Source organism: Babylonia areolata, chromosome 2, assembly GCF_041734735.1.
Source record: "Babylonia areolata isolate BAREFJ2019XMU chromosome 2, ASM4173473v1, whole genome shotgun sequence".
NCBI classification, from domain to species: domain Eukaryota; kingdom Metazoa; phylum Mollusca; class Gastropoda; order Neogastropoda; family Buccinidae; genus Babylonia; species Babylonia areolata.
The window spans coordinates 51,006,613-51,246,612 of NC_134877.1; the positions used below are offsets into that span (position 1 = coordinate 51,006,613).

General features: G+C 39.8%; 5 protein-coding genes across 14 annotated transcripts; 2 read left to right on the top strand and 3 right to left on the bottom strand.

Moving 5' to 3' along the window:
• Nucleotides 1-27,011: 27,011 nt before the first annotated feature.
• LOC143274592 (CDK2-associated and cullin domain-containing protein 1-like) lies at nt 27,012-52,044 on the bottom strand. Of its 2 annotated transcripts, XR_013053292.1 has the most exons (10): nt 51,875-52,044; nt 42,870-42,996; nt 41,321-41,429; nt 39,724-39,819; nt 38,799-38,901; nt 38,120-38,209; nt 37,651-37,789; nt 35,874-35,950; nt 29,789-29,846; nt 27,012-29,206 (listed from the first exon to the last, which is right to left on the bottom strand). XR_013053292.1 is itself a non-coding variant. In XM_076578454.1 (9 exons), the coding sequence occupies exons 1-8, from the start codon at nt 51,984-51,986 to the stop codon at nt 35,899-35,901; spliced, it is 828 nt and encodes a 275-aa protein (XP_076434569.1). In that variant the 5' UTR covers nt 51,987-52,044; the 3' UTR covers nt 27,012-29,846; nt 35,874-35,898. The 2 variants fall into 2 exon arrangements, 1 of the variants encoding a protein (XP_076434569.1); XM_076578454.1 differs by having other exon boundaries at nt 27,012-29,846.
• Nucleotides 52,045-57,426: 5,382 nt separating this feature from the next.
• LOC143274641 (PACRG-like protein) lies at nt 57,427-68,189 on the bottom strand. Its single transcript, XM_076578518.1, has 8 exons — nt 68,132-68,189; nt 66,801-67,002; nt 65,536-65,603; nt 65,024-65,114; nt 64,018-64,152; nt 59,781-59,888; nt 58,060-58,140; nt 57,427-57,671 (listed from the first exon to the last, which is right to left on the bottom strand). Exons 2-8 carry the CDS (start codon nt 66,978-66,980, stop codon nt 57,615-57,617), a joined length of 720 nt encoding a protein of 239 aa, XP_076434633.1. The 5' UTR covers nt 66,981-67,002; nt 68,132-68,189; the 3' UTR covers nt 57,427-57,614.
• Nucleotides 68,190-68,407: 218 nt separating this feature from the next.
• LOC143274602 (cilia- and flagella-associated protein 46-like) lies at nt 68,408-179,346 on the top strand. 9 transcript variants are annotated; one of them, XM_076578471.1, is made up of 72 exons: nt 68,408-68,547; nt 69,833-69,966; nt 70,763-70,894; nt 71,446-71,510; nt 71,985-72,149; nt 72,604-72,727; nt 73,200-73,294; nt 73,928-74,137; nt 74,742-74,819; nt 77,088-77,187; nt 80,689-80,787; nt 82,120-82,310; nt 83,316-83,412; nt 84,291-84,422; nt 86,575-86,692; nt 88,275-88,295; nt 92,501-92,630; nt 93,819-93,950; nt 95,558-95,720; nt 96,169-96,302; nt 97,678-97,890; nt 98,860-99,085; nt 102,316-102,465; nt 102,851-102,961; nt 104,448-104,629; nt 105,265-105,396; nt 107,796-107,967; nt 109,219-109,422; nt 110,334-110,404; nt 110,762-110,837; nt 113,638-113,745; nt 117,067-117,226; nt 117,838-117,879; nt 123,660-123,848; nt 126,686-126,855; nt 127,228-127,353; nt 127,676-127,771; nt 128,538-128,606; nt 129,288-129,436; nt 131,778-131,876; nt 133,188-133,338; nt 134,230-134,328; nt 135,412-135,465; nt 136,980-137,087; nt 137,502-137,600; nt 138,958-139,064; nt 139,937-140,027; nt 141,089-141,232; nt 143,962-144,042; nt 146,013-146,230; nt 147,205-147,283; nt 147,937-148,023; nt 149,186-149,404; nt 150,341-150,430; nt 151,092-151,181; nt 151,995-152,177; nt 153,993-154,090; nt 155,759-155,847; nt 161,043-161,227; nt 161,943-162,061; nt 163,635-163,873; nt 164,578-164,592; nt 166,097-166,111; nt 167,782-167,844; nt 169,986-170,080; nt 171,916-171,976; nt 172,564-172,599; nt 173,404-173,506; nt 174,583-174,695; nt 176,384-176,465; nt 177,004-177,140; nt 177,792-179,346. In XM_076578471.1, exons 1-72 carry the CDS (start codon nt 68,499-68,501, stop codon nt 178,214-178,216), a joined length of 8,889 nt encoding a protein of 2,962 aa, XP_076434586.1. In that variant the 5' UTR covers nt 68,408-68,498; the 3' UTR covers nt 178,217-179,346. The 9 variants fall into 9 exon arrangements, with proteins under 9 accessions (XP_076434586.1, XP_076434611.1, XP_076434598.1 ...); XM_076578496.1 differs by lacking the exon at nt 167,782-167,844; XM_076578483.1 differs by lacking the exon at nt 166,097-166,111.
• A 9,135-nt stretch (nt 179,347-188,481) lies between these two features.
• Nucleotides 188,482-194,138, bottom strand: LOC143279490 (sulfate transporter-like). The gene is made up of 2 exons (XM_076583537.1): nt 192,509-194,138; nt 188,482-190,775 (listed from the first exon to the last, which is right to left on the bottom strand). Exons 1-2 carry the CDS (start codon nt 193,919-193,921, stop codon nt 189,825-189,827), a joined length of 2,364 nt encoding a protein of 787 aa, XP_076439652.1. The 5' UTR covers nt 193,922-194,138; the 3' UTR covers nt 188,482-189,824.
• Nucleotides 194,139-200,813: 6,675 nt separating this feature from the next.
• On the top strand, nt 200,814-223,611 carry LOC143274651 (leucine-rich repeat flightless-interacting protein 2-like). The gene is made up of 11 exons (XM_076578526.1): nt 200,814-201,180; nt 209,261-209,347; nt 210,414-210,458; nt 211,156-211,437; nt 213,591-213,683; nt 215,032-215,185; nt 216,016-216,065; nt 216,735-216,843; nt 218,115-218,194; nt 219,044-219,148; nt 222,313-223,611. Exons 1-11 carry the CDS (start codon nt 201,109-201,111, stop codon nt 222,418-222,420), a joined length of 1,185 nt encoding a protein of 394 aa, XP_076434641.1. The 5' UTR covers nt 200,814-201,108; the 3' UTR covers nt 222,421-223,611.
• The last annotated feature ends 16,389 nt before the right edge of the window (nt 223,612-240,000 follow it).

Consider the following 240,000-nt stretch of genomic DNA (forward strand, 5'->3'; position numbering starts at 1 on the left):
GGGTGGCTGAGGGGAGGGGGGCGGACGGACAGGCTGGACCAAAAATAAAAGAATTGGCGTGTTTTGGGACTGTACGTCTGGTCCGACAATACACTAGATACGGTTAGCAACAAACTGATTCTCTCTCTCTCCCTCACACACACACATACACACACACACGCGCGCGCGCGCGCACGTGCGGTGTTCCACAAATTTATCACTGTCGCTTGTCAAGCCGCATTTGATCGCCACCGTACCAGTTTTCCCCTTGGCTCCAGCAATACATTCTGCCAGTACTATACCTCAAGGTGGAAGAGATAAGGAAGAGGATGAGACTGACGAGGATGATGGATGATGAGTAGATGAGACTGAAATGTATTTTTTTACCTCCGTCTTAATATGCAAGTAGGTATTATAAGCAAGTGGATGGTTGATGAGGTGATGTGGTGGCGCGCGCGTTTAGGACTGGAGTATCACAAAAATAACGTCAAATTAATGTTCAGTGTTCGTCGCCGGACCAGTTCACTGCGTCCATCGTACAATAAATAATTATTGTCTGGACTTTGTGGTGAAGTTGGATGCAATCGAATGATACTTACGTTACTGAAGTGGCCAGCATACACATGCACGCATGTGCATACGCACGCCAGCACACACCATTTACTGACTCACTTCCTTTCCCCACTGGCGGTCAGCGGATAATGTAGTAAGTTCACGAAGAACGCTATTTCTCTCCACTTTGAAGATAAAGGAGGCCACAGTTGAGAACATTACAGAGGACTGCTACTCTTTATGACCGATAACTTATGTCTTATATTTCACACGCGCGCGCGCGCACACACACACACACACATACACTCCCTCCCACCCAACCCCCCCCCCCCCCCTTTTTTTTTTTTACCGTCTAATATCACCGTACAGTGAAAAGACGCTAAACTAAATAACGAAGGAACGGACACACACACACACACACACACACACACACACACACACACACACACACACAGATTCATCAGTTCAGAATGAAAACACTGACCTTCGATCAGAGTAACCTGGGAAACTGAGAAATCAACCAGCCACACCTCTTTATGATCACTTTCGATCAATTACTTACGTTCGAGAAGCTTTAAATGTTCTGGGACCAATTGGTGTCACATCTAGCCTACTGAATCGGCCGCCAAATAGTCATCTTTGAGAAACAGACACAAATGCTGGATCCCCAAGTTAAAACAAAGTCAGGGTCAACATTCATCCTTTTTAGTAGCTGTTTTGTAATCAGTCACCTGGTTTGTGATGCACTTGTCAGTTTCCATGAACAGACAGTCAAACACATACACACGTATGCATGCTTGCGGTGTTTATCCGCTGGTGTCTCTTTTCTTTTCACCAGCCGAAAAAAAAAATCCCCGCAAGCGTTTGATGACTGTGCCCTACGTTCCACAAAGAAATTATTTCCGAAGAGTAAATATGGTCAAGTTCTTACCCCCCTCTCCACTCTTCCAAATCAATTGTGCCGCGCACCCAACCTACTCCCCGCCACCTTCACCCCCCCCCCCTCCGCCCTCCTCAATCTCTCTCTCTCTAGTTTCATCCTCATCATTCAATGACAGTTCGGCCGGTATCATTTCTTTAGGACAGCTGGAAAAGCCACTCCAGCGAAAACAATGTGCGCACCTTGTGGTTAGTTCACCATGCAAGCTTCACAGATCACTTGAGGTTTGGAATCTTACACTGTGGTACGAACGTTACATCGGGCAATTTTAGGAACAAAAACTTCTGGTCCAACGTCTTAAAGTCTGTAACCGGTCCATGATTATTTCACACACGGGTGAGGGGGTGGGGGACGGGAGGGGCAGAGGAGGGCCGACGTCACAAAGAAGGCACCGACGCATTACCCTGTCTTCAAAAGTGGTAATCTACGATCTACCCAACATACTCAGCGTGCCTCGTTTGTTCACACTACACCCACAACCAGAGGACGGCTGCCAAAGCAGCAGGTTCAGGGGTAGCTGATGAGCCAAGTGTTTCACGTGCAGGACCCGTCTGTTTGCTTTCTGCCGCTGCCAAAACGTTGATGTCATTGGCAGTAGTTTTGCCACAGCCCGCCAACATCATCACATCACCTCATTCCATACATCACCACCAAAAGCCCCTGCGCGAGGCACCTGCACTTTATAAATATATTAATTACGCCGTGCCTTCTGTCACATCCCTGTGAACAAAAAAGGAGAAGAAATATTCTCTTTTCGACCCGGGTGGGAATGATGGGCGTGCCGGTTCAAAAGTGTGTGTGTGTGTGTGTGTGTGTGTGATACTCTTTTTCACAAAGATGTTTCACCGTTCTCAAGTACTGACTTAATTAACATTCCAGTCAAGACGTAAAAACCAGCACACTTCTGGTAAACTTCAAAACAAAACGAAACAACTTGAACAAAAAGGAAAGAAAAGGGTTGCGTTAGAATACATGGGGCAGCACCAGCAGTAGCAGTTGTGGAACTTTTGTAGGGATCAATGATTGCAGCAGCAGTGACATTCTTCTGGTTTCTTAATGTAAAAATGTTTTGGGGTGGTAAACTGAACATTTCTGCATTCGTGTCAACGCTCTAGGCTTTTCGGTAAGTGAAACAAAAGCAAGGGCCGAATTCACGATGGAACGTAATCCACACCAAAGTCCGGTCATTCCACTGAAAACTGTCTGAGTGTATATGTGTGTGTGTGTGTGTGTGTGTGTGTGTGTGTGTGTGTGTGTGTGTGTGTGTGTGTGTGCCTGAAATCTGACTGAATGACACAGGAAACGAATGATGAGTGCCCAATGGTAGCCGTTAGTCGGCTCTACCCAGTTAGTCAGCCTGTTGTGCAAATGACCCCGAGTACATAAAGCGCTCAGAGCTTGGTCTCCGACCGAGGATAGGCGCTATTTAAGTATCCATATCAAACCAAATCAAATAAACTTTGCGATTCGCCCAACGATCATGACTGAAAGACAAGTCCACTGACGAAAATGACAGGACATTTTCTTTCTTTCTGGATGTTTTAACTGACACCTTTAGAGAGAACATGTCCAGTCGGCAGCCTGAGCCCCAGAAAATGGGCAGTATAGACTGTATACTGACATCAAACAAGGAGCTCATCATGTAGCAGACTTTAAAACTCCATTTCCACTTGCCTCGTGGATACATCCCTTGGTGGAAGAAGTGGGTGCCGAGAGAGAGACAGACAGACAGAGACAGAGAGAAAGAGAGAGATCATTGTGTCAATTATCAGTGCCATGGCATCCATTTCCTGGGTCAGCAAAATAACAATATTAAGTAATAACAAACTACAGAGCCGAAACAAAATCCGCAAGACCATTATTTTGACATGTACACAGAGTGAATGTTGCGAAAAGCTGCACACACAGATGCGGATTCTGCAACGTTTACGACAAACTAGATTCTGAGGCTGTAGCTGCCAGCTGCGGCTTCAAACTGCTCCCTCATGTTCCTAATTCGCCATGTCTTGTCCCCTCCAGGATAATTTTTCAAGCTTTAAGCTTTCAAGAGCAATGTTTCGCATGAGCAAAATTTGAAAATAGACAAATGAATAAATAAATAAACCATGCAATGTAATAATGATTTGATCTATGATACAAAGGTCAATTTTGGGGTCCAAGATTGTTAGGAAGTGTGGAAGCGCTGAGGAGGAATCATGTGAAAATGGAAGACAGTTTTTTGAGACGGTGATTTTGAGTCAGTGGTACATGTGTACTACTTTGGGTTATTAGGTGAGACAGCGATTTAGCTCTTGTTTTGATTGTCTGCACTTTTTGTTAATTAAAAAAAAAATCATTAAAAAAAAGAAAAAAGTTCAGGATCGAACTTCTGAAACGAAAAATTGTGACGAAGTTTTTGTGTCACTCCTTCCTGAGCCGCAGGCCCATGCAGTTTGGGCTCTGCTGCCTCTTGGCATCTTGTTGGTCCGGGTACCAGTGATGTGGTCGTGTAAGTTCAGGTGTCTGTTTCTGCAAACGATCCTCGCAGGATACATAATTGAAAACTGATTTTTTCTTCTTTTTTTTTATTCGAATTATTTTCTCTTACATTTTTTTATTGTTTCTCGGGAATCAAATGTTATTTCAAGTTTGATTTACTATTTTAAAGGATCGTTATTTTTAGCTTGATCTACTCATTAATATTTTTAATGGATCGTTTGTAGACACAGTATGTTTAAGAAACCGAAATCAGGGTGAGTACAAATTTGTATATTTTTGTAGTCTACGGAGACTTCCATTCGCGGAATCTTTTTTGAGACTACTCCTCTCTTAAGACATTGCATAGGTGGTTTACGGAAGGGTGTTGAGTGTTTCAGGTGGAACCTCAGCGCTTCCTACCTGCCCTGGGTCCGTAGGAGGTCCCTGGAGCTGCGAGCTCAATGACTGAGGCTGGAGGGGTCCAGCCAAGAATCTTGCCACTTGTTGTGGTCTGAAGGAGGTGGTACCAGGAGGGTCCGTCGGAAAGCTTAGGCCCGTGCCTAGAGGAGCGTGAAAAAGAGGTACCTAAAATTGCCAATGTCTTATTATTACATTATCAAAATCTCCCGAAATTATGATTCCATTGTTCAAAGCTCTGGTTAGACCCATTATTGAATATGGAAACTCAGTATGGTGCCCTTACCTTAAAAAGCACATAAACATGACTGAAGGAGTTCAACGCAGATTTACCAAGTGTATAACTAGTAATACTAATAGTACTCGTGATCTTAGTTATGAGGAGCACCTGGCTCTTTTTAATATGCCTAGCCGAGAGTTTAGAAGATCATGCACAATATTTATGATCCTTGCACCACCTCTTCCTTGTTTACTATGGCTAACTACGATAAAACTCGAGGGCACAACTTCAAAATAAACAAAACTAATTTCGTAACTAACCAGTTCCGCAAGTTCTTTACTAACCGTATCATAAATCTGTGGAATAACCTTTCCTATGACACCATCAATGCACCATCGGTAAACGCCTTCAAAAATCACACTGACAAAAAGTTTAAGAACCATGTATTTTCCACAGAGTTAAATCTTTATTGAGCTGTAGATAAATATAGTATACACTATGCCAGATTTAAACAAGGGTCTGTTCACAACAAGTGATCCAAAAGCACATAAATGGACACTGATTATGAGGGCAAAAGGCTTTTAGCCTATAGCCAAACATTTCTGTGATTCTGTGATTAATTCAAAGATTTAGTTTTCTGAAAGAATGTGAGTGCGCCTGGAATGATTTAAAATATTTTGATATACTGACTATAAATTATAATGAGAAAACGTTATAAATAGTTTTCTCTGTCAATGGGTGCGCCTTCTGAGTGAATGGCCTGGAGTGATGCGTAACCGTGGACTATGACAAAGATGCTGTCTCCCTCCTTAAATGTTCACTGATTTTGGTGCACTGCTGGAGTACATGTGTCACTGAAACCAATAGGGATCGCATACTGAAATCATGTATAAACGCTCCAGCCTACTCCTTACAAAGGCTTTCTGGGTGCATCTGAACATGCAGAAAATTTGCCAAGAAGATTCCTGTGAGTTTATAATTATCAAGTAAAGCCATTTATGTGTCAAACGTTTCCTACGCCTTCTGGTCTCAGACCATCATGTTCCAAACTTAAAATGGCAGGTATTGCAGTTATTTTCTTTCCTTTGCAATGAAAGTACTAATTCCTATTTTGTATGTTGGAAAACTGTGCTAATAATTATACTGGGGATGGGATCTGAACAAAGTCAGTAACTGAGTCTGCTAAAGCTTGGATTTGCAGTGGCAGTCATTTACTTCCCAACTTATAAAGTATGCTACAAAGTAACAAAGCTCCTGATTTTTCTTTCCAATATAGGATTTCATGAATTAATGTCAAGTGAAAAACAATGCCTCCATGTGCCACTGTGCAAAAGGAGTTTTAAATCGAACTCAATCCAAGACAAGTACATACATTTGACAACTTCTTATAATACAGTGTGTTATCTTGGAAAATAACACTAACAGTGATAAATTACTTGAATTGTTGTTGTTGTTGTTGTTGTTGTTGTAATCTTGGAAAACAAAACTGATACATTATTTAAACATTTCCTTATTAACCTAATCAGCATGCAGTGTGATGGTTACCTGGTACAAGACTACCACTGTAAGAAAACAACAACAGTTATTCAGATTATAACGAAGACACAGATGTAAAAATATCACATACATTCATTCCTCACATTGCAGGCAACATTAAAAAAAAAAAAAAAAAAAAAAAGAAGAAAGAAAGAAATAATAAACATTATTTTGAATATGATAATGAACATAACATACTATATTGCACACAGATTAATATCAAGATAAGAATAACTTAATCATCTCACAGATAAATTGCATCAAGTGTGACAAAACACCAGACAATTAGTACACACATAATACATGCACATGTGCAAATGACATTAAACATTACTTGATTAAACAGGAGTAATAAACAAATGTTTTCAAATAAAAGCATTTCACATAATAGCTTTAAAAACATTATAATTAATTATTATTACAATGTAATCATTAACATAAATATTTTTAAAATATGAAAGTTAACATCAGGCGTATTGTATTGAACATTCATCTGCATATTGCACATTCATCCTACATATTCCACATTCATAACAACCATTGTCATGTGTTTTAAGCTAAATAAGATCGTTAAAAAAAAGTGTTTTTTTTAAAAACAAATAAAAATAAAATGAAAATAAAAACCTAGAACAAGGTACAACCTATCATGCACGGACTTTCACACGTACTCACATGAAAGTGCGCCGCTCGTGCACACATACACACACAGTGATACACATACACACAGAAACACAAGCGCACACACACACACACACAGTTCTCAAGAATTTTAAAGGTGGATTGAACGTGGAATAAAAGTCTTCAGTGCTCTGGATTTCAATTTAGAAGTTCTGTAGCGTCATCCTGATGGCAGTAGCTCATAGTACTTTGCTAAAATATGGGTGTTGTCAGTTGCTATCTGTCTGCTTTTATGAACCTCTCACTTCTCAAACAGCTCTTGCATACTAGCTTGCTTCACTCCCACAATTTTACTGCACACACTCATGACATCATTCAAAACATGCTTACTCCTTACTCCCAAACTTCCATGCCAGAACTAAAAAAAAGTGTAAGCACAGACTTGGTGCAACAACAATAGAACAATAGTAACTCTGAAGAATATTGGAATTTATACTAATATTCCTTAGTTTCTGCAAACAAAATATAACAGCTATTAAAGATCTGTCCAAGTCTGATGCTATTTACTTTAGTGAAATAGACAGACAGATAGACAGATTGATAGATAGACAGACAAGATTTGATTTCTTCACAATGGATCAATGAGATGTGTCAATTTTCCATCAGAATTTCATCGGTGAGTAGTATCCTTTGTTGTGATTAGTTCTTTTAAATGCCTAAAGTGCATGCTGCACACACGATCTCTAATAAATTGACAAGCATTCAGACTACTGCTCAAGACCTTGTGATCGAAGAAAAACAAATCCCAATCCATACATGGTTAAAACCTAAATCCTAAATCCCAATCCACACAGGGTTAAAACCTAAATTCCAATCCATACAGGGTTAAATATAAAGACATCTCTTTTCCCACAAAATCAAATGCTCTCAGCATTTGACCACTATGTAAGATCCACCTATTCTTTTCACACTCAAACATCAACACCACAACGTTCAGCAAAAAGACAGAGGTGAAACCCACTGCCAAAATATCCATCTGACAGCATTTTACGTTTGTTCACCTACCCAGTTCCAGTAGTGCCAACAAGTAAACAGTTTCTGACAGACTGACTGCTTCAGCCATTAGTGTACCTTCAACGCAAAGCAGCTGATTTTATCTTACAGGTGGGTGTAAATAGCAAAACACATGAAGACAGGTTGGAGGGATGCTAGGATGAAGAAGGAAGCGGGAGGTGATGGGGAGGTAAGGAAGAAAAATTGGCAGTTTCCATGACAGATAGTTTACAGCCAGTGCCATAATGGTTGTCAGTTAATAGGTTCTTGAACCCAAGCTCATAAAGAGGTGCCAAAAAGACAACACTTGAAGAGCGCAGTCTTTCAGTTTCACAAGAGTGTTAAGTTGAGACTAGAACAGCAGTAAAAAGCAACGCTGTCCAAAAGATTTCTGTTCTAACTCTCAACTGATAACATGCACAAATGAAGCAGTGACTAAACTTAAAGCTATCCTAACCTTGTAAAAGGCTAAAAAAATATTAATCAAACAAACAATTTTTTCATTCATGAGCTGCAGCTATACATGTTTAGGACTGCTTTTACCCTGCTGTTTCAACAACCACACCTTTTTTTTCCCCTAGCAATAACTGCATGCTGGGTGTGTTCAATTTTCCATAACCAAACACTGACATGGATGATGAGATAAAGTGCAAACTTGATTGCATTGGTGTATAAATGAAGGGAGTTAAGCCACTAACAGTTCTACAGAATGCTTGACTTGGGGAAAATGGACACAAACTTAAAGCCACCAAGTGCTGCCAGGGTTCGAAATACAGACCAACAGATCTGTTGGAATAAAAGTCAATTGTTTTACTACTCAGCTTTTATGTCCATCAATCAAAGAGCAAACAGCAGAGTGTTAAGTAATACTAAGAATGCAAAAAACCCAATGAAACAACTGGCACTAGTTCACACACACACACATGTATGTGTGTGTTAGTGTAAGTGTGTGTGTGTGTGTGTGTGTGTGTGTGTGTGCATACATATTACATATATCTGAGTGCACTTCCATGTATATTGATAAGCATGTTATGTGTGGGTGGTGCAAGTGTATTGTGTATGTGCGTGTGGCTGTGCACGTCTGAGTGCACTTCCATGTATATTGATAAGCATATTATGTGTGGTGGGTGTGAGTGTATTGTGTATGTGCGTGTAGCTGTGCACATGCATGAACAAGTATGTTTGTACAGTGTAGAAAAGTGCCATTTCATCATTGTGTGTATGCATATGCACATGTGTATGTATATATGAGAATGGATATATGTGTGTGTGTGTGTGTGTGTGTGTGTGTGTGTGTGTGTGAAACCAAGCAAGGCTGAATGAGCGTGCAAAATTGTCAAAAGTGTGTATGTGCATGTGCACATGCATTCATGTACACATGCATGTATGTGTGTGTCTGTTGGTGAATGTGTGAATTCACGTGTCTGAATGTGTATCTCTGTAGTAGAAAGATAGACAGGGGTATGTGTATGCATTGATGTGAGCATGAATGTATGAGCATGCAATGTGCTTGTGCAGCTCTGTATATTGCACCTTCATTCTTGAAAGCACAACTGTCACAATGTAGTATCAGTACATGCATAAATGATATGAGTAATCATAATGAATAAACAAAGCAATTGTCAGGAACACCATTTTTGCTTTTTGGATAACAATATATCATAATTGAACAAGTTTGTAAATTTCCTGTTTTCCAAAGGCTCAATCAGGTTCACATTTACATTCACCAAGTAATTGCAATTGATGTTGCTGCTTTTATCTGGTAGCAAATGAACTGTTGATAAGGACACATTAGAATAGGCACAGCATACATAGTGTGGCTGGATACCATGCGATTGAGTGAAAATACTGGCTCAAAGTATAAATATCTATATATCTATTTATCATCAGTCTCTGACTGACTTCCATTTTCTCTAAACTACTAATGTACTGAAACTGTGTTAGGGTAGCTGAAGCTGCATGGGAATTGATTCATTTCACTTCTCAGTCCAAAGATATGAATTGATCCATGCTTGTATTTTAATCCCTTCCCCAACTTTTACACTGAAATTCTTTGAGAAAAACTCATGACTTGTGCATCTAGTGCAAGGATGCAAACATGTAATGATGTATATGGAAATTTGTCTGGAGGAAAGAGATGTTTGCTTTTTAAATGAAGCTAAGGATACTCATAATTTCATTCAAATTCTACATTTGTACCTTGAATAAGGCAGTATGTATATATATATATATATATATATATATATATATATATATATATATATTAATCAATACATACTACCACCATCACTTGTGTATAACATTGTACAATGATTATGCTATATTTGCTGAAACTGTAAACCCTTTATGTGTGTGAGAAAATCAAATGCAACTCAACGATCTTTTACAGTTTCATAATTAAACTTTAGTCTTCACAGTCATATTATCGACCGGGGAAATTGTTACCGATAGGTTAGTAGGCATCCGGACTCAGTGACAGTACCGCGTGGCTATTTTTATCACACAGGACGATTAAAGAGATATCAACCTGCCCGTCTTTGTGTTCAGATTACATCACAAGTAAACGTACAATCGAAACGATTTTACGCTCAAATGATAGGCTATACTAACCTGATACGTCTGGCAAGTTACCAAAGCTGGTAATTGTAAAAATGTTCAGTAAACGTGCAATAATGAAGGCACCTGCGACCAGCACCATAGCAGTGACGTCATGTGTACCGAGCAGACGACATTGACCTTGCGTAAAAACAGCTGCCTTCAGGCTTTTGCAAACTGGAGCAAAACTCTGAGGGGGGTGGAGGGGGAGGCCGGTGGTGCATTCCACAAGACCGGGAAAAAAGAAAGAAAACAAGAAAACGACACGCTGGAATAAAAGGGAGACAAAATTTACACGCTATCAGTACAGACCGTATCAGTTCAACCACAATGAATCGATTCACAAGGTTTGATGTTCGTAAATCTCGGTGACTTTGACCTTTTGCAACAAACGCGGGAAGTGTCGTACAAAGTTGTCCTTGTGAACTGTCCTTCGAATTAACTGAACGACATCCATACTACACAATATATGTGAGAAGGGATAAATTTACAAAATTGGTTGATTCTTTTCAAACATTTTCGAGTTTGTAATCACTGGTAAAGACTGACACCGATTTCACTTGTTAAGTGCAATGTCAAGTTGTTACGTCTAAGGTAACGTAACAGCATGCAGTCCCATCTGGCTCATTTTGATTTTGTTAACTCTGTTGGTGAAACCGAACTGTTAAGTGTCTATAGTTTGCATGCAAAGGTTTGGAAAGCCCGATGACAGGGAAAGCTACTACTCCTGCCAGAAGTAATTAAGTAAAGTGTGTGATGGCCTGAAAGTACCAGATACAAGTTGATAGGGCTGAGGGGGAACAGGGCTTGGGCCCGGGGGTAAGTCGAAGATAATAGTCATTTTAGTTGTCGCATGGTAAACTATAGGGCAAGAAGAGGAAAATAAGAAAAAAACCCGGTATATTATGATAATAAAACACCAAAGCGTGTAAAATAGCATCATCATCATTATATTAGCATCATCATTAAATTGGTGGTGTAAAAGTGATACCATCGTGAAGGGTTCATGTATATAATTATGCAGAATGTAATTTTATGAAATACAAATGTGAATGGATACGCATTATTGTCAATGATTTTCACTGAGTATCATATACACACACACACACACACACACACACACACACACTCACTCACTCACTCACACCGCGCAATTTATCCCTGGAGCGGCAAAAGCATATAACGGAAGGAATGCTGTAAAAATTATCAAAGAATTTTTTTACCAGCGAGATTGGCTGGTAATGTCAATACTGATGTTTTGCATGCGCTTGCGCTTGCGCGCGCGTGTGTGTTTAAGAACCACAACAGAGTTATCGGCAAATTGATGTTGGTCGTGTAACGGAAAGAGGACTACGGAAAAAGTTGTGCTTACATCGTGAACAGGCATAACACCATCACAAACATCTTCAAAACGTACAGTGTTTTTTTTTTTTCTGTAGAGCTTAATGACTATTATCTAACATTTCTAATTTTTTTTAAATTCACACTTCCTGTTTCCAACAATCATGTACTCTCGTTTCAGTCGCGATGACGTTCAAGACCATGAATCGATTGTACGTGTGTGTAAAGTAAATGCTGCCTGAGAGCCAGAACAGAGGAAGGGGAGGAACTCTACAATAGATAAATTTGTCAACATTGGAACTCTTCTTTGAGAAAGAGATTAATGAAAGCCTGGTATCCAAGAAAAACATGACTGCATCTTGTCCTCGCGGCCGTCTGCGTAGCCATCTTTTCGGAAATCTGTATCACAGCATCTGCTTTTGACCTTAAATGACAGTGAATATATGCTTGTAGCATTCTTTTTTTTAAAATTATTACTTTAAGTCGTTTGATCTTTACTTTAAGTTTTACCTGTTCTGCTTTTGACATTTAATGACAGTGAATATATGCTTGTAGCATTCTTTCTTGGTATCAGAGATCTTTTACCATCCCTCTTGCGGCCAATCAGTGGCAGCCTTTGTGCGTGTGTGTATGTGTGTGTATGTGTGGGTCTGTGTGTTTGAGTGCGTTTGTGCATGCGCGAGGGTGTAAGTGTACACAAGTGTCCGGAGAGTTCTGTGCGCGTAGGTATGCGTGTGTGTGTGTGTGTGTGGGGGGGGGGGGGGGGGGGGGGGGGGGGGGGGGGGGGGGGGGGGGGGGGGGGGGGGGGTAGAGGATGAGGTATGTGAGTGTATGCATGCCTACACTGTGGGAGCAACGGGATATTGGAACGTGCGGGTGTGTATATATATATATCTTTGTATATATGTGTGTGGGGTTGGGGGGGGGGGGTATAGGCGTATGTGTGTGTGCTTGTACAAGTAAGTGTTAATCTGTGTGTGTGTGTAAGTGTGTGTGTGTGTGTGCGCCGTGGAAGCTGCGATATGTAGCCTAGAAATGAGTATGTGGAGGAGGAGGGTAGAGGAGGTGCAGGGTAATGTGTGTGTGTGGGGGGTGGGGGGGTGTGTGTGTGTTGTGGTTCATGTACGTTTATGTGTATTTGACTGTGCTTTCATATCTGTGAAACTGCATGTTAGGTGCATATCTGTTATGCATATGTGGGTGTATGTGTGAATGTGTGTCTCCATGTTTTACATTTATTTGCTTATTTATCATCATTGTTGTCTTATTTATTTATTTATTTATTAATTATTATTATTATTACTACCTTTTTTATATTGTAATTATTATTTATTTATTTACTTATTTATGTACGCTTATAGTTGACTTCATCAAGTTTTTGCGCCTTATACATATTATTAGTAGTGGTAGTAGTTTTTTTAGATTTATTTATTTATTTATTTTTATTATTATTATTTTTTTATGTATTTATCTATTATTTGTTCACCTTTTTTTTCTCAGGCCTGACTAAGCGCGTTAGGTTACGCTGCTGGTCAGGCATCTGCTTGGCAGATGTGGTGTAGCGTATATGGATTTGTCCGAACGCAGTGACGCCTCCTTGAGCTACTGAAACTGAAACTGTAACATGTGTACAAAAAACACAGTGTGTTTTTGTGCTTTGTTTGACATTACTGATTTGAATATTTGTGATTTGACTTATATACTATTTTCTTAATGAAAGTTGAATGCCCAGAAGTTGGCAAAAATAATTTTCTTTTAAGAATTATTTGAAATTTCTTTGAAGATTTTTTTTAACATGCACTGGGGTGTTCAGAGGAAAGTAAGTGTTGTTTAAAGATCTACGAAAATAAAGCAGGTAGTTAAGAATGACAGAAAATAAAGCAGGGTAAAAAGACAGAGTAGTTGTACATCCGAGTCAGATATACTTTCATACTACACTGGTGATAATGGCAGTTAAACTCGGTTCATGAAGATCAGAGTATTCAGACTGATGGAATTTTAAGTCTGTTTGAGAAACACACACGGACGCCTATACACAAATCACACATGGTTTCAGAAGTGGTATGCATGTGTGCAACACATCAAACACGCCCGTACACAAATCACACATCTACTATCTACCATTGTTCCTGCATTGCAGACCAGTTAAAGGCATCTGTAATGGTGGTCCTTAGGTGTACCATATTTCCAGGCTGGATGCCACCAATCCATTGTGGAAAGCCAACCTTGATAGCTTTCTCATTCTCTTCTGCAATATCAATGAAATGATATTGTAAGAATATGAATTCTGGTCTCTATAACTAATTATTTAAACTCAGAACTTTGATCACCTCCAGCTTGATTAAATGCTAGGGTCATAGCAGAGACAATCTTGTTTTCCCTTTTGGAAAACAAAATCGTTAAAATTTCTAGTCCAGGTTTCATGTGGTTGACTTCACTGATTGGTTGTGGAATATCAAAATCTGATGAGATTTTTTTACAATAGTTTTTACCCTTGTCAACAGATTCAAAGAACAAAATTTGGTTGGATTTACTTGCTTGTTTGTTTCTTTCAAAGTGAGTGACTGCAATGACATTGTAAAGAGGTAAAAGATAATGAACCGTAAGGCTTCTCAAGGTTGAAGGTTGGGTGATTTCTTCTTTATTTTGGGGTGTGCGGAGTGGGGGTTGCCAGGTGTGTGTGGGGGCGGCCCAAAGGTCAAGACATAGGTGGGACTTTTGCAGAGAGAACCAAATTTCCAGATTTGAACTTTCACTTTCCTTTATTTTTTAGTCAGTTGTTTCATCTGAGGTTCATCTCACTTCGTTTCTTCTGATGCTCATTTCACTGCTCATTGTAAGTGTTCTAGTAAGTTATTCCCCTTGTCATACAGTTGATTACCATATTTGGATTCAACATGCAGGCCTTAGATTAGAAGAGAAAGATGCAAGTCAGCCCAGAGAAGTTGACAAATTTGTGAAAAATAAACGCAGTTGGGAATGGATGAAGGAGAAAGATGCAATGGAAAGAAATTTTGTGTTGTGGCTGTGCAAAGTTTATGCACCAGTTGCAGTTTTGTGTGGAATTGTTTGCTTCAGTATGCCAGCAGTGGGAAAAAAGCTGAGTGGCCATGTAAAAGATAATGCTCATCTGGCACTAATTCTGCAGCAAAATAAAACACAAACACTCCTTGGAGCTGAACAAGTTATTACATCTTTGAAACAAACTGTTGGTGACCTTGAAGGTGAGACCTGGACATTCAGAATGTGCCTGTTGCCCCACCTGGAACATAGGCCACCTACAAGCATTCTCCAGCCATCCTGGTCTGTGCAAGTCATTCCAGCTGTCCCAAGGTGCAGCCTGCCCTTTTCATGTCTGCCTCCAGGTTACAGAGCCTCGTAATTCTTGGATGACCTCTGTTCCTTTCCTCTTGTGGAATCCAGGTGAGGGCTTGCCTTGTGATGCTGGAAGCAGGCTTGCAGAGTGTGTGTCCAATTCATCTCCAACATCTTTGGTGGATCTCTTCTTCTGCAGGCTGCTGTCTTGTTCACTCTCAAAGCTCCTCGTTACTCAATCTTTCTGGCTAGCAAATCCGAAGAATCCTTTTATCTTGATTCTCTTTATGACAATGATAGTAGTTCTCCAGGTCTCAACTCCATACAGCAGGATAGACTTCACTATGGTGCTGAAGATCCTGATCTTAACATTAATTGTGAGATCTCTGGGTCGCTATTCATTCTTCAGCTGACAGAAAAAACAACAAAACCTGGTGAGCAACAGAGGAAATAATTCACTGCTGCCGAGTCACTTCGAAGAATCTTTTTTTTTTCCTTCTTTTTTGTGTGTGGGAGTGTTTGGCCCACATCCATTTCCATTGAAGAGCATGTGTGTATTCTGTTTATAGTGTTTTTCAGACAACAGTGAGTCTTTACCGTGTATGTGAGTGTTAAATGTGTGTGTGCGCGCGTGTTGTGTGGTTGCATGCGTACATGAGCAGGTGTGTGTGTGCATGCATGCATGTGTTCATGTGTGAAAGTGTGCCTACATGCAGCAAATATGTCACACTTTCTCCATTGTATCACAAGTTTTCGACCCCATCACAGAGACTGCTTTGAGTATAAATGACCCATTTTTCCTTGAAAAAGAAATTACGACAAAATATGTAGCTTGTGATGCAACAGGAAATAATACAAAATAATGATTTCCTTTCCTTTGTTTCTACTAAAGACATTTTCATGCTTTGGAGGCACCATCATCCCTTCAACACAACACCTTTATTTTAATTAAAAAAGCTGTGAAAGCAACTTTATTTGGAGAATTCCACATGAAATATCCTGACCCACAGAGAATCCAGTGTTTGAAGTGTCCTGTGAGAACAAAAAGCACAGTCTATGAACAAAAGGACATAGTTATTTGAAGACCACTGGGAAAGTTACATCCACAAGAAACAGTGTCTATGATCAGAGGCTAGACACCACCTTGACATCCTTCAGGTTCTACAGTGTATGTGAACAAACCAACCAACCAACCAACCCAAACACAACCAGGAGAAAGACTTCAGGGGAAGGTAAGGGGAGACCCATGAAGGAACAGTCTCAAATGAAAATACATACAGTAACAGTAACTGGCGTGTCAAAAAAATGACAACAAAAAAGCAATAACAAAAAAAAAGTGTGATGGAAGTTTGACCAAAATAATTGACCGTTTTCAGTCATGAACATTTCAGTACATTTCCAACCAGTCATGCATCTAACAAAAACTGAACAGCAATCAAAACTGCTTTGTTATCAAACTAAAAAAATTAATTACAAAACAAACCAAAAAAAAATTTAAGGGTGCGAATTCACAATGCAGACAAATGAAATTAAGTTTTCAGTTAAGAGCTTTTTTTAACGTCTCCAACCAGCCATACAACTTAACTCAACAAAAATCAATGTATTTTTGTGAAAATGCTTTATCGCAATGGTGAATGCTCAAATGAAATAAATAATGAACAAATTCCAACCAACCCACTTCAGCATAGCTGCCAGCCTTCAGAGGACAATTCCTGAGGGAGGGTATGTATTTCTACAGAGGGCTGTGGCTCCACTCTTTAATCACAGATGCTTCTTCATTACTCCGTACAAAAGTTCTTGAATGACTGATGGCTCTTCTTCTGATCAGTCCACACTTTACTGTTGCTTAAAATGTCAGAGCCCTACAGCTACTTGAGTACAAGTGGTAAGAGAGGGTTCATATTTCTACAATGGGCTGCAGCTCCACTTTCTAACTTAATTACTCAACACAAAACTTCTGGAATAACCCAAGGCTCCTATTCTGATTAGTCCACACTTAAGTGTTACCTGAAATGCCACAGCCCTTCAGAAACTCAAAGTGCAAGTGGTAAGGCAGGGTACCTATTTCTACAGCAGTGGGCTGTGACTCCACTTTCAAAGAGCAGATTCTACTTAATTGCTCTTCCATAGTTATGAAATCACTTGAGGCTCCTCTTCTGACCATACCAAACTAGCTGTTTAATGCAAGGAATGAAGAGCAACATTAAATCCAAAAGAAAGTACTTATTTCTACAGGAGATTATATGGCTTCATGTTTCAAAAGCAAAAATCTCATACTCACACTCAGAAAGTTACTAAGACTTCTCCACAACTCGCCTCGTCTGAACAGGGCAAGTTTGCCATTTTAGGAATTCTGCAACACTCCCTGTGAACAGCATAAATTTGCTACCAAACACGAATGCTCTTGAGTGAATACGCAGGTGACTCTTCTCAATTGCCTAAGTTTATTGCCTTATTTAAGAACTAATCTGTGGTTTTATTACAAGAAACAGTCACTTTTTTTTTCATTATTATTATTTTTTATATATAAGAACTAATCTGTGGTTTTATTACAAGAAACAGTCACTTTTTTTTTTTTTTAAATAAACTATAATTATATTCAGATGGTCACATCTTAAAGTGATATAACACCCTATGACTCATATTTTTATTGTTGAATGAATGACCAAACTGGCCGAAAACACTCTGAAAAAGGAAACCACTCAAAATCAACTGCTTTGAAACAATCATCCTATCAAACCTCAGGGGGGGAAAACAGAAGGGAAAAAAAGATCAAACCATATAAAATTACAGTGTCATTACAGCACCTAAATCCAGAATATGCCTCAAAGTTAAACACATTCCATTGTATTTCTCACTGAAGGATTAACCTAAATGCAGTCACATAATTATAAATAGCACACTGAAATACATGAAAGAAAGGGCACCAACAGCCCCCCTCACCCCTTTTTTTAATTACTCAACTTGTACAAATACTACACAAAACAAAATTTTAAATGTTTCATCCAGATAACCACAGAACATCTGCTTTCACAGAGCTACACACAAACATGCTTGCACAAATGTACTCACTCATACAGACACACATGTATACATGCACATACTCCATTTTCTTTGTGGTATGCATTAAAATGCAAGGACTACCTTCTGCCATTTCAAGACCCATTGCTAAATTATGATCAAACATATTGCAAAGGTAAAAGTGGCAACATGTTAAAGGAAAAAAAAACAACAAAAACAAAACAAAACAAACAAAAATGCAACTCAAACAACAGGACTCCAGCTAGTGTCTTTTTTTTTCTTCTTGTTATGAGTCCTTGGCATTTTCTCCCCACCCCATCCCCTGTTAAACCCAAACTATTCTTCATAATACATCAAAAGGAAGCAAAGAAAATATTGGTACAGGAAACTAACAGATTAGGTGCTTTACAAAGAAAGTGTCTGATTAGATAGATGCTTGATGGAATGGATAAATTTAACACAGCATCATAACTTCAGAAACTGGGCTGCATGCACCTCCAAGTCCAATAACTATTGTACTGACCATTATTTCTAGAAACAAATTTGATTACACAGTAGGATGGTATATTACACTGCTATGTAACTGGTCATGCTACACAGAGCTATATGATGTAACAATACAATCATCTGAACAATTATTTTTAACAGAAGTTTGCCAGAGAACCAAATGTGTATGCTAAGTGCACACACACACACACACTCACACTCACACAAACTCACACAAACACACGTGTGTGTGTGTGTGTGTAACATGTGTATGTGTGTTCAGTATGGAGAAATGGTGGAGGTAGATGTGGGGGTAGCATATCCTAAATGAAACTAAATATCTAAATTTGTGAATGGTAATTGTACATAACAACATTAACACAATGATGAAACGCAAAAGTTGAGTTCTTGGGCAGAAGGATCAACCAATTCTCATGTTCTTTTCCATTTTGACATTGCAGCTGATCACACAGCTGTCTCTTTGCTTAAAAAAAGGAAAAGAAAAAGAAATAAAGTGTATGGCAACAGTTTTGTGCACAGACTGATCAATCTTTTAACCTTTTAACCTATATTAATAAAAAAAAATTTTAGAGTCATTTAAAGTTTTTATTGTTGTTTGTGTGTGTTTTTATTTGTTGTTTTTTGGCAATATTCAAAAACAGAAAATGGGCATGAGTTCATTTGTAAAATCTTTACAATAACAGTACAACAACAAAAGAACAAATCCCAAACCGGATGACTTATACTATAAAAACCAATAACCTTTTGGTTGGCTGCTAACAATGGTTCTGCTTATGCATTTAAACGAAAGACGGATTCGTCACGACAAACAACAGCGCAAAAAGAATGTTTGCCTTTCTCCTAGGGGAAATGCAACTATGAAAGAAAATGGCTATTCTTTCTATTTTACTTTCTGTGAGTGTTCATGGTCTGTAACTCCCTTATACATTTGTATACCTGAAACATGAACAATCAGTTTTTCCCAATGTTTTAGGCATCCATACTCATGGTGTGCAAGCAGGGTATGTATGTGTTTCCATTACCCCAAACACTGACCTAGACTACAGGATCTTCAACATGCATAATTGATCTTTTGCATGTGTATTTATATACAAAAGTGATTAAGACACTTGCAGGTCTGCATGTATGCTGACCTTGAAGACGAGAAAAATCTTGAGCTTTAATCCATCTGGCATTGATATCAGAATCAAAGCTAGGACCCTCAGATTGAAAATCAAATGCTTTAACTGTTTGGCTACTGTGCACACTGACACACCGACAGATAAGCCTGCCTGCCTACTCATCCGTCAGTCTGACGGGAGACTCCATCACTGTGCCAGATGCAATGGCTTGATAACGATAGATTACAACTGATTTCTAATAAAAGATCATGACACATGTTTTGAATTGAGCTGCCCAAACAAATGGAAAATTAAATACAAAGTTGCATGTCTGTTATTCTGCTATCCGCTACACAGGACCCACCAATCTTTCTGACATTATCAGTGCTTACACTCCCTAAAGAACTCTCTGCTCTTCCTCTGACTATTACCATCTGAAACTTCCTCATTCAATACAAGAATGTTTGGTGAACATTCTTTCTGCTTTGCTGCTCCTCATATCCAGAGCCTTCCTCATGATATCCTTGCATCTGATTCTGTCTCTGCCTTTCGCTCTTCACTAAAAACTTATCTTTTCAAAACCTATCCACAAGCACTCTCAGCCTCCTTCTTCTCCAGAAGCATCCTTGTCAGCTCACATTGGATGCATGACAAATGAGAGAGGGAGTGGCAGAGGGGCGGGGGAGGGAGGGGTTTCGAGAAAGTGGTCATGAATGATTCATGTAATTTGTAACTTTTTCTTTCATATGAAGCACCCTGAGCTCGTAGAGAGAAAGGACACTACATAAATGTACATCACTATTATTATCATTATTTATGTGCAGTATTCTTCAAAATCATGTTCAGCCTGTAAAGTGTAGTAGTTTGCAAACGAGATTTGAAGAACATTTTCAGATCAGTATTTTATTTAAAACACCAAACAATTCATTATGTAGGGAAAATGTTTAACTTGTGATATTTTCTGCATAATTAAAAAAATCTAACATCCATGGAATATGTGTGACAGCATTCCTGAAATCAAATGCAAAAGGTTTGGAAAAGAAAAGTGTTTGATTCCTCTTGTTTTCATTTTCTATGCTGTAACCACAATAAATCTGAATCATACTTATTTTTCACCCACTGCCTGTTGTTTCATGTCCAGTTTCAGTACAAGACAATGATGTTTTTATCCACCTTCAAGCAATATTTGCGATCAAAACAAAATCATCCATCATACACAATGTCAAGAATTGCATACAGTCATTTTCATTTTTGCAGTTTGTGTAATATTGCATAAGCTTGTAAAAAGTTGACGGGCTTATAGAATATGTGTCTTTGAAAAGCCGATATCTGTCTCAACAATGTTGTTTGAGATTAAAGACAGCTCTCTCTCTCTCTGTGTGTGTGTGTGTGTGTGTGTGTGTGTTTTGAGGGGTAAATTGAACATTCTCTGTGTCTTTCTATTGGCGGTCCTGAAGACATACTTGTTCAAATGCACTTGCTCAGAACAACAAGAACACTGAAATTTTTTTTAAAAAGCTGTGGGTTTTTTCAGGGCCTATTTTTTTTCTTATGTAAATGTTAGACTTTGTCATTACATTCATATGGGATTATGATCTCTTATTTGTTTTAAGAGTTATAAACAGAACAAAAGTAGCTAAAATTTTCATGAGGAAATCATGTAATAATTCAGTTTTTACACTTCATAGCAGTGTGCTCTTTATATACACTCATGAGTAAGCTGATCCACTTGACAAACAGGTTTATCAAACCTGTATCAATTCCTCAAAGGCAAAAGCTTTGGTGGCTACCTATGACACAGAACACAGAATGAAACATTATATTACGTGATTTGTGTATCCCTCCTAACTCCCTTTAAGAACAATCTCTTGTGTGTTTGTGTCATTGTGAATGTTTGTTTGCTTTACTGAGAATGTGCACAACAATAAGATGTGACAGAATCATACTCTTATATGATGTCTCCATAAAAAGGCTGAGCACTGCAGAAAAAAAAGTAGAAAACAGTACACACACATATATTCCTTTCTGTTTATTATGACGAGTCCAAAAACCTATGACCTGCCTTCTCAAATCATACACACTCTCTAACAGCAAAATTCAAGCATGGATATCAACAGTTGTCTATGAAGAATATAATCCCCCTGTTTTTTTCACCCAAGACATTGCACACCATGGATGCTTGAACGAGGAATTTGCAGGAAAGCATTACAGACAATCAAAACCTGGTAACTTTTTGTTTCAGCATGGGATAAAAATAAAAAATAAACAAATCATTTATATTTTGATGTTCATGTAGGGAAAAATGTTCAGATGAAACCAAAAAGAGAGGAGCATACAAGGAAATGGCAAATACACATTCCTTTCCCTCAGCTGCTTTCCTTTTTCAAGTTACCCCAACCACACCACACTGAATGCCTTTAACATCCTTGATAATGGCCTCTCTAAACCAATGTACTTGTAGATCAACACAAACAAGGATGGGGCTAAAAGACACCAGCTGGAATATCCTCTGAAACGTAGCAACCCCTCAGCTCATAGACTTGCTGGCTCAGTTCTCAGCCTATCTTCCTGTGTGTGAATGTCTTCAGTTGCCCAGTTTTTGTCAAAGACAGAAATCTTCCATTGTTCTGAGTGCCACCAGCGTGATTCAAAAGGCAACTATACCTCAACAAACTGCGGAGAGGAGCAGAGGAACAGAACAAATCATGGCCATTACCATCATCTGTATCCTGAAAGAAACTTGCTTTCAATTCTTCTCAAAATGGTGCTTTTTGCTCTGATGTTGTCTTCATAAAAATAAACTGTTGTTTTCCTCTGAGTATGCACTCTCAAAAATATTCTTAAATCTCTGTATCTTTTTCCTGCTTAATGCTATTACTGGAAGAACAGAGAACGGAATTAACAGGTATGTGAGCTGTGGGAAACACCCAATCATGGTGCAGTCTGGAAGATATTCCAGTTGTCTCTCTGCTCCATTTACATGTAACCGGTTCCTGTCCATTGTCGCCGAGGTGCCACAAGCGGGATGAGGGCAAACCAAGTGGTCAGATAACCAGAATAAAATATTCTTAAAAACAAACAAATTAAGCAAAACAAACAAACAAAAAATATATATATGTATTTACACACACACACACATATATATATATTGGTTTTGTTTGCGCTCCCCCTCTCCACACAAAGTTTTGCTTGTGACTGAAGAAGGTCTAAAACAAGCCTATGACCGGATGTTCAGAACGATCTTCTTCAAGCCAAAGAATTTCCTTTTCAAAACAAAACAAAAAACCCTGCAGAAAGCGCAGAAGATCCAAGACTTGTGTGTTTCACTTATCCTTACACAGCTAAATATCTCTGTTCCATCATACTAGTGCATGTAAACACTTCAGAAAGACACAGACAAATGCCAGTGTGAATCTGCAACGACAAGCAAGTCATTCCATTCTTACAACCAAGCAAAATGACAATTTTACATGACATGACCGAAAACAATCAGAAATCTGACAATGACAAAGCAAGCACAAACCATGGATAAAATGTATTTTATTGCATGAAGTGGTGATCCATGACATCTAAAAGAATGGTGCATAGATGAATACATCCTGAGAATGATTGCCACCTAATAATAATGAGAACTGTAGGTAAAGAACTGGACATTAAAACACAGCTGTTCACTTTGGAGTGACCAAAACAAAAATTAAAAACAGGGAAAAACCAAACACACAAATAAAAGAAAACAAACAAAAACAGAAAACCAACCAACCATGAAATAAAAAACAAATCAAACAGAAAAACCAACCAACCATAACATAATAATATGAAAGAAAGGGGAAAGGAAAGGTATACGCTCTGTTTCCATTCAAAATTGTACTGTGCTCATTACCAAAATCACCACTTTCACAATTACAAAGGAACCAGAAGAGTCTTCAAGCAAAACAACACAGAAAACACTTCTATCAGTCCATACAACCACAGCGGTAAAAACAATTAAAACTGACAGAAAGACACCACAACCCCTTTCTTTCCCACTGAAAAACCAATGCCTTTAACAGATGGCTATAACTTGTAACGAAAACACAAATCAAAATGAAAAGCTTTCATTTTGAAGGAGAAAACAGTGGAAAAGACTAGCTTTGAAATCTCAATCAAAGTAAAACTCCGTCTGGCTTTGACACTTATATGTCCAATGTCAGTTACAAACAGTAATGTGAGAAGAGAGTGGTGTCTTGGTACATGCAGTCTACCTTTCTGCAGACTATGTCCTTTCAGAACCTGTTTTCAGCACTCATACACTGTTTTCAGTGACACGAAACTGTTTGTCACTACAAACATGCATGTTTGCAAACTCTTGAGTTTGTTGCACATACTTATGTACTTGTGTCTAAGTTTGTGTGCGAAAGTGTGAGTGGCTATGTGTGTGATAATCACCATGATGGTCCTTTCTCAAAAACCAAGATATGTGGAGTATGTAAAAAAACCTTAAAACTGTGCATTAAAATAAAACAACATAAAAAGGTAGCCAATCCCCTTGTGGGCTATGATCTTTCTAAAGTGACCATTCACTGTGGTTAAACAACTTAAACAGTAAAAAATTCAGTTTCTATTGCATACACTGTGATCTTTATCATACAAACATATCTGTTCTTCCTTTCACAGTGAGTTTGCCCAAAACTCACAATCTGTTGTTATAACATGACCTTTATGGTAGCTATTCTATCTTATGTTATCATATGCTAATTATTGAGCTTTTCCTTCCATGAACAATCTTCAATCATTATCATTACCCTTATAACCAAGAGAGACTTGACAAATACTGAATCCACAACAATGCCTTTCTGAATTAAATATTTGGTTAAAAATATGAAAATCCATATGGTGAACGAGCTGACGAGTGAGGAGTATCTCACTCTTTCTTCTTCTTCTGCGTTCATTCGTATGCACACGAGTGGGCTTTTATGTGTATGACCGTTTTTACCCCGCCATGTAGGCAGCCATACTCCGTTTTCGGGGGTGTGCATGCTGGGTATGTTCTTGTTTCCATAACCCACCGAACGCTGACATGGATTACAGGATCTTTGATGTGCGTATTTGATCTTCTGCTTGCATATACACACGAAGGGGGTTCAGGCACTAGCAGGTCTGCACATATATTGACCTGGGAGATCGTAAAATCTCCACCCTTTACCCACCAGGCGCCATCACCGTGATTCGAACCCGGAACCCTCAGACTGAAAGTCCAACGCTTTAACCACTCGGCTATTGCACCCGCCATCTCACTCTTTCATTTTATCTAACTTCTGATATATACAAAAAATGTCTCACATCAATTAAGACATACATTATTTTCTTTCTGAACAACAGCTGCTTCAAACTGTGCACTAAAGCTCTTGAACCTGATGCTGGAACCAGTAACCACACATTGTAGAATTTTTTCCTTTATTTATCTATTCATCATTCATACTTATATCCCTGCCAACCACACACGGCCACAGAAAAGATGACAAATTGTAAATATTGATCCCCAGAACCTGAGACAAAAACAACAACAAAAAACTACATGAAAAAGAAAATTAGGCTCAAGTATACATTCATGCATATCAACCTTGGACATGCCTCTGACAAAATTCCATTAATTTTTTGCCTGAAGACTGAAAAAAACAAAACAAAGCAGAACCCCCCCCCCCCCCCCCCCCCAAAAAACAAAAACAAAACAAAAACGACCTAACCTAACCTGAGATGGGTGGCTGGGGTCTCTAAGAGAGACTGCGGCACTTATGAATAACATGGCAGAATAGTTGTGCCCAATCAAATATTTCTGATTGTAGCTCACAAATAAGCAGCCAAAGAATGACGTAGAATATGAACTGACTAAGCTGATTGTTAACAAAAAATCTTCTTTTATCTTTCCTAGCAAAAAAAAAAAAAAAAAAAAAAAAAAAAAAATATATATATATATATGTTCATTCACTCAAGACATACTTTGGAGCAACTCTGATTTCATGACAGAAGAAAATAAGAGTAACATTAGAAAAACAACTATCTGTTTGTGTGCCCTTTTTAACTCACTTGTGTAAACAAAGCGAGTCTATGTTTTAACCCGGTGTTCAGTTGTCTGTGTGTGTGTGTGTGTGTGTGTGTCTGTGGAAAAAACTTTAACATTGACATTTTCTCTGCAAATACTTTGTCAGCTGACACCAAATTAGGCATAAAAATAGGAAAAATTCAGTTTTTTCCAGTCATCTTGTTTAAAACAATATTGCACCTCTGGGATGGGCACAAAAAAATAAAAAATGAAGCCTAATTATATGCAAAATGCATTTACTGTTATATTAATTTTTTTTTTGCATTCTCTAAACTTGGCACTTTGATCTGATATTCTGACACAACAACAAGAACAGTCATTATTATCATTTTTTGTTCAAACAGGAACGTCTTTTGCTAAGCATGGAAGTTTTATTTATTTTGCAAACGTTTTGGTGCAGATAGTAAAAAAGGGAAATTACTCTGTAATTAATGCTAGGGGACTTAATTTGCTTTAAACTGATCTTTCTCATCTTAAACATTACATTTTGAAATTATACTCAATACATAAAAAGCTTGGATTTTTTTAAAAAGTGTATCACAAGTGAGTCTTGAAGGCCTTGCCTCTCTTGTTTTTGAAAGCATCATACAAAAAAGTTTATCTTCACATTATAGAATCCACCCAAACTCCATTAAATTCTATCTATTGCTTTCTGAAAAAAAACTATACTGTTAATATTTAAATCCTTGGTTTCTGCAAAACATAGCTCTTTTCATTAATGTTTTGCTGTTGTTTTTTGTTTGTATTATGCATGAAATAGTATTTGTCAATGTGTATATTAAGTGATTGAACGAATCAGCCTACTTCTTGTTTTTGACATCACTCTTTCTATATTCATAAGATATGTGTAAAAGATGAACATATGTAATGTTTCAATGCCTCTAGGGGCCACACTAAATAAACTCATTGCCTTGCCTTGCTCTGAAATCTTATAAATCTGTGACAAATATTTTTATCCAAACATCTACTGACTACAGCTCCATATAATAAGAAACAATAATGTGGTATTCAAATTGCCCCCAAAAAACAACTACATAAATTAAGGTCCTTAAAAATATAAGGAACAAAAAAGGTAACATGTTCAGCTAGTTTCTGCAGTTTTATGATAACCAGGGTCAACAGATAGCACAGTAGTTACATTTTACACTTCCATTACATGTCAACAATTTAAGATCATAAACATGTAATTTACACTTGATCATGCACTGGTTTTGTCTAAAACTATCAAATCCATATAAAAAATTAAAAAACTCAGAGCAATATCTGATATCATGCCTGGTATTTTATCTGTGTGTGTGTGTGTGTGTGTGTGTGTGTGTGTGTGTGTATAACCACATGTACGTATGTATGTTTGTGCTTTCCTTCCCACAGATATGTAAATTACAAAGCACATGAAAAAAGACAAAAAGGAAACAACAACAACGAACACACACACACATACACACAAACGAAAAGACAATCTGAAAAAAAAAAAAAAAAAAAAAAGACACAGAAACAAACTCAGCGGAATAGAAAACGACACATACATAAACATAAATAAACAAATCCACACTGACAACAACAACAAAATAATAATAAACCATACTTTTTTGACAAGAAACACTTGGCTGATACATGATAAAAAAAAACACAAAAAACCACGGAGATAGAAATGGAGAGAGACAGAGGAGGCAGAGACGCAGGAGACGGGGTAGGAGGAGGGGAGGGGGGAGGGGGGGGTGCCGCACACATTCAACCGATTCCAACAATGAATCATTTCTTTCAATTATTGCCTTCCATGGTCTCCCCTCGGTCCACCCCAACATTACAACCCTTAAACTCACACACATAATTATTCTCTCTCGCTCTTTCTCTCAGAAGCACATCATGTTCAGCAAGGCTTGACCCAGAATGACTGAAAAGCTCTCTCTCTCTCTCTCAAATTGTAAAAAATCAAACAAGCAAAGACAGAGGGGAGGAAACAAATGGCCATCATCCCCTGGGCATGACATGCAACAGCCACATGTTCTGAATTTATACATATTGTATCTTCTTTTCTTTTTCCAGACAACATCATAAATAAACAGGATTTTGATGAAGCTGTCAAGATCTCCCAGTATTGGCAGAAGAGGACATTTTGGGAATGACCAGTTGTGATACCATGCATCAATCGGTCAATCCATGTTTTTATGTCAACAAATTGATGAAAAAATAAGCAAGATTTCACTTTCAGCTGTGCCTCTGGAAACAAAATATTTACAGAAAATAAAATCTACCAAATAAAACAACTTATTAAAATAAAAAAAGTTGAATTTCACTGTCCTATATGTAGGCCTATACCATCCACATAAATTACTTATGTTTCTTACAGGATATCAATCTGATGTTGTCCAGAAAAAGTGAAAATGACAGTGAAGAAAAAAAAATCATGTTATATAATGCACTGCCATACATGTTAGACATAATTTTCCCCACCAGAATTACAATCAACAGATGCCCTACCAATCAATAGCAAACTGACGTGTTTTCACTTTGGAATAATCAGTGTGGATTTGTTCCACTTGCATAGTGTGCATTGGTGTGTGTGTATGTAACATTGATGTAATGTTTTATGTTAACAAAGCATTTTTGAAAAGCACCTGGAGCAGATTTCTGGACAGTGTGCAATATAAGTATCCATTATTATTATTATTATAGTCATCTGTACAGGTATTTTTGAAAACCTCAGCCAAACCCAAATTCCAAACACTCCTGACAAAGGAGAAATCAGTAAGAAAATATAAAGCATTCCAGCTTCCTGGTTACTTGGAGATGTTCAGATGTCTCACAGTGAACTTCACAGAAAAGTGCCAATCTACCAGAATGTGTGCAGAATAACTTGGCACAGTATCTCTTGCAAAGCTTTACATCCTTTCCATCAATCATTTGTGAAGGACGTACAGTGTGAAAGTTTATATGCTGATTCGAAAAACAAAAACAAAAAATGTATTCAAATTTGGAAGCTAGTTCTATCACATCCTTTAAAAAAAAAAACCCGCACAAGTTGTCAATTCCCTGTTTTTATAAACATTTCAAGTGACCTGCAGCATGGTGATTTTGACATTTCTGCAGGCAAGCTTGCAAAACAACCTTCAGTTCCAAGACCAATACTGATATCTCATCATGATTGGGAGGTGAAAAATAGCGACAGGGAACATAGAGCGATTGCCTTGGAGGAAGAAGTATTTATACTAGCAGCTAAAACACACTGCCCTTTAAAAACTTACTTTCATAAACAACAAGCACAAATAAAATTGCGTCATTTCTCAGAAAACTGCCATCCATGGAACAACCGAAGAGTGTCCAAAGGATCAGAGGAAGAAGTGTGTAAGAAATGGCAATCTGGGAAACATGCAGAGGTAGAGAAATGTCCAGTTCACACAGATGATGGGCCCTGGGAGACCCGCAGATGACAAACAGCTTGAAGTGGTCATGATCATTCCCAATGGGGAGGAAACCTGAAAAAAAGCTCAGTCCTGTTGGATTTGCATGTGAACACCTTCACAACACATAACTTCATCCAAGCACAATCTCTTTCCTCTTCTGTCAAGACTATGAGTGGAAATCTGAAAGTGTATATACCCCTAGTCTGTTTGACTTTCTGCGTGTACCTTTGCAAAGCATACTTGGGCTCAACTACAACTTTCTTTCCATCAAACCTCTTGAGTAAATCAAGATATCAGCTTGTCTCCATCACAGGCTAGACTGTCTGAATGCAAGCACACAATCGTCAGTCAAAACATAACAACCTATCCTAAGACATCTTTTCTTTCTGACGATTTGTGCCTTCCAAAGGTAACTGGCGTGAACACTATAATACAGTCTCTGATCAGCCCATCAGGTCTGCATATCATCATCAAAGTCATGTCAAGTCATTTCAATGCACGATTGTGAGTTCCCAGTTAACAGAGCAACATGTGTGCATGCAACAAAAGTGTAAACACAGATGGTGTATGGAATCACTCTTTTTTCCGTGTCTTTAACTGCATTGTACACCGCAACCTTGTCACCGCCGCCGCCGACCACACATAATTGCCCACCTCACAAAGTTCACAGCAGTTTCCACCTTTGCTTTAAATATCACAGCTACCATAGTGCCTGCAACAAAGAAAACAACATGTTTAGTGACTGTATCATATGTGTGGAAAGGGTAATGATCATTCTGGATTTTCTTCCCTTGTTGACTGCATTTTCAAAAATTTAAACACTGTTTTCAAACATTTTTTTTTTCACTTACTTCCAGTGAAAAAACTCTTCTGATATATGTAAAGACTGATCATTAACAATCTTTTTTGTTTGTTTTTAATTGAAAGAAAAAAGCAAACAAGCTTACCACAAAAAATTAACATTTATTGATACAGATGAACTAGAAATCAACTCTCAATCACAAAACAATAAAAAGTGCTCAACCACTATAATAATATCTTTTATTTAGCCAAACAGGCATTTGATTCAGAGAACAATAAACAAAAACCTTGAACATGTCTTGCATAATTAAGACATTTAAAAATATACCATGTAAGTATTTCTGTACTCAACACATCCCTATTTTACTGATCGCTTTTCACCTATTTTAACAAAGATAAATCCATATAATTTTTAATGCTGAAAACAAAATCCTACTTTCAACTTATTCAACTGTTGAAACAAACTTACTTTTCCACAAAATATAATTTGTTAGATTTTTTTTTAAATATATGTTTTTTTTAATTGCTTGTTCTAAGCTTATATGAGTGACAGAGAGAGACACACACACACACACATAAACACACACACACACAAACAGAGACAGTGAGAGAGGGGTCATTTGTAGCATAAACGAATCAGGCTTATGTGCATAATTTGCAAAACCCAAGAAAAGGAAATTTTCTATCTAAAATTACGTTTAAATAACATACTTACCGTGTCCCAACTAGTGCAGACTCCGGCAGGGATCTGACATTCCTGTCCTGTGCAAACTACTATCCGCCTATGCTGAGAAAACGAAAGTAACTACAGCCGATAACCTCCCAGAAGTAGGTAACCTCCTCTTTTTCCCGCTGGCTAGCACCCTTTTTTGACAGCAATATGCCATCACCAGCACAGCGAGCAGGGAGAACAGGAAGCGGGGAGGACGGGAAGGTCTTAAATTTGGGTCACGGTAAGTATGTTATTTAAACGTAATTCTACTAGTGCAGAATAGCGCGACGAGGTGGAGGGCTCGCCTGTTCTACTGTCTGTGTGAAACTACCACAGAAGCGATGCCTCTTGAGCCATCATCCCGCAGGCGTGCGATGTCTCTCAGGTAGAAGTCGATGAAGGTGGCAGGGTTTTTCCAGTAGGCAGCATCCATGATGTCTTGCCACTGCAGAGGCAACACCTCTTGAGCCATCATCCCTAAAGCGATAGACGTCCCTCAAGTAGAATTCGATGAAAGTAGAGTGTACTGTGTCACCTAACGATATTGGTGTGGGCAAAGAAGACAGAGGTCCGCAGCTGTATTGTGGGAGAGGTCTGTGGACCACAGCTGTGCTGATAAATGTAGCACAAAGAAAATTGGGTCGGTGTGTTGAATCCACACTTTACTGAGAGCCCTTCGAATCAAAGGAAGGGAAGGAAACACGTACCCTTACAGGGTTGTCTCATTTGAGCGTGGTTGAGCGTCAATGCAAGGAGGTGCACATGTGGTTTGATCTGATGATTCCACATCGGTTGTGGGCCGATAGTGGAAGTGATATATGTGTTTAGAGGAAACTGTGGCACGAGACAGAGGTAGCCCACCATGTTGGGCTTGCTTTAGGCGTGACAGCCAGATCTGTAGAGCTCCTCCATGCGAGCTGACAGGCGATGGGTGCTCCCCCCACCACTTTTTTGTTGTTGCCAAAAAATGACAGCACTGGTATGTTGCCTATGCATAGAATGGCAGACATCTGGCAAAAAAAGACTTGAGGTCCCTGGTGTCTCTGGGACATGGTTGTGTAATTGCCCAGGTAGGTACCATCACGAAGGGGCATACGGAAGGCTTGGTGGCTTCTCTACCGGAGTGTGACATGTTGGAGCAACCTGCAGAAAGTTGTCGGCAGTCAATGGCTGGGTTGGATCAGGCTGTGGAAGTGCACTTCATGTGCCCGCAGGTCACTGAGTCTCATTCTGTGGTGGAATTCCTAATGGAAGAGGGTTTCCATGGGGAAAATTTTTGCTGAAGGTTCTTTAGTGAGAAAGGGGACCAGATCCATGACAGGCCTCCGGCTGTGTGTGGTGCACACTAAGTCTGGGATGGAGCGGGGCGGGGGCAGGGAGGTAAGTGGCTCAAGATGTGTTGTACTGGCCATTTACATCAAATCACAGATCTGACATATGTTTTCAGTATGGCCAACAAGTGAGAGCTGTATTATCAGTGGTTTCTTAATTGCAAAGGGAAATCATTTGCAACTTAGTCTTTCATGAAGGACTATGTCTCTCAGACTAGAAGTCAAATTGCACTGGGACTTAGTGCTGTAGCCTTGGGCCTAACTAGCCTTTGGGATCTGTCCCAATGATGAGTCCTAAGGCCCTCTTGATCGAGGGACTGGGGATGCAACTTGGGCAAAACACTCTCTACTATAAATTGTATAATCGAATTCCAGCCCGAATAGTCGGGACAGCAGTTGCCTCCTCTGCTGTTCTGATGGTGACTGTCGTACACGACTGATTATCAAACATTGGTCCTAGGAGGACACCAATCAGCTGCTGTGTGCTTGAGGGATGAAGGTGTCCACCATGCAGGTTATGTTGAAATGTAAGGAAGCCGGAAGGAGTTGACGGGGTCTTGTGGTGCAACCGTGTGTCTGAAAGACATGGTGCTTGCTTCCAAAGTGACAACAAAGTCATCCTCTGACAGGCCCTTGACTGAAGGCTGGGGCTCCATGATGGGATAGCCTGCCTAGGCTAGAAACCCCCGAAAGTGTCTCATTGGAAAGACAGTACTTGAGAAGGAATGCCCATCTGTAACCACAGCAGAGGATGGGTGTTGAGGCTGAAAGGATCAGGCAGGGAAGACCAAGTGCAGAAAGTGCTTTCAAACGCCAATTGTTTGAGACGTCGATGCTGGATCTCTGTTCAAGCAAGGTGATGGGGCGAACTGATGTACTTGAATGCGGCATCTACCGTGCTGGTATGAGTGGGCAAAAAGGTACGCCCCTGTGGCTAATGGACGGTTCGTTGTACTTTGTGAGACACATCCGTCCTTGTCAATATGCCTTTCTCCCAAGTGTAGAGAAAAACAGTTATGACCCAGGCCTTCTGCTACTAGAGAGGAGTGGAAGAGATGGGCTTAGGGTGATTGTCTCCTGCCCGGTGGGCAGTTTTTGGGCCTGCTAAAACTTGGAAGGCAAAGATAGACACCCCTTCATGGGAGGGCTGGCTAGGATGTAGGGCCCGTGTGGAGCTGTTGTCACAACCACAGTGGTGCAAACCAAGGGTTGTTGCAGGCAAGGGGGACATCAACTCAAGTGATGATGTCAGGAATATGCCAATGACAAGAGATTGAGTCACAAGAAATAAGCGGCTGTATAAGCATATGTGCAGCGTGCACAGATATACCCAAGTAAATGGGTAAGTGTGCATAATCAGTAATGGAAAGGAATCTGTGTATGCACCTATATATGAGATGTACATACACATATGAATAAAGTGCCAGTACATAGACGCAGAGAGTTCTGGGCATTGTGAACAGAAGGACACAAATGCAAGTGTGCCTATATTGCTATGTAGGGAATCTCAGTGAACAGATGTCAATGAATAGAGACAGAAATATAATTGTACATGTTAATATGAAAGTCGTATGAACCTATCCCATAAGCGCACACACATGTTTATACCGAGGGATAAGTATACATCTATAAGTGTAAACAGAAATATGTATAAATGTAGCAAGATATCTCATAGATATATATATTTATTTTTTGTTTGTTTGTTTTTTTTGTTTTTTTTTGCGTTGTTGATTTTGATAATAAATCAAAAAGAATAGAAGGGGAACTATTGTGATTTATTTCCTGTTATTGTGTATAACAAGAAGTGCCTGGAGAGGGCTGTGTGCAAGTGTGGGGGGCTGAAGAACCCAAAAGTTCAGTCGCCAATAGCCTGAGAAACAGCAAGAAAGGTGCAGTTGCTGTGCAAAGTTGTGTAAAGTCCATGAATGGGCATCAGGACCCAATGAGAAACCGAAGAAACATCATTGGTGGACAGCATGGGGGGCAGGAGTGACGTGCTGTGTCGGTTACAAATGCAGAGTTGCCTCCTTTGGTGCCGATAATCGGCAAAAAGGATGGTGTCTTTAGAGCACATATCCCCTGGTGTGATGTTTCCTCGCTGTAGAGGGAGGAGTGTCATGCTGCGTGTGAGAGTCCATGGTTTGATGCCACCATAACAGATACAGGGGAATACGGCCACAAGGGGAATAATTATAATGTCCCTTAGTGCCGTGGGCATCTCTACCTGAATCGGTCACCATCGGACACGAGACGGTCGGGACATATGGCATGACGGCGCCGTAAGCCAGTGTTATGGGCGTCGTGGGCGAGGGGGTGGCAAGTCTGTCGGCTTGCCGTGGGATGTGCATCTCCCTGTAGGTGAACGGTGGTCCAATCTCCTGAATAGTTCCTGCAAGAGGACCGACGTTCAACTGTTGTGTGTTGACGGATAAAGGAATAGACAAGATTGGCCCGAGCACTGCCGAGTGGCAGGATCGAGTTATCAAGAGGCACTCCAATGTGGAACTGCCGATATTAGTCTGGGTAACAGTGGAGTTATGCAGTGGGGCAGAAAAAACCAGCACTGCCGAAGTTCAATGGGCCGTGCACGCATCTGCTCTGTGGGCAAGGGGCGGAGCAGGCGCTAGGTGTGGCACCAGTGCATAATTGCTGCAGCAAGTTAACAATGGGTTGCTGGTTGTTTGGTTGAGCAGCTTGCTGAGACGCCATCAGTGGATGGGAAACAGCAGCAACCGGCGGTGTGGCAGATGGGGTCATCACCACAAAGCTTGAAGGGGCCATGCACGCACCCGCACTGTTTGCAAGGGGCCGTGCCAGTAAAGGGAAGTAACTGCGGCGGTCACTGGCAAGGGTGCTGAAGCAGGAGTTGTCTCCCTTGGTTCGGACGCTCGGAACAAGGGAAGGGTGCACACGCATGGGCGAGTGTGTCCCCTAGTGGTCCACCTTCCTCCCTACACCTGGGGAGGGCATCCCTAAGTGCCTCGGTTGCCATAGGATCCGAGACGGAAGAGGCATGCTGCGTGGGGGGCGTGTGAACCGATGTCACGGCCGCCACCATGGATGCATCGCACACAGGGCCCTGTCTAGCGTGTGGATCCAAAGCCAGTGTATGGTGTTGTTTTCCCAAAGGGATTATGGCACATTCCATTGTTGGCATGGGAAAAGTGATAGAGGAGATCAACTCGGGCGTCCTGCCGACTGGCAGGGCCGAGAAATGTGGATCGCGTCGAGTTCGTTCGCGAATTTAAATGAATAGCATCAATGGCACCACTGACCTGAGTATGGGGTAACGTACCCCTAGAAGTCGCCGGAGAAGGTGCAGGAGGTGGTGGAGGTCTGGAGTCGACTGGAGGGAGCGAAGGAAGTGGAGGAGGCGGCGGGTTGGCGCTGTTGAGAGGGCCAGAAATAGAGGGCCCAGAGTGTCTGCGAATCGATTGCGACTGCGCCTTAATTTTAACCCGATCTCCCAATCGAACCATATTACTATGTGACCTGGCTGAAGACAAAATTTGACAAAAAACAAGAACGCCAGAGAATCGACAGACAGACAGAAAATACAAAAAAACTTGGCCGTATGAAGAGCACAGGAACAGGAGTCATAATGGCTGCCGGAAAAAGAGGGCGCTAGCCAGCAGGACAAAGGGGAGGTTACCTACTTCCGGGAGGTTATCGGCCGTAGTTACTTTCGTTTTCTCCGCATAGGCGGATAGTAGTTTGCACAGGACAGGAATGTCAGACCCCTGCCGGAGTCTGCACTAGTTGGGTCACGGTTAAGTATGTGTAATTAAAAGGCTAATACTGCACACCTTGAAACAGAAGGAAAAAAAAACCAAAAAAAAACCAACAACAACCAACACAAACAGAAATATGAATATACATATGAATCAGATCTTACCTGCCAAACATACATCTTGTCAGTGTCAGTTCACTGATATGTCGTCTTCAAAGCTTCGTTTGTGACCGCTTTCATGCCTGAAAAATAAAGTCAATCCACATGTTAATGAGCACACAATGACAAGTGAGCACAGTGGAGAACCATATTCATGCTTGTGTGCATGTGCATATGCATGTGCATATGTGTGTGTGCATGCTTAAGTGTGCTTACAGTATATTGTACTTTCATATTATGTACATGGCATTCTGACATGTGGGCAACAGAAATCTTTACTGAACACCACCAGACCCAGCAGAGGTGCAGGGTCTAATCTGGTGTACAGCCTTCTGGTGACATAACATGAATGGTTCCCTGTGGACTACCAATGTTGAGACTGCAGCAGATGAACCTGGGAGTGGCTCTGAGAATACTCAGGATGAGCAGCGTGGTAGTAATGCCTCTGCCACTAAAACTGAGCAGGTAATAGGGCAGCAAAAAAACCAAACAAAAACCCCCAAACCCCCCAAAAAACAAAAACTAGTATGCATGAAAAAGCATGCATTTTCTAACAGAAATGAAGATATCAGATTCTTTATGCGGTATTTTACTTGATTATAATACCTCCACATCTGGCCAGACATGTGATACCAGTCATTGGCATGGAAATCAGTAACAGAAATCCACACTTGATGGAAGGCAACTTTTCCCTCAGCACAGAACTTACAATGACATCCCAGTAGTGCATGCAAAGTTCAGCAGCTGTTTCCAGTCAGTCACCTCCATCCAACCTGTCACCAAGGGGACAGTTATACTGGCAGTCAAATCTGATGACCACTAGTCACCATGGTGAAGTGGTTAGCGTCATGGAATGACAACTGGGATGACGCAGGTTCAAGCCCCCAGAGCTGAGTGTGTTATGGGCTCAAATGAGAAGACTGGGACCACAAAGTCAGGGACTACTGCTAAATTTTCCTGACCAACACTGCAGGCATATTATCTCTCAGCCTGGTTGCCACCAGGATATATCATGAGAGAGTGGCCCTAAACCTAAATGGATCCCCAGAGAACCAGTGTCATTTCCCTCATCATAATCAAAATACACAAAACAAAAACATCCTAAATTCTGGGGTACAAAAAACAACAACAAAACTTAAAAGACCTGTCATCTGAAAGTCTGTGCAGCTTTGGCAGGCATTTTCTGGAGAGCTGCCGCTGAATATAAACCAAATCTTGCACAGGTTACCCATATCACATCCTTGCAAGCAGTTATGCCAGATTCTACAGTATCAAAGCTTGTCTACTCCAAAATCCACCACAGTCACTAAAGACTGAGATTGAGACTACACCTCTTATCAAAAACATCTGGCAGCAGAAAACAAGACGTGCAGCAGCAAAAAAACTAGAATACATCCACAGATCACAAAAAAGGGTTGAAAACTGTACTGTCTGTTTATATACATGCTTAACAATCAGTGTCAATAAAAAGGAGTTTCCACAAAGAAAGAGGACAGATTTGAACCACTGCTTACATGACCAAATACAGTGAAAGCATTTGTCCAAAACAGGTTGGGCTTTTTTTTCTTTTCTTTTTTTTTTACAAAGAAAAGAAAGTTATCACTGAATCTAGCCAGACAAAAAAATCTAAAGAGTATCTGTTTATTGATTTAATTATTTATTTATTCATTTATTCAGACATCTTGCTATAGCGCATACTCTTGAAGCTCTGTGTGCTTTATAACAGCTATTATCAATATCATCAAGGCAATCAGACCAACAAACTAATAACCAGGACACTGACCGGAATTCTGGTAGAGAGCTCAGCTGTTGTTGCAGACGCTGTGTCTCTGCAATGTACTCATCCAGCTGTGACACTGTGGTTGGTGGAAGCACATTGGGAATGAACCGAGCAAACAAGTCTGTGTTTCCTATAGCATAGTCTGTAATACACACATAAATGTCTGTAATTATGTGTGAGTAATGCATATGGACTAGGAAATAGAATCATAAAAGTGAGGTAACAAAATACACTTCAAAATTCTACTGCACACACACATACATGCACACACAGACATACACACACACACACACACACATACACACAGAGATAAAATTCCAGGCCTGATATCAGATATTGCACAAATATGCACACACACACACAAACATGCACACACACACACACACACACACACACACACAAACATGCACACACACACACACACACACACACACACACACACACACGATCACACAGTGACACATGTACTCACCAGGATTCAGGGAGTACAAGTTCTTCACAAGACTGGCCACTGTTGGGGGAGAGATGGCAAATGGTGTGCTGGATGCTTGCTCTAACAATGCTGAAACAATTTCACATTGGCAAATATATTACATTTCCTCTGAAAGCTTCATCAACAAGAAAACATGTCGGGCAGAGATAGGAGAATTAAGAGATTATGAAATGGCTAGAGCTATTAAAAAAAGAAGAAGTTTAAGTTTAAAAAGAAAAAAAAAGAAAAAAAAGAGCAGATAGATATTATTCACACTTTCAGATCTGAAAGAACACCATGAATAATTCAAAAAATTTTCAAACAATAAAATTGATTTCTTAACTTTAAAACAGCATTAATAATATAAACAGTGACTGATGCTCGCATCCATACATGAAATTAAAATGATTCAGCATTTCCATGCATACCTTAACTAGTTATCAATATAAAATATTTATTGTCAAGCTCACTCTGACAAGAGAAGTACAAATATTGAATCAAACAACACTGAATGAAACACTTACATAAAACATGAAAAAACAGTAAGCATGACAAAAAAGAATGTGATATTAAACTGGATAACAAGAACTTGAGAAATGGGCACCTACTTATAACATGAATAGCATTCTCTTATCTTAACTCTCTGTCTGCCTGTCTGTCTGTCTGCAAACAGACTTACACAATAAAAGGGTGACATGTTTGTCAGCTGTGTGGGCACGAAATAACAGTCGCAACTCTTCATTGAGGTCTTTCTTCAATTTGCTCTGGCAATAGAAACGGTTCTGAAAAGAAAGCAAGGAAATAAAAAACAACTTCAGGATTTCTGATTCCACAATAATTTAACAAATTAAAACAACCATGTAAAAGGAAAACAAATACTGAATAAATGATAATGGAACATAAATGCTACATTTCAAACATTCGTTGCTCTAGAAGACTGACAGTTAGCATTCTGTGTCATGTGTGTGTGTGTGTGTGTGTGTGTGTGTGTGTGTGTGTGTGTGTGTGTGTGTGTGTGTGCATGTGCAAGTGTGTGGTCATGAGTGTCAACATGTATGCAGTATCTGTGTGCTATGTTTATGTGGCCTTGTTTGACATGTGTCTGATTATATGCACATAGATGTTTTTATATATGTAAGTGCTCATGTGATGAAACAGTTTACAGTCTGCATTCTCCATCTACTTTGGAAAGGTTGCAAAATAAATTTTACAACTGGGTAACTGTATTGTCTCAATTGTTTTACAACTTTACTGTATCTATCAGCAATCACAAACACATCTACTTTCTACTTCCAATTTAGTATAGCCAAGAGACAGTTTGGGGTTGTTGTTTTTTTAACATACTATATACAACTGCTAGTGTGTGTGTGTGTGTGTGTGTATGTGTGTGTGTGTGTGTGCGTCTGTGTGTGTGTTTGTGTGTGTGTGTGTGTGTGTGTGTGTGTGTGTGTAACTGGGCCTATGGGTGTGCATACACTGCTGCAAGCATTTATAGTTTTTGTTTTCAATTCTAAAACCAAACATTGCATGGATGTCTGAGAAAGTTTTTTTTTTTCATTTTCTTTTTTTTTTTTATAAGGCCAAAGTATCCAAACTGTACTTACAAGATAGTTGAAAATTGGAACAATGCCTTCCAAGGCTTGAAGGTACCGGTGCATCAGGTAGGAAAAACATTCGATAAATTCTTTGGTGTCGTTTACCTGTTCACACACACACACACACACACACGCACACACAAACACATGCTCAAACACACACGCACACACACGCATGTGAACACACACACACACACACACACACGCGCATCATTATCATGTACTCTCAATCTGTCTTGTTTAGACTTGACAGGATCATGTTAAAGCTTGCATTACACTTTGAAGTTAAGTCATAGCACCCTAGCCATCTTTTTGAGTCAAGGAAGGCAGTTCTGATAAGATTCTAATGTTGTAGGCCAGTAAAAGGGTGTGGAAGGGGGTGTGGCTGTGGATGTCAGAGAACTGCTGCTGTCACTTAATACTGCTGCCGAATGGACAACAGCCAATAACCCATGATTTTCATGAGACCCAAGGTTGAAAGTGCAAACGATGGGAAACACTTTTTATTTTTTCATGTTTTTTTTGTTGTCACTGATCCATGATCAGATGATTGACTTCTTTGCAGAGAAAGCAAACCACCATGCAAAGCTGACATGTTTGTCGGTCCAGTTGCAGCCTGAGTGTTTCGAAAGAGCTTCCTCTTCTGCAGAAGGAAGTTCTTTGGTGTCAAAAAGCTTGACTGCTGAGTTTCTGAGTATATGATCAATATATCGCTGACATTTTATATTGACCCATGATCGTCATTGTCGGGACTCTTATTCACTTACACATATGTTAGAGTTGCAATTTTTATCAGTAACTTATAACCTGTTTAATTTTCATCTGCAGGTATAATCTGACAACAAACATGCCATTTCTAACTGTATTTTGCTTGTTTTCTTTGGGATGTCATTTTGTGGAGGTGGATTTACACTTTTTTGATGCACACATATTATCATCTTCATTTTGAAATGCCTGAATAGTTGTCAGCGATAAAATATTTTTTCAAAAATTGGGAAAAAACCCAGATTCACAATCCTCACTCATGTTCCTTCATAAAACATTTACTTTTCTCTATCTCCTATAATTTAATGAGATAGATTTGTTTTCTTTTTCTTATTAATTTATTTTTCAATTATATCTTACCCCTGATTCCTCAAAATTCCCTGGCAGGTGGAGAGCACCTTTTTTTTTTCTCAAAGATCTCTGGCACTGAACAGGTTAAGCTACACTGACTAAACTCTAAAGCTAACTGTACTGATTGAAGTAAATTTATATTTATCATTCCACGTTAGTTTTCACTTCTTTTTTTTTTCCTTTTCTTTTTCTTCTTCTTCTCTCCCCCTCTTTTTCTTTTTTTTTTTTCCCCCCTGTTTTAAAAACTATACCAACAAGAGACAAATTTCTATTCATGTCAGCTTTTGTTTCAATCTCTCGTCCACTGTATTCATAAAACAGGGCTTTTCTTTCCAAGACCTTGCACTCTTCAAATGCATCTTAATAAACAGCACTGATCCAATCAATCCTTTGATAATGACTACACTTTGTGCTGAGTTAAAATCAACGAAACATGTACACCATCAGTAATAAGAAGATATATAAATATACACCACAATGTCTTACATACATGACTCTGGAGCTGTTCTGACAGGGACTGCACGTGTTTTGTGACATGCTCCATCAGGTCCCCGTATAGCCGCTCCGAGAACTGTTTGCACACACACTTGTATACACAGCTGAAACATTCCATATAACAAATCAATCAATCACCGGACAAATGAACATGTACAATCAAATTTTTATAAAAAAAAAAAAGAAAAGCTTCTGGAAGCCATTTTCTCATTCGGGTCCTCCCTTTCCTCAAAAAACAAAATTCTTATCAATCTGCATTATTTCATGGGTTTCTTGTTTTTTTTCAGTTCAAGTATGACAGAGTAAGTGAAACTATGTGTTCATAAGTAAATGTGTGATGTGCATGATATATATTTTTTTTCTTTCACTTTTTTTAGTGTCTGTCTGCATGTGAACAACAACTTTTCACAAATCGCTGACTGACTTTGATGTACCTTGATACAGGCAAGCACTAGTAGGTCTTTCAAACATCAACTGAAAATAATGATCAAAGCATTTGGACCTTGCTCTTGCTTTAGAAGTCAAGAGAACAGTTTCAGTTTCTATGCTTACTGAATGAAAAACATTTGACTGACTTTTAATAAAACTCGACATATCAATGTCCTGCCAAAAACATTCTAAAAGCTCAGACTGAACTCAAGGTCAAGGTCAAGGTTACATTTCACAAAATTCATGATGTCTCCTCTCTGTCACCAACAGCTGTTGGACTGCTGGACTGCTACTAGTAAAAGCTGAAAAAAGAATTGCTTGATTTCACCAGTCTGGGTCTGTTTGCTTTCAGTTGTTTATATAAATTTGTCTTTATCCTGCACTGCTTGTGCATGTGTGTGTGTGCACATGTGTGCAAGCAAAAGTAAGTATGCATCTATAAACTGTACTGTAATGTTGTTCAAATCAAACAAAAAAAGGCAATTCCATATGTGCACACTGTTTCTCTTTCTTTCTTAAAAAAAAAAAAAAAAAATGCAGCAGAGGCCTTTTGATCTCTTTCTGATAAATATGTGTAACACAGTATCATATATATATATATATATATATATATATATATATATATATATATGCATGACAATGTATGCACAGCTGCTGTTGTTTGTTTTGTTTTGTTTTGTTTTTGTAATGTCAAATCATGTGAACGGTGATGTGTACCGTGTGTGTGTGTGCGTGCGCGCACGCGTGCATGTGTGTGCGTGTGCATGCGTGCGTCCATGTGTGTGTGTTTAGTTAAGTAACACAATGTCCGCATATATATATGCATGACAATGTATGCACAGCTGCTGTTGTTTGTTTTGTTTTGTTTTGTTTTTGTAATGTCAAATCATGTGAACGGTGATGTGTACCGTGTGTGTGTGTGCGTGCGTGCACGCGTGCATGTGTGTGCGTGTGCATGCGAGCGTCCATGTGTGTGTGTTTAGTTAAGTAACACAATGTCCGCTAATGTCACATAAATTATATGCATTATATCCAAAGCAATGAAAAATTAATCTTAGTTAAATATAAAATAGTATTATCACCATCAGTATAAAAAAAAAATCAACAATACTGACCTGTACATCTGCTCGTAGGAAATGGGTATGTAGGCGCCTGGCTTCATTGTCAAGAGCTGATCAATAGCACCTTGCAGTGTGGGCCAATACTTGCTGAGATAGTCTTCCATGGTCAAGGTCATCATGACTGCAATGATACTGACACTTAGCAATTGATGCTTTTTTGGTTACTGATGATTCATACAGAAATGCATAATTGTTATTAGTCTGTTTTCTGTGAGGTCAAATCCTGTGATATGCACCCACAGATGTGTGTGTGTGTGTGTGTGTGTGTGTGTGTGTGTGTGTGTGTGTGTGTGTGTGTGTGTGTGTGTGTGTGCATGTGCGTGCGCGTGTGTGCCACCGTGTGTGTGGTAATTTGTGTATGTGCTCCTCTGAAAGAATGTAGACTTGCATGCATGCATGCATGCATGTATGCATGTGTGTGTGTGTGTGTGTGTGTGTGTGTGTGTGTGTGTGTGTGTGTGTGTGTGTGTACACATGTATGTATATTACAGCTGTGTATTTGTGGTATGTCACTATGTCAAAATTCTTTTGTGTAACAGAAACACTGACAGATCTACTAACAAAAAATACGAGTTAGTTCACAAAAAAAATCTATGATTAGTATGAATCATAGTATAATACATTTCAATTCATGCATCACTATAAAATTTACATACAAAAAACATGTTTGTCTAGGCAGGGCACTCATAATCACAACATTATATGCATATATGTATGAATTTATCTGCAATAGCCAGATCATTGCAGTAAATATTATATAATAATAATAATAATGGATACTTATATAGCACACTATCCAGAAATCTGCTCTAGGTGCTTTACAAAAACGCTTTTGTTAACATAAAACATTACATCAATGCTACATACACACACACCAAAATGTGACTACACACACACACACACACACTGCATACATACATTTTAACATACATGTGTGTCTAACAGCTACCCTAACACGTACGCACACATAGGCAGGCACAAACTTACATAAACACACGCACACACAATACACATTCATATACATGCATGTAGTTATGTACACATACATATGTATACACACATAGTCAAGCACAGCTAACGCAAAGGAAGTGGACCTGCCACAATTGAACTTATTGCTGAGGGAACAGGTGAGTTTTGAGACAAGATTTAAAAGATGCGAGGGAATCAGAATGACGGATGTTATCAGGGAGCTTGTTCCACGTCTTTGGTGATTGAAAAGAAAATGATCTGTGTCCATAGGTCTTACTTTTGACATGAGGTATCCTGAGAAGTCGAGTATCAGAGGAAGAATGGAGCTGGCAATACGGGGTATAGATATGGAGGAGTTCAGAAAGATACTTGGGGCCAGATCCGTTGACTGCAGAAAAGGTCAGAGTGGATAGCTTATAGTCTATTCGATCAGAAACAGGCAACCAGTGGAGAGACTGAAGGAGAGGAGAAACATGGTCAAATTTAGAAGCTCTGCAAATGAGTCTGGCAGCATTATTCTGAATTCGTCGGAGCCTGTCTAACAAATATTTGGGAAGGCCGGCCAAAAGAGAGTTGCAGTAATCCAATCTTGAGAGAACCAGAGTGCATACAAGTGTCTTGGTTGAGAGACAGTGGCGGATAGAGCTGATTCTATGCAGTTCCAAATAGGCAACTTTACAGATATTCGAAATGTGCTGTTGGAAGGAAAGAGACTGGTCTAGGATTACACCAAGACTGCAAACAGAAGGAGAAAGTGAAACAGGTGTGCTATATCTATCTATCTATCTATCTATCTATCTATCTATCTATCTATATATATATATATATATATATATATATATATACACACACACACACACACACACACATATATATATATATATAGATATAGAGACAGATAAATTCATTACTTTGGAGATTTACGGCTTTCTCCAAGGAACAGTGTATCACAATGATGTTACCCAGATACCTGTATCTATTAATTATTCTTGCCTGCTTTCTTTACCACTTGTGGTTACTGATGAAATACCAATGTTGAAATCTGAACATGGAGTAAAGACACACACACACACACACACACACGGACACACAAACTAACACATGGCTATCACATAGACTCAAACCTTGTACATTTGCCTCTGAAGATCTTGATAAAAGTTGTCCAACACTGCAGACAGGGAACAAAAAGTATAAAGAAATTTTTTTTAAAGCACACATGACCTGAATGCACTTACTGATCACAAAACGTCAATGGTCTTGCCTTTTGTGACATTTGGCACTAACTTCAAATTTATGCCTTCAGGCAGTGATAAGTGATACTTACTGTATTACTCAGAAAAGATTTAGTAATTAGACTGCAAACTCAAAAGACATGGCAAGAACCACAAACCTCCAAGACTTGTGGGACAGAACTCTAATAGGGCTTAAGAAGATGACGTCACGCTCGGTGCATTATGGGATGGAATGCCATTTTGCCGGTCAGGCGCTAACGAAAACTAAACTATGTGATACAATGCTAAACTACGATCGTCTCCACAAAGATACTGAGTAATGCCACTCACTTGATGCATTATCAGCTGTACAAGGTGAGGATATAATACTGAATCAGGACTTACTGGGTATCGATTTTTAATGATTTCCCATAATTGAAACTACAGCAGGAAGCAGGTTGAAGTCACAGAATAAGGACTAAGGAGGCAGGCATGTGTTGCAGCTATCCGGCGCACCACAGTGATGTTTGCAAATACCAGTGAACATTTGCTTGTTTGTTCAAGACATTTCTGTGGAGATAACACAATGTTGTTAGCTATGAAATAAGTGAATTCTTAAGTGTTATCTCCAAACAGACTAGTTTTCATTACACGTGTTGAAGCTTTGGCTAACACGAGGTTTCCAAGTGAATTCTTACCCGTGTTCAGATGAAGGCCCACAATCTGTCGGCTTATCATATGGCTTCACTACAGGACTTTGCCTAAAAATAAGATGTTATCCAATAACTAATTTTATTTATCTGTGTCTTTTAGTTTCATCAGTCTCGACCTGTGTCTGTAACTGTTACTAGTGTTAGTTTCATCAGACTCGACCTGTATCTGTTATTGTTAGTTTCATCAGTCTCAACGCTGGTTCCCTTCTGATGAACAAAGAAGAGATAATTAATGTGGGCCTAAGTTGTCAGTTGCTTTTCAGTGTCATTGTAGATCTTGCTCAGTTTAGAAATTTGGAACACACTGCTTTATGACTGTTTCAAAGAAAAACACAGAAAACTGAAACAAGACATGTGCCTTCAGATCAGTATATAAGGTGAACATCAAACTGGATGTGCACACACACACACACACACACTGATGTGCACACACACAGTGACACTCACACACGTACACTCACACACACACACACACTGATTGACTGATGTGTGCGCGCGCGCACACACACACACACACAGCAATACACATAGTGACATGCATATATATATATATATATATATATATATATTCACAGATTCAAGCATATATTTCTACTATGAACAGTTTGATTGAACTGAGCTGAAAAGGTGGGGCCTGGGGGGGTAGAGAGAGCGAGCGAGAGAGAAAGAGTGTGAGTCTGAGTGTGTGCGCACGTGTGTGTGATTGAGTTTGTGAGAAAGAGATTAACTGCAAACGTCACCATAAAAGGTTTAATTATGTTTTCAAGTAGGCCTGCCTGTGATATGTTGAAGTCTCACCCATCTCTTCACCTTGGGCACAGCAGAGTGAAAATAACAGAAAACACCCGACACAAAAAAGTGAAGAATAAGGAGGAAATATTGAAAAGTTAAAATGATATCACAATCTTGTGATTTTCCTGATGGTATTACAGGTTTTACTGCCTTCTCTGCCACAAGGGAAGAGGCGCCTCTTGTCGCCAGATGCTGATCAAGACTTTAGAGAGACTGTGTCTACAATCATGTATGCCTCATCAATTTGTGGAATCCTCTGGATAAAAAGTAGCAGCAATAATTGATTGCTTTGAAATTTTCATGAAAAGACCATCTAATCTTCATGCAGGAGACATGACAGATTCCCATTACAAACACAATCATACAGTGATATGTAGGTATAATACTAAAAGGCTGGGGTGGGTGAACAAGTGTCTTTAAGCACATAACAGAGGAAAGTGGATTTTAAAATCAACTTCTGCTTGGGGATCTTTTCTTGCTGACTGTGGATTCAATACTGGAATTTGGAGCAAAATTGGGACTCATGTGTGTGAACTGAAAATTCCATCCTTCACCTAAGGTAAATGTCAGATGCATACAAAAGACATAGAACATACATGAAAACTTGCCCACTTTAGAATGTATACAAAAAGAATAACTGGAAACCTGGAGGGAAAATAGCATCTTATCCTTATCAGATACTGAAGTAAAATTGTGTGAATTTTGCCTTGTACTCTGTGTGTGTATGCATATATGAGTGTGTGTGCAGTGTCAAAACGAGTGTTTGTTTTGTGCTGTGATAGTGTGGGTGTGTATTGTATGCTTGAGCTGTTCGCTCACATAGCTTGAAACCAACCTCCACACCCAACACATACATAAGTCACACAAACATGCACACACACACACACACACTCTCTCTCTCTCTCCTTCCCTTTATCTCTCTCTGACACAACACACACACACACACCTCTGTGTGTGTGGCACACGTTCACAAACTCACACACACAATGACACAGCACACACACAACGCACACTGTGAATCATTCACACACACACTAACAGGAGTCTGGTGATACATATACTTACCATGTCAAACTGATGCAAACTAGGCCTATCGGTTTGTTCTGCTTGGCCAAATTTCACGTGGCTAACAGTGAAAAGACTACCCGTCTTGCCCGGTCCGCTCTTAGCCAATCAAACGCCTCTAAAAGCTACAAGCACTGAATCATTCCGTGGCCGCTGTTCCCTCGAACAGAACTAGCAGACAGGTTGAGAACCAAGGAGCAGTGAGCCAGAAAGTTGGCCAGCTGCATGCTCATTGGGTTAGTAGGGGGAACGTCCTGAGCCGAACACCACCGCAGCAAAAGTCATACAAAGCCTCAGTTCCCGCCCTACTTGCTTTGAAGACTATGGAGATGTCAGAGGAGGCACCCCCTTCGGTAAGCGCCGCTGACACAGAGGCTGACCGAGGGGTCGAAGACTTCAATGATGATACTGACAGTTCCAATGGCACAGCAGCCATGCGTGCAGGTGGAACAGTTGAGGATTGGAATGAGGAATCCCTGAACGAGGCTGCCTCAGCAGATGAGGTTTGGTTTCGATTTCCAGGGGTGGAACGTGTGTCCGGGACTGAAGGTCTGGATACCAGGGCTGGGCTGGCCATTTTGGCACAATGAGAATCATCTGTGGGCATTCCAATCTGGCTTTCTGGATCACCTTGGACAGAACTGGAAAAGGAGGAAACACCTAGGCAATCAGACTGCTTCAGTCTAGAGACAGAGCATCCACTGTCCACGCTTCTGGGTCGGCGACCAGAGAGACATAAGTGAGAAGTCTCTTGTTGAACTTTGGCACAGTTTGTGGCAAAGAGGTCCACCATCGGCTGAAACCACCACTCCCACACCTACAGAAGGGTGTCCTTGTCCAGGGTCCACTCTGTGTGGATGACACTCTTGGTCTTGCCAGTGGCCTCCCCCGTGAAGTGCAAGACAGCCCTGTGAACTACCTCCAGTTCCAGAACATTGATGTGGCATAGGCGCCCCTACGCCATCCGGGGACCAAGTCCCTGCTGCAAGGAGTGAGTCCATGTGGGCTTCCCAGCCCAGGGAGGAGGCGTCTGTGAAGAGTGCCACCTGAAGTGTAGGTGGGGCTATGGGCACCCCCTGTGTCCGAAGAGGTGTGGTTTGCCATTCTGATGTCACCTCGAGGAACCACTCGCCCAGACATATCTGGGTATCCCATGGTTGGGTTCTCTGGGACCACTGCAGCCCTGCCCAGGGGAATGAGAGGTGCCATGGACTCCATCATGCCCAGGAGAGATGAAAGTGTCCACGTTGTTGCTCGGGAGGAACGGCGTAAGTGGCTGAGGAGGCCTGCCAGTTGATCCCAGCAATCTGGCATCGGAGAGACTATCATGGACCGCATGTCGAATCTCATCCCTAAGAAGTTGAAGGACTGACTTGGGGACAGATCGCATTTCTCCTGGTTTGTGAGGAAGCCCAGTTAGGAGCAGAGGTCTAGAAGTCTGGCCATATGCCTCTGGCCACACCTTCTCAGTGAGGGCATCCCTGGATGCAAGAGGGACCCATGAGTGCTGTGACGGGACAAACACCCACTCATCTCCATGTAGGACCGAGGGCTGGGTGGGTGGGAACTGCAGGCTCCCCTGGGCCGAGCAGGGTGAGTTGGCAGCCGTCAGTCCTGACAAGGAGGCCACTGTGACTGTGGAGGTCACCTGTGGGGTGACAGAGGCCCGAGTGGCAATATTGGTCGAGGAGTTCGACCTGACCGACAAGAAGTCAATCCCACTTGTCGAGGCTATGTGTGTCACCCTGTGAGATGTCCTGGGTTGGATCCGGGGGGGAGAGGACGAGGAGTTGGCCTCTGGTCCTCCCGGTATCCCAGCGTGCACCACAGGTGCGCCCCAGTATGGGTAGAATGGGGGAAACCACCTGTGGGCACCAGCCATCATGTGACCCCAACACCAAGGGTCAATGGCATCTTGACCTCTATGAAGGGAAAAACTTGGCCAAGTCGAAGGGAGGTCCGGTCTGACTTGGGTGTCAGTACCGCCAGAAGACGAGTGGGCTGACTGCCCGGAACTGCCTGACACGCGCAGGGCTCCCCCAACAGGGGAGACTGGCCAGATAGCGGGAAGATCTGCAAAGCAGGTGGCCACGCGCCCCAAATCCACTCCCGTGGGGAGACCGTGGTGGCCTGGCCCACGGTGGGCAAAGTAGAGGTCCCCCCCACCCCCCTCCCGGAACCAAAACTTTCTCCCCCACAGATGGAGATGGGGAAGGGGGGTCGGCAGTGGAGGGAGGAGGGGGAACAGCAATGGGGCCCCTGAGGGCTGTCTCTGAGTGGGGACCACGGTAATGGCCAGGCACAGCCTCCACTTGGGAGTTCGTGCCTAGCCATGAGTCCCTACCACCGAGAGTGGACTTGCCACTACCCCTTTTTCCTGCCTCATGCTGGGACACCTTAGGAGGCGACGCTCGTACCCCTTTCCCCCCAGTCCCCTTCATGACCATTGTAATGGTAGGAGTGTCACCTCCGTGATCCGCGTTTAAAGACGCATCGCCGTAGTCCCTATCGGAAGAAATCATGAGCTCCGGGCCTGGGAGAGTCTCTTGCCGAGTCTCGATCCCAGCAACATGATTCCTGCCATTGTGGGATGACATACGAGGCATGGTAACCGCGCTGAGGCACCCAGCGAAAATCCAATCCCCAACAGAGAAAGGGAAGACAGGATCGACTGAGAGGTAGAGAAAAAAGTACGATTCGAGGGGGCAGAGTCGAGTCAAGTACACAAATGGTAAGAATACAATAAAATCAAACTGCATGCAGCAAAATAAGGCCAAATGAACACTCTTAATACTAATAATAGCCACACAAAAAAAAGTGTAAGACGAAACAGAGCGCAAACCTGACAAGATGGCATCGAGAGCCTTGGCCAAAGGAATGATTCAGCGCTTGTAGCTTTTAGAGGCGTTTGATTGGCTAAGAGTGGACTGGGCAAGATGGGTCACCTTTTCACTGTTAGCCGCACAAAATTTGGCCAAGCAGAGCAAACCAATAGGCCTAGTTTACATCAGGTTGACATGGTACAGTATATGACACCAAAACACACACTAACACACTAGACTATTGACACATCACTCAGAAACACACACACTCACTCACTCACAAGCCAATGATCTAAATTTTGATTTGATCAGTGCATATAACTATAAGCACCCTGACGTACTGACAGCACACTAACACAGTAACAGAATGTGCGTGCGTGCGTACTTTTTTCCGCCTCAGTGAACAGGTGTAAAATTGTAGAAGAAACACACATGCACACACAACAGAGTGAAAGTGAAAGTGACACACGCAGACACCAGACATGATCACTCTCAACTGAATCGTACAGGTCGAAGCCATTCACAAAGATAAGTTTATTGATGTATGGACACCTTGCCTCAAGATCAAGCTTTTCAACATTCTTCTTATTTCAAGTTCCTTTGCTTTTCCGTTTTATACTTGTAAATCGATCTAGAGCACGAGTTGTTCGAGCAAGTCGGATCATAGAATCAACAAAAGTGAAGTGGATCAAAATGAAGGGAAATAACTCTGACAATCCTTGTTTCGTGACGTCATTGCTTGTTCCCTATACTCTCCAGAATGATCTGGCTATCATTACTGGTATTACTATTGATATTACTATTAATAATATTATTATTTTTGTGTAATTCTAGTATCACTATCAGTAATCACAGTCAAAAGTTATGTCCATGAGTGTGTTTCACTTCGACAAGTTCCAATCTCCAGCTCTTTATAAACCAAGACATCATTTTTCCTCTCTTGATAAAAAGACAGAGACAGACAGAATCAAAGACATGGCAGAGAGACTCAGACACTTTTGTGATTTCAACTGTTATCAATAAAAACAAATATCTGTCTCAATTTCTGCATCACTCCACATCAAAGTACAAAGTTTCAATGTTTGTCAGCAAATAAACATTAATAAATAAGCGATTTGTGAGATTTGCTTCCCTTCTTTTAAAAATGGGAAAGCATTTTTCCCGTTTCCCTCAAATATTGTTGTCAACTTTAGTCTTTTGTGACAATCTACTTCTTTCTCGGATTTAATTTACGAGATCTCGTCAAACTGAATCGACCCAAACGTTTCATGGATAGAAGTTTTCTTGTGAGACCGAGAGGATACAGTGATTCGTTGCTTAAATTCTTTTCAAGCAAATTGTAGGTCTACATAAATGTTCTGATCAAATCAAGTTCAAGCCATGTCCACGTCTGCCCCTGACGTTATCAAGCTCGATTTTCGTCTTACCCATGCTACCAGGTCGAAGTAACTGTCCTGGTGGCTGTCGATCATTCTCCTGGGGAACCCGATCTGCGTTAGTTGTTGAATCAGGTTCTGTAGATTCCATGGGCTCATCCATGATTGAATGAGAGCAAATAACACCAAGTTGAAAACGAAAAGCTAAGGGTCTCAATGGGCACTTCGTTCGACTGGAGAATACTCCAAGGGCTGCTACTCTCGTGGATGCTACGTCTTTGGAGACAAAAATACCGAAAGAAATCGAAATGAGACAAAGGGAAATAACGATTGAAAACAAATAGGAGAGTAACTTTCGCTCTTTTCGGTAAAACACAATACTAAACATACAAACAAAGAAAAGCAATGAAATCGAACATATCATCACCAGCCACATCATGTCCCATTTCGAGAACAGTGACATTCTCTCTCTCCCCAGAGCAGCACGGCTTTCGACGCGGACGGTCATGTGAGACCCAACTCCTAGGGTATGTGGACGAAGCGACCAGAGAGATCGAGAAGGGAAAACAGGCGGGCACTATCGTCCTCGACTTCTCAAAAGCATTCGATAAAGTTAGCCATACCCTACTACGTCGTTACGGCATCAGAGGCCGCACCAATGCCTGGATCAGGGACTTCCTTGCGGACAGACAACAAGCTGTGGTGGTGGAGGGAACAAGATCTGACTTCCTACCTGTGGAATCTGGTGCCCCCCAAGGCTCGGTCCTAGGGCCGAGTCTTTTTGTCTTATACATAAACGACCTGGTGGCATCAAGTCGAAGATCCGCCTATTTGCCGACGACACCATGTGCATCAAGACCATCATGAAGAAAAAAGACGAGCGAGTGCTGCAAGAAGACCTACACTCCCTTGCCACCTGGGAGGAGAAGTGGTCCATGGAGTTCCATCCACAGAAGTGCTCAACGCTCAGAGCGGAACAAGATTGCCCCTGTGTATGAGCTACATGGACAGAACCTTGAAAATGTCAACACCATAAAGTACCTTGGTGTTAACATGCAGTGGGAATCTCACATTGACTCCATCACAAAGAAAGCCAGCAAGACCCTAGGCTTCATCCGGCACAACCTCAAGATCGTTAACAAGAAGGCCAAGGAAACTGCGTACAAAGCCCTTATAATTGTTTGCCCGCTTCTTGAGTACGCAGCCACCGTTTGGGATCCCCACACTGCAAACGAGATTGAGGCCCTCGAGAAGATCCAATGAAGAGCAGCAAGATGGGTCGCCAATCGCCACCGCGAAACATCATGCGTGGACTCCATCCTTGACTCTCTCAACTGGCCTTCCCTGCAACAGCGTCGTAAGAAAGCCCGCTTGGAGATGTTTTACAAATTCCATCACGGTCTCATCTCTATTAACTCCACGTACCTGCCAAAACCATCTAACAGCAGGCTGAGCTCCAGGATAAACAACAACCTGAACTACGACATCCCCACCATTCCCCCCCCCACCCCCCCCCCCGTGCCACCCCTCCCAGTTACTTTTCTACTCCTGCCCCCCCCCCCCCCCCGCCCCCCCATCCAGGGCTGCTGCAGAGGCTTTTGACATCATGTCGGTGCACACTGAACGTGCACTGGCTGGCCAGGCTACCAAACAAATTTCTTTTGTTTTTAATCCTCACAACAGCGCAATCTTCAGCAATCTCCCCAAACTACGACAAAATCATCAGTAAAATGATGTTGGCCATATAAAGGAAAAAGAAGAATAAGCATATAAAACGAGATATTGATCTTATGCAAGTGTGTGCGTATGGACGTGCGTGTATCAATGCTGTGTGGGTCACTGTGTGCGTGTGTGTGCGTGCACGTGCGCGCGTGCACGTGCGCGCGTGTGTGTGTGCATGGCTGCTAAACTGAGCAAGAGCATGCAATGCTGTACATATGCGTAGGCCTATTTTCCTTTGCCGTCAGTCAGTTTTGCACTGAGAGCTTCAAAACTTGAGTCTTCAACTCAAATCCAGTCGGTGATGGCCGAATAAAACTGGGACCATACCATTCACATCTGACGGCTGAAAGTGAGCAACCAAAATTACATAAAGCCATGATCGAGCCACTAAGTCAAACTAGTGAGCAACTGAACTGGTGAGGTGAGCCCATTAGTGAAGACTGAGCAGCAGAGGTGTGGCATTGGCCTAGTATATAAGGCTGGGAGGAGGGTTGTGGAGGGGGGGGGGGGGGGAGAGAGAAAGAAAAAAAGGCGCAGACACGTATCAGTGGCCAACACCGTCAAGACACTGCTCAAGTTTTAGACATCAGCTGTGTAACTTGTTCTCAGTATCCATCTCTTGGTACACTGAAGGCAATAAATTGCGTCTCCCAGTACTCACACATAGCTTGAACAGCATCTGCGATGTCTGAAGAATCGGCAGTGCTGGAGCAGCAGCCTTGATCTGTTACAGACCTTGCTGCGCTTTTTTTTTCTTCTATTTTCATGACATTTCTCCATTTTCATGGCATCCCCAACACAATGCCGGTCAGTATGCAAAGAGAAGGGCTGGAAAAAAGGCGTGCATCACACACGTGACACACACACACCGACGGTCACACACACACACACACACCAAAAGTGATGAGCATAAGTATCAATTTAGTGATACATACAGTGCATATATCATGTTGAGCTGGAAAAAAAGAAGGTAACTTAAACATCAAAGAGCTGACAGACCTGACCTGGGAACATCTAGGCTTCCTCTCAGTGCTGCCTTTCCTGTGTCAAACTCAAGCGACCTTCGATTTCTTTCAGTCTGTCCAAAAGCGACGTTTTCAGTCCCTCTGCTTGCCCAGTATCACTATGGCATTGATACAGATCAGGTCACATGCATGTCTATCATATATATATATAGATGTCTCATCTGCAGTGACTTGAACAGTCTAATCCCTCCACAAAGATGGCTTTTGAGATTCATTCCTTACTCATCCTCTGGACATGCGCTGTACTTATCTGCCACCTTAGTGAGGAGTACGTACTTGACTTAGTCTTGTACGTGGGCTTTAGTCCCCTCACCACTGAACTGAAGCCTATACAGACTATTCGCGTGATGCATCTTAGAAAATTCAGACTGAACTGAGTTTCTTCTTGGTTTTGTCTGGAGTAGACTGTCAATGTTTTGTTGTTACATGATAAGACGCTGAGCATGCAAACCTTAAGTCTGCAGTGTTTATGTTTTTTTGCCCCATCACCAGATAGTTCTCTCATTCTGGTGATTATAGTGGCAGCTTTCCCAGTTCTGTTATTAACCCTGAACATCGAGGGACTACTGGAGATAATGAAGCTGTCAACAGCCTCAAGAGTGGAGCCATCAGTTTGTTGAAGATAAGGATGGTAGCATTGACATTCACTTCAATGATTTCTCATGCTAATCGGCAGATTGAAGCACTGCAGCTAGGCCTTGGCTACAATCTATTTACTGAGCAAGCTTTGTATTGGATGTCTTCTTGCAAGTTTAAAACGATAATTGCCACTCTGATCAGCAAGCATTCCTCTTAGTGTTGAGTCTGTGATGGCCCAGATGGCGAGAATCACCATACACCTACTACGTAGGTTCATGGACGTATTTTTGCACATGTCTGCAGAGTTTGGAGTGCATGCTTATTTTGTTGTTTTTAGATTTTGTTGTTACTTTTAGGGGTGTTGATTGAATTGATTTAATTATTTCTTACTTTATAATCCCTTTAAATAAAAGGTCTGCGTGTTACATGCACGCACGTACAGTCATATGCACATATACACACGTCAGTGTGCGCGCACACACACACACATGTACACCAGCACTCATATTACACGTCTAATACCACACAAAGTGAAAACTTGAAACGTTGAATTCAAGTGAAGAGTGCATGCTTTACTTAATGGGGTCTACGTTCTCACTGCATGACTTACACACAATCGACTTCACGTTGAATTGCTATGCATTGACCTGCTTTGTCTGGACTGTGTTATCTCCTGTGAAGTTTAGAGTGTGCGGTTTGCTTATGCGAGTCCCTGAGTCTCCAAGGCATGCACTCGACTCTGCTACGTCAAATCGCAGTCAGTATTTCTATGGTCTACATAGCATAGGCTGTGCATATCCCACTGTCCTAACTGAACTGACAACTATACCAACATGAAAACGATCAAACTCAGCTACTTCATGGAAGAACTACATTTACTTTTCATTGAACTGGTAACAATTAGTCTGAAAACAGTCAAACTCGGCTGCTTTATGGAACAATCCACTTTTGAAAAGAAAGTTCTGAACAGTCCATTCCAGCTGACATGATAGAAAGCCTTGGCTGAGGTTAGCAAAATGCCAAGTACACACATATATCCTTTCTTTCCAGCATTTTATTTTCAGCTATATCTTACCAAGTCGGAAACCATATCCATTGTGGCAAGTCGGAAAACATGTCCACTGTGGCTCTCCCTGACCTAACAACACACAGGATTCTGAATATTCAACCACCACGGTTTTGGTTTAGAGAGGACTTTGACTATGTGCGATCTTTTCCACCACATTCATAAGTTATATTTCCGTAACAATTCTTGCACTGAACTGTGTAATTGTCTTAAGTTTTTGATGGATTCAATGCAGTGATTTGAAATAAAAATCTATCAAATAATAAAAGCCAGTGTTTAGACCTTTGAACGCCCCCACCCTCCACCCAAAAACGGAGTATGACTGCCTAAATGGAGGCATAAAAACAGTTATACACGTAAAGCCCACTTGTGTATGCAAGTCAACATGGGAGTCGAAGCACATGAATGAAGAAGAAAGCCTTTGACCCTTTGTAAAAGTCAAGTCCATGGTTGCAGTAACCTCTGCAGGTACAGATGGATCACTCACAAGGGTTTTCACTGATTTGAATGAGATTTGCATAAATGTACGTAAATTGCCATGATCTTTTGAAAGTTAATGACTGTTTTCACCTTGACCTTACAAATAATCTTAAGTTTAAAACAGATTAAAAAAAAGTTTGTTATTCATTGTAAATCATTTCATGTACTTCAATACAAACTAAGATACACATGTAAGGCTAACAATTGCTTTGCAGTCAACTTGGCCGAGGTTGATATTTATTGGGGATGTAAATCTGCCTCTTGTCAAGTCCAGACTAGTTTTTGACCTGGTAACACAGATGATGAAAATCAATGTTCTTTCATGAAAATGGTACATCCATGGCCTAGTATGTAATTATCAAAACCAATGCTCTCTCCTGGGATACTTATAACCACAGGCCAAGTTATATTTGAAACTGTTTTTCCCCACACTTTACTCCAGACTAACAAAAGATTTGGATGACACTTTACTTATCAGCTTAAAAAACCCTAACAGTACCTGCCTTCATACAACAACTTTTCCCCTTTTTTGTTTGTTTTGTTTTTCAGAAGGACAAGTTAACTGACACATAAGTCTATTCTACAGTAAGAATGTGCTATTTGTTGGGCTTTTGTTTTTCATGGAATTTGAGCAAACACACACCTGTACCCACATGCAAACAATACATGCTTTCTCTCTTCTCTCACACCACCATGCCCACAATAGCTAAAACATAACCCAACTATTCTATGTGTCAAAAATTTATTTACAAATGTCACAAAACATCCAATTTCGTTTCATCATAAAATCAAATCTTTCATAAATACTTCCATACACTTTCACAATTCATAAATATACATAAAAAATCAACAAAAAAGCCTGAATTACAGTCAAACAATTCTTTTCAAAGGACTGAAGCTGAGAAAGCAGCTGAAACTGTCAGCCAAATATTGAAGAATACGTAGGAACCTTTGCCTTGATCACAGGTAATACCTCCTGCACACAAACAAAATAGAATTAATCAAAATCTTTTTAGTGAGTGATCTCAAATGCAGTTTGGACTTTGGAAAGCCTTGTGAGCACGTTCTCTCACTGAAAGCTCTTTTCACTTCCCTGCTGATCTGTGTGATATGATTCTGGAACACAAAAAAACCCTACCTCCACATACATTCTGTACAATTTTTCCAATAAAAAAGACTGAACCCCACTCCACCAACCCTCTCCAAGAAAACAACACCACCATTATGGTAGGTAAGTTTTTACAAACACTAGAATATACGGACAATGGACAACGCTGACTAAATTTAAGACCATTATATATCCTAAATTTAATCAAACAACAAAAATTGTCAAATATAATGGAAAACACTGAATTACATCTCACCTTTCCACCATTCTGCTCCAACAGCTGGAGTGTGTCCGTCACCCTGTCTCTGTACTTTTTGTCCATCATACGCTTTGAAAGCTGTAAGAGTGAAAGTGGGCAGAAAGAAAGGAAGGAAAACTGTAAATAAAATATTTCAAAGGTATGTGTCAATGGGTTATTTTCAAAAACATACCAACACAAACAGATAACACTTTAACGTATTTTTAATTACATATGCATTAATGTGTTTAATACAATAATAAACAAATTAACCAGTTCAGTGCTAGAGAATTTTGTGAAATGTTGCTCTCCCCTTGCCAGGGAATTTTGAGGATTGGGGGTAATAAATCACAAAAAATTCTAGCACAAAAAATATGGGCAGTACAGAAGGAAAGTACACATTTTTGTGAAGGAAAATGAGTGTAGATTCTGCTTCTGGGATTTTTTCCCAACTGGGTTGATTGTAGATAACTGTTCAGGCATGTAAAGTCAAAATAATAATTTTTGTGCAACAAAAAAGTCTATTTCCACCTCTGCATAATGACATCCATAAAGAAAAGAAACAAAATACAGCTAGAAATAGCATGCCTATTGTCAGGTTATACCTGTAGAAGAAATCAAAACAGGTGATAAGTTTATAAAAACAAATCACAGCTCTTGCAGACATGAAAGTAAATCACTGTCCCAACAATGACAAAGGTGGGTAAAGTCAACGTAAAGGGTCAATCATGTCTCAGAAACTAAAATGGCAAGCTTTTTGACAGCAAAGAGGATTTGCCAGTGAGAGGGTGAAGTTCTCTGATGACATTCACTCCTTTCAAGTTGCACGTGGGCCGATTAAAGAGTCTGCTGTGCATCCGGCTTGCCACCTCTTCAAACTAGTCATCCAGCTGATTCAGTGAAAAAAAAAAAGCGAAAAAAAAAAAGCGTTAAAAACAAAAAGCATATGTTTCATGTCCAATGCAGCTTCAACCCTGCATTTTGTGAAAATCGTGGAGCACTGGTGGTTGTCGATTTCCTACAGTTTGCAATGAAATGTGAGTACATTCTTCCCAAAAGCCACGCCCTCTTGATGACCTCTGGCTGGCATTCAACCTATCGTCTTACATCACTCCTCTCCTTCTCCTCCCCTTCTTCCAACGCTCGCTTCACGTATTCTGTCAGTTATAGCCACTTGTTAAAAAACGCTGTCTGATTGGATGGACGGACTGAATTACCATCAAATGGGCTGTCAGTTTCATCACTGTTATTGTCAATCACCTTCGTCTTCAAACCAATGATCAGACAAGAGATATCCTTCCCCATCGTGAAAGCTGTCCATAATCACAAGCAGAGCCTTCAGAACTGTGTAAATCTGCTGACTATCTGCTTTACTGGACACAGTTTTCAATGCCTTTTTTTGCACATGATGCAACCACCTTTTCCATGTGTGTATCACGTGGTCAGTTAGTAATTTATTATCGAGTAGAAAGGGGTCTTCTACATTATGAATGTTCATTTAAATAGTGTTTTTATAATCCAGACATATCAAAATAACTGTTCAGAGTCTGTTTATGTGAATTGAACCAAGGAAAAATCGGCAGAAAGGAAGCTTTTACAATGCTATCATTTGAAATGAAATTCTCTGAAAAGCAGTATAAATCTTAAATTTCTTACCACTTATTCTGTGTAAATCAGTTACAAAAAACAACCCCAAAATCTAACTATTCTACACAGCAAAACATATGCCAAACACTTACAGCCATTAAGAGATTCTTGAGATGTGGATTTAATGCTGGCCCCACTGCATCGCTAAGATATGTGAGACCATCCAGCCCTCGTTCAAACACTTCGTTGTTGGAATGGATCTGAAACAAGTGACTGGTCTATTCATTTTCAATTTTTCTTGTCTCTTTGGAACATACACACATGCATTTACTTCAAGAGGAATTTATATGAAAATAAAATCCAGCTAAGAAATATGGGGACACACACAAAAAAGTACTGATTTTGGGGCTTTCTTAATCAAAATAAGTATAAAAAAAAAAAAAAAAAAAAGTATTGTGGAGATGCGTACCTTAGTGAGGTATTAACCTAAACAAAATAAAATCCATAAAGGAATAATAAACATAGATCGCTCTCTCTCTATATATATATATTAATAGTAATACGGATATGCAAGGGGTTCCCCTTCTGCTAAACTTGGCAAGATGCCGAACAGGCCAGCATGGAATACATGAAAAAAGACAACAGCTCAAGCACGACACGCAGACTGCATGCCACAGACACGCAGATCGAGTAGTCAGTCGAGCATTTTTGATATACTGAGATGAATGGGATCAAGTGATAGAAGTAGCGCGGGCAGACAAGAGAGAGACATGGGGGAGCTAAATGACAGACAAAAAGTGTCCAAGATAAATAGGACATCAGCCGGGCCAGTAGAGTGAACTCAGTTGATGAACAGTTAAATAACTCTGCGTGTGTTAACAAAATGAACATCCACTAGTGGGTCACGGTTAAGTATGTGTAATTAAAATTAAAATTTCTCAATTACAATGTAAACGGCTTGCTCCAAAAACTGGACGATAATGATTTCATTGATTATATTCAATCGCATGATATTACTTGTTTAACGGAAACATTTGTTGTTGCAGACTTTGAATCTGACCTATTCAGCGAATTACTTTTATTCACTTCCAAGGCTTCTAAATCATCACACCATGGTAGGTATTCAGGTGGAGTTATTGTCATGATCAGCTCAAATTCATTAGATCCAAAAATATTTTGGCACGAAATAGAAAGTATGGGATGTGGAAAAAAAAAAAAAAAAAAAAAAATAGCAACAATACAACGACTGATGAATGGTATGAACATTTTAAGAATGTTCTTGGACATAATACTGATGAATTCATTCATGATCTTCCCAAGTTTCATCGGTTTGAAGAGGCAGAGCACATCTTAAATACAATTATTACAGAAGAGGAAGTGAAACTTGCCATTAAAAAGCTTAAAAAAAAAAGAAAAAAAAAAGGCAAAGCGAGTGGTCTTGATGGTGTACGTGCAGAAATATTGAAAGTAGGAGTAGAGGAAATTATTTCCTTTTTAACAAAACTATTTAATACTATATTTAATAAGGGTGAGTACCCACAGGAATGGGCAAAAGCTATATTGTTATACCAATCCATAAAAAAGGTCATACAGAAGATGTAGATCATTCCAGATGGGTGTCCCTCCTTAGTATCATATCCAAATGTTACACAACTGTGTTGAATTCAAGGTTATATTTATGGCTAGAAGATAATAGGCTAATCTCTGAATGTCAAGCTGGTTTCCGAAAACATCACTCTACTATAGATCACATTTTTACTCTCTATGCTATAGTCCAGAATAGTCTAAACAAAAAAGGTAAAAAAAAAACTGTACGTTGCTTTTGTGGATTTTAAGAAAGCTTTTGACTGTTCGACATGACAGACTGTTAGAATGTATAAAAAAACAATGGAATAAAAGGAAAGTTTTTATGTTCACTTCGGATTATATATGATTCTTTAATGTCATATGAAAGGATAAACTATCAGCTATTAGATTATTTTGCCTGTCCTGTTGGTGTTCATCAAGGATGTGTATTAAGCCCCAACTTATTTTCTCTTTTTAAAAATGAGTTAGCAGATCATGTATAAAGAAATGGAAAGCATGGTATTCAAATGCTTCCTGGAATTATGGAATTGTTTATATTACTTTTTGCCGATGGTGCTGTTTTGCTCTTATCCACTCCTTCAGGTTTGCAAACACAGTTAAACTGTCTGAAGGCTTGATGTGAAAGCATGAAACTTAGTGTAAATAAAAACAAAACAAAAATTATGGTTTTTCACAAAGGCGGATTCTTGGGTAAAAGAGAAAAATGGTTTTATGAAGGTGCACCACTCGAAGTTGTGAATGAATATTGTTATCTTGGTTTTAGTTTCACCACCAAAAGGAGGAGTTTGTATTATACTCCATGTTTGGTGTTTACATATACTTACCATGTCAAACTGATGCAAACTAGGCCTATGGTTTGCTCTGTTTGGCCAAATTTCGCGCGGCTAACAGTGAAAAGACGCCCCTCTTAGTCTGGCACGCTCTTAGCCAATCAAACGCCTCTAACAGCTATAAGCGCTGAATCATTCCTTTGGCCAAGGCTCTCCACGCCATCTTGTCAGGTTTTCGCTCTGTCTCGTCTAACGCTTTTTTTGGCTATTAAGCGTTTTCATTTGGCCTTATTTTGTTGTATGCGGCTTGCATGTGTATTGTGCTTACATTCTGTGTACTCGTTTCGACTCCAAAATCAGTCTTAAACGGGGCACTACTCATTTGGCAATGAAAGGCAAGAAAGCGCTATTAAGCCAAAACAGAGCCTTTCGAAAATATAAAGATATGAAGATATGTCGTCCAATACCTTCTTTAAGATTTTTTATATGAAAATAAAACCAATATTACTTTACTCTTCTGAAATATGGGGAATGCAACGATTGGATCATATTGAAAAGGTTTGTATCCTGTGCGCACATCCAACAAGATGGTGTATAACGAACTGTGACATTATCCATTGTACGTGAACTCATACATAAACTGCCTTCGGTACTGGTTTAAACTTCTGGAAATGGATCAGCAACAGTTACCATGAAAAGCTTACAACATGTTACAGTATTTAGATGAAAAGGGAAATAACTACTGGGTTACACAAATAAGAGAAATTTTATGTCAAATTGGTTTGGGTATTGTGTGGCTACAATAAGGGATTGGGGATGTTAAATTGTTCCTAAATATACTCAAACAATATCTGGTCAACATATTTATTCAGAAATGGTCTGGGGCTATTCGAGATAAATAGACATATTCACATTATCAATCATTTAAGGCTGTCCTTGAGAGAGAAAAACACATAATGAATGCAGGTATTTACTGCTTTAGAGTTGCTCTCTCTCAGATCAGATTTGGTGTACTTCCTCTCAATAATAACATTCACTGTTATAGCAATTTGAACCAGAAAAGATGCTGCCCCTTTTGTATGTCAAAAACCGAAAATGAATTGCATTTTCTGTTGGAATGCCCAGTGTATGCAGATTTAAGAATAAAATCTACAAAAGATTCAAAGGAGGTTCCCATTTGCATATTGCTCCAAGCAGATTATGACCCACATAGGCGTAATCTGTCTCAATATGTATTTCATGGTATCAAGAAAAGATCTCACATGATCAATGGTGATTACTGAACAGATGTTTCTACATTAATTTCATACCTTATATATGTTTGTGATGTTGGTGAATGTGTAAGATTAAAATTCCACTACAAACATGATGTTAAAATGCTAAGAAATGTCAAATGTACATTATAAGCAAGTTTATTATTATTATTATTATTATCAATGTGTGTGTGTGTGTGTGTGTGTGTGTGTGTGTGTGTGTGTGTGTGTGTGTGAGATCATTAAAGAAGTTTGTCAACCCTTGAATTTTTGCCGGCTGAATGACAATCAGTGATAACCAAAACACCCCCTTCCACTTTTTATCAGCTTGGCTGATTCTGTTGAGATTTGCCAGCATACAAGTTCATATAGCAATGCTCTTACTATTGATATGTTTATCCAGATTGTACCCCTCATATCAGGCATACAATTGGCTTTCTCCCTTAGTGAATTCAGATGGCCCCCCAATTGCATTCTTTGAAGGATTTCTATAATTATTTTCATATTTCCCATTTTAATCTTGGAATCTCTCTCTCTCTATATATATATATAGATCTCTCTCTATATATACACATATGTCTGTCTTTACACATACATGCATACACCCCATGCATCATTGGCATACACACTTATACATGACATGTTGTTCTGTCTGTCAGTGTCACATATATATCAATAACTTTCAATACATTATCATTTAGTATTCCTTAGGTTTTTACAGAGATTATTTTCATATCTTGCTGTTATTTTCAAATGTTGCTGTATGAGTGTAGACTCACCAAAGCAGCCCTTAACGGAGGGACTACTTTGGGCAGCAGTGGAGCAGCTTTGTCCCCAGCACCTTCACTCTCTAACATCTCCTTGAAACCCATGTGAGAGACCTGGGTGTAGGGATGAACTGTTTCACGTAACCCCTGCGTTGAAATTCACAACCATGACAACAATCACAAATATTACTAGAATGATCACTAAGATGGCCGCAACAAATAATGACATTTGTTACTGTGAACCCCCCCCCCCCCCCCCCCCAAAAAAAAAAAACCCACCTCCAAACAAACCACACACTGCACGAAACTAACATTAAAGAAACGCCATGTTTGAAATTGCAATATTTTAAGGTCATTCTGTTGACCAGAACAATGACTGAGAAACCTCTTTCTCTCTCTCTCTCTTCATCCATAACATGAAGCACTTCTTGACAGTGTAGCCAGCATCTTGGTTAAAAAAACAACATATATAATAAACAACAAATGTCATGTTTTAGAAAACCTTGCCACAAATTTACTAGTCTTAATTTAAAAAAGAAAAGAAAATGTATACAGAAAAAAAAATTTCATATTTTTCATACATCAACATCTTCGAACCTTGCAAACTTATCACTATTCCAAATTATTTTTAAAATCTTACCATTCTGATGGTTGAATCTGCCATCTCTAACATATAAACAATGACAACAAAAAAGGACTATTTCCCTGGCACTTTTAACATCAAAGCATGATGAAAATCACATCACCCATTCAAGCATGCAAATTCCTTCTAAGCTGGAGAACATATCTGAGTATCAGGCATAAGTGGGAGATACATGACTCATCTCTCAAATAAATGTTTCCAGTTTCATATTCAGTCAGATAAAGATTTAGGCACCTAATTTTCAGTGATACTTAGTCTCATCTTTCACCAGTTTGTAATCCAGAATCACTTTTTTAATTGAAAATTTCACATTTAGACTGGTCTGACTACACACATACACACATACAGAATGTACTGAGAAGCAAGCCCCCTTACCTCTGCCAGTGTCGGCAATACAGGATCAAATGGCAATTGTGCTGGAGGTGTATCCCATGCCAGTTTATGTTTGACACTCCCGTGAACTAATCTAAACAAAATAAAATCCATCAGGTAATACTGATAGTCAAGATATCTATCTCTGTCCACACATACACACACTTTTCATTTATACATGTGTTGTTCTGTCAATGAAATACACTTACATATGCGTAAATAACTCGCAATATATTATGTGACCTTTCTTTCATTTAAGAACAGATAAAATAGATACTTGGGAAGGGGTCTTTCAAGGATGTAAAAGAAAATCAAAAGCATGTACACAAGCATACTTCAGTATATGTGTGTGGGCACATATACAAATTAAATTAAAATCCATTGAAAAACAGGCACACACACATATATATGAATGCACCTAAGTGAGCAAATACATATGCCAACACCTACAAACTAAATCTATATGATCACAGTAGTGCACTTACTTAGACATAAGCATAAACCAACATCCTTACCTGCAGGGCACTCCACCATTTGAGTAAAGTGATGCAAATGCAGACTGATTTTTTCCACCTCCAGAGAACTGAAAGTTATAAACAAGCTCATATGAAACATGAAGGGGGTAGGGGTTTGGGGGGGGGGGGGGGGGATGGAGAGAGAGAAACAGACTGCACCACACTTACTGAACAAGGTAAAATCTGATAACATGAACATCAATTAAAACCAATAGTACTGTATCTTTTATACATTGAATTAGATAAAAACCAAACTGGGTAACGGCTTCAATGCAGGTCTTTTTGTCACAATGTACAAATTCAGAGAATACCAGCAATACACCTTATTACCTGCATTTGAATCTTGTGGATGCCTTTGTACTGATCACAAATATATATATTCTTTTTTTTGTTTTATTTTTGGGGGGTGGGGCGGGGGTGTGTGTGTGTGTGTGTGTTGACTTAAACGGATGCCCGGGTGCAAATGCAACGAAAAGTTGGCTTGGCATGTAAATTTTCTGTCGAGTATGCCCAGCTGGCACTCCAAAATTGTTCAAGGTGATAGAAAATTAATTAAAAGACACACCAAGAAAGCAAGCTTGAACGCGGTCAATCGAACTGTAAAGTGTCGTCCGTGCGTTAGCAAAGAACGATGTTTCCCATCTTCAATGTTGAAAGAAAGGCTCCCGAAACAGAGACAAAAGCTCAGGATGACAAAGAATAAACAGCAGGAGTAGGAATCAAAGTGCCAGTGTGTGTACAATGAAGCGTGGCAGAAAGACTTTCCTTGGCATATTTTATTTCCTTTTATTATGCTGGCGCCCAAAACCACAACTGGGCACTCAAATGTTTTGTCCAGAGTGCCCGACTGGCACTCAAAAAAGAGAGTTAAGTTCAAACCCTGATATATACACACACACACACACATATATATGTATGTATTCATGAAGCTTAACCTGAATTAAAAATAACATGAAAGCAACAAAAAAAAAACAACCCAAAAAACCCACAAAAAACAACAACCAATAAACAACAACTGGACTGACCCCCCCCCCCCCCCTCTCAATCTTCAATGATGAAATGATGATGCACGAAAGGTTTCAAATATTATCGAGAGTCTCAGAAATAATGCTCTGTTCTGTTCCAATTCAGCACCTGTTTTCAACTTATGGCTTTGAGAGGGACTGTTCCAATTCTTATGTCCATAAAAATCTAAGTATTTTGCTTCCTGCGACAGGCAACATCCAAATTGGATCAATTCCATTTTCAGTGCACCTCCTACTTACATGATCTACTGTTTTGGGGTTGAGTCGATCAGAGGGTTTGGAAGTCTTTGGCTTGGCTCCAGCACCAGAATCCCCTGAACCTTTCTTGCCTGCACTGTTGGGTGGTGTTTTGGATCCCCGTGACCCTGCAGATCCATGGGAACTTGTTCTGCTCTTACCACTACCAGCGTTTGATGCCATGAAATGTTTGTACAGCTCCTGACTATTGAAAACAGGAAAAACATGATCAAAGAACAGTACTATCTTCAACTGTTTTACATGATCATAAACACAAATCAGAATGAGAAAAATAAAGCAGCCACAACATCTAAATGAGGTTCTTCAAACATATTACATCATTATCTACACATATCACAATGACAAAGAAAGGGACAAAAACATTTGAATGGGGTTCCGTTACAGTTTCTTGGAACATGCGCGTGCGCGCGCACACACACACACACACATATATATATATATATTATCATAATTGCATATGTAGGCTAGTTATATGAAAAAACATAAACTGGCACACACAAAAACATAACTACAGTCAAAACACTGTTCACTGATATACATGTATATACGTAAGGATAGATATTCCATAAAACCATTTTGTTATCTTGGGCACAAGTAGATAAATTCATTATATAAAATAGCATGTAATCCAGGTAAAGATTTCAGGAAACTGAAGATTCGTGACTTAGAGAGCTGGAAAAGGCAAACTAGAACAGCAATGTTGCTGACAGCTCTTAACTAGGTATATGTGACTAAATATTCAAAAACAAAATCAATTAAAACAAATCAATTGGGATATACTCCACATGTGATGCCTGCTTGTGAGGGATAAAGTTTTCACACTGATATACTTCATAACAGAACACATCTTGTCTGAGTGTGACTGCACTCTGATAGAGTTCGGACCTGATAAAAGCTGGCACACTCTGGCATAATACATGACTGCTAGAGACTGAAAGTGTGTTTACTTAGGACTTTGGCAACAGAATTATACCTCCTTTAGTCCTTATCTTTTTTCAGTGCAGTTTGTCATCTGCATCAGGGTGTAAAACCTGCAGCAACTTAAGATGGCTATCGTTACAGTGGAAAGACAATGGGTGTGTAACACGTAAAAGAAACTTCTTTACAAATGTGAAAAATCATTAGGCGGTTTCACTTCGGAAGTTGGTGTTTTAAACTTCAAAACTTTACACCAATAACGCTGATCCGCACAGTGGCGGAAAATGACCTTAGCCAGTAAACTACACCAAAATCGTCATTTTTATACTATTAAAAAACACAATTTAACTTTCACTGGAGAAACTGGTTTAAGCAATTCAAATATTTCGTGTTACCTTTTCCTGACAACTGCACTGTTTCAATTCATGGAAGGCGCCATGTTGCGTATTAACTTCGAGTATGGAAAGTAGTTCCCTTGGTGACGTAGCTTTGAAACAAGCAAAATCAGTCTTAGTATCACAAAGCGTTCTTTTAATGGCATCAAAATCATATCACTATGCTCTTATGAATGCACTCCACATTTAAGCATAATCCTTAGAATATTTGATATGATCAAACACATTTTATTTGGCGGAATAGTATCCGGTGTTATTGTAGTGTGCCCCAAACAAACATGGCGGAATCTTGATCGTCTGTCATGAAGAGCGTGGTTATTTGAAAGGAATTTTCTCACCATCGCCTTGTTGCATTTATTGTGATATCATGGATACTAGCATTAGATCTCTGCTATCATCTGCAGAGACATACAAAGGTAATAACCTATAGGAAAAGACATTTCATGACTACTTTACTTGTTGCCATGATGGAGGAAAACGCGTGGGAGATGAGCAGACCGTCGTTAGGGGTATAATTCTGGCTCTGCATTGGGATTCTGCCAATGAAATAGGAAATATATCACAAACCAATATTCATTATAGGAAACAGAAAGCAGAAGTATGGAAAAGAAAAGGGAATGGATAGAAATCCGAGCGCAGTGACGCCTTCTTTAGGTACTGATACTGATACCGTGGCACTGTGACAGAGAAAGTGTACAAGAGGTTGGAAAGAGGGGAAAACTATAGGTTATTGTATGTTTTCTGTTTTCTGCTGTGTGCATACTGGAGGAGCTTCTATTAGCCTGCATATGCAGAAACAAAATAGCACAATATTCACTGACATTCCACCAGTATTGACAACCCACCAGGCAATGCTACATTGTGCTAATGCTGGACCAGTGTCATAATATGAGTAAAGTCATGAACTTTTCATGTAGTAAATCTGAAATGCTGCATATAGGGCCCTGTATATATTATCTTGTCTTTGATTATCATGTTATTAAATTGGTGACTGTCAAACAATGAACCAGCAACCCATAATTTTTCATTGGTGACATACTAATAACTTATTCTGTTGTATTGATAATGTTAAATTTATGTGTTATATATATATATATATATGTGTGTGTGTGTGTGTGTGTGTAAAAAGTGTGAACACAGATTGACACTTTCCAGTATCTGTGATGAACACAGACACACACAGACGCAGACACACGGACACACACACAGACACACAGACACACACACACACACACACACACACACAAACACACTCACACACACTCTCTCTCTTTCTTTCTTTCTCTCTTTCTCTCTCTCCTTCTCTTTCATTCTCTCTCTCTCTCTCTCTCTCTCTCTCTCTCTCTCTCTCTCTCTCTTACACACACACACACACATTACACACACATGTCACATACACACACACTGATGCATGTACGCAAATACACATGATATAAAGAGACAGCAAGAGATTGTCAAACATTCCAGTGTACCATTGCTAATATTTCCAGAGTAAAAGTGTAAAAGATGAAAGATTTTCTAGAGACATGGTGCTGCTAGGAATGTAAACCTGATTAAACATCTGTTATTGTTAGCCTTTGCTTGATATTAGCAAAATATAGACTGCCATATGTATACATAAATATAAAATAATTTATTTTGAAAAAACAACAGTAAATGAACAGATATGGTTATATTGGCTTATGATGGCTGTTGCAACAGGGTCAGAAAAGAACCCTTACCTGCAGCAGGCCTACATGCAACTGAGAAATGTTGCTGAAAGTCGACCAGCTGTTGATGCTCCAGATCCTTTTGGTCAAGACCTCTATGTTCTCTGTGCTGAAACTGCTTACCAGGTAATGAATACATCGACATTGAGAAAATGCTGGTCAGTATGACAAGCCTCAGTTCCTTCTGTTAGAATCATGTAAGCTGGGCATGAAAACAGTGTTACAAAACTCGAAAATTTCAGTACGCACAATACACAATGTGCTTTGGCAAATCCAGTCAAGTCAGTCTTATATTTTTTTTCAACTGGCTGACCACAAAGACTCTGTCAGATCTGCAGACTAAGTTTACAGAGCAATTCAAAATTCAGTTTCAGAGCATTAAACTTTCAGAATGGGAACTGTTTAAGATCACAGTGCTTTTTTATGATACATTTTCAACAAAAGTTTTTATTGTGGGGAATAAGTACCTGTGTGTGTGTGTGTGTGTGTGTGTGTGTGTGTGTCTGTGTCTGTGTCTGTGTGTGTCGGTGTGTGTCTGTGTGTGTGTGTATGTGAGACAGAGAGAGAGAGAGAGAGAGAGAGAGAGAGAGAGCCCTCAAAATGAGGCCATGAACTTGATGTCTAGAATTTAGAAGCATGACCTCTCACAGTTTAAGGGTTTTGTGTATGTGTGTGTATGGGGTGTGCATGCAGGTGTGTGTATGGGGTGTGCATTTCCATGTATTGCACATATATGTCTGCCTGCAGGTTTGTTTCTGTGGGTTTGTACATTTGTCTGTGTGCCTCATTCACAGTCTTCCTTTACCAAACAACATATTTTCAGATTTTGCATTTGTATAATTTGGTTCAAGTCTTGAAACCCGTGTATCCAGCCATGTGTTACTTGCCACATCTAAACTTGCTTTTCACCTTTTGTCAACAGTATGGACACAATGAGATTGCACGGGATTGCTTGAAGATGTTTTTCATGAAACAGCAGCCTGCCAATCAGTTTCTGATCCGTGCATACTTATGTCAGGCTCAGCTTCTGGCACCACAGAATGCCAACAATCCGGTACAAGCTTTGTGTGACTCTGCATGTGTGTATGTGTATGTAAATGTGCATGTTTGTGTGTGTGTGTGTGTGTTTGTGTGGGGATGGAGGTGGAGGTGGGAGTGAGTGAATGTGTGTGTACATGTCATATGCGCATTTTTGTGTTTGTGTGGGTATGTAAGCATGTAAATGTGTATGTGTGTATGTCACATATGTGTGAGTGTAGGTGTGTATAATGGTGAGTCAGAGAGAATTTTTTCAGTCTAGGTATGTGACGTTTTCTTCTGTAATAATAAGAAAAATTAATGTGTATTTTTACTAATATAACTTTCTCCTTGATTTTCATTCTTGTATGTGCATTTATACATTATTTGCCTGTCTCTGCATTTATCTCTTATTGTAAGTATTTAAATGTACAGATCAGTTGTTTCTGTTCATGTACATGTTTCTTTTTGTGAAGACATCTGGCTTTATTTTCTTACATATCATCTTTATCAGTTACAGAATGTCAAATTTCATTTTGCTGCAGTTGTTTGATACAGCCAGTTAATTATTCATGTATTGTTGAACAGGAACAACTGGACAAGGCAGTAGTGTACATGCTCAAGGCAATCTCCATGGCAAAGAAAACACCAAGGTATGACAATTTTTACACACAATATGATGTATTTGTGTACAGTGTGGTATGATGTGTGTGTCTGTGTGTGTCTGTGCTTGTTTGTGTGTGTCTGTGTCTGTGTGTGAATGGAGGATGAATATGTTAGATTTTGTTATGATATTACTACAACAAGTGAATCAATTTTCATAAATATGAGTTTGTCAGGCATGCACAGATATATATTCTTTTCTTCTTCAGGCTTTTGTGATGGATTTATTTTATGAGTACATACCATTTTCATTTTCTTGACCGTAATATAATATGATCTGTTTTGCATGAGACTTTTATTTCAGTCTACAATGCTTATTGATTGATCTTGCTCATTGTACAGATATGATTATTGTATTTTTACAATGCTTTTGGATGGAACTGATACATTTGCTGACACAAACTTCCAGTCTAGGATGCAAAGTTCTAGTCTGGAATGCTGTCGGATGAATCTATTCTGTGCAGGTACCATTTTCTTGTCTACAATGCCTCAGTGCTGTACTGGCAGTTCTGCCGTCCTTTCCTCAAACCCAACTACCGCCAGTACCTGGCTCGTAGCCTTCACCAGGTGGTGAAGGCACTGGACGACATTGAGGACACCGACTACGAGTGGAGAGCCCAGCTGATGATGTGAGTCTTAGATTTGATAGTTCCACCGTGTTGCTTTACTGCAGTTGTGATTATTTTGACATGTTGCTTCATTCCAAATGATTGTTATTCATCTAAGAATTGTATATCCATATTGTTAGGAAACGACTTTATTAGAGTTTTATTGTGTTTATGTCATTTGGTCATTCATTATTTTAAACAAGTTTGTATGGTTTCTTAGATAACTGTGTCCTCTCTCCCCAGCACCATTCACAATGCAGAACATTCACAGAGAATTTGTTTTTCTGATATGTATTATATTTTGAAAATGTAAATGCATGTCCTCATCAATTTATTCACTTATTTCTGCTGTATTTTATAACTCATGTTACTGGAGCTGCCCAGATTTTAGAATTAAAAATAATGCAAGGACCAGCATAACAGTTGTTTTGCTGTTTTTAATTTTTATTTAGGATTTTTTTTTTTTTTTTTACAGTGCTCTGATAGAGTGCCACCTGGATGCGGGCCGGAGGAATGATGCTTCTCACATTGCGGCTGCTGCGGCCACATTCATCAAGCAAAATGTGCCTCAGCTCTACAAACAAGTTTTTGGCCTCATGGTAAGTTATCGCTGAACCATTGGTGGGGAATATTCTGGTTTATAATGTTTGAAATCAGACACCAAATGAGAAACAGTCACTGTATGTATGTGTGTATATATATATTTATATATGTATGTATATATGCTCTTACTACTGCATTGTTATCAGATTGAGTGTAATCATTTAATGGCATGAAATCCTAAAGGATGAAAAGACGCAAAAAAACAAAAGGATGAAAAGAAATGGTAAGTGTGTGTGTGTGTGTGTGTGTGTGTGTGCGGTGTAAGTTACGTGCCCAAAATTAATTGAGCATGAGTATAAAAAATGAATAAAGATTGTTGTGCATAACCAGAATTTAGTATCTCTGTAATTCACGAGGAGAGAGTATAATGTTTTCTGTGTTTTAAAAAAAAACACCTTTTAATGACACTGCATTTTCATGCTGTTCATGAGGATGTGATTCATAACAAAGATGCAAATGAAATGACAGGTACGCAACCAGCTCGTGGAGTCTGCTAAACTGCATAAGGATGTGAAAACATCACCAGAGCTCTCTGTGTTCTACAAGATCTGCAAACTGAAGAAGTGAGCTCAGGCTGCATTTTATTCCCCTGTGGTAGTGGCAGTGGTGTGTTCGTGTATGTGTGTGTGTGTGTGGGTGGGTGTGTATGCGTTTGCATGTTTGTTTGTTTTGTTGTTGTTGTTGGTTTTATGTGTGTGTGTGTGTGTGTGTGTGTGTATGTCTGAGAGAGGGTGAGAGTAGTGTGTACATGGGTTTGTGCGTGTAAATGAATGAATCTGTATTTGTTCACAATATTTTAATATGGCACAAAGGAATGAAATGAACTGGAAGTAACTCACAGTATATTCCAGTAACATACGTATATTTGTACATGTATTTGTACCTGCATGTATATGTGCAAGCATACATATGTATTTGTGAGCTTTTTAGACAGTTTGTATGTGTGTGATGATGTTGACATGATCATGCTTGTTAAGAAGATGCTATTCTAGTCTGACAGTTTGTTCATGGTAAACCTGTGGATATTTCACGAATGAATAAAAACCAAAAAAAATCAATGGTGATTATTTATCATTTATCATTCCCTTTTCTTAGCTGCATATAAATTGTGCACATGTCAAAAAAACTGAAATGAGTTTGATTTGAATAACGTTGCTGAGCTTAATGAGCCTTCTGATGCCCCATCTTGCCCTCAGCTCTGTGGAACAAGAAGAACCAAGAGAGTATCACATGGACATCTCATCCATCCTGAACCAGATTGGTGTGGTACGCTCTGGTGCATTGACCTCCACGTCTACTGAGCGCCTGTCTCGCAAAGACAGCAAAAATGTGTCTGGTCGAAGATCCCCAAGCGCTCACAGTATCTCCCCCACAGGTGAAGAACTGGCTGGAGGAGGCACTTCCAGGTGAGACACACACACACACACACACACACACACACACACACACACACACACACACACACACATACACACCTAGAGAATGATAACAATATCATGCTGTCTTCAAACCCAAACATACATTCCAGCAACTGGGAGGGACTCAATTATATTATAAATTGCTTGACCAGTAGTCTCAACAAAATAAACCATTCATGAATCAGAAATGCAGTTTAATCCAGAAGACTTGCAGCCTGTTATTGGTTTGACCATAATGATTTTTTTCACCCCACTATGTTTTATCCTAATTTGGTATTGACAGGCACATACAGACACATAGAGACAGACAGACAGATGCATGCTTGTGCACGCGCGCACACACACGCACACACACACAAACACACACATACACACAACCGAACACTGGGTTATAAGATAGACTCACTTTGTTTGTTTACTGATTTTTTTTTTCTCTGAAACTTTTGTTCGCCCATGAGCAAGTTGATGGGAAGTACCGAGAAACACTCTCTGTTGTCATAGAAGTAACAGTTGCTGTGCACATTTTCTGATTAACAAAGGCAGTAGCAATGTTCACACACTCTTTCGACTGTTGAATATGTCTGTTGATCAGAAAAAGTGCATCCAAAACTGGAAGAAGAACACCGACTCCAACAACCTCTAAAAAGCTGACTTCTGACAGCGCTGACAGGTGAGTTCAGAAGTGAGGCAATGAATGTTGTCCGCTGAGTGAGGATCATAAGTATTTTAAGTACAATTAGCTTACTTTCTATATATTCCTGACACAATATAAAAGAAACAAAAAACAAAACAAAGAAGAGGGTGACGCTGCACTGTGGTGACATACTCTCTCCCAAGGAAGAGCAGCCTGAATTTCACACCTGAACAAATCTAATATGCCAAATAAAAAAGTAATACAATACCAAATTACATTATACAGTACTGTAACTAATTGGTTCTCCAAGGTTTAATGTGTGAAGCATCTTTAGTAGATATGTGGGTTCTTGAATGTGCAGCAGAATTTGTTGTATCATGTAAGCTGAATTATACTGAATAACATTCATATTACTTGCTGAGGTGTCAAGTTTCCATTTTTTCATGCCTATGATCAGTAAATAATTGCCTTTGTCAGAGGTATGTTCAGAAGTGCTGGTCAGTTGTTGTTTGTTGTTTTTTTGAGAAAAGTTTTCTTTCAGAAACTACATTTAAGTGGTTGTTTAGTGCATATTAAGTTTTTGTGCATGTGTGCGTGCACATGTATGTGTGTTTGTGTGTATGATATCAGTATAACTTGTCAGTATAAGCTGATTGTTGATTTGATTTGAAATAGCTACTCATGGAGTGGATATGTGTCTGTGTTCTTGGGTACGCATATGTGATTTTACAAAGTGAAAAATTGTATTTTATTACAGTGTGATATTGCTTGTGTTTCAGTCTGGAAAATGAGGACATTGAAAGGTGCAAATGTCTTTTTAGGTGCCTGTCACCAGCAATATTGTACACTTTTTATTTTGCCACTAAATGGTGGTTACATTGTAGTACATAATATCTCACAAACTTTGGTTCAAGGCTGTTCATTTCAGTTTTGTTCTGTTTTGTGTATTTATTTCTTTGTAGCAAAAAATTATGGTGTATCAATGAGAGGGAAATTTGATTTTTTTTTTTTTTTGCAGCTTATTTTAACAGATATTCAGTCATAATCGAAGGGTGCTTTATGTGAAGTCACTTTCAGTAGTGTTACGATTCTTTCCTTTTGTCTTTGTTTCTTGTCATATATTCATAAGTACCAGAAAGAGATAATGTGGTTTGTGTGTCTGCGTATAAGCATGTGTGTATATGATTGTGTCTGCATATGTGTGTTCACATGCATGGTGTTTTTGAAATAACTTCTATCAGTGTAATCATTATGGATGATTAAAAAACATTAACAAAACATACATTTGTATTTGAAGAAGATAATACAGTTTTCATGAGTCACATGAATTATGATTACATATTTTCTATCACATTGTAAATATTATAACTCTGTAATTGAGATTGTCATCTCCTGTCATTGCCATACAAATGAGATGAAAATAAAATATGACCTGCATCAGAAATTAGTTTTTTTTTCTTCTTCTTTTTCTCTGTTTTCTGTATTTGTTTTTTTGTTGTTGTACGTTTCTGTTTCAGTTTTTTTTCATTGAATGTAAATATGCTGAATCTCTGTAGTTGCTTATGTATTTCAGCTTGAAATCAACAAATGTATTATTTCAAATTCTTTCTGAGCTTACTGTCATGCTCATTACCAAATATTTCTGCACTGCTGTCTTACTGGTCTGCACATACATACTGACACCACTGACAGGCTTTAACTTACTATGATGGGGACATTATTTAAAGGTGAAAATAAAACAAAATCCAAAGGGCAAAAGCGTGAAGAATTGAAAAAAACAAGCATCAGCAATAAGAACATTCTCCCAGGTATTGAATTAGAGCAGGCATTGTGAGCATTCTGCTTAATCTATTTACTTTATTGTCCCTTTTTAATCAATTTTACATTTATTTTAATATTGCAGACTTGGAAGAGAACACAAATTGATGTAAAAACAATAAAACAAAGAGAGCATCTGTGTAGAAGACCAAATACTTTTCAGTTTATTCATACCGTTATTCTGCTTGGTCTGGATGGAGGCTGATAATGGCTATTATGAAATAATGAACTGCAGTTTTGGTTAATGGGTTGGGGGTAAGCTTCACATCATTAATCATGTCACACCAGCAAAGAAATTGCGTACATATGTGTGTAAAGGGTACTATTCCATATCAGCTTGACCCTCTATGGACCCTCAGCTCATTTGTGTATTTTGTATGGTGGCGCATTGTGAGGTGGATGTGCTCTTGAGAGTGAGTAGTGTGCCTGTGTGTGTTTCATTTCATAACTGCTATATTTATATTAGAACTGCTGTATATGTGGCAGACCTTTGCTGCTGCAAGAACTGGCCCACCTGTGTCTGGAACTGGGCTTTCCTGATCTGGCCTCTGACTGTGTGGAGCACATGAAGACCTGCAATGTCAAGGTATGGCTGGCAGTAGGGCTGAGTTGAAGGAACTTTTGTTTGGCTGACCCCCTAAAAGTCGTTATTCAGGGTTTGGGTCTTGGTCCGGTGAGGGTTGCATTGTTTGAGAATGTGAGTCCTGGTTGTCTGTCCAGGTGGGAAGTCTGACTGGTGTCCCAAGGGGCAATCCTGGAATGGCTGTCAAAGGAGGAGTTAACTTCCAGGGTGAGGGTGAAGTCCTGGCTGTTCTTCTGGCATTCTGAGGGGGAAGTCCTGGGTGTCTGCAGAGGGTGAAGTCCTGGCTGTTTGTCTTGCATTCTGAGGAGGAAGTCCTGGCTGTCTGCAGAGGGTGAAGTCCTGGCTGTTCTTCTGGCATTCTGAGGGTGAAGTCCTGGCTGTTCTTCTTGCATTCTGGGGGTGAAGTCCTGGCTGTTCTTCTGGCATTCTGAGGGTGAAGTCCTGGCTGTACTTCTGGCATTCTGAGGGTGAAGTCCTGGCTGTTCTTCTTGCATTCTGAGGGTGAAGTCCTGGCTGTACTTCTGGCATTCTGAGGGTGGTCTTCTTGCATTCTGAGGGTGAAGTCCTGGCTGTTCTTCCTGCATTCTGGGGGTGAAGTCCTGGCCGTTCTTCCTGCATTCTGAGGGTGAAGTCCTGGCTGTTCTTCTGGCATTCTGAGGGTGAAGTCCTGGCTGTTCAGCTTGCATTCTGAGGGTGAAGTCCTGGCTGTTCTTCTGGCATTCTGAGGGTGAAGTCCTGGCTGTTCTTCTGGCATTCTGAGGGTGAAGTCCTGGCTGTTCTTCTTGCATTCTGAGGGTGAAGTCCTGGCTGTTTGTCTTGCATTCTGAGAGGGAAGTCCTGGCTGTTTGTCTTACATTCTGAGGGTGAAGTCCTGGCTGTTTGTCTTGCATTCTGAGAGGGAAGTCCTGGCTGTTCTTCTGGCATTCTGAGGGTGAAGTCCTGGCTGTTCATCTGGTGTTCTGAGGGTGAAGTCCTTACTGTTCTTCTGGCATTCTGAGGGTGACGTCCTGGCTGTTCATCTTGCATTCTGAGGGCGAGGTCCTGGCTGTTCTTCCTGCATTCTGGGGGTGAAGTCCTGGCTGTTCATCTTGCATTCTGAGGGTGAAGTCCTGGCTGTTCATCTTGCATTCTGAGGGTGAAGTCCTGGCTGTTCATCTTGCATTCTGAGGGTGAAGTCCTGGCTGTTCTTCTGGCATTCTGAGGGTGAAGTCCTGGCTGTTCTTCTGGCATTCTGAGAGGGAAGTCCTTGCTGTTCTTCTGGCATTCTGAGGGTGAAGTCCTGGCTGTTTGTCTTGCATTCTGAGAGGGAAGTCCTGGCTGTTCTTTTTGCATTGTGAGGGTGAAGTCCTGGCTGTTTGTCTTGCATTCTGAGGGTGAAGTCCTGGCTGTTCTTCTGGCATTCTGAGAGGGAAGTCCTGGCTGTTCTTCTTGCATTCTGAGGGTGAAGTCCTGGCTGTTCTTCTTGCATTCTGAGAGGGAAGTCCTGGCTGTTCTTCTTGCATTCTGAGGGTGAAGTCCTGGCTGTTTGTCTTGCATTCTGAGGGTGAAGTCCTGGCTGTTCTTCTTGCATTCTGAGGGTGAAGTCCTGGCTGTTCTGGCATTCTGAGGATGAAGTCCTGGCTGTTCTTCTGGCATTCTGAGAAGGAAGTCCTGGCTGTCTGCAGAGGGTGAAGTCCTGGCTGTTCTTCTTGCATTCTGAGGATGAAGTCCTGGCTGTTCTTCTTGCATTCTGAGAAGGAAGTCCTGGCTGTCTGCAGAGGGTGAAGTCCTGGCTGTTCTTCTTGCATTCTGAGGGTGAAGTCCTGGCTGTTCGTCTTGCATTCTGAGGGCGAGGTCCTGGCTGTTCTTCCTGCATTCTGGGGGTGAAGTCCTGGCCGCTCTTCCTGCATTCTGAGGGTGAAGTCCTGGCTGTTCATCTTGCATTCTGATGGTGAAGTCCTGGCTGTTCATCTTGCATTCTGAGGGTGAAGTCCTGGCTGTTCTTCTGGCATTCTGAGGGTGAAGTCCTGGCTGTTCTTCTTGCATTCTGAGGATGAAGTCCTGGCTGTTCTTCTTGCATTCTGAGGGTGAAGTCCTGGCTGTTCTTCTGGCATTCTGAGGGTGAAGTCCTGGCTGTTCTTCTGGCATTCTGAGGGTGAAGTCCTGGCTGTTCTTCTGGCATTCTGAGGGTGAAGTCCTGGCTGTTCTTCTGGCATTCTGAGGGTGAAGTCCTGGCTGTTCTTCTGGCATTCTGAGGGTGAAGTCCTGGCTGTTCGTCTTGCATTCTGAGAAGGAAGTCCTGGCTGTCTGCAGAGGGTGAAGTCCTGGCTGTTCTTGCATTCTGGGGGTGAAGTCTTCTTGCATTCTGAGGGTGAAGTCGTCTTGCATTCTGAGGGTGAAGTCCTGGCTGTACTTCTTGCATTCTGAGGGTGAAGTCCTGGCTGTACTTTTTGCAGTCTGAGGGTGAAGTCCTGGCTGTTCTTCTGGCGTTCTGAAGGTAGTCCTGACTGTTCTTCTGGCATTCTGAGGGTGAAGTCCTGAGTATTTTTTCTGGCATTCCCAAAGGAGAAGTCATAGATGGCAAATAGAGATACATGGGAACAACATTGATGACTATGATGATGGTAATAATAGGCAATGATGACAGAGAAGTATTTCAACAGAACACTTCTCTGATGTAGTGTAGAGAGCACTCACATAGTTTCAGTGTAGATCTCATGATTAGGAAAGCAAGTGGCCTGGGTTCAATTCCAGCAAGGACTGGGATTTGTACTCCCACACCACCCTCCGCTAGACCTTGATGGTGGTCTGAATGCTAGTCTTTGGATGAGATGATAAACCAAGCTCATATATGTAGTGTGCACCAACAAACATAAAAGAACCCATGGTAAGCATTAGAGTTGTCATTGGTGAGATTCTGTTGAGAAGTCCACTTTGATTGGTAAACAAATACACATGCAGACAGAAAAAAAAAGAACAGAAGAAAATGGGTGGCACAGGATTATGGCAGTGGTGAGCAGGGAGAGACTGAATACAATGCAATACAATATAATACCATACAGTACAATACAATACAATGCATAAAGACCAAAAGTGTCAACATACAGGAAAAACTGTAAAAGATTATTAGACAGAAATGGCTGCCAATTATAAAACATATGAAGAAGAGAGATAGGAGGGGTTTTATGAGTGTTGTTGAACTTGTAAAGATGTGTGCTTTCCAAGTATTCTGATGCTGGAAACGAATGATAATTATGATCATGGAAACTAAAAGAAAAAAAAAGATTATGATGATCATGATGGTATTTTGTTATCATTGTTTTTGCCATCATTATCTTCATTGTCATCATTGAAGATCATGTCTGTGGATGTCATTATTAAAGGGTTTTTTTTGTTTTTGGTTTATTTGTTGTTGTTGTTGTAATATTCAAAGATGGCACTTAATGTTGATTTTTTTTTTTTTTTTTTTACAACTTAACACATTTTGTTACTGATTCTATATGACTGTGTGTGTTATTGGTGCAGGACCAAGGTTTCTACCTGCAAGTGGAATTCTTACAGTGCCTGTTGATGGTGAAAAACCTGGGCGAAAAGCAGGAGTCCTACCAGAAACCGGTTGTGGATGTGAGATTTATTTATTTATTTAAACGTTTTTCTTTCATTCATGTTATTTATATATTTATTTTTTTATTATTGATTTCATTCTTATATATGTTTATTTTTGTTTTATTTTTGTGTTTTAGTTCGTTTGACATAAGGTTTACATTTGGGCCAACAGCAAAGTGAGGGCTGTATTTTCAATGGTTTCTCCAGTCAGTGGGAAATCATTTACAGCTTAGTCTTTTGTGAAGGACTATGACTCTCAAACTAGGAGGCAAAACTGCACTGGCTCTTAGTGCTGCAGCCTTGTGGGCTAGTTGGCCTTTGGGAACCATCCCAACGCCGACTGTCCTAAAACCCTCTTGGCCGAGAGAGTGGGGATGTAACTTGGGCAAGACACTCTCCACTATAATCAAACTCTAGCCCAAATAGTCGGAACAGCAGTTGCCTCCTCTGCTGTTCTGATGGTCATAGTCGGACACGACTGACTATCATATACAGTTCGTTTGAATTGAACAGAGGAAGTTTTTGTCAATTGCAGAAGATACAGCATCATCAAGAATAGACCTTTGCCTGAAGGTTTACTTCTTTATCCTTCTTCGTGTTTAATGTATTCTCTGCCCACATGTCTGTTTACTGTCTGTGTTTGTGTGATTGTTTTCATCATACTGTGCAATGGGTAATTGCTCAGAAAAGCACTCTTGAGCTGTTGTTTGATTGTTTCAAAGAATAATGAGCTGTGAGCATTTTAAGTCTGTTGTTTTCTGCTGCTGTTTTTTTATTTGAATTTTTTTTTAAGTTGCTGTGATTCAGAAATACTAACCTTGTAAAAGACTTATTTAAGTAAACTTTGTGACAGCTATTTATGAAAACACATTTATGAAATTTTTAGATGTGTATTTGTATGGGCAGCTTCAATAATGAATGTTCCAGTGTAGAAGACTTGGGGTGGGGGTAGGGGGGGACTGTCGTTGATGGACCCTGGAGGTGTGACTGGCACTATTACTCAACCTGTATTTGTGTTTATCTGTAGACTGACATTGGGGCTGCCGTGGCAGTGTCGGTTAGGCGCTATACTTCTGATCCAGTGTTCACCGGTGATCAGGGTTAGAGGCCGCATTTCGGCATGGTGTTGTGTCCTGGGGAAAGGTGCTTTACTCTGGTTTTCCTCACTCCAGCCTGGCGTGGATGGGTGCCTGACTTTGGATAGGGAAGGTCAGAGCGGTGGAAGGAGGGGATTGGGCCCAGCTTTCCAGTGCCGAGCATCAGACACAGTGGGTATGATTCCACTGCCCTGATGGCTGTGAAAGGCTACGGGAACTGCACCTTTTAGTAGACTGACGATTATTTTTCCAGCTGAGAGTGCAAGCCATCAAGCGCTGCGAAGAGGCGATCATGAATGCTGTTCGCTTCGGAGACCCCAACGTCATCCAGGCAGGGTGTGTGACCCAGTGGAACCTGTGCCTGCCCCTCACCCAGCCCAACCTCAGGCGTCTCATCCGCAAACCACTCACGCTCATCGCCGAGGCCCTGGAAGACATTCAGAGGTCAGACCTGGACGTTATTGGCACTTCTCTCTCAGTTCATTTGTTTATTTTGTGTGATGGTGCATTGTGGGGGTGCACATCTGCTTGAGAGTGAATATGTTTTATTGCATTGCATTGCATTGTATTGTATTGGTTTGTGTTGGATTGCATTGGACTGCATTGGATTACATTGTGTTGTAGTATATATATTTCTTTCACAACAGATTTCTCTTTGTTAAGGCTGCTGTCTCCTGTTTTTTTGTTTTCGTTTTTTTGTTCTGTCTGCAATTGTTTTTGTGTTATTGCCAACATGGATTTTTGTACAGACAACCCTTTTGTTGCTGTGGGTAGTTTTATGAGTGCTAAATGCATGCTGCACTTGGGGCCTCAGTTCATCATCTCATCTGGAAGACTAGCACCCAGACCACCACTCATGGTCTAGGGGAGGAGGGAGTAAAAAGCCCTGGTCCGTATGTGGAACTGGAACCTATGGATACTCGCTTCCTAGTCAGGCGCATTACCACTGGGCCACCACTCCATCTCTGAAGATTTTTGCGAGAGTTGGATCAGTGGGTCGTTGGATGGTGGTAGTGTGTGTTTAAGTGAGGTCAAGGGATGGGAAAAGGGTGGTGGCTGTTTGTTGAGGGTGGGGAGGGGAAGGGGAGAGGTTTTTCTGTGAACAGGTGGATGGGTGTATTTGTGTGTGGGTGTGTGTGCATGTGTGTTTGTGTGTTGTGTGTGTGTATGTGTGCATGTGTGTGCGTGTGTTGTGTGTGTGTGTGTGTTGGATGTGTTTGTGTGTGTTATTTGCATCCACATGTATATACAGAATACAGAACACTTTGTTAACTCAAAAAAAAAAAAAAAAAAATCATTTGTGACGTATGTTACACGAACAGTGTATGAGAGTCACAGTCATTCAATTTGAATTCGTTTGCTTGCTTGGACAATGTGTTGTACATGCATGATAGTGCTCATCGCACGCTGTCATGTCCCAACATCATGTTTTCACACAACATTTTCCAGCCTTCTGATCCAGCTGAGATGCCAGATACACACAGAGCTGGCCAGGTGTGAAGAGGACCTGGAGCAGATTCAGGTGGCCATGGAACACCTGAAAAAGGTACGCAACTTTCCAGGCAGCAGATGTCAGGGTTTGTTGCAGCATGTTCATTTTAAAGTGGCCCTGTGCCAGTCTTTTTCCCCCACATCGCGCTTGGAAAGTACAAGTTCAACAAACGTGTGTCTTTAATTCAAATGTTAAGAATTACGTGCCAATTATCTGATGATACACAGCTGATGTGTCTGTCTTCTGTTGAATTCCAGCGATTTGTTTGTTAGCAGTCTTATTTTTAGAACATGTTGTATGTAACATAGCAATTGAAAGAGGGGACCATCTTCAAAGGTGATTGTGTTGTGCATGTAGGAAAATGTATAATTTTTTGAAGGTACATCTATGATTTTTTAATAGAAAATGTATGATTTTTTGATGGTACATATAGGATTTTTGAAAGAAAATATATGTTTTTTATGGTAAGTATAGGATTTTTTAAAAGATTAGGGGAAAATGCATGATAATTTTAAGTTTTCAGGTCAAAAATGGGATAGAGAAGACAGAGAGCATTGTATTGTGTAGCTTTTGTACTCTCTGAGTTTGAGAAACAGAGGTGGATGGTCCTTAACAAGTGACTGTGAGGTAGTTGTGTTTTTTTTTTAACCCCTTGGCTGTTGCTGATGAGCATGCTCATTTATGAAGGGCTGTCACCTCACTGAGATATAACTGAGCTTACAGGTCAGGATGGTGGTCACTGCTGTTTATCTGGACTTCATACTCTTGGGACTGTGTTACTTCTCTTCAGCAGAATCAGTGACACCATTGACAAAAGTACAGAAAAAGCAGTAACAGCACTTCAGTTGCATGCCACACTGATCTCATTTCACCAAGGTTCAGCAGTCAAGGGGTTAAAGGTTTTCTTTGTTTTGTTTTTCAAAACTTTACAGGCTCTGAACTTGGATGATGGGAACGTGTACCAAGAACGTCTGGAGGTGATGCTGCGACGCCTGGAGCTTCGCTCCCAGCTGTACCGGCAGCCAGAGAGGCCTGAAGATCAGGCAGCGATGATCATAGAACAGGTACCCAACTGGCTTAGTTTCCTCACTTCTGTTTGGAAATGTTTTCTCAGCCTCCAGGAGATATCAGGGACTTGAGAAATAGTTGCAACGTTTTTAGCTTGCCTTCTCCTGCACTGTCTGCCATGAGCTTTGGTTTAGTGACTTGATTGGGGGGTTAACATTGAAAGCCGTGTTCAGGGATTCAGTGAGGATAACCATCCCAGGACAGTTTAAGGGAGAGCAGAGAGCTAGGGTGGTGGGAGGGGGGAAGTTGTGGGGGAGGTAAGGGAGAAGGGTGGAGATAGGTTATTTTGTCTTGGGCAACTGAGAATCAAACACACGGTTTTCAGGATGCAAGCTTGACACTCAGTCAACAAAGCCACAAAGGTTTCCAAAGCTGAGGTTTGTTTTACACAGGACTGACGCTATGTCGCATCAGAATTTTATTCCCAGTACTGATCAATAAGATTAGCCGTGAGTTTGTGCAGATAATATTTGTTGTTTGACATTACTGAATGTGACAGGAGTGGAATTCTTACAGATTAATTTCAAAGTTGTTATTAGCACCAATTACTACTGCAAGCATGCGAGCAATAAAGGATATCTCTGTGACAGTTAATGGAGAACACTGTTATTGATTACCATTGCTATCAACATTGCATCTATTTGGATTTCAGCTTAAAACAATTTTCAATGATAAATCAGTAAGTATATACGCATGTTTTTAAAAAAATTCTTTCTGTTTCTGTATATGAAATTTTGATCTAACTTTTATTGTTGTTTTTTCAGGGTTTTTTTTAAGGAAAATATGTGTTCATTCATGTACATGTTAAGGTGTGTGTGTGTGTGTGTGTGTGTGTGTGTGTGCGTGTGTGTGTGTGCGCATGTGCGTGTTTGTGTGGGTGGGTAGGTGGGTGCATGTGTGTTTGTGTGTGTGGGGGGGCTCTTTGTCTCTGCTCATTGTGTGTGTTCTTCTGTTTTTTAAGTGAGTTTGTAGATGAAAACAGGAAGTGGTCAAAGACCTCCTTGCTGTTGAAGAATTGATGTTTGGTCATCCATTTTGTCAGTTTTAGCATGAAACACCATATACATATTGACTTGATGGCTGCATTAAGTATGGTATTTCTGTGACATGAACTGGAAATGGCTTAGATAACATCTCTGATTTACTTACAGGGTTGTTTTTTTTCCATAGACTTTTTATGTTTGGTTTTTAACAGCATGTTTTTGACTGGTTACTTGGTTGTTGTTTTTTTGATGGATTTTCGTTTTTTCTTTTTGACTGAATGTTACTCTTTGAAAAAAAAATCTTGTTACTTACTATTCTCATTTCTTGTATCAATTTAAAGTAAAGCTTTATGTTTGTATGTGTGTGTGTGTGTGTGTGCGTGTGTGTGTGTGTGTGTGTGTGTGTGTGGATACACATGTATGCATGCAAACCAGCATGTACATGTGTGTAGTTGTGTGCATCAGTGCTATCCTTCCCTTGCAGTATTGATAATACTATCAAAGATATTTTAGGATCAGTGAAACCTGTACAGCACCATACGCACACAGACAGACAGACACACAGACACAGACACACACATGCACAGACACACACACACACACATGCACACACACACACTCACGCATGTCCACAAATGCATGAAATATTTGTTGTATTTGGAGCATTAGTTTTTGACTCATGAGTTAGGAATGTTATACTGTTTACTACGAAATGATTCTTTATTTTGCTAACTCTACGATTCTTATGCTCTGCGCCAAAATTTGTCATGGTGCTTTGATTTTACTAAAACAATCCATTCCCAAACTTTCAAAATGAAAATGAGAAGTAATTAATTGTTGATTTTTGTAGCGCTGAATCTTGTGCATAGACAAAGTGTTTTCACTCATGACTTTCACACACATGTATAACCAAAGAGATGAAATAGGTAGATTGATTTAAGGCTAGGCCAACTCACACACACACACACACACACACACACACACACACACTCTCTCTCTCTCTCTCTCTCTCTCACTCTCTCTCTCTCCACAATCAACTGTGAAACTGATGTCAATTGTCATCATTATCATCATCATCACTATCTTTCATTATTACCATTATTGTTATTCTCACAGTTGTTTGCTGTTACCGCTATTATCGTAACACAGCAAAATACCTGCACAGGCTCGAAAAGCTGACTCGGGTACAATCCGCATGAAGCGATCCCTTCTGGTGAAGGCAGGAGAGGCCTTGGCCCCTGATGCCTTCCTTCTGGTGCTGGACAGCGAGAGTGACACCAAAGGTAAGGTTCTGTCCTGTGCTTTCACTTCAGATCTTATTCAACAGCAAAGTAACTTGATGTGTAACTGGATGTGACACATTTCATTTGTTTGAGTAATTGTGTAGACATTCTAACATGGCAGTCATACAGAAATAACCGTTTGATAGTCTACGTCTGTGGACTTACGATCTGTTTCATTGTCAGCAGTGTTTAATGCAAATTGTACCTGAATATCACAGGAGCCATGGACTTGATCGGGGAGAAATTGTAGCTTAATTTGTCATGTTGAATAACGAACTTTGTTTAGCAGAGTTTACAAAATATTTGACTAAAATGCTGATATTTTATATTGATGCATTTGTTGCTGGTGGTAAGCTAACCATACAGCAGTCTTTTGGAGTATTAACATGTAGAATCTTACTCACATGTGACATCAAAGATCGTTTCAGATTAACCATTATTTTATTTTAGTGTTAGATATATATACTTATATATATTCTTTTTTTTTTTAATGGAAATAATGTTTGTTTGTTTTTTTAGTATCACTACTTTGTGTTTGTAAGACATTACAGGTTAATTCTGCAGATTTCATATCTTCATCTGATAAAAGCTTTTGCTGTATGGTGTAGATCTAAGTAATGGTGATAAAATATTTGATGTAATTGGTGTTAAAGTTTGAAGTATTTTGTATTGTAATATTTTATATAGTATCTGTCTGGCTGAGTTTGGTGTTGATTTGAATCCAGTCTGCTTGCCATTCACCAGAATGTTGAGTGATTACAACTTGAGCAGGCAAAAGGTGGGCTCTGACAGTATTGATAAGGGATGAAAGATCTCTTGTCACTTGCCAAAATACCAGCACATGTTAATCTCCAAAATGATAAGTCCCACTTAGCAACAGTTTTCTTGTTTTTCCCCAGAATGCAAAACTTGATCTGCAGTTAAAAGCACACTGGGGATAATATCTGCTCAATACATCTTTGGAACATGTGTATCAATCAAAGCACAGTAAGAAAACTGAATCAAAGTGCATGATTGTGTGATAATATTTGGAGGAGACATGATATGTCTGTCTTTTTAAGAAGTGGAAGGGTACAGATGAAACAAAGGACAAAAACAATGTAGCACCAAAACTGAAAAAAATGACCAAAGATATGTATGAGAGAAGTTCTGAAAAATAGATGATGTTATTGAAGTACTGAATATTTGTTAACGGTAGTTTGATTGATATTGCCATTTAAGGTGTCTTTTGTTTTAGGGTATGGGTAGATCTGTTTTGCTTGTTTGTTTACAGTGAGACAATTTTTCTTATACTAATTGTCTTTTGAAGAAAAATGTTTAAGGTGCTGATCTCATGAATGTTGTCACTAACAATTTGATGCTGTGTCAAAATGTGTTATAACAGTATGTCAACGCTTGCACATTAAATGAACGAGACTGCTTTATGTGTCAAGCAGTGCATGTCTGCATCTGTATTAATTCATTAGAAAACAAACAAACGAACAAGCCTTATTCTCATGGCTTCAAGGCATCAAAATATCAGAAAAGAAGCACACACTTTGAGGACACATTTTGGTGAGTGTTAAGTTTGTTCTTTTTTCAGCCGATAGCAAGCAGGAGGAAGGTATTCGTTTTGTTCTCATTCAGGTTGCTTTTCACCTGCGCTGATTCCTTTAGTAGCTTAGCTGCAACATCTGCTCTTTTCTGTCGTGTGTTGTTGTTTTTTTGTTTGAGACATGCTAGAGAGCATGTAGAAATCATCTTTGATGTTATATTTTGAATGGGGAATCAATGTGGTATTTCGGTTTCTGCAATCTTGGTTTATTTTGTTTTGTGGGTTTTTTTTGTATCCTTTAATTATTTGATTTTACCCTTGTTTCATTTCATTTTGTTTTGCTTCGTTTCATTTTTGTTCTGTTTAATTAATGTTTGTCATTTTACTTTGCTTTTTTTTTTTTTTTTTTTTTTTTACGTATCTTTTAAAAGAGATCTGTTTTATGCTTTCATTTATTTTGTGTTTTTCACTTTGTGAGGACATGGGTTTTTTTGTGATGCTTTGGATGGGGAAAGCCAGATGGGTTTGTTTTATTTTGAAAGGTTCATTTTGCAGTCTGCTTTCACTATTCCTCCTTAGTTGTACAAGGGCAGATCTTCTGTGTGTTGGCTCCTGTTTTCCTATTATGCAGGGAATTTACTTGTTTATCAGTTTGTTTGTTTGTTTGTTAGTTTGTTTTTTTAATATCTGTCTATTTATTTATCTGTATTCATTTATGAAGTGTGATTTATTTATTTATTTATTTGAAGCTCTTTGACGAGAGGAGGATTATGTTTACTTTGCTTTTGTTTTTTTATTCTTTTTTTTTTTTTACGTATCTTTTAAAAGAGATCTGTTTTATGCTTTCATTTATTTTGTGTTTTTCACTTTGTGAGGACATGGGGTTTTTTGTGATGCTTTGGATGGGGAAAGTAAAAAGGTCATGGCCATGCTTTTATCACATGTCATGCAAGACAGACACCTTCTAGGCTTGTATATTCCTGAATACACAGGGTCTCAACAATATAAACATCTTTGAAGATGTTTGCTTCATGTGGGTTAGACATGTTCTTTGTTGAACTGAAACCGTGTAGGATAATAATCATAATAATGATAGATAAACAAGAGTTCGTAAATCCTAGGGTTTGAATCCCAGCAACCTTCCAGTCAAGATTCTACAACAGAACACACCAAAATCTGTGTGTTTTATTTTTCTCTTTTATTTTGAATTTACTTATTTATACTGGGTTATTTTTTATAGCTTAAATACTATTTAAAAAAAAGAAAAAAAGAAGATGGAAAAGCAGGAAAGAAATGTTACAGGAAACACTTTAAGATACCATGGCACTGTCAGATGAATGGACTATTGCACAGCTTTTCGTGCTTCTGCACTGGTGATGGGTATTGTTTTCCCTTTCTCCAAAGTTCTCCCTTTGTCACTTCCTGTTTGTCTGTGAGACCACAGTTGTTTGGATTGAAGAGGACAGAGGTTGGCCTGTGTCATGGACTCCTTCTCCATCTTCTTCTTCATTTCTGTGTGTAGTCTGCCATGTTCACTTGTTTTTATGATTTTTTTTAAATTTATTTATTTATTTTTTTTTTTACATAATTGATGGTCTTTACCTTTTCCATTTACGCAGCCATTCTCCGTTTTTCAGAGGTATGCATGCAGGGTGACATTTGTGGTTCCTTAAGATCCTGAATTCTGACATGTGAATACTCATGGAAGGGCATGGGGGATTCAGGCATAGCAGTGAGCACATGCACATACTTTGACTAGGGAGATGGGAATCAGCTCCACATTTTAGCACCGTGTGTTGCTTGGGTTTGAATTTAAATTCAGACCATTGTGACTGACTGACAGACCCTTTGGCTGTTGCATCCATCAAATAAAAGTGTATCATCCAAGTGGGTAGAGTGCTGCATTCCCTGTCAAAAGGATCTGTGAAGTCTGTGGTTCAAATCTTCACAGCAACTGGTAGATTGAGGTATTTTTTTTCTTCATAATCTCCCATCACAACATACTTGTAGACTGTTAGCTGCATCATTACATGTAGGATGGAATTTACACAAACTGGTATAATTAGATACATGTAGATAAATTAAAAGGTAAGAAAGGAGGGGTAGTTTTGGTAAACAGGGGGGTTTGATCACATGACATATATAATATGGATATGCAGAATATCAAATAAAATCCTTAAAAGATTCAGTAACCCATGTCAGCTTTCAGTGAGTTTAGGAAGTATGAATGTACTTAGTGTGCAATCCACCACACCCCTGAAAACAGAATATGGCTGTTGGAACAAAAATGGCTGTGCATATAGTAGTTGACTCATGGAATTGAATAAACACGAGAGATGCATTCCACAAAGGCAGAAGAACAAGAAGAAGGAGATCCATGAAACTGTTCCAGATTGTCCTTTGATGTGTTGTTTCCTGGACAGTCTACAGCCATATTTGTGGCTAGATTTTCTCTGTTGGTATCCAGTCCTCTCTTCCTCATCAGCTGCTGGCTTGCCATACTCTGTCCTGTCTGGATCTACAGTGATCTGATTCAGATTGATTTATGGCTTTGTCCACCTGTGTGTGACTGTGGGTGTGGGTGTATTTGTGTCTGTGTTTGTGCTTGCGTGCATGTGTGTGTGTGTGTGAGTGTGTGTGTGCGGACATGTTTGAGTGTTTGCTTATGTGTATGTGTGTGTATGCATATATACACAGTTGCATGCATGTTTGCAGATGTGTGTATGTGTGTGAGTGTGACTTGACTGAGTCACCCAGAATGTATGTAGTGGTATGTGAGCCCTCTGCACTGTTTTCACATTGTGTACAAAATAGTCCTCATTCATCTGCTCTTTTTTTTTTTTTTTTTTTTTTGTGCATGTCTTCAATTCATTCTTCTGCACCTGTTATATGAATTTCTTCCCTGGTTCTGCACATTTGTACATCAGTCTGCTTGTCTTTTTGTGTCTTTCAGTATGTCTGCCTGCACATGTGTCTGTCTGATTGTCTGCTTGTCTCTTCCTCCCACCGTCTTTCTCTCTCTCTCTTGCTCTGTTCAGTCTCTTGTCTTCTCATTACTCACTGCTCCTCTTTAATTATATGCCATTATAAGCTTGTAATCTGATCATTTAGACAGGGCACAGTGGTACTGGTTCGAGGTTGGTATTAATTGTTGAAATGTGTACATTTTGAACCTTGAACAGGCTCAAAACTGTGTAGAATTATAACTTTTCTGTATTCTGTAATTAAGCAAACCAGTAGATATAACATTGTCACTGTTTTCATGAAAAAATATGTCATTCGGTGTGTTTATTTCATAAGACCATGAATAAACCCAATCATAGATTTTTTGTGTGTGTGTGATAATATTGAAGAATAACTATGCAATCTTGCAAAACCATTATCTATGACAGGTTAGACATGCAACCTTTTGAAAGTAATATTTACATACAGTATATATCATCAAATGTTCAAAAACCAGGAAATAAGCTGTGCGTTGGTCACAGATTTGATTCACAGGACCTTTCTGATATTATATGATACGATATGGATACTTGTACAGTGCCTGTCCTTGGTCAGATACTGAGCTAGAAGCACTGTACAAAGGAGGAGTCATTTGCCCAACAGGCTGCCTACCTGGGCTAGAGCCACCTGAGAGCTGCCTTTGGGCACTCATCATTTGTTTCAAGTTGTTATTCAGTCAGGTTTCTGTCAGGCACACACACACACACACACACACACACACACACACACACACACACACACACACACACACACACACACACATTAAACTTTTTACATGTATGACAGTTTGTTTCTTACCTCGCCATGTTGGCAGCCATACTCTGTTTTTGGGGGTGTGCATGCTGCGTATGTTCTTGTTTCCATAACCCACCAAACGATGACATGGATTGAAGGATCTTTAACGTGTGGATTTGATCTTCTGTGTGCGTATACACATGAAAGGGGTTCAGGCACTAGCAGGTCTGTACATATGTTGACCTGGGAGATTGGAAAAATCAGGTGTACTTATTTGATCGGAACATTTTAAACATTATTTTTTATTCTGCAGTTTTATCAAACAAAATACACAGCTAACATTAGGAATACGCAGATGACATCAAGAACAGTTACACAAAACAAAACAACTGACAACAGTCATCAACTCATGTGCATTGTGACCGATTGGAGTCACAAGTCAAGATTGTTTGTTTTTGTTTTGAACCAGCCAGAACAATATTATGTACTGTTGAAGGTGAGGTGTGATGTGAGACACCTTGTGCTTTGTGGTGTAGACGAGGCGAGCGGCAAAGGCCCACTGACTGTCATCAAGCAACTGGGCGGCAAGGCCCGGGCCTTCAACAGGTGTGTGCGCAAAGCAGAGGGACACCTGAAACGTCTGGGCGATGAGAACGACCGTGAAAGGTGAGTGCCACCGACACATATGCCTGCCATTTCGGAACAGCTGTATATGTTATGAAAACGTAAAAAACAATGATTATTGTGGGTTTTACTGCCATATGTTGAGTGTTACCAGAAAAAATGACAAACAAATGGCGGCAAAGGTGTGCTGACTGTTTGAGGGAAGTTGTAATTTGAACAGTGTGCGGATACACATAAGTCCATAACTGGCTACAGAAGAGCTGAAGTTAAGAGAAAGTGTGCTCAACTGAAAAGATGGCTAGCAGTCTCAAGGAAATGTGTGAGACTGATGAAGAAGATGGAGAGGAAACCCTTGTTGGAAAAAAAAGTCGAACAAAATGGACGTTGCCAGATCTTAGGAGAGAGTACAGAGTACAGTGAAGGATGTTTACAAAGACAGAAAAGCACTCTCTGCAAGTGTGAATTCGCCATCAGTCATGGTGGTCATGATAACTGTCATCATTGCATGAAATGAAAAAGAAGGACAATATAGTGTGTTCCTGAAAATTGTTGAAAAGTTAAGTTTGTTACTGAATTTTATGTCATCAGTTCCCAATGGTATGATTTCGAGTAGGCATGTATGCATAGACTGGGAGCTTGCAAAGTCTTTGATATGTAGGAGATGCTTGGGGCACGCTTGGATGTTCAGCTTGTCTGTTTATGTGTTTTTATGTCTGCATTTATATATCTTTGGTGCTGATGATCCTTCAGTATGATTATTATTAAGCATTATGTCAATTAGAAGCGTTTCATCTGTTAAAAGCAGAAGTCCAGAGAGGGGAAGGTGGTAGGGGTGGGCATATGAAACTGAGACAGAGAGAGACAGACAGATGGACAGAGAGAAGATAAATTATTTTCATGGCCATTGCAGGCCACTGTTTTGTGATGTGTAGAACACTGATAGTCATATTCCATAGTCATTGTCTCACTAAAATAGGAAATAAACAAAAGTCTTTGGATTGTGCTGCATTTGTTTACAGTTTTTTATGTCGCAACCAAAGAACCTGTATACCCTATTATATATATATAGATTCTTTGGTTGCAGCTTTCAAGAGATGCGCAAACAAAGCAGAGAAAAACACATGACCACTTTATTTTTCTACCTGTGTTGTTTAACAAGTTTGCTAAGTTGTCCTTGGCGCACAGACGTTGATAATTCTGTCTGTCACGATGTTGCTGTTTATGCTGTAGAGCACGTCTGTGGGCTGACTTAGCGAAGACAGCCCGCAAACAGGAGGTGTGGGATGTGTGTCGGGTAGCTGCTCGATTCTGCATTCTCTACGACGATGGAAGATGGAAAAATGTCTCTTCCAAGCTGGACACGTGAGCACATTGTTTTTCTATTGTACTTCTTTTTTTTTTTTTTTCTGGCAGGCACTTGACTGTTGGTGGGATTATCTTTTTATCTTTTATAACAAAAGGGAAGATGATTTGTATGCATAGGGGATAAGACCCAGTTTTATGTTTGTGTTATGCTCCAGGTTGGAGATAGGTTGGAAAAAAAAAAATCCCCCATTATATGTTAAAGTGTCTGATGTGAATTTAACCAAAAAGCCCCCACTGTAGTAAAACTTGTGAAGTGATAAGATAGGCTGAAAAAAAATTCCCCATTATATGTTGAAATGTCTGATGAGAATTTAACCCAGACCCCCTCCCCCCTGTAGTAAAAGTTATGAAGTGAAATACATCACTATGGCACTGAATCACTTGTAATTTGTGTTCAGCATATTTGTGTTGGCATGCATGCACTGTCAGTGAACAGAATACAACCAGCTAGATTTTTTTTTTGTTTTGTTGTTGTTGTTGTTTTTTGTTTTGGTTCAAGAAATATTTATGACTGGTGGTTTGTATTAAGTTGTTGGTCAGTTTCAGTTTCAAGATGTTAAAGCACGCAGACTGATCCATATTTGTTTCACCACACCTGGTTTTCAAATACTCATTAAAAAAAACAAACCCAGATGCATACACATAAACCCAACTCTGTGGTCAGGCCATGAGAGCCTGCTCTGGGTTTGTATAACACATACTTATCTTCATGTGGGAAGGAGAAACAACCTACAGAAACATCATAGATTGAGATAAAATAATTAAACAAGTAAAATAAAGACATTAATTGGTAATAAAACGAAGGAAAAGTATAACTGCGAGGCAAATGATTTAAATGAAGTTAGAAGTGGATAGAGCGGAAGTGGGTGGAGTCAAAATAGAAAGGGTATTGAGCCAAAGTAAGAAGTGGGTAGAGACAAAGTAAGAAGTGGGTGGAGTCAAAATAGGAAGGGTATTGAGCCAAAGTAAGAAGTGGGTAGAGACAAAGTAAGAAGTGGGTGGAGTCAAAATAGGAAGGGTATAGAGCCAAAGTAAGAAGTGGGTAGAGACAAAGTAAGAAGTGGGTGGAGTCAAAATAGGAAGGGTATTGAGCCAAAGTAAGAAGTGGGTAGAGACAAAGTAAGAAGTGGGTGGAGTCAAAATAGGAAGAGTATTGAGCCAAAGTAAGAAGTGGGTAGAGACAAAGTAAGAAGTGGGCGGAGTCAAAATAGGAAGGGTATTGAGCCAAAGTAAGAAGTGGGTAGAGACAAAGTAAGAAGTGGGTGGAGTCAAAATAGGAAGGGTATTGAGCCAAAGTAAGAAGTGGGTAGAGACAAAGTAAGAAGTGGGTGGAGTCAAAATAGGAAGAGTATAGAGCCAAAGTAAGAAGTGGGTAGAGACAAAGTAAGAAGTGGGTGGAGTCAAAATAGGAAGTGTATAGAGCCAAAGTAAGAAGTGGGTAGAGACAAAGTAAGAAGTGGGTGGAGTCAAGAAGTGGGTAGATTATGAAGAAAAGAAAAAAGAAAAAAAAAAAGAAGTGGACAGAGTCAAAATAAGAAGAGGACACTGTCAAAATGTGTGTAGTGAAAAGATCTGTACCACTATTTTTCCCCCACTACTTTCAGGCCCAAAGGTGAGCGGAGCCGCACTGACCTGAAGGAGGAGTCTGAAGAGAAGAAGGGAAGCAGCCGTGTCGGCAGTCGACCCCTGACCCCTGTGGAAGGAGTGCCACTGTATGACAAAGACTTGATACGCATGTTGGCTGAAGTCAACTTCATCAACGGAGAGGTTGGGAGTGTGTGCATGTGCATGAGCGTGTGTGTGTGTGTGTGTGTGTGTATGCATGCATGCATGTATGTGTGCATGTGCAAGTGTACGCATATTTGTTTATTTGTTCCTTTGTTTGTTTGAGTGTCTGTGTGAGAGAGAGAGAGTGTGTGTGTGTGTGTGTGTTTGTGTGTGTGTGTGTGTGTGTGTGTGTGTGTGTGTGTGTGTGTGTGTGTGATTGCAGGCATGTTTGTGTATGTGTATGTTTGTGTGCTTGAGTGTGTGTGTGTGTGTGTGTGTGTGTGTGCGTGCATGCATTTGCATGCATGAGTGTAATTCCTGTGATCATTTTAGTCATACAAACATCAATGTTAATATATTTTCACTAATTGACATAGAATAGATCACCTTCATTTTGTCATTAAGTTTATAGGGTTTGATTTTTTTTCCCTTTTATAATCCTTTGCAGGCATTAGTTCACTTACTAAGGAATGAAGGTGTACAACTGAACGACAAACCCATCCCTCCTGAGGACAAAAGCAAGCGCCCAAAGGGCTACGTTGCAAAGAAACCAGAGGAAGACCCAGACTGGATTGAGTACTGGTAGGTTACGGACAGTTAGTTGTTATAAATGTGCAGTATGTGGGATGAATGTGCAATATGCAGGATGAATATTCAATTCAATAAAATGCATGATGTTAACTTTCATTTAAATATATTTATATTAATAATTACATTGTGATAATCATTAATTACAATTATTTTAAAGCTAATATGTGATTTGATTTTATTATTTGAGAATTTTATATATATATTTTTTTTATATTATTATTATTATTTTACGCTGCTGGTCAGGCATCTGCTTGGCAGATGTGGTGTTGCGTTTATGGATTTGACCAAACGCAGTGACGCCTCCTTGAGCTACTGATACTGATACTGATAGTCAAGATCTTCCTCAATACGGTGTTTGTCCAGTGGACTGTGACATTCATCTGGATCCACCACTTGCAGAATAAGGAGCTGAGGGACAAGGGGTAGGCTGGATGGAGGGCTGGATGGAGGGCAACAGAGAGAGAGAGATAGTAAAAAGTCAAAGTAAAAAAAAAAATGTTTTGATTGCCAGGCCTCTGGCCCATGACAACACAGGAGAGAGAGAGTGACAGACAGAGATGCTGTCAGGAGAGTGACTCAGAACTGTGCAAACTACATGGGAAAGAATGTTTAGTTATGCATGCATTTCAGGCCAGAAAATTTATACAGTTTAACAACTACAGGTGCTGTTTCCATTCATGCGTGTTACTTTGCACTTGTATCGTTAATGAGAGAGAGAGATTGCCAGTCAAAAGATGTAGTAGACTTGCAACGATTGAGGACAAAGACATTTTCATTTGAAACTTAATATTTACCAAACTTATTTAATAAAAACTTACAGGTGCCATAGATTTATCAATGTTGCAGTGTCATATATTGATTGTTCATTCAAACACTGAAACCAGATTAAAAAAAAAATGTGATTAGAAACAGTCAGTATCAAACAGCAAAGAGTCACAGTAACTTTCGCCCTCACACAGGCACGTCACCTTAGGCCAGCGCCACCTAGCATGACCCATCAGCATGTGCATAGGTAAATAAAAGATATGAAAAAAGAAGAAGCACAGAACGTTTTTCACAGGAGAAGCCCCAACTTTGCCCCTGTACATCGTTTTTGTGCACATCTGCCTTTTCATTGGAATTTTCTTGGTGACTACTTCATGTGTTTAGTGTGTGTTGGGTGCGCCTGATCCAGTTTTTTCACAGTCACATGACAGACATTCAGTGCGATAAGGCCAACAGATAAACCAAGCAATAGGGCCAACATTTTAGTGCTTTTTAAAATATTTTTACCAACCCCTATAAATGGGCTGTCTGTGGTGAAGACGAGGAAAGCGTACTGGCAGTACTGCAGTCAGTTAACCCCCTTGATGCCTTACTTTGCCAGTGACTGGATCGCAGAGCTGTCAGAGGCCAGCACCAAAGCGTTCCTGCGAGGGATGGAGCTGGGGATGGAGCTTGGGGAGGCCTGGCTGGTGTGCTGCGCCACGTCCTACATCTGGAACTACAACAACCACATCCTCAGCAGCGGCAGGCACCGGGAGATTGTCCCCGCCCTCACCGCTTTGCTGGGTGGGCTGAAGAAAGTGGGGCACGCCGGGTGAGGGCTTTGGGTGGTGTGTGGCGGCTGTTAGCTTCGGGTCAGCTGCTTTAAATGAAAGAAGAACAGGAGAGGCAAGGCTTTCAAGACTCGCTTGTGATACACACTTTATCCAATAAAGGAATCATAAGATAAAAAAGAGGGTAAAAAATTGTTGAAAATGTGTTCTGTGTTAAACATTATCATGCTTTGGATAAAAAAGAAAAGAAAAAAAAAAAGAAGCCTCAGAGTGGGATTGAACCAAGCATGTTATGGTTGGAAGCAAGGAGACTTACTTGCAGAGCTACAATCCATCTGCTTGTTAGTCACCAAAATTAATATTGAAGCTTGTGGGGGGTTTTAGTGCTAAAAATTGATTATTCAGGATGATATCATCATTTAAATCATGTTATTTTGATGTATGTCGATTAATTGAGAATTTTTTAAAGTTTGTGGTAAAGGAGATGTTGCCATAGCATCAGGCACAACACAACATCTAGGCGTTTTCACTGTATCTGCACGGCAGACCAGTATACGCAAGGATTAGACCCAGAGAAAGTGAGAGGTGGCGTCGATTCAATTTGTTTGTGTGGGATTGTTTTTCTGTCACTCTGAACATATATACACTTATCTGGGGTTTTTTGTTTTTTTTATCCAGTTCTTTTTTGGTTTCATTTTATGCACATTGGGTTCCTGTGAAGGTCAGGCAACTGCTTTTTTGATGTGGTTTCATGTGTATGGACCAGTCCACATGCTTTGACACCTTTTCCAAACTGAAACTGTAACAGCGTATGTAAATATGCGCTCATGCACTCCAGCACACACACACACACACACACACACACACACACACAAACAAAAAAAAACAACCCAAAACAAAAAAAACACCAGTAATACAATACATGCACATCATGGGCATACTGTAACACTGTCCACTTCACAAAACTGTGCCCAGCAGAAACCACATCTCTTCCTCATTCTTTCTCCCAGGGAGACAACACTCCTGGTGAACGTATGCAAGGCACTGGCCTATGGTCTGCTGTCTCCATGGATACCCAAACCCCAGAAGGAGGAGAAGCCAGAGCCCACCTCTGCAGCTGTCACAGCCAGCCCTCGCGGCAAGGGGGGCAAAGGGGCATCGGCCCCAAGCAAGGCCAAGGCCGGCGGTGTCGCCATCAATCCTGACGCTGGCCCGGACATCAAGAAAGCTGTCGAGGTTGGGGTTTTTAATTTCCTTGCTCTGTTCTCAGCTGTCTTTCAGCCTGTGGTTTTTGTAGAACAGTGCATGCAACCTCACGCTCTCTCATGTAACGTTGCACAAGGACCACTCCCCATGCAGCCATCTTGAAAATGAGTTATAATCAGCACAAGTAGAAAACTACAATACAATATAATACAATGCAGTACAGTACAGTACAGTACAGGACAGTACAGTACAGGACAGTACAGGACAGTACAGTTCAGTTTAGTACATCTTTATTATTCTGATTGGAAATGACATGACTCCCTTCATTTTGTTGTTGTTGCTAGGTGTGTCCCTGTTAGGCCTCACAGTAGACCATACCCATACGTTACAATTTTCACTGTATATATTCTTGGCACTGAGCCAGTGCAGGGGAGGCGTAGAGGTAGAAATAGGGTGAGGGGACAGGGGGGCACTGGACAAAGTGTAGTGGGTCAGAGAGGGGGAAGAGGTGGGTGGCAGAGGCTGACAGGGTGTGGCCTTACTGTTTAAGGGGATCAATGTTGCGCCCAACAAACAACATTCAGCCTGTTACTGCCGACTTTACTGCAAGAGGATCAGTGTAGCGCCAACAAACAACATTCAGCCTCTTACTGCTGACTTTACTATAAGAGGATCAGTGTAGCGCCAACAAACAACATTCAGCCTGTTACTGCCGACTTTACTGTAAGGGGATCAGTGTAGCGCCAACAAACAACATTCAGCCTGTTACTGCCGACTTTACTGTAAGAGGATCAGTGTAGCGCCAACAAACAACATTCAGCCTGGTACTGCCGACTTTACTGTAAGGGGATCAATGTAGCACCAACAAACAACATTCAGCCTGTTACTGCCGACTTTACTGTAAGGGGATCAATGTAGCACCAACAAACAACATTCAGCCTGTTACTGCCGACTTTACTGGTGACAGTGGATTGAAAAACGACCCACACAACACAGACTGCACTGACTTTTTTATTTAAAAAAATTTTTTTCTCTCTTTTTGTAGATGATAATCTTGATAAGAAATTTGTTGAGGAAACCTTTTTGTATGCACAGCAGACACTCCAGCAGGTTTAGGCAAATCCAGGCAGGCAGTAAAAAACACTCCAGACTGTCAGCACGGACATATACAAAATGTGTTTGAAATGAAACAGTTCTTGGGTCTGACTTCACTGATGGGCATGATGATTTTTTTTCAAGAAAACTGATTTGACTGAAAGGATTGGAGAATCACATCGGTGTTGTCATCTTATGGAGTAGTCACATTTAATCCTGTATATGTCTTTATTTATTTATTTTTTTTATTGTGGTTGTTCTAGTATAGCTTGTGTTTACAATCATTATCCAGAAAATATTATATTACTGTACAAACGACTGACTAAATGTTCATAATGAACAAGTTGAAAATCTGACAAAAATGAAAGCATTCATCTCAAAACAATTGCATGTCATTGGAAAAATAAGAATTGGAAAACATGTGTTTTGTATTCTTTATTCAATTACCTTTCACAGAATATATACTTTGGTGGGTCTTTCTCCAATAACAAAGCACAAAGAATTTTTTGAATGTATATTCCCGGTTGTTGTTTTTTGTTGTGAAAAGTCACTAGCAGATAGACTTCACATAGATCTTATTTCCCAGGCAGTAACGGTTGATATATTTATTGTTTGGCTTTGGCTTTATAAAGATTTTTTGCAATGTGCAGATGATAGATGAAGTGGAAGAGCAGATGTCCTCAGTGCAGCCTAGTCTTATTTTTCTTAAGGAGCTTAACGGTTAAGATAATATGTCATGGACTGTTTTGTTTTGCAAGTGTTTATTTTTCCGAGATGAGACGAAACTTTTAATGTGGCTGATTTTTTTTTTTATTTAGTTGATCAGTCCTGACACGGCCTTGTGCAGTCAGCTGGACTATAAGCAGCAATGTCAAAATGTCAGATGCAGGTTGTAGCACTAGCACAAGAGTAACTTGCCACATTAATGATGTCATTAACTGTATGATTTAACTCATTACATAAATGATATCATTAGGTGTGTGAGTTAACTTGCTACATGAATGATGTCACGAGGCGTATGATTTAACTCGCAACATTAATGATGTCATTTGGTGTGTGATTTAACTCGCTATATAAATGATGTCATTAGGTGTGTGATTTAACTCGTATATAAATGATGTCACTAGGTGTGTGATTTAACTCGCTGTATAAATGATGTCATTATGTATGTGATTTAACTCACTGTATAAATGATGTCACTAGGTGTGTGATTTAACTTGCTATATAAACGATGTCACTAGGTGTGTGATTTAACTCACTATATATCACAGATTGACATAAGTTTACATTTGGGCCAACAGCAAAGCGAGAGCTGTATTATCAATGGTTTCTCCATTCAATGGGAAACCATTTACAGCTTAGTCTTTTGTGAAGGACTATGACTCTCAAACTAGGAGGCAAAATTGCACTGGCTCTTAGTGCTGCAGCCTTGTGGGCTAGTTGGCCTTTGGGAACCATCCCAACGCCAACTGTCCTAAAACCCTCTTGGCTGAGAGAGTGGGGATGTACTTGGGCAAGACACTCTCCACTATAATCAAATTCTAGCCCAAATAGTCAGAACAGCAGTTGCCTCCTCTGCTGTTCTGATGGTCATAGTCGGACACGACTGACTATCATATATAAATGATGTCATTTGGTATGTAATTTAACTGATGTCACTACATGTGTGATTTAACTCGCTATATAAATGCCATTTCGTGTGTGATTTAACTCGCTACATAAATGATGTCACTACATGTGTGATTTAACTCACTATATAAATGATGCCATTTGGTGTGTGATTTAACTCACTATATAAATGATGTCACTTGGAGTGTGGTTTAACTCACAATATAAATGATGTCACTATATGTGTGATTTAACTCACTATATAAATGATATCATTTGGTTTGTGATTTAACTTGCTATATAAATGATGTCACTAGGTGTGTGATTTAACTCACTGTATAAATGATGTCACTCATTCGGTGTGTGTGTTAACTTGTTACATAAATGATGTCATTAGGTGTGTGAGTCAACTCGCTGCATGAATATCGTCATCAGGTGTGTGAGTTTACTCACCATGTAAATGATGTTATCAGGTGTTTGAGTTAAGTGGCTACATGACTGATGTCATCAGGTGTGTGAGAGTGTGAGTTAACTGGCAACATAAACGGTGTCACCAGGTGTGCGAGTTTGCCATTGCCACGACAGCGGGTGACAATCCCCAGGACGTGGTCCCGGTGGCCGTCAGACAGCCTCTGCTGCAGATCTGGGTCATGGCCAAACAGATGGGCCAGCACCAGATCTCGAAAACTCTGGGCACCGATGATGATGTGAGTAGGGGTGTTTGTTATGGTGAGGTGAGTGGTTCGAGTGAGAATGGGATGGGTATCCCGACCAGACCATTGCCACAAATTTTGTGTGAAGATTTGTTTCTGTTTCTGTGTGTTAGTGTGTGTGTGTGTGTGTGGTATATGTTTGTGTGTGGGCATGCATGTGTGTGTGCATGTGTGTGTGTGTGTGTGTGTGTGTGTGTGTGTGTGTGTGTGTGTGTGTGTGTGTGTGTGGGCATGTATGTGTGTATGTGCGTGTGTGTATGTGCGTGTGTGTGTGTGTGTGTGTGTGTTGTGTATGTGTGTGTGTGTGTGTGCTTATGTGCATGTGCACTTCTGGGAACAATTAAGTGTACCCTTTTTGTTTTTGCGTCTGTCTCCGCAGTCCAGCACAGATGGTCAGAAGCCGATGACCCGTGCCATTGTCGCCACAGAGATGCTGTCCGTCAACAAGAATGGCATCATGGAGTTCAAAGAAACCCCGTTCATCGGTGATGTAAGTGAAGAATATATTGTCATATCTTTTTCTACAAATTTGAAGCTTGAGCGTCCTAATGAAAAAATGGATACAGTTTTGGTGGCAGTGATAAACTATTTTTGATAACTTTAAATTAAAAAAAAGATTTTTTTTACTCAGCATTGTTCACTTCATGAAATTCTACTTTGATCAGATTTTGCTTTCAATTCATTTATTGATTTGATCCATAAAAGAAATGCCAAAAATATTCTAAGTCAAGATAAAAAAAAATGTCTGGAACTTCTTAAGAAATGATCACTATAGCATACTGCAGGAGTACTGTTGATTGATGTGATTTAGTACACTTAAAACTTCAAAGCATCTAGAATCCTAATTAAAGAATAGGTACTATATGGATTCACATTATTATTGTTTTTATTAAACTGTTTCCAAATATTTGTACAGTTTAAACTGTTTGATTTGGTTATATCGTCAGTTTTATTACTCTGGTCCCTTTAATTTCCAGCAGCCATATTCAGGTAAAAACTTTTTAAAAGTTCACTGCTTGTATAGCTTGCCCAAATGGTGAAGAAAAAGAAGCAGTCAGATAAAATGTTTACTGTATTTTTCAGGGAAAAGCCAGTGTTGAATAGAGTTCACTGGGATTTTTCAGGCTGCCCAAATGGCCGAGAAAAGTGCTCTGACAGGGCTTAACAATAATCTATGCCTGCCTACCCAGGGCAAGTAGATTGTCATGTCAGGCAAGCGAAGCCTTTTCTGAATTTGCCCAACTGGGCAAGCAATAGTTTTGAAGACTTAAATGTAGTTTATTTGTTGTTGAAAATATTGGTTACGCTTCCAGTACTGATCCAGTACTGATCAGTCAGACATTCTCTTGCAGATGATGTTCAAGTTAGGACTTAAATAGGCAGATTGAAGAAGAGAGTTGTGAAGCTCTAAGGTGACTTGCCATTGGCTGCTATTTTTGGAATGCCTATATATATATAGAGAGAGAGAGAACACTGAACATATATATATATATATATATATATATATATATATATAGAGAGAGAGAGAGAGAGAGAGAGAGAGAGAGAGATCTGTCTCTCTCTTTCTCTCTCTGTGTGTTATTTTTCTTTTAAAACATTTTTTTCTTTTTATGATCACACAACTGAAACGAACTGGACAATATAAATTTCTGAAAACTGGGCAAGTTCAAAACTCATCTGGGCAAGTGGATTTTCCACTGACTTGCATGAGTTTGCAAGTGAAAAAATAAGTTCATGTTGAGCCCTGTCTGATAAAAGGAGTTCACTGCATTTTTTTTCAAATGGCCCAAATGGTTGGACAAAAGCCAGTGTTCAGATAAAGGGAGTTCACTGCATTTTCAAGATTGCCCAAATGGCAGGGGGGGGGAAAAAAGTCAGTGTTCAGTTAAAGGGAGTTCACTGCATTTTTCAGATGGCGTAGATGGTGGAGGGGGAAAGCACAGCATACAGATAAAGGGAGTTCACTTGGTTTCCAGATCGCCAACATGGTGGAGAAGAGCGATTGGTCGGACCGCTTCATCGAGCTGCAGATGTGGGTGCGCCTGACCTACCTGGCCTTTGAGACGGGCACCATGCACAACCTGGTGATGCGCTGCAGCAACCAGGCCCTCAAGTTCGCCACACAGGGAACACAGCCCAGGGCCCGCCGCAGGGACAGGTGGGGGGTGAAGGGGGTGGGGTGAGAGGGGGTGGTTTCTGTTAAGAAGTGTTTGAAGAGAGTGAATTGTGTCTGATTAGTTATGATGATGAGGATGAATTGTGTGATTAGTTAATGTGTTTGATTGTGGTGATTATGAAGAGAAATGAATTGTATGATTAATTGTTATGAAGAGAATAAATTGTATGATTAGTTGTTTTGAAGAGAATGATTTATATGATTAGTAAATGTGAAGAGAAATGAATTGTATGATTAGCTGTTTGTATTTGATTGTCTGTTCAGAGAGGATGTTGTTGGAGAGTTTTATTTGAGAAAGAGAAAGAACTGATTTTTTTTTTAGTGCTTTTATATATTATGCTTTTTTGTGAATGTAAAATGTTTATATTACCATTCCACTATCTCATGATATCTTGCCACCCAGTTTTACTTAAAAATTTTATTTTTTTTTTTTATATAAGGACAATAAAGTGATTTGATTGATTGAATAATTTGAATGGGTGTCCAGCAAAACAGGGTAAAGAAAGAGAATTTCATGGACATCTTTTGATGATGATGAGATTGACGCCAGTGTATTGCTCATAGTGATGATAGTGATACACCATTTGTGCTGAGAGTGATGATTAATTTCCTTGCAGACACCAGCACATGGTGGAACAGGAGATGCTGAGCTATGCCAGCGTGCTGCAGGGTCAGAGCCTGATCCTGAACATGGCCGGCAAGAACTCCATGAGGAGAGAGGCCATGGAGGCTTTCTTCAACAGCTGCAGGTACCATGTTATGTGTTCTATGGCACTGCGCTGCATTGTACTGTACTGTACTGTACTGTACTGTACTGTACTGTACTGTTCTGTGTTCTGCTGTGTGGTACTGTGCTGTGCTGCACAGCACTGTACTGTACTGTACTTATCTGTACTGTACTGCGCTTTGCTGTGCTGTACTCTATTTTACAGTACTCTGCTGCACTGCACTGCACTGCACTGTACTGCTCTGTACTGCACTGCAGTGCACTGCACTGCACTGCACTGCACTGCACTGTACTGTACTGTACTGTACTGTACTGTACTGTACTGCTCTGTACTGTACTGTACTGTACTGCACTGTACTGTACTGCTCTGTACTGTACTGCACTGTACTGTACTGTACTGTACTGTACAGTTCTGCACTGTACTACACTGTACTGCACAGCACTGCACTGCACTGCACTGCACTGCACTGCACTGCACTGCACTGCACTGTACTGTACTGTACTGCACTGCACTGCACTGCACTGCACTGCACTGCACTGTACTGTACTGCACTGCACTGCACTGCACTGCTCTGTACTGTACTGTACTGTACTGTACTGCACTGCACTGCACTGCACTGCTCTGTACTGTACTGTACTGTACTGCACTGCACTGCACTGCACTGTATTGTACTGTACTGTACTGTACTGCACTGCACTGCACTGCACTGCACTGCACTGCACTGTACTGTACTGCACTGCACTGCACTGCACTGCTCTGTACTGCACTGAACTGTACTGTACTGCACTGCACTGCACTGCACTGCACTGCACTGTACTGTACTGCACTGCACTGCACTGCACTGCTCTGTACTGTACTGAACTGTACTGTACTGCACTGCACTGCACTGCACTGTACTGCACTGTACTGTACTGAACTGTACAGAACTGTACTGCCGTGCTGTGCTGTGCTGTGCTGCACTGTGCTGTATTGTTCTGTGTTGTGCTGTGCTGTGCTGTGCTGCACTGTGCTGTATTGTTCTGTGTTGTGCTATGCTGTGCTGTGCTGCACTGTGCTGTATTGTTCTGTGTTGTGCTGTGCTGTGCTGTGCTGTACTGTGCTGTATTGTTCTGTGTTGTGCTGTGCTGTGCTGTGCTGCACTGTGCTGTATTGTTCTGTGTTGTGCTATGCTGTGCTGTGCTGTGTTGTCCTATTCTACCCTCTCCTGTCCTATCCTCTGCCATGCCACACTGCTGTTTGCTGTGTGGTTCTGCACCATGACACATGATTGCTGTGTGATTCTGCACCATGACACATGATTGCTGTGTGATTCTGCACCATGACACATGATTGCTGTGTGATTCTGCACCATGACACATGATTGCTGTGTGATTCTGCACCATGACACATGATTGCTGTGTGATTCTGCACCATGACACATGATTGCTGTGTGATTCTGCACCATGACACATGAAACCTTTGTGTCTCAAGGCCTGACCCGTGAGTTGGGTCTGTGTGTCAGGCGTCTGCTTTAAAACAATTTTTTTTTTCTTTGAAGCAAATGTGATGTAGCATATATGGATCAGCGTGCATGCTTGGACACCTCCTTGACACTGCAGTTAAAGCTGAAACTGTACCTGCGTGAAGTGTATTGTACTTACTGTCATGTGCCGTGCTATCCTGCGCCTCACTGGACAGGTAACATTCTCAGAAAACCATTTGAAAACATGAAAAAAAAACGGGCACAACACTCATTGAGTCAAGGAGGAAGCAAGCTTAAAACGATGACAACATCAACAAAAACCCGCAGCCTTGGAAGGGATGATGTATCATCTCCACAGGTGTAAGATTCGGGAGACTATTTCCGAACACAGATCAACAGAGCCCAAGTTATTGTTTATTCTAAAACAGTTTCTTTTTATCATGCATTTTAAATTTTAATGAATTGATGAAATAGTAAAAAAAAAAAAAAAAAAAAAAAAAGGATTCATTAGTCTAATTATTGAATATTCATTTACTTTTGATTCTTATTTTCTTCTTATTTTCCCTTAAGGCCTGACTTAGTGTGTTGGGTTATGCTGCTGGTCAGGCGTCTGTTTTGTGGACGTGTGTAGTCTGTATCAACAACTGCAACACATACCCTTGGGGGTTTTTGTTTGTTTTTTGTTTTTCACAGGTTTGCCCGTGTGGCAGGCAACTTTGAGCTTGTGATGTCAGCAGCCCGATACTACTGTTGTTGTTTTTTTTGTTTTTTTGCTTTTCACAGGTTTGCCCGTGTGGCAGGCAACTTTGAGCTTGTGATGTCAGCGGCCTGATATTACTGGGTTTTTTTTTTGTTTTTTGCTTTTCACAGGTTTGCCCGTGTGGCAGGCAACTTTGAGTTTGTGATGTCAGCGGCCTGATATTACTGGGTTTTTTGTTTTGTTTTTTGCTTTTCACAGGTTTGCCCGTGTGGCAGGCAACTTTGAGCTTGTGATGTCAGCGGCCCGACACTACTGGAACGCAGCCATTCCCCTGGTCAGCCAGCCCATTGAGAGGGAGCTTCTCCAGGCACCACTCAAGATCATCCTGGATTGCATTGCTGCCACCAGCGACAAAAAGGTCAAGATAGAGGTCAGTGTGGAAGAGGACCCATGTGTGTGTTGGTGTTGTATATTATTTCTTCTTCTTCTTCCGTTTTTTTTTTTTTGTGTGTGTGTGTGTGTGTGTTTTACCAAAAAAAAAGGGGGGGGGGGTAATTTTGAGTGAAGTATCATTGAATATATCTTCTTTTTTTGTTTTTTTTTTTTTTTTGCCATAGTTGCAGGTGGATGTTAACTCTATGGAGATGTAGTTAAATAGTGCATGTAGTTTTACTGTGACGGGCAAATATGGACATATTTGAAAAATTCAACACACTTTCACACAGAGACAAAGATGTACAAATTATATATCACTAGAAAGTTTACCATCTCTTCAACATTTTAAAACAGTCTTCTCATTAAATGCTGCTAAATATTTTTTTAAATATTTTAAATTATGTCACTAAATACTGAAAAACAATAAAAAAATGAAAAATAGGTATACTGTACCCACCAGGCATGTCATATTCATCAGCTAATCCACAAGGCAGCATAAGATGATTATCTCACACAGTAAGTTTCCCTGATTCTCATGAATCAGTTTGAAGTCAAATGTTGCACAACAAACTGTTAAAGAAAATAGAATAGAAGATCACAACACTGGTTGGTTATGTAAAGATCGGCCTCTCACCCAGTCCAGAAAAGTGTAGAAAAAAGCCTTTCACGCAGTTAATGGTCAAGGGGAAATAACTCAGTTTTTTCCTAGACCGATCCCTCAATACAGCCTGATTATTAGTTTCCCTTTAATTGAACACTGCTTAGTGTATGAAAAAAATTCCGCTATCCGCCGAATCCTACACTATGGCACGTCATTCGGAGTGGGCAGAGCGCCAGCGCTGAAGCGCCAAAGCGCCAGCGCATCTCCAAAGAGTTAAAATATCGTTTCCATAACTCTTTGTATCCTGAGTACTGGTTTATCCCTTACACCTAGTTGCTTCCCTTAGACTGAGGACAGCTATATCCGTTCTGCAGTAGGAATGTTCAGTTTCAGTTTGTTAATCAGCTGGTACTTTTATCTTGTTGGATCAATCAGCTGGTACTTTTAGCTTGTTGGATTTAGCCTCTGCGTTGTTTGCTGGTGTTTTCAAGGGGATTTAGGGTGTTTTTGATGATTCTGTGTGTATTTTGTAAGTTTGAAGTATGGATTCGATAGTGCACTTACTCAGTTCACAAGAAAGAAAATATGATTATTTCAACACTTTGAGGGGACGAAAACTGAGTGATATCCGGCTTACCTGTTCAGGAACCTCCACCCAGCGAGGAACCCCCGGCAGAGGAGCCGGCCAAGGGGGAGGAGGAGCAGGTGAACGCAGAGAGCCCGGACGGCAAGAAGGTGGCCCTGCCACCCAAACCCAAACCTCCGGCAGGGATGATCGGGAAACCCAACGAGGACCTGACGCTGCGTGCTGCCATGTATGGTGTGCTCTTCCAGTCATACGCGGACATGGTGAGTGGTCTGGGGGGTTTTTTGGGTTTTTTTTTTTTTTAATGTCAGAATGATGCTTACTTTCTTACTGCTCTTTTTGCCTTTTGGCACAAAGGGCAGCACCGAAGAACCGCCACTCTCCTACCTGTTTTGGGGGCCAGTCTCTGAATGGTGTGGTACCCTAGGTGTGCTTCAGGGTATTGAGGTCTCCTTCAGTTATGAGAATGATGCACAAAATGAGTTTGGATTTTCCTGCAAGTGTGTGCATGTGTGTGTGTGTGTTTGCGTGGGTGCATATGCGTGCATGCGTGCGTGCGTGTGTGTGTGCGTGCTTGCATTTGTGTGTTTGTCAGTCCAGCACAGTGTTAATCTAACAGTGAGCTAGATCATGTTGACCAGGCTGATGGTCTGTTGATGTCTGTGCATGGTTAAAAAAAACCCAATGACGACAAACATATTAAACATAATTTGGAAAAAGTTCAAGTACTTTAAGGGAGACATTTTTTCCCTTTCATTCTTTCCAGTTTCATTGCAGTCAGACATAGACAAAATATGCATGTACAATATGATACCAACAAGGAAACAGCAGCATAAATAAAAAGTGAAAAGCGGCCAAACAAAAATTGTTCGCATTTTACATAAACCATATTGTCAGCTGTTGGCCAGTGTCATTAGTTGCTGAAACATTCATATAACTTATGTACATATGCATATCTTTACCTATGCAAACGTACATCACAGTCGCATATCCTTGTCATCAGGCATGGTTTATTTTCACATCAGAGGTTCTTTTGTTTAATTTTCCTTAACATTTTAATATTTGCTTTAAGGAAGGATATTTTGTTTTGATTTGTTTTTCATTCGTTTGGTTGGTTGCAGTGTTTTCTGAGGTCAGAATGTCTGATTGAGTGTGTGCTTTGTGTTGGAAACAGGGAGAGTGGGAGTTGGCTTTGCAGGCCATGGATCAGGCTGTGTCAGACATGCCCAGGACTAAACACAGACTGTGAGTGTTCTGTTTGTGTGTGTGTATGTGTATGTGTGTGTGTGTGTGTGTTTGGGTGTTGGTGTGTGTTCATGCATGTGTATGTGTGTCTGTGAGTGTCTGGGTTTGGGTGTCTGTACATGTGTGTGTTTGTTCATGTCCGTGTATGCATTTATGTGAGTGTGTTTTTTGTGTGAATGTGTGTTCATGTATATGCATTCGTTTTTGTGTGTGTTTGTGCTTGTGCACATGTGTGTGTTTGTGTGTGTAAGTGCACGCATACAGGGGTGCGTTTCAGTCTGTGTATCAGTGCCTGTGTGTGTGCTGTTGAGACAAATAGAGACAGTCAGTGTTAACCCATTCCTCTCTGCCTGACAGCCTGGTGTTCAAGCATCGTGTGATGGTGAAGGCCAAACTCGGACGCAGCGTTCACATGGACATCCAGAAATTCAAGGTAGCTTTTGTAATGACTTAGTCCTGATGATACACCTATTACGCTATATGAAAATGTAATCTTTCATGTGCCTATGTAGTTCCTGTTCTGACTGCCTGCCAGTCCGGCTGGATGCCTTCTGACCCTTTTAGGTTAAACCCCTTCTGTTAGTACTCACAGTCTTCCCCCCACAAGGCAGTTTGGCCATCCCCTCATGCCGGCAACACTTTTCCTGGACTCTGTACATTACTTCATTCCTCCTGGAACACTCTCATCTCAGCTTCATAAATTAGAAGAGAATACAACTAAAAGAAACAGAACTGTGTCAGTGTCTGTTTTGTGTGAATGATAGCAAGAAAAGAAGACGGCTCAGTTCAGAAAATGGAGACCAAATACAAGGTAGAAGCAATCTCAGAAAGCAAAACTTTGTGAGTGTAGTGCATATTGATATCTTAGAAATGTAAATCCAAAAATGTTAGAATATACAGACCTTGCGGTATGTGCAAGGTATATATGTGTTATAACAATTCCTTAACATGTTGATACAGATATAAGAAATGTAAAATCACAGATTGGCTAAACAAGATTGTTTGAACAAGATTGGCTAAACAAGCAACTTTCCCCCCCCCTGAGAAACAGCATGATACATTGTCATTGGGCTGTAGTTATTTGTCTAGTGTAAATGTTATTTCTGTTCAAAAGCAGAATTTTTTAATTGATTATTTAGTTGTATTTGTCAGTGAATGGTGTTAACTTTTAATTTTTTCCCCACATGCAACAAAATGCAGAGTGGATACGACGAATGTTATTCCTTGGTATGGAAACTGTGTCTTTTTTTTTTTTTTTTTTTTTTTTTGCCTCCAGATAGATCTCGTGTAAAACTGTGCTTCAAATCTTCATATTTGTATATGCAAAATATCTTCTTCATTTTTTTTTGTCTTGAAAGGATGTTAAATCTCACATGTAGTTGTGCTTCAGTTGTTCATATTTATTCTTTTTTCCCCCCTTTTTTTTTTTTATAAAAGAGTTGGAGCTTATGTGTGATTGTGTTTCACATATCCACATTGGTGTAAGCTATCTTGATGCTGTTTTCAGTGTGCTTGATGTTATGTTTTTGTGTTCACACAAACTGCAGAATTTGATGTTATGTATTTGTGTTCACACAAACTGCAGAATTTACATGTTACAAAGCTAGATCAAAAGAAATCCAAGAAATCAGAAAAATAGTTGTTTCCCATATAAATTTCTTCTTTCCCCACTTTTGAAATATATTGCATACAGTGAAATTGCAGTTGTGTAACTGTGCCTTTGAAGAAGACATGCCATATTCATAATAGGGTGGGATGGTTTATGTTCAACAACATTTGGAATCAGCACTCTGCTGTCCCTCATCAATAAAAAAAACAAACAACGTTTGGATGGCAGTTGAAAGTGAACAAATGACTGTACCTTCACTAGGTTAAACGAACATCTCTTGTGCATACAGAACACAGGCAAAGCAAATTTGTTTCATTCTGTGAACAGTTTGACAATCTGCCCAGACATGACAGTAGTGATAGTGACAAGATGTTGCACACAAGAATAAGCAGGGAGGTTTAAGTTTAGATTGTTCTGAAGTTGATCACTGTCCTGCATGTGAATTCAGTCACCTATGAATGTGTTCACTGAATGACTGTATTCATTTCTTTTTTGTATTAAAAAAAAAGAAAGAAAAAAGAAAAAGAAAACAAATTAAAAAAAAAAGAAAAGGAAGGAAGGAAGACTGAAAACTGAAAACTTTTCCCAGAGAGACCACCCCTCCCCTCCCATTGTTCCCCATGATGGCTTATTTCATATGTGTATATGACACACAATATATACATGTCTGCATTGCTTTATTCTGTGTTGTTCCCCACCAAACATAGAAAGTGAATGTGTGTACTCTTCAGCTTTGTTCTTAATGAAAGCACAATGGTTTGTGGTCTCTCTTGTGTGTAAATGCATTTGTTTGAACAAACTGGCTGCCAAAGTGACAGTTCTTAAGTGTGAAAACCATGAGTGAATATGGTCATGTTCAGTTGTCTTATACCTGGTTCACGGACTAAATACTGTAAAATGAGAAATGATAGATAGGATGAAGAACATTCTTGTGAATTGTACACTCGCAGAGCACTTTGTAGGACTTGCTGTTGCACAATTCTTTCAGTGTTCTCATAGCATGATTTTTGTTGTTTGTGCTTGATTTTTAATCAGAAACGTTAATTCACATGCTTCTTCTTCTCAGAACTGACCTGTGAAAGACAATGGTTTTAATAGTTGCACTATGCTAAAAAAAAAAGAAAAAAAGAAGAAGAAAAAAGTTAGTCTGTCTCACATTATTTTGACAAGTTTGGTTGTTGTTTTCTTTTTATGCTTACACAGATCATCACTTATTTTGGTCACTAGTTGTATGAGTGTGTGTGTGTGTTGCATGTTTGTGTGTGTGTGTGTGTGTGTGTGTGTGTGTGTGTGTGTGTGTGTGTTGCATGTTTATGTGTGTGTGTGTGTGTGTGTGTTGCATGTTTATGTGTGTGTGTGTGTGTGTGTGTGTGTGTGTGTGTGTGTGTGTGTGTGTGTGTGTGTGCATGTGTGCGTGCGTGCGTGTGTGTGTGTGTGTGTGTGTGTGTGTGTGTGTGTGTGAGTACAGTACACGACTGTGCAGTACAGTGCAGCACACACCACAGTACAGCACAGTACAGCACAGTACAGTACAGTACAAATACTGTACACATATATATGTCTTGTGTACTGTGCACTTGTATTTCCTGTCACACAACCATCAATGCTGTGTGACTGTGGACAGGATGAGAGCGAGGACTACGTGGCTCACATGTGGAGACGGGTGGCACTGAGCTCCAAGGAGCTGTGTGAGCAGCTCTCCTCCTACCAGAATGCCATCGAGGCCCTCAACGTGAGTACTTAGCTTTGTAACCACTGTGATTTATCATGTTGTCAGTGACCACTCAACGTGAGTACTTAGCTTTGTAACCACTGTGATTTATCATGTTGTCAGCGAGGCCCTCAATGTGAGTACTTAGCTTTGTAACCACTGTGATTTATTATGTTGTCAGTTACCCCTCAATGTGAGTACTTAGCTTTGTAACCACTGTGATTTATCATGTTGTCAGTGACCCCTCAACGTGAGTACTTAGCTTTGTAACCACTGTGATTTATCATGTTGTCAGTGACCCCTCAACGTGAGTACTTAGCTTTGTAACCACTGTGATTTATCATGTTGTCAGTGACCCCTCAACGTGAGTACTTAGCTTTGTAACCACTGTGATTTATCATGTTGTCAGTGACCCCTCAACGTGAGTACTTAGCTTTGTAACCACTGTGATTTACCATGTTGTCAGTGACCCCTCAACGTGAGTACTTAGCTTTGTAACCACTGTGATTTATCATGTTGTCAGTGAGGCCGTCAACGTGAGTACTTAGCTTTGTAACCACTGTGATTTATCATGTTGTCAGTGACCCCTCAGCATGAGTACTTAGCTTTGTAACCACTGTGATTTATCATGTTGTCAGTGAGGCCGTCAATGTGAGTACTTAGCATTGTAACCACTTTGATTTATCATGTTGTCAGTGACCCCTCAACGTGAGTACTTAGCTTTGTAACCACTGTGATTTATCATGTTGACATGTTGACAACGGGGCCCTCAGTGTGAGTACTTCGCTTTGTAACCACTGTGATTTATCATGTTGACAACGGGGCGCTCAATGTGAGTACTTAGCTTTGTAACCACTGTGATTTATCATGTTGTCAGTGACCCCTCAACGTGAGTACTTAGCTTTGTAACCACTGTGATTTATCATGTTGTCAGTGAGGCCGTCAACGTGAATACTTAGCTTTGTAACCACTGTGATTTATCATGTTGTCAGTGACCCCTCAACGTGAGTACTTAGCTTTGTAACCACTGTGATTTATCATGTTGTCAGTGACCCCTCAACGTGAGTACTTAGCTTTGTAACCACTGTGATTTATCATGTTGTCAACAAGGCCCTTAGCTTTGTAACCACTGTGATTTATCATGTTGTCAACAAGGCCCTTAGCTTTGTAACCACTGTGATTTATCATGTTGTCAACAAGGCCCTTAGCTTTGTAACCGCTGTGATTTATCATGTTGTCAACAAGGCCCTTAGCTTTGTAACCACTGTGATTTATCATGTTGTCAACAAGGCCCTCAACGTGAGTACTTAGCTTTGTAACCGCTGTGATTTATCATGTTGTCATCTTGTCCACGGCTTGGGTGTAGGTTCAATGAAAGGCTGTGTTGTTGAGGGGGTTGAGTCCTGTCATCCGTCATATCTTTGGGACATTCTATACGCAATAGCCCCTCAGTGACAGTATGCATTAAAAAAACAACAACAATCTACCTTTCTTTAAGACATTATATATATATAACAGCGGACCTTTGTATAACTTTCTTTTATGAACAAGTCCTTTAGGACAGTATGTTTGCACAATAAAACCACACTGATATTCATTTTGTTAAGCGTTCCATCCTTTGACAAGAGAGGCAAGGCCTTCAAGACTTACTTGTGATAAATTAAGTCCCCTAACATTAATTACAGAGTAATTTCCCTTTTTTACTATCTGCACCAAAAACGTTTGCAAAATAAATAAAAATTCCATGCTTAGCAAAGAAGTTCCTGTTTGAACAAAAAAAAGATAATAATGACTCCTCTTGTTGTTGTGTCAGAATAAGAGGTCAAAGTGCCAAGTTTAGAGAATACAAAAAATATAAATATAACAGTAAATGCAGTTTGCATATAATTAGGCTTCTTTTTTTAATTTTTTTTGTGCCCATCCCAGAGGTGCAATATTGATTTAAACAAAATGACTGGAAAGAACTGAATTTTTCCTATTTTTATGCCAAATTTGGTGGCAGCTGACAAAGTATTTGCAGAGAAAATGTCAATGTTAAAGTTTACCACGGACACACAGACACACGGACACACACACACACACACACACACACACACACACACACAGACAACCGAACACCGGGTTAAAACATAGACTCACTTTGTTTACACAAGTGAGTCAAAAAAGTGCATACATAGTAAGGCCATATGCTCCCCATGCTCCAGCAGTTCACCGGGGCAGGCCATGCCTAGCCCAAGGACAAATTAGTGATGATAATACTGGACAGAACTTCGCTGAGGGAAAAGACACCCACAGAGTCAGTAACAAAGTGAGAAAATCAGGGTTGGAGTTTGGGGGTGGGGGTGGGATGCAGGTTAAGAGGTAGGCCTCGGTTCTTGAAATAAAAGCTTTTTGATGGTCTCACCTAAAGAGGAGTCAATAGAACTAAAAGGTAAGAAATTTACCAAAATCATATGCACATTGACACGCGCCTCTGCCCACACCCATCCCTGCTCACAGTTGTATATGGGCTGGTGGCCAATCAATTAAGCAGTTCAACTTGTGTCAGTGTCATAAGCTTGTCTGACAGTGTCAGCCAAAGGTCTATAATCAAGCAAAAATCCAAAAATCAGCGAAAGACAAAATCTTCAAAATGAAAATTCCACTCAGGTACTGCTAGGGTGTACACATTTCAAACAGAAATGACAGTGACCGTTTTACACATGTCAAACAGAAATAAAGATGGCCGTTTTACACATTTGAAACAGAAGTGATAATGACCGTTTTACACATTTGAAACAGAAGTCCCCCAAAAGTGGAGTATGGCTGCCTATATGATGGGGTAAAAACGGTTATACACGTAAATGCCCACTCGTGTACTTGTGTGAATGTGGAAGTTGCAGCCCATGAACGCAGAAGAAGAAGACGAAGAAACAGAAGTGACAATGACTGTTTTACACATCTCAAACAGAAGTGACAATGACTGTTTTACACATCTCAAACAGAAGTGACAATGACTGTTTTCAAAAGGAAGTGACAATAACTGTTTTACACCTCTCAAACAGAAGTGACAATGACTGTTTTCAAAAGGAAGTGACAATAACTGTTTTACACATCTCAAACAGAAGTATTTTCAAAAGGAAGTGACAATAACTGTTTTACACATCTCAAACAGAAGTGACAATGACCGTTTTACACATCTCAAACAGAAGTGACAATGACCGCTTTACACATCTCAGACAGAAGTGACAATGACTGTTTTACACATCTCAAACAGAAGTGACAGTGACCATTTTACACATCTCATACAGAAATGACGGTGATCATTTTGCACATTTCAAAGATGACAATGACCATTTTCAGAGCCCCAGCAACGAGTTCCAGAAGGTGGAGTACCTGATGGAGTTTGGCCAGTGGCTGTTCACCAATGAGTTCCCCCTGCAGGATGTGCTGGACCAGGTGGAGTGGGCTGTCGACATCCTCCTCAACATGCAGGATGAGGAGTCCCTGCTGAAAAAGGAGGGTAGGGCCTGTGTGTGTGTGTTTGTGTGTGCATGTGTGTGTGTGTGTGTGTGTGTGTGTGTGTGCTGTCAACATCCTCCTTAACATGCAGGATGTAGAATTCCTGCTGAAAAAGGAGGGTAGGGCCAGTTTTTGTGTGTGTGTGTGTGCGCGTGCGTGCGTGCATGCGTGGAGTGGGCCATCGACATCCTCCTTAACATGCAGGATGAGGAGGCCCTGCTGAAAAAGGAGGGTAGGACATGTGTGTGTGTGTGTGTGAGTGTGACATTATTTCACGAAAAACTGAAAAGATGTTTGTCAGTCATCTGTTTGATTTAGAGTACTTGATAAGTTTTACACAGCTTAGATAGATAGATGATGAATTTTGGTAGCTTTGAAAAAAAAAGACAAATCAGTTTGACCAGCATTTTATTGCAGGATCTAGTTAAAACACACCTGAACTATAATAGTTTATATCTTCCCTTTCACTCTCAATCACTGTCTTTTTCTACTTGCTTGAGATTGTGTTTGATGCGTAACATGATTTGACAAAATGACGAATTAACTGTGATATTGTGAATGATTATTGAAGATAATACAGTATGATCATGTGAATGGTGATTTCTGCTACAGGGAAGGGAAGCACAACATCAGTTGATAGCAAGAAAGGAAAAGGTGGGTAAATGTCTCTTGTTTTTCTCTTTCCCCTGCATACCACCTGTCTGTCTTTTTTTCTGTTTATCAGTCTGTCTCTCCCAGTCTATCTTTTTACCGTCACTATCTGTCTACTCTGCTCTGTACGCCTCTTTGCCCGAAGAAGAAGTGTGGTGCCTTTGCTCTAAAGGACTGTAATCCAGTAAAAAAAAAAAAAGAAAAGAAAAAAAAGGGAAAAATGAAACTGAACCAACCTGTATAATGTTCTGCATGGTCAGGTGGGCAGTGACATTCTCCTGGTGTGTTCTGTTGTACTGTGGCTCTTCTGCATGCTTTACCGGCGTGCACCCCTTTCTGTCAGTGGAGTGTGTGTGGGTGGTGGTGGAGGTGGTGAGGCAAAGAGGCACAGTGGTAGGTGAGGAATACAGCTGTTGTGAGTCACGCAGGTCCGTGCATTGCATTTCCGTTCATGCCAGCTCTCCTGTCACTGTGTGCATAGCATTCTGCGTTGTGTGTAAGACGCCTTCTGCTCAGTGGAGACACGGATGAGAAACCAGTGATCAAGGACAGCGAGCAGGTGAAATGACAGCCAATGAAGACAGTTCAGTGCCATCAAGCATGGCACAAGAAATTTGGAATCTGATACAGGTACATGAGTAGCAGCAGAAAGAACAAAATGCAACAGTGAAAAAAAGAAAAAGAAAAAGAATGTCGAAAAGGAAACATAAAGTATGAAGAACTTAGACCGAGGTGTGATCATTTAGAAAAGGAAAACAACAGATTAGATGCAGCAGCGTCTCATCTCACCACAGACTTGGTTGACCTCTCTCCTGACCTGAGGAAGTTGCAGAAGTGTCCCGACCATGAAGGCCTTGAGTTCTGAACAAGTGAGGGTGGAGGAGATGAGGATCTGTGTGTTTCTTGATGACAGTAAGGATGGGGAAAGAGAGGATTTGAGGCATTCTTCAAACGATAGGATGATGTTATCTATAATTTGGGTAAGTCTCCGTTATAATTTGTTCAGTTTTGATTATTGTTAATAGCTCTTTTTTGAATAGTAAGGATGGTAAATCCTCATTTCTATCTTCGCAAGGAAGCAGTGTTATTGATTAATCATTTTATTATTCCAGAAGAACCACTTGACAAATGTAGTGACAAGGGTCATGACAAAGGTCATGACAAGGGTCATGATAAGGGTCATGACAAAGGTCATGAACATGGTGGTAAGTGTTTGTATTCCTGGCACCTTCTAGTTGAATTGTCTTGGAGAAATTGTTTGTTTGGAAATGCATGCCCTTTGCAGAGGAAAAATCTGTATGATTGTAGTGATATATGTAGAGAGGAGTTAGAGTCTGAAGATTTTAAAGAATGTTTCAGATTTGCCCAACAAAACCTTTCAGTAGAAATGTTTATAAACGCTATGTATTGGGGCTGCTGCTTGTATGTGAAGGTGGTTTGGAGAAATGCAATCACATTTAATGGATACGTTGATGACAAACGCCAACAAAACAAGAATGTAGAGTTTCCAGAGAGCCAGGTCATTTGAACACAAAGTCTTGCAGAAAGAAGCCACTGTTAAACATAACAAGAGTATGTTCAATTGAAAATATGATGAAAACTTGATTAGAAAACTAAAAAAATTCAATGATCCTAATTTGGTTTGGTCAAGAATAACATTGGTCACTGGGAAAGTAACAGTTTATAATGAAATCAGCCAGCAACAATGGTATAATCACTTTTTTGTATTTGGAAACCACTCTCAAAGATGTATAACTGAAGGTATGGAGGAAGAAAATGATGGGCAGCCTATGTTCAGTGATTCAGTCACTAAAGAAGAAACTGATAATAGCATAAAAAAAATGAAAAGTGGAAAAAATGTTGGCCCTGACAAAATTTGGAATGAAAATTCTGCAAAAATGGTATTTCTGATAATAACATTTGGTATAATTTTTGACTCAGGAATATTTTCTCAGGAATTGTTGGAGTCCATAATAGTTACAGCCCACAAGAAGGAAAAATAAATAATCCAGACAATAATTGTAGAGTAGCGTCAGCTAGTGTGTTAAGCAAAGTTATATGCATACCTGGTACATTAACCCTATCGCTGTCAGGGAAATAATATTGAGGTGAAATCTATTTGCCAGATTTTTTTCACAAAAAATGGATATATATTTTTGAAAAATTTCTGTGGGCTTTGTTATAGGATAGAGGCCTTTAAAGTATATATTGTCTGAAAGTAATTGAATAAAAGATACAAAACACATGATATTTTCCGATTTTGTAATTTTCCAAAGACATCCACTTGTTTTGAAATCAGTGTTTTGCTTTTTGTCACATTTTCAACTTGTTTATTGTGAAGATCAGTCTGGTCATTTGCACAGTAATATATTTTCTGGACAAATTGATTAAAACTGTACGCACAAATTATACTAGAACAACCACAATTATAAAAAAAAAAAAAAAGGAGACATATACATGATTCAGTTTGACTGCTCTTAGTGATAACATCATATATGTGATTGTCCAATCCTTTCAGTCAAATTAACTTTCTTGAACAAAAATATCATCATACCCGTCAGTAAAGTGAGACCCAAGAACTGTTTCATTTCAAACACATTTGTATCTGTCCGTGCTGATAGTCTGGAGTGCTTTTTTCTTTCTTTCTGGATTTGCCTGTGCCTGTTGGAGTGTCTGCTGTGCATACAAATTGGTTTCCTCCACAAAGTTCTGATCAACATTATCATCTGCAATAAGAAAGAAAACATCAGTGCAGTTTGTGTTGCGTGGGTCGTTTTTCAGTCCACTGTCACCAGTAAAATCAGCAGTAACAGGCTGAATGTTGTTTGTTGGTGCTACATTTGTATTTGTATTTGCATTTCTTTTTATCACAACTGATTTCTCCGTGTGAAATTTGGGCTGCTGTCCCCAGGGAGAGCGCGTCGCTATACTACAGCGCCACCCATTTTTTTGTATTTTTTCTTGTGTGCAGTTTTGTTTGTTTTTCCTATCGAAGTGGATTTTACTACAGAATTTTGCCAGGAACAACCCTTTTGTTGCTGTGGGTTCATTTACGTGTGCTAAGTGCATGCTAGCACATGGGACCTTGGTTTATCGTCTCATCCGAATGACTAGCGTCCAGACCACCACTCAAGGTCTAGTGGAGGGGGAGAAAATATCGGCGGCTGAGCCGTGATTCGAACCACCGCGCTTAGATTTTCTCGCTTCCTAGGCGGACGCGTTACCTCTAAGCCATCACTCCACTATAGAAAGATTCCCCAAGCTAATGCTACCAGTGTTTTTGTCATCAAAGTCATTACAGACCAGGGAAAAGTTAGAATATGTTAGTGACCATTTATCTGGTCACTGTGGCAGCGAAACGTACATGGCTGTGCTGATGAGTTATCTCCTCATCAGGGCAGCCTAGGGATTAAACAAAAGACTAAGCTGGCAGAGAACAAATGGGAAGAAAAAAGAACTGGCAGGTTTTGGAAAGGTATATAGCACAGTTGATCATATTTTCACACAAAATGCTATTGCTGAATATCTTTACTGGAATACAAAACTGTAAGCAGCTTTTGTTGACTTTGGAAAGCATTGACTTTCAAAAAAATGTTGTGGGTTGTTTTCAGGAAAAACGGTAGTGGTGAGAAAATGTACAAAGCTTTCCAAGGAGCTTATGATTTCAGTACTTTCATGATTTTGTGAAAAAGGTACATGGTATGACATTTTCACTTGCCCTCTTGGTGTTAAGCAGGGATGTTTACTGAGTCCCCATTAATTTTAGTTTTGTATACTGGATTGACTGTAGAATTTAGAAAAAAAAGGCAGATGCAGTATGCATGTAATTTCAGATGTTGTTGAATTTTTGTGTGTTTGCACATGATGTTATTCTTTTGTCTCATGCTATTGTTGGTTTACAAACTGACTGACCATTCTGAAAGAGGAAGCTGACTGTTTACAATTAATTGTCACCTTTGCTGAAACAAATGTAATGGTTTTCAGAATGTGTTGGCATTTTTCTAAATGTGAAAAATCGTGGTATGGAAACATGGAAGTAGAGGTGACAAATTGTTAAAAATATCTTGGAATGACATTCACAACAACATAAGTCTTTACAGAGGATAGGGAGAAATGTAAAAAAGAGGGAAGAAAGGTGTGATTGAAATCCCTAACTCACTGAGAAAACATAATTCAAATGAACCATTGATGTTTAGGAAGCTATTCAATACCCAAATCGAATGCAATTCAGCATATACAGCAGAAATATTGGGCATACTTGATAAAAGTCCAGTGGAAAATGCCCATGTGTTTGCTGTTAAGCACTTCTTACATGTTCCTTTACATTCCTCTCACAGAATGGTCTGTGGTGAAACTGGTTGGTATCTTTTGTACATATGTGCATACTGAAGCAGTACTTGACATTGGTTAAAACTGTTGAAATTACCCTTGTTGGTTGAAACTGTTAAAATCACCTTAATCAAGATCATGACTGTATACAAGCATATGAAATGTCAAGAGAATGTATCCAAGCATGTGAAATGTTATGACAGCAACATGAGAATGGGACTTGAAATGGGTATTGAAGGTAAAGAAACTACTCACTGGAAACAGATTTGGTATTGTATAGTAGAGTCAGGAAGTGAGTGATTATACTGCATTTATTTCAGGATTAAAGGATTGACCGATATGTATATTCCAACAAAATTAGCATGCTTATATGGAAGAGAATGAAAAGTATATATGGTTCCATTTTAGCAGTAAGTTACAGCCTGAAAAAAATCTGTATATTGGTACAGATATGCTTGTCAGATTTGAAACCAGGACTTTTGATCTGTGTGCAAATGAAACGTGCTTCTTGTCAGGCACAGCAGAAAACAACACCATCACAATTTGTAAAACAAGTCCATCCAAAGACAAGTCCCACTTTCTGTTTCAGTGTGAAGCATACAAACCCATTGGACAGAAGTTTAATTTGTTTTAGATGCCTGTTATCAGAAGACAAAACTTGGTTGATGTGTAAAGAATTGAAAGTGAAGATCTTTGGCAAAGTACATTGTTGGAGTTAGTGAAGTAAGAAAATGTTCCATTATAGTATGAAAATATTACACTCATATATTCCACAGATTAATTCTTACTTAATTTCTTACTGTGCTCTCTATAACTATATTAAGGTCTAACCTTTTTGTCAGTGTATGAATGAATGTACATGTCTGAAGCAGTGGCTGTCTGCATTGCAAAATAGTGTTTAGAATATCACTGTTTTGTGTCAGTGTTTATTATGATTTTTTGACAATGTGAATGAAATTGTTTACCTGCATATCACAAAGGCATTTTCACTGTTCATGTTTAAAAGCTTCAGTGTCAGTGTCTTTCTCTGCCTCTCTCACTTTTATCAATTAAGGGAGTACTTGGCTGATTTATGCAGTTCCATTATGGACTTTGTGTGTGTAGTTCCATTATGCACTATGTGTGTGTGTGTGTGTGTGTGTGTGTGTGTGTGTGTGTGTGTGTGTGTGTGTTTTGTGCAAACATGATATTCCTGAAGCTTAATGTAATGTGAAAATTCATAGTGATCGTGGATGAAGAAATTTTCTCTGTGTTTCTTTCAGGATTACTGAGTTTTTGTTTCATAGTTAATGTCCTTTATGCTGTGGATTCTACTCACCCTTGTTTAAGGATCAATGTGTCTGTAAACAGAGAAGTTTCATTCATTCATTAATTCACTCTCACCTCTCTCTTGTTTTATGACAAAAGCGAAGTAAGTCATGTACCATGACACAAGGACCTGTCACTGTCCACAGGAAAGAAAGTGGAAAAGAAACGCAGCAAGGGGTCAGCTCGCAGCAAGGCATCCAGCATGGGGCGCAGCAAGTCTCCCGGCACAGAGAGCCGCGCCAAAAAGGTCTCAGACACCAAGTCGGAGATCAGTGACCAGGACAGCGAGATCAACGCTGCCGACTACGTGCCTGTTGTGAAGGAGTCTGTCATAGGTGAGGCTCCTGGGGGAACTGGTTTAGGTGTGCCTGTTGAAAGTGTTACTGTTTTTCCATATTGTGACTCACATGTGTGTTCACATTCAGCGTGAGTCTGTGGAAAAATACAGTGTTACGGTTGTGTGTGTGTTTCTAAGAGTGTGTGTGAGTGTGTGTTTGTGTGTGTGTCCATTTTCTCTTGAAATTCTTTGTTGACACCAAATTTGGCTTAAAATAGAAAAAAACAAGTTCATTGTAATTATGATGACAGTGCTCTTCTTGGAAAGGCACAAACTTTAAAAAAAAAATCCTCAGTTTACTGTTACATTTTTATTTCTTATTCACAAAACTTAGCACTTTTATGTGACATACTGTCACACTGATTACTAGCAGTCATTTGGTTAATTTTTGTTCAAAAAGGAAACATTGCTGCTTTGTATAGAGTTACATTGTAGCAAACATCTGCAATGAGGAATTGAAATCAACTAACAAATGGGAAATCAATCTGAATGTGCTATGGGGATTTTTTTTCTTTTAAACAGATCTCACTCATTTAAAATATTACACGTTGTATTGCTCAAGGCACTGAAATGCTATTGTGTTTTACACATGGTGTGAAGTTCTTACACTTGCCACTTTCTCTGAAGTGTTCGCTTGTCAGTGAAAGTAGTGTTGCAGTGTCTTCATACATATATGCATGAGCTCATGCACTGATGGCATGTGATAATGTATTATTGAAAGGAGGCAAAGGAAGCATCTCAGTTTTATTAAGAGAATGATTTCTGCAAAAGGCTGTATAACTTACTGCGTGATGTTTGCGACAAACGATCAAAATCACCAGCTTTCCTTGCACAATACACTGAAGAATGAAAGGGCAAAAAGACATTTGGGACGTGACTTTCGCTTCTGGTTATTCTGGTCTGGTAAAAGATCAGTGTGATGGAAAAAAAAGAAGGAAAGCAAAATTCAAACTCCTTGAAGATGATGCATGTTTTCACAAACTTCAGCAATGAACAGCCATTATTTTGGCACCAGTGCCAAAGCCATAGTGCTAAGCTGACAAGTCACTGAGCACAACATGATTGCAATGTTCGGAGATATGGAAGTTGAGCAAAATTTTGTCAAAGGAACTGAATTTTTCCAGAGTGATTGCTGTGTATTTTATGCCTGAAATTGAGTTTGGTGATTTTTTTTACATTTTATTGAAGTCAGAAAGTGATGATGAAGACAGGGAACGTTTGAAACTTTGACAGATCTATATTGTGATCAAAAACATTGAGATGCCAATAGACATGGCTTAGGATGGCATTGATCTGTTTCCACCACATGACAAACGGCTGTTTCTAGTGGTGAGCAAAAATATTTTTTGATTGATATATGTAAGTATTGCAAACTCTACCATCCCTCTCCCCTGGCCCCACATTTCAGTTTTGAGTTTGGTTGTTACCAGGAATCACCCCAACTTTCAGTTTTGAGTTTGTTACCAGGAATCATGTGAGCCTTGAAGGCTCTGCCTTTTGTTTTCTAAATCAAACACAACACAACACAACACAACACAACACAGTACAATGCAATGCAGTGCAACGTAATACAAATACATGTGTCCATTTTAATGGAAGTTTTGGGATTTTTGTTGTTCTTTTTATCAACTGTCAGTGAGTAAGAAGAAAAGTGGTCAGGACACTTCAGCGGAGAAAGCCCAGGACGGTGAGAGGTGTCAAGCATGCATTGCTGTTTTTGTTGTTGATGGGTGTTGCTATTTTACTTCATATTTGTTTCACTGACTTGAAAAAAAAAACTGTTCAGTAAGTTTTATTTGTGAAGAGATCCACACACTTATTTTTTTTTCAATTTTCACTGGATAATGTGATTTTTTATTTACTGGTTTATTTGTGTGATGCAACCCTTTGTTGAATTTTTTGTTGTTGCTTTTTGTAGTTTATAGATCTGAGTGATGTTGTTTTGAATTGGTTTCTTGTCTGTGTGCATGGGCTGCATCTACAGTGTTCACTGTTTCATGAATGGGTTTTCACACATGTGGCAAATTTTGCATTCCCAGCCATTTGGGCTGACTTGCTCTTTGGTAAACTGGGTGTATTTGGCAGTAGAATTGTCCATTGTTCTCAAAATGGATTTTTTACCATTTTCTAGAAGCTGTTTCAGGACTTTGTTCTTCACTTCCAGTGTTTTCAGATTTTCATGTTTTAAAGAAAATGTTCGAAATATTGATGTTTGTCTGTGATTGTCTGCTTAAAACTGGAGAAAAAAGTCAGTGAGGTGCAGCTTTTAGTTTAAGGTTTAATGAATTCTTGTACAGACTCACATCTACACACACAGATGAACACACACACACACACATTCACACATTCAGACACGCACACACACACACACACACACACACACACACACACTAACACCCCTGTTTTGTTGTACAGTCATGGACCTTGCTGTAGTTGGTACAAGTGTTGAACCAGTGAAATATTGGAACACACAGTTTGTTTCATGGGTGTGCTTTAGCATGCAGTAAATTACTTGTTACACTAAATATATTAAATGGTCAGAAACAGATTTCAGCCATTTCGTTCACAACCAGGGATACACGCATGTTGTTCCAGTTGGCACATACACACACACACACACACACACACACACACACACACAAACACACATACACACATGCACACACATACCACATGCCCCCTCCAACTCCCCCACTCCATCCTCCACTTCCCCGTTACCCCCCCACCCCCACTCCCCAGACCTCCCCCTACACACACACAACACAAAACACACACACATAAACAGAAGAGCAACACGAACATCACTTTTTCATGGCCATGTTCTACCACCACCAGGCGCTCTGCCCATCAACCCCAGCCAGAAGGTCAGCGACCTGACAGACGTACGGCAGCTGGATGCCCTGGTTCGATCCCACGTGCTGCTGGCTGACCTCACTGGCAGGGACAGTGCATGCTACGCTGACATCCTGCTGCAAGCCTACGGGTACCTCCTGCGTCTGTGGAAAGTAGGCATTTTCCTTTGTCCTTCTTATTGTATGGTACTGCTGTCTGTCTGAGTGTCTTGACTGTCTGAGGGTGTATGTGCGCGTGCCCGAAATCTGATTTGAATGACACAGGAAACTAATGATGAGCGCCCAGTGGCAGCTGTCAGTCGGCTCTACCCGGGTTGGTAGGCAGCCTGTTGTGCAAATGACCCTGTGTTTGTGAAGTGTTTAGAGCTTGGTCTCCGACCCAGGACAGGCGCTATGTAAGGATCCTCCTCATCATACATTCATTCATCACACAGTTCTTCCTGTGAGAGAGCTTGTCACTACAGTGTAACTCCACACACATATATATATATATATTTATATATGACATGTCTACTTGTTTTTCAGGTGTTGATGGCAGAGGCAGGCCCAGCAATGAAGGAAATGGCCAAGAGCCAGCAGGCAGCCCAGGCAGAAACGGCACACAAAGGAAAGGCATCAGGCAAGGGGAAAGGGACAGGAAAGGAAAAAGATGTAAGTGTTCCTCTGGCGCGATACTGGTGTTATATTTTCCACTGTGGTTTATCCGTGGTTTATACATACTGATTATATATTCTGTGTTCTTTCCCTTTTTTCATGTAGTGGTGTATGTGCTTGATTTTACATACTACGGTGTACACACACACACACACACACACACACACACACACACACACACACACATGCACATGCACACACATATACAAGTGACGCCTTCACACACCTGGACATTGACAAGAAGAAGACATACACAGTGCTTTCATCAAGGGCTGTGAACAACACAAGTAAACATGTCGTGGTTGATGGACTGTTTCAGACTACCCCGGTGAAGGAAAAGCCAAAGCGGAAGGGACCACTGGATGCTGTGCCAGACCTGTTGGAGGACTGGGCGGTCTATGACGCCCCCGATGAGGTATCTGCATCCACTTTTCAGTCTGTAAACTGCCCCTGTGTATGAAGCATACAACCTGCATTTTTTTTTTTTTTTTTTTTTTTTAAAGAAGAAAAATCCTAGTAAAAGGCATACTCATTTTTCAAGCGTGGTTAAATTATGATTGACATTGGGTTATTATTATAGTTATTTGTCATTATTAAAAAATTTAAAAAATTGCAGTGCTGCTATGTTCTTCTTCTCTTCATCTTTGTTCGTGGGCTGCAACTCCCACGTTCGCTCGCATGTACACCAGTGGGCTTTTACGTGTATGACCGTTTTTACCCCACCATGTAGGCAGCCATACTCCGTTTTCCGAGGAGCTGCTATGTTCATTTTTTCTCTCTGTATAAGGATTTTTTTTTTTTTTGCCTGTTCTTCCATTGTATGTTATGTTTTGAGTGGACATTAAGCTGAGGTTGACACATACACATATACACGCATGCACATATACTCATAGACACACATGTATGCAAGCATGCATGCATGCATTTGAATATACACATATTCACATAACACCTGTTACACACACAGAAGCAGACACACCTCCATACACAGAGCCACACGCATACACACACAATATACAACAAATAAACACACACACACACACACACACACACACACACACACACACATTATCACACAGACTATACTGGAGTTGCACAGATATCAACCTTTCATCTCTTTTGCTGTTCTCTCCTTGGTTTTGTCTTCATGAAGGTTTCTTTGCTTTGTTGTTCCCACACAGGCTGTAGAGGCATTCCAGAGTGACTTCATGAAAAAGACAGGGCTCAACGAAGGCACTATACCCAAACCCGTGAGTATTCATGCTCAGCATCACTTTTTGGTGGGGGTTGGTTTTTTAATTGCATAGAAAAATACATATAGAGCCAACATTGACAACTTTATCTTCCCACAACACCTCAGTGATAGAACTGGTAGCAGGTGGACAAAAGAAGAAGAAAGGAATGATGACATACATACACTAACATCAAGGTAAGAAGAAAAAAAAAGAAATCAGAAAAACAGTTTAAAACAAAACAAAGCAAACAAAATTAAACAAAAACAAACAACAAAAAAATCAGTGAAACCGACAAACGATATGCAGCACTTTATTGACCGGAGAAAGATAACGAAATATCTTATACTTTACCTACTTCCGGGAGGTTATCGGCCGTAGCTACTTTCATTTTCTCCGCATAGGCGGATAGTAGTTTGCACAGGACAGGAATGTCAGACCCCTGCCGGAGTCTGCACTAGTGGGCCATGGTAAGCATGTTACTTAAACGTAATTTTAGGAAGAAAATTTCCTATAAACAACAATAACCATCTGTCAGTCCCTTCTTACTCTACAGAGATGTACACAGAAAGAAAGAAAAAGAAGATGAGAAGGGAAAGGGAGGGGAGAGCAGAGAGCAAAGGAAGAAGAGAAGAATGAAAAGAAAAAGAGGTTTTGGGGAGGGTGTTTCCACACGTTGTCTGTGGGTGTTTGTGTCAGATGCTGACGCTGTTCTACCTGGACAGCCTGACGAGCCAGCTGAAGCAGGTGGGCTACAGCCACCTGACACTGCCCGTGTTGGCCTTACAGGACGTCCTGTCCCGCTCCCTGCTGAAGAACCACTCCCTCCACATCCTGGTCCACCTCAGGTACGTACTCACTAAATCCACTTTGCTCTGGCTGGAGCATAAGGCGCCAACTAAATTTTTTAAGGTCTTTTCGGTCTTGAGTGAGACAGCTGATTTCGTTCCATTACTTACAGGCCATGTAAGCACCACTTTTTCCTTGTCCTGTGTGTCATATCAAGAAGGTCAATTTTTTTTTTCTTTTTTCTATTGTTTTTATTTTAGTTGCACTTGAGGTGGTTTTAGTCATGATTTTCTGTTTTTCTTTTTTTCTTTCTTTTCTGGCTGGGGATGGTTGGTGATGTTGGCAGGGAGTGTTAGGATAGAGTGTGAGTGGGGCAGGGAGGGTTTGGATAGTGTGCGTGGGGCAGGGAGTGTTTGGATAGAGTGTGAGTGGGGCAGGGAGGGTTTGGATAGAGTGAGTGGGGGAAGGGAGGGTTTGGATAGAGTGTGAGTGGGGAAGGGAGGGTTTGGATAGAGTGTGAGTGGGGCAGGGAGGGTTTGGATAGAGTGAGTGGGGGAAGGGAGGGTTTGGATAGAGTGTGTGGGGGGCAGGAAGGAATAGGATAGTGTGAGTGGGACAGGGAGTGTTTGGATAGAGTGAGTGGGGCAGGGAGTGTTTGTGTAGAGTGAGTGGGGGAAGGGAGGGTTTGGATAGAGTGTGAGTGGGGCAGGGAGGAATAGGACAGAGTGTGAGTGGGACAGGGAATGTTTGGATAGAGTGAGTGGGGCAGGGAGTGTTTGGATAGAGTGTGAGTGGGGCAGGAAGGAATAGGATAGAGTGTGAGTGGGACAGGGAGGGTTTGGATAGAGTGTGAGTGGGGCAGGGAGGGTTTGGATAGAGTGTGAGTGGGGCAGGGAGTGTTAGGATAGAGTGAGTGGGGCAGGGAGTGTTTGGATAGAGTGTGAGTGGGGCAGGGAGAGTTTGGATAGAGTGAGTGTTTGGATAGAGTGAGTGGGACAGGGAGGGTTTGGATAGAGTGTGAGTGGGGCAGGGAGAGTTTGGATAGAGTGAGTGGGGCAGGGAGTGTTTGGATAGAGTGTGAGTGGGGCAGGGAGTGTTTGGATAGAGTGAGTGGGGGAAGGGAGGTTTTGGATAGAGTGTGTGGGGGACAGGGAGAGTTTGGATAGAGTGTGAGTGGGGCAGGAAGGAACAGGATAGAGTGTGAGTGGGGCAGGGAGTGTTTGGATAGAGTGAGTGGGGGAAGGGAGGTTTGGGATAGAGTGTGAGTGGGGAAGGGAGTGTTAGGATAGAGTGTGAGTGGGGAAGGGAGGGTTTGGATAGAGTGTGAGTGGGGAAGGGAGGGTTTGGATAGAGTGTGAGTGGGGAAGGGAGGGTTTGGATAGAGTGTGAGTGGGGCAGGGAGGGTTTGGATAGAGTGAGTGGGGGAAGGGAGGGTTTGGATAGAGTGTGTGGGGGGCAGGAAGGAATAGGATAGAGTGTGAGTGGGACAGGGAGTGTTTGGATAGAGTGAGTGGGGCAGGGAGTGTTTGGGTAGTGTGAGTGGGGGAAGGGAGGGTTTGGATAGAGTGTGAGTGGGGCAGGGAGGAATAGGATAGAGTGTGAGTGGGGAAGGGAGTGTTTGGATAGAGTGTGAGTGGGGCAGGGAGTGTTTGGATAGAGTGAGTGGGGGAAGGGAGGGTTTGGATAGAGAGTGAGTGGGGAAGGGAGTGTTTGGATAGAGTGTGTGGGGGGCAGGAAGGAATAGGATAGAGTGTGAGTGCGACAGGGAGTGTTTGGATAGAGTGAGTGGGGCAGGGAGTGTTTGGGTAGAGTGAGTGGGGGAAGGGAGGGTTTGAATAGAGTGTGTTGGGGGCAGGGAGGAATAGGATAGAGTGTGAGTGCGACAGGGAGTGTTTGGATAGAGTGAGTGGGGCAGGGAGTGTTTGGATAGAGTGTGTGGGGGCAGGGAGGGTTTGGATAGAGTGTGTGTGGGGCAGGGAGTGTTGGGATAGACGGGGGTGATGGCATACAGATGTTGAGCACTGATACTGATGATGAACATGATCATGCTGATGGCATTCCCATGTCAGTAACACTTACAATGAATGTGATCATGCAGATACATTTCCTTGTCAGTATTACTGATAATGAAAATAATCATTCTGATGACATTTGCATGTGAATATTACAACAAATATGATCGTGCAGATACATTTTCATGTCAGTATTACTGATAATGAACATAATCATTCTGATGACATTTCCATGTGAATATTACAACAAATATGATCATGCAGATACATTTCAATGTCAGTATTGCTCATAATGATTATGATCATGCAGATACATTTCCTCATCAGCATTACAGATAATGATGAGTGTTGCTGACAGTGAGCATGGCCATGCTGGTGGTGTTTCCAGAGCACTGGAGGTCTGTCAGGAGCTTGACCTGAAGCTGGGCACAGAGTTCCATGAAGGCATTGTTGGACCTGTGCGCATCCGTGAAGAAGATCAGGCCATGTAAGTTCAGCTTTCCTCCGGAGCAAACTGGAAATAAAAACATTTAAGCCATATATGCTTGAAAAGTTGGTTTGAGTCATGTGTAACTGAGAATAAAAGTTTCTGTGGAATTGTGGTTTTTGGACATATTTTCATTTGATTTTGATACATCTATAATTACTTTTTTGAAATTATGAGTTTGTGCAGTCAGAGAATTAAATAAACTTGTGTCTTTAAATGGTTCTGTGATTTTTGACTCTGTAAAATGATTAAAGTGCTTCTTTTCTTCTCTGTATATTGGGCAAAATTCTTAAAACATTCTCTGCTTATTTTATTCTGTTATTTCTAAGAAAAGAAATTTTGGAGTTTGTAAAACTTTGTTCAGAATTGTCCACAGAATGGTAATTTGTGAGAGCATTTGTTACACAAATGAAAATGAAGATTCAGTCTTGTCTTTATTTATTTTTTCTTCTTCTCTTTTTTATTCTCCTCGGTTGTTGTTTTGTGTGTGTGTGTGTGTGTGTGTGCCAGAATTTTGGGCATTTTGCTTTCTGTATTGTGATGATGATGGAAGTAAGATGCTCTGTGAGGGTCCATTTAGGTTTTGGACTACTTCACAAGGCTGTACTCACATAATTTATCCCCATGGCAACCAGGCTGAGAGATACAGACACATGCAGTGATGGTCAGAAAATTTGATAGACATATCCAAAGACACATCAGTGAAGTCGATGATCTTCAACTGTGTGTCCCAGACTTCCCATTTGAGCCCTTAGAACAATCAGCTCAGACTAGGAGCTGTCCACAGGCAAAAAACAAAAAACAAAAAAACAAAAAAAACTGAAAAAGAAAAGAAAAACTACAACACATGTGATGGGGTTCAAACCCAAGTGTTCTCAGTTGTCAGTGATGCTAACCACTTCACCACTGACTGACTGGTCCTTGTTCTTTCTTGTCTTCACAGTTTATTTTCATAATTTTAGTCATTGCCATGTGTCTCAAGGAGGTGCTGTGGCAGAATTGGTTAGGTGTTGGACTTCTGATCTGGTGTTCACCAGTGACCAGGGTTCGAGGTCCTGCTTTGGCCTGCTGTTGTGTCCTTGGGGGGGAAGGCTGTGATTTTCTTCACTCAACCCAGGTGTGAACGGGTTCCTGACTTTGGTCGGGGAAGGTTAAAGCAGCGGAAGGAGAGGATTGGGCTCCTGCTTTCCCATGCCGAGCATTAGACACAGTGGGTTTGAATCCACTGCCCTGATGGCCATGAAAGGCTTTGGGACACCTCCTAACCTTTAATGTGTGATCAAAGTGAAGGGCACAGGGCACTGGTTGCAGGTCTCGGCAGGAGATCGCCCAGTGGAAGGAGAAGCAGGTGCAGGTGGCCCGTGAGGAGATGCGTATCAAAGAGACGCTGGCCCGCATGACCGCAGAGTCTGCCTCACGGGGCAAGTCGTCCTCCACACAGCTTGCCAACAAGGCCACCAAGGTGATGAACTCCAGGCTTGAGACTTTGAAATGAAAATGTATGAAACTTTTATGTTAACTTTTATGAGCAGGGTCTTAAGGAATGTTGGTTGGTGGAAGGGGTGGGGGGATAGTACATGAAAAGAACAAACATGAATTGAAAAACACATGCAAACACAAATACAATATGCATATAGATTTAAGTGCTTGTGCATGCTCATGCTCAAAAATGCATGCCCACATCAGCATAAGGTTATGCATGAATGAGGTGGGGAATTTGGCTGGCATACACTGGTGATTGAATTTGATTTTTTTGTATGATAGGTTAGCAAGGAGAGGTGGTGAAGCTGTGTGTACTTGCCATGGATCAGGTCTGATTCACCTGTTCCTGTTTCACTAGTCTTTGATCATGTTGTCACTCTCAGTGGCCTCTTGAGAGTTTGATGTTTTTTCCTGTTTTGCCTTCATGCTGTTCCTGTTTCTTCTATTCAGCCGCTCTCTCTGTCTCTCTTTATCTCTAACACACACACACACACACACACACACACACACACACACACACACAACACACACCACACACACACACACACACACACCACACACACACACACACACACACATACACCACACACACACACACACACACACACACATATACACATACACACACACACACACCCCACACACACACACACACACACCACACACACACACACACACACCACACACACACACACATACATACAAACACACACACACACATACACACACACACACACACACACACACACACAACAGCAGCAGCTGAGTACAAAGGCAAACTAGGAAGAGGTGAAGGGGGATCAGCACCAGGTGAGTGATAGGCAAAAGGGAAACAGGCGAATGGGGATGACCCTTGCCCCATGGTGTGCAGGGCGAGGAGGAGAGGACAGTGGGCCACATTGGCATCACCCTGGGGGCCGTCAGTCTCCGTGTGGTGTGGACCGACATCGCTGAGGTCCTCATCAGGCTGGTAGGTTGATGACACACAGACACAGACTGCGACTGGAATGGTTTCACTCATGTTGGCCGTGGCTTCTTTGAAGGGGGTATACAGTAGTAGCATGCTACAGTCGCACATATGCATTGGTCTTCATCGTTTACTGTGGAGTGCTCAAGTCACGCATACACATTGGTTTTCACAATGTGACTTGTATGCAATGCCTCGAGTGCACACAGATAGAGAGTGAAATCATAGAGAGAAAGAAACAGGGACAGACACAGGGAGACACTGTGGCACTTAATTGTCATTACCTGTAAGGGCCTGTGACAGAGAGGGAGACAGAAAGAGAGAGAAAGAGGGACAGACACAGAGATACTTTAAGACTTCATTGTTACTACCTGTAAAGGTCTGTGAGACAGAGACAAACAGACAGACGAAGGCAGAGAGAAACACTTTGATTCTTTGTTGTCATTACCTGTAAGGCTTTGTGAGTCAGAGAGACAGAGACAGACTAACAGAGATACAGAGAGACACCTTGACACTTTATTGCCACTGTAAGGGTCTATGAGACACAAAGAGAGACAGAGACAGGCACACAGCCACTCATGGACACAGACATTTTCTATCCAGTGAAGACCACGGCCTCTTATGAAGGGGATGAAGTGAACACACATTACAGTTCAACAAGTTGTCACATTTTTCAAGGCAGTGTACAAAAGGAAATGATTAACTTTAAATTTATCAGTGAACACCAAATAGCAATAAACTAATATCAAACTGCAATTTTTTTTTTAATGCTTTATACAGGTAAATAGTGAATTGTTTCACATTGGTTTCCTTTGTTGATGACATATGTAAGCAAGAAAAGTTGAAACAGAGATGGGTGTCTATGATATTTTTTGTAGACAGACAGAGAGAGACACAGAGAGACTTTTGATTTTATTCTATTATCAAAATAAACTTGAACATTCCACTTTTGATTTTTGTTTGTTTTTGTTTGTTTTTATATATCTTTTGAGTGTGTGTGTGTGCATGTGTGTGTGTACACGCACACACATAATTTTGCTCATACATGACGTGTCAGTAAATTAACACTGTTGTTCAATGTTTCAGGGTTACCTGCAAAGGGCCAGAGAGTTTCTCAATGAAGCTTTCATTGCTGCAAAGGTAAAAGAGTGTCACATTTAAATGTGTTGATGATGAAATTGATATTTTGTCATTGATCATTTTGTTCAAGCCTTGCAATTTTTCTCTTAGCTCCTCACACCTGTTTTTTCAGTAAAAAAAAAATTTCACAACCTGCACATGCACACAAAAGTGTAACAGTGAAAGCAGTTACCTGTAACAGAGTTCAGAAAGAAACACCACCACTTTTATATGTAGTCTGTCACTGGTTGTTACTGTGGTGAGTTTTTGGTTTCTTCTCAAGACTTCCTGTGGATAAAATGAATGTTGCACATTGTGTCACATGTTGCAGGTGCTGCTTGATGTATTGGGGTGTGGGGGCGGGGATGGGGGAGGGGGGGGGGGATAAATCTGATGTCTTTGTATAAAGATAGATTCCTTTGAATGATCCTCAGTGGTTTCAGTCTGCAATGTTCCCCCCGCCCCCAACCCCCCCAAAAAAGTTGGATGTGACCAGTCTTTTGTGAACAATCCTAGATAGTTTCAGTCTGAAATGTTTCAAAACAAAACAATAAAAAGAACAAAAGAAAAAGAAAAAAAAAGGAAAAAAGGATGTGACCTGTTTTTGTGAAAGAATAGATTCCTTTGAACGATCATCGATTCTGCTGGTTTCAAGACGTCCCACAAAAAAATGTTTGAGATGAGCATCCAGTCTGCTGTGTGCAATATCCACTACTGAATTCTTGCTTGTGCATGCAACTTACAACATTCATTTACTTCAAGGCAGTTGTGAAGGGATGGTGAAAGTTTTGCAGTAACAAGAGGCTACGATGGGTTAGGCTACCATAAGTTTCTTTCTTTCTTTCTTTTTTATACATAAAGTGTTTTTTTTTTGTTGTTTTTTTAGTTTTGCTTTGATTAACTGAATCAGGAGCCATCTTGCATGCCTTGTATCAGAATATTTGCACATTCAAGAAAACTGGATAATGCTATGAAAATGTGTGTCCATTGCTACAGTTTCACACAGAAAAGCAAAATCAGTCATGTATGCAAACAGATCAGCAGTTGTTGTTTTTTTGTTGTTTTTTTTTTTAATCTCAGTACACAGGTCCTGAACTAGTTGTCATAACTGCAAGATTAGAACTCTTCCTCCTGGCATTGTTAAGCTCTGTTTTTTGTTGTTGTTTTTTCCAAGACATTAGCTAAGGAACAGAATTCTAGTTTGTCATTGTTAAGCATTTATTTCGTGTGACATTATTTGAGGAGATGGACTCTAGTTTGTCATTGGTTGAGTATCTATGTTTGTGTATGTTTGGCAGACAATAACTGAGAAGTAGACCTCTAGTTTGTGATTGGATAAACACATATGTATTTTTTGTGTTACTGTTATATTCAAGCTTTAGAAGACAGTAACTGACGAGCAGAACTCTGTTATTGTTGGATATTTATTTGTGTGTGTGTGTGTGTGTGTGTGTGTGTGTGTGTGTGCAGCTGAGGAGTAGTTTGATTTTGCCAAGTTTTTTTGGTTTTTTCATGTATGTGTGTGATGATTGCAGGCTTTCGCAGACAACGGCCTTCATGCCCGCATCATGCTGCTGCTGGCCAGGCTGTCCTATGAGGAGGCCCAGTATGGCCAGGCCATCAACTTCTGCCAGAAAGCACAGGTACTGCTCCTCCAGGCCAGCACAGCTAGGTTGGGCTCTCACGCACGCACACAGGCACGCGTCTCAGATGACCATTATTTTTGTTCTTTTGTTGTTGTGTCTTTTAAATCCTGTTGGGTTTCATGACTGTAGATGTATTTATGCTCATACTCACACACATACGCACACTCACACACGTACACATACACTCACTCTCACTCCCTATGTCACTCCCTCTCTCTCTCTCTTCACACACACACACACACACACACACACACACATCTCAGATGACCATTTCTTTTCTTTAATTGCGTCTTTTAATTGTTTTGGGTTTTATGACAAATGATTGAAGACAATTCACACACACACACACACACACACACACACACACAGAGCATATATATCATGATATGTGTAACATGTGTATGTTTCCAGGAAATCCATGAGGGTGATGAAATGTTCTGGTATGAGACAACCCTGTTGCTAGTCAACGCAGCCCTCTGTGACAACAGCAATCGCCGCAGTAAGCGTTCAGTAAGTGTATGGCTTCTTGGCTCTCATTTCACAGGAGAGGAGTTCTGTCTGATGTGGTGTCACACATGCTAGTGATTGCAGACATCTATTTAAAGTAAGTAGTATATGGACTGGTGGTTCTGGATAACCCTGATATTGACCACAGATTACCATTGATCCTTTACATTTGATTGCTATCGTTTGAATGTAAATATAAAAAAAAAATGTAGGTGAGAAGGACAGGGCAGGGCGTTGTATGGTGAGTTGGAGGAAAGTGGATGGATGGATGATTGAATAAAAGCTGACTGTTTGAAATGAATATGAACACAATAAAAGAACATTACCAAATGGGCTTTATAAAGGGGAAGTTGTTAACTGAACAAGAGAAACAGCTGATAATGAATGCAGAAGGTAAAAAAAAAAAAAAAAAATCAGCATTCCCAGTGACTACACACTTTCATTTAAGTAATGCTTCAATATTTCTCACTTGAAAATGATGTGATCATCTGTAACATTAATCAAATGCATTGGGTATCAGAGCAATATTTAGTCTTTAGTGAATCAGATGATTAAACTTAAAACCAGTCAGTGAATTGGATTAAAGTGTGAGTGAGTCCACTGACGAGGTTTTCAATTCAAATTGAAGCACTAATTTCAAGAAGAGTGGCACCCTGCTCGCTATATCAGAAGTGATAACGTGCTCACATGAAGTCAAAACAGTGCATCATTTGAAGTGAGAGGAAATAGGGGAATGTAGGGGAAATAAAGCATGTTGGCTGTAGTGGCTGAGATTGGAATTATCTTATCTGTTTCATCTGCTAGGATTTTAAAGCTTGGATATGAATCTCCTTGAGCATGTGTTTTGCTCATGGAACTGAGAAAAAGAAGAAGAAAAAAAAGATGGGAACAGTAATGATATGCTGGCTCTTTTTGTGGAACTTTAAATGCTTTTATTGAAAACTGCACACATGTTGACATTTAGTTGTCTCAGAATGAAACTTGCGTCTTTCAAGGCTATTTGGTGACTTAGAGTGAGAATGTTTTTGATCACTGTATGATGGGAACTCTAAACTCTGGACAGGACAGTCTGTGACCCGTAAAAAAACAGATTGATACAGGCCCCTTGGGAGTTTACTGGTGAAAGGTTTATGGAGAAACCATGCATGTCTGAAAAGAGGGTTGAATGACAGGATGTTCGTTGGGAGATCAATGACTGGGGACGATAGAGCCTCTCCAGCTTGAATGTCATTCAGAGAAATGTGCTGTTATGAAAAAGCATTACAACACATTGATTTCAATACAACACAGTACAGTGTTTATCCCACAACAAGGGAATACTGCCCCTGAAGGTAGATCTGTGCCCTGTGTGTGTCTGCAGGCCAAGCGAGTGCTGGTGCATGCACTGAATGAGTTCCAGCAGATCTGCAACGACCGACCCAACAGGGCGGCCACCATCGGCTTCATCATGACCATGCTGGAGTCCAGGTTAGTGCCATGGTCTGAAATCTGGTTGTTGTTTTTTTAATCTGGCATTGGAGGAAGGTGATAGAATGGTTAAGATGCTTATCTGCCAGTACAGTCTATGAAGGTCTGGGTTAGATTTGCCCTTTCTCCCAAGTTTTTTTGAAAATCAAACTGAGTGTCTAGTCACTCAGATGAGACGATAAACTGAGGTCCCATGTGCACAATAAGGTATGATGTATAACAAGTGGTATGATTAGCCCGGTTTATAAATCAGTAGAACATAGTAGACTTTGTGACAATATTGTGCACTAGAATGATGTCGTCTTTAGTAGTTTGGTTCAAATGCTTTTGTGTTGATGTGAGGTGAACAGGATTTTTCTTGCATTTGATGAATATTGTAACTTTTTACAGTGTGTATGTCAGCATGTCTCCTCTTCAACAAAAATAGTGTCTAAGGCAAAATAATTCAGATGTAGATATCTGAAAACTTTGGAAAGACCTGTACGCAGCACATAGTTTTAAGTGGCTTTGTTGTAATAACTGGAATGAGCATTTGACGTGAGTTGTCCTTTCTTGTAAATATGTATGTCCATACATTTAATCTTATAAAAAAAAAAAATCCTGAAGGAAAAATGAATTAGATGTAGCTGTAGGAAAATATTAACAAGAACAGAATGTGATATGTTTAAACTTTTCAAAGATTTTTCATTTACTTTTTTTTTTTAAACCAGCCACAGTTTGATGCTGTTTTGTGTTGCTGTTCCGAGTCTGAAAATAAGTCCCTATTGATGAATTGATGATTGCTTTGATGGACATTTACACACATTATATGGCGATGGTTTTAGTGCAAAACTGGTGTGGTGATATCAGTGTTGAATCTTTTTCGGGCTCAGACTGGCAGAAATTCAAATGGACAGTGTACTGGAACACCACAGTGACATCAATCTTCCCAAAGTCATGAGGGCTGTACTGACTGTCTGCGAGGTTTGTGGTCATGTTCTCTGTTTGTGTGTGTGTGGGGGGGGGCGGGGGGGGGTTGTGTGTGTATGGTGGTGAGGGGGGGGGGTGTTGTGTGTGTGGTGGGGGGTGTTGTGTGTGTGGTGGGGGGTGTTGTGTGTGGGTGTGTGTGTGGTGGTGGGGGGTTGTGTGGGTGTGTTGTGTGGATGTGTATGCATGTGAAAGTTTCCCCTTCATTGTTAAAACTGATTTTGAAAAGTGAAAGTGGATGACTTTTCACTAGAAGTCAGGACCACATTGTAATGTTTCTACATTTCTTGGGAACACTTCTTGTTGTTGTTTGTAATATCAAGAGAAATCTATCTTCCATGTCAACATGGTTTGTATGAATGTGTTAAAAAGATTCAGAACATTTTTCTTTCCTGTTTTAAATCACAGCCAAGCCTGAAAGAACGGTGCTCAGGATCTTTCAAAGCTGACCTCTTTTAACATTTTCTTTTAATCTTTAAACTTGTTTTATTCAGTTCAAAGGTATAGTAGATAAGCAATAATATTCACTTGCCGTACTTTTGATGTTTGATGATAATAACGATGCTAATAATCATAATAATGGTAACAACAACAACAACAATAATAATATAGAGTTGTATTGTGCAAACTTCCCATATGATTGGCTCTAAGCACCTCACTTAGAACAATACATTTTCAGTAGTGGATATAACAGCACATGACGATACACAAGATGCATCTGTATACACCAAGACCTTCCAGATTGCAAATATGAACAATCACTCTCCAAAAAAAAAAAAAAAGAAGAAGAAGAAACATGCCCTGCACACGCACACACGGATGCATGCACATGCACACACACACACACACACACACACACACACACACACACACACACACACACACAAACACACACACACACACACACACACACACACACACACACACACACACACACACACTCACACACACACACACACACACACACACACACACACACATATACACACTTATCATCACAGGCTGATAGGAATAACAAAAGTTGTTTAGTGTGTGTGTGTGTGTGTGTGTCTGTGCAGAAAGTGGACAGTGCTGCAGAGACGTTGGTGCGGTTGGGTCACCGGCGTGAGGCCGTTCCTCTGGTGCTGAAACACGCCAAACACCTGACTGAACTGGCCAGGGCTGCCACAGAAACCAACATCCAGCACGCCTACTATCTGGAGGTTTGTTTTGTATTGGTTTTTTTGTTGTTGTTTTTTTTTTTTTTGTATTGCATTGCCTTGTATTGTATTCTATTGTATTCTTTTCTGTTGCTCTTTGTCACAACAGATTTCTTTGTGTGAAATTCGGGCTGATCTGCCCAAGGAGGATGACTGCTTCAGTGCAGCACCATCCTTTTTTTTTTTTTTTCAGCCTGCAAGTGTATTCGTTTTCTTATCAAAGTGATTTTTTTTTTTCTACACAGTTTTGCAAGGGACCACCCTTTTGTTGCTGTGGGTTCTTTTACGTGTGGTAAGTGCATGTTACACACAGGACCTCAGTTTATCATCTTGCCAGAGTGACGGGTGTCAACAGCACCACTCAAGGTCTAGTGGAGGGGTGTCAGCAGCACCACTCAAGGTCTAGCGGAGGGGTGTCAGCAGCACCACTCTAGGTCTAGCGGAGGGGTGTCACCAGCACCACTTAAGGTCTAGCGGAGGGGTGTCAGCAGCACCACTTAAGGTCTAGCGGAGGGGTGTCAGCAGCACCACTTAAGGTCTAGTGGAGGGGTGTCAGCAGCACCACTCTAGGTCTAGCGGAGGGGTGTCAGGACTAGCGGAGGGGTGTCACCAGCACCACTTAAGGTCTAGCGGAGGGGTGTCACCAGCACCACTCTAGGTCTAGCGGAGGGGTGTCACCAGCACCACTCTAGGTCTAGCGGAGGGGTGTCACCAGCACCACTTAAGGTCTAGCGGAGGGGTGTCACCAGCACCACTTAAGGTCTAGCGGAGGGGTGTCACCAGCACCACTTAAGGTCTAGTGGAGGGGTGTCACCAGCACCACTTAAGGTCTAGCGGAGGGGTGTCACCAGCACCACAAGGTCTAGTGGAGGGGTGTCACCAGCACCACAAGGTCTAGTGGAGAGGTGTCACCAGCACCACTTAAGGTCTGGCGGAGGGGTGTCACCAGCACCACTTAAGGTCTAGCGGAGGGGTGTCACCAGCACCACTCTAGGTCTAGCGGAGGGGTGTCACCAGCACCACTTAAGATCTAGCGGAGGGGTGTCACCAGCACCACTTAAGGTCTAGCGGAGGGGTGTCACCAGCACCACTCTAGGTCTAGCAGAGGGGTGTCACCAGCACCACTTAAGGTCTAGCGGAGGGATGTCACCAGCACCACTTAAGGTCTAGCGGAGGGGTGTCACTAGCACCACTTAAGGTCTAGCAGAGGGGTGTCAGCAGCACCACTTAAGGTCTAGTGGAGGGGTGTCACCAGCACCACTTAAGGTCTAGCGGAGAGGTGTCATCAGCACCACTCTAGGTCTAGCGGAGGGGTGTCATCAGCACCACTCTAGGTCTAGCGGAAGGGGAGAAAATACTGGAGAGTTTGATTTGATCCCATGCGCTCAAATTCTCTCACTTCCTAGGCGGATGCGTTACCGCTAGGCCACCACAACACATAGTGATAATAATGAAAGTTGTATTGTTCTTACTTTCCTTTTCTTTACAATACATGGTATAACATTTAAATCTCTACCTGCAGAGACATTTATCACATATTTAGTATTTGTGTGTCTATGTATAAATATATATATGTACATTAAGACAGGACTGGATATCTGACTTTCTTGTTGTAATCGTCCAGCAACTCATTATATTTGTGTTGTGACATTTTATTTTCAAATACAGTGCTGTTTAAAACCAAAAGTATTTATTTAGTGCTCAAATCTTGTGCGGAGAACAACCAAAAAGTATTTATTTAGTGCTGGATCTTGTGCAGAGACAGATTAAAGCGCGAACACATCATTCATTCCCACACATGTAAATAAGCTTTAGAGACTTCCTTAGATTTCTTTTTTTCTTATCTTCTTCTTTTTTTTTTTTTTTTTTTTCTAAATCAGAGACTGGTTAAGGGAGAGGAGAAGAGAAAAGAGAAGATAAGGAGGGGAGAGAAGATAAGGAGAGGGGAGATAAGCAGAAAGAGAGAGGGAGAGGGAGGGGGGTTCATTCAGTTCCAGTGCAAGGCACCACACTCAGGTGGGTAGAGCTACGCAGCGTGGATGGGGAATGCTGGAGTAAAACGTTTTTGTCTATTTCTGTCTGCTTCCAGTTGGAATAGTCAGATTTGCTTATATATATGATTGACCATTTTGGTGTTAAGATATGTGCATGGACACGTGGTTTTGTATCAGTATGTTCTTGTTTTGGCAGGGAGGTTAAAGGGGTCTGGGGACAAGGGGTGGAGGGTTCAGGGCAGTGTGTATTGTTTAACTGTTCATCTTTGATTCACACTCAAGAGACAAGAGAGAAAAGAACTATGTATTGTTAAGAAATTTAAAAAAAAAAAACACCCACAGAAACCACAGGTGTTTTTAATCAGCCAAAAAAAAGGCAAAACAAAAAAATACACCAAACATGAAAAAAGCAAAAACAATCCAACAAAATGTTGTTTTTTTAAAGACTGCACAATAGAAACTATTGTAGGCCTTTCCAAAACTGTCTGAATTTACAGGCACTAACAACATCCCCAGATCAGAAAGAATTTACAGGCCTTATCAAAATCCCCAGATCAGAAAGAATTTACAGGCCTTATCAAAATCGCCAGATCAGAAAGAATTTACAGGCCTTATCAAAATTGCCAGATCAAAAGGAGGGCTACTGATTTGGAGAGCTATTGATTTTATGAGGCAGGGTTTTAGTATTGGTGTTGAACAATGTTCACTCACTGACTGACGGACTGGCTGGTGTTGCAGGCGCTGGGAGTGTTGGGAGAGGCAGAGTCGTTGGCAGAGCAGACGTTCTTTGACGTGCAGACGCTGACCATCCTGCATGAGGTGAGTGCTCATGGTGTGTCATCCCTCATCCCTGTGTGTATGGTTTGTGAATTACACGTGTCAAGCTCTCACCCCCTCACTCAAACGCTCTGTGAAGTGGAGGGGATGAGGGGTTGTGGGGGCTAGGGGGTGCGGGGGAGAGGTTAGGAATAAGCTGAGCACTTTGAAATGTTCAGTGTTGTTTCAGTTTTCTTATGTCTGTCTTGTACAAGTCAGACTTCTGACACCCTTTCCACTAGGATGCCAACAATAGTTCTGTGTCCACCATTGTGTATATTATGCCATAAAAACTTCTCATACTTAAAAAAAAAAAAAAATTCATTTGCATCTGTTTCATTATTTGAGATGTTTTTCTTAGCATATTTAAAGCTTTACTTTGGTTTCTTTGGTATATCGTTGTTTCTACCTGTCAGTCTGTTGCACTATTTTTAAAGAAGTATTTTTAGCAAGTTTGTATCACAACTTTTAAAGAAATTATATTCCTTTGTCTTATTCATAGTACATTTATTATTGATTGTGATCAGAGCTGTATAATTGCATATGATGGTCATCATTATCAAATATTTATATCATTATTATCATTATTAGTATTCTTCTTATGATTATTATTGTTCTACTTCTTCTTCATATTCTTTTTGTTATCATTTTTATCATTATTACCATTTATTATTATCATTATTATTATTGTCATCGTTATTTATTATTAATATTGTTGTTGTTGTTCTTCTTATCATCATCATCATGATTATTTTTGTTCTACTGCTTCTTATTCTTTTTGTTAACATTGTTATAATTTTTACATCATTATCATTTATCATGATCATTATTAACATTTTTATTGGTATAATTTTTTTCATCATTTTCATTATTATCATTATTATCACTACTGTTATCATCATCATCATGAATAAACCTCTGTGACTGTTATTATCATTTGTTATAATTATTGTCATTTATAATTATCATTTATGATGATGATCATTATTATCATTTATCACTATCAACATTATCATTAACCAGCCAATGTGGCAAAGTGGTTAGCAGCACGGACTAATGGCTGGGAGGATGCGGGTTCGAATCCCAGTGGAGGTGGGTTTTTCGGCCCGTGGCCTACTCCTACTCAGAGTTGAGTGTGCAATGACCTTAAATGGGGAGACTGGGACCACACAGTTGAGTATCATCCACGTCACAGATGTGTTTTTGGGTGTGTTGCTCTAATTACCTGACCAACACTGCAAGTGTCTGTATCTCTCGGGCCTGGTTGACACCAGGATATCATTATGACAGGAAGCGTAGAGTACAGCCTTGTCACACAGTCCCAAACCAAAATGGACCTCCATAGCAACATTGTCATCATCATCCTCTTCCTTCATCATCATCCATATAATCAAAACAGTCCCAAAGTCTGTGGCCTTTCATGCTCTGCTCTCATGGTGATCTCAGTTTCGATACCCCTCCACTTCCGTGCTTGGGGTGAGTCCTGTCAGTGTCTTCAGTGTCGGCAGATTCATGGGGGGCTGTTGTTTGAGGGACGTGGTGGCAGTCTCCACTCTGGGAGGGAAGCTCACTCAGTCTGGCTCTGCGACTAAGCCATTATTGTCGTTAGTAAGGGGCTTAGTAGGTGGTGTCCTAAGTATGTTAAATCAGAACAGGCACCACTGAACACCACTGAAGTGACTCAGCAGCAGTGCAGGGTCTCCTCTGGTGTGTGGCATCCTGGCAACCTAACATTAATAGCTCCCTGCGGACTGCTGACACTGGGTCCCTGCGGACTGCTGACACTGGGAGTGTGACAGACTGACTCGGGTGTGGCTGTGTTTAGGGGACTCGGAATGAGCGGCGTGGGAGCAATGCCACTGAAATGGTGCAGATGACGGGGCAGCAAAAACAAAAAAACAAAAAACAGACTATTATCATTATAATCATGACCATGATCCAACCTGTGTGCCGGTTGGCCCCCCACCCCACAGACCCGCAACGTCAGCCTGGCGGTGCAGCGAGAGCTGTGCGAGGTGCTGCTGCGCCGTGGGGAGCTGCTGGCGGAGGTAGGGCGCCACCAGGTGCAGGAGTTGCGGGCCCTGCAGCTGACAGAGCAGCGCAAGAGCTCCGTGCAGCGCCTGGTGGAGGACTACACCTGGCAGACCCCCTCCTACACCCCCACCGACAAGGCCTGGCTCCACAACCGCGCGTGAGTGGGTTTTTCGTTGCTTTTTTTTTTGTTTGTTTGTTTTGTTTTGTTTTGTTTTGTTTTGTGTTGTTTTTTTTTGGCTTGTGTGTTGTGGTGGGGGAAGGGGGGGGGGAGTTGGGGTGTGTTTTGGGGGTAAGGGGGGGGGGGGGGGGGAGTTGGGGTGTGTTTGGGCGGGGTGGGGGGTGGGGGTGGGGTTGAACAGTTGATATTCATTCTCTTTTTGTTGTTGTGTGTGTGTGCGAATGACTGGTGTGAAAGCGCTTTGATTTGTCTCTGCACAAGATTCAGCAGTATATGAATACTGTTATTATTATTATTGTAATAGATCGAAACATAAGACAGACAGAAAGAAAGAAAGACGCAGAGAAATAGAAAGAATAAAAGAAAAGCTTTTTTCTTTTTCTTTTTTTAAAGAAAGGACTGTTAGAGCTTTTAGTTCCTCAGCTGTACAAACCTTCAGATCTCTTAGGTCATCACACTTTCTCCTATCTTGGCTCAGTCGTGTGGAACAAACTGCCTTCTCAGTCTTTTACATTGATCCCCTGTTTCAGTTTTAAAAAGTCTCTTGAAACACACCTGTCCTGCCTGCCTTTTTTTTTTGTCTAATGTGCTTCTTGAGTTTCTGCTGCTCATGTGTGTGTGCATGTACGGGTGTGTTTGCGTGTTTGTGTGAGCACATGTTTGTTTGCGTATGGTGTTCTTGATACATGTATATTTATGTAAGCTTAGCTTCTTACTGTAGACGCCACAATTCCCTGCCTGAGAGGTGTGAGCATTAATCTACATTATTATTATTGTTATTATTATCATCATTATTATTATTACTGCTCTTATCATTATCATCATTACTGATAAAATAAAATAAAAGAATCACTGCAGAGGGGCAGGTTCAGTCAGTGGTTGAGAGAGGTTCCAGACTCACGAGTTTTGCCTGCTTGAAATTCTGTGATGGGCGTTTGTCTGTCTTTGAACAGGTGTTGGTTTGAGGAAGCCGGGGCAGCCCTTCTTGGTGCGCACAGTTTAGCTGCTGGTCGCAGCGACCTGAGAGCCAGGGTGAGTGGCACACCTGTGGGGTGAGCGAGCGTGCAGACTTTCAAAAAAAAAAACAAGTCAGTTCAAAACCGAGTTACGTAATGTGAGAATAAACAAGCATGTGTCCAGACTGATTATGGGATGGAAGAAAAAAAAAAAAAAATCAGTGTTGTTTGACACAGAAAAGATACAGAACTTGTTTCTTGTGTGTTAAAAGTGAATTTAGTTGAATGCACACTGTATCATGTTTACTGTACAATCAGCTGTATTGGTGTGTATTATTTTGCCATGGATGTGTGACGTGTTTGATGCATGCAATGTATGTTGCAGTATTCTTTGTTTGGATTTTGTGTATGTTTGTTTGTGTGTGTGTGTGTGTGTGTGCGTGTGTGTATGTGTGTGTGAGTGCATGCATCCATGCATGTTTTCATGTATGTGTATATTTTGTATGTGTTATGTGTTTTTGGTGGTGTTTATACATATGTATGTGTGTGTGTGTTTATTGTTGTGCATGTACATATGTGTGTGTAAGTGAGTGATTGAGAGTGTCTGAGCCTTCGTGCAAGCATACAAGCATGTGTGAACATGCATGTGCATGTTTGTATCAGCGCATGGGCATCAGGTGCTTTTGTTATTTACATGGACGTCACTTTTCACTGAGTGCTGTTTTTCAGGCCCTGGGCAGTCTGGGCAAGTGTCTCCGCATTCTGGCTGAGCACAAAGGACCTGACCCTCCTTCCCAGTGGCTTGTGCATGAAATGGTATGGTGATGTGTGGGGGGCTTACAAAGCTTCAGCATTAACATTTTTACCGCTGAAGCTTGGTGAAATGGGACCAGCATGGCATGAGTCTTGAATTGTGACTTGTCTGTGCACTTACCGATGGTGTAATCGATTTCGCTTGAACAAAAGTAATGCAGTCTTAGGGTGAATACAGAGTAGTGACTCACATCCTATCCTGTAAGCCCTGTCTTTTCTTGGCAAGGTGACAGCCCTTCACTGATGGGCATACTTGTCAGCAGCAGTCACGGGGTTCATTGTCTCGTTTGTGGTTGGATTCTGTGGGGTTGTGGGTCCTTCGCATAAATCTTTTGTCTGTCTGTCTGTCTCATTTTCCCCAGTCTCTCTTATTGTTTATTCATTGCTACTGTGTGATTGTATGAGCTCCTAGTAATGCAGCCAATACAGAGATTTGCTTACATCTTTATATATATATATATATATACATGTATATATTTCTGTGGCTGTTTTCCCTCTGTGATTTAAGGAATTAAGGAAGACATTATTCTGTGACAGATATCTGTGAAAAGGATGCAGAGATCCCTTAAACTTGGAAATAGATATCTGTAAAAAGAATGTAGAAATTGCATAAACTAAGAAACCAAGCCCCATTATTCCATTTAGTTATTTTCAGCAGTTACTGAGTATCAGCCTGGCATACCCCCATCCAGACATTCCAGTGACACCCACTGCATCACATGTGTGGTTTGGGCATCAGATTTGTGAGCAACAGACAAACCCACAAGAACCGTGCATAACCCACATATTTGTTGTATTTCTCATTCTTCTAACGCTTTTTGTCACAACAGATTTCTCTGTGTGAAATTTGGTGTGCTCTCCCTGGGGAGAGTGTATCCCCACAGTGCAGTGTCACCCTTTGCTTTCTTTTTGTTTTCTCTCTGCTTGTGTATTTGTTTTACTGCCACAGTGGATTTTTCCACCAAAGTTTGCCACTTTTATTGCCATGGGTTCATTTCCTTATGCCAAGTGCATTGCTGCACATGGAACCTCGGTTTATTATCTCATCCAGATGACTACAACAGGCCACCAGCAGTGACCACACACACTAGAAATCACACCCTTCCCCATCTGGCAGCAATCATACAACGACATGCACTCCCACTTTTCACTGTGCACTTGACAGGAGATGCTGAGGATGCAGGCAGAAGCAGAGGAAGCAGAGGCGGAAGAGGCAGAGAAGGCCAAGGAGAAAGAGAAGGAGAAGGAGGCTGGTGGGGAAGAAGGGGAAGAGGGTGCGGAGGCAGCAGAGATGACAGAGGAGGAGGAGAGGAAGGAGAAGATGGTGAGCGAGGAGGAGGAGAGGCAGCTCCGCAAGCAGGCCGCCCTCATCAGCACCATGGTGGTAAGTGGTGGATGGTTCTCTTTTGTGTCTCTGCTGTTTAGCCAGTGTCTCAGAGTTACTGGGAAAAAAAAAATATATGTATATATTTGTATATCTCTTTTTTATGGACTGCCTTTAGGGCTTTTGGGGAATGAATTTGTTTGTGTCTGTGTGTGTGTGTGTGGATGCCCATATGCGTGTCTACACATGTTTGTCCACATTTGTGTGTGTGTTTGTGTGTGTGTGTGTTAATGTATGTTCATGTGTGTTTATTTCCATGTTTGTGCATATTCCCCCATGTATGTGTGCACGTGTGAATTTATTTATGCACACACAGGGTCTGTGCACACCGTTTTACTGATGCTGAATCAAAGCTGCAGTTATATGGAATTGTGTGTGTGATAATGTTCCAATTTTTAAAACCTCTGTTCACGAGCGATATGTGTGCTCCTCCATACCCTCCCTTTTTTCTGTCCATTGTTTTTCTGTCTAGCCTTCTGTCTACGTGCACATATGCTTTGTCTTTCATCCCTTTGTTCCATCAGAGTTATGCATGTTGGCTGTGAAAGCGCTGTGACTTGTTTCTGCACGAGATTTGGTGCTGTAAAAATTCGTTAATATTATTATTACTGTTATTGATATTTATAGATTGATGATAATTGTGTTGATGTTAGATGATGGAAGTTAGATGATGATGTTGTTGATGTTTGATGACGTTGATGTTAGATGATGGATGTTAGATGATGATAATGATGATGCTGATGTTAGATGATGATGTTGATGTTAGATATTCATAATGATGATGTTGATGTTAGATATTAATAATGATGATGTTAGATGATGATGATGTTGATGTTAGATATTCATAATGATGATGTTGATGTTAGATATTAATAATGATGATGTTAGATGATGATGATGTTGATGTTGTCCATGGATGGACCTTTTGTGTTCCAGCAACAACATGAGCAGTCCAAGCTGTACTTCACATACGCCACAGAGTGTCTGACACAGACTCTGAACCTGGCCCTGGCCAATAAGCATGTGGTAGGTTCACTTCTGTGTGTGTGTGTGTGTGTGTGTGTGTGTGTGTGTGTGTGTGTTTGCATATGGATGAAATATTTGTGAAGTGTATGTTCATGTGTGTGTGTGTGTGTGCGTGTGTGTGTGTGTGTGTGTGTGTGTGTGTATGAAATTTTTATGTAGTGTGTGTGTGTGTGTGTGTGTGTGTGTTGAGCTATGGACGGCAAGGGCACAGGACAGAATTAAGAGACCTGTTGTTTCTGTACCTGTTGTTTCTGTAATTATATTCAATTTCAGATCCTTGTCTCATGTGCTAGCTGTTCCAGATATGTTTCATCCCATGTTCACATAGAGCAGTTAATTCTGTGTGGGGCAGGGTTTGTCCTTTGCTTGCGAGATGGAGAGGGGCTTGTTTGCTTTTCAGTGAAGATTCAGTTTTGAAAAAAAAATAGTGCTCTTTTTTTTTTTTTTTTTTTTTTTTAATGTGTTGAAGGTGTTGTTCATATGTGTGAGGTTTTGATAAGTAGCGAGTTGTAATTTTTCTCACGTTGACCTATCGAGCAATTGATCTTCAGTATGTTGTAAGGTGAAACAGCTCCTTTACCTTGAATGAGTCATGACAAAAAACAACAAACAGCAGCACACGTTAGACAGAAACTACATAGGGAGCATGCATGGTTTTCAGGCTGTGGTGAGCGAAGTGGCGCTGGAACTGGTGAAGTGCTGTGGGCAGTTTGACCCTGCAGCGGCGTCCCAGTTTCTGGCACTGTTCCAGGTAGGCCCTTGAACACTGAATAAATTGTTTGATCTCTTGATTGATTTAATCACGTTCATGCCTCTTAATTGCGCATTTTACATAATTTGCATGATGAGCAAGATCAGCATGACCGTATGTTAATTTCTCTTTGGAGTTCTTAAACTTGACTTGACTTGACTTGTCTTGAATGTACAGCACGCAGCAGTGTGTCTAGCAGTCATTTCTGTGAAGGAAATCTGATTTTAAGTGTTTCTGTTCATCATGAATGCCTCATTAGAATGTTTCTGTCACAGCGTACTGTTCTGACTGACAGTTCTGGTCCGATCTACCTGGGCAAGGGGAAGTAATATAAGTAGATTTACTTTGGAGGAAGGAAAAGGGTAAATGCATTATAACATCACTTCTTTAAATCCAGTTTGATTCAAAAGATTTTATCATCTGCTTCAAAGATTTTAAAAATTTTTTTCTCTGGGCTCATTCAAATGCACGTCAACAGATGTAATTGAAATGAATTGAAATGAAAGTAATTGAATAAAATGAATAGATAGACAAACAGATAGATAGATAGACAGATAGACCAACAGACAGACAGACATATAAAGCAAACAAATAAATGAATAAATAGATACATAAATAAGTAGATAAATAAATAAATAAACAGACAAATTCAACCCCTTCCTCAAATCACCCTCCACCTTTTCCTCTCCCCCTCTACCCCCTCCTCTCCCATACTCCCTAACCTCGCCGTCCTCTCCCTCTTCCCCCCCACCCTCCTATTCCCCCCCTCCCTTCCCACCCCATGCCCCTCACACCCTCCACACCCCCACACAGAGCTGCCAGACATCCCTGCGGCTGGAGGAGATCCTGTACCAGGCGCAGCGCGACCCCATGACCTCCCGGCTGGCGGCCCTGCTGCACCAGCGGCGCGGCATGCTGAGGGACCACCTGTCCACCAACCTGGGCACCGGCACCGTGTGCACCTCCGTCACACACAGCCTGGAGAAGGACTGGCAGGTAGGCCGCGTGGGTGTACGCCTTTTGGGGGGAGGTGGCAGAATGGTGAAGACACTGCTTATCTGTCCAGTACAGTGTTTGTGAGGGTCTGATGCAGTGTTTGTGAGGGTCTGATGCAGTGTTTGTGAGGGTCTGATCTGATGCAGTGTTTGTGAGGGTCTGATGCAGTGTTTGTGAGGGTCTGATGCAGTGTTGGTCTGATGCAGTGAGGGTCTGATCCAGTGTTTGTGAGGGTCTGATGCAGTGTTTGTGAGTGTCTGATGCAGTGTTGGTGAGTGTCTGATGCAGTGTTGGTGAGTGTCTGATGCAGTGTTGGTCTGATGCAGTGTTCGTGAGGGTCTGATACAGTGTTCGAGAGGGTCTGATACAGTGTGTGTTGAGTGTCTGATGCAGTGTTGGTGAGTCGGATACAGTATTCATGAGGAACTGATGCAGTGTTGGTTTGATACGGTGTTCATGAGTGTCTGTTCCATTGTTCATGAGGGTCTGATGCAGTATTTGTGAGGGTCTGATGCAGTGTTGATGTTGATGTATTTGTTTTTTAACAAAAGTTGATTTTTCAAAAAAAGGTGCATTTCTCTGTCACTGCCATGGGTTCTTTTTTGTGCATTAAGTTTATGCTGCACTTTGGACCTCAATTTAAAAGACTAGCACCGAACCACCACTCAAAGTCTAGTTTGGGGCAAGGAGTTAGGGGTGGGTGGGGGTAGAGTGGCGTTGAAAATCCTGGTTCTTGTGAGAAATGAACCTGGCATTTCTGATCAAACACTGTGTCTACGAGGATGTCATTCCATGGAAGAATGTGAACTTTTCTCTTTTTCTTTTTCCTTTCCTGTCTTTCTTTATCAGTCAGTCTGTGTTTGGACTCATGTCTTTGTTTTTTCAGTGTTAAGGAATTGTCAGTACATGTGTACATACATGAAAGTGTATTTGCATATATTATTATCCCGACTCGTCCTCAGAAAGAAAAGATCTGAGCACATCACTCCTCTTTTGCAACATCTCCACTGGCTCCCTGTCTCACACCGAATAAAGTACAAGATCAGCACTCTATGTTATAGATACATTCACAAAACTGCCCCTTCCTATCTCTGCAGCTGCCTTCACCTCTACACTCCATCTCGCTCACCATGATCGGCTTCAGATCCACTCTGTTTACTCATACCCAGATTCAAACACTCGACCGTTGGCCGCCATTCTTTCTCTGTCTTTGGACCTTGCGATTGGAATGAACTTCCTCTTTCGCTTCGTCAAGTCTCCACACTCAGCTCTTTCAAGTCTGGCCTTAAAACCCACCTCTTCCCAAAATAGCCTCCCTTGCCTGCCCTTCCTTGTCTTTAGTTTCTACAGTTATAGAGTTATGCATGCATGTGAATGACTGGTGCGAAAGCGCTTTGATTTGTCTCTGCATAAGATTCAGCGCTATATAGATACCATTATTATTATTATTATTATTATTTGTACATGTCTGCCTACCTGTAATAGATAGACATCTGTGTTTGTACACATACGTGAAAGTGTACATGGGTATATTAATATCCAGCAGTCTTTCTGTGGGTATGACATATATGTATGTGCATATATTGATCTCTGGCAGTCTTTCTGTGGGTATGACATATCTGTATATGCATATATTGATCTCTGGCAGTCTTTCTGTGGGTATGACATATATGTATATGCATATATTGATGTCCGGCAGTCTTTCTGTGGGTATGACAAATGCATATGTCCATGCATGCTGGCTTGTTGTGTCTGTCTGTGTGTAAGTGTCTGTCCACCTCAGTTCCCACCTGTTTGTTTGTTTCCCATTGACAGGCGTGGAGACTGCTGGAAGTGCTTCCCAACCACATGGACCTGCTGAAGGAGTTTCCTCCCAACTTCAACTTTGTCATCCTTCAGCACTCCCCAAAGAAGTGAGCCCCCCCATCCTCTCCTGTCTGTCAGATAACACAGTTACTGTTTGAACATGACATGCTTTTTTTTAGGAAAAGAGGGGGTGTGTTGTTCCTTGTTCAACATTCTCTGCTAGAGAGATAATGTGTAGTATGAATACTGGGGTTGTGAGAACTGGAGCCAGTATTTTCTGATCAAAAGAGTTTTTGTTGTAAAAAAAGTTAATAATGGTAATCATCCATATATTTCTTCCCAAACACAGCAGCAACAACGCCCACACCCATTTGTTCAGATGCCTTGAGTGTTGGTGAGGCGGAAATTTGAGCATCAGTCTCAAACGTGCATCCATTGAATGGATAATACTTGGTCATGTGATCCAAGTCATCCTGTCTGACATGATCATACACTCACCTAGCCAGGAACACCACTGCCACCACCACCACCACCACCAACAACAACAACAAAATCTGATGATATGCCTCTGATAGAGTTTAAAATTCACACTACCTGGTCATCAGTCCTTGACGTTAACTGCTTAGCCCCTCGATGCTGCTGATAAGTTTACTCATCAGTGAAGGGTTGTCACCTGTCACTGAATGAGACTGAGCTTACCTGTCAGTCATCACTCTGTATTTGGACTTTTCCGCTGCGGACAGCATCACTTTTGTTCAGCAAAAAAATCCATCACATTACTGAAAAACATGTAAAAAGTTGTAACTGTATTTCAAGTCTTCTCCGCATTGATCTCATTTCATCAAGGTTCAGCTGTGACAGGGTTTTTTTGTTTGTTTTTTTTTGCTGCCCCATCATCTGCGCCGTTTCAGTGGCATTACTCCCATGCCGCTCATTTTAGATTCCCCCATACATGGCCACACTCGGGTTCGTCCGTCGCAGTTCCAGCGTCGGCAGTCCACAGGGAACCATCGATGTTAGGTCACCTGGAGGCCACACACCAGAGGAGACCCTGCACTGCTGCTGAGTCACTTCGGTGGTGTTCAGTGGTGCCTGTTCTGTTTTAACGTACTTAGGACACCACCTACTAAGCCCCCTACTAATGACAATAATGGCTTAGTCGCGGAGCCAGACTGAGTGAGTGTCTCTCCTAGAGTGGAGACCGCCACCACGTCCCTCAAACAACAGCCCCCCCCCCCCCCCCCATGAATCTGCCGACACTGATGACATTGACAGGACTCACCCCAAGCACGGAAGTGGAGGGGCATCGAAACTGAGGTCACCATGAGAGCAGGGCATGAAAGGCCACAGACTTTGAGACTATTTTGTTTATATTGATGACGATGAAGGAGAAGGAGGATGACGATGATGATGATGATGTTGCTATGGAGGTCCATTTTGGTTTGGGACTGTGTGACAAGGCTGTACTCTACGTTTCCTGTCATAATGATATCCCGGCGTTAACCAGGCCCGAGAGATACAGACACTTGCAGTGTTGGTCAGGTAATCAGAGCAACACACCCAAAGACGCATCCTTGAAGTGGATGACACTCGACTGTGTGGTCCCAGTCTCCCCATTTAAGCCCACAGCACACTCAACTCTGGGTAGGAGCCGGCCACGGGCTGAAAAACCCACCTCTGCTGGGATTCGAACCCGCGTCCTCCCAGCCATCAGTCCGCGAGCTGTGACAGGGTTAATTTCCCACTATATGTTGTGTTGTTGTTTTTTTCCACAGAGATTTTCTGTTTGGTGCTGTGTTGGACAAACCCAAAGCTGTCGGTGGTGAGAAAGGGAAGGGCAACACAAAGCTGGCTGCTGCTTCAAGTGAGTACAGCACTTGTTGGCAACAGTGGTGTGAAGTGCTCTGCATCGTTATTGTTGTTTGTATTTTTCTGTTTCATTTGTGTTTGTTTTCAGTGACGTTTCTGTCTGTCCCTGAGTCTATGATGTTCGCCATTCTTTCTCTCTCTTGCTTGCTCTCCCTCCATCTTTCTAACTTTATGGCGGATTGTATCTCTCAACATGATTATACACATACAGATACAGATAGTGTAGAAATAGTGGTACTGGAGGGGTGGGGGGAGGGGGGGGGTGATCTTAAGAGTACTTGTACAGCAAAACCATAGTGGCATGTATTGTTTGTTTATTTGCATGTTTGTTTATTTTGTGTGTGTGTTTGTTTATATGTTCAGTTATATTTAAGAAATGAACATGAAAAAGTGGGAAAGTCATTATTGTTATCTCCATGTAGTTGCAACAGATGGCGTTGAATGCAGCACTACATATCACCTGTAATTAGACACTGTTAGGATCTTCCCAAGTATTGTGTTGTAAGCTATATTGTTTGTCACATTACGTGACCCGGATGCCATGAATGCTTTCTCTCATCAGAAAACAACACTAGTCCTGAAGACGGTGATGGTAAGTGTTGGTGATGGCATGATACTTTGGTATTCCCTCTTCTCATTGTCTGCCTGAAAAATGAAAAACACAAAAAAACCTCTTTCATTTGAATTTTGTTGGGTTTTTTTTATAAATATTTTTTATATTAACAGAGCCATCTGGGGAAAAATTTTGATACAGCATGCCTTAAAACAAATTCCTTTGTTCCAGTTTTATTTACTCATAAAAGAGTCATATACAGCATACCTAAAGAGATTTCTATGTTCCAGTTTTATTTGCTCATATGCAGACTATCCAGGGAGATTCCTTTGTGCCATTTTATGTAGTCATATAAAGCATATCAAAAGATATTCCTTTGTTCCAATTTTTATTTGCCTATATACAGCATAACTAAAGAGATTCACTCGTTCCAGTGTTATTTATCATTTCTCAGGATGCCTAGAGAGATTCATTTGTTCCAGTTTTATTTACAAATTCTCGGCATACATAAAGAGATTCGTTTGTTCCAATTTATTTACTCATATAAAGCATGTCTAAAAACGTTCCTTTGTTCTAGTTTTATTTACTCATATGCAATATACACAAAGAAGTTCCTTTGTTCAAGTTTCATTTATTCACAGACAGCACACCAAAAGTGATTCCTTTGTTCCAGTTTTATTTACCCGTGTACAGTTTGCTTAAGGAAATTCCTTTGTTCTAATTTCTTTTACCCATGCACTGCATACCTTAAGAAATTCCTTTGTTCCAGTTATATTTAGTCATATTCACCATGTGTAAAGAGCTTCCTTTGTTCCAGTTTTATTTACCCATATACATCATGCCTAAAGAGATTCCTTTGTTTCAATTTCATTTACCCACACACAGCATAAATAAAAATGTTCCGTTGTTCCAGTTTTATTTAGTCATATACAGCATACCTAAAGTGATTCCTTTGTTCCAGTTTTTATCAAGTCATATATTGGTATACCTAAAAATATTCAGTTGTTTCGATTTCCATTTACCCATATACAGCATACCTAAAGAGATTCCTTTGTTGTTCTTCTTCTTTGTCAGATGGACACACCAGTTTTGGTGTTAAAGGCAGCTGTATGCTGCAGATTACCTTGTTTCCATATTTATCAATCCTTATACACCATGCATAAAGAGATTCCTTTGTTCCAGTTCTATTTACCCATATACAGCATACCCAAAGAGATTCCTTTGCTCTAGTTTTATTTATCCATATACATCATAATAAAGAAATTCTTTTCTTCTAGTTTTATTTACCCATATATGGCATGCCTAATGTGGTTCCTTTGTACTAATTTTATCTACCCATACACAGCATACCTAAAGAAATTCCTTTGTTCCAGTTTGATTTGCTCGTATGCAAGATACACAAAGAGATTCCTTCGTTGCAGTTTTATTTACTCATGTATGGCACACCTTAAGAGATTCCTTTGTTCCAGCTTTATTTACCCATATACATGTTCAACATAACTAAAAAAAATTTCTTTGTTCCAGTTTTATTTACTGATATACAGCATACCAAAATTGATTCCTTTGTTCCAGTTTTATTTACCCATACACAGCATGCCTAAGATGATTTCTTTGTTCCCATTTTATTTGCTCATATACAGCATACTTAAAATGATTCCATTGTTCCATTTTTATTTTCCCATATACAGCGTACCTAAAGAGAGTCCTTTTTCCAATTTTTGTTCACCTCAATGAGAGATACCCAAAGAGATTCTTTTATTCAAGTTTTTACTCATACATAGCATACCTAAAATGATACCTTTCGTTTCAGTTTTATTCACCCCCCCTTTTTTTCAATAACTCAACAGCCTTCTTGAGGGAAAAAAATTGTCCAGAATATATCGATCAGATTATAACACATCATTTATAGAAAAATCTCTCTCTTTTTTTTTTAATTATTAGTTTTTGTTCAGATTCATATTTCCTGTTTTAACATAGCTTTCCAACAAAGATACCTTTGTTCAAAATTCATTGATTAGTCTCTAACACAGCCTTTCTAAAGAGATTCCTTCATTCATTTATAAATATTGGTTTCTAATACGGCCTTCCTGGACAGATAACTCCATTCAAAATTAATTGATCAGTTTTTAACATAGCATTCCTTGAAATATTCCTTTGTTCAAGTTTTTATTACCATTTTTTTAACACATCCTACCAAAAAAAGATCTCTTTTTCTTCAGTTGCTCTATTTTTGTGAAGTCTTGTGAATTTTTTCCCTCCTAAATTCGTTGTATCTAACAGTCTTCTTTAAAAAAGATTCCTTTGTTCTAATTTCATTTTATCAGTTTCAAATGCAGCCTTCCTACAATGATTTCTTTGTTCTAAAGTTATGGTTGTTTTTAACATAGCCTTTTTGAAAAGATGTCTGCAGTGATCATTTATTCATTTATATCCTCCCTTTAGATAGAAGTTTTCCAACAGGTGTACATTCCTGAAAATACTACTGTCAAGATTTTAAATGTCTGCTTTTTCAGCATGAAAAAAGAACAACATTTAAATAACATACTTCCTTAAATTATCCCTGCCTATGTGATCAATTCTTATACAACCTATCATATGAAAGTCCTCCTTTTAGATTTGATTACCAGGTATATGTTTCAGACGTAACTCCATGAAAATGGAATCAGTTGTTTTTTCTTTTAGCTTTGCTGTTTTATTGTGTCATGACATAATACTATAGAAGATACAGTTTTATCCACTATTCATACTGATTATATCATAACTGTTTCTAGACTAGTACACATATATCTGGTATTCTTGCTCGTTATATGGTTATTTCTGTAGTTTTCTGTGACTTCTCCATGGCTTGGTTGTGGCATATGCATATATTGGTGTCTTTGCATCAGACTTTCTTCTCAGGGACATTTGTCGTTGCATGTAACAGAATCACAGTTGATGCAGTATTGACTGAAACAGAGACCACAAAAGTACAGAGTTACACTGAGTGAAGCAATCTGATGGCCAGTCTTTATAAAGCAGTAGGCCCCAAACACAGTATGAATATAGCGGAATACTTTAATTTTTTTTAAATCATGCTTTCTGGGAAGGAAAAAAAATCGATCCTTGCACATGTCTCACACTGTTTCTCTGAAGTTTTTAACTGCCGTTGTTACATATATTGAAAGTTTAAAAGGTTAAAGGTCGCATAATGGCCATGGGATCAGTGAATTGATGTCATCTGCGTCTAGGGTTCAGCACAGGAAGGCAGGGTCCAGTCCTCTCCTCTTTCTGCTTCAACCTTCAGAAACCAAAGTCAGGTACCCATTCACGCCTGAGTGGATGGAGGAATGTCACAGTAAAGTGCCTGTCCCAGTGACACAACACCATGCTGAACTGGGGTCTTGAACCCTGATCACTGGTGAACGATGGATCAGAAGTCCATTTCCCACGTACATGTATTGCAGGAATTAATTGACATGACAGGATTCATTTTTCGCCAGGCATCTGCATTTTATTCTGCTTTTTTTTTTCTCCAGATTACGGACTTGGAGTCATTGCTATCGTTCGCTTTCTTTCTTTTAAAACAAAAATTAATGGATGGATAGTGGCTGCCTTATTTGGTAAGGTCATCCAAAATGCTGAAACAGACAAGACCCTTCAGCTTCAGATCCACTTAGTTTCTGCATTCGTAAATTCAAACACTCAACAATCGTCCACTGCTCTTTGATTGTCTCTGAACCTGACACTTGAAACAATCTCTTTTGCTTCATCAAATCCCTTTGCTCAGCTCTTTCAAGTCTTACCTTAGAATCTACCTCTTTCCTAAGTAGTTGCTCTATACCCTCCCTTCTTCTGTCCATCGTTACTCTAGCCTTCTGTCTACATACATTTATGATATGTCTTTCTTCCCTTTGTTTCAAAGTTATCCCTTTGTTTCAGAGTTATCTCTTTTTTTTCGTGAGTTATGCATGCATGTGAAAGTTGGATGTGAAAGTGCTTTGATTTGTTTCTGAGCTATATGAATACATTTATTGTTTTTTACTTCTTTTTTTTGGGAGGGGGGGGGTGGAGGAGGGGGGGGGGGCTGCTCCATAATTAAGCAGACATCAGCCTCCTTGGGATAAATTATATAATGAAGAATGCCATTCATGACAGTGGCCATCTTGCTTTGCCTGGCACCTGTCTTGTTCTTTTTTTCTCTAAGCAAAGACAGATTATAATGTTTAGAAAATAAAATAAAAAGATTTTTAAAAAAACAAAAAACAAACAACGAAAGCCAAACATCCGGAATGGTTCAAAGATATGAAAGAAGTGCTGGCTCTGCCTCTGTCCTTCCTCCCTCCCTCCCTCCCTCCTGGTATCCCCTGCTCTTCAGCCAGTTTACTAAGACCCCGTGATTGTGGAAACTGAACAGTAAAATGTTAACAAAAACAACTACAAAAAACAAGAATCAGTCAATCCAGTTTTGACAAAGTTGAAAAACAAACAAACAAACAAAACCAAAACAAACAAAAAACAACAAAAATTGTTTGAGCCAAGAAGAGAGATAAAGTAACAAAAAAGAGAGAGAAAAACAAAAAAAGGTAACTGATATGTTAAAAACAACAACAACAAGCAAACAAACATCCTCACTGTGAGTGCGGGTCCCTCCTGGGCAGGTAACCGCGCCAAGATCTTTGGCTCGGAGACCAGCCCCCAGCTGCTGCAGGAGATGAAGAGCAAGTGGAGCCAGCACAAGCAGAGCGTGCAGGCCTTCCTCCTCAAGCAGGAGTACCAGCGCACCCAGGCCGCCCAGAGGCAGAAGATGCTGGAGAACCTGGACGACACCAAGAAGCTGCCCAAGGTCTGATGGTCCCCCACTGCTGAGTCGGGCCGGGGATCCTTGGCCATGTGTGGGGGTGTTGGGTGGAATCTGGGGCAGGGGGGTAGATCTGAGGAGAGCAGGGTGGATCCTGAGGGGCATGGATCCTGGGGGAGGGGGTGGATCCCAAGAGAGGGGGATGGATCCTGGAGGATTGGAGTGGATCCTGGAGCAGGGGATGGATCTGGAGGATGGGGGTGGATCCTGCGGCAAGGGTGGATCCTGCGGCAGGGGTGGATCCTGGAGGATGGGGGTGGATCCTGGGGCAAGGGTGGATCCTGGGGCAGGGGGTGGATCCTGGAGGATGGGGGGTGGATCCTGGAAGATGGGGGTGGATCCTGGAGGATGGGGGTGGATCCTGGGGCAGGGGGTGGATCCTGGAAGATGGGGGTGGATCCTGGGGCAGGGGGTGGATCCTGGAAGATGGGGGTGGATCCTGGAGGATGGGGGTGGATCCTGGGGCAGGGGGTGGATCCTGGAAGATGGGGGTGGATCCTGGAGGATGGGAGTGGATCCTGGAAGATGGGGGTGGATCCTGGGGCAGGGGGTGGATCCGATTGCAGCATGTGGGGGCTGGGGGGTAGTCCCACAGGAGGGGGTGGGAGAGCAGGCAGGTGGTCTAGGTCACACACACACACACACACACAACAACAACAACAACAACAACAACAACAACCAGATGACCACCTGCACACAGATGCTGATGGAGGCCAGTGGGGATGAAGAACAGATGCTGGAAGAGGAGTTCAGGGAACTGGTGGCCGCCATGGAGACCTACCTCAAACCTGTCATGGCTGCTGTTGACACCGCCCTGCGGTAAGAAAAAACACACACGCAAGCTTGATTTTATAACTGTCGTATGGTCATAAACAAAACTTTCAAAAAAGTGTTAGAAAATACTGAAACTGCACAATTTGTTTATCATGTCCCTTCCATAATTGTAAGTGCAAGGTTTTAAGGTCAATAGACAAGTTTGATGAATTAGGATCCCTTGCCTGTGCCTGTGACGGGTGCAATAGCTGAGTGGTTAAAGCATTGGACTTTCAATCTGAGGGACCCGGGTTCGAATCTCGGTAATGGTGCCTGGTGGGTAAAGGGTGGAGATTTTTCTGATCTCCCAGGTCAACATATGTGCAGACCTGCTAGTGCCTGACCCCCCTTCATTTGTATATGCACGGAGAAGATCAGATAACGTATGTTAAAGATCCTGTAATCTGCCATAGTTTGGTGGGTTATGGAAATAAGAACATACCCAGCATGCATACCCCCGAGTATAGCTGACTACATGGTGGGGTAAATAAACAAAACGGTCATACAGGTAAAATGTTACATACATAACTATCCTTATCATCATATTATTGCCACAAAACTGTTCACACTGGCGCCTGAGCAGCGCTCAGGTTTTTACAGCAGAATGAGTCAACAGACTAGAACTTTTCGGTGATGAATTAGGATGTAAACAGAGCCTGGTCCCTGATTAACCATGGCAATTACTTTTACCTGATGAAAGGCACAGAACTCGAAATGAAAACCGCAGAGCACTTCCCATCAACTAGCACAACATGTAAATTTATAAACAGTACTGGGAAAGAAAAGAAAAATGGGTCTTAATTAAAATTGAAATTAATGCTCACCATTGGATGTGCACATTTCTTCTGCTGTTGTTACTGTTGTTCCATCAAACATGTGAAATGAATGGTTTATGAATGGACTGGAAAATTCCTTTTTTTTTTCTTTTTTTTAGACAGCATTTTTGTTTGTTTTTGCATGAAGTTGTTTATTTTCAAAGAGCAACGCTTGCTGTTCCTATGTATACAGGTACAAAGTCCTCTGTGCAAATGACTGCTCATGGAAGCTGTTGCTCACAAACACAGATGAAGAAGTCTCCTTGATTTTGATTTGCTCAAGCTCAAGATGGAGACAAAACACATGAAAAGAATGGAAACAGTGTCAACAGATTGTGAACAGTCTGTCACAGTCCCTCACTCTAGTCTTTAAAAACAAATCTGAAAACATTCCTTTTCAAGCATCTCTTCATAATAAAAGCAGTCTATTCCATAACTGTGTTCTATGGACCAACATCCATTTCTTCCCTGCATGTTTGTGCGTGAGTTTGTGTATGCATGTGTGTGTGGACAAGGGTTTTTGGGGGGGGGGGGGTGATTGTGTGTGTGTGTTCTTGTGTGCTTTGTATCTGACTGACATATTATTATAAAACACTTCAAGAGGTTTGAAAGCGCTATATACTCTTATTATTATCATTATCAGTTTCTGCATTATCATTATTATTATTATTGTTATCAATATTATTGTTATTATTGCAATATTCATTGTTTTCTCCCTCATGAAATTGATACAGTTACCAAACAACGTACACATGTTCTTTCAGCGCCACATACAGTCCCGTAGGAAGCACGGGCAACATCACAAAGGACAGTCACAAGGACAAGGACAAGGACAAAGACAAGGACGCAGGCAATGAGTGCGTCATCCTGCTGGCTGATGCCGACCTCTTGGAGCTCCCCCTGGAGGCCTTGTCCTGTCTGCAGGCCGACGGAATCACCTCCCTGTCCCGCGACTTCTCTCTCCAGTTCCTCTACCATCGCATTCATCAGGGCATGAACTCTGGTGGGTAATGAATGAGTGTGTAGGGTGGTCTGTTATGGAAAATTGTTTGAATTATTCAGTCAGTTGCTTTGGGTAAGAGGGGAAAAAAGTTCTGTGCTGCTTTGTAAAGAGTCATTTAGATTCTCTTATTGATTTGGGTAAGAAGACAACAAAAAAGTTCTTTGCTGTTCACTCATGTTCAAATTTAATTCACTATTTTTGGCATGACAAAATATTTACATGATGCATAAGAAAATGAATCATACAACATAACTCCACATTCCTTTCAGTTTACATTGTTACAACTATGCACTGTGTATTTTTCAAGCAAAGTGATGTTACATAAGAGTTCCAACATTGCTTCTTTAGTATGTGGTCAATAATTGGAGGAATTCAACTCCTGTGTGGAGAAATTATCTGTATGTTGCCCTGGAAATATAGAAAATAAGCTATAAATTGAGTGACGCGTTAGGGAAGGATGACTGCTTTCAGCAGCAATTCACAACCAGTGCGTGGAAATAACGGTGTGGGTGTATATCCAGCACAGTGTGTTTGACTTCATGTGTAGCCTTCCTGTCTTGCACAATCACGAGTGATCAGTACACTTTAGTTTTCACAGTATGCACTGTGTGATCCAACCTTTCTTTCATCTTTTTTTTAAATTTATTTTTTTTTTTTTTTAATAAATTTTATTATGTTCATCTTAACCATCACTGAATTTTCAGATGCCCCTCCTAAAGGTGAAGAGTGTGGTTTGTCATTCCTGAACTGTTTCTGGCATGCTCTTGCTCTCTCTTTCTCTTCTTTCTTTGTCAAGCTAGTGCTCTTGGAAGCCAAAACTTCTGCATACCACTTTACTTGAGCATATGAGAATCTTCATGAATTTCAAACCCCAGCGTCTTATCATGACTGTTTGATAAAGTCCTGTCCTATGTATGGCCAGGCTTTATATGTTTTGGAATACAACATAAAAAAAAAAGAGAGTTCGCAGATATGTAAGGTCCCCACACGTGATGTATCAGAACAGTAACAGAACAAACTACCAGAATATGTGCAGTATACAGGGCTAGAAATTCCCAGATATTCTTTTCTTGTCCTGGGGATATGAAGAAAAAAAAAATCTTCTTGTCTCACCCCCTCCCTCCCCACACTCCCCACACCCCCCCAAAAAAAAATCCCAACAAATATCTGAGTTCCATAGTAAAGCGACAATTAATAAAAGTAACTACCTTAAGGTTAAGCGCAGTGCCAAGCCAGCAGACCTAATTCATTATATGAGCAGTATCATATGTATTACAGGACAAGAAAAACCAGGATGGGGTGAAGGGGAGGTGCTAAGGTGAAGAGAGTAGGATGGGATTAGTCTGCACTGAAAGCTGGATGCTCAGAAACAGTATTAAAAAAAAAAAAAAAAAATTTAAAAAGGCTGCCCAACGGACAAGTGGAGAGAGAGAGAGAGGAAGAGAGAGAGAGAGCATTTCCACTTGTTTGCCAGAAGGTTTAGTTGTCCTGGACAAGCAGATGGGGGGGGGTATTTTGAGGCCTGGTATATATATATATATATATATATATATATATATATATATATATATATATATATATATATATATATATATCAATCAGCAGACCTGTAATCCTTCCAGCCCCTCTCCTCAAGTTGTCTGACCAGAAAGTACCAGTAACAGCCAGGGTAGAATTTTCTGTGATGTTCTGTTTGGGAAACAAGACTTGATTCTCTGATTTTTTTTTTTTTTTTTTTCCATTTTATAAAGGCTGGCTATACAGTGGATGGGTTTAGGGAGTAGGGGAGGTGGGGGGAGGGAGGTTTATTTATGATATACATTTAGTAATCTATTTCCCCCACATTGATGTGTTGAACAATTTGTTTTTTTTTCTTCACTTTCATATTAATATTTCTTCTTTGAAGATTAATTTCACATGGCATTTATGCTTGCAACTATGCTTCTGGGACCATTTATGCAGATAACAATGCAGCAAATCATGTACCTTTTGTCAGTTAACCAGTTTTTTTGACAGAAAAAAGGTTTCGTTTTGTATGACTTATCATATACAGTATTTCTTGCAAACAGATGTTCTTGCGCTTTTGCGCGGTTTTGCATGCTGAATAGATCTCCGCTTCCCACCCAGCGTTTTGTCCTTTAGACTCTGATGTATCCATTTGTATAATTTAATTACATTGCCTTTGACTCCAGTGAATGAATATGCGTGTTATTACAATTTCAGACTCGCAAGAATTAGGTAAAGAAGAAAACAAAGAAAGACCTTTCTTACTTAACGCTGTTGAATAGACATATAATTGTAGCCTTGTTTACTATCTTTCTACTGCTTTATGAGTTCCTGTGTACATGATTTCTATAGTGACATCTGTGATCTTTGCATATAATCTAACAACTCTTGTGTAGCGGCGAGCATTGCAGCTGTAGCTTTTAACAACAAAGTAACTATCATGTGGATCAGATCAGCAGTGTTTGTGTGTGTGTGTGTGTGTGTATATGTGTGTGTGACTTTCTGTGTGTGTGTGTGTGTGTGTGTGTGTGTGTGTGTGACTCTGTGTGTATGTGTGTGTGTGTGAGAGAGAGAGAGAGAGAGAGAGACTGTGTGCATGTGTATGTGTGTGTGTGTGTGTGTGAGACTCTGTGTGCATGTGTATGTGTGTGTGTGCATGTGACTGTGTGTGTGTATGTGTGTGTGTACATTAAGTGTGCCTGTGTGTGTGTGCATGAGTGTGTGTGCATGTGCATGCACACGGTCAGTATTTATACAATGTATGAAACAACATCAAATATGTATTCTGGAACTAAGAAATCTGTATGATCTAATTTTGAATCATATGATATGAATTTGTACAGGTTGTCATGTTTCTTTGTTTCAAGCACTTTCTCTCTTAAATGCTCAACTAAGCAATACCTACTGTTTGAGTACTTTCTACTTGTGACCTTCTCTGAAACACATCAAAGGAATCATAAATGATTCCTTCTTTTTAAAAGAACAAAATAAAAAGACACAAAGCAAAAACACAAGAAAGAAAGGTCTTTACCTCATGATAAATTCATTTATGTATTGTTTGAATGAAGATTGTTTTCCAATTTTCTTCACATATATATGTGTGTGTGTGTGTGTGTATATATATATATATATATATATATATATATATATATATATATATATATACATATATATTTTCACATATATTATTATCATCATTTATATTATGATTATATATATCACATAAATATTTTCTTTTGATATTGAGCATAATTTCAGATGAGGTCACATCACAGAGGTATTCTGTAATTCTTCTAAACCTTGGTGAGAAATAACTTGATGCAATCGGAAATGCGATAGGCTTGTTTTGACATTTGAAAATATCATCTTTTTCTTCATTTTTTTTTAATTTACAAAAATTGTAACTTGATCAGAAAAATTAAGGCATTTCTTTCAACTGTGAGGCAAAGTCAAATCTGATATTATATATATATATATATATATATATTTTTTTTTTTTTTTTTTTTTTTTTTTTTTTGCATGTGGATGGAGGGGGTGTTATGTTTTTAAATTATCTTATTTGCGATAATGGCAAATCATTATACAGACTGGCTTTGGATTTTTATTCTTTTATATCTGTACACAGGATATGCCAGTAAATGGCAGTGTACAGAATCTCAACAACAAAATTTACACTTGAACCAAGATTTAAATGGCACCCAGCTGATCTTTCGGTAAAACTCTTGTCATAAATGAGTTGCCGCAGAAAAAAGAGCTCTTGTACCAAGACCAGGAAGACTTACAGAACGTTGTGTGTGTGTGTGTGTGTGTGTGGTGTATGAGTGCCTTTTTTTTCTTTTTCTTTCTATTCTTTTTTTTTTTCTCACTAATCCATGCGCTGTGTTGCCTCCTCACTGGTGTAGAGTCAGATATCCCTTCTGAGGCTGGGAAGGGAAAGTCTGGGAAGAAGAAGGACAAAAGAAAGGGTATTGTTTCACTTGGATTTTGTTGTTGTTTATTATCTTCTTTTTTTTTTTTCTTTTTACCTGCCTTTATTTGTCCTTTGCCAGATTTTGCTCTTCTGATTCGCTTTGCTGTTTATAACTAGAATGATAGAGAAAATGTGTTTGTGAGTGCTGTCTTGTTTCACAGTAACGTTCCTTTTTCTTACCTTTAAAATCATACTTCCTGTCCGTGTTGACTAGATGAACTGAAAATGGAAACATGAAAAGTCATACTATTATTTTTTTTTATACAGCATGTGTAAAAATGTATGTATGTGTGTTTGTATGTTATCTGTGTGTATGTATGTGTGTGTGTGCATGCGTGCATGCATGTATGTATGTATGTGTGTATGAACATGTGTATATATTTACATATGGATGGAAGTACCAATATATATATATATATATATATATATATATATATATATTATATATATATGATGCATGTACCCATAGGTATTTGAAGAATAGATGTATGAATGGAATGATGAATGTGTAATTTTCTGTTTTATTAATTGAAAAGGAATATGAAATTAATTGTTTAGAAAAACAAACAAACTCAAAATCTTTTTTATGTGCATTATGTCAGGAAGCTTGGTATAATTGTAAAGATGTAATAATAATGACTGCATGTGAGTAATTCCAGTTAAATTTTATTTAATCACAGGAAAACAAAGTAATGAAGCAAAGAATGGTTTTCAATAATGAATCTCCACCTGATGTAAAACATTTTTTGTTATATGCTGTATAAAAAGATAATGTCTGATCTTAAGTATCATCATTGTATCTATTGCATTATGTTTTTTTGTTTTTTTGCCCCTGTTGTACTTTCCTTTTCTTGTGCTAATAATGATGCAGACAATACTGTGTATTTTATTCTTAAATAGTTACATGTAATGACCTGACCAAACAGGTTCACCAGTTCATAAGGGTGGCAAAAGTAAGGAATTTGATGTTTTTTTTTCTTCCTTGAGCATGCAGCTATGTTTGAGAAATTCTTGTCTGGTTTGTTTGTTTATCATTGGAGAGTGATGTATTTAAAGGTATTTCATACCACCATTATTCATTTTTTTCAGTCTTTTTCTCATTCAAAATTTTTATGTCAAAAAAATCAGCCATTAATATATACTTTGTGGTAATTATTTCTACAAGAGATGCACTTTGCAATATCTCAAGCCCTGAGGCATACTACATGATCAGTATGTGGTTCTTTTTTAAAATAAATAATGAATCATAGTGTGCATGCAGCAACTATAACATGCATCGCAGTTTTGTTTCCCTGTTTCCACTATTTTGTTCATCAGTGATTGAATGCGAATTGCCTGGTGTATATATCAAATAGCTGTTAATCAGGAGAAAAAGAATGCATTTCATTTTACTTATCCCATAAGAATACTCAAAGAAAATAATATTTTGTTGATGTTGTTGACTGCACTTGTGTTTTTGTTAAAGTTAATTGTTGTTTTCTTAATGGTCTAATTGTTAAGTATGTCAAAATTGTATATTCATGTGTGGTTGAAAGGATGATACTTAAGGTTAATTCAAAGGCTAAATATATACTTGAAGTTGCCCTTTTTCACAAGGCCATATAGCTAAAGAGGAAACAGGCAGAATGTTCAGTATGCAAGTTAGTCTTTATAAAAGATTCAGTATTTTTTATGTTGTTGTTTTTTTTCTAGAGATTTTCTTTGTCATAACTTTGATAAGCAGCATGTCATAGTTAGCACAATCTGTCCAAGAAGCAATATTATCAGGACTTATAGAAGTGGAAAAAAAATATCAGTGTTAACTGACACATTACCATGCCTGTACTCTCCTTTTTAAAATCAAATAATTTACTCTGTAACTGAATGTTGATGTCAAAGTAACTGCTCCTTTGCAATCTCTCTATCGACATATTGAACTTTTGAATGCTCACTATGCATGTACTTTCCTTTACAAAATCAAATATTTTGATTGAATTTATGTCAACCTGTTGATGGCAAAGTAATAACTCCCCCTTTTTTCTTTTCTGTGTATGTTGTATTGATTTTGTGTTTATTGATTTGATTTCATATACTGTTCCTGTATTGATGTGGTGATTGGGAATGGCGTTCATTTATGTGTGCAACCTGTCCATTCAGAGGAGAGTGTGGACAAGAAGAAAGCAAAGGAAGCAGCTTCGGTGATGTCTCGTATTCCTGGGGCTCGAGACATCAAGGCCAAGCAAGCCAAAATTGTAAGTCCTGTGGTGTGGTTTTGTTCATCATTGCTCTGGCTCCTTCCATGTTTATTAGTGTCCACATGTCTACCCTTGAAGGCGTATGCATGTATTAAGTGCAGGAGTCTTTTATTTGACACGCGCACACGTCTGCACATGCATGCACACACACACACACACACACATACACATACACACCATATCCACCCTAATTCTTTATGAGATGGCGATTATTATGTCTCGTAAGCCAGAAAAAATCCTTTCATGTGGTTTGATTATTTTGACCTTTCCCTTTAAAGAAAAGAAAGAAGTGTTCTTTGTTACACTTTAAATCTTTTTTAAGTTAGAAAAGTGATAACAACAACAGTGACTCAAATCAAATCAATCAAATCAAATCAAAACTACTTTATTAATCCACATGGAAATTCATTTGTGCAATCACAGGCTTGTTAGAAACACGTACATAATATGATCAGGCTGGATGCATAATAGGCTCAACAGCTGGGTGGTAAGAGAGTTGGACTTTCAGTCTGAGGGTTTTGGGTTTGAATCCTGGTCACAGTACCTGGTGGGTTAAGGATGGAGATTTTACCAGTCTCTCAGATTAACAGATGTGCGGATGTGCTTGTGCCTGAACCACTTTCGTGCGTATACGCATGCTGAAGATGATATGGGCTTGTTAAAATATCCCGTAATCCATGCCAGCTTTGTGTGGGTTATGAACACAAGAACATTGCTGGCATGCATAGCCCTGAAAAGAGAGTATGGTAGTCCGCATGGCGGTGTGAAAACCGTCATACATACGTGTAAAAAGCCCATGCCTCACTCACAAGTGAAGGTGGAAGTCACATCCCACGAACACAGAAGGAGGAGACATGGTGTGTACTCTGTGGTGAAGCAAGCCCAAGACCGGGGCATGTCTTCATTCATCTTTCTGATGACTTGCTTCAGTGTAAAACCAAATCATGACTACCAGTTTTTGTATTCTGGTCATGGGATGAGATTATAAACCAAAGTCCCGTGCTGCAGCATGCACTTAGCATACATTAAAGAACTCCCATGGCAACAGAGGGTTTCTCTATAGTAAAATTCTGTAAAATTCCTTGTCTTCGGTTTCTTCTTCAGTTTTAGAGTTCTGCATGCGTGTGAATGACTGGTGTGAAAGTGCTTTGATTTGTCTCTGCAAAAGATTCAGCACTATATAAATACTATCATTATTATTATTATTATTAGAAAAATTCACTTTTATAGTAAAACACTTTTCAGTTTCAGTTCAGTTTCTCAAAGAGATGTCACTGCGTTCAGATGAATCCATATATGCTTCACCACATCAGCTAAGCAGATGCCCGGCCAGCAGCATAACCCAGTGTGCTTAGTCAGGCCTTGAGGGCATGCAAAGATTTATGTACCTATCTCAGTGGATATCTTCTGCTGACAGAATTTTTCCAGAGGACAACAATCTCGTTGCCTTGGGTTCTTTTTCAGTGCACCAGGTGTGTGCTGCACACGGGACTGTGGTTTATCGTCTCATCAGAACGACGACACGCTCAGTTCGATTTTCCAGTCAAACTTGGGAGAAAGGGCAAGAGTAAAACAGAAACACAGTAGTTAATTATGATACACTTGCAGACAGAAAAAAAAACCCAGAAATAAAGAAAAATGAGCTGTTCTGACCCTTGGCGACATGCTTTCTGCGGGGACAGCAGAGAAATCTGTTGTGACAAACAAATATGATACATTACAATATCTATTGTCTGTACCAGATCAACATTTGATAAGTGATTCTTATTTCAGATCAGCAGCTGTTATCTGGTTTCTATTTCAGACTAACACTCGGTGTCTTGTGTCCACAGATTCCTTTGAGTCGCCCACTGCAGCCATGGCAGCAGTCCATAGATACCATGAACTTCAGGTGTATCCTTTTACCTGTTGTGGACCTGCACTTAGTGGGGAACTGTATCATGCTTCTTGTGTGTGTGTGTGTGTGTGTGTGTGTGTAGCATCAGTGTGTGTTTTGTGTATAAGCATGTGTGTATAGTGTATGCATGCCTTGTGTGTGTGTGTGTGTGTGTGTGTGTGTGTGTGAGTGAGTGAGTATAAATGTATGTTTATGTGTCAATTTGTGTGTGAGTGTGCAAGTGTGTGTTTGCATGCACTCATGCTTGCACATGCTTATGTGTGTATTTCTATATGGAAGATTTGGAAACTTAGCATGGAAAATCAGTAACTTTAAAAAATATTTTTCTTCTCAAATATATGCCCCATCTTCCCCATTTCACATCTGAAAAAAAATTTGTAAATGTTTTTCATTTTATGAAAAGAAAAGGACAACATCTGGCATCGGTTTGATTGATGTTTACATTTATATTGATGGGAGTACTAAAAAGTCAAAAGATAATTTATTTACATTGATATCATTGCTTCTTGCAATCCTCATGAATTATTTTTTAAGAGTGACATCATTACATGGATGGTGTTTGTAATCCTTAATGATACATTAGACATCGTCGATCCCAACTTGGATTGTCCAGAGACTGGTGAGTGTGTAAATTTGTACTCTGTTAGCAGATGGGTGTTAGACAATTTTCATTTCTGATGTGTCCAAAATCTTGAATATGGTGGTGGATGTGTGTGAAGAAATGGTCATTAACCCTTCAACTTCTTGACACTTGATCTACTTATTCAGTTTTGTGTTGTTATACACTTGCCTTCTAATAACGTTCTTACATACATTTTGCAAAAGGTGCAGTCAGTCAAGAAATGTTTCTGAGAAAACTCATTCTTCTCTTGGTATGAGTGAACTCATATGATGATTACTCCCCCTGTGAATCAGGTGTGAGTATTCTCATACCGACTCAGTTTATTTTATTTTCGCTTGGTATGGTTGGTGTTCTAAGCTGTTTACAGATTCCAGAAGTGGGAAAATAAAGTGGTTTTTTTTTAGTGGTCAGATTTTAAAAGATTCCATTGATTTTGCAGTGCTGTCATGAAGGTTTCAACAGTTCACACCCATCCACTTGTGTAGGATATGGCTGAACAGAACACATTGATACTGTGTTGTATTGTATTGTGCTGTGTTGTGTTGTGTTGTGTTGTTCTGTCTCACTTTTTGTCAGAATAGGGCTGCTTTTCCTGGTCACTACAGTGCCGCACCACAACACCCCCCCCCCCCCCCCTTTTATTTTGTCTACAAGTATGTTTGTTTCACTATCAAAGTGAATGGAATTGCATGCTTTTGAAACTGGTAGTAATTTTTTTTTTTTTTTCTTGAGGGATGATTCCTGTTAAATGGGTGCTGGTATTTTTGGAGGAAATAAACGAAGATCACATTTTGTGTTCAGAGGAGAGATGTCCCATTGAGCAGTTCCAGAAGGTCATTGATGAATACGAACAACAGTTCACACCACGCTGGCTGGGCGTGACTGGCACTGAGCATGCTCCAAGGTATGTTGTGGCTGTGTGGATCATTCTGTCGTCGTTCAAAACCTGACAGGTATACTGTAGAGTCAGACCACTATAGTTTGAAAACATGTATGCAAGTAAATGCATGAAAGCATGCATGTTTGTACACATCAAGCATACATGATGCACATACATACCTCTTTCACACGCACATGCTTGCATGCAGGCATGCATGGACACCTCCGCACTCACATGCATGTGGGCACACACACACACACACACACACACACACACACACACACACACTGTTTTACTCATAGTTTAATGTGCAGATATGATCTTGTGCTCATGCCTGGTAATATTGTTAAGAAGACTATGCTCTGTTCAGCCTGGTTATGGCAAGAATTTGTATCTTAAACACTTGCATTGAGAACAGTGTGCCTGAAGTATGCCACTTTGCACAGTGCACAAAAGCATGTGTATGTGTATATATCAAGAGTATATGGTGCACATGCATACCTCAATTACACACACACATGCAGGCATGCATGAACACCCCCCACTGACCATCCCCCCACCCCCACACACACACACACACACCGTTTTACTCATAGAAGTAGTGAAATGACATAGTGCAGAAATGCTCTTGTGTACTTGCTTAGTAAGAAAGAAGACCATGCTCTGATCAGCCTGGTTCTGGCGAGAATTTGTATCTTAAACACTTGCATTGAGAACAGTTTGTCTGAAGTATGCCACTTTACTCTGTCAGCATATTAACATTTGAAAAGGCTGGACTTATCACCTGATTAAGACACAGATATCATCCATAAGACTTAACCCCTTGACTGCTGAATGTTGGTGAAATGAGATCAGTGTGGCATGAGTGTGAAAGGCAGTTATTACTTCAAGATCAGTGGTGTGACTGATTTTACTGAGCAAAAGTATCACAATCACAAGAGGAAGAAGCCCAAACACAAGAGTAGTGACTTGACACCCTGGGATGTAAGCTTAGTCTTATCTCAGTGAGGTGACAGCCCTTTGCTGAGGAGCACACACATCAGCAGCAGTCGAGGGGTTAAAGAGCTACCGTTTGAACTGTGCTTGTGTGTGTGTGACAGTGTGGGAGAATGGGAGGTGTACATCACGGAGAGCAGCTCCTTTGTATTCTACGGTCTGGAGCGGTTCCTGTCCTACCTACCCCCTGCCAAAATGTCTGCTCTCAACATACCAGGTGGGTGGAACCCGTGAGTCATGTGTGTGGTATCAGTGCTTGCTGGCTGTATTGAAAGGCGGAAGAATCCCTATGGTGTGTTCCATGCGACCAGCCTCTCAGCCAAAAAAGAGAAAAGCATCATCTGATTGACTGCTTGGATCCGCATGATATCAGACACAAACAGTTTACAGCTGCGTCACGAAGGTCTTGTTTTGGGATGTCCCCTCAGACACTCTTTTTCAGTTCCTGAAAGAAATCTGTATTTTTTACTTTTATTTGGGTTTTACCTGGACTGGAAAATATGGGTGAATTGGTCTTTTTTCATTATTTTCAATACTTTTAACTTGATTTCAATTTGACATGGACTGAGTGAGACGTGGCCAAATTGGTCTTTCTTTTTATTGACCTATTGACATTGTTTTGAGTTTTCTTCAGCTGGTTTTTAGAACTGATGCGTATTCGGCCCTGAAATGGCCTGTTTCCAGCTGGCTAGGCCATAAGCAATGCCATTTGATTTGATTTACTGACTATATTCTCGTATGCTGATTTTTTTGAAAACATATAATTCTTGTGTAATTTGATGTGTGATCAAAGCCTTCACAATCATTTTTTGTTCCTTGTATGGTTGATTCTTGACCTGTCCATCTGATTTCTGATCCTTGAAATGGGAAGGGTCATTCTTCATTATATTTTTACAGTATGGTGGGGGATGGGGCGGAAGTTTTTAGAATGTAAACTGTGAACAACACTACTGAGTTTCTTTTTGATATAGTTTGCATTTGTTTGTTTGTGTGTTTTTTTTAACAGTGCTTTATGTATGTCTGTTGTAACCAGTGCTGGTCTTTGATTTTACCCCAATCCACAAAAACCTCTAGAGCCAATTTTATGATCATCAGCAAATTATTCTGATTCATCTTATTCTTTCCACACTTGACCTAAAACGTCAACTGAATCAGCAAGCAAGATGTCAGCTGTAACTGATAATATTTGTATCAGTGTCATGTCACTGAGTCAACCAGAAAGATGTCTGCTTTACACTGATGGATTTATATCAGGGTCAGGTCACTGAGTCAACCAGAAGATGTCTGCTATACCCTGATGGATTTTTTTATCAGTGTCATGTCACTGAGTCAACCAGAAAGATGTCTGCTATACTCTGATGGATTTTTATCAGTGTCATTTCACTGAGTCAGTCAGAAGATGTCAGCTATACACTGATGGATTTTTATCAGTGTCATGTCACTGAGTCAACCAGAAGATGTCTGCTATACCCTGATGGATTTTTATCAGTGTCATGTCACTGAGTCAACCAGAAGATGTCTGCTATACCCTGATGGATTTTTATCAGTGTCATGTCACTGAGTCAACCAGAAAGATGTCTGCTATACCCTGATGGATTTGTATCAGTGTCATGTTACTGAGTCAATCAGAAAGATGTCTGCTATACCCTGATGGATTTTTATCAGTGTCATGTCACTGAGTCAATCAGAAGATGTCAGCTATACCCTGATGGATTTGTATCAGTGTCATGTCACTGAGTCAACCAGAAGATGTCAGCTATACACTGATGGATTTGTATCAGTGTCATGTCACTGAGTCAACCAGAAAGATGTAGGCTATACACTGATGGATTTGTATCAGTGTCATGTCACTGAGTCAACCAGAAGATGTCAGCTTTACACTGATGGATGATGGATTTGTTGCAGACTGCATGTTGGTCTATGCCCTGGACCTTGCGCAGACCAGCAAAAGCTTCATGCGACAGTCAAAACTGGACGTCTTTAAAAAGTGAGCACTGTTGGCGACTGCTGATAATAATGATATATAGTATTTATGTGATGTAAGTTCAACATATAGGAAGCTCAAGGCACCTCACATAAAAGAATGCATATTCAGTAGTACAGAATGACATACAACAGCACATGACAACATACAAGGGAAAATAAAGCATATATTGCTATATACACTAAGACAACACTGCAAATACTACACTTTTAAAACTTCTGAAAGTTGAGACAAAACATTAGAACATTTTGAACTTGTGCTTCAGTTTTGATGTTTGATATATCATCTGTTATGTGGGTTAGCTCTTGCTTGTTTTTATACTTTCAGCTAGCAGGATATAAGAATGATTTACCTGAGTAGAGCTGACTGACAGTTACTTGTTAGGTGCTTATGATTAATTTATTTCCTGTATTAAACAGGTTTCAGCCACACACACGCACGCACACACACACACACACGCACGCACGCACGCGCGCACGTACGTACGTATGTACGCACACTCACACAGAGCTTTGTTTCAACCATCTCTGCATCCTTTCAGCATTGAAGACCAGAGTCTGGAGAGGCCCCTGGAGACAGCCATGCTGGTTAGTCTCACGGGAATCCGCTGCTTCATCACCAACCAGTGGTACTGCTCACTGGCCGAAAACGCCTCCAAACTTGGCCTCAACATGAAAGGTACCCATCCACACCAAACACTTTCTTTTATTATTATTGTTTTATTATCATTATTTGAATTCCAACCAGTGGTACTGCACATTATTCGAAAACGCCTCCAAACTCGGCCTCACCATGAAAGGTACCCACCCACAAAAAACACTTTTCTTTTTTTATTATTATTATTTAAATTCCATCCAGTGGTTTGGACTTTGGCTGAAAATGCCTCCAAACTCGGCCTCAACATGAAAGGTACCTACCCCGACAAACACTTTCCTTAACGCCACCAAACTCAGCCTCAACATGAAAGGTACCTACCCCAACAAACACTTTCCTTAACGCCACCAAACTCAGCCTCAACATGAAAGGTAGCCACACTCAACAGTTTCTCAGAACTCTGATGGACAATCTTGTGTCAGTTAATGTTGATAATGATGTGCCTGTCTTCATTTTGGGGTTGGATTAAGGTTTAGTTTGTGGGTAAGAAAGTTTTTCTTCTTTGGCTAGGTTTGTGTGTGTGTGTGTGTGTGTGTGTGTGTGTGTGTGTGTGTGTTCTACAGCCTGACACAATGATGTAAACAGGAAAAGGGTCAAATACACCGTTGGAAACAGTCCACCAAACTAAGCTGATAAAATTCAGGACAATAATCACACAACATCTCCTCTGAACAGATCTGCTGGAAAAGGGCAAAACCACAGGTCAGACGGTACGACTGCTCTTCAACCCCCGCAAGCGACGCGATGAGGAGAAACCCAAGGAGGCGGAAGAGCCGTCCTCCCATCGAGACGACCACCACCACAAGGAGGGCAGTGGGGCCAAGGGCAAGAAAGATGAGTCGTCCACTGAGCGGAGCAAGAAAGACGAGCACCACGGCAAGAAAGACGAGCACCACCACGGCAAGAAAGGAGACGACGCCAGCAAAGCAGACACTGGCAGCGTGTTTGCTGAGAGCACACAGGGAGATGGGGCGACGACAGACAGGGACGACCCCGACAAAGACCAGGAGGAGCCCAAGGAGGAGGACCTCAGCGTGATGCGCAGAGCCTGGTTCAACATGGTGTGCTACGGCATGCCCAACCTGGTCGTCACCCAGTAAGGGGGCACACTGGCTTAACGTCCAACGTCTGATGCATGAGATGAGACTCAGCCCAAGTCCAGGACTATCACCATAAAAGTACTCAGTATGAGTATGTTCAGCACCTGCTGTACATTTCTCTGGGGACCGAGACAGTGTTGTTTTCTAGTGGAACGCTTTTTTGGACAGTTGTCTGACAAATCTTTTCCTGGAAGTATAAAAGATACTTTTAGGTGAAAAAATATGTTAAATGAATATGAGTATGTGTGATTGTCGTCTAAAGCATATGTGATACTTCAGTCCATCAGATCTGGAGATCCTGATCAAAATTACCTAGTTTTGTGACATGTTCAATATTTTTCACCAAAAAGTATATATTTTATCTGAGGGGAAATACAATATTTGCACCTTGAGTAATGATTGTTTCTTTTTACAAATGTTGGCAAACTGAAAGCACATCACTGACTTCCAATTCAAGTTATAACTTTAGTAGTTATAACTTTCAGAACTGTGTAGCAATGCCCAATTTAGATGATTTTATTTCAGTTCCAGTGCACCACCTTCAAAAAAATTTTTTTTTTATTAATTTCATAACACAAAGCTGACCCTTCAACTGTAACCTGATTTTGTAAACATCTTGAGTTGTGATCTGAGGTCAGATATTGGAGTGTATCTGCTGATGTACATAGGCTGGAATGACTATGGACAAAGGTGTTGCAAATAATAAAAGTGTAAAATATTGAATCTGTGATATTTTCCCTTTGCTTTAAAATTTTGTTTTGAAAATATAATTACCCTGCTCCGTCCAACAGCAGCATTTTTTTGTGACTGAACAAATAAAATACTTCAAAAAGAAGTTTAAAATGTGGAAGAGTAGAGAGATTTTTGCTGTCTTTGCTATGTTTCATGTATGTATTTTGTGAGTTGTTGCTTTGAAATAAAGTGCATTTTTTATGATATATTTGTTCACTTGTTTTGCCTATCAGCTTCTGATTGTGACAGATCACTTGTTTCTAGACAGCATTTTGTAATAACTCTTGTGATATGGTCACATCTCTTTAATAGGCAGGTGTAAAATGCCATACACACACAATGCACACACACTGTCAATTCTTGTCATATGTCTGCAAGTATCAGTGAACAGACATAACGTCCTTTTGTCAGAAAGTCCCTGACCACCTCTCTGTACAATTATAAATATTTGTGGAAAACAGTTCAATGTGTTGTAGTATATTTCATTATATTTTGATTCTGTTATCATTCTCTGTTGTACTGTGATGTTCCTTTTTCCAGTTGAGCATTGGTGGTGGTTTTGTGTGTGTGCTTTTTGTTTTGAATGCCTGAGAATTTGGACATTTTTGTTTCTTTATTTCACTGATAACGATTGGTGGTGGAGGAGATTAAGATACTGCTATGGGGGTCTAGTATGGTTTGGGACTACTTGACAAAGCTGTACACTGATAATATATCCCAGCATCAACCAGGCTGAGATATCAACGCGGACACCTGCAGTGTTGGTCATGAATTTTGAGCAACACTTCCAAAGGCTCATCTGTGAAGTGGATGACCCATTACTATGTGGTCACAGTCTTTCCATCAGAGCCCTTAGTAAACTCAGTTCTGGATAGGAGCCAGCCACAGAATGACCCCCCCCCCCCCCCACCCCCCTCCTCTAAGGGGGCCTGAGCCTGCAACCATAACGCTAACCACTTCCCCACAGTGGCTTGTGTAGTGCACTGTTTTTGTCCACTGAGACAACAGGTTGCACCCCTTACAGAAAAAGAACCAACCCATCTGTTGTTTTTTTTCTGGCTACAACAGTTTTTTGTCTTTTAATCAATTTATGTCACTTTGTACACAATTTCAGTACACTCACAACAATCAAATTATCTTTTAAAAGCACTCTTTAATCATTCAAATATACACATCTGAATAAACATTTCAAAGCAAAATATTCATCATATTGTCAGTGTCAGGGAAAGACTGGCCGACATAGTTTTGCTGAGGTTAAAAAAAGAGGAAGAGCCAGTGAGTGGAACTGTCATGGGCTTAGCTTTTTTCTTTACAGAGAACCAGACCATTGGGACCATATCAGAGATGAAAGCAGGTGACAAATTAGGAAAAAAAAATCTTTAAATCCACAACCATGTCTCCAAACAAACTCTGGCCATTTCCTCTAGACATCTTTATCTGTTTTGCTCATTGACCAGCCAGTCATACAGAGTCATATCAGGACTGAAAAAACTGTCAATACCAGTCCTGTAGAACTTGGTGAAAAACTCCAACACACACCAACACACACACACACACACACACACAACAACAACAACAACAAAAACAACAAACAAACAAACCACCTGGAAAGGACAGTTTGGCACATATACACTCACAATCATGCACTTAAATCTAGGACATACCTCTGATGTTGACCATAATGTCCAAGTTTCATCAGAGGATTAAGAGAGAAAAATCTGAGCGTAAACATGATAATACATAATTAAAAATCCCATATAATAACAGGCATACAAAATCAAATAATGCCAACAAACATCTCAAGTTCCAAGAGCAAAAAGAATACCACCACAACATATATATGTTCAAAATATCAAGTCTAGAAAAAACACCAAAAAATTTCAAGGACTTCTAGACAAAATATAGCTGACTGGACTAGCAAGGCAGAAAATATGGGCGGAAAGAGAGAACACAAAGAAGGAAAAAGCCAGAAACAAAGGGAGGAATAGAAAAGAGGAAATTTCAAGCACAGAATTTCCAGCTGGGATTATCATGTGTACTGAAAGAGCCCCTGGCATCCATAGGGGGGTGGGATGAAGTTAAAAATTTAACATCCCCGTAACTTTTTCGGCCATCTAGGCTGTGAATTTATATATATAATATATATCCACTGGGTCTAAGGCTCAGCAGAGGAAGGTGGGGCCTAATCCCCTCCTTCTGCCATTTTATCTTTTCCTAACTGAAGTCGGGTACCCATTCACATGTGGGTGGAGTAAGGAAAACTGGAGCAAAGTGCCTTTGTAGAGGATCACCACGCTGTAATGGGGCCTCAAACCCTGATCACTGGTGAACACAGGGTCAACACCAACACCAATAACTGATTCTGTCAAGGGGGTACTATATATCAAACATATAACCCACCACTCATTTCCACAACACTATTGATAACAGACTCAGATGGAGGGCCTCATGCCATCAACCATAATTACCTTAATTCAACATTCTCAAAATCAAACAGAAGAGTGATTAAAAAAAAAAAAAAAAAAAAACACCTTAACATCTGGTACACATGCACAATTGTTTATAAAAAAATTTTAAAAAAAGGTCTTCATGGAAAACCACGTAGCTGATTCACAATTTCTGATTAACTTCATTTGCAGACGAAAAAGAACAGTGACTAAAAACAACAACAACATAAAACACCATCTGGTGCACACAAAAGTCAAAAAGCCTTACTTTGGAAAACCAAAGTGTAAATTCACAACAATTTCACATTAGCTTTTCACTTGCAGATTATGAAAAAGTAGAAGCAACTACAAATGCATCATGGAAAAAAAAAAAAAAATCTATAAAATGTCCATCTGGCAAACAGCAATGCCAAAAATGTAAACAGAGTGTCAGAGTTCACAATTTCACAATCTTACCCCTTGTTGATCGGAGTAAGGCATCTACAAACCATCTCAAAAATCACAAAAGGAGGTCTTTTTTAAGAGAAACAAAGAAAAGAAAAAAGAAACCATGGTCATCAGTCTGGGAAGGCCAAGAAACAGATTGCAGGGAATAAAGGAAAAGAAGAAGCAGAGGAAAAGAGAAGAAAACAAAAGAGAGCAATATGAAAGAGGATTATTCCAGCACAGGACTTCCAAAAGACAAGGAAACTATTTGTAACTGAAATACATTCCCAGCATCATGATTTGGGGAGCAGTGAAGTGTCCTTGGTTTTTACAAACCAAACAAAATAAAGCACATATGATATTTCATGTCTTCCTCCCCTTCCCACAAACATACGCACTATGGGACCAAAGAAAAGGCTTACAGAGACATGAAATTACCCGCTTGGGCAATATCTGGCTAGTGTCAAGAAAGAAGTTTCAAAGAAGGAAATCTTTTCCATTGGTATCTTGAACAGAAAACCACTTTTTCAATAACTTCACCAGATGAACTGGGCGCAGTTTGTACAGAATCAAGTAAAACATGTTCAATTGTCAAACGTTAATTACTGGTACACACACATTTGGATGATTTATTACAGCAGAATTCAACAAGACTAAATTCCTGAATAAAATGTAAATGCTGACACAGTCAAAAATATACCATCACTTGTTAAGATTTGAATACGAGTAAACAGGAAGTGATTCAATGCACCACAAGTATGTAGAAAGTTTTCTGAAAAAGCACCATAATCAAGAAAATGGAGAGAATGAACGACAGCATTAACTTACCACAAGAGTGTATATTGTCATTGTCTTTGATGTGTGTTTGGTCGTTTGTCCTTAAGTTTAATGTCTTTTCACTAAAAGAGATATTGGATACATGTTCTGTGTAAGAGTACACTTTTAACATATTTATACTTCATGCTTTCTTGCATGTTCTAACATACCAGTCTGATATGTATGATTTTTTTATATCTTTTATTTGATTTTTTTTTTTTTTTTTAACTGTCATGTTAACAAAGTGAATCTGTGTGATCACCTAGTCTCAACTGTGTGTGTGTGTGTGTGTGTATGTGTGTGTTTGTGTGTACATGGTTGTGTGTGCGCGTGTGTGCCGACATCAGTGGTAAACTTTATACTGTCAGTGAGTGCAAGTGGTAATCTAACCAAACTGGGTAGGCTGGTAGGAGGGCATAAGGCCTTTCCACATCCCCTTTTACTGAAGATGCAGTCAGAAGGGTAAGAGTTCAAAGGTCAGTTTTATGTAGCACAATTGGAAAAAGCTTGACAGAGGTCATGTCTTACATCACATTTGGCAGTGTGACTGGTCATGCTGACAACTTGGTCTGTATTGAAGGCCATGGCTAAAGGTCGAAGACAAGGTATATCAAAATGATAATAGAAATAGCTTATCACAACAAGAGATTAAACACACACACACACACACACACACACACAGAGAGAGAGAGAGAGAAAGGGAAAAAAAACAGCCATCCTGAAAACTATTTCCCCTCTTGAAGCTACACAAAATATTTAGGTATCTATTTAAAAAAAGAAAAGAAAAAAAAAAAAAAAAAACCCCACAAAACATATATATATATATATATATGTATATACACACACAAAAAAAAAGAGGAAGAGAGGAAAACCTTTTTTTTTTCTTTTTTTACTTTTTTGTAAAGAAGGAAAAAAAAGGATATTTTATCTTTCCAACATACAGATGATGTCCTGGACCAGCAGGCAGAATGAAAAAATGACAGAAAAATACACAAGTGCTGAACACAAATACTGCCAGCATAGAGGACAAAGATGCTGCTTATAAATCTCTGTATAAATACACCTGACATAAAATAAAAAAAAATTTTTTAAATGTAGCTGACACAAAAACTACAAAAACATCGCAATGACTCTGATATCATCCAGTTCTGCCCAGCCTGCCGAAACATCACATATGTTGCCCGCAAAACACCATGCGAGTGATTAAAAATAATAACCTAGCGTCATATGCCTGTGGGGAGGTACATGGAGAGACAGGGTAGTGTTTTCAATCTATGTGTGTAGTATTTCTCTGTGTGTGTGTGTGTGTGTGTGTGTGTGTGTGAAATAATCTGTGATAGGGCCTTCAAATGGTTTGTCATTTTAATGTTATGGATGTATTACAACAACCCATTCGGTTTTAAGAGTCAGTGCACTATGGTTTTCAAATCTAAAATCCTAGACAGCAAATACACACTCACACGCTTACATGCACTCACAAAAATAGTTTGCTCTCTAACACAGGTCTACCCACACAAATACACACTCTACACAGATCTATACACACAAATACAACCACACTTACATCCACCCATGGAGATAAACACACCCCACCACCATACCTGCCTCTACTGTGTGTGTGTGTGTGTGTGTGCGCGTGCGTGCGCATGCGTGCGCACGTGTGTGCATATGTATATAGTAAATCTTAATCACCTTGTAGTGAATAGACAATCAGAAGAAAACACAAACACACACACACCTGAAATACTAGACATGAAAAGACTGGCCTGCCTCTTTTAAAACATAAAACAAATGGGTATCTAAATGGAAATATGAAAATCTGAGTACATGTATCTTTATATTTAAATAGCTCTGCAATATTTCCGACAAGCAAACAAAAATATCAGGCACAGAAAGTTTCAGTTTTTCAAGGAAGCGTCACTGCATTCAGACAAATCTGCTCGGCAGATGCATAACCCAACACGCTTCGTCAGGCCTTGAGTGCATGCATATATATTTCTGTATCTATCAGTGTGGGTTTCTTCTACAGAATTTTGCCAGAGGATAACTCTCTCGTTGCCAAGGGTTCTTTTTCAGTGCTGGAAGTAAGTGCTGCATGAAGGACCTCAGTTTATCGTCTCATCTAAATGACTAGACGCTCAGTTTGATTTTCCAGTCAAACTTGGGAGAAAGGGCGAGATCGAGCGGGATACAAACCAAGACCCTCATGGGCTCTGAATCAGCAGATGAACATCTTAACCATTCTGCCATCTTACTCTGAAGGCAGAGAAAAACATTACATGTGCTTTAAAATAAACAAAAGTCAACTCTGTAGTTCCTTACAATGGTATAAAATAAAAGGATCCCCATTAAAAATAAAAAGTAATGGTGCTGCTGCTGTCACTGGGGCAAGGAAAATCTATTTTTCAAATAAAATGAAAATGACAGATTGGCATGAGAGTACAGAATTTCCATATCACAAAACTTTCCATAAAGGTACAAACATATTCTGTGTACATAGAAAAAACAAAAATCCCTGACATCTGAAATGGATAATATTCATTCATACACATTTTTATACAACAAAAACTGTTGCATAAATTACTGAAAAAAAACAAACAATGAAAACAACATATTAAACATAATCAGTTGTAAAATACCCTTACGCTAGCAATAAAAACTTACACGATCATTTCCTTCAGATCTCTCTGAACACCCCATGATTCTCGCTCCATCCTTAACATGCAAAATTTAATGTACATATCAGTGTGTGTGTGTGCATCCAAAACTTCTCAAGCATAATTTTATAAAACAGCTGTTCTGATAACCCAACAAATAACATAGAATAAACTGACCACTTCGAAAACAATCATCATTCTAAAAGCAAGGAAGTAACAGAACTATATCATTTTTTTTTAATGGAGAGAGAGAGAGAGAAAAAAAAAAGAAACAAAGTTCATGAGCACGAAGGAGCTGACAACAGAACTTCCAACTGGAGCTTCCCCCCAATAACTGATACACATGTATCTTCTTCATCTTGTTTGTCAGATGGACAGTACACATGTACTATAATGCTTGTCCCCATCATGAGGAAGGATGAGAGTGAAACTCGTGAGCACATGTATCACAGCTGTCACATCTTTGTTATGTACCAGTTACACAAAACAATGAAAATCACACACACACACACACACATTTTTTATGATAAAAAAATAAATAAATAAAATAAAACCAATCTATTTTGTAGCTCGCTCAATTTCTATCATGAACTAAAAGAAATGAAATGCTCTTGTCTTTGTTTTAAACGAACTCTGAAATGATGCATGTGAAACTGAAAACAGAAAAATGCTGGCGGTATATGAATAAAATGAGCACTGACTTTTCAACTCTCTCTCCTCTACCCTTCTACTGTATCAAATTGCACTTCTCCAAAACTTCCATACCAAACAGAGTCAAAGTCAAAGTCAAAGTCAAAATCAAAAGTCAAAAAATGTTTGAATTGTCAGGCCTCTGGCCCATAACAACAAGAGTCACAGCAAAATGTAGCATGCAACTTGTGTTCATTTACAAAATATCATTAAGGCATTTTTTCCTCAAAGTTAGTGCTTTATAGATATACATTGACAGTTTCCAGATTGTTTCAGAATTTTCACTAGCTAAGATAAAAGAGAGTCTGGACAATGATGGGTTTCTGAGTATTTAAGCGGTATTAATTCGTGTCTCAATTCCGTATATTTGGGACATACAAACAGAAAGTGTATTTAATTTTCAATCGTGTTGGAGCAAAAAGGACAGCAACTATCAGCATTATTCAAATTTGGCTTGTACTGTAAATAACTATGTTTAATTGGAGACAAACCCATTCTAAACTTAGCAAGGCAATTTTGAAAGTTAACATTCCTGAGCTGATATATATAAGCTTTAGGAGATACAGTTTGGTTGAAGCTTGCACACATTTGAAAGAAATTGTGACCTTTGAGTGCAGCATGCCATTCTTGAGTGGAAGAATCAATTAGTCTCTGTTTGAATTCTGAAATAAATATTTTAACATTCCCCACACCTTGTGCTTCCCATATCAAACAGAGATGGTATGTGACAAAGCAAAAAAACAACAACAAACAAACAAAACAACAGAGGCAAGGCCTTCAAGACTCACTTGTGATACACTTAAAAAAAAAAATCTAATCGTTAAAATGTGTTCTGTATTTGTTATCATAAAGCTTCGGGTTAAAAGAAAAAGAAAAAAAAAAGTCCTAACGGCAGATTCGAACTCCGTGTGTTCGGTTGAGAAGAAACTGTCTTACCCATTACACTATCGTGGCTCCTTAACTGACGTTCAAAAATATAACATTTAAACATGCTTTTTTAAAGGATATAAATCGATTGCGGTATTCACAGTGAGAACGCTGTTTAAATCATATTATTCTGGTGTATCTTGGGCATTCAAAAAATCTTAAAAGGCAATTAAAAATTCTTTTTAAGTCCGCGGTAAAGGAGACATGGCTATCGCCACAATCACACTGCAACATTTAGCCGTTTTCTCTGGATCTAGATAGATGTACAAGTTTCAGTTAGTTACACCTGGCTGACACGGTTGATTCAATTTCTCTTTTATGTTCATTCTAGTTTTATAGTTTAAAAGGTGATATGAAAATTCAGTATTTTGTTAAACTAATAACATGTAGAGCAAAGTACAAGTACTTCTAAACGTCTTATGAAGTGAAAAGGACTTGCATATAATTTGGCTTCTTTTTTAAAATTTTTTTGTGCCCATCCCAGAGGTGCAATATTGTTTTAAACAAGATGGCTGGAAAGAACTGAATTTTTGCTATTTTTATGCCTAATTTGGTGTCAACTGACAAAGTATTTGCAGAGAAAATGGCAATGTTAAAGTTTACCACGGACACACACAAACACACACACACAGGCAACCGAACACCAGGTTAAAACACAGACTCACTTTGTTTACACAATTGAGTCAAAAACAACAACAAAATCAACAAAATTTGTTAAAAATCATCTTAAATGACATGAACTAAGCCTGTTAATCATACGTAGATAGAAGTCTAAAAATTTGACAATTGCAGAGTTTGTATATCATAAAAAGAGAAAAAGAAAAAAAAAGAAGGAAAAAAAAAGGCAAACAAAAACAATGAAAACTAAACTAAATTGTCATGAGAGTGAAATAAATATGTTAAAAGTCCGAAGAAATGCACTGGAAAATGGAAAATTCTAAAGTACATTAAAGCACATATAAAGCATGCCAGGCCATTCCCCCCAACCCCTACAATTCACTTTTGGCCTTCTGGTAACTTTCAATCACTTATCATCAGTTTCAGTTTCTCAAAGGAGTGTCACTGCGTTCCAACAAATCCATATATGCTACACCACATCTGCTAGGCAGATGCCTGACAGCAGCACAACCCAATGCGCTTATCAGGCCTTGAGTGCATGCTTACAAATATCTTTGTGTACCTATCACAGTGGATTTCTTTTCACATAATTTTGCCAGAGGGCAACACTCTCATTGCCATGGGTTCTTTTTCAGTGCGCCAAGTGCGTGCTGCACGCAGACCGTGGTTTATAGTCTCATCTGAAAGACCTAGATGCTCAGTTTGACTTTCCAGTCAAACTTGGGAGAAAGGGCGAGAGCGGGATTCAAACCCACACCCTCATGGTCTCTCTGTATTGGCAGCTGAGCGTCTTAACCATTCTGCCACCTTCCTCCTCAGTTATGATCACTTTAGTTTATATGTATGTACTGGTACAGCAACTGATGGCTAAGCACAAAGCAACAAGCTCTGCACAAACATCTTGTAGAGAACTTGAGAGAAATCAACTTGTATGGCCTTAGTGAAGAAAAATGGCAGGGAGAAAAAGAACAATACAGGAACAGGCATGAGAAGTGAAACTTTTTAAATACCTTTAACCACTGACAATGACTAGACACTAACAAGACATTGTCTGAATTTTTTTTTTTTAGTTACATAGAAGACTGAATTTGGGTTGGTTGGCAGGATGGTGGTAGTGTTGGTGAGGGGATGGCAGGGTGTATATATAAACCTCATCTAGAAATGACTGACACACAAGGCTGAGAGGCTGTGGAGAGGGGAGAGGGAAGGACCACTTAGCTTGTAGACCTATGTGACTGAATAATTTATGACTGTGCATTATGAGAAACACTTTCGGTTACATTTCTGGAATGTAGGATTAGATGCACAGGAATTCTTACTTTGTTGATATGTTTTTTTATTCTGAATATTATACATTTTATCTTTAAAAATGTTGTGCTGACAATGATTACTATCAATTTCATTTCACAAATTCTCAGATACATTTTCTTTAAGTGCATTGAAGAAAACATTTTCTTTTCATATTCTCTTCATCCTAATAATTGATTAGCCTCAAACAATTCATTACTTTATGGTTCATGTTTTTCATAAAAACACGAAAACTGAAAAACAAACACTTTGTCAAAACTATAAAATAAAGTTAGATCAGATCACACTAGCATTTGTACCCGCCTTCACCCACTGGTGGTTACTATGTATGATTCTTCTCAAGATGTCGACACTCTGTGCCTAAGAAAACAACATCAGAATGTACATCTGCACAGTTACATCACATGGACCCCCTGAAAACTCCAACTAAAACCTAGTTTGGGTGTTAAGTAGTATGTAAGCTTAACAGGGGGCTGGAGGGGCATGGCATGGTAATCCATGCAGAACTTTAGACGGGATAAGCAAACAAAACTTACCCTGTGTGGTCATCAACTGACCATATGATATTGGCATTTTTATTCTAATTTAGATACCACTGTCTGAAAAATGTATGTGAAATATCATATCAATGTGACACATGTTTAAAAAATGAATCATCATCCAAATATAAGATCAAGATATTTTCCCTTTCATAATTAGTTTCTGGGCAATTACCTAATCAGTCTGTCACTCAAGATTAAGTATTACTTACATCAGTTATAAAAAAAACATTTATTGACAAATATGATCACTTTTTACACTAAAAAATGCAATAGCAAGACTTACAACCACCACCTCACCTTCCCCTCCCCCTCTGAGTTTCTTTGAGGACCATAATTTAAATCAGCTGCATAGTTTTGACAAGAAAACTGTACAGCAGTTTATTCCCCCCTGGAGGCATTCAAAGCCTTAGTTACTTAGTAACAAATAATACTGGATCAGACTCCATCACATGCTCCTCTGCAGACTGATATATTTCAGAGCTGACTCAATGGTGATAAACACATGGTTCTTGTGTTTGGTGACAAACCCTGTCTTCTGAAGGGTGCTCAGACATTTTTCCTGGGCGTTTGCAAAATACACATCAATCCCCACTGCCTCGTACTTTGCGATCAGAAACTCAAGGGCCTGTACACCCATGATATCAATAAAAGGCACAGATGACAGATCAAAAACAAGGCTTTTGATCAGCATTTCTGCTTCTACGCTGAGTGTGTAAATTTCTGGCAGACAGTTGATATCATTTCTTTCTGCTAGTTTTGCTTTTTCAACAGTCTGGCCATTTCCTATTTTCCCACCATCAGTTAAATCATTGTGTGGCTCTGTTTGCTTTGTTTGCTTGTTGATATTCGCAGCATCCTCGCAATCATCGTCTTTGACATTAATTGTTCTGGCCTTCTTCATTTTTATAGGGTTGATTCCAGTCTTCTTAAAGACTTGGTCGGTCATGATTTCTGCATTGGCAAAGTAGAGAGCGCTGTTGATTCTGACCACCTTCACCCCGCCCACAGTCTGTCCACCTACATACTTATCCTCAGGCTTCCACACACGAGCCTCACTGGTACATATCTCAGACACCACATCCACCGTAGTGATCTGAGACTGCATCAGAACAAAGAGGATGCAGACCACAATCCCAGCCAGCAGTCCGATGTCTGTTCCCAGGATGACGGTGGCTGCGCAGGTTATGATCCACACCAGTGCATCCACCCGAGAATGGCGCCAAAGGGTTGGGACTGTCGTCATCTTCAGGAAGATGGAGCGCAGATTGACAATGATGATGGCAGCCAGGACACACTTTGGCAGGTAGTAGAAGTACGGACCAATCAGCATGATCACCAGAAACACCAGTGCTGCAGCAAAAAGGGAGGCAACCTGAGTTTTTCCTCCAGCGCCATCCTGTCAATCACAAGAAAAACAACAAATATTTCAAATTTCTATGTTCCATATGGGACTATTTTCAAGTGTAATTTCTGACCCATTACGTTATGATCTTTATCATTCTGAACCCATTACATATATATATATATATATATGATACCAAAAATGATGAAAAGCCTAAGCTGTAACTTGCTTTGAACTACTGGTACATTTTTAACAATGTTGTGACCTTAACCTGTAACTATACCAAACTGATTCCCTGAGTCGGTTTTTGCTCATGACCAATAAACACACACACATGTATACATAGAAAATGACACGTGACAAACACATACACACACATGAAACATACACCTAAACCTGTACACAAATAACTGAAACATACACAAAAACACACACTCTCTCTCTCTCTCTCAGTCACACACACACACACACACACACACACACACACACACACATTTTTGTACACATATATTAATGTGCACAACAAAGATAAGGTAATAAGTCAATAACATAGACTCACTTTGTTTAAATACAAATGAGGGGGGTGGGGGGTGGGGGGTGGGGGGGAAGCACCATAAGTGCACAAGATAAAAGACAGACATTACATAAAAGGTAGCATAGAAAACAAAATTGTACGCAATTCTGGGTAATTAATTTCTTTTTTTTAGTAAAGGCAAATGACAAAAGAATACTAAATAAAATGGGAGCAGAGAGAAGAAACTGAAATGTTCAAAGATACAACATTTTAAAATCCCACTGATTTGAATTCAATCTTCTCGTCATGGTGCAACATGCCAAAAAATTTCTGATACATCAAGACCTATCTGAAAACATGAAATTGAAAAGGTGTTATAAGATGGAAAGAAAAACACTGTCACTCTCTCAGTCATGCCCACGCCCACAAATGTGTAGGCACATCACACTCACAGTAACAGAAAAAAAGTCACAGTGCACCTCACCCTTTCAATCAGCCAGTGTACGCGTTTCATGACAAGTATCACATGTCAACACTTCATGAAACAATCCTATTTTCTTAGCACTGTGTGTGAACAGTGCACTTACCTATGAAGCCTACTTCAGTTTACTATTATCAATAATACACAAATTTTTATACGTATAAATTTCAGCTGTATACATTATGACATGTTGTCTCTGTGTGTGCACCTGCGTGTTTGAGAGCGTGTACATGTGTGTATAGAATTGTGTGTGTTCGTGTGTGTGTGTGAGAGAGAGTGTGTGTGTGTGTGTGTGTGTGTGTGTGTGTGTGTGTGTGTGTGTGTTCTTTCTTTGTGTGTGTGTGTATGTGTGTTTTGTTCAGTTTAACGTCTATTCACTATAAGTGTTTTTAGACGATGTGTGTGTGTGTGTGTGTGTGTGTGTGTTCTTTAATGTAATGTCTTTTCACTTTAAGTGGTATTAGATGTGGTGTGTGTGTGTGTGTGTGTGTGTGTGTGTGTGTGTGTGTACATGTCACTGTGTGTGTGTACATGTGTGTGTATGTGTGTGTATACATGTGCAAGTGTGTATTATTGTATGTGAGTGTGTGTGTGTGTGTGTGTGTGTGTGTGTGTGTGTGTGTGTGTGTGTGTGTGTGTGTGCGGTGGAGGGGGTGGGGTTACACTCAAAACAGTTGTATACAGAACTGAACTAATTTTATAATTACATATGCATGAAAACATATTAAAGAAATCTCAACTCTGAAACATTTAACTAGTCTGTCATTCAAAATCAAATAAACTAAAAATCACCTGCACCATGCTGCGAGACACAGAAGGTCCAGAGATGTAGCCAGAAAAGATGGAACATACAACACTGACTATTCCACAGGCAAACATTTCCTGATTTGATTCAATTCTATAGTTGTGCTTCAAAGCCATCAGCTTGGCCATGGCAACATTCTGTGTGAAGGAGACGATGATGATGACTAGACCTTCAGCCACATAGTCCTTGCCCAGTGACAGATCTGGAATCCTAGGAGATGGCACACCAATGGGAACCTCTTTTACAATGCTAACTGAATACTTCTCATTCAGTCCTGTGAAGGCAGTAATAACTGTGGCAATGATAACCACAAACAATTCAATTGGTACTGGAACACGAAGCTTAGATTTGAACTTTTCATTGACGAAACGCTTCACAACATATAAAACAACAATGCATGTCAAAGAAGTGATAATGGTCGCTGGATTGGCATGGTGAATGTTTGACAGCATGATGATCCAGAGTTTGATCAGTTTGAAGAGACCACTTTGGCGAGGGACATCCAGATCCAATGCCGCTTTGATCTGACTGCTGACAACATGGAATGACACACCCACTGTGAAGCTGGTGATCAGACAGTCTGACATGAAGGTGGTCAATCGACCCAGACCCAGCTTCCCCAAAATGGCAAGGATGATCCCTGATATAAATGTAACTGCTCCTGCCACTTCTATTTTCTTCTGAGTACTAAGAGCTACAAGCAGAGGATTATCCACTGAGCTTTCTGCACTGGAATTGGTGGAGTTCACATTTAAAAAATCTGCAAAAGGAGACACTGTGGTATTCACTGATGGAACTGATGAGGATGTGACAGAGTTGTAGTTGTCAAACTGCGGATAGGCTGCTTTCATATTGACTTCATAGCTGTCTAGAACATTGCCCATCAGTATGGACAGCACTGCCACGCATCCCCATGACAACTGATGGCATGTCCCCACAACAAAGTAGGCCAAAGATGCGAAGAGGCTGATGTACAACCCCACAATTGGAGGCAGAGTTGATAGAGAGGCAAAAGCCATTCCCTGGGGAATCATGGTGATGCCTACAGTCAGTCCTGCCACGATGTCATTCGGAAGATCCTGGCGTACTTTGTAGTGCTTCAACGCACTCATAGTTGGAAAGTTTGCCGACAGTGTACGTTTGAGAGAAAATTTTCTCCATTTTCGTGCTATCGTTTCTTTCACGGTTTCCGCCAGCGTTGAGTTTTCCTTTGGCTTTCTGTACACTGATTCAAACTGAAAGGTAGTTGGTGTGTCCTCTTCGGAAACTCCAACCAGTTCAATGCTACCTGTACTGGTACACCGATACGGTGCATCAAGAAGTGTGCCTGACAGTGATGTGGTGTATTCTCCACTTTTCTCCCCCAGTCCACCGTCTTCATTTTCGCTCTTCGTATGCATTGCCACGAACCACAAAAACGGTTCATTCACATACACCCTCTTTCAAATTCCGAGTTATCAATTCGCGTTATCGTGGACTGGCCTGTTCAGCTGTTTCGTCGACTTGACCTCGTTTCCTCAAGTTGTCACGCACAATCTGCGTGAAGCAGACGATGAGGTCCCAAAAGCTTGGGGTCTTTTTTTATTTGTTTATTTATTTCCTTCTTCTTTTTTTTTGTTTATTATAGAATATAAAAATAATGATGGGCATCAGGCTAGCGATCAAGCTCTGTCGGTTCGAGGTTCCGTGTAGCAAGTTCGTGCAACAAGTTCTGCAGCAGCTTCCCTTGCGTCCAGCGTTTGAAAATTACCTCCCTTTGTTTCGATGCCTGCGAGTGGGTGGCACTGATCTAAAAATAGGTATTTTAATTTGGTGTTTGGTGTCCATGATCAGTGGCCGGTATCGCAGCACACACACACACACACACACACACACACACGACTCACCCCCCCCACCCCACACACACACACACCGGCACACACACACACACACACACACACACACACACGCACACGCACACGCACACTTCAGTAGGCCTACTTGTACAAGCGGCACACACATACGGCGCCCATATCGGCGTCCCCCACCGGCCCAACCCCACACACATCATGTATATACAAATATATATATATGCACACCCGCACGTTCCAATATTCGATCCCGGTTGCTCCCACAGCGGTGCAGACATACACACACACACACACACACACACACTGACACACACACACACACACACTGGCGCACGTGACGCACGCACGCACGCACGCGCGTGCACAGAACTCTCCTCAGTGACACATGTGTACACTTACACCCTCGCACTGCCGGAGATGCGCGCACGCACACCGTGGCAAACACTGACACAGACACTGACCGCAGTACACAAACTCACATACACACACGCACAGATACAGTACTACTGTCACTGATCGGCCGCAAGAGGGGTGGGAAAAGATCTCTTACGCCAAGAACGTGGCGTCTAGCGTGTTGCTCAGTCTATCGGTTGTACTGATTTGGAAAAGCCCACAGAGACTCCGCAGTTCCGTTTTGAGAAATTTGCGCAATGTTGGTCAGTTTGAAAATGATGCCAATATTCGTCAGTTCAAGTTCAAGTTGATTTGCAAAGCCTTGTACCTGTTCTTTTCAGTTGGTATTCTTTGACTTTTCTGAGGATTTCCGATTTTCCTAGATGTAGGCCGCTCGTCAAGTTGTTGTTGCGTTACTAGCAAGGTCTGTCAGCTCAGTCGCTCATTTCCCTTAACACCTGCATGTCGCGGCAGTCGGTACTGATGACCGTAACCACGTAAATTTTTTTTTAATCTGAAAGTATGTGGAGGAGGGGGGGGGGGGGTGCAGGGTAATGTGTGTGTGAATTGGGGCTCATGTACGTTTATGTGTATTTAATAATAATAATAATAATATTTTATTTTATTTACACAGCGCTCATAATACAAGCATAAGCACTGAAGCTCTAAGCGTGAAACAAGAAAGCATTTTAAAAGTAGTAGAAACATAAAACAGAATCCGATTAATATTATAAAAACACAATGCATAAAACTCACAAAGTAACATGCTCTCAATATTACAACTGTTACACCTCAAAACTCAACACACACACACACACACACACACACACACACACACACACACACACACACACACACACACACACACACACACACACACACACATGATTAAACGGCTGAGATAACAGCAATTTTCACTTAAAATGCATACATATAAAAAGGAGCATAACTGTAGTCTGCATGCCATAGATTTTGTAAAAATTGTAAAAAAAAGTTTTGGATAAAAAAAAGGTAAAAGGGGTAAAAATCAGGTCATTCTCCCACACCACCACCATCCATCTACCCACCCCATTTTCTCTACTCACCCATCACACACACTCACATTGCCATGGGCCTGGGACAACAGCACTATTTGAGTTATGACAAGTTTTACGATTTGCTTCAAAGGTAGATACATGAGTTGTTTGTCAGAGAGCAAGACCGGGCAGAGAATTCCAAGTTGTTGGGCCGAAGACAGAAAATGACCTCTTTCCACATGAGTTAAGTATCGGGGAACAGTTAGCTGGGAGGAATCAATATTCTGTTTGGCAAGTACGGGTTAACAAGCTCAGAAAGATATGAGGGTGTGGTATCACAATTCAGGCACTGAAAGCATAGACAGGCAACTTTATATTCAATTCTGGCTTGAACAGGCAACCAATGAAGTGTCCGCACGAGAGCAGTAGCACTCTCTCCTCGACTTTTTAAGTACGAGTCGAGCTGCACTATTCTGTATTTTCTGGAGCTTGTAGAGTTTATCATTGGGAAGGCCAGCTAAGAGAGAACTGCAATAATCTAGGTGAGATAAAATGAAAGCAACAACAAGTTTGTTGGCAGCATCAACAGACAGGAAGGGGCGGATTTTACTAATCTTACGAAGCTGAAAGTAAAGGACTTTACACAGGTGGTTCACAGGAGTTTCCATCGTGAGGGATAAATCGAGGTAAAAACCAAGATTGCGGACAGAAGCAGAGAAAGAAATTTCTATGCCAGAACAAATGATAGACGTATTTATCAGCTTGAGCTTATTTTATTACCAGTCAACATGAGTTTTGTTTTGTCATCATTCATTTTTAGTTTGTTTTGTTTCATCCACTTTGCTACATTTTCTACACCAGTTTTAAACCTAGAAGCTAAACATGGAATTTCAGAGGGAATAGTAGAATCATGCAGTTGAGAATCGTCAGCAAACAGATGATAGTGAGGTACAGACTATTGGATGATCAAACTTGGACGTTGTGTGTACATTGTAAAGAGTAGTGGTCCCAGGACGGAACCTTGTGGTACCCCATATCTGAGCACAGACGGAACAGACTGGTTTCCATTTACAAGGATAGAGTGTGTGCGACCTGATAAGTAGGAATGAAACCATTTCAGAACAGTACCACTGAGTCCGAACACAGCACATAACCTTCTGACCATCATGTCATGGTCTATCGTGTCAAATGCTGCAGAAAGGTACAGCAGTGACAGAATGGATACCTTGCCTACATCAGATGCTAGCAACAGGTCGTTGACCACACGGCGTAATAAGGCCGTTTCCGTGCTGTGTCCCTTTCTGTACACTGACTGAAATGGCTCCAAGAGACTATGGATCTCAAGGTTTTTCATAAGCTGGCCAAGCACAATACGTTCTAAAACTTTAGACAGAAATGTGAGGTTTGATACTGGTCTATAGTTTTTCAGGTTTTCGGGATCAAGACTAGCTTTCTTCAAAAGGAGACACACCAAGGCATGCTTTCATATCTGTGAAACTGTATGTTTGTTGCGCATATCTGTTATGCATGTGTGTGTGTGTGTGTGTGTGTGTGTGTGTGTGTGTGTGAATGTGTGTCTGCATGTTTTATCTCTATTTGCTTATTTGCTTATTTATCATCATCATTGTCTTTTTATTTCTTCTTCTTACTATTATTATTTTCTATTATATATATATATATATATATATATATATATATATATATTATTCGTGTATTGATTTTTTTTATTATTGGTTTTGTTGTTGTTGTTTTTGTTTGTTTGTTTTTTGTGCGCTTAGCCTAATTGATTTCAGCAAGATTTTAGGCCATATAGCCTTATAAATACCATTATTATTATTATTATTATTATTATTATCAGTATTACTTATATCTTTATTTATTTATCTATTATTTATTATTTATTCAAGTTTTATTTTATCTTATTTTAAATTTTATTTTCTTCTTCTTCTTCTTCATTTTTTCTCTTTTTTTTACTCCGCCCCCCCCCCCCCTTTTTTTTTTCTCTCAAGGCCTGACTAAGCGCGTTGGGTTACGCTGCTGGTCAGGCATCTGCTTGGCAGATGTGGTGTAGCGTATATGGATTTGACCGAACGCAGTGACGCCTCCTTGAGCTACTGATACTGATCAGTGACGGAATATTGGAACGTGTGACTGAGCGTGCATATATATGTGCATATACTGATATGTGTGTGTGGGGAGGGGAAGGGGGGCGAAAGAGGGGGACTACGGTGTCGGGTGGGGGGGGATATGGGCTTATGTGTGTGCTTGAATAAGTAAGTGTGTGTGTGCGTGTGTCCGTGTGTGCCGTTTGTGTGTGAATGTGCCGTGGAAGCTGCGATACGTAGCCAAAAAATGTGTGTGAAGGAGGGGGAGCTTATTTGCTTATTTATCATCATTATCAGTTGTCTTTTCAGTTATCTTGTTTTTATCTATTTATTTATTTTATTATTATTATTATTATTATTATTATTATTATTATTATCATCATCATCATTATCACCATTATTGTTATTATTATCATTATTATTATTATCATTATTAACTTTTTCTCTTTTTTTCTCAAGGCCTGACTAAGCGCACTGGGTTACGTGCTGCTGGTCAGGCATCTGTCGGCTTGGCAGATCCGATGTGGCCGTGTAGCATATATGGATTTGTCCGAACGCAGTGACGCCTCCTTGAGCTACTCAGTGCATGATACTGATACTGATATTGTTGGCTGGTGCTTGGGCCGGGACGTGAGGCTAGGCCGGAGCAGAATCACATCGCCGTAGTAACAATCGTGTCATTATTATCAACATAAACTTAGGTGTGTTGGCCTGATAAGGCCTTTTGCCCGCTTGAAATGGGGAAGAAAAAGAGAGTCCCCACACAACTTGAGCATTTTAATTAACACACTTATTGAGCGGCGAACACTGAATGCTTATCAGGTTCATATCTTCTTCTTCTTCTTCCGTCTTCAGCGTCCGTGGGCTGCAACTCCCACGGCGGCGTTCACTCGTACTAGTATACACGTGTGGGCCTTTACGTCAGTGTATGAGCGTTTTTACCCCGCCATGTAGGCAGCCATACTCCGCTTTCGTTCGGTGGTGTGCATGCTAGCTGGGTATGTACTTGTTTCCATAACCCACCGAACTCTGTGACATGGAATATAGGATCTTTAACGTGTGTATTTGATCTTTTGCTTGCGTACACACACTGGCACGAAGGGGGTTCAGTTCTCAGGCACTAGCAGGTCTGCACATATGTTGAACTGGGAGATCGGCGGAAAAATCTCCACCCTTTACCCACCAGGCGCCGTCAGTCACCGAGATTCGAATCCGGGACCTTCAGATTGAAAGTACAACGCTTTAACCATCGGCTATTGCGCCCGTCGTCAGTTCATATGTTTCTCATTATTGAAATCTTTTTCAGTATATAGATATGTACATATACTCATAATTGTGTGTGTGTGTGTGTGTGTGTGTGTGTGTGTGTGTGTGTGTGTGTGTGTGTGTGTGTGTGTGTGTGTGTGTGTGTGTGTGTAAAACAAATTCCTTTTTTTCCGAAGGTAGTCCGTAGATAAGTACTTGTGTGCTTTTTTACATCTATGCAATCACCTTTGAACGATGGTCTACACTGACTACACCGGATACTAAATATAACAGAATAAGCACAGACTTTTAAAGACAGGCGTAGGAAAACTGGCACACACACACACACACACACACACACACACACACACACACACACACACACACACACACATGTATGTATGTATGTATAGATAGATATAGATATATCATCAAATAAAAATAGTTTTGCAAATATGATTTTACCTTCATATCACAGAGTACTCTTAAGGAAAGGAAGTATGCTTGATATATATGTATATCTGATAAAAAAAAAAAAAGTACTGAACAAGCTATATGTTGTCGCATGTGGAAGAGAGAGACAGAGACAGACAGATACAGGGTAGAGAGAGAGAGACAGAGAGACAGAGAGACACAGAGAGACAGAGAGAGAGCGAGCTCGCGAGCTCGCAATGTAAGAAATTGATTACAGTTAATACATAATCAATTTGGATATAATAATAATAATAATAATAATAATAATAATAATAATAATAAGCCACTCATCATCATCATCATCATCATCAAACAACAATCAACAATTAAAAAACCCCAAAACAAAACAACAACAAATAACAACAATAACAACAACAAATAAAAACAACAACAACAACAGCAACAAAAACAATAATAAAAAGCAACAGCAACAACAATGATGGATATAACTTTGAGCAGACTATCCAGTAATCTGCTCTGGGTGCAGATCTTATAGATAACATTTAATCAAGGAAAAATGAAATAGAAGTGACATGCATTAAATTAGGAAAAAAGACAGATGGACACTCAGACATACACAGAGACTTCGACTGGCCGATGACTCTGTCGTGGTTCATGCATGCAGGGTATTTTCGTGTCTCCATAACCCACCGAACACTGACATGGGTTACAGGATCTTTAACGTGCATATTTGATTTTCTGCGTGCGTATACACTCGAAGGGGGTTCAGGCACTAGCAGGTCTGCACATATGTTGACCTGGGAGATCGCCGTCCGAAAAATCTCCACCCTTTACCCACCAGGCGCCGTTACGGTGATTCAAGACATAGACAGACACACATACACACACAGACAGAGGCAGACAGACAGACAGACACACACACACACACACGCGTACGTGGTACCATTTCGTCCACCCCCACCCCCACACGCAAGAAAAAATATAGTAAAGAAAGAGAAATGCAGAAACCATTGCGGAAAATAAAGAACCACAACCCGGGACACTGCACAGCTGAACATTCCCCCCTCTCCCCCTCCCCCACCCCCCGCCTTATTTTTAAGAATGTTTTTAAAGTCAGTTGGATTGAAGGAGAAAAAGAAAGTGAGTTTCAGAAAAAGAAAAAGAAACGAAATGGTGTGCGCATGCGCATGGGAGATGTATGTTATTCTTTACATCCGGGGGTTCTCCACCAACAGGAAGCGCAGATAAGGAGGATAATCGGCGAAAGTCAAGATGGGGTGCCAGCCTTACTTTCAGGACTAAAAATATCAGGGAGGCGACAAGTGGACACGTTTGGACGTTATGGCTTTTTTAGTGATGTCGATGAAACCGCAAAAAAGAACTGATTTCAGCTTTCCACAATATATTTAGTTAAAAACTGTCGCAATTTCGAGGAGCTGTGTGTTTCACACCAAAGGCTCAGTATCGGCTTATGTTGGAAACGATTGTTTCTCATCTTTGCTCTGTTGTGTGATTATTACGAGATACTGCTTGTTTTGAAATCATGAGCAGGAGACGGAGCAATGTGCAGCAGTATTCTGCTGAAGATCAAGCGCTGACGGCAATCTCAAATGAGGTGAGATTCTTGGTCAACTTCATGAACATAACATGATATCACTTGTCTAGGTCTTGAAATAGGGAATGATGGATTTAAAAACTATGGCAGCAATCGTCTGCCTCCTCCTCTCTCTCTGTGTCTCTATGTGTCTGTCTGTCTGTCTGTCTATCTGTCTCTCTTTCTGTGTCTTTAACTCATCAGGTCATTGTGAAGTCCTTTTCATCAAAGAGGACAAGGAGTGGTATGTGTGGGTGGGCTGCTTGTATGTGTGTGCGTGCGCGCGGGTGTGTGTGTGTGTGTGTGTGTGTGTGTGTGTTGTTGTTGTTTTAGGTGGTTTTGTTTTGAGATTTCTATCATGGATAAGTTATTAGTTTTATGACTTAATAACTGAAGTACACTTCTTTGACCACTGAGTCATCACCATGTTTCAGACTGGCAAAAAGTGACATACACTACAGATACTCAATGCATCATAGTAATAGTATACACACAGTATACATCATTGCAATTTGCGTGCATATATTAAAGTACATAATATGTGTATATCTGTATGTGTTTGTGCATGTGCACACTCACACACAAACACCCACTCACACCCACAGATGATTATTGTTATTAATATTAATGCCATAGCAATTGAAACATTGATTTATTTCTTTTTCTCAATTTTGAACAAACATTGGATTTCGATTTTTGTCAAGGTAGGTAGGTCCATTCATCCATTAATGTTTGTTATGATGAAGAAATTCATGTAGTAATGGACGGAGTATCCTTCATTAGAAAAAAAACCCAAACCACTTACAGTTTGGATTTTTTTAAAAACTCGATATTATATATATATATATTAAATTAAATTTTTATTTTTTTTTAATAAATAAAAATAAAATGAATGCAGTAAAAGTACAGAAGAGGTTAGAACATTGGTCATGTTTGGGTGTTGTTGTTTTTTTTTATATCTGAAAATGGATGATTGATGAATGTTTTTTTTCATCTCACTTACCCTTTCACTCACCCTTTCTATGTTCAGTCCCATTCTTCAGTCCATTTGTTCTGACATAGATTTATTTTTTAAGAGTACACACAGATTTGTTTTTTATGAGTTCAGTTTTGCGAGTGTTCGTGTATTTGTATTACACAAAATGCATTATTACAGTTCATGTCATACAAAAAGATAGAAGTTTAGAGCACACCAAACATATACTGATATAGCATTTGTAAAATTGTAAGCCACTGTATTTGTGCTTAAAAAACACATCGCTGATCAGAAACATGCAATGTGTTTTCAATAACTGAGTTAGAGAGTAATCTTTGAGCTTTTCTGTGCATTATGGCTATTATCATCACATGTTATCATAATCAGTCTATATCAGTGGATATGGTTATAAATTGTACTAAATATTCAAATTTATTTTTTTAGTGTTTAGCATACTTTATCTTTTCTTTATCAACAAGTGTGTGTGTGTGTGTGTGTCTGTGTGTCTGTGTGTCTGTGTCTGTGTGTGTGTGCTGTTATATACTGTGGCACATAAAGTTGTGCATGTGTTTATATATATTTGCATATATGCAATCATTTCTAAATGTATATCAGCATGATTGAAATTGGTTATAAGATTTGCCATGCTAAATTTTAGGTCACCACCATAAGATAATCATAATGTAGGGTCTGGTTGAGGAAAAAAGAAATGGATGCATGTACATGTATGCATCCCATACTGTGCTAAGAAACTCTCCAGTGAATTTAAGGGAAATGTAAATTTTATCAAAATATAATTATGTATGGTCATAATTATAGCAGCTTAACTGGCCTGCTACTCTATGTAAGGTTTGGGTTGGGTCAAGGGGTTCAGGGGGAGGGAGAGGGTGTGGAAGGGACTTACGGTCCAGTTTGACTGAGAGAGGGTAGAGCCCTCTTCTTTGTATTCCAGCATACATATTGATCTGTCAGTGAGTATACTATAAATCATATTAATGATGATTTATAATGACACGAATACAATGTATTATGAGACAACTTTGTCAGAAAATCAGAAAATTTTTGGTCACTCTTCCACACTTTGGTTCATTATTAGACCATCCTTGAATCATTGTGCACAAAGTACACTGACAGCACTATTAACTAGATTGTATACAATTACTAGTTTTACTATAAAATGGGTGTGTTGGCTGAATGGTTAGAGCGCTGGATTCTGGCCGGAGTTTCCTGAGTTTGATCCCGAGTCTCGGTGCACTTTGTTGGTTAAGGGTGGAGATTTTTCCTGATATCCCAGGTCAGCGCATGTCGTGTGTGTGTGTGTGTGTGTGTGTGTGTGTGTGTGTGTGTGTGCTTGCTCATGATTGAACTGAAGGTTTGAAGCCTGACTGAATGACACTAGGTACAGGAAACGAATGATGAACACACCAAGGTAGCTCTCAGTTGGCTCTACCAGGGTAGGCAGTCTGTAGTGCAATATAAGTATCCATATCATCATCATCATTGCTTCATAGAAAGTCATTTTCTTTTTGTCAGAGGCATCATTCTTTTGGTTTGTTAGACCGTTTTTGTGTTTAACGGAGGATTGTGGGTAAGTTAGGTAAAATTTGATATTTAACACACGGTCATTCTTTGGCTCAGAGACAGTTCTTGTATGAAACTTGTATGCTTGGTGGTGGTCTACAACATTTGGTTTGATCACACTCTTAGTCAGTAGTCTTATTCTTTGGTTTATGAAGCTGTTCTGGACATTTTTTCCTAGAGTTTCTCCGAATCAATAATCAATTAGAATTAAAAAAAAAAAAAGTTTCACTTTTTTCTCCCTGATATTCTTGCTGACCTGATGGTTGATGCTATTTTAACGAGTGTAGCCTGGATCAGTTCAAAGTGCTGCAGTTGCATAACATGAGAGTGGGGACAAGATTTGTGCCTCCTAGTTAGTCTTTATTTTTAATTGCTTTTACAATTATAGTCTTTGAATCTAACATCAGCAGTTTACTAAGGGAGTAAGATTATAAGTTTCATAAAACTGGAAGGCAAGCCAAGTAGAAGCATTAAAAGTAGTACCTACTCATTTTTTTAAATCTGGAGGCATATGGCTGTTGTTGAGTAAAAAGATGTTCTCACTGAGGTCATGAGGTCAGATGAATGATTGACCATCTTGTAAGCTGAAGAGCCACAGCTGAGTATAAGGAAGCGAGAACTTGTGTGCCCCTATGATCTGTGGTGTGGGTGCCTTCAGATCTTTCCTGCCTTGTCAGGCATGTGTCATGCACCTGTCTAGTAAGGCAGGGAGAGAAGCATTAATTTTCATTGGGGGCTGACAGGCAGGACAGATTACCTGTTGGGCTGTGTTGTGTGTGGAGCTCAGGACAGAACGCTGGGTACAGGAAGTAGGAAGGGGTAGTTGCTAGTTTGTTAAATGTGCTTTGACCATGTAATATTGTTATGCTTTGGAGTTACTGAATATAAGATAAACACTTACAGTTTGTTCTTTTCTTTTTTTTAACTTATATTCAAACTATTAAAGGTAGTAAATAATCTGAATCTGGGTAGGAAGTAAAAAAACTACCTGTACAATTTCTCCAAGTACAACCGATACTACTTTCACTGCTGCCACTGCTACTCTGAACACACACACAAACTTTGTTGCAGTAGTCACTTCAGATGAACAAGTAGACAAGAGGCTCCTGCAACCCTTCTTCAACACATCTCCCAAAAAACAAAGAAAGAAAAAAATAGCAACAACAAAATACACATGCAATAATTCTGTCTCGAAGAAAAAAGATGAAATGATTACCAACCTGAAAGAATGTGATAACCACCTATTTATCATTTTATAATACAAGTTTGTGATGATGCGTAAAGATTAAGATAAGTAACATTAAACTGAAAACATTGATAATAGTAACCAGATTCTTATTTGTATGCTAGAATATAAGATAAAAGTTTTGAATTAAACTTACCGCTGTAGTTTAAACTTGATGAGTACTATATCATATGTGTCATAATCATATTAGTAAACTTTCCTTGATGAACATCGTGCCTGACTCCTCACCAGTGTCATTCACCCAATGCTGGTGCTTACAGTTTTGTAGCTGGTGAATGTATCTTTAAGCTATATTTAGATTTAAGGGTCATGAAAATGTCCTGTGTGCCTCACTGGTTGTAAAACTTGAATGCTGACACAAGAGCTTGAAAAGTGGAAGACTTTTCCTGCTTGTAAAGAAAGCAGTCAGAAGAATACCTTTTGAAATTATACGTCCTGGACAATTAGTGAATTACACTGAAGTAAAGACAGTTAAGTGTTGAGTTTGATTTTAGACAAAAATCTGAAGAAAAAAAATTACAAGGAAAACGTTCGATGTGTTGATCTCCAGTCCTGAAAATTCGTTTTGAGCAATGGACTGCGCTGGCAGTGGATTAATCATGTGGACAATAAGGGATTGGACAGAAGTAAGTGATAATATTTTACTTGTTTTGTTAAAACCTTATATTTGACAATCAGTGACTTGTTTCCTCAGGTTTGATATAATTATATGGTATTTTGTGTTTGAGTTTATTAAATAGAACATTTGAAATTTTGCTTGTGAACATTTGGCAGTACAATTTCTCTGTGCTACTGTACTTTATCAACAGATGACACCAAATCAGTATGGTATGCTGCTACTTTATATTATAATTGGAACCATTTTTAATTAGTCATCTTTCACTTTTCAGTATCCATTAATTAAACTGTTGATACTATTCCTTAAGTTAAATTGATGTTAATTTGTACTAGTATTGTAGTGGGGATATATGTTAATATATTTAATTTATTTGTGTGGTTTAAGAGTGAGCCAAGGAAACATTTGTCTGTCCCAAACTCGAAGTCTGACTTTGTGAAGTTATTGTATGTCATTTTGTTTTAATGGAAAGAGGTTTGATTATTTATTGCCCCACTTCCTTCTCTTCTTTCATTTGAATAGTCTTATGGTATGTTGACATCTTTAAAGTTATGTGAGTGCACATTATTCTCATGTTTTCCGGCCAAGAGTTGTGAATGCTTTTGTGTGTGTCACTGTGTGTGATTGATATTACTGATGCATTGATAATCTTCAGCATTTTCCTATATTCTTCTCTTTAGATTGATATACTTGTCATGGCAACAAATTCACTTAAAAAATCCTTAAGACTATTACTATCAGTGTACTGAATGATGAATAACTGTTGCGGTATATCTTACAGAGTACAATAAATAACTGCAGGAGCAGTGTATACCTTGTACAGGTGAATCCATGCTGTGTACATGATATTGTACAGTAGACTGTAGGTTGGGAAAGATGAAAGGTGAGAGCCCAGAATAAAAGCATGCTTTGCCCTTTTCCTTTTGGAGGCTATGGGGGGTTGTCTTCTTCCAAGTTCAATGCTTGCAGCTGACACTGTCTCTCCCCCACCATCACCCCCTGACAGCAGCCACCCATTGTATGTTGATGGAAGGGGTGCATGCTGCTGAAGAGAGGGTCTAAAAATAGTTGCGACAATGGTGTGAATGTTTGTGCAGACTGAGAATGATCTGATGGCTGGCAGTGGCAGTCAGAAGATAGACAGACACTGAGTCTTTGCCTCGTGCACATGTATAGCTTGCAGAGCATTGTGACATCTGCATGCAACTTGGTTTCCCTGACTGTTTGAGAGTGGTGAACGGATGGGTTGTTGGTTTTGGCTGGGTGGAGTGCAGTGGGCCAGGTGGGATGGGGGAGCAGGGAGGGGAGGGGAGGGTAGGAGTCAGAGAGAAGGGTAAAAAGGATACAAGGAGTTAAGCCAAAGGATTTTCCATGCTCTTTCAACTGAGCTTTGTTGTAATGCATTGCACATCACTTTAGGTGTATTTCATTTTTGTAAAGGATGTGTGAGTCATAATTTTATGAGGAAAGTTGAACTTGAAATAGAAACAAAGAAAGTAGAACACACACACACACACACACACACACACACACACACACACACACACACACACACTCTCTCTCTCTCTCTCTCTCATTTGCTCTCTCTCACTCATATTAACACATACACAGTGACACTCTTTCTCACTGACTTGCACACTGTACACCCACAGACACACACCAGGACACACAGACACACACAGCATATGCACACATGCACACAGACACAGATAACACACAGGATATACAATATACACTGACATTTACTGAGGTAACTTGTACTGCTCAATCTTCTCTCTTCCCAAGCTATAGGTATTGTAACTAATAATTTTGCAATTATGTGTAGGAAGGTGGCAGAATGGTTAAGATGCTTATCTGCCAATGCAGTGTGTAGGTTCGATTTCTGGTCTCCCTTTTCTCCCAAGTTTGACTGGAAAATTAAACTGAGCATCTGTGCATTCAGATAAGATGAAAAAACCAAGGTCTTCAGTGCAGCATGCACTTTGTGCACTGTAAAAGAACCCATGGCAACAAAAGTGTTCTCTTTTGGCAAAATTCTGTAGAAGAAATCCACTCAGATAGGTTCACAAATAGGCGCATGCACTTAAGGCCTGACTGATCATGTTGAGTTATGATGCTGGTCAGGCATCTGCCTAGCAGGTGTGGTGTAGTGTATTATGGTTTTGCCTGATGTCTCCTTTAGAAAACTAAAACTGAAAGTATTCCTGCATCAACACTGTCCACTTCATCTTTCAAAGGATTTTTTTGAAGTTATGAATAAGCCATTCATCTACATTGCATCCCCACCCCACCTTCAATGGTTGGGAATGTGGTGTGGCAATAACATTGTTTATATATATATATATACACACACACACATACATATATGTGTATATATATATATATATATATATTAAAAAAAAATTAAGAATGAAAAAGATCATGTTTAACCAAATATATTTTGCTTCTCAAAATTGAGTTCATCTACTCCCCATTCCCAAATTCAGAATGAGAAATGTATACAGGTGAAAATTAGCATTTTACCCATATTGGTAACATCATGATATCCAGTATTATGATAGACAGGCTGCAGGTCTCATAGCTTTGGCAATTTAACAGATTAATTTAATTGTGTGTGCTTATGACTGAAAAATGAATAATTTTGTCACACTCAATGACCCAAACTTTTTTTATGCTAAGACCACCAAACCAAAATGTAATTAAAAAAAAAAAAAGAAAAAAAAAAGAAAAGAAAAAGGTTAACACTGCTGAACTTTCCTGTGGTGAAACAATAACAAATTTATAGGTTTTGTCTCTTCTGTAAAATCTTTAATTTAAACACAAAAGTGAAACAGCAAGTGATAGCATGAACTTTAACAAGAATATTGACACTGAAAATTACAGTGATCAACAAACACTGAAACAGTAACAGATGGAATTATAAAGGATTGTATTTTAGTCACAACAGAATTCTCTGCATCAAATTTGGGCAGCTATCCTGGAGAGAGTTGATTGATCACTATATCCGGCCCCGGCCCCATTTTTTTCTGTCTACAGGTGTAAATGATATTATAATGTATGATATTTGTTATAACTTCCAATATTGATTTTTCTGCAGAATGCTTCCTGGGACAGTTCTGTTGTTGCCATGGGTTGTTTTGCATGCACTAGATCATTAGGTGCATGCTGCACATGGGAACTCTTTAGAAAGATTACTGATTAGCATACTCAGCCCTCTCTCAGTCTAATGCAGCAGGCAATAAAAAAACATAATCCTTGCCAGAATCGAACCTTGGAAATGGGAAATTTGATTCCTAGCTGTGCACTCTTCCAGGAGACCACCGCTCCACTTTTTAAGTTTGATCACTATTCAGTATAGATTAAAGATCATAAGATGATTATTTCTGAAAAACAAACAAACAACAACAACTGTATCAACAAGAATATTGACATTGTGTTGATTGATATTTAAATCAACAAATAGTCAAACGTGCAAAGTAAATGACTTGTCATGATACTTAAATCCATTATGACATAAGAGTAATTATTGTATGGTTTGGGGTTTGAGGTAAAAAACACCACTTGAATCACAACAATTAGTATTGTGTTTAGGTGTCTTTCTTGACATCAGAAAAGGTTCAAGTCATCAAGATGTTCTAAAAATGACAAGCAGAAAGACTGAAGACTATGGTATGTGTTCCAGGCTGAAAGCCGACTGGCTGCCAAGCGAGCAGCTCGAGCAGAAGCCAGAGAAATTCGTACAAAGGAGATTGAACGTCGACAAAAAGAAGTGAGTTTTTACTTTTACTTTTCCAGTATATATCACTGTCTGCTTGTTTGTGTACAAATTCTATAACTTATCCCCCTTAATCACTTGTATGTGAAGCTGTCATGTGTGTGTGTGTGTGTGTTTTAGGGAGTGTATACTGTACATTGTGTGTGTGTGTTTGTGTGAGTTTATTCTTGTGATGCACAGTGTGTGAATGTTGATGATTGTGCAAGACCTTGAACAATAGCGTAGTACCAGAGAGAGAATTTATAGTGGATAGATCAAGATTATGTGTAGCTATAAATCAGAAAAAAACCCCAGTAGCAACATGTTCCTTGGCAGCGAAAAGTAAGGGACCAGCAGAAAGCTGAGGCTGTGGGACAGTCATCTGGACTGATGGGATGCTTTGCATACATGTGGTACAAATATCCTTTCAGATTGTTGACCAGAAAAGAACAAAACTCTTCACATGCTTATCTTCTTCTCTCTCTTCCATTCCTTATCGTATTGTCCAAACAGCAGTAAACCTTGTTCTGTAAGTATGACTTCAGTAATACTGTACAATTGTGAATTACATATAGAGATATGTGAAAACACCTCATGTAAAGTGGAATATGCAAATTGCTATGTTGTCAAATAGATAAGGATAAGTGATAAGTAAAACGTTATTGACAAATTAAAAGAACAGCCTGACTGAAACTGTAGGTAGTTGTTTTTATGTCAACTGCTTCCAGCTTACTGAAAAGAAGCTTTGCCTTTCATTGTTTCAGTGTTTGACATTATTTTATTTCATGCATGTACATACAATGATTCATGCATAGTATACAAATACACACATGCGCACATACACACACATATGCATACATGCACACACACACACACACTCACACACACTGGTGTGCATGCACACACACACACACACACACACACACACACACACACACACACACACACACACAAACTGTACCTTTGTGTGCTTGAGATAATGATCACTGATTGTGATTATTACCATGGTGCCAGAGGTCTTGAGGGAGCAGTTGATGCATTGTTGAGATCCTTTTTTTGATTTTGAATGTGTGTGTTTCAGGCTGAGGAGAACGAGAAGCTAAACAATGACAATGGGATAACTCGGGTGAGTTGTTTCATTATTGTCAGGTGATATAAGGGTGGAGTAGAATGAACAGACAAAGTGTGTAATGCATATGGATGTTGATATATTGTTTATTTCATTGGCTATTATCATTTGTGTTATGATAGTGATAGCTAGATTTATCATAATGAAAGTTTAAAGTTGGATGTTAGAAATGTTCTTTGGAGAAAATAAAATTGACTTAAAAGGTTGCATGGTAACTTGTTTTTTCACCATAGGTTGTGAAGCGCTTTTTTAACATGGACTTGAGTGAGAATAGGTGGAGGCATTGTGTCATCAATGATTTCTCAGTTGTTTGGCATTTTTGCTGTGTTAAATTTAATGCATAGTTTAAACAAATATACAACTGATAGTTTTTCTTTCCTTTTTTTTTTTTTTGGTCCGCATTTTATGGTTGATAGGGAATGGAAGAGGGTGAGATAAGTGCTTTGATAGTGAAGATTTGGGGGAGATATTGAATTCAGGTGCATAAAAATATTTTCATAAAAAGGCAAGATTCATCCCTTTTTTTTAGATTTACCCTGTTGTATGATAGTTTGTTTATTTTCCATCATTTTATCATTTATTTTTTGTAACTTCACTTATTCATTTATTGAATCGTTCAGAAAAAAAAACCCACCCACTCTCTGTACATTTGTCTAGATAATAATAATTGTAAAACTTTTGAATCTGCTTGCAGTCTGTACGAAAGCCTTTGATGGCAGCAACCCCATCAGGGTCTGTGATCGACAGTGATGAGTCGAGTGAGGGGACGATAGACAGCACGTCGAGCAGGGCACGAGAGCTCAAATCAGAGCTGAAGGCTCTGGAGGAAAAATACAAAGCTGCCATGGTGACCAGTGCCCAGCTGGACAACGAGAGACAGTCGCTGGTGTACCAGGTGGAACTTCTTAAGGACCAGTTAGAGGAGCAGACCGAATCACACACAGAACTGCAGCGAGAATTCAAGGACAAAAATAGGGTAATTTTGGTTGATCTCTGTTTTGTGAGTGGGGAGAGGAAGTATATAGGGTAATTTGTTGCCCTCTGTTGTGAGTGGTGAGAGGAAGTGTATAGGATAATTTGTTGCCCTCAATTGTGAGTGGTGGGAGGGAGTGTATAGGATAATTTGATGCCCTCTGTTGTGAGGGGTGAGAGGAAGTGTATAGGATAATTTGTTGCCTCTGTTGTGAGTGGTGGGAGGGATTGTATAGGATAATTTGTTGCCCTCTGTTGTGAGTGGTGAGAGGAAGTGTATAGGATAATTTGTTGCCCTCTGTTGTGAGTGGTGAGAGGAAGTGTATAGGATAATTTGTTGCCTCTGTTGTGAGTGGTGGGAGGGAGTGTATAGGATTATTTGTTGCCCTCTGTTGTGAGTGGGGAGAGGGAGTGTATAGGATAATTTGTTGCCCTCTGTTGTGAGTGGGGAGAGGGAGTGTATAGGGTAATTTGTTGCCCTCTGTTGTGAGTGGGGAGAGGAAGTGAAAAGGGTCATTTGTTGTCTTGTGGGGAGGGGCAGTATGTAGGGTAATTTGTTGTCTCTGTTATGAGTGGGAAGAGGTAGTGTATAAGATAATTTGTTGCCTCTGTGAGTGGGGAGAGGGATTATTTAGGGTCATTTGGTGACCTCACTTGTGAGTGGAGAGAGGGAGTTCATAGGGTATTTTTGCTGCCCTCTGTGGTGAGTAGGTAGAGGGTGTGAATAGGGGAATTTTGTTGGCCCTGCTGTGAGTGGGGAGAGATTATGTATGGTAATTTGCCTCCTGTTGTGATTTGGGAGAGGGAGTGCTGAGGGTAATTGTTACCCTTGTTGTGAGTGGGGAGAGGGAGTGATTAGGGTAATTTGTTGCCCATTTTGTGTGTGGAGAGAGGGATTATGTGAGTAATTAGTAACCCTCTGTTGTGAGTGGGGAGAGGGAGTGTATTGGGTAATTGTTGTCTGTTGTGGGGAGAGGCAGTATGTGGTATGTACGGTAATTTGTTGTCTCTGTTATGAGTGGGAAGAGTACAAGATAATTAGTTGCCTTCTGCTGTTAAAGAAGAGAGGAGTTGAAAAGGGTAATTGTTTGCCTCTGTTGTGAGTGTGGAGAGGGAATGTATCTTTGGGTAATTGGTTGCCTCAGTTGTGAGTGTGGAGAGGGAATGTTTCTTCAGGTATTTGGTTGCCTGTGTTGTGAGTGTGGGGAGGGGTGTGTAGGGTCATTGGTTTCCTCTGTTGTGAGTGTGGAGAGGGGTGTCTAGGGTCATTGGTTGCCTCTGTTGTGAGTGGGCAGAGGGTGTGTAGGGTCATTGGTTGCCTCTGTTGTGAGTGTGGAGAGGGGTGTGTAGGGTAATTGGTTGCCTCTGTTGTGAGTGGGGAGAGGGATGTTTAGAGTAATTGGTTGCCTCTGTTGTGAGTGGGGAGAGGGGTGTGTAGAGTAATTGGTTGCCTCTGTTGTGAGTGTGGAGAGGGGTGTGTAGAGTAATTGGTTGCCTCTGTTGTGAGTGGGGAGAGGCTGTGTAGAGTAACTGGTTGCCTCTGTTGTGAGTGGGGAGAGGATGTGTAGAGTAACTGGTTGCCTCTGTTGTGAGTGGGGAGAGGGGTGTGTAGGGTAATTGGTTGCCTCTGTTGTGAGTGGGGAGGGGAAATGTGAAATTTGGGGAAGAGAAGGATACTGAGTTAAAAGAAAGAAATGAGGATATGACTGCAGTTTTGCTTAGTATTGTCATTGTAATTGCAAGATCATGTCAGGTTTGAATAATTGTTTCTGATAGATCATAGAGTTCACAGACATTTGAAAAACATATTTTTGTTTTATTTTGCTTCTGTGTATTCAGGATATAAAAATTATTGACCTATCTCTTTGTTGGGTCTTCCTCACTTTTTGTCTTTTTAGCAAGATGATTGAATGTTGAACATCTAATGATCTGTTAATTGATTTTTTCTTCAGTAAAACAATTTCAGCATTAAAGTATTGAAAGTGGTCATGGATAGTTGGAAAGAGAGATGATTTAATGCTGCTAAATTATTTATATTTATTCCATCTTTGTTGTACAGATTTCGTCACATTTGTCAACAAGCTGAGTCATTGTTTGTTTACCACCCTGTTTAAAGCCTCATTTTTTGTGTTAAGAGTTGATGTTTGTTGTGAACAGGATTGTGAACTGACGAAGAGGGAGCTACAAGCTGCCCAGCTGGAGTTGAAAGGCCTCAGGGAACAGAACGACTATAAAGACAGATTGATATCAGTAAGTGAATGCTTTCAGGTCAGAGGTGTGAGTTACAGTGAGTTTTTCATTCTGCAGAGTGATTATAAAGAAGGGGTAATGTTGGTCTGAATGTCTTAATGTTACAGGGTCAGAGAAGAGATTGACAGCAAGTTGTACAGCCAGCAGAATGAATATGAAGATGAGGTATTATCAGTGGGTGTTGCTACTGGTTGGTCTGATCTGTTTTGCTCAGTCCATATGGAATGAATATAAAGGAAAGTTTTGATTGTTGAGTCTGCCATTGGGTCTGAGACACAAGTCATGGTGTTTTGTATAGCTAAAAAAATATTGCTTGTAAAATTTGTCTTGAATTGAAAGAAGAGGCTCATATAAAAATAGAAAGATGAAGACTTTGTCTGCTAGTGCTAGGAATTTGATTTATCTTTGGACCCATCACTTATTATCATTTTTTTTTTTTTTACCATGCAGTTCCCTTCAAGGGGGAACACAGCCATGGTGTCTCCTATCCTGAAGGCAACTATTGTTCACAGTGTAGTCTGGACAAACATGTTTGAGTTCTGAGTCCCATTGTCAGCAAGTGGAGCAAGGGCAGTGATAGGTTGTGGCCATTAAGAATATGTAAGTTGTTGTGGTAAATGGCTGAAGACAGTGAAGACAACTCGAGTGCTTGACTGGTTAGGGAGACTAACTGGAATCTCCTTTCCCAGGAAGTCATCAGAAGATATAGAACACTGCTGAGGTGTTCGTGAAGTAAACTGATTTTCATCTTTAAGATGTGAGGGTGCACACCATAGGGTGATGCTGAGCCTTGGCTGTTTGGTGAAGCATTTTCTCTCGCTCATGTTAATTTGTTTGATTTTGAAGTTACGTGTTTCTCCTTCAACTTGTTTGCGTTAAATTGTGTACATATTCTTACAAGATAGTACTTTCTGCTGTATATGCATAGATAAATCTACCTTCTCTACATCCCATCTCACTCAGTTTCAGATCCACACTGTTCCTGTTCTCCCAGAACACACCACAACTGGCTGCTGCTCTTTCTATGTCTCTGGACCTTTCAATTGGAACAATCTCCCTCTTTCACTTCCTCACGTCTCTGCACTCAGCTTTTGCAAGTCTGGCCTTGAAACCTACCTCTTTCTTAATAGCTCACCTCCCTCTTTCTGTCCATAGTTATTCTATTTATTTGTTTATTTCTCATTCGAGTTTTGACTTTTAAAGGTTCTCTGCCTCCACCTCAGTGTTAACTGAAGTATTCATTGAACACATTCAATTAATAAATTTTTGATTGATTTGCATTTATGTGAGTACACATTTGTGTGAATAATTTATTGACAGACATGTTTTTTTCATTGTGATTGCACAGGAAAGTGGCATGGTAATAGTAGCTGCAGAAGATGGTGAGCTGACATTAGAACGGAGCAGTGAATCCCCATCTTCCAATGGTCCCATAGGCACTGGAGGTCTGCTCTTATCAGCAGAGTCATTGGAACTCCTCAACAAGAGTGAAGGTTCCCTAGGTATGTAGAAATATATATGATTTGATGTCCAACATGGTGCTTGTTTTCGTCATCTTTCTTGATAATCGTGAGTCAAATGATCCTGAAATTAGTATCGTTTGAATGATTATGATTCAGAATCAGAATCAGAATCAGATTTAATGTCAGTTAAACTTTAACAAGGTTTTATAAGACATGCATGCACAGTCACATATACCACACACAAAAAGTCATTTCACAATAAATGATAAAATGAATAAAAAATATGCGACAATAACTGAGTGACAAATTTAGTGCTTTGTGTCTGTAATTTGTTCAGAAGGGCTTGTTTGCACTTGGACACTTCCATTTGAAATGTTTTTCTCTTGTATGTATTGGAAGGGCATGAGGATTTATTGTTATTATTGTGTATGTATTTTCTCAAACTATATTGAATGGAAACTGTTATGATAATGAATGGTAATCACTACTGTATGAATTAAAGTGTCGGTGTGTGCATGCATCATGTGTGCACATGTTCCAGTGTGTGTAGATGTGGATTTACCACAGACTGTCAAACTGATTTTGATGTGACAAAAACTGCTTGATGCAGACTTGAAGCTTACTAATGGTGACCAGCAGTTTTTACTTTGGAGTTTATTTATTGTCATGTGAGTTAAAAACAAAAACCCTGGGACTCTGTTCATTGTTTTTTTCAAACATTTTCATGTAATTGAGGGGACATTTATTTTTAACTCTTCGGACTTTCTTGTTCTTTTACACGATAAGATGTCTATTTTAGGGAATATCAGAGCACCAGTTTAAAAAGGATTTATTTTGGCATATTGAATTATATCTTTTCTTTTTTTCAGATGATAAAGTGAAAGCTCTAGCAGAAGAAAGGAAGAAATTGATTGATGAGGTAAGCTATGTATCTGCTGTGCCACAGAAAAGACAAAATTTATTGATGATTTATATCATCATTTTCAAGAGAGACAAAGAGACTGTGGTGTGCATTTTGATGAATTGTGTTGGAAACACAAGTTTTATTATTGTAGTATGGAAAGTAATGGTCAGAACATTTTGCATAGAATTGTCTTACAAGCATTATTGTTTCCCAATGAAGGAAAATTAAATGTTTGCAAAATCAAGAAATGTCAGCAAGACAGTAGAAAAAAAAGAAAAAGATTACCAGTGTTGTGCATGCAGCGGTTGAACAGAACTTTGGGAACACATGATCCAGTTTGTGTGAAATATTTGTGAAATTTTCTTTAGATTAACCTTCTCCCCCTGCCCCAGATGAAATAGTTTTCTCATGGAGTATTATTTTCTGTGTGATGAAATATTGTTTGAAAATACCAGATTAGGGTATCTGCTCTCAGAATTGGACGTGAAAAATAGTGTTAATATCCCATTTCACTTGTGATTGGTCAGACTGGGCATTGCCATTCTGTTTGTTTCAGCTTTCTTGTTTGCATATTTTTGTTCCTTTTTTTTTTCAGTGTTTTTGGGTTTTTTTTTTGTTTTACTTTTTTTTTTTTGTTGTCTTCTTTTTCTTCGCTGTTGTGAACCTCTTGTCATTTGTTTACAGATCAAACGGTTAGAAGGTTTGTTAAATGATAAACAGTCCGAAGAGACAAATGACAGTTCCGAGTTGCCACAGGTCAACGGACCAGAAATGCAGTTATATGAAGTCCAGAGTGAGTAAACCAGCAGACAGTTACATTCATTGTTGTCATGTTGTTTCCATTGATAGAATTATTGATTGATCTTGTGTTAACAGTGCGTCAAATGATGATTGCGCTGGCATTGTGTCAGGTACTATTAATTCTGGTGTGCGAGTCCAATTGTGCAACTGATCTGTTGTGAGTGGCCGATTTGTATGTGAAGTCTGATATTTCCCTGTTCTGTGTACCATCTTGTACATGTGACTCAGACAAAATATTTTACCACACTTGACAGCAGTTCATTCACTCAGTTTAGGTCTTGTGTTGAAACACATTTGCTCACACCTCACACAGTTCAGGCATCAGTGTTGGTGACTGCTAGCAAACATTGTTTCGTAGCACTCCACCACTTCTGAACATATTTAGGACATACACTTGATATTCAGTGTCTCTCCATTTTCATCATCTTGATGAGGGTTCATTGGATTTTCTGCTTTCGTGGGCTGCAGTTTCCACATTCAGTCTTACCAACAAATGGGTTTAACATTGACCAATTTTAACCTGCCACATAGACAGGGTTATGCTTACTAGTTATGTACATGCTTTCATAACCTTCAAAATACTGACATGGATTATGGGATCATTGATATGCATAACTTAATCTTCTGCATGTCTGTACTCACAAAGTAATAAACATACTGGCAGGTCAGCACCTACGTTGACATGGGAGACTGGAAAAATCTCCATAATTAATCCACCAGTCATCGATATTGAGATCGGACTCAGGACCTTTGGATTCAAAATCCATCACTGAAATATTTGGCTGTTGCCTGTCAAGTGGGTTGTGTGGAATGGTATATGAATTCTGTACTGATGCTTGAGATTCAGTATTTCTCCATTATCTTGCCAAAGATGACATGGAATGTTTATGACTGTGCAGCCAGACTTAGAGACCCTTTGCATCTTATCAGATTGTTATGCAGCTTGTCATTTATTTTAATTATATTAAAAAAATTTTTATTAAGGAGAAGGGCAAAAGGGAGGATGCTGTGTGCTTTATGGTGATTCAAGGAAAGAGGAAGGGAGAGAATTGCATATATACAAAAGAATCACCAGAGGAGAAAGATAATTTCCAAAATCAGTTTCATTTGCCAGCAAAGGAGCATCCACATTGTGCCTCTTTGAATGATTATGTTCACAATGAGAGTGTTCCTGTGTTCCATTATGAAAATCTGACTAACTGTTATAGTGTATGTAATTGAAAGGAAACTTTTTTTCAAAAAGAAAAATTGTGGTGTTTGCAGGGGAAGCCAGTAAACAAATCCATGATTACAAGTTCAAACTTCAGAAAGCAGAACAAGACATAGCTACATTAGAGGGAATGGTAAGTAAAAAATAAGTAGTCATTTACCACTTTGTCACTTTGTTTTAGCTGAAAGTAGGACTGCCTTTTGATTTTTTTAATGAAAACTAGAGTGTGTGTTGTGTTGATGCACTTGTATGTGTGCACAAATAAGAGTACATATGTTAACATACAACCAAAAACTGGTCAGTATTATAGAAGTAATATGGCATCATGATACTTGGTTTAATATTCTTTGAAATGGGGAGTGAAAAAATATCCAATAATCCTTGTTGTATCAGCATAGACTGTTAGAAATAATAATGGTATAAACGTATAACAACTAGAGCACTTTATAAAGTTATTACTTATTATCTGCAATACGTTTTCGCTAAAAATATTGATATTATCATTTAAGCATGTGAAACGTTTAGGCAATGATTTCTGCACCACATCATGGTGCATTCTGATATGCTACCCTGATTCCTTGAAATTCATTTCTGCACTAATAATGTGTACAAATGTGTGGCTGGTTGAAATTTTTTTTTTTTTTTTGTTTTTTTGTCAATTGTAAATATGTATTTCATGTTTAAGAGAATGCTTTTGTTTATAAAAGAAAATCAACAACACCAAATAGATGAACAGTTAAGCAGAAATTCAGCTGACATAAAAGAAAATTAAAAGTATCACATTAGTGATGATGAAATTTACTCACGAAAGTAGTAAGAATGAGCAAGTGATTGACCCCACCTTCATAAAACTGGTCTCAAGAGAACTAAGATACCCATTTTTTCATGCTGACATGGCTTTGGTTTATGAGACCAGTAAAACAGAGTAGGCTGACTGATGTAATGATCATTAATTCATGTGAAAAGAAAATCAATGTTTCAGGTAACTCGTTTGGAAACTCAAGTGAAACGCTACAAAGCAGACGCCGAGAGAGCAGAGAGTGTGGAAGATGAGCTCAAACAGGAAAAGAGAAAACTACAAAGAGAGGTAAGTGAGATCTCATGGAACTGATACAGTATGTGACACAAATGCAGTTTTAAATTCCTTCAACCAGAAGGTTGAATAATTCTAACTAGAAACTGGAAGCACCTTTTCAACAGGAAAAAAGACACTGGCAGGTCATCTCACAAATCTTATTGTAAGATTTATTTTTAAGAGGTGTTGTCACCTTGCTGGCATGATGCTGGTGGACATATCGAAGCAAACTTCTGTGAAAAGCAACCAGTATCACTGATAGTGGTCAGAGCCCACATGCCGTTGTTGACAACATCAGAAACTTGCCATAAACACTTTGTACCCCATCAGTGCAGCTGCACTGCAATCTTATGGACCAGCCCTACAACCGTTTTGTGCACTGTCAAAGCTGTGCTTCATACACAAATTGTACTCATCAGAAACACACTCAGTCCCATTGAAAACTCTGGTGGACAACATAAGAGGCTAAAGCTGTCAAGCTAAAAGCACTGAGTGAAAATGTAACTGATTGAGAAAGCTGAACATGCCCACTGCAGCGTGTAAACATCCAACCTCAAAGGGAAGCAACAGTACACGAGGTACAAAGTGTAAAATAGGATTTAATTACACATACTTAACCATGACCCACTAGTGCAGACTCCGGAAGGGGTCTGATTCCTGTCCTGTGCAAACTACTACCCACCTATGCTGAGAAAACAAAAGTAGCTACGGCTGATAACCTCCCAAAGTAGGTTACCTCCCCTGTGCATCCCTGACTAGTGCCCTCTTTTTCCGGCAGCCATCTTGACTCCTGCTTCTGTGCTCTGCATACGGCTAGGTAAGTATGTTACTTAAATGTTATTTTAGGAAGAAAATTTCCTATTTGGATGACCCATCTAAAAACAAAGGTATGATGGTTAGCTGAAGAAAGCAGGTGATTGTGATTGGTTGAACAGTTCCTCACAAAAAAGAATAACCGAAATAGGTAACACTTGTGTACATATGTATTTGTTTTCTACTGTTACTTTCTCATTGAAACAGATTTTTCTGTGTGAAATTCTGTCTGCTTTTTTCAGAGACACCTCATTATTATAATGCAGCTCCACCCTCACATTTCTTTCATTCTTTTTTTTTCTGTCCTCCTGTGTCTGCTTCCGATTACAGGCCAGAACAAGGTCTCACCGTGGGTTTTAAGGCTAATTGCAATGCAGAAATGATGAAATCATGTTTACACAACATGGAAGGGTTGTCCCCTTTGTCATGCAGGTTGCTTCCCCCCCGCACCCCCTGGCCCCCATACCCTCCCAACTCCTTATCCCCCTGACCCCACCACTCTCTTGCCCCCACCCTTTTAAGTTGGTGGGTTTAATTATTTATAGCCTGTTCACAAAAGTTGGTGAGGAGGAACAGTTTTGCATCTGACAGCTTGAAAGTTTGCCAATCTCTTATGTGTGACCTTACACACTGAACATGAATTCTGGTTTAGCAGTATTTAATCTTTTCCACTTAATTTTGCTTATGAATGTAAAAATGATGAGAAAAAAGTGGGAAGAATTGTTTACTGTTATGTATGCGTGGGGTGTGGAATACAACAAAATTAATGTGCTTGACCAAAGTCTCTCACAACCTCATTTCATGTGTGTATTGTAAGCATTGTTTTCTCTCTCACACACCACACATACTCTTCAAGTCTCAAGTGCAAAATGAGACCACTTCAAAGTTGGTACTGTTTGCCAATCTAATTGATTTCTTTTTTTTTCACAAACAAAACAAAACATGGATGGATGTCACATACTAATTTTTCAGTCCTCATCAAATCTTAATAACATGTATTTTTATAGGTTAATAATGAACAGTTTATAATCATACACTCTGCAACAAGATTCACTTATCAAACACCATCACTCCTTCAATCAAAATAGAATCTCAAAAATAACCTTCTCTTGAGCAGCTTCTTTACCAAGTTCACATCCACCAAAAAAAAGGAAATATATATATATATATATCTTCAACAAAAACTAATTTTTTCATTCCCATTCTTACCGTCTAAAAGACATATTCCCAGCTCCACTATCAAATTCCATGTCCACATCAACTTATTTCTTCTTTCACCCTCAACACCTCTCACACCATACTCATTAGGGATTATTTCATCACTTTGCCTAATCAGCCAACACACACAATTAATTTTAATGTCCTCCGCTTCGGAACTTTGCAGGTAATTATGAAGTCTGTCTTTTCATATTTTAATGCCCTCTGCAATATAGGTAATTTTACAAGGCTTTCATATCTTAATGCCCTCTGCAGTACAGATAAGTTTCAATGCTTTCTTTACACATTTTTTAGTGCCCTCTAAAAAGCAGATAATTTTACAAGGCTTTCATATTGTATTTTAATGCCCTCAGCAGTGAAGGTAAGTTTAAAGGCTTTGTTATTTCTCACTGCCCTCTTCATGACGAAGAATGAAGGTGGATGTAAGGCAGGAATTCGCACATCAGTGTTTCCATCTCGCCAGTGGCACAACCATCAAGGATTAAGCCTATTCAAGGCTCTCCACTGAAAACATATTTACAACCATAAGTTTCCCACGAACTGGAAATAAACTATCTTCACGAGACTGGGGACTGAACTCTTGGATCCCTAAAATAATTCCTCTATACACCTCAGGTGTAGAACAACTCTAAAACACCAGTACAAACAAAAAGAATCCACCTTCGTCACATTTACAAACCAGAAAAAAATCAAACCACCAACCTTTGTTCAGTTTATTTTGTAGTATTACATTAGTTCAGAGAGTAAAAACGAAAAAGAAAAATATCCCAACAGTCTGTTTTCTGTTATTTCATAGTGTTACACTTAGTTTAGAGTAAGTCTGGTTTTGTTGTTATTATTATTATTGATACTTATTTATGTCATGCCTGTCCTCGGTCAGAGATCAAGCTCTGAGCGTATGCTTACAAACACAGGCACTTTGCACAGTAGGTTGCCTGCCTGGGTAGAGCTAGGTAAATGAGAGTTGCCATTATTTGGTGCTCATTATTTGTTTCCTGTGTCATTCATTCAGGCTTCAGTCAGGCATGAATGTGCAAACACACACACACACACACACACACACACACACACACACACACACACACACACAGGCTCTATTCACACACATATTAGAGTGGATTTTACCGCAGAATTTATTGTTGCAGCTTCGGGAGGCCCAGACCCAGATGGAAGAGCTGCAGAACCAGAACAAACACCTCACAATAAGGTTAGACCGCATCAAACAGTCCCGCACCGCCTTGGGCATCCAGTGATCTCTCTTACCTTGCCTTTGTGGAAACCAGCCTTTGGATTGATTGAAAACCTCCTCCTCCTTGCGTTCTTTCACACCTCTTTCCGTCTGGCCTGACAGTGAGAACTGGGAAGCAAGCCCACCACACTGCTGGACTTCAACAAATGATGCACAACATGACATGGAAGGGGGAGGGGGAGAAGACCCTGCCGGAAAGGGATGACAGACAGTTGAGTGAAGGACTGAATGGCGTAGCCTTCGTGACCGAACTTCAAAAATATACAAGAGTGACAAAGAACGTTGAAGCACCTGTGTTCAACTTTTCTGTAGATGGTTCATGACACTTATTGATGTGTTTTTTGGGTTGTTTTTTTTTCTTTTTCTTTTTTTTTTTTTTTTTTTTTTGTTGTTGACAAATTCCAATACCTTTGTTGTACGCATGATTCCCTTGCACTTCCAAAAAAAGAAGTTAAAAAAAAGAAAAAAAAAGAAAGAATCCTTGCCACCCCTGCTACTCCCTTCCTTTTCACCTCCATGTCCTTTTCTGCAAAAGGTTTTGTGTTTGTGTAAATATCTAAAGATACTTTCATTGAAAAGTGTCGGGCCATGAAGAATGCAGTCAGATGTGAAAGTGACTGAGCGTCTGTTGCTTTATTTGGATAACTGTATACCAAGAAGCCAATGGTAGTGGTTTTGATCATGGTGGAGGGGTGGGGGTGATGTGTGAAAGATAGCGTAACTCTGTTTTGGGGCGTGTGTGTGCATTCATGAATGTATGTGTGTGTATGAAAGTATGAGAGAGGGAGAGGGAGTGAATTAGCTAAAGATTAATGAAATTGTATTAAATGCTTAATGGTAGCTTTGTATGTTGTTATTTTATTTTATTTTTTGTCTTTTTTTTTTTTTTTAAGGCGCTGCTTTGTTGTGATTGGCTCGTTGCTTTTTTGCCTCACTTTCCCTTTTTTCTTTTTTTTCTTTTTTTTTTTTTTACTGTTGTTTTAGTTTTGAACTCATGTTTATTGTTTACCTGTAATGTTTGCCAGAACTTTTTACCTTTCAAATACCCGGAGATGTTCGTGATCTTGAAAAAAAAACACCTGCTCTGGAAGGCAGACTGTAAGGGGGCACAGTGTACGTTTGCATGGTTGTGATACTGATTGTGTTCTTTGAAAAATAGGATCCGACAACATATTAAAACCATTGGTACAATTGATGATGGTGCTCTTAGTTGGCTTGTTTTTGTAGTTAGTGGTGGTCACTAGATTATAGCATATGGACGTGCGTGTGAGTGTGGATTTGTGTGTGTGTGTGTGTTTTCTATTATATTTTTTTCCTTTTCAAATGCTTCCATGTGAATATTTGTAAGTTCAGCGTATTTTGTGGACAGTGGTAGTGAGTGTGTGTGTGTGTGTGTGTGTGTGTGTGTGTGTGTGTGCGCGTGTGTGAACCAAGATAGCAGCTACCACTGGTTGGGCAGTTTGGTTGTGCTTTGCTGACAAGGGCATTGACTCCAATCTACAGACTTACTGAGAAGTGTCTGGATAGAAATGTCTGCATATCCAGTCTTCAATAAATCTTCCTTTCTTGTAGATACATGTACATCAATTTTCAATGAACATTATATTTGAAAAAAAAAAAGCTGCAGTGAGTATTTTGAATTCTTCAAATTAATACAGTTCTGTGTTCAAATTCGTCACTAGATAAGCAGATTGTGAATATGATCATAACATACTTTGAACTTGTAGTATTGAAGTTAAAAGACTTGTGTACTCTTCAAAAGTGTTTTAAGAGGCAAAATTATGGCTTGTGGGAGTAAATTTTGGAAGTTATTGGTGGTTTTGGTAGATAACTGTAAATGTCGCCTATAGAATATGGCCCCACTTCATGTTCCCTGATGGCGATAGAGAGATGATTAGTAAATTAAATCTAATATACATACATACATACACATATATAAGTATAAATATATGTATGTTTGTATGTGTGTGTGTGTTTGCTTTAACTCGAGTAAATGTCACAATCAGGAATGAAAATTGCCGTTGTGTAGCAAAAATCAAAACAGACAGTATTGGTGAGATAAAAGCACTGCATTCTTACCATCAATTCTTCCATTTCTCTTTATTGACCCTTTCAGAGAGGGGAAAACACAGGGCTTTGGATTCTGAAATTTGGTTTCTAGTAGGTTGTTGTCTATGAATTATTCTGACTTCAAATTTCTTCAAATTTCCTGAGCAACTTGTGAGTGTTCAGATTTCCTGAGGAACATTGCAGCTGTCTATAATTTTTCTTAGACACAGCTGACAGAGGATATATTGTGAAACTGAAGTGGATCACCACAGCATTGTCATTACAGTGTCAAGATTGATTTGGAATTGAATTGTCTCCTAATTATGTCTTTTGAGGACATAGCCATTGAAGGACAGACTGAACACGCATACACATATGCAAAACAAACACACACACACACACACATATACATATATACACACACACCACAAACACCACAAACACACACACACACACACACAAACACACACATACGCACAAACACACACACTCCACCACTCACACTAACACATAAGCTTTCCAGTTAAGAGTCCTGGGCAGTCGTCCAGAATTCTAAATAGCATTTGACATTTTCGTAAGATAATCAGCAAAGAAGATAAATTGTGAATTTTAAGAGGAATTGTTGTTTCCAATCATAAGAGCAGCATGACACATGTAAAGCAGTCTAATTAACAAAAAGTATGCATTGATGGTTGCCACAATCAACAAATTGAACATGAGAACTCAGTGGTATAGTACTGTCTGTACACACTGTTCCATTGTCAGTTCAGATTTCTGTCATGGCAAATCTTTTTCTTTAAAGAATATTGTTTATTTTGATGCATGTTTATAAAAAGAGAGAATATATAATTTGAACAGCAGTAAACACAGAGCTTGTACCAGCCATATAATATACTGTTGATATATAGATAAAGGTCATTCCACATAACAATGATAACTATAATGATTTATAAAAGAAATAAATATCCTATGTATATATATATGTATGTGATTGAATAATTCTAACCACAAGTGTTGGTAAGGTATCAGGTGAAATTTTCTGTCATTTTCCTGACACACAACAGTGACTGTATGAAATGGATGAATAGCTGTTGAAAATACATTCCTGGATGCTTTTTATAAAGTGCTTTGGTGATCAAATTACTTGTCACTTGTCAAAGGAGGGAGCAAATTTAAGATAACATCGTGCATGCATGTGCTTTCTGTAAAGTTGAGCATATTAACAGTTGCCATATTCCCACTTAACCCCTTGTTCTTATCTTTGATAACAAAATGGTCTTTGTCACCTAAAGTACAAGTGGACAAAAGTCAAAGATTCTGTTTCTGTTAACACAGTGGAGGAGTCAGATTTTTTTTTTTTTTTACTTGCAGTATTGGCTTACTGTACATTGTCATGTATTTAGAATAAGTTATAGAAATGTGTAAAGAATAAGTCATAGTTTCCAATCGCTTAGGGCAAAAAGCTGTTGCTTTTAGGGCAATAAGCTGTGAATCTTTCCTCTGATATGGACACATAAATTGCTAGCAGATGACTATAGTATTCTCAGCCTCAGAACATGTATATCTAAAATCATGTGTAGCATTTTTGTAACTTGAAAACCATCTCTGAACAGTGTCAAGCAGATCTTGTTTGGTTGTTTTGTCATATTAAATAGGGAATCCCTTGACTTGTGTCATCTTCCTTCTGTTACTGCTCACAGTAATTGTCCATGTCTAGGATTCACATGAAACAAGTGACTTGGTATGAATAGGTTGCAGTCTGTTTGTCTGACTGACTGAGTGTATGTGTAACTATGCACATGTTTATGTTAGATACTGCCATTTTTCTAGTTCATAAGATCATAAGAACTAGAAATAGGTTGAGGAAAGCTGTGACATTGTGTGGGTGCATGTTAATGTGTGTGTCTACTTGCTTGTGTTTATGTGTGAGTTAGAGTGCACATGTTTATCCAGACATGGACAGCAGACTGATTTTACTGCTGCTAGTACCAGTGCATGCAGCCTTCAAACACAGTTTGACCTTGACCCTGGTTGAACTTTAAATGATCAGTGGTGTAAGCATTTGTCCTCAGCCATCTTGCCAAAGTGGAACTTGACATTTAGATGCACTAGCTCACACTGTGATTGACATTCACTCCAAAAATTGCTTTGTGATTGATCTGGATACAAGAAATTGCTACAGTGGCCTTGACTTTGACCCAAGGTCAAGGTGATCATGATATGGATACTTGTACAGTGCCTGTCCGCGGTCAGAGACCAAGCTCTTAACACTTTACAAACACTGATTCATTTGCACAACAGGCTGCCTGCCAAGATGCCATTGGGTTCTCATCATTTGTTTCAAGGTCACTGTAGCATTTCCTTGTTCTTTTTTTTTGTTTGTTTTTTTGACAAGTTGGATAAGGAAAAAAATAAATCCCAAAATCAACCTTCTCAAAATTTGTTGGAAAATAAGAAGGCCACAAATTTCAAAGAGTGTTGTTAATTTGATTGTTGCATTAAAGTGCACAATAATTAACAATGCTTAAAAACATTACAGCATAACATGGCTATACTGTGCTTTCACACATGGCATAATCTAACAAATGAGGCTCATGTACAAATTTACACAAAATAGGGGAGAATGGGCAGACTGGAAAATTTTGTGTTGGGAGAGCACATGTCACATGGATTAAAAAAAAAATAGATGGTTGCACAGCTATAAACACTAGTTTGTAAAGTAGGATGAGTAATAATTCTGATCAAGTTATATTTGACAACCTCTCTCTCCCTTTGCTTTCTTTCATTTAATCTGCTACACAGCTGGAAGTTAAAAAAGAAAATCAAAGAAAAGAAGATACACATATATTTGTCTATCCATCTTTTGTGTATGTAGAGTTGGACAAACAATAATCCTGACAAATTTATTTTTGACAACCTCTCTCTTTCTCTTTCTTTACTGTTATTCTCTCAAGCTGTTACACAGGCAAGAAAATAAAGTATGAATGATAAAGCTGTCATCTATCAGACTGACTGGTTTGTGTTGTTTGTGTTTGAAGCATATATGTGTTTATGCATGCATGTGTTGAACAGAAAATTCTGTGGGTGGGTGTGCATATGGAACATAAGCACTTTGTTCAGAGCTATTCACACTGGCAGCCCTCAACTAGATAGACTGATAAACACTAACAGAACTTTCCAGCCATAATTGATTAAAAACTTTGGAGGAAAAAGGGTGGTTTTAATGTGTGCATTTCTCTGTCTGTTTCATGTGTTGGATTTTCCTAAGTTGTTACAATTTTAATGGACACACATTTTTATGCCAAAGTTGTGTGACAAGGTTACAAAAAATAGATATAAAGCAACTTTAAGGTTGTAAATAATTCTGACAAATTAATTATCTTCATTGATGTGTCTTCCTGAAGCTGCCCCACAGCTTAGAAAATAAAACATTTCTAGAAGTTATATATTAAATGGTTGAGTCATAAGTGTGTGTGAGAGTGTATGTCTTTGTGTGTGTGTGAGTGCACATGTGTAAGTTATGTGTGGATGCGTGTGTATAAGTTTGTGTGTGTGTATGTATGTGACTGTGTGCATATGTGTATGTGTGTGTGCATATGAGCAAGTGTGTTGGCATATGAAGAAGTGTGTGTGCGTGTGTGTGTGTGTGTGTTAGACCAACAAAAAATTGACTCTTCAAATTGAAATGTGAAGGACAGTGTTGGCAGTTTAACAGCCTGTCTGCTACTTAGTTGGTTTGCTGTTTGATTGTTTATTGTTTTCAGTCATCTGAAATTTATTCATATTATCAAAATGAATTGAAATATCTTTTCTTTTGGTGTACCTTATTTTTCTTTTTTTGTATGTGAGGGGCAGAGATCAGACAGTGTTACACTATTAAAAATTTCCACTTTAAACTTTTCATGAATTTGTTTGATTTGTAATTTGTTATATTTATCTACTTATTTATTTCAGTAGAGAAGTGTTTAACCTTTTATGATTTACCACAAAGCGAATGTGAATTAAGAGTGATAATTGACTTGCCTAGGTTGGTTTGTTGAATAACATAACACATTGTTCTTTGATACTGAATCTATATATACCGGTATATATATTTTGTTAGCAGAAACGAAACAAACAAACATGACTATTGCTATATAAAAAGAAAAATGTATGCATTATATGTTTCAGTATTTAAAAGGTAATTTTGAATTATGTGGTTTGATTTTTTGTGACTATGAGTAAATGCAGGAATCAGAAAACACACGCATGCACGCACTCTAGCATGCATGCATGCATGCACAGTGCAGACGACTACAGTTGAAATGCTTTGAGTTAGTTAAACAGTTAATGTATGGAATTCACATTTTTGTTCATATCAGATCTTTTTTTTCTGCATAATATTTACAATAATAAATTGAGTGGTTCCAACAGACCAGTTTTCTGATGGAATAAAAACAACAACAACAACAATATTTTGCCATCTTTTGAGGTCAAGTATGCAGCATGAACAGAGTGGAGATGTCCCTAATAATGTTAGGTTTACTTTTGTGCTAGGATTTTTCACTGTTCTTGCTTTCAGTGTGGCGTCTAACTCCGTGGAAATGAAGGAAGGAAGAAAGAAAGAAAAGAAAAACAAATGCAAGACATGGAAAGTCTCCACTGTTATTTATGGCACTGTCTTTTACCTATACAGAATCTCTCTCACTGTCTCTGTCTGTCTGTCTCTCTCTCTTTGTCTCTCTCTCCACACACACACACACACACCCACACACACACACACACACATATATATATATATATTTATTTATTTGTAATGGTTATATGCCATACAAAAAAAAACAAACAAAAAAAAACGGTCAAAATACTCTCTATAATTTGTCAACCTCCCACCACCTCTCTCTCTCTCTCCCCCATTTCTCACCCCTATTTCTTCCAATCTTCCAGAGCAAAGCTCTCCTTTCTCTCCACAATCTATCCCAGCCAGTATTTGTAACAACATAACAGCAACAATAATAGTTGTAAGCAAATCACATGATTCCATATCTCGACTCACAGCCTGTTTGTACAGTACAGTCAATCAGCCAAACAGTTGACCCTGTTTACAACTACAACAAGAAAGATAAGTGCTGGGGCCTACTGCTAGGCATACTACCAATGGACTGTAAATGTCAAAAGATTGTGTTTCACCTGCCCTTCCACGGGTTAATGGTCCCAAAGCATACAAAAGTACTTGCTGAGGTTTGTTTTCTTAAAAGAAAAAGAACTTTTTTTCTTTCTTTTATTTTAACTGACATGTTCATTCCATGACCTAGAAGCTGACAGATGTATTTCAGTCTTTAATGAAAGTTTTCCTTCAAAGCCAAAAGCTTGGTATCCCCAGTGCTGTGCTTCTCGCTTCTTTGCTTCAGCCCCCACCCACACTGCTGTCTCCTTTGTACAGATAAAGAAAAAAAGGGGGAGATTTCTTTTCATGGTTGGTAATCTATCTATATATTTTTTAAATTTTATTTTAGTATTATTTTGGTTCAGGGATCAGTAAGCAGTGAATGGGTTTGAATGATTGTGCATTCTGTCAGACTTTTTGTAATGTCATTACAAATGCTGTTGCTCTCCAGTACTCACCTGAACATATTCCATGATTTTAATTTGATTTTGTTATTGTTGCAAGTATCTTTATAAATCAGCTGTTTCAATTTCTTGTCAGGCAGGGTAAAAACAGTCATATACGTAAAAGCCCACTCGTGTACATACGAGTGAACGTGGGAGTTGCAGCTCATGAATGAAGAAGAAGAATTTCTTGTCACAAATATGATTGTCCATGGGAAATTCAAGCTGTTCTCTGGAAGGGGTGGTGGTGGTGGGTGAGGGGGGAGTGCTCTTATGGAGTGACATTGCTCTTTCTATCCGTTTGCTTGCTTGTATGTGTGTGTATATATTCAGCCAGCAGAATGGATTGTTGTGTGTAGCTGGGGGTCCTTTACTTTTTGCCTTGGGTTCTTTTGTATTATGTATTGAGTGTACAGGACAAGACAGTGGAATCTGTTATAAATGTCATCAGAAAGACTGTCACCAGAGTGTCTCTGAAGGTGTGTTTGAGCAAGTGTGTATGCATGGGGGAGGAGGGGATAAGGGGGTGGAGAGAGAGTAGAGGAGGGTGAGGCAGGTTTGGGGGGGTTGGGGGGGGCTTGCTATATCTATGTAGGGCTTCTGCCTGGGGTCTATCTTTACGTTCATAAGTAGGCACGCACTGCCAGTGTTTTTGAAATAAAGTTTTAATCATAAACAAAGAAAGGACCAGTTGTTTGTGTGTGTTTGTGTATATGTGCGGGCATATGTTTGTATGAGAGAGAGAGATTTTGTGTCTGTAATTAATGGCACTAAGGGTTATGAATGTCTAGTTACAAATGTATTGCTATTACTTTAATGAGAGATTTCCTTCAGTTTTTGTTTTGTTTTATTTTTGATAATGAAATTGGATGGCATGAATGTTTTTTGTAAACTTACGTCATCAGTCAGAATTAGGTTGCCTTTTTTTTCTTATTTTTTTAAATGCAATATTTAGAGGAAGGAAATTCAGTGTGACGACACTGACCAGTTAATATGCACACACACAATGAGACACAAACATACACACACTTCAGTCACACTTTAAAATCTAGATGTGCAGAATGGCCCTTATGCAGAAATTTGTGGTGAAAATGTTTGGTTGTGTGGGAATTCCCTACCCTTGTATTTATTTATAGTGAGAGGATTTGCTGTGTTTTAGTTGTAAGAAATGATACAATATCCTGTCATTTTGTGCTAAGTGGGCATGTCCTTTTACTTGTACTGAAGACACAGTACTTGGATGTATTGTTTTGTGTTGTGTTTATATCACTTTCTTATTGCAGCAGCCTTCTTTGTGTAAACGTTCAGGCTGCTCTCCCCTTGAAGAAGGCATGTGGCCACAGTGCAGCACCATGTCCCCCCTACCCCCACCTCCACCTCCCTCTCCCCATCGTCTGCCCATTCTCTTCCCCATTATACCCCCGCCTTTTTTTTTTTATTACGAGACATTTTTTTTTTTTTTAGCCTATCTGTGTAAACAGGCCATCAAAATCTTCCCAAAGAATGTTGCCACAGTACTAGTGGGCCATTCATGTTACACACAATGAATTAGCTTACGGTTTCTTTCGAAAGACTAACAAGCAGACCACCACTCGAGACCTAGTGAAGGTAGGACGGGGGAAGGGGAAAGTCCTTTGTGTGATTCTAACCCGGGGCCTTTCACTCCCTAGGGTGGCACTCTCTTTAGGGCACCGTCACTCCACTCATGGATCGTCTCCATTGCACAGGACCATAGGTGAGGTTCCAACTCCTCAGTATATATATATTTTTTTGTAAGTTACATGGAGACATCCAGATACACACAGCTTATGGGTATCCGGCTTGTCAGGTGAATAGCATAAGATACATGTACCACTTAGAGCACATTCTTTGAAAAAGTAAGTGCATCGTATAGCCTCACATTCTCTCTCTCTCTCTCTCTCTGTGTGTGTGTGTGCATACCCTGTTTTCTTTGCTTCCATAATTATGTTACAATTGGTTGCACTTGAATACTGTATGAACTGTATCTCAGTATTTCTCTGTGGTATTTCATTTTTATGTATGAAGATATATCTTCTCATACCCATTTCCCCACTTTTGTTCTCTTATCTAGTAAAGATGAATTGCTTGATATTTTTTTGCTCAATGATGATATGATTGTTGCCCCCGACCCCCCCACCCCCACCCCCCAAACCCCTCATTTGATGTGTTTCTCATTTGTTTGATGGTGGCGTTTAAGATTGCTGTCCATTTTTATTCCTGTTCCTTGTGATAAAGATTTATTTCTCTATCTCTCCTCTTCCCCTCTCTCCCATTCTCTACTGAATAAGTTCATATATTTCCAAGCAGCCTGTTTTTGCCATGTGACATTGTTCTGGTGTACTTACACAATTAAACCACGAGGGAAAAATATTTGAAAAAAGATGACATAAAATACTGAAAATTAGTGTGTTAGTTTGGATTGAATTCGACTTGCATATATAAGTGTGCACAAATGAACACATACACACATGATTACATGAGTATGTGTTTGAGTGTTTCTGCATAACATGTGCACAGATACACTCATGCACACACACACACTAAAACACACCGTTTTTGTGACAGTTGGTGATGTATCGGCAAGAAAACAAACAAACAAACAAACAAACAAAAAACAAAAAAAAAGAAAGAAAAGAATATTTGGCGGTTAGAATGGTTTGATGTTCAGTCCTGAGGACAAACTCACAATGGATCAATAAGCATTTCACAGTGCTTTGTGTATAGATTTCTTGTAAATTCTTTCATTTCTGATCGTCAGTAGATCATGAGATTTAGTCTCTGTGTAAGCATGATATATTTCCTTCTCCTCACTCTCCTCCCCACCCACCCACTGAGTCATCGTCCTTCCTCACCCTAAAAAAAATATATAAAAAAAAGAATTAAAAAAGAAATATTAGATAAAAAAATTTTTTCCCCCCCCCGGACTTTCTTGGGTCGACCACCGTTTTATTATATATATATATAAATTCATTATGACATTCAGAATAGATGGGAAAAAATGTGAACATAAACAATAACAGATGTAAGTGATTATGTTGATATATATACATATATATATATGTATATATAGTTCATTACACAAACACATGAATCATTTTATGGTTTTTAGTGACAATATATAAAGTCACAGACACAAACACATACACAGAAACATAAGCACACACACACACACACACACACACACACGTTTTGCTATGTCATTCATCTTTATGCTGAGCACAGAGCTGCAGTCATTTCTAGCCCAGCCATGTTACCATTGTCTTCTACGTTCGCTGACACCCCCCCCCCCCCTATTTTTTCCCCATAAATATTAGATAAATTGATACACAGATGAATTCCTGGATAGGTTTTATATGTTTTTCTCATACAGCAGATGTGGTATAGTGTAAATGGATTGGTCTGCATGCTTTAACACCTACTTGAAACTGGAGCTGTTTTGATGTTTAGACATCTTTTTGTCAAGGCAGAAAGTTTCATAGATACATCCTATACATTTTGAATGCTGTGATGTTCAAGACGCTATAAATAAATATGTGTATATATATATATATATATATATATATATATATATATGCATCCTTTGGAAACTTGAGAGTTTTAGACGATTCCCTCTGTACTGTGTGTCTGGCAGCTGCAGCGCTTAATTATTCCCTCCAACACTTATCTTGGTCTGTTCAAAGGCACCCTGTTCTACTGTGTTGGTTCTGTGTGAATCTACCCCATCAATTCTTATCCCCTTCAGCAAAGTACATGTGGTTTTTAGCATGTGTTTTGTAAGAACAGGCACCATTGATTATTGACTCCACAGCCGTACAGGATCTCCTCTGGTGTGTGGCCTTTTTGATTAATTAACATGAAAAGCACCATAATTGTGCAATACTGGTGCTAGCTACGACTGAGACAGTATAAGTCTTGAGTGTTGTTGTGTAAACTTTAAGGATTCAGGATGAGCAGCATATGGCTATGGGGCTAATGCCACTGGAATGGTATATATGAACAGCAACAATGGTTTAAATTAAAATAAACTAAACAGGAAAGATCTCACCTCCTTCGTTGATGTGAATCCATATCTGCAGTTATCTGTAGCATGAAATGGACACACATGTGTTGTGATGTATAAGTGGAAATACATCTTATTCCAAGACATTTGTTTCACGATACATTATGATGCTATTCTAAAAAACAGTATTTTTCATGTAAAAAGTAAAATTTTATTCAGGGAAATATAAGAAGAATCAGTATCCATGGTATGAATTGCTCGGATGAGACAGAATTCTCATGGAAAAACAAACACACACACACACAGAAGTACTCATGGAAACACACACACACACACACACACACACACACACACTTTTGTTGTTGACAATTAAGTCATATTTCTTGTTGAAATTCTGACTCATTTTCTTTATAATCTGGAGATAATGAATTAATTAAATGTAATGGCTGTTACTAAAGCATAGCCAGGATTAGCTTGTCTTAATTAAAGGAGTGCAGTAGCTGAACGCCTCAGTGACAGAATATTTTGTATTTAACATCTGTAATGTGATGAAGAGAAGGATAGATCTGGTGGTGGTTTGTTCTTAGTGATGAAAAAGCATTCAGGATTTTGTGTGGATATGTATTGTTAATTACCCAGGAAAAGGCATATGGTATGCTCTTTGAGAAAATAAATTAAATCAATTAACTTAATTTTTAAAACAAATGATATGTACCCAGGAAAAGGCGTATGGTATGCTCTTTGAAAATAAATGAAATCAGTTACTTAATTTTTAAAACAAATAATATGTATTGTTAATTACCCAGGAAAAGGCATATGGTATATTGTATGGGTTTGTGAAATATACACTTCAGCCTTCAAAATTTGAAATTTCAGCTTATCTTGGTGTGTATTTTTGGTATTGCAGTTTTGTATTTCTTTTGATACAAAAAGGAGGCTAGATAGAACAGCAGTTTTCTGGATCTGTATGGGAAGCCACAATAAACAATGTGATACATGCCACTGGAATGAGATTGTGGAAAGAAACTGTTTGAATTGAGAAATGTATGACGGCAAATGCTTGCGTTAAGTATGTGTATTTCTCATGCTTCTTGTGTTTTGTTTGACTTGCTGTGTAAAAACTGAGAGAACTGAAAGACATTTTGAAAATAAAACTTAACGCTCTTGGAATTTTTGCCGGTTTTTGTCAGTTTTTTTTTTCTGTTCAAGGATTAGAAAGAGTATAGTCTTCACCTTTGACTCGTTTACATTGAAATATCTGTTTGTCTCAATCTGTCTCCTTCTTTCTCTGTGTGTCTGTCTAGCTGTATCTGTGCATGTGTTTGTGTGTGTGAACATTGAGTAACAACACTATAGAATCTTATTTGAATCAGTTCTCTTCCCCGTTTGGTTTCCTCCTTTATCTCTTTCTATTGTGGGTCTTTCTGTCTGCCTGTCTGTTTCAGCCTCAATCTGTTTCTCACTGTGTGTGTGGATGTCCATGCTCCCTGTCTCTCGCTGTCTTCTTCTCTGTCTCACTCGTGAAATCTGAAAAAAAACCCACCCCAAAACCCCCCAAAACAACCAAACACACACACACCAAAAAACAACAAAAACAAACACCATTTCAGTTATGTCACACAAAACCGAAAACAATAAATATTGTTCAGAATCGTTCCAACTATCTCAAGAATTCAAATTGACCTTCCACCTTTGAGACTATCTCATTTTGAACATAGCCATTGAATGTCTCCTTTGCTCACTGCTTTGAGGTTTTATTTAGCTGTGGTTAATTCATTAAACCACAGGTACTTATCAAATCTGGTCAGAACAAAGAAGACACCAGATGTGGTCAGGTTGCCAGGTTGAGCGTGATTGATTGAAGATAATTAAGTGTGGATTTATAATTATGATTACACAGGGGACTGTCAAGCTGAACCCGCTGGGCATTGTCAGACCGTTGACACATACAAAGTGAATCCTTTACCCATCCCAGTGTTACTGAAAAGAGAGACAGAAGGGACACACACACACACACACACACACACACACACACACATTATAGTATACAGTGTACAATGCAACCTGTAATATGTTCTTGTGTGCCGACGCACATTAAACATTGGTTCGATAATCTCATAATTCAGTGCTTTCTGTGAATGCAGACATGCAGGAAGTCAATGCGCTAATGGACATTGTATTATTGTTGACAGTATGTTATCCATTTGCCAGTAAAGTGTGAGTCGAATTCTTAAAATGAAGAAACGTTGCTAATGTCTGTGTGTTTCTGTTTTGACAGATGCCAGGAAATCATCAGCCACTGTTGATAGTCACAATTACAGCAGCATGCTATGCACCCTAAATGTGCCTGAAACTAATGAGGAAAGATTGGCTGGATCAAAACGAACATTGCTGACTGGTCTGACTGGTGGCAAGAATAATGAATCATAGTCTTTATATTGGAATAAATTAAGTTTCAGTTTCAAGGTGTCCAGTGATCAAGACACAAAAAAATTATAAACAAAACAAAAATATTTTTTTGCACTGTTTTATCATTTTTATTCATCCTACTTCCTAGTCTGTTTCTCAGCCAGTTCCATTTCCTCCGCACTTTTTCCTTGTTATCTTGTGGGCCTCGCCATTTCTCCCAAGTTTGACCGGAAAATCAAACTGGGCGTCTGTTCATTCGGATGAGGCGATAAACCATGTCGGCTGCATGTCGATGTGACCACATGTCATTGTGACCACGTGTCGTGACCATAGACACTAATATCTCAGGGAATTCTAGTGTCTATGGTGTGACCAAGTGTCGTTGTGGCCATAGACACTAGTACCTCAGGGAATTCTAGTGTCTATGTTGTGACCAAGTGTCGTTGTGGCCATAGACACTAGTATCTCAGGGAATTCTCGTGTCTATGGTGTGACCAAGTGTCGTTGTGAACACAGACACTAATATCTCAGGGAATTCTAGTGTCTGTGTTGTGACCATGTTTCGTTGTGACCATAGACACTAATATCTCAGGGAATTCTAGTGTCTATGTTGTGACCACGTGTCGTTGTGACCACGTGTATTGTGATCAATGTCGTTGTGATCTTGTCCTTTTGATCTCATGCCGTTGTGGCCACGATTTTTAATATTTTACCAGAGTGGCTGACCTGATACTGCAATGGTTCTCATATCTCTCCTTCCGATCCTTTTTTTTTATATAATATGTTTCGTGTGATGACTGTATGGACGGCGGTATATTTTCTTCTTCTTGTGTTAATGGGTGTGAATGCATATAGGTTTGCTCTGTGTTTTTTTATTTTTTAATATGGTTGAAAAATAACCGCACACAAATCTCTCTCTCTCTGTTTAATAGCTTCCTGCACATAATACAGGCTGAAAACGTATGATAAACGTGTAATTGTAGGAAATACAAAAGTACTGATCCGGAGAAAAATTAATGATCGTGGATTAGAAATTTCAGTTAGTGTAATACAACATCTTCCTGCACAGAGTAGAGATCGACCGAAAGTACGTAAAATACTGAAAATTATGGTCTTACGACACGTACTTGGTCACAACGACATATGGTCACAACGACACTTGATTACATCGATTGAGTTCGTCAGCTCAACAACAATCATTTATGCAACACGTCGTTGGCCAAAACACACAAACGTTCGGGTGCATCGTGTTTGAAAAAAACACCCAAAAACCCACACAAAACAGATAGGAAAAGCAGCACACACAAAAAATCACATACGAGAGGACCGGCAACACATCCTGCTATATGCATTATCCACAACAATGTGCGGAAAGTTTTCTGGGGTTTTTGTTTTGTGTTTCCTTTGGACAAGTCTGAACCACAAACTTGGATGGTTTGTTTTTGACAAGCAAAGAAGTCCACTGAGCATCTTTGGAGAGCAGTTATGGATTGTCACTTCTTGTATCAAGAAAAAGAAAATAACACAACTACAACAACAGCAACTAATTCCTGTGTGTTTTCGCCCATCGGTGTTTCAAGGCGCTAGCTCCTATATATTTAGGATGTGTGTGTGTATGTGTGTTTGTGTGTGTGTGTGTGTGTGTTCGTTCGTTCTTCTGCTTAACGTCTATCCACGTGATTTCATCTACCCCACCCCACCCATGCCTTAAATCATCACTACTTTCCCTGTTGCTCTCCTCAATCAGCATTAAAAAAAAAGAAGGAAAGAAAGAAAGAAACACACACACACACACACACACACTGACACACACACACACACAAACACACACACACACACAAGAACCCCCCAAAACAACATCAACAACAACAACAAAACCAAACAAACAAAAAAGAAAGAATATATACGAAATAAATTAAACTAACTAGTCAACCAGTAGAATTACAACAAAGAGCCAACTGGGCTCCAAATTAAACTCTGAACTATTTCAAACACATGTTGATTATCATATAAGAAAATTCCAATGGAAGCAGATGGAACTGCAGATTTTGTAAATGACATAGGTAAATATGGTTTTAACTGTTCACATTTATGGATGATATGCACGGGGGTAATTTTATTGCCGCAAATGCAAGTCACATTAGAAGCATATATTTTGTTTTCATGGCATCCAGTCGTATTCTGTATTATTATTATTATTATTAGTGTGTGTGTGTGTGTGTGTGTGTGTGTGTGTGTGTGTGTTTGGCTGGGTATGTGTGTGTGTGTGTGTGTGTGTGCGCGCGCGCGCACGTGCATCAGTGTGTGGTGTATTTATGTTGTTCATCAAATTTACGTCTTTTCACAAAAATGAATTGTATTAGATTAGAAAAACGGGAGGTGGGGGAGCAGGGAGGATGATAGGAGGGTGTGTGTAAAGTGATGAACAGAGCATGGGGAAAATGGCTGTGTCAGTATACCCTGTGTGTGTGTGCAAAGTAAGGCAAGGCAAGGCAAAGCAAGAAGCGTATTTAAAGTGCCCCCTGCATGGAGGCATGGGAACAATACACACATGTATACCTTTTACGCACACTATACAAACAAAAAAGTGGAAAAAACAAACAAACAACAGCTGTAGCAAACGAGCAAATACATATCAAATTTCCTTAGTAACCAATGCCAACTCAAGCGGTGAGTGTGTGCGTGCGCGAGCGTGTATGTAATGATTTCTTTATGTTTTGATATGTTCCAGTTATTATGACAAATGACAGATCACATCAGTGTGTTCCAGTAACTGATTGATTAACTCTGTTGGACTGGAATATGAGAATGCAGAACGTAATCTCCCCTTAGGGAAGAAGGTAGTAGGGATTGCGAACGAGTGAAAGAGAGCTGGTGAGAGACAGCACGTGCTTTTCACGTAAATGCGCTGAGAAAATAATGTGTGCATTTGTCATGTCTTTTCCGTCAGGTGGCTGGGGCAAGGTGTGTATGACGTGGGGGTTCAATAGGAGGAAGGGTTGTACCAACTTGTTGGGGTACTTAAGCAGCGAGAGGGAGAGAGTGGGTGGACTTTCAACTTTTTCCGTGTCAGGTGCGCGCGCGCGTGCGTGCGTGCGTGTGTGTGTGTGTGTGTGTGTGTGTGTGTGTGTGTGTGCGTGCGCGCTTGCTTGCAGTGTGTGTGTGTGTGTGTGTGTGTGTGAATTATATATGAATCAGATTTTCCACTTTGTGTGTGTTTGAACACATGTCAAAGTTTAGTTGGATGAGTCAGTTTAAGCACGTGCAGATGTGCACTGCATCGACACTGGTTGATTTCATTTTTACCTTTGAATTCTACTCGAATTTCTTTCCTGGCGTTGTGTATGTTATACAGCTCGCACGCTCGCCCCAACCCAATACATCGTATACACTGCACTCATGCACATATGCAGCACGAACACTGACTGACACATACAAACACAGACACACACACACACAAACACACAACACAGACACGGACACAGATGCACAGGCACACAGACAAAAACACCGACA

Bases quoted from the DNA above. Each gene is read 5' to 3' on its own strand.
- LOC143274592 (XM_076578454.1), bottom strand. From the start codon at position 51,986: ATGGATGAGCCCATGGAATCTACAGAACCTGATTCAACAACTAACGCA. The intron at 42,997-51,874 runs GTAAGACGAAAA...GTATCATTGCAG, and splicing joins ACTTCGACCTGGTAGCATGG to TCATGATGACCTTGACCATG. The intron at 39,820-41,320 runs GTATGTAAGACA...GTGTGTGAACAG, and splicing joins CAGAACAGCTCCAGAGTCAT to GTAAACGACACCAAAGAATT.
- LOC143274641 (XM_076578518.1), bottom strand. From the start codon at position 66,980: ATGGCATCAAACGCTGGTAGTGGTAAGAGCAGAACAAGTTCCCATGGA. The intron at 65,604-66,800 runs GTAAGTAGGAGG...TATAACTTTCAG, and splicing joins ACCCCAAAACAGTAGATCAT to TTCTCTGGAGGTGGAAAAAA. The intron at 64,153-65,023 runs GTAAGGGGGCTT...ATTTCAACGCAG, and splicing joins TATTGCCGACACTGGCAGAG to GGGTTACGTGAAACAGTTCA.
- LOC143274602 (XM_076578471.1), top strand. From the start codon at position 68,499: ATGGATACTAGCATTAGATCTCTGCTATCATCTGCAGAGACATACAAA. The intron at 154,091-155,758 runs GTGAGCCCCCCC...TTTTTTCCACAG, and splicing joins CTTCAGCACTCCCCAAAGAA to AGATTTTCTGTTTGGTGCTG. The intron at 155,848-161,042 runs GTGAGTACAGCA...CCTCCTGGGCAG, and splicing joins AAAGCTGGCTGCTGCTTCAA to GTAACCGCGCCAAGATCTTT.
- LOC143279490 (XM_076583537.1), bottom strand. From the start codon at position 193,921: ATGCATACGAAGAGCGAAAATGAAGACGGTGGACTGGGGGAGAAAAGT. The intron at 190,776-192,508 runs GTGATTTTTAGT...TGTGATTGACAG, and splicing joins TGTCTCGCAGCATGGTGCAG to GATGGCGCTGGAGGAAAAAC.
- LOC143274651 (XM_076578526.1), top strand. From the start codon at position 201,109: ATGAGCAGGAGACGGAGCAATGTGCAGCAGTATTCTGCTGAAGATCAA. The intron at 213,684-215,031 runs GTAAGTGAATGC...GTGATTGCACAG, and splicing joins ATAAAGACAGATTGATATCA to GAAAGTGGCATGGTAATAGT. The intron at 219,149-222,312 runs GTAAGTGAGATC...TTATTGTTGCAG, and splicing joins AGAGAAAACTACAAAGAGAG to CTTCGGGAGGCCCAGACCCA.